The sequence below is a fragment of the Conger conger genome, chromosome 1 (assembly GCF_963514075.1).
Source record: "Conger conger chromosome 1, fConCon1.1, whole genome shotgun sequence".
Taxonomy (NCBI): domain Eukaryota; kingdom Metazoa; phylum Chordata; class Actinopteri; order Anguilliformes; family Congridae; genus Conger; species Conger conger.
The window spans coordinates 26,648,515-26,936,872 of record NC_083760.1 but is presented as its reverse complement, the minus strand read 5'-3'; the positions used below and the strand labels follow the sequence as shown (position 1 = coordinate 26,936,872).

Below are 288,358 nucleotides of genomic sequence, written 5' to 3'. Positions count from 1 at the left end.
CGAATCTGAACATCTCCGAACATCTTATTTCCACTTCATCTAAAATACTTTTCATGTGATGTTGGACCTTTTGTTTTGTGAATTTAATAAGCAATACTGCAGCACTAGCATTGCTTCCATGAAAAAAGATGTGTGCCACAGGCACAAAGAACCGGCACCATGTACCTGATATAACGCACAGAGATGGTGAAAGTGAAAAGAAACGGTGATGGCGATTTGTATCATTCCCGAGGTCCCTTAACTCAGCACGGCTGCATCTGTGTGCTGTGAGGCGAGTGATCGACCCCTCATCAGAAACATTCCAACCGTCAGTGTGAGAGGCCAGCCCGAGCTCTGCAGATTGCTGCATTTAGCCGTGCTGCCGCTAACAGCTCTTTGGCTGGGTCCTGAGCCTGCATTCCTCTGAGTGAAGTGCAGAGTGCTAAAGCATGCTGTGGGAGGACAGGGGTCTGAACTGTGGGCTCACACTAGACACTGATGTCTTCCAAGCAGCGCCATCACGATGAATCCTGTCTTGCCATTACAACCAGTTCTCTCACTGAGTCCTTCTCTTAGCGAGTCCATGATTTAAGCATCACATGAGAGGGTTTCTCCTTAAATGTTAATAAAATGAACAGTGCAGTCCGTATATATTTGGACAGTTGGTACAATTTCTGTTACTTTGGCTCTGTTGTCCAGCACATTGAATTTGATCATGCGTGTAGGAACACATCCCCCTCATTTTAGGGGACCGAAAGTAATTGGACGGTTGGCTTCTCAGCTGTTTCTCATTAGTCAGGTATGTTCAAGCACTTCCTTGACTGTCATTGGCACAACTCTGAGCCTTGTGTTGACAAATGGCAATAACAGCCTCCAAAGGAAATCAAATGAGAATCAAGTTTAGATCGTGAAATTGTTCTTATACCTGCAATAAAGAAGTGATTGAATACACCTGACTATTCAGAAGTAGCTGAGAAGCCAACCGTCCTATTACTTTTGGTCACCTAAATTGAGGGGGCTATAGGATGTAATTCCTACATGATTGTAAATAGCCTCAAATTAAATGTGACAGTCTGCACTTTAACCTCATATACATTATTTAATTTCAAATCCAATGTGCTAGAGTACAGAGTCAAAAGAACAGAAATTGTGCCATTGTGCAAATACATACAGACTGCACTGTAGATAGCTATGCTTCCATTGAAAATTGACTTTAAGCTGCCAAATGAAATTTGAGCCTGTGACATCCCATGGATTGCCAGGTAGTCATGATTGAATCATATACAGTTACAAAGACTTGCAAAAAGGCACAAGCAATAACACACTATTAACACTATCCCCAGTGTCACTGAGCAATAATAATTAAATTAAACAATGTGTCAGGGACTTTCCAGCAATGATACCCACCCTTTCAAATTTCCAGATGGGTAAGGTTCCTAGATTTCATATCTGTGGGTTATGTGATGTGGAGGAAAACTGTAAGACGTAAATCTTTGGTGACATGTCCACCTCCAGATCAATATAAAGCCAAAAAGTTAACAGGCTGTAATCAGAGAAATGCCCTGAAACAAACTATTGTTTTACTAACCGCGAATGTGGCTCTGATAAGATCTTGCTATCGGTCACATTTACTCTGTTCCTGCAGTGTAATAATTTGGAACTTGATATCCTTTGCACATGAACAGACATATTTGCTCATGACGATATGTTGCTGTTAATTGGTATATTTACATTTAAACAAGTCTGTGTAACATAACCATACCTTTCTGTAATGGAGCCTGTTCACATGTTTTTGGCCTCATGTGCCACATTTGAATTAGTTTCAAATTGGACACAGTGAATAGTTGTCTGGAACAAATTTACTGCAAGACCACAGCAAAGGATTTTGTGTCCTTGCGTTTCACTTATTATTATAATTTATTCAGGTAAACAGGCATAAAGTTGTCTGATGAAGTGGGGTCACAAAGCAACATAATAACAGACTATTCTCTCACGTCTCTGCTTATGATACATAATACATGCATCAAAATCAGGACAGGATCATTTGACCAAACAAAAACAGCAAAAACAAGAGCCTATAGAATTTTATCTGGACTGACACATACATACTGTGCGAGTGAATGCATTCTCTGTGAGTGATATCTGAATGTTGCTGACTAATTCAGTATCAGTATTATGTTTGTTTTAATTACTGATCAAAGTCATTTTTCTTTGAGGAAGAGTGAGAGAAGTTCTTATTATTGTTTTAGATGAGTCATTTAGTACTGTAGCTGCACCCAAAAGCAGGTTCATTCTCTCAACCCATCCAATATGACAACAGTTGCATAATATGATGATATACGAATGGAACACAGCCTACCCGAAAAATGTAAGACTTTGGTTGATTCCATTGAATCATTAATAAAGTGCACTACTTTACTCATGTTGGAAAATAAAGTTATGTCAATAGCTATATTATTTTGTAGTCTACAAAAGCCCACTGGAGCCCACTGTAAATGCACATATAGTTGCTTTAATTCATACATTCAAATATATTTTAAATATTTTCAAGTCAATTGAATTTAACCAGATACTGTATACATCCATGACCAGAATGAAAATGAATGAATGAATGAAACAGTACAGTACAGTCTAAAGGTTTTTTTTATGGGTGTCTAAAGAGTTAAATTTCAAGTAAGTTTGACCCAGAGCTGACCCCAAAATTACCTGGCTCACCGACTGGATAAACAACAACTAATTTCTTTCATAAAAAAAGAAAAAAGGAATGAATCCCCATAGCCTTCAACAAAAAGTACAAGCGATGTTGTCTGATATCCAAGGGCCCTGTAACCGCTTAATCTGCCCCAACACAGAGTATCGCGTAGCGTTTCACAACACCTGGAGCCGCCGTGTGCGTTCCCGGGTCTACCTGCCTGACAGGAAGTCAGCTGCAAACAGAGGTGAGCATCAAAGGCTAATTGTTTATTGTTCGTGGGAATGATAATAGACGTATTATCCTTTGTCTTCTTTTGATGAAAGTCAAGTCCGTGCCTCGTGATTCATCGTGACTGCTTGACCTGTAATATTATTCCCGGGGTAAACATCTGAAGCCGGCCAGCCAATCCCACTAGATCCAGTCTCTTTGCGGCTTAGTGAATGAAAGATAAATAGCGCTCAGATCTGTTTTATGCCTTAAGTACCGTAATTTGAATATGATATCATCTCAGTGTTGATAGTTGATAGTATTGATAGTTATATTCCTTCGTGTTTATGGGAAATTCGAAATGTTAGGTGGAACCCGAAATTCCAAATAATTTTCTGAAAACGCTGAGCTTAGCAGAGTTTCTTTCTGTAATTATAATGAATTATGCAATTGCAAAACACCAGTTATGTAACAGTAACAGTAAACATGTTAATCCATCTCGTAAAATACACGGAGAAAGATTCAGATGACTGAGTAGTGTCATCCCTGTGGAGGGTGGAAACAGTTTTGAAAACAGGAGTGAATATTTGTGAGACTTGTTAAACAAAATCTTCTGAGAAAGCAAATTAGTACAAAAGAATATCATTGTCTATTTTTAAAAACGTATAATATAGCTCATTACCTGTATTGTTTTTCTTTTTGTTTCATGGGTTGCATGTGTAGTATTTATTCCATAAAACGTTGTTGTTTCTAATGCCTATCCACAATATTCACTCTTTCTCCAAATGTCCATCAGTGGTAGGGAGAAATGCCTGAGAATCTCAGGATTAGAAAGACACCATTATTGTAGTTCCAAGAGATGATGGAGGTTAGAGCTGGGTGTGGCCATGGGGCAGACACACCGCATGGCCATGGCGATGGGGGTTACACACTGCAAATGTAGACCCCCGTACATACAGGACCTGGCCTTTGTGTACTGTGTATAGTTACAGACATTAGGTCATTGAGCACTGGCTCTTTCCCCTTCCACTTTACTTACATTGATATCCTTTATTTTAAAGTCATATCGCTCTTGTTTCTGCAGTCATTCCAGGTTGGGGACAAGAGTCACGGTTGGCTCTCTTACTGCACCTCAGTTATATTGAACTGTTTTCGCTTTTGCCATGACAGACCTTGCTGGTCGAAACGTTGAATTAATAAAAATTATTGGAGCAAATTCAGTGTGGACATCTTTTTGTGTTTTTTATCGGTTTATAATGGCAAAGTGCTTTTTGTTTCTGTGTTCTATGTAAAAAGACTACAAGACTACCACTCTATCCTCCGGCTCTGGAAAATCTAAAGCGAACACTAATTTAATTGAGAAAGCCACCACTTTACCTTTTCCAGAGCCAGAGGATAGAGTAGTAGAGTAGAGTCAGAGCTTTGCTGCCCTGAATTTAAAATAACAACAATTCAAGTGTCTGAACAGTTTCAAAACACACTGCTAAACTAAAGTTATAAATGCTGGATTGATAACACACAACAATAAACTGTAATTGGTCAGTGGTAACACGTAAGTGGTAACAGCTGATGCACTTTAAGTATTTGCTGCCCTTTTGAAATGCTGTAGGTGGTCCAAAGTGCACTTTATATTATAATTACATTATATCAGATGAAGCAGCACAACAGGAAGTTGCCTCTCTGTGAGTCAGGTGAACAGTTTACCTTTCAGAACATTGCGTGGGCATCAGAATTCAGGAGTTCTGAAGAAAAACTGAGCAAAGGCAACAATTCCTCGATAAATAGCCATTTCCAGAGAAGAGAGGGAACGTATTTATGTTTTGATCAATTTCACAAACATAAAAATAGCAGTTCCTCCTCACAGGTCCATAAAAAGTTTTCCATCCAAGGAAGAAAGTGCAATTTGTATCCACAATCATCAACCTGTATGGTATTATTATGCATCGAGGATATTATTAATTATGGCTCTATTTGCAGTGTTTTCACCCCTGAGGAATTGTGCTTGGATGTTTGATCTGATAGGAAGTCCGATGTCTTTCTAATACACGATGTGTGGTTCTTTTATGTTCAAAACAGAAAAAATTCAAAGTAGTTGCTGTTATCTCTTGTTAGACTGTCACTTAAAAGCCGGCCCAGAACTATGACTTCTGATGAAAGCTGGTTGTCAGTAGATTGATCATTAGGACGGAAAACTACATCAATTAAAAGTCACTGCTTTGAACCACAAAACATGTTCTCCTCACATATCTGTTGCATTATGAGCTGGAGACCACCATGTTGAAAAACATTATTTTTGCCAAACCACAGGAATAACAAAAAGTAGAGTTTCCGTGGAGACCCTGCTTTCCCCGACTGCCTCAAAAGCCAGTCACACCACTTGTTTATACATGAGAACAAAAAAATAAAAGAAAGGTGTCATGCTTTGATTGAGACAAGTGTTTTCTGGGTGTATATTTGTTGAGATAAATATCTGCAGTACCTCTGAGCTCATGTGTTTTGCTTTCATCTCACTCTAGTTTGAATTTTAGAAAACCTGTGTGTGAAGTTTAAAAATAAAACGTTTTTGATGCGTACTTCAATTCTGTTAGTAACCCAATAAGATGGAGAAGGTCTCAGATCTTGCGATCTCGCATTTGTGTCGTTTCAGTCAAAGACATTGGATTTGCCCAAACAGACATTTCCATTTGCTACAGCACGATGGAGCAGAGGAATATACAGTACTCACTTTAATTTGGAATGCCCAAGTATCTTCAACTGCAGCTGCATTCAAGTGTGAGCGCACTGCCAATTTGCACTGCCAACAAAAATCTGTGGTTCTCCTCCCAAACACCACACAGACTTCAGCCATGCTTGCATAGAGTAGAGTCAGAGGAAGACTTTTCATATGCGGCTTTGACATGCAGTACACAGGTGCCCGATGCACCAGCGGGGGTCTGGAGAGTAATGAAATGCGGACCCTTAACTGACTGAACCCTCTCAAACCCTGGGCGATGCAGTCGTCAATTGCACAGCGCCCCATGGAGCCATCGGCCACAGTTGGCACTGGCATGGTTTGGATTCAACCCCAGACCATGAGGCTCCTCGTGGCACCACCCAGGTGCCCCAAGCCCCAACCACCCAGGTGCCCCAACCCGTCTTAGGTTTCACACCACCAAAGAAGACATCTTGGCAGAGTAGAAACGAAATGTCTTCCAGTGTTTACATTTATATCAGCTTTAATTTCTGTATTGACTTATTAACAAGTGGCCTTTCAGCCACAGCAAGGGGACTTCCTCATGGTCAGTTATAACTCAAAAAGCCTGTTCTCAGCCTTGGTTGTGTTACCGCATGTTTCACTTGTTAAGATATATGTTCTACGTATCAAGCATTTACCATCAACACTCCTAAGGTTAACAGAACTAACTAATATGCCAAATAATTTCATGATGCTGCTTTCTGGGGGGACAGGAGGAGCGTGTATAATTGTTACTATATAAATATTTTCTTAGTGACTTTTCCAGTGAATGCCAAAGCCATTATATTTATGTCTATCACATATGTTCTTGCTTACAACTCCTTTAAAACAAGATTTGGAGAAAAAGATACAAAGAAATCTCTTTGAAATCTGAATTAAATATTAAATAATACAATCTAAAATGGCGGCACGGATGGTGCAGTGGGTAGCACTGCTGCCTCACAGCAAGGAGGTCCTGGGTTCGAATCCCCGTCGCCTCTCTGTGTGGAGTTTGCATGTTCTCTCCGTGTCTGTGTGGGTTTCCTCCGGGTACTCTGGTTTCCTCCCACAGTACAAAGACATGCAGATTAGGCTGATTGGAGAGTCTAAATTGCCCATAGGTATGAGTGTGTGAGTGAATGGTGTGTGTGCCCTGTGATGGACTGGCGACCTGTCCAGGGCGTATTCCTGCCTTTCGCCCAATGTATGCTGGGATAGGCTCCAGCCCCCCTGCGACCCTGTTCAGGATAAGTGGGTTAGGATAATGAATGAATGAATGAATGAATGAATGAATGAACAATCTAAAATAAAAAACACTCATTAGACTTATAGGTCTTCTGCTGCTGTAGCCTATCCACTTGACATGTTGTGTGTTCAGATATGCTCTTCTGCATACCACTCTTGTAATGCATGGTTATTAGCATTACTGTCACCATCCTTTCAGCTTCGACCAGTCTGGCCATTCTACTCTGACCTCTCCCATTAACACATTTTTGCCCGCAGAACGGGTGTTATTCATACCATTCTCGGCAGACTCTGGAGACTGTTGTGCATGAGAATCATAGGAGATCAGCAAATTCTGAGATACTCAAACCACCCTGTCTGGCACCAACAATAATTCCACGGTCAAAGTCCCTTAGATCACATTTCTTCCCCATTCTAACATTTGGTCTGAACAACAGCTGAACCTCTTGACCACGTCTGCATGCTTTTATGCATTTAGTTGCTGCCACATGATTGGCTGTTGAAATATTTGCATTAACAGACTGGTGTACAGGTCTACCTAATAAATTGCTCAATGATTGTATATTAGAAAGTTGTTTATTTCCTTATTTTCCTCATATTTATAGTCCTAATATTTAACTATAATTATGATAATATAAAATGTGTGATCATTGTATTATTTTCCTTCTTTTTCACAGCCTCCCATGGCTCTTAGGCCCAGTCAGTAATTACTGTCAGCCAGACAGCATTCCGAGGAAGGATGGGCATTTCCAGATGGAATATTCTGTGACACTGTGAAATAATTTATATTGGGTTCAGTAAATATTTAAAAAGAAGGCAGGTAAAGTTTTAACAAACACAATTCTGCCTAAAAATACTATCCAGTATCGTAAAGGACTTTGAGTTCAGAGTGGGTCACTCGCAGTGAACTTTCAGAAGTGTTCTCCAACGTGAGGTGCTTCAGATGTCACGATTTTTAAAACAAAGTCTTTCTCCCCCACAACATCTGTGGAAATGAATGTCAAACAGCAGTGGCTAACTGGTGCATTTACAAAATGTCCCTAGGAGGTAAGTGAAGTCCTATAAAAACAGCGCGGCTGTTTAATCTAAATATCATTCGTTATGCACTTACTAGAGTGAACCTTCCGCAGGCTTATTTATTCTGCTAATGGAGCTAGCTAATTCACAGCACTTATACATTTAAACAGAAACATACTCCTGCCTGACTGGCCTTTATACAGGTGAGTTTATGAGACTGCTGAGCCAATCTCCCTCAGTCTGAACAGCATGCACTTACTGTATATGACAAGAATCCTCTGTGTGTTTGTGTGTGTGTGTGTGTGTGTGTGCGTGCATGTGTGCGTGCATGTGTGCACGTTTAAGAATTAATGTTCCGTGACTGAGCTTGTGAAAAAGACATAATCCTAGGGGTACATCTGGAAATTTTCTTTGGTTTCCTCAGTTTTGGGACCCTTGTGTTTTCCCACCCACCCGCCTACTGTTTCTGTTGAGACAAGTCACCCAGTTACCTGTGAGGCTTTTCTAAATGCCCCTCGGATTTGTAAGGTGAATTCCCCTCCTCCGTCAGCATACCTGCCCTCCGCTCAACTCGCAACTCTAGAGTTTCAGCGTTCACATACTGTAATAAAGACCTCCGCAAAAACTCCAGCACAACAAACACACAAAGGGCTCAGGATCTCGCCGTTCTACAAAGTATCGCTTTGATGCTTCCAAACCATGAGCTCGCTGACGAATCTGTAAAAGAAAAAAAGAAACTCTCCTTTCAATTTTTTCTTTCAAAGAAAAGCTGTCTGTCATTCTCAGCATGCTACTGTAGCTCTCCTCAGGCAGTGAGTTTCTCTCAAGTATCAGCGAAAAACAGTGTGAAAAGAGCGTAATCCCCCCCGGAGTACCGGTCGCCGAAGGATCGTTGCGGCTCTGAGCCCTGCAGAGGAGCAGATGGAGATGGAACCTGAGACTCGGAAGAGGAGAGAAGCAGGTGTGAGGATCACAGGGCAGGTTGCCCACACAGGTGTGAGGATCTGAAGCCAGGTGACAGGTAGCCCAGGGCAGGAAGGGGCTTCTAAGCACTGACCCAGGATCTGTGGGAAACTCCCTCGCGGCTGTCAGCACCTAGCAAGATAAGGAGTCTCTACCTCTTCACCTGATTTTCGCTGGGAACTGTGTTGGCTGTGAACAGTTACTGCTGAACTATTTTAAATTAACATTCCATTGAGTTTATCACCAGCGCCTTTTTAATAAAAATGGATTTCACAAAATGGAGAGTTATTTTCCGCACGGCTTTTACAATATTAGAGGACTTCACTGATAGTGGTCTTGACATTATTGATATTATATGAGTACACCCAGTACCATCATAAACTCATAAACCACAGTGAATCATAACGGCCAAATTATTGTCAACTTGTTCATTCTCTCGGTGTCTTCCTTGTTGGCAGCCATTTTTGTTCGTCGCACTGATTATTTGCTAACGTTCACAGTGAACATAAAAAAATTACCTAATGTTAGCAGCCCTGAATGCATGTTTCATACAGGTACCAGCAAGTGACTGCTTACTAGAGTATGCTTAGCTCGGATGAAAAAGTATAAATCTGATTAATTAAAATACTAGTAGGCCAACTTTGTGCAGTGAATCAACCCTCTGTCCAAAAATGACATCAGCCAGGTGTGCCTCATCTTAGTCATACCATCAGTCATCCAAAAAGAGAAGATTGTAGTCACCAGGGTTTCATTCTCTGCATGAGTCATGACTCAAGACAAGAGGAGCCCAATCATGTGCCATGGAGGGCCTAGAGAATTCAGGTTTTCATTCCAACCTATCACTATACCAGCTGATTTCACTAATTAGTTCCCTCCTCTCTGGTTGAAGGTGTGTTAATTAGTGGCAGGCTGGAATGAAAACCTGTTCTCTTCTGAAATCAGACCCTTGAGTGGGGTGAAGAAGAGTGCTGGAGGATAGGTCCGGGGCAGAGAGGGTGGTCAAAGGTGACCGAGGGTCCGATCCGGGGTAGGGTGGAGGAACAGACAGGTGGCAGGACGGGAAACCAAGAGGCTAGAATCACTGGGAAGCAACCTCACTAACGACGGAACAAGGAGAAGATTGGGTAGACTGCAGGTTCATTGGTTTTTGGCCAAACATGATAATATGGCGGATTGTGGATCAACTTTATGTTATTCCTCCTAAGCAATCCACTAAAATACATTCTTGAAAACATCTGAGGTGAGAAATAAGCAATGCAGTTGCTTCATATTTGATTTGCAATGCCTAGTTTGAAAGTTTGATCAGAGTTCTATGTGCCAGGCAAGTGGTGCTGACATGCACTGAAAGCCTCTTCATAAGTAATTAATGGAATGCATCGTTTACATGATTCATATGACAGGTCGGGATCACTCGTGAATGTTGTTCCTACCAAATAAAAAATTCTAAATAAGAGAAAATTGGTGAATATGCCAAGTTCTCTTAAATCCCTCGTACAAGCAATTTAAGACAAATCTGTTTGTATGAGTAGTTTTTGCACAAGGCCAAATGTCTGCAGAGCTCAACTAGAACACAGTGAAAATAAATTCACACAGGAGGACACATGTACTTCTTTGTGTTCTCTCTGGAATTCACTGATGCAATGGTATGGGCATACAAATGTATGCAAATGTTTTCATCCAAAGCAACATACATGATATGCATGCATATTTCTCAGGGTATGTGATCCCCTGGGACTGAACCCAGAATCAGGGCATATCTAGCACAATACTCTAGGACTAAACATGACTACAATTGTAAATTGGGCTTAAAAAATTTAACACAATGGGAAAAAGGTCATTTAAAAAAGGAAAACTGAAGCATGAACAATAGGATGACTACAGTAATGTATTGCACTAAACAATCAGGTGGTTTACTGACTACTTCTGCATGGAGTAAAGGCTAATATACTGTAAATGTTGATAAAAACAAAGTGAAAGACACTGGAGTTATATGACTATTTTTCTGTGATTTTCAGTTCATTTCATTTGCTTTTTGTTTGCATTATGGGTGACATAAGGGAGCGTGAGCCAAGTTAAAAATACAAGAAGCTAATGGAATCTCTCACCTGGATCAGAGTGTGTACAATATTTCTGCACACGCAGTTCAATGGGAATCAGAGTGTCTTCCGTAGCAGTGAGATATTTCCCTCGTAGGACTGTAGGGAGTACAGAATTTCAGTGTTGCCCAACACCTAGTGTATCGATTAAGTCTGTTGCATAGTGATTGCACATTGAACTCACCTCACCTGGTTTCTTTGATTTCAACTGGTTGCTGATTTTAAAGTGCAAACAAATCCAAGCAAAAACCTGCAGCTCTCCAAAGGGCGAGAGTGAATGGTACTGGTGTAGAGCAGGCGTGCCTGGCAGTTCGACGAGAGTCAGACTGCAGCCAGTATGCGTGCGATGCGCTGCTCAGTGGGGGGTGTTGCCGGCTTCTGGCACGACAGTGCTGTCTGGGGAGACCGTGTTTTTCACCGCGCTGGCTGAACCACAGGGCCTCGTGCCACGAGAGTCCTTTGTATGTCATCGGCCCGCCCCGCCTGTCATCCGCCCCATCATCCTCTCTGAGGGTCGGAGCTTATCTGACCGCCAGGGGTCAAAGGTTAACATTCCAGTACCAGCTCACAGGGGAAGTATGTGGCACGGGAGAGCATGAACATTCAAACAGTAAATACAGGGGGAAAATGAAAAAAAAAAAAACGGGAGAGAAATTTGAGACAGATTACCAGGTTGATTTCAGAGATCTGTGGATCTGTGATGTTTTTGTGCATCAGGCCACTTTGACTTATATTCAATTTTTCCATATCACTAAACACTGCAATTTTTAAATAATTTGAGAAGACTAACCTGAGGTGCAAATTGATATGGCTATGGAATTAATTTGAGAGTTCAGAAATTGCAGAATTTTAAAACAGAAATATACACTCAGTGAGCACTTAATTACATATTCATTAGTTATTTTTTAGCCTTATTGGTCTTCTGCTGCTGTAGCCTATCCACTTAGTGGTTTGACGTGTTGTGTGTTCAGAGATGCCCTTCTGCATACCACTGTTGTAATGCGTGATTAAAAGCAGTCATTTACATAGTTAACTCACCTAAACAGGGCCAAGTGTATTCCATTTTCCTAAGGGAATCACATAAAATATGCTAACAAGGTCAATCTCTTGATTATGAATCCACCTGCTGTTAAAAAAGCCCAGAATCAAGAGACGGTTCTAACAATTGGCAAAGCTTTGCGCTTTCCTAGGGGCACTGTTAAGTCCATTATAAGAAAATGGAAAAATTAAAGCATAACCCAGACACGACCAAGGTCAGGACATCACCACCAAACAGAGAATTTGGACAAGGGAAATGTCAAAAGTGCTCAAGAAGCCAGCTTAAACACTGACAAGTTGCAGAGCTTACTGGCTCAAACGGAGAAACTATCCAGAGATCCTTCTCTTCAGCACTTCGCAGGCTTCGTCATCCATGTTACACCATCCTTACTGTCAAGCATGATAATGGCATCATGTGATGGGTTGAGTTGCAACAGAAGGGACATCAAGGGCAAGATGGATGGAACCAAAAATGTGCAGATTCATTAGGGGAACCTATTTTGGTATGCACAAGATCTGCATTGAGGTCAAAGGATTCATGTTCCAATATCCAACAAGACATTTGCCCAAAGCACAAAGCAATAACTACAGAGGGATGGTTTAAATGAGAAAATCAGTATTACTGTATGAAATGGCCTAGTGAAACCCCAGCCTTAAATCTCATTGCAAATCTATGGTATGACCTGAACGTTTCTGTCCATGAAGGCTCTCTGTCTAACTTGGCAGCGTTTGAGTGAATTTGCATGGGAGAATTGGCAAGATTTCCAAAATCTCAATGTGCAGAGCCCAAATAGACATACCAGACTCAGAGCTATAATTGCTGCCAAGGCCTGTCTTCAAAGTGTTGCGTCTGGGTGAATCCTTTAAATGTAAGGCTTTTATTTTTGGAAAAAAATAATTTACTTAATAAATATGTAGTGTTTGTGAAGAGGAGAAACATTTCAATTCATTGACATTTTAAGAAGACTTCATTTGTGGTGCGGGTGAATATTTCAGAAGGCACTGGATATTTAAAACTCAATACAGGTTGACATTAACTTCAACTTTTGAACATAAACAATGGACTGTCCAAATGAGTCATTTTACTGGTCCTTGGCATTCCATGCTTCCACATTGCTCATCACAATATTAATTACACTCACTCTAGGCCATTAAACTTTAAAGATACGGTACATATTTAAAGAAATTTGGTTTTCTTTTGAAATTCCCCTCAGAGCTATCAAAGGCAGGGGAACCCCTGAATCTGTGTAATTACAGAGAATCAGTCTGGAGCTCTGGGGGTTTCCTCATGGACTAAATGGATGAATTATCAGACATAGAGATAATCCGTTGAGCCTCAGTTAATCTCTGTTGTTTGCTTTGCGATTTTCCTTCCCGCGAGATGAGAGGGTGTGATCTGCCCGTTCTCTTCAGGGGCTGACAGCCGAACCGATTCCACCTGTTTGATGTCCTCAGCTGTTTGTTGTAAAACTTCGGTTCAAAACTGTGTCCGTGACTGAAACCATTACCGCAGGTGCCCCCAATCACAATAGTACAGACCAAATCCCAGTCCTAGCAAGCCCTTTGAAAATGAACCTGTTTCTTTTAGCAAGGGTTTTTCACTGTAGAGTGAAAGTGTAAGCTGCTTTATTATTATATGAATATCTAAAGCACCCACAAGAGATGGCTTGCCATATCTGGTGGTGTAGGCCACCAGCATCCATTGGTGTACACTTAAATCTATTGAAATGGCGAGGGTGATTGCGATTTGACTTTACAGAATACTGAACTGTTTTCCTTGTTTTCACTTGGGGCTAAAAACAATGTAATATTTTTGTTTCAGGGTAAAGCATCAAGATAGGGGTAAAAGCTATACCATGCTTCAGTTTGTGTACAATATCATCAGTAAACTCTCATCAGACGGCACAGAGACAGAACTTGAAAAATGATGATAATGCAACATGTTAATAATTCTTGATACAACGAATCTGTGATAAAACATAGCCAGAGCTTGAGACAGTAAAAACATTTTGATGGGGGTTCATCTTTAGACTGAGAGGTGGCATGAGTTTGCTGCAGTGCTCAGAATACGGTCCACGGCGCCCCCTGCTGGGAAATTATATTAATGCTGTATTATGTACATTATGGAACTTCTGTTTTTGTGTTCAGCGCGGCTATTTTTATGTCATGTTTGATACATAAATAAGATCATTTAAAAGCGTTTATGCTTAGAGCATATTTTGTATTGCCACCTTTATCCAGCCCTCCCGCTATCTTCTATTTGCCCTGCCGGCATAATTATAAGTGGATTGAAACAATGAAGTAAATGCGCGGAATTAGCAGTCGTGACTCGTGACCACTGCACGCAGCTACTAAGGTGATTGCTATGAAATTCAGACTCTCACTCTGCAAATCGCTACAGAGCTGTATTTTAACAGACAAGTACAGTGATGTATAATTTCTTTATATCACCTTTTACATATTCCTTACTTGACTTCTTTGGAATAGACTGCTTATTTGCTTTATTTAGGCGACAAGAATGTTGCCCTGTGCGCGGTGTGGAATTTAAATATAAAAATGTCCATGTTATTAGCAGGAGGGTTGTGCGTGGGTGTGACGCAGGAGATAGGCTAGAGAGGTAAGACAGAATTTCATAGACAGAAATAAGAGCAATGCATGATTTTCTGTGGAATATTGTACACCTGTTAGGCCTGAATGTAGGCTGCCCATCTATCCTGACCACCAGGTCATATTTCCATAGCTAAATGCCTGGCAACCTGGAGGTAGTGCTTGGCTGTGTTTTCAAAATTCTATTGCCAAGATAAACTTTGGTTAAACTGCGGTGCTTGTTTGTTTTTGCATGGTGCATGGCAGAGTTGCCAGCTTTTGCCCTTTCAGACAAATTGGCAGAAAGGCCACTGATTATGCAATGGTTTGGGATTGAAAGACGAACTGACATATTGGCCTTTTTTTTTACTGCCATGAATTTGTCTGAAACCATTTGCTAAAATAGGAATATGGAATTAAAAAAACATACACATTGTCATTTCTGGGGTGAATTTGCCATATTTGTGATTTTGCGATTAGCTGTACAAAGCCGTCAATATATTATTTTCCCCGACCCCAAAATAAAGAAAGAAAGAAAGAAATAATAAATAAATAATAATAATAATAATAATAATAATAATAATAATAATAATCACAAAAACTTGTTGCAGACATTTGCTTATTTTGTTTGTGAAGCATGGTTTTGCTTCTTTGGCAGGTAGAATACAGCTTGGGTTAGCATTTTTTTTCAGCTTGGCAGCCCTGATATGATCTATGGTGAATGGTAGCTTTCCATTGAATAAATGTGTCTACATTAAGTGTATATATGGATGGTACTCAACATTATGTACATGGAAACTTTGGCTTAGCCCTGAGGTGTGCTGTTGAATACAGTTCTTGTCAATGAAAAGTTCTTATTTTTCTTTGAGGATACCTGTAATGTAAAATGTATTAAATGTAATAATATTCATTCTGGGGATTAAACTCCTGGCTAAGGTAATATTTTGGACTGAAGCATAATTGGTTAAAATCGCTGGTCTTTCAGTGATTGCGTTCTATAAAAATATGCTGATTGTGCAAAACAGCAAAGCAATCCAGTGTCTGACTCCATCTCTGTACACTGCATTATATCAGATGGATATTGCTGTGCAAGCTTGGCCACATACATTATTTTGGATGCAGCTGCAGCTTCCCCTGTCGATGTGTTATTACATTATTGGCATTTGGCAGACGCTCTTATCCAGAGCGACGTACAGCTGATTAGACTAAGCAGCAGACAATCCTCCCCTGGAGCAATGCAAGGTTAAGGGCCTTGCTCAAGAGCCCAACGGCTGTGCGGATCTTATTGTGGCTACACCGGGATTAGAACCACTGACCTTGCGTGTCCCAGTCATTTAACTAGCAGTTAAAACTAGCTTTGGCCTGAAAGCATTTTGGTTAATTTGTGGTTACCTGCCATAATTAGCTGGCCTAAAAGCTAGTGTATGCGTGTAGTGGATGTGAATGAGAGCATAGCACTGTAATGGGATCTAAAACAATTTTTCTGTATTTTAACAACACTGGCCTATCTATTCCTCTGTGCTTCACTGGAATTAAACCTTTTTTGTTGGTTTCATTAGATGTATAATATGTGTTGTTGATGGGTCTCAGTGGTGCACTGACTGCAACTTGCACATGCAGATGGTCAATGAACCTCCAGGCTGCTCTTATCTGTCCGGCTGTCAGTGAGAAATCTAGGGGGAGTCTGTGAAAGATCAGAACAGGGGAGAGTGGGGGATGGCGGAGGTCTGTGCAATAACAAGCTTCAGCCCAGCTATTAGTGTGAGGCTCATAAATAACACACACACACACACACACACACACACACACACACACAGACACAGACAAGCAGTGTAAATGAAACATTTTAGAGTAGCCCAGTGTTCAGGTAGTCTGTATAGATTTTACAATATAGTAGGCAATCCTCATGTCTTACATTGCTTGTTATGTTATGTTACAGCCTGTAGTGTAGTAGCTAAGGTTCATGACTTGAGTCCCGCAAGGTTGGTGGCTCAATACCCAGTGTAGCCACGATAAAATCCACACAGCTGTTGGCCCCTCGAGCAAAGCCCTTAACCCCACAGTGCTCCAGGGGGGATTGCCCCCTGCTTAGTCTAATCAACTGCAAGTCGCTTTGGATAAAAGCGTCAACCAAATAACATGTAATATATAATAATATAATATATATTTGTTTCTTTGAAAAACTTTGCCAAACGTTGCTAACCATACAAGCGTACATCCTGAGCTGCAAGCCTGCTGCAATGAGGATGGCTGAAACTCCCACTTGTTGCCCAACTTCCCAAAAAGGCTCCCCCTCGCATTCCAGCAGAGACTCCCCGCCTGGTATAAACTGGCACGGGAAGGCGGGGAATGACCAGAGAATCTCCAGCACAGTCAGACAAGCCCAGAGCATCTCGCACCTGCGTACAGAATATCACCAGCATAGCACCAGCACAGTCGCCTGCACAGTGTCTCCTGCACAGCTGAGTGGAGGAGGCTCCCACACCGCTACCTGAGGAGAGACTTCGTGAATCTCGCGCTTCACATTGGTGAGTGCTGTTTGCGAGCAGGCCTCACTTAAAGGCCTGACGTACAGGAGAGAGAGGGAGGGAGGGGGCAAATATTAAACAAAGAGAGTGAAGGGAATGAGAGACTGAAAAAGACTAATAAACCATGAAGAAGAATGTAAGAATTGCAGCTGTTAACCTTTGAAGAGTTACAGTCTTAAAATATGAATCTACAAGAATAAACCATGTATAGGCTATCGAGTCTATCCATTACACCATTAAAGTAGTGGATAAACTCAATAGCCTAAAAATGTGTCTCAAAGTAAACTAATGAAGGTGAGATGCCACATGCTAATCCTATTCTCATTGGCTATAGATACACATAAATCTTCATATCCAGAAAGAGACAAAAAAGCCTACTGTGCGGCCCAGGCAAAGGTAAATAAAATACACTCCTTATCTCAGGGGGTTGCGGTTATGGGGAATATACACAGTTAGGAATCTTGCTCATCTGATCTATTTGAAGTTCAGGGGCAGAACATTAAAGATATCTTAAAGAACCTGTCAAATTGCTTTTTCGTGTGTGTTTTAAAGTGTTCATTTGCCACAAGATAAAGATGTGTAACTCTTCCAAATTTAGGAACAGGAAAATACAATTTCCTTTTGATGTATAGTAGGCTACATCATTTATAAACACAAGAACACAAGTCTAAAATGACGTTTCCATTCTGAACACTTCAAGTTCACTTATGAATGGTAGTCTGCCAAATAGAAGTACTGTTGCTCTTAACTTCTTCTCATTGTAATTTGCACTGGATAAGAGTGTTTTTTGAGAGCATCCTGTTATTTCCCTCACTGCATGTATGTTCTAACAAACGCTTAGAATTTGTCATTTTCTTCAGTTCATTACTCCTTGAACGCACTGCTCAGTAAATATTTATATTTACTTTTATTTTATATTGACTATCTAAAATAGTTATGTTTTAAGTCAGTATTTTAAGATTTGCAACGTGTGACTGTGGTCTTTTTGCATAGACTTTTAAAAGACTGAATTCCAGAGTAAAGTTATTTCATATCAAACTATTTTTTTTCCTGTACAGAGAAAGAAACACTATGTCCCTGCTCCTCATTTGCATTCTCACCCTCAGCATCTTCCGGAAGGGAGGCTGTCAACTGGGCGATGAACAAATCCCACAATTTTCCTTCTCCAGCATCGACACTGTCACCATCAACCTGCCAGGTACCTGTTAATAATGTTGGGGGCCAACACGAGCCAAACTGAAACTTCAAGACCACTTTGACTTTTAAAGTTCCCTCAAGGCCTGGTCACACACAGAATCACCAAAACCTTGCTGTTGCCGAGGTGTGGTTATTTGCGTTTCTGTCACCTTCGACCAGTCTGACCCTTCTCCTCTGACCTCTCTCATTAACAAAGTGTTTTTGCCCTCCAGAACTGCTGCTCACTGGATGTTTTTTTGTTTTTTTGCACCATTCTCTGCTGGCTATTGTGCGCGAAAATCCCATGAGGGTTTCTGAGATGAGTTTCCACGTCTGCATGTTTTTATGCGTTCAGTTGCTGCCACGTGATTTGCTACTGAAATTATTGTATTAACAAGCTAGTGTACAGGTCTGCTCAATAAAGGGGTCACTGACTATTTATTCATAATTGGTTCCCCCTGCTGAAAAAAACAGCTTAAGCAGCTGAAGCTATGTTTCGAAACAACTAGTAGCTGGTAGCTGGTATTTCAGGCTGATCATAGCTCAATTTTACCCCAAGGCCGCATTTCGCAATGGTGAGATACAGAATTTTCTAAATTATCAACTTTCTGGAGATAATTTACAAAACCCTACACACAGGTTGGGGTTGATATGTGGGGTCTGGCAAATATCATGCAGGTATTGCACATGAACTGAAAACTATGAAGCTATTGTAACAATGTTCTATTCTAATCAATAGTTCAATTGTTGTCTGTGTTCTGCAGAAAGGTAGACCTAATCTACTTCTCATATACTACAGACTCCAGTGGTTCTTCGATTCTAAGAAATGAGACATCTCAATATGAAAATATCTCAAGCAGCACACCTCTCTCCATTACTGAAGTTGTAAGGTAAGACCTGTTCATCTGAAGAATAAAGTGTACCAATTATTGATCAAAGTTATTGAAAACTTTGAGGCAAATCACTGAAGATATTCAGTCAGGAATTCAGCATATTTGGGCAGTGTGGTGATGGAGGCTGCAGTGTAAGCACACTAAGTAGTGTAGTGTGCTACTTATCTACGGTCTCAGTGTACTAAATGTTATGTTAGTTTAATGGTCTGTAGTATTGATATAACATCTACAGAGAGCTGTTCTTAGTTTTAATGTATATTGTTAGTGTGCTATTAGTCCCATCTTTAAAAGTGGTGTGCTGATTGTAGTAACAATAGAGAGACAATAGAGATTAGAAGATAACAGGAAGAGATGAGACAATGGCATTCATTGACATGTTGCATGTGAAAAAGCAGGCTTGCTCTGTCTGATTGCAGTCATCAAGATTCAGGGACATCCACCCCTCCAACCATTGCAACCCCATCAAGGACTACATCACTGGAGTGGGTGAACTCTCCCACTGCAGTAAACAATATGGGTGTCACGCTTACCCCAGCAGAGTCTGATAGAAACACCACGTTGTCCACAGAAGCAACCAACACAACCGCCATACTCTCCACAGCATTGAACAATGGGAATGCCAGCTTGACCACAACAGCAACCGACAGAACCAGCATACCCACCACAGCGGTTACCAATAAGAATGCCAACTTGACCACAACAGCAACCAACATGACCAGCAAACTCACCACAGCAGTGACTGACACGAATGTCACATCGACCACAGCAGCAACCAGCTTAACTGCTGGGTTGACCACAGTAGCAACCAACACGAAACCTGCTCTCACTCTGGCAGTAGATAAAATAAACGGCCACAAAGAAAACGGCAAAGAGACGAACATAGAGGAGGAAGGCAAGCCAAAAATCAGAGGGGACATGCCCAGATGCACGCACGATCCCTGTGAACACCTGCAGATGCCCTGCCTGGAGGTGTCCCAGGGAACCTGCTTGTGCCCAGGCCTGACCCCCAACTCGGTCGCTCCGGGGCGACCCACCACCCTGAGCACCCAGGATGTCACGGACAACTCGGCCGAAGTCCGTTGGTGCGCACCGTACTCCTCCGTCTCCGGGTACGAGCTGAGGGAGCGGGAGAAAACGGGCGGGGCTCTGACCAGCCACGACCTCGACCGGACCTTCAGGAGGTTTAGGCTGACGGGACTGCAGGAGAACCGGGGGTACACGGTGTGCGTGGTGGCCAAAAACCTTGCGGGCTCCTCACCCGAGCTGTGTACGGAGCTCACCACCTCCAGGGGTGTAGCCGTGGTCACCTTCGCCCTGGGGGCAGCGGTGGTGGGTTTGGCAGTGTTGGCGCTGGTGCTGGCCGTCTGCCTGTTCCGCCAGTGCAGGAAACCACCGCTGCAAAACCAGCGCAACACCAGCCTAGTCTCCATCCCCAACCCAGCATACTGCCACCCGCAGGAGACAGCAGGCATATTAAAGGTATAGGACTTGCTCCCAAACGTACCTGCAATGTGTGGTAGTATGTACCATGCAAGCGGGTAGTACACACAAAAGTGCTTCTGTTTTGTAAATTTACATTTGTGCCATTACTTTCCTAAGAGCTTAACCTATATTACCTATTTTTTTATTCCTTTTTCAACTGATCACATTTATACAATATTGTTTGAGGTAGCTAAAGACTATTTTCATTCAACAGTTGATTTGCCCATAAATATTTATAAAATATGCTAATATAATAAATTGCAAGAAACTGGTACATTCATAGAACTATGAACGTTCAGTTTCTTTCATCCATATATTTTAAAATAATGTGAGCTTCAGGTTGGAACACCTCTTTTCAAGCGTAACATTTTCCATCATTAAACTTTTCCATGCACTTAAAGATGGTGCTTCTGGAATCTTCCAACATACATTTTTCTCCCAAGACAGAGGATAAAAGAAACATACACAGAGGTTTACTGTGTAAGGTTGAGTATTGCCAAGAAATAGAAGTCTGCATGAAAGAGGGAGAGTTACTTAATGATATATGAAATAAAATGCCTTCCAAATACATCTTGGGAAAACTCCAGATTAAGGATGTAAATTAAATACCCATTAACTTGTTTACATCTCTCACATTAACATGAGACAGAGGCCACCTGTTTCTCACACGGACTGACAAGCACATTACCTACACAGGAGGATGAACAATTAGTATTTACTGTAGCTACACATTGAAAGAAACAGTTTTGCCAGAAAAACACAAAATAATATATTTTGCAAACATATTTATTCTAGAATATACTTGGCTAATGAAACTAAGTAATCCTAATTAGATTTGCTTTTGAGTAGCCTAATCCTACATATCATATTACTAATTACACTTTAATAATTTTATTTGTAATGAGGGCCTCATTACATTTTCCTCTTTACATTTCAAGTATTCCTGCATATAGACGCAGGAATTTTTAAACAGTAGTTGGAGGGTCAGCTTCCACAGAGGTCACTGCTGTTTTACACTTCAACCCAATCAGAACAGGCACAGCAGTTGTATACTTATTAAAATATGTTACACTGGATAACAACTGTTGATGCTAATTGCTAAAGCGTTCCGCATGCGTGTTTTATAATGTGTATGTACACTCACCGAGCACTTTATTAGGTATTTATTACTTCTTTTTTAGACTTCTGCTGCTGTAGCCTATCCACTTAAGAGTTATAATGTATTGTGTGTTCAGAGGTGCTCTTCTGCATACCACTGTGTGGTTATTTGCGTCACTGTCATCATCCTGTCAGCTTTGACCAGTCTGGCTATTCTCTTCTGACCTCTCTATTAACAATGCCCGCAGAACTGCTGCTCACTGGTTTTCTTTTTGTTTTTTGCACCATTCTTTGTAAACTCTAGAGACTAGTGTTCATGAAAATCCTAGATGAGCAGTTTCTGAGATACTCAAACCACCCTGTCTGCCACCAACAATCATTCCACAGTCAAAGTCACTTAGATCAAATTTTTTTCCATTCTGATGGTTGATATGAACATTAACTGATGCTCCTGACCCATATCTACATGATTGCATGCATTGCACTGCTGCCACACAATTGGCTGATTAGATAATCGCATAAATACAGTGTTGTGAAAAAGTGTTTGCCCCCTTCCTGATTTCTTATTTTTTTGCATGTTTGTCACACTTAAATGTTTCAGATCATCAAACAAATTTAAATATTAGTCAAAGACAACACAAGTAAACACAAAATGCAGTTTTTAAATGAAGGTTTTTATTATTAAGGGAGAAAAAAAATCCAAACCTACATGGGCCTGTGTGAAAAAGTGATTTTTGGACTGTGGGGGAAATCCAGAGACGCTTCAGACCTCACGACTTACCAGTCTCTCCTGGCGGCATTCTCTTCCGCTGTCACTGCCGCCAAAGCAAAATACTTTAGAACACAAATTCAGAACTCCGGTTCTAACCCCCGGGAAACTTTTCTCTATTTTCTCCTCTCTCCTCAATGTACTGCCTCCTCCTCCTCAGTCCTCCTTTGCTGCTGATGACTTTGCTGATTTCTTCGATGAGGAGGTCACAGTCATCCGTAGATCCTTTACAACCACCGCCCCCCTCATTGTGCCCTTCCCCCCCTCTAGGGCCATCCCTTCCATTTCCACTTTCTCCCCCCTTACAGACTCTGATGTTTCTCAACTCCTGCTCTGCCACCGCCCTACAACCTGTGCCCTTGACCCTATCCCCTCTTCTCTTCTCCAAACTATCACACCTGACATTCTCCCATTTGTCACCTCCCTTGTCAACTCCTCCCTGTCTTCCGGCTGTTTTCCGGCATCCTCCAAGAGGGCCCACATCACTCCGCTGCTAAAAAAGCCTACTCTGGATCCCTCCATGATCCAGAACTACCGCCCGGTATCTCTTCTTCCTTTCCTTTCTAAAACTATAGAACGAGCCGCTTCTACTCAACTTTCTTCTTTCTTTTCTAACAACAACCTGCTAGACCCCCATCAGTCTGGCTTCAGATCGGGCCACTCGACAGAGACTGCGCTCCTCTCCGTCAGTGAGTCACTCCATGCCGCATGAGCAGCCTCCCTCTCCTCTGTCCTCATTCTTCTAGATCTCTCTGCTGCCTTCGACACTGTGGATCACTCCATCCTCCTGTCTGCCCTGTCAGCAACGGGCATCTGTGGCACAGCCCTGGACTGGATTGAGTCCTACCTCTCTGGTTGCTCCTTCCAGGTTGCCTGGGCTGGTTCGGTATCGACACCTCGGCCCATCGCCACAGGAGTTCCCCAGGGCTCAGTCCTAGGCCCGCTTCTTTTTTCTCTTTACACTCGCTCCCTTGGCCCTGTGATCACTGCACATGGGCTATCCTACCACTGCTACGCGGACGATACCCAACTCTTCGTCTCGTTCCCGCCGTCTGATACGCAGGTTTCAGCCCGTATCTCTGCTTGCCTGAGGGACGTCCAGAGCTGGATGGACAACCACCATCTAAAGCTCAACTCAGGCAAGACTGAAATTATATTCATCCCTGCTAAAACCTCTCCCCATCTGGATCTCTCCATTTCCCTCGGGGATACCACACTCACGCCGTCACCCAGTGCAAGGAACCTCGGCGTGGTGATGGACAGCAGACTGTCCCTCTCCGAGAACATTGTGGCGGTGACCCGGTCATGCAGGTTCTTCCTATACAACATACAGAGAATCCGCCCCTTTCTCACCCCCTACTCGACCCAGCTCCTGGTCCAAGCGATGGTTCTGTCCCGCCTGGACTACTGCAATTCCCTCTTGGCTGGCCTCCCAGCGTCTGCCATCAGACCTCTCCAACTCATCCAGAATGCAGCAGCTCGTCTGGTCTTCAACCTTCCCAAATACTCACACGTCACCCCCCTGCTTACTTCCCTCCACTGGCTGCCTGTCATGGCTCGCATCAAATTCAAAACTTTGGTGCTAGCCTTCCAAGCAGTTAAGGGGTCTTCCCCAGTTTATCTACAAAAAATCATCAGACCCTACACCCCTGCCAGACCTCTTCGTTCAGCCTCCACAGGCCGCTTGGCACCTCCCCCTCTCCGAACCTCCACATCACGCTCACGAATACTGTCTGTTCTGGCCACGGTGGTGGAACAAACTCCCCATTGAGGTCAGAACTGTAGAATCTCTCCCCACCTTCAAGCGCAAGCTGAAGACACACCTCTTCAAGCAGCACCTCTCCCCATCCCTCCCTACCTCCCTGTGAACCTTAATTGTTGTCTCTGTGACTTGCTTTGTGTATCGGTATTTTTAGTTGGATAGGTAAGCAGTGTTTGGATAGTTAACTTTGGTCACTTTTGCTCTGTTTGTTTGTTTCTTTGTTCTAAAAAAAAAAAAAGGCCCTCGTCCTTCTCTTTGTTGTACAGGTAGCAGTTGAAATTGTACTTCCCTCTAGGGTCTTTCAGCGAACTTATCCCTGGTTATGGGTATGCACTTTGTTGTAAGTCGCTCTGGATAAGAGCGCCTGCCAAATGCCAATAATGTAATGTAATGTAATGTGTGTGTCCCATTACATCTGGCGTAAAAGTAACACCGCATTTCAGAAAAAGAACATCATACCAACAGTAAAATATGGTGGTGGTAGTGTGATGGCCTGGGGCTGTTTTGCTGCTTCAGGACCTGGAAGACTTGCTGTGATAAATGGAACCATGAATTCTGCTGTCTACCAAGGAAGGAGAATGTCCAGCCATCTGTTCGTGACCTCAAGCTGAAACAAACTTGGGTCCTGCAGCAGGACAATGATCCAAAACACACCAGCAAGTCCACCTCTGAATGGCTGAAGAAAAACAAAATGAAGACTTTGGAGTGGCCTAGTCAAAGTCCTGACCTGAATCCTATTGAGATGCTGTGGCATGACCTTAAAAAGGCGGTTAATGCTCGAAAACTCTCCAATGTGGCTGAAATACAACAATTCTGCAAAGATGAGTGGGCCAAAATTCCTCCACAGCGCTGTAAGAGACACATTGCAAGTTATCACAAACGCTTGATTGCAGTTGTTGCTGCTAAGGGTGGCCCAACCAGGGGGCAATCACTTTTTCACACAAGGCCATGTAGGTTTGGATTTTTTTTTTCTCCCATAATAATAAAAACTTTCTTTTAAAAACTGCATTTTGTGTTTACTTTGACTAATATTTCAATTTGTTTGATCTGAAACATTTAAGTGTGACAAACATGCAAAAAAAATAAAATAAATAATAATAATAATAATAATTAAAAAAAGAAAGAAATCAGGAAGGAGGCCAAACACTTTTTCACACCACTGTAAGTAGGTGTAATAAAGTAAAAATGTTCCTAATAAAGAGTATATATTGAGCAGTGCTTGCAATCGTATTTTTTTTAAAGTGACTCCTGAAGAATTCTCTTTAGAACAAATGATTAGTGAACCTTAATAGTATTAGCAGAACATTTACATGTTATAGAGCATTGTATTTTAGCTCCATATTGGGCCCTATGGGGTGTGCTTATATTAAAAAAGTAACCACTGTGTAATAATATCTACAATCCCTTTTATACATCATTATTACAACATGTAAGAATCTAAACCTAGAGGGAAAGACAAGAAGAGACCATTTAACCTGATTTAATAATCTTGAGGCATCCTGGATTTTATTTTGTCCATCTGAAAGTTTTGGACTGTTCAGTTTCTCGTTGCACACCATGGGGATTCATGACTGATGTTTTTCTTTCTGGTTTGAGTTTAAGCAAAGACATAAGACCAACACTCATTTTGTCTCAATAGGGACTGGCCAGTGAGTACACCCATGAAACTTAATTTTACATTTTATTTAAATATGCAATAAAGTTAAAAAGCATTGTTAATGTCCAGAACATTCTGATCCCAAAATGACAAAATAAAAAAAAACATGTTGATGTGCTCATTGTTATCTCAGTCAAAGAAAATGCACAGTATATTACCTCTGTCAGAGGTAAAGTCTGTGTTTTGCTGTATTGTATGAAGAAAAAATAAAATAATTTTCCACATTTTTTTTTATTATTCACATCAGTTGTTTGTTTACATTTGATTCACTGTGATATAAAATTGTTTTACAGTCGGTAATGTTCTGCCTTGACCAGTTCAGAGAAGCATCGTGTCTAAGATTATGAAAATACCCTTAAAATCCACATTCCCTAATGTATCAATTCCATTTACACTGAAAAAGGACATTCAGATATTCAATGACGGAATTAAATTCCAAATCTGTTTGGAGTATTTACACAACTTGATTATCCAAAGTCGGCTGCCCTCTGCTGTACCCCCCCAGAGTTGCTGCCATTTCCATGGCAATGTCACTTTGTGTTGTTCAAAACTTCAACAGTCTTTTTTCCATAATGGTAGTAGCTATAACCTGAAGCCGTGGTCGTCACCGCCGTGATAAACCTGCAAACACCATCAGTACATGATTTTTACTTAATAAACTCTTATTTGGTTGAATGCAAGCTCTTATCTACATGTACATGCATTTCAAACATTTCACCTGTATTTGTAAAAAGACTGCTAACATATTGCTGTAGATTCATTCAAAGGTAACAAGAACTAAGCCTTGAAATTATTTTACAAAATGGAAAGGAAAATTTTAAGCAAATAGTTTAAAAAACAGTAGTTAGCATCAATTAATAACATACTTGCATACATTGAGAATTTTAGCACAACTGATTTACAGCCAGCGATCCGTTGTCATACATAGTAAAAGGTGAAGCCATAAAATAACTCTTGAAAATAACAGTGGACATGCACATGGTTCCTATTGCACTCACATAAAAACTGTTGAAGTTGATTAACACTAGGCATTTTACTGTGTACAAATGCCCACCACAGCTGAAGTATTAGCTATAGTGTGCATCGGTAACTGAAAGTCAATTCAAAACATTATATTTGACCACTCCTTAGTGGGCTTTGAGAAGAGTGTGTCGGAACTCCTGACATGCGTTCAAGACAGCAAACGTTAGCTAATAGTTTGAAAAGGTCATGCACGGCAAAGAAAAATGGCTGCTGATAGGGAAAATTCTGAGAGAATAAAAGTTATTTTATAAAAGACAATTATTTGGTTGTTATAATACACATAAAACATTTGTTCTCACCTTTAAATATAAATCACAGGCAAGCAGCAAATCAGCTAGCTGGCATTATAAGACCTAAGTCGCATCGGTTATATATTAAAATGTATTAAAAAGGCTTTGATGGAAAACTAAATGGAATGTCCATTTAAAATTGTTCAACAGTAAGTGTTTGCGGCAAACATAGTTTGCCGCAAATATTTGTTGTCTTGAACACACGTATGTTTTAACATGTTGGTACTCACCAGAGTGCCTGGAGGAACACGCTGTCTGTGTAGTGGAACACAGGAGCGGCCAATGAGGCTGCCACCAGGACCAGCTGAATCGCCGTGTTCACCTGTCAATCAATACAAAAGCCACACCCTTCAAACAGGCTAGCAATTTATTTGCTGATGTATATTCATTGACTAATAGTATTGGCATATACTTTGGTATACTTTACTGTATGCTTTAATGGAGTTTTTGAGATGATGGCAGGTCCAAATGAAACAAATCCTTTACCTTGCTGATTAGTGTAGGCTTCAGTTGGGCTGTGGCATAGCAAGGGTTGAAGAATTTGCTGAGAGTTATCTGTGGGTTATAAGAGGACACATTTTCACAAATGCACAGAAATCACACGAGACTATAAACCCCGGTAGGCATAATTCCAGACATGTAAATAACACTCCCGGAGACTACAAAAGCCTCCCACACATGAAATTCCACACATATACAAAATACCCCTGAGCACATAGCTGTTTGGGCTATTTCAGGTCTTACCAGAAGCTGGTTAGCACACTGGTTCAAACTCAGGGCACAAACTTGCTGATAGCAAAATCTGTTCCGGCTCAAACTGCTGGCATTTTGGCATTTCTTTCCCTAAGTGGCATTTCTTTCCATAAAATCCCATTAGTTAGGGCTAATACACTACAACTTAAATGTATTAGTTTATCGGTATACTTACGGGAGGTGGGACCGTTTTGTAGCGAACGTAGAAGACTGCCGCAATCAGAGCCACATCACGGGAAATAACCAACGCTGTGAGCGGTGCTGTAAAACACACAGTCAACATCAGCCTCTTGTGAATTAGGACTATAATCAAAACCAACACCCACATCATAAAGTGATCAATTTGAATGATGAACATTCAAATAAAGCCTTAAACAGGAAGGTAATTTAGACCAGCATCTCCCAACCTTTTTCCTTCTTTCCAAATTCCAAATCTCATGGCACACGACTTTCAGAAGCGAGTAGGTACTGTCACTGATGTGACATGTCAACAGAAGGCCTAAATGTTCTTACAGGGTTTTCCATAAGCAATATGCATTTGAATGACATTTCTTTTGGTTTTCTGAATGGGATTTTTTTCATTTAAGGTTCTTTAAATTCGTTTGAACTTATTTACATTTTTAAATGTTTTATTTTAATTAAATTTTCTCCCCACACAGCACACAGGTTTCACACCAGAGTGCTGTGGCACACTCGATGGTAAATGCTGACTTCCATGTATCACCATGTGAGGGCACCCTAGCCTCATTTGCCTTGGTCACTGCAGATATGCATTGGGGGAGGGACGTGTGACAAATTCAGCTTTCCACCTGCCAACTTGGCCCTATTCCTATCAGGGTTTAAAAAAAATGTTTTAGCCGTACATCAGAGGAGAGGAAGTATTAAGCACTTTTATGTACTGCATATCAACTGGAACCCTGGTGAGAACCCTCATGAGAATAATAATTTAGATTCCTGTTCTTAATAATAAGCAAACTCTAACCTAATCTTCGTAAGCAAGATATTTGAGCAATTGCTCAAGAAACAGCAAAATGACTTTCTCAGTGCAAACTTTATCTTTGAGAAATTATAATTTGACTTTCATGCTCACCACAGAACAAGTTGTGAATGACCTTTAGAATGACCTATTTTTTTAGACTAACTTTTAGACTAACTTCAGCTTTTAATGCAGTTGACTACTAAATCTTTCTGGACAGATTTCAGAAGTGGGTCAGAATCTCGGTCCTCAGTTCTCAGAGAAAACTGGCCACACACGTTTACCTTCTGGCAGAAAACATAAAGAAACAGGCTCTGGCAGAAAACATAAAGTAACAGACTACTTTGAATCTTGAAGCACACAACTGGAACGTGACTAAGTTGGCCATTTATTATTTGAAGAACATTGCCAGTCCATCAATCTCTCCCAGGCAAATACTCATTTCGGACTAAAGTCTTACCTGGGATGAGATGGGCATAGGTCAGACTGATGTACAGCACACTGATGAGGATTTTGTCAGCCAATGGATCGAGAGCACTGCCTAATGCAGACTTTTGATTGGGCCAGTTGCGTGCGATATAACCATCCAGCTGTAAACACAACACATGATAACATATCCCACAATGCAACTACCTGGGTCAATGCCCAGGAGGCTCTTTGGCAGAAACCAGCCTAACATCTGATATCAAAGTACACATTTAATACATTGAGTTATAAAAATAAGGTCTGTTTAATTACTTTTCAACCAATAGAGTCATTCCATACCAAGTGAACCAATGCCTCCCACCTTATGTTCTTAAGATTTAATTGTAAATGGGAATACACATTGTTTTATATCAGTTATGAAAGATTTTTCCTTGAATTTGAAAGAAATGTTTTAGAAAACATTTTCGCAGCAAAATTAACTTTACGCCTAGAGACAGCCCTACTATAGCTTTATTAAATATATAACTTGCTGCTTGCGGCTACTTATCCCACATAGCCATTTAGGAAGCTGAAGTTGTGTCCGTTTGTGGCTGGTGCCAACTTCAGTGAATGTCAGTTTCACAAACGTACCTTCTAGTCTATGAATCCTGTTATTTGTACATCGTCATGTATACAATTATCCAAAACACTTCCTAAAATACTTCAAACCCAAATTTTCTTATCCAGAGCGACGTACAGTTGATTAGACTAAGCAGGCGACAATCCTCCCCAGGAGCAATGCAGGGTTAAGGGCCTTGTTCAAGGGCCCAATGGCTGTGCGGATCTTATTGTGGCTACAACGGGATTAGAACCACCGACCTTGCGTGTCCCAGTCATTTACCTTAACCACTACGCTACATGCTCTATCTTTTCAGGTTTAGAGCAAACAGAAATGTCCAAGACATTTCCTGAATCAATTTTGGTGATGATACCTTTATTAGAACAGGATTTACAGGCTGCTGAAAATGCTCTAAAATTAAATTCTAATTTGCAAGTGTATGTTTTGCTATTATTTATGTTTTGTAAAGATGCATAACTCAGTAGCATACCTAAGTAGAATTCACAGAAAAATCTTTTCAGTCTTTCATAATTTATAATGAGCAACAAATATAGTCAATTGCAAGAAAATCGAAGACTATGAGGCGGGAGGTTTTTCTAAAATTGGCTGTTTTCACATGGAATGACACAATATAGAATTAGTTGAGTACATTACACTTGGGTTTGCAAGGCCAAGATGGACTTCCCAATAACAAGATGTAATATCAGCCTAAAAGATACAGTCACTGGATCATTTCTTCCAAGTTTAGTTATGAACAATACGAAGTAGGCCTAAGTTTGCAAAGTACAATTATTACAATTCAAGTCATGTCTTTGGGGCAATCTTGACCTGTAACATCTAGGCGCTGGAATCTACCATTCATGAAATCATTAACACATGTCTCATTAGTACATAATTGAGAACTGCACAATAACTCACCAAATCAGTTGCTCCAGCGAGAGCAAAAAGGCCCAAAGAGATGTGAAAATACTGTTCCACGATCAAGTACCCAAGAAACGGTGAGAGCGCGATCCTGGCTATACACAGGAAATTTGGAATTGTCCACGGATTCTCATACTAAAAACAAACAAACAAACAAACAAACAAACAAACGAACAAATTACAAACCTGTTTCGTCAGATGATGGCAATGACTGATGTTAAATAATAAAAAGTATTAAGACACTGTATATTTCCTAACAAACGTTTATATTTGACCTTGGCAATGGAATAGCGTTCAGATTGGTCATTTTCCTAAATAAATCAGTTCCAACCTATTTTCAATAGTATTCGCAGAGTACACTTACCAACTCTTTAAAATGAAACAATCCTTCATTAGCAGCTGGTGGGGAGTTTCCTTGCGTGGGTGTGCCATTTTCCCTTGCTGAGTCCTGCTTAGAATCGACCTCTCCGTCAGACGAGGGCTTTTCAGGGGAAAGGTTACTATAGCCTCTGCGTTCTTGTTGAAGCACAGCTGGATTCAGAGGTGCTTCACAGACATGCAACACATGTCTCAAATCCAGCGAAAGCGGTGCATGGTTTAGGGTTCTTCTCCTTGACCTAAGGACTGCACTTACGTGTATGCTATTGCAATGGGTTTTCCTTTCCTGAGTTTGACAGACACTCCCAGGTTGTGCTGACTGTACAAGTGTGGACACTACGGGTGTAGAACGGCACTTCCCAAATCCATCAATAATCCAAGTATTAATAGTTGATCTGCGACCACGTAGTTTGTCAGCAGGAAAGTGCATTAAACTGGGCCACTGTCCCAAAGAACAGAACGATGTTTTTAATCTCTGAAACCATTTCTTCTCTGTTAGCAAAAACCTCGCTGATGTTTTCTGCCCCCAGGATGTTGCAGCTTCTTTCCAAACATTTGAACACGGAGCAACTGCTGTAGACGCGGTAGAACTCTTTGTAAAAGAGAGTACGTGCCCTTTCGCACAAGTTATCAAGTTGTTTTTGCAAACTGCCAGCAACATCGCAACCACCAATCTAACCGTTAGCTAGTTGTCGTAGTGTTAATGTAACCTGCAACACCTTTACTAACTCCCCCCTCCCCCGGGATCAACATTTGATATGTTTCTTTATTTTTTGCCCGTCATATTTCTCAATTTCCAATTCCGAAGCACTTCTGTCCCACTCATCGAGATATACAAGAACGTCCCACTTCCAAACGTGCGCCACATTGCCGCATTCCGTTTCGACTTTACGACAGTACAATTCAGCACCATAGAAGCAATTTCCGCCTTATATTCATGTTTTCAATCCTCCCCGATTGCGGTTTATCTTTCCAACTGGTAAATTTTAACTGCAAAACGTATAGCTCGATTGACCCTACTGATTATTAGCAGGCGATTAGATTCACATAGTCTGTTAATATTAACAACGAGAATAAATAGGCTAGGACTTTGACACGGAAAATAACAAAATGTAATGTAGAAGGTAGTAGCAGTCTCAAGTCAGACCACAGGTGCATTATGGGACAGTAACATCTTATAATTCATTTAATACAATCTATTAAAGTATTTTCTTTATAAATGTCGGCACTTATTCTTGCAAAAACAAATGAACTTGGCAAGAACTAGAGGGTAATATCTTAGCCTAATGTATAAAGAACTGAAAGGGGTGTATTTTATTTTTTCACATCAGCCATTGTATAGTAGGCTAAGTCCGAAAATCCTACTTGGTTCACAGGATGTGGATGTAAATACCTGTATATTCAAGCTGAAAGTCCGAATTTTAACCTCACAACCATTCTTTCATTTAAAATACATTGTGTCACAAGAGTGATTTTGATATGTTGGACAGGCGTTCGGTGGATTTTCTTCTCTATAGTAATTTTTCAGTTATCAGGTTTTTGTTAACCTACCAGGTCCTTTACAATTATTGAGCTCACCAGTTCTCTCTTCTTAATGATGTTCCAAGCAGTTTATTTTGGTGAGCCTAAGGTTTAGCCAATGACTATAACCGTTTTTTTTCCTCTAATTTATCAGGCTCATAGTGGCTTCCATGGGCACAACTCTGGTCCTCATGTCCATTCTCATATTCATGAATGAAATAATGATAGAAAATGTGTTTAGCGTTAACTCAGTTTCCCATTGTCTATAATATTACATTTTGCAGAAAGATCTGAAAACATTCAGTGTGACAAATATGCAATCATAAAGAAGAACAGGAAAGGGAAATATTTTTTTCACAGCACTGTCTCGCTCTGCTCATTTATTGATTCACTCTGTGCAGACTTGTGCTTTTTCATCTGTATCTTTTTTCCTTCTAAAGCATTCAAAGCTTGGTTTGTCATGAAGTAAAAGAAAAATATCACAGCTTAAACAACATTTTGTTAATTAAATAATAGTAATACAGGCTGACATTTTTAAAATGACAAATAGTGTTATAAAAAAAAAAGTTGTCAATGGATAAACAAACATGAAAACAAACATGAATATGAAACCCTCCTACAGTTTTTCTTTGTTTTTTAAATAAATACATCTAGCTGGGATCCTGTCATCCTTTCCATCTTCAGTGAGATGTTTAGCACAGTCATGCTTATTCAGATGAAGGTGCTGACCATGGTCATGTTCATTCAGATGGTTTGAAGCTGGTAAACCTTTGACCCCTTCTTCAAAAGGTAGCCCTGTTCATTCAGAGAGCTGATAAAACCTTCAAAATCTGCAACCTGAAAAAAAACAAAACAGAAAACCAAACTTTCCCAGTGCTCTAAAAAAAACACAAAACCATAATATCTTTCCACATGAACCACAGTACGGTGGAGATGGATTCTATATTTCAGTTAAAATTGACCAGATACATAGTAACAAACAATTATATAGACATGACGACATGAGTACAATGGCACTACACATTAATTTTAATTGGTTCCCAAACCTTTTCCCTTCAGGAAATACCATTTCAAATTAAGCACTGTGTAATTAAAGTAATGTAATTGTAATTAAGTGGTGAAACCAAAATATTATAGAACTAGAAGAGTAGAAAATATTTGGGAGCATTGGCCCAAAACATATGGAGGTCATTGATTATACAAAAATTCTTTAAAGGGTAAAATAGTGTCTTTGCTGAGGACTCCCTCCAGGTCCCACTAGACTTAGCTCCTGAACCGCAGTAACGTTTAAATAACCCAGCAGACTGTGGGTAAAATGTCAGCAGCTGAAGCCACCTGAATGTTGAGCTCTCTGGAGATCTGGCGGAGCTGCTGGAGCTCAAATGTGGTCTTGTAGGTGCGCTCGGCGATCTGGTTCAGCGCCGACACAAACTTCCTCACTTGGGACCGTTTGCTCATGCCCGACCCCATCTGGGAGCGGTTGAAGTCCAGCCGCCCGAACTCGTCCTGGTAGGTGTCCAGCATGCTGCGGTGGACATAAACAGATTACAGTTGATGCCGTAGAAAACTTGTACAAATAAGAGAGTACGATAAATTAAAGTGTTTGTGAAATATAGATAAGACATGAACGCATAATAAATAAATGCATAATTTGAGTAGTTGGCATTTTTAGGAATGCTTTGAAAATGATGCATTTATTTTTTGTGTTTATGTCTTATCTATATTTCACAAACACTTTCATTTATCATACTCTATGTACTGATCCCTTTTTAAAAAGTTTTCTTCATTTCCCACAGCAGCAACTGCATAACTAAAACTAAAAAAAAAGAGAATATAGATAAGACATAAACACAAAAAAGAAATGCATAATTTGAGTAGTTGCATTTGAAAATGTTGCCAATTTTAGGAATGTTTTGAAAATATTCTTCTTGCATGTCAAAAGCGTAAATTAATCAGACTGCTAGTTCCTACCTGTGTTTCATTATTTCCACAACCTCTTCGGCATCTGCTCTTGTAGCCTTTTCTCGTAGCTCCAGCCTGGCTCTTGCCTTAAAAGTACAACAGAGCAGATGAGTCCAAGTTTGGAGAGGACTATTTGCCTATAAATATGGTGACCGTTTCTCCTGAGAGTTTAGTCCTGACAGACATCATTTGGCCAACCGCTGACTGGGGCAAAAGGTGATTCAGGATCTATCAAATGAGAAGCTCCAGTTTCAAATCTTGTAACAAATTTTGTGACTAGATTAATTTAAACAAGATGAGCTGAGCCTGGTTTAGCCGGACCCTGATATAGCTAAGGGGGGAGTATGTGCGGCAGAAACTATATGGGCTGATCCATGCCTGTCAACATACGTGGTCATACATAAGTGGAACTGGACCCCAGCTCATTTAAAAAGGATAAATATATTTTTTTATATATACTCACCAAGCTCTTTATTAGGTATTTATTAGACTTATTTTTTTAGACTTCTACTGCTGTAGCCTATCCACTTAGCGTTACTGCCACCTTCCTGTCAGCTTTGACTAGTCTGGCCATTCTCCTCTGACGTTTCGGTCAGCAGAACTGCTGCTCACTGGAATTTTTTTTTTTTTTGCACCATTCTTTGCAAACTCCAGAGACTAGTGTGTGTGAAAATCCCAGGAGATCTGCAGTTTCTGAGATACTCAAACCACCCTGTCTGCCACCAACAATCATTCCACGGTCAAAGTCACTTAGATCACATTTTTTCCCCATTATGATGTGAACATTAACTGAAGCACCTGACCTGTATCTACATGATTGTATGCATTGCCCTGCTGCCACACAATTGGCTGATTAGATAATTGCATAAATAAGTAGGTGCAATACAGTAAAAATGTTCCTAATAAAGTTCTCGGTGAGTGTATAGAAACACTCCACTTGGTTACATGGTTAGAATGAAAAAGGTCAAATAAAAAAATTAAAGTAAATCAGTCAGGAACAGCATGGCCAGGAGTGAGTCAGTGCAGAAGCATGCAGAGATAAGGCCATAGACGGGAGTGCAGGGTTACACCAGGCCACCAGGCCTCAACAGGGGAGGGAGTGATAGATCCGAGGGACTGAACATGAGCTGCATAATTTATGAGGCATAGTGTCATATCCACGCATTGCAACTGGCTTTAACTATGTCCTCAGCAGTGATTTCACCCCATAAATCTTACGTGTATGAATAGGAGAGCATGCATGCCTGCGTGTGTTTACAACAAGTGAGACTGTAGCTCGCATGTAGTGAGTTGTGTGTGTGCATGTGTCTGTGTGCATGTGTGCGTGCGTGCCTGCGTGTGTACAAGTGTGCGTGAGTGTGTGTGTGTGTGCGTATGTGTGTGTGCATGTGCATGCATGTGTGTGTGTGCAAGCGAGTGTGTGTGTGTGTGTGCATTTGCATGTGTGTGTGTGTGTGTGTACATATATGTGCATGTGCGTGTGTCTGTGTGCATGTGCGTTTGCGTGTGTGTGTGCGTGCGTGTGCGTGCGTGTGTGTCTGTGTGCATGTGCGTGTGCATGTGCGTGTGTCTGTGTGCATGTGCATTTGTGTGCGTGTGCGTGCGTGCGTGTGTGTGTCTGTGTGCATGTGCGTTTGCGTGTGTGTGTGCGTGCGTGTGTGCGCGCGTGTGTGTGTGCATGTGCGTTTGTGTGTGTGTGTGTGTGTGTGTGTGTGTGCGTGCGTGCGTGAGTGAGTGTGTGTGTGCGTGCATGCGTGAGTGTGTGCGTGCATGCGTGCGTGCGTGAGTGAGTGTGTGCGTGTGCGTGAGTGAGTGTGTGTGTGCGCGTGTGTGTGCGCGCGTGTGTGTGTGTGTGCGTGTGTGCGTACGTGTGTGTGTGCATGCATGTGTGTGTGTTACCTCAGTAAGGCGGATGAGAGACTCCAGCTGGCGTGTGGTGATGGGCGTGCTGTCGGCAGCTTGGTTCTGTTTGCGCAGCTCCAGGTAGAAGTCCTGCAGGACCTGCGCAGCCTCTGCGGACAGCGTGGGGTGCACGTAGTGCCGGGCGTACCCAATGTACTTCCTCAGCAGCTGGTGGGGGATGGGGTCCAGCACCTCCCCAGGGAGAACCTGTGAACCCAGTCCAAATATCCACCAGTCACCACACATGAGCACCCAACTGACCAGCCAGGTTGGTTGAGTGACAAAGGGGTGCATTTCCCCCATTAAAGGGAAAGTTCAGACCCAGGTCCGCTGAGTTTCTCAACAGGTATTATGGAATAAATTAAGGACATGTCGACCTTAGCCAGGCTGATACAGTTTTTTCATCACACAGTATGAATCTAAGCAAGCAAATGGCATATCAAGAAGTACTTATTTAAGTTTCTTTTATTAAGCGTCTCATAGCTGTCAGTTGGTGATTCTCAGCCCCCATTAAATCAATGTTATTTGGCTAGCAATGCTAACTGCTAACTCAGAGTAAGCTACACAAGCTCAATGTAGAAGTACTTTCAGTCCAACATGTCCCCAATTTATTCCATAATTTGTTGTCAGCAACTTGGGTCAAAAAATGCAACCTAACCCTTTAAAAGGCTTCCACGGATGAAGACCAGTCACCTTCAGGCGGTCCGATAAGGGCTTGTCCGCAGAGACCTCCAGCAGGGAGACGTTGGGGTCCTGTGTGGGGGTCCGGGCGACCGCAGCGCTGCTCAGCGCCCCCTTCCTGCCCGCGCGCATGGCCATCACGTGCTCCGACAGCAGGTGGTCATGGTCCTCGTTGGGCGTGTCCAGCAGGATGAAGACCAGGTCGAACCGGGAGAGGAGCGCACTGCCCATCCTGTGGGGGCACGAATGAGAGTACAGTGACCACAACCACACCCCATTCCACCTTTATCTGAAGACCTTCACCAATGAACCCCCCTGCCCTAACTCAACTCTAGGCTATGCTAGGCTGAGCTGCATGCAGTATGCAGTGGGAGAGCAGAGGCTAGCAAAACTGTTGCAAAGCCAAACACACTTGAAAAAAGATATGAGTGGTTTGAGTTACACACTGCTAGTATATGAAACCCCCCTCCAGCCCCGCACCAACGTAGCAGCAAGGCTAGGCTGCATACAGTATAGTGTGCATTATGCTTTGGGATAACAGAGGCCAGCAAGACAGTTGCAAAGCCAAACACACGTGAAAAAAGATGCAAGTGGTTTGAGTTACACATGCTAGTACATGACTTCACATAGAGCAGCAATGTAGTATAATGGTTAAGGAACCGGCCTTGTAACCTAAAGGTTGCAGGTTCGATTTCCACGTGAGACACTGCTGTTGTACCCTCAAACAAGGTACTTCACCTGCATTGCCTCAGTATAACAGTATATCCAGCTGTATAAATGTATACTATGTACAAGTCGCTCTGCATAAGAGCGTCTGCTAAATGCCCGTAAGATATACAGCGCAGTATTTGTCCAGCGACACATATTTAGCTGTTTTCGCTCTGTACACCAGCAAACAAACAGTTGAAATAAAACATTCACTATGTAGTTCAGCTTTAATTTCAGCATCCAAATACTTATGGACTGCACTGTACCTAATGACATTACAGAACCAGTTACTCGTAAGTTTATTTTCCTGTATTAAAACCTGACTAGTGATCTTGCGGTCAGCAGTGGAACAGGTTAGCGTTCGCGCCCTACTTGAGGTTCTCCGAGACGGTCTTGCCCTTGTTGTAGTGGCCGCCCACAGGGTTGGCGGCGGCGATGATGGAGGTGCGGGCGGGCAGGGTGCACACGATGCCCGCTTTAGCCAGGCTGATGCTCTGCTGCTCCATGGCCTCCAGGAGGGCCTGGTGCTGACTGCCCATCTTATCAAACTCATCGATGCAGCACACGCCTGAGCACACACACACGCACACACACACGCATACACACACACACACACACACACACATACACACATACACACATACACACACACACATGCATACACACACACACACACACACACACACACACACGCATACACACAAAAACGCACACACACACATATACACGCACAAGACATGCAACACACTGTCAGGGTAATTTTCTTAACTGATTCTTAATTCTTGACAATGTGTGTTAACATAGAGACAATCACGTGATTAAAAAATAACCTTTTATTTTTAATCGTTATTACAATAAGACCACTTTCTGAATTAAGTGCTCACTAGGAGTCTTTCTCTGTCTCTCTCTCTACCAGACAGACAGTCTGTCAGATTAATGTCTCTGCTTCTCCTAGAAGGGGGTGCTAGCACATTCCAATCTTACAGCAAGGTCAACAAGGAGTTTATCAGGAGACTAAATAATAATAATAATAATAATCCTAGGTTGTCAGCATATCTTCCTTGTTTTTGTCTCCGCCCTTGTGGAAAAGTGTGTATAAGAGTCTTACCATGTCTGATTCAAATCAGAGAGGCGGTAAGCTCTCTCACTTTCTGTTATTTCTTTGCAAATAAATACGAAAGTTAAACGCAAGTACAGCTATTGTTGTTTTACTGTGGATCTGTTTCATCAGACAATGCTCACCTGTGATATGTAAAAAGCGCAATTTCCCTAACAAACACGCAGAACAGTTGCTGGCACCGACAATAATTCCACAAAAAGTCACATTTCTTCCCCATTCTGACATTTGGTCTGAACAACAGCTGAACCTCTTACCCACGTCTGCATGCTTTTATGCATTTAGTTGCTGCCACATGATTGGATGACAAGCTGGTGTACAGGTCTACCTAATGTTTCACGGATTTCATATAAATTAGAAAAAGCTGAACAGATTTTGTAGCATGAGAATCATATGCACTGTGAAATGTATTCATGATAGTTCAGCCGCATTTAGAATATGAAGTCTCTGTACTTCTTTGTCTTTAAAAATTCTTGTCTGACTTACACAACTGTGACATTGTGATGAAATGCTTCTTTATATAACAGTACAACTTTACAGTCACTTAGCAGATGGTCTTAACCAGAGCGACAAAAATAGAGGACATCAGTTAGTTCTCAGCAGTACAAAAGTGTGATATCATCAAGCTATACAGAAGTGTAAAGTTAGCACACAGCTATATCTTACTGCAGCTTGCAGTGAACATTGTACAGTGGTGTCTGAACTTCACAACTGTATTTAAGTGGTCAATGTATTTACCCTCATCAATCGTGTGTTAACTTCAGATTAATTTGAGATGAAAGTTGAAAAACCCTATTACTGTATATGGAAACAGTGCTTGATAAAATACCTTGATCTCCTAAAACCAAGGCCCCGGCCTCCAGGGCATAGTCCCCGGACCCGCTGTCTCGAGACAGGGTCACGGTGAGCCCTGAGGTAGTGGTGGTGTTCCCGCAGACGTAGATGCCCCGGGGGGCCACGTTACACACCGCCTGGGGGGGGGAATGACGGAGGATACGCTCATACAAATGTTCACATTAAAAATGGTCCCCATATTCAATCTATTGTTAAGCTACTGGGGGGGGGTAAATTCTGATCCTTTTTTAGGAAAAGCAAACCTACCAATAGTAGCATACCATTTCTGCAGGCTGAGTACATACACGTCAGAGAAATGCCACTTCCCTCCATTGTTCAATGTTAGTTCCTTTACTTGTTTTCAGTTTTTACTCTAATGTCTGTGATTTATCATTACTGAATCCTAATTTTTAAAAAAAGCCACATTTTCCAGAACTCATTTGCAGACCATTTAGTGTATATCAACTATTATAGATATTTTTCATATTAAAACATAAATCTTCTCATAGTAATAATACATAAGAAGTTATTTGAATACATTATTTGTAACATTATAATAATTATTTAATATTATAATTTGTTAGTCAGCTGACGCTTTTATCCAAAGCGACTTCATTGATTAGACTAAGCAGGGGACAATCCCCCTGGAGCAATGTAAGGTTAACGGCCGGACCTTGAACCGCCAGCCATCCGGGGGCCCAGTCACGTACCACCACACTACAGGCTGCCCGTTACCACACCAGCCCGTTTAAAGCCCCCATGCTCTACCTGTAGCATTTGGCTCTTGCCCAGTCCTGGGTCTCCCACCACCAGCATGTGAGGGTCTCCTCTGACGGGGATACGGTTCTTATCGTCCACAAACTTCTGACAGCCCCCGAACAGAGCGAGCGCCAACCCCGCCTTCACCAGCTGGAGATGAGAGAGACACAAACCTCACACCTGAGCTCCAGAGCAGGCCAGCACATCCAGAGATAATGACCGTGTATGGAGGAACCATGTTTGTTCTTACCAAGTGTCCGTAGATGGCTGGACAAAGAGAACTGCAAGACAAGCGGCACAGGCAGAAGAGTTAGCTTCGCAAAGCTAGCGACAAAATAACTTCATAAAATCATAAAAAATGAAATCATAATATGTAACACACATACTCATAATATATATGAGTCTAAACCAGGGGGGCACAACTCTGCGTACTGATTTTTGTCCCAAGCAATTGCCTTGTTTTTAATTTGCTGACAGCTGTATAAATTACCCTGGTTCAAGCCTGTACTTGAGCACAGTAAAATCATTAGGATACACTTGCAGTCTCCAGCTGTAGCCGGTACTCATAAACATATCAGATAAGATATGATTGAGTCAATTAAATAATTAAGACCAGAAGTTTGCACAAAATCCTGAAACGGATCGGCCCTTGTTGAGCACCCCTGGTCTAAACAAACTGAAAAAGTTTAATTGCTATCAAATACATTTGAAAAAGCCATCGTGTTATGAAGGCAATTATTTTGTAGCATAAGCAGGATATGCACTGTGGAGTTCATTCAGGTCATTGTTCAACCATATGTGGAAAAAGTCTCAAAATGTCTGGCAGACATGACCGTAACCACAACGACCACTTCCCCCTCAATTGACCACAGAGACAGTGAATATAGCAATTCCTCCCTCTCGGTTGACAATATGAATGTGACCACAGCAACTGCTCGTTCTCCTTTGACCATGTAACTGTGACGGTCACGACCATGACCGCGCCATCTGCTCTCTCTCACTTGACTATGAGCTTGAACAGGTCTTCCTGCGCTTGGATCTCCTGTATGGCGTAGAGGTCTTTGAGGGAGAACTCCAACGAGGCCCCCTGAGCCTCCACCTCCACCGCTTCCTTGGACTTCTGGCCCTTGGAGTTGCTGACCGAGTTCACCTCCACATACAGCAGGAACATGCACTGATCCTTCTTATTCCTCCCGTTCGCTGAAGGAGATGGAGAGAGAGAGACAGAGTTCACACTGAAATCCATTTTCACCCCTCTTTAGCCCCTTAGTGGCGGATGTGACCTGCACGTTACATCTCCCTTAACAGACGGATGAGATCTGCACATTACATCTCCCTTAACAGACGGATGAGATCTGCACATTACATCTCCCTTAACAGACGGATGTGACCTGCACATTACATCTCCCTTAACAGACGGATGTGACCTGCACATTACACTTCCCTTAACAGACGGATGAGACCTGCACATTACATCTCCCTTAACAGACGGATGAGACCTGCACATTACATCTCCCTTAACAGATGGATGTGACCTGTGTGTTACATCTCCCTTAACAGATGGATGTGACCTGCGCGTTACATCTCCATTAACAGACAGATGCAACACCAGGGTTGTATTTGATCATATGACCATTTTTCAAGAAACATGACCGTTGAAATGCATTGTGATTCATTGGCCTTTTTCCTATGGCACCTTAGTCCATAATGGGTTAACAAAGCAATCCTGCCCAAAACAAAATGCAACTCAAAGCCACATGACCGAACAAACAAGCAAACAAATTTGTTGTTGTTGATGCAGAACTGGTCATTTCCTTAGGTGACACAAAATCTTTATCTTCAAATAAATACAGTTTGCCTTTTTAAAATTCCCAGAACATTTTATCGTCAAGCAATTTAAGCTGCCCACAGGTATTAATGCATCAATCTCCTCAACACTTGAAAGTACACACAGACGGCAAATGTAAAGCAAACAGAGCTGCTGTAATCTAGGATAGGTCTTCAAAAGAGATTAAGAAGAAGGAAATCTGCTTCCCCCCGATGGCTGGATGTGGCATCGCAGGCCACCTGGCCCCATCCTGTAACCACGACCTCAGCTGCGCCTCCGCTCTAATTAAAAAGACAGCTGACCTCAGTTGCGCCTGGGGTCTAAATTTAAAGACAGATGACCTTGACTACTGCATCCCTCTGGTCTATAGATACAGTTGATCTCAATGATAGCAGTCTACGTATGTGTATATCTCCATATCACACACAGCTTAAGATATGTAATAACATAGCCCTTTATAAATAAAAGGGTAGTATCTCTAAACAATAAAAATGAATGTCTTGGATTATTCTAACTGAACAGTGTAGTTAAGAGAAGCGCAATCACAGAGAAGTTACGTAGCGAAAGATCAACAAGGGGTTCATAGCGGTAGCACAGTGATTAAGAGAACAGTGGTCACAAAGCTATTATGTAGAGAATGATCATTGACTTAAGTGAAGAGATATCACAGAATGGTAAAGAGGAGAGTGGCAAGAGGTCAAGGCAAGCATGTTCAGAGGGGTTCAGAGGGGTTTAGAAGAGAGCACTGAGCGGTGACAATGATAAGGAGGGGAGCAGTCAGAATGAAAAGGAGAGGAGCAGTCAGAATGATAAGGATAGATAGACAGATAGATAGACAGATAGATAGATAGATACTTTATTCATCCCGAGGGAAATTTTAGGAAGGGGAGGGGAGCAGTCAGAATGAAAAGGAGAGGAGCAGTCAGAATGATAAGGAGGGGAGCAGTCAGAATGATAAAGAGAGGAGCAGTCAGAATGATAAAGAGGGGAGCAGTCAGAATGAAAAGGAGGGGAGCAGTCAGAATGAAAAGGAGGGGAGCAGTCAGAATGAAAAGGAGAGGAGCAGTCAGAATGAAAAGGAGAGGAGCAGTCACAGAGGATTCAGAGAGATAAAGGGGGGAGCAGTCAGGATTTACAGAACATAAGGATGGAAGCAGTCACAGTGGATTCACACAATGATAAAGAGGGAAGCAGTAACAGAATGACAAAGAGTGACAAACAGAGAGTCGAAGGATTCACAGAATGGTAAGCAGTGGAGCAGTCACAGTGGATTCAAAGAAGATTCACAGAATGATAAAGAGGTAAGTAGACCCAGGATTCACAGAATGGTAAGCAGTGGAGCAGTCACAGTGGATTCAAATAAGATTCACAGAATGATAAAGAGGTAAGTAAACCCAGGATTCACAGAATGATAAGGAGGCAAGTAGACACAGAGGATTCACGGAATAAGGAGGGGAGCAGTCACAGAGGATTTTGAGGATTCACAGTGGATTCACATAATGATAAAGAGGTAAGTAGACACAGATGATTCACAGAATGGTAAGCAGGGGAGCAGTCACGGTGGATTCACAGAACGATAAAAAGGCGAGCAGTCAGGTTGAGCACGGCCAAAGGCAGCACACCTTCCTCGTTGGACACTTTGACCACCCCCGTGATGGTGACCGTGTCCCCCGGGACACAGCTGTCCACCAGGTCCTGAGTGAGCTCACACTCCACGGTCCTGGGGATCCTCCCGGCCTCCCGCTGGTCATCTGATATCTGCTCCTGAATCCTGAGACACAGCGGAAATCTTTACTCACACCACGTCTGTTTACCAGGAAGAACAAAAAGATTCGGTCCATTACCTTCTGCGTCCGGACAATTAGTCCTGCAATAACACTCTCCACTCATGAGTCATAAGCTATTAAATTAATAAGCACTTATGAAAAAGGTGTTTACATCATCTAAATCCTTCCAGAAAAAGCCAGACGTAATAAAGAGGCAAACCAGGTGTGAGACTAATGTGTTTATATGCAATTTCATTACAGCAACCTGGAGCGGCTCAATAAAAGGTTGCTAGGAAACCAGCATTAAAACCAACACAAAGGAACAGCTCAAAGTTTACTCTGAAAACACAGGAACGGGACTACACCTTTGAGTTCATTAAAATGTCCAGTCATCGATGTAAACACGACAAGAGCATGTTATTCCAGTAAGTGCGCCCAACTTTAAAAACAATGTTCCATACTGCATCATGAAGCAGTATGAATTAAACCTTCAAAATACAGTACAAAAGCACTGTTCTACTCCCACAGTCATAGGGCTTTCACTGAGAGACTGTTTATAGCACCATTTATAGCAATTGTTCCAAACCCTATTCCCAGAGATCTAGTGTCCTGTAGGTTTTCACTCAAACTCTAACAATTCGGCAGCTACAGAATCTTGTTGAGCTGCTAATTAGTCGAATCAGGGGTGACAAATTTAGGTTGAAATGAAAAGCTACAGGAGGGTAGATTTCCAGGACCAGAGTAGGGAAACACTGATTTACAGCCTAAATTGCATTACAGAAAACTGTGGTCAATTCTTAATGTTTGGGAGAACAAAATCCTTATTCCTGATACCAGATGCTGGAAGCCATTGATGTGCATATACATGTCTGCATGCTGAACGGCAGCAATAAATGGCGAAAATGCTTACTTAATAGACTGCCAGTCTACAGTTAGTGTGAGGGGCGAGCTTCTGTTGGCCGTGAATGAACGCCCACAGCAATCGACCTGCAAACACTGGAAACAAAGACTCTGATTACATTTCATCATAGTGTTGACCCCCTAGTGTAGTGAATGACCACAACAGACAACACCTTTACAAAAGCAATATGCTTGTGTTCTATTCACTTTTTACAGTTATTACTGGATAAGGCCTGCTCTGCATTTTTTTTTTTTTTTGCAGGTGCCTGTGTGGGGCTTATCATTCTGTAGCCTGCATCCATCCATATTAATGCAGATAATATTATATTGATAATGATTAACTAAATGATTTGCATTTTAAGCACAAAAAAAAGAATAATTATGAAGTTTTTCATACATCAAACAAATATACAGTCCCCTCCAAAAGTATTGGAACAGCAAGGTCAATTCCTTTGTTTTTGCTATACACTGGAGAGTTTGAGGTCAAAAGATGTACAAGATATTGCAGATCAGAATTTCAGCATTTATTTCCTGGTATTTTTATCTAGATTTGTTAAACAAGTTAAAATTGGGTCTGATACCAAAGGTGCTATGTTCTAAGTAGGGTAACACATCTAGGTGTAAATACCAGGAAATAATTCAACTTGTGTTCTTCTTTTTATCTCAACCCCAAATGTATTCAGTGTACTGCAAAAACAAAGGAATTTCCCTTGCTGTTCCTATACTTTTGGAGGGGACTGTAGGGTTCACAAGTAATACAGTAAAAAGTAAAAGTGATAACTTTTATCGGGATTTGTCTCAGCATACTCTATATCAAATTTGGTGAAGATGAGATTCAATTTACGGAAGTTTCATGGAAATTTATGGAAATGGAAATGTGTTTTTGAAGAATTTTAAATTGCAGAAAATTTATACAGACGCAAATAAAATCGGGAATATACACTTTGGTTGGAATAAGCCAAGGAATAAAAATTACTTTTTAATCATGAAACGGTTCAGGAGGTTTGGGCTAAAATGTAAATGGCTGCGTTACAGCGCCAGACAGGCGTCATTGCGATAATCTGACTAGTGGTGGAGTAACTGAACCTACCTGCCAAGTTTCGTAGCTGTAAACACTTTACAGTTTTTGCTGCCAATTCATTAGCGAAGATAAATAATAAAATAATAAAAAACTTGAACAAAAACAATAGGGTTGCATGCACCCAATGTAGTGCTTTACCTTGATGGGGGTTGCATAAGTTCAGTGAGGTTGGTGAGGTGATGTGTTTGTGGTGCAGAAGAAGTTGTTTAGCTTGGGGGTTATGCTTTACCTTTGTGCATGTTAGAGCAGTACTGGTCTACATTCTCAGAGCAATGCAGCTGCATTGGTCAAGCTTGGTGGGGGTGGTTTACCTTGGTCGGAGTGGTGAATTTGCCGTCGGTCAAGGGTAGAGACTGCGTGAATCCACAGGCGTTGCAGTCAAAAGCCATGCGGCTGCAGAGGGGCTTGATGTTGCTCACTCTCACCACCGTGCCCCGTAGCGCCACATACTTCCCGTACAGGTTCGCCCGCAGCGTCTTCAGAGCCGTCAGGGGCTCGTAGTTATACACCCTGCCACACAAAATGCAGCGAACGTTACGCTGTCACGTTGCATTTGTATCCATCTTATATCCATCACCCTAGTTGTTTATCATATCTATTGTATCATGCCGTTCTTCTAATTTGACATGCCACACTTACAGACTTGGTGTATATTTACCATGTAAACTAGACTTGATGTTCATAGCTGTAGACAACTGACATGTGAACTGTACCTTATCCGACCTGATCTGTAGTTGTTCTAACAACCTTCGGTCTGCACTTATTATAGATCACTCTAATGTGTAGATGTGACACCTGGTGCTGATGTGTAGTTGTATTACCTTGGCTCATGTGTAGTTGTGTAATCACGTGCTGATGTGTAGATGTGTTACTGAGAGTTTGTGTAGCTGTCCAACGTTGTGCTGATGTGTAGTTGTGCAACCTTGTGCTGATGTGTAGACGTGTTACCGAGTACTGATGTGTAGATGTGTTACCTGGCACTGATGGGTAGATGTGTTACTTGGCACTGATGTGTCGACGTGATACCTTGGCTGATGAGTAGATGTGAAACCTTGTGCTTATGCATGGATATGTTATGTTGGCTAATGTGTGGATGTGATAACTGGTGGTGATGTTTAGATGTGATGCCTGATAGTGATGCGGTGTGTTGCTGATGTTTGGTTGTGCTTGCCGACACGGACACACGTGTTAGCCGGCGTTACCTGGCCCTGATGTGCGGTATGCTAACGATTGGTAGGGTGCCAGTGGGCAGCCCTTCCTGGCCCTGGAGCTCCGCAGCATGTCTCTCCAGATCCTTCGTCAGCACCTGGGAACAAGAACACCGTGTTCACACTCGCAGCAGCAAACCGGAAAGCAGCAAACATCAGGGAGACTGAGTCACACCAGGGCCAAGGGCAGGGATCAACAAACCACAGTCCTCTGGGGCGGAGGACTGCTGGTTTTCCGCCCTCCCTCTACCTGAGAGTCATGTGTGGAGACAGTCTGGCGAACATCAGAGAGACTGAGTAACACCGACCCCAAGGCCAGGGTTCAGATTAGAACAGCCCTGGAGAGCCGAGAACTACTGGTTTTCCATCCTCCCTTCACCAGGGAGTTAATTGGGAAGACCATCTGGCCAATCAAGAGAAAAGAAACCCAGGGGTGGATTTCGATTTGAGTGTCAGAGTTGATGAACCCTGCCTGAGGTGACATGCAGAAGCTGAGACGGGAAAAGCAAAGAGAGCAGGGCGCTAGCGTGAAGCGGTGGCTGTGGGTAGGGCCCTACCTGGTGAATAGCCAAGCCCAGACAGTCCAGAAGCTTCTCTGGCATTTCTCTCAGCTGTGTAGCCAGGTCAGGCAGGGCGTCAGAGAGCTGTGGGTCCAGGAGAAGGTCTTTGTAGTCCACCAGGATACTGCCCTTTCGCTCGATCTCATCCTGTAAACAAAAAGTCTGCTGGGTGGCCATTGCCCCGAGTACTGCAACTACACATCCACAAACAGAGGTTGTGGGATGACCAGTGCTTTGAGCACTGCTGTGACATACCCGTAGAGGTTGCTAGGTGACCAGTACCCTGTGCACTGCAGTAACACACCCACAAACAAAGGTTGCTGGGTGACCAGTGCCCTGAACACTGCAGCAACATGGCCAAACAGATGTTGTTGTGAGACCAGTGCTCTGTACACTGCAGTGATAAACAAGCAAGCACAGAGGTTGCCTGGTGATCAGTGCTTTGAGCACTGCAGTGACATACACATAGAGGTTGCTAGGTGACCAGCGCTTTGAGCACTGCAGTGACATACCCATAGAGGTTGATAGGTGACCAGTGCCCAGAGCACTGTCATAACACACCCACAAACAGATGTTGTTGGGAGACTAGTGCTCTGGGCACTGCAGTGACAAACAAGCACAGAGGTTGTCAGGTGATCAGCATTTTGAGCACTGCAGTGACATACACATAGAAGTCGCTAGGTGACCAGTGCTTTGAGCACTGCACTGACATACAAATAGAGTTTGTTAGGTGACCAGTGCTTTGAGCACTGCAGTGACATACCCGTAGAGGTTGCTAGGTGACCAGTGCTTTGAGCACTGCAGTGACAATTACACAGAAAAAAATAGGTTGCTAGGTGACCAGTGCCCTGAGCCCTGAGATGACACACAAACACAGTTTCCCTTGGACTTAAAATTCCCACACCTGGGGCTTCATCTATCAAATGGGCACAGGCACACGTTTTATTACAAACTGTGCAAGATAGTTTTGCCCAGCTATTTTCAGTAAGTAAGTCTCAAGTATAGTGTCCTTCACTAAAATGCATCTAGAAATATGTTTCCCTAGTGCATCTCTGACACGGTTATCTGTATTCTGGTTTCATACATCCTCAATAGCAATGTCTTTCCCTCAGGCGATATGGCCTCCAGTTCTCTAGAGGTATTTCCCTTAATATTAAGGGACTAAAATCCCTGCTCTGCTTCCAAAATATAGCTACCAAATATAGCTAGTTAAATATGGTATCAAATATGGTCAACTTCACATGCAGAACAATTTGTGATCTGTGCATAAAAGTCATACACAGGGCGGCCTGTAGCGTAGTGGTTAAGGTACATGCCTGGGGCAAGGTCAGTGGTTTGATCCCCAGTGTAGCCTGCATTGCTCCAGGGGAGGGTTGTCTCCTGCTTAGTCTAATCAACTGTAAGTCACTTTGGATAAAAGCATCTGCCAAATGACAAGTAATGATAGGTGCATAAGAACAATAATTCTAAGCACATATTAAAATGTGCTTAAAATGTGGACCAGGCATTTTTGGACCGGGTGAAACAAAGACAAAGGCCATCATTATTGTACATTACTACTGTACATGAACTCCATTACCCACTAGATCCAGCTTCTCTATAACAGCATCAGTACTGCTTCTTCCCAAACCAAAATGAATACAGTAAACATCTTATCTTAATGGAAAGCTTGGGAATGTTACTCGTTCAACCAATGAAACTAACAAAACAAAATCATATGGAAAGAATGCACATACTTTATCATAGAGGTCAATTCGTGATGTGAAGTACTCTTCAAATGCCTGAATCTTTTGGATGTATGGAGAACTTTCAATGTAACCTGAAAAATAAACCATTCAATCAGAACCACATCAAGTGTTATTTGAGAAAAGCTATAAAATGGGCACTATCACACATTTTAAACCTTCCAGCTCCCTGTACCTTGAGATCTCTTGAGTTTCTTCTATTTCTCGAATGTATTCATACGATTAAAATAGATTCAGGCCTATCTCCATTTTAATATGAAATGCTACATCAAGGCAATAACTGGTGCATCTTCCTTCTTTAGTCAATTTACAGTAGTGCGCACATTACTTGCATAACATCCAATAAAATGAAAATTATATAGATATAAATTAACAGTGATAATTACAAATTGGCGAAAGAACATCAACCAAAGTTAAATATATACTTTATCACAGAACGGCCAATGAATACTGAACATAGAATGCGGCATTGATAATATATTACAGGCAGATCAATATGCAGTATATCATCTAATTAGAGGCAGCACTGATAATATATTACTTTGGTATATGTACCTTCTGAGAAGTAGAGTCTCCAGCCTTTGTACTGGCACATATGGTCCAGTGTTGTCTGTGTGGTTTTAGGCTGTTGCGATCCAAACCCTGGTTATGGATTGACGACACATCAAAAGGGTATTTCAGAAACACATTCTGACATGAAATGAATTTGCAACACTGTGCTCTGTGTCGGTCTTCTTCATTCGGACAGGAATTATTCAATTAATTCCAATTAATACACAGTCACACCTTCAATATATGCTGCTGAGCCACGACAAATTTCTCCCCCATTTTAATCCGCTAATTGTTTCTTCTGTATCTCGGCAATATGTTAAAGGGCCAGTTCACCCAAAAATGAAATTAAAGTATGTTTCCACTTACCCAGAGTACCACCCCAAAGTACACCAGTATTCTGGGGCAAAGTGTCAATTTATTTGATCAATATTTTAGCAATATTTTTGCTGAGCTTGGCTTGCATATCGAAACCTCAAAGTCTAAGCCGGCTGTTAACTTTAGTTAGCACAATTATTTAGTTAGACAATATAGGAACACAATGTAGGACTACAAAGACGACATGAACACTTTGCGGACACAGTTCCGGTAATAGTAGAAATAGTTATGGATTAAAATGTGCATTTCTGAGCTTGCTAGTGAGTTTTTTCAATGTATCGATTACCAGAAAAGGAGTGGCCCATAATATCATGGTGAACTGCATCTAAAAAGATTTTTGGTGAAATCTCAGAAATTCTCACCAAACCTATCCGTATGGATAGACAGTACTCTGGGTAAGTGGAAACATACTTTTATTTAATTTTTGGGTGAACTGCCCCTTTCGGTGGGAGAGAATACATACAACTCTACCTGAAGTGCTGGGTCGAGGGTTAGCACCCCGTGATCTCCAAGGTCGTCCACTCCAGCCCCGTCCGTTACCCCCCCTCCAGCCTCCACCTCTCCCCTCATTTTCTCCCTTCCTGCTGTTCCATGCACCCCTACCGCCTCTCCAGTTGCCTTCCCTGCCCCCCCTCCATCGATTCGCTCCCTGCTCATGTCCCTGTGAACTCCCACCCCCCCTCCACGTCCCTCTTCCAAACTGCTCTCTACTCATCTTCCTCTTCTGACTGGCGTCCTGTGGAAGGAGAAAGACACATTGTTTAATGGGTGGAGCCTGAAGCTCAGGCCACACCACCTTTCACATCAGGCAGTATGTAGGTCAGAAAATAAAGTTACCCTTCTTTGCTGTTCACATTGGAGGGGCCCTGTCAGGAATTAAGTGGAATGCTATCTATAACTCAGATCAGACTGTATGTAAAAATCACAAAATGCAGATGTGATAAACCAAGCAATGTACATTATAGCAATGACAGCTGCTTTGTTTTAAACATAGCATCATGTCCTATTTGACTACTCCTGTTCCTGACCTCCATGCTCGACCATGTTTCTGTGACAGATAACTATGATGACGTTGAAGGACGATTTATTTAAGTGCAAGGGACAAGGGCTTATTTTTCCAATGGAAATGATCTATGGTCGAAGAGTACATTGTCAAATACTTTGTTGCGCATCAATTCGTGTTTCTGTGTTGCGGTCTAGCTACACAGTTGACTGGCTTTTAAGGAAGCCTTACACACGTTTCGTGAAACAAACAAATTGACAGTAAAATTGTGATTGAGTCTATTAACTACTTAGCTAGCTAGCTGGTAAACGCGCGCGACCTTAATAACTAACAACCATACTACCAGTAACTGACACGATGCATAAGGAATTATTCATGTATGTTTTAGCTACTGACACTTATATATAACAATTTCCACCACAACAGCAACGTATTGAAAAATGAGAAATCGTTAAAGTTAATACCCAACCTGGAAAGTTCAAGGAAGCTGTTATGTTGACATTTTCAGGCACCGCGCCACAACTACGTAACTACCGTTTCCGCCAATCCGAAAATCTCTGGTGGAATTAGCGCGTTTGTTTCGCATGCAACGCGCACTTTCCTACTACTGGTGTACATAACGCGCATAAAATGTTTAGACCAATCATATAGGTTACAATGCGTATACGAAGGGAAAGGCAACAAGCAATCTATGACTTGATTGGGTAATGTCCAGCCTCCTTTAATGGATAGCCAATGAAAACCGGGTGAGTGATACCTTAACGACCAATTATAAGGCGAGTTATACTGCATAAGTTGCGCTGTGATCTATCATCAAGAGGACCAAATCAGATAACGTTAGACAGTAGGTGTTGGGCAGATTTTGTGCTTACTTACAGTTAACGTTAGCTATAAGGCATCGAGAAGAAAATGGACAACTCCGGCAAAGAAAAGGAAGCCATCCAGCTAATGGCAGAAGCAGATAAGAAAGTAAAGTCGTCAGGCTCATTCTTAGGTGGAATGTTTGGGTAAGATCAATATGCTGTAGCCTGCGCTACCCTATAAAATCCAAATGGCTAAAGACAGAGCGAGGGTAATAGATGCTGCAAGCTAAATAGCGAGCGTTAGCTTGCTATGTTTGAAATGTCAGCTCTAACGTTAGACATTAATATCCGCAAGCTAGCATGCCTGGTGTCTTGGAACAGAAATTAAATGTACTGTCAGCCAGCCGTCTAGGTGATCTTCAACTCGCAGATGTGGAGGTTGCTAGCTAACGTTAGGCCATGTATACAAGGCCTCGTCAGTGATTTCGGTCACTGAGACTGACAGTGGTGAAAGATGCCACCGGATTGGGTTTCACTGGGGGAAATGGACCTGTGTACAAACTTGTAATCGTGCTGTTTATAAACCGGGACACATTTATTATGTTTTCTGATTTTAAAGGGGCAGCTAAATTAACGTATACATATGCTCTTGTCACAGAATGACTATAGGGATGCACACAAAGCTGAGATTATTATTGACACCATAGCAGGGGCATCGAATTGGTGGTGAGCGTTCAGATTGACACATTTTGATATAACTTTTGAGATTCTGTTCCATTTGTTCGACATAATTCTAGACTTTGTGTCTTCTGAAAAATCGATAGGAGTGAGAACATCTGCAAAGTGATGGTGATGTAATGCAATTTAAACTGATATATTTTCAAGATCCGACTTCTCTTGATCCTAGCACGCGATTGTCCCCGGTTTTTGGGATTGCTGGTTCAGGAGAAGCATTTAGCGGATTCCAACGGGCGATAGTTTTGTCTACCAGGGGTCATTGAAATCGATATTATGGAAATCGCTTTGTGAATGGCCCAAGAATTTGGCAAAGCAAATGGAATGCACTGGAAGCTTTGGCAGGCAGTCCGCTGTTTTGGCGGAACACACATCCGTAATTATGTGTGTGCCATATGTAATAGAACACCAGCGCTAATACCCAGATATACATATGCCATTAAATGGCAAGCTTGTGGTTGAAGCAGCTCGTTTCTCGGTTGTTAATAGTAAACTCATATACGGTGTATACGGTGTAAGTTCATTCTGGAAGGCCATTTATGATGGCTCTGTGCGCTTTTTGTATCGGTACAAAAAAGGGGAGTGTTTTACTGCAATGCCGATGTATCCATGTGATCCTTGGTGGGTCAGAAGTGTTTTCAATATGCTTTTATTATATTCCTCTCACACAGAACCACATAGTATCAAAACAATTTATTTCTCTGCTGAAATGAATTTGGGGCATGTTACTATGCTTTTGTTTTTCGAATTATTAATTGATCACAATACATATTCATGACTCGTAATCCATAATGCATCTTTCCATGTTTTCTTTAGGGGGAACCACAAAGTAGAGGAGGCATGTGATATGTATGCCCGTGCAGCCAACATGTTCAAGATGGCCAAGAACTGGAGCGGTATGTCACTGCTTTCACTACTGATCTCACCACTGAATAGTCATGAGCATTACAGTCGCGGGAAATGGTAAGTTAATGGGTCAGTAAAGCTGCTGGCTTATATTCCTTCCTTCCTCTATCCCTCAGCTGCAGGTAGTGCGTTCTGCCAAGCTGCGCGTTTGCATATGCAGCTGCAGAGCAAACACGACTCTGCCACCAGCTATGTGGACGCTGGAAACGCTTACAAGAAAGCGGACCCTCATGGTGAGTTCAAGAGTGAGACGTTTCACCTGGACTGGTTTCCTCCTGCTTTGCCTCTAATGCTGGCTTTAAGCCAAACCCAAACACTCACCTGACCCCCTAATGCAGTGGTTCTTAACCTTATTGGAGGTACTGAACCCTGCAAGCTTCATCAGTGCATTCACTGAACCCTTCATAATTGGAAAAATAAAATATGATTTCTTCAAAACATAGGTATATATTTTATTACCCCTGCCGAACCCCTGAGACTGTCTCAACGAACCCCTGGGGTTCGATCGAACCCAGGTTAAGAACCACTGCCCTAATGTATCCCTAATCCTCATCCTTACCCTCAGGTTAGGACATAGCAACAACACAGCCCCTACTGTGGTCTTAGTAGTTCAAAATTGGAGAGCCGAATGCAGGCTATAGCTTAATTAAAAGTATAAATGGCATTTACGGTACAGGTCACAAATTGGTCCTGGAAGTAACAATACTTGCACGTCTCTTTAATTTTATCTGCAACATAAATAATGCTACTTCTGGTGCGCAATTTTTTCATAAGTTGAAAAATAAAAGTAAATATTAAAGGCCCACATGCATATCTTTCATGGTTTTTTTAGGTTTTGATATCATCCTGGAGCTTGTGTTCCATACTGATCCAAATATAAAATAAATGCAATTTTGGTAGAAGTATGCATATTTTACAGTCTAACTGCTATTTTTCCCCCAAGCTGTTTGTAAAACGATTTCCCAGGTGTCATGACGTATGTTTTTGCATAACTGTCAGATAACGTAGCTAAATTTTAACACAGAGAGCTGACCTCAGGAGGGGGAGGGGGAATTGAGGTCTGGAGGCAGGGTTTTTGCAAATGTTTTGTGGGCATTTTGGAAAACTTGGAAGAGAACGTTGATGCATGTGGGCCTTTAATTTGTCATGGAATTATGAGCCGTAGGTATGCTGATCCAGGGACAGGACACTCCCTGGTGCTAATAATCCAGCTATGTTTGTCTTCTCTTTCTCTGTGTTAATACTGACCTGTCTTTCAATATCTCCATTTGCCCTTTCCCTCCTTTCCCCTTCCCTAACGCACGCAATAGAGGCTATCAACTGCTTAAATGCAGCCATCGATATATATACAGACATGGTAAGACTAACTGTACGAAAAGAAGCACATCAACTTAGTCCAGCAAAACATTTTCTTTGGGCGGTGGTTGAAGTTCACTGTTCAGATAGCATGTTCAAAATATTCTCAGGTTGAAACTCATCTCCATCTCCATCTGCATTTTATGTTCACTTCTGGGGAAACTGTTCAACCTCAGCCAATGAGTGCTTCTGTCATGAAGAAAGGGATGTATAAGTGCTTGGGGGGGGAAAAAAACAAAAAATGGCAAATGCGTTATTGGCGAACACTGCCTTTATGCCTTTTTATCCTATTATACGCTAAGGCAGCCATTTTTGGCTAAATAATCGATCTGCATGATGATTGATGAGAAAATTATGAAAACGATTGAAAGCAGCTGTATTCATTTGTGTAAATCCAAAATTCATTAATGTTCTTGATGTCTTTGGTCACAGGGAAGGTTTACAATTGCTGCCAAGCACCATATTACCATCGCCGAAGTGTATGAGTCTGAACTGGTTGACATAGAAAAGGTATGACTCATCTGGAATTCAGAAATTCATGCCATTATGTGCATTAATGTAATATAAATTGAATTATTTAAAGTGTCTATCTGTAATGTTTCACTTTTGGTGTATTCAGCGACATCTGTGGTCACTGGTGGTCACAAGTTCATTTTCACACTCCCTCTTTGAGGGAACCAAGCATCGCCTGACACTGTAATAGTCATTCCATGTGAAAACAGCCAATTTTAGAAAAGCCTCCCACCTCAGAATTTCTTGTAATTGTCTATATTTATTGCTTTTTATGAATTATGAAAGACTGCAAAGTTCTTTCTGTGAATTCTACTTAGGTTCTGAGTTATGCCTATTTACAAAACATAAATAGGATTTAATTTAATTGAAAGCATGTAAATCAAGTTCTAGTATCATCATCAAAATTGCCATCAAGGTATCCAGTAGGTATTTTTCTTTTTTAATGAATAAATTGATACTAAGCTTGTGTTTCATACCAGAATCATAGCATTCGAAATGGATAAAAAAATGCAGTTTATCTAATTATGTTTGTCTTGTCTGCTGTCAGTTTTCACAAGCCTAATGATGATCTTCCCAAAATGTGTGTTTATTCATAAATAAGTTTTCACATTGCAGTGAATTGGAAACCAGGAGGATGGGTTTTGCCCGCATAATACATAGTGATATAGGCAACGTTTAGCATAACCATTGCACTCTTAAAAATCTATTTACCATCTATGTATGTGTCTACATAATGATATAGGCAATGTTGCTGTCAATATTTTGTATGTACACACTCAATTTAAATATTTTAGATGCTGTTAAAAATTGATTTTGATTGCTACCTGCATATTTAATGTGGGTATGCATTTCCACAGTGGTTTTGCTTCATGCAGTTGTTAGACCAGTTTTTGGTGTTGCGTAGGCTTGTGACAAATCATGCACATTAATGCATCCAGATACTGGGTTTGTTCAAACTCTTATTTTCATTTTGTCTGTGGTTCCAGGGATATGTACATGACATGGCGCCGTGTGTGTGTGTGTGTGTGTGTAGGCATGTGTCTAAGTGACATCACTCTTATTTGTATTCCCTGTGGATCATGTTCTTAGGCCATTGCACACTATGAGCAAGCTGCAGACTACTACAAAGGGGAGGAGTCTAACAGGTAAATTATTCATCATTCATCTTGCATTCATGAGGTCGAGTTGGAAGAGCTCAATCAAACTAGAACAAGCTAATTAAATTCCCATGGAAATTTGGTAAACGGGAGACTGTGTGTGAGGTGCAGGATTAACTGTGTGAGAATGCATGCTCTACAGAGTTTAGCTCTGTGTGTGAGGTTGTCACCTGCAAGGTTAAGCTGGGCTTACCCATAGCCAGAATGTCAGTTTCCCACTGAGTTTGATCTGACAGTCTTCATATCTTCCTTTTCCCCATTCTCTGCCTCCTCCTCATCCTCTCCTGCCAAAGCTCTGCTAATAAGTGTCTGCTGAAGGTGGCATCCTACAGTGCGCAGCTGGAGCAGTACCAGAAAGCCATTGAAATCTATGAGCAGGTTTGCATCATCCAAGCAGCTCATACATCAATGAAGATGGTTGCCACAGTCATGTGAAAGCTGCTTTCTCCCCATCTGTCTTAGGTTGGCAGCAACACCATGGATAACCCATTACTAAAATACAGCGCCAAGGAGTACCTCTTCAAAGCTTCACTCTGCCACTTCATTGTAGATGAACTGAATGCCAAGGTCAGAAAAATGACTTATTGTTTTGGAGCGGAGGTTCCCAAACTTCCTGAGCCTAGCACCCACTGAATGTTTTATAAAAAGAAAATGCAACAAGAAATGTAAAATTTAGCCCAATTTTAAATACCTGCATATATGCTAGCACAGTGCAGGGTAGATTGTGCAGTGTTTATTTTGACAGGCGTGAATTTTGATGGAATATGTATGCGTCATAGCCCCATATTTTGGGAACTGGATTAGATGGCAGGTTGTCATTAAATTGAAAATGAGAACCCTTGCAGAGCTCACTACTTTTTGTGTGACAGCTGGCTGTGGAGAAGTATGAGGAGATGTTTCCTGCCTTCACCGACTCAAGAGAGTGCAAATTCCTGAAGGTATATTGTTATTTTAAAATACATTTTTACATTAGCATTTTTAATACAGTGATTGTACACTCAGTGACCACTTTATTAGGTAGACCTGTACAACAGCTTGTTTATGCAAATATTTAATCAGCCAATCATGTGGCTGCAGCTAAATGCATAAATGCATGCTGATGTGGTCAAGAGGTTCAGCTGTTTTTCAGACCAAATGCCAGAAGAGGGAAGAAATGTGATCCAAGTGAATTTGACCGTAGAATGATTGTTTGTGCCAGACAGGGTGGTTTGAGTATCTCAGAATTTGCTGATCTCCTGGGATTTTCATGTATTAGAGTCTCTAGAGTTTACAGAGAATGGTGCTTAAAAACTACAAATATCCAGTGAGCAGCAGTTTTGCGGTCAAAAACGTGTTAATGAGAGTTCAGAGGAGAAGGGCCAGACTGGTCGACGATGACAGTAATGCCAATAACCATGCGTTACAACAGTGGTATGCAGAAGACCATCTCTGAACACAAGTGGATAGGCTATAGCACCAGAATAAGTCTAAATAAGTCCAATAAATACCTAATAAAGTGCTCACTGTGTGTGTGTGTGTATATATATTTGGTTGTTAACATGGTAACAATGCACTATTGCTCAGAACACATTGTTGCATATGGCTTGGGCAAGAAATGATGAACTTGGACATCAGAAATAAACTATTTTAAATGCTCACACCAACCACTAGACCACAGCAATGCCATGTGGAAAAAATAAGTTCCAATGAGTTAAATTCATGAAAAGGCTTTAATTCCTTCTTCTCATGTGGTGTACATGGTTCAGTGACTCTTTCTTCTGTGCAGTTCAAAATAGCAGTGCTTAAAATAGGCTTACTGTATAGTCGTGCAATTGAAATTGAAGGTTTTGGAAGTCTCAAATGTGACAATGAAAATGAGTAGACTTGCCATTTCTTAAGCATATTACAGTACATTGAACGGCTTATGTGTTAACCTTAGCCACAGAGTGAGCTACCCGTGTAAAGAGGAAGGGAATAAAAGCTGTTGAGGGAGGTCGGTTTAACTAGTAAAGGCTGAAGAACCCCTTTGCTATGGTCCTTCCCTGCTCTAGGCCTATATTGACTAGGCACCTTTCTCCACAGAAACTTCTGGAAGCTCATGAGGAGCAGAACAGTGAAGCCTTCACTGAAGCTGTAAGTGGCCTTTTCTCTCAATGCATCAAAATTGTTTATTATAATACTAACATCAGACCTGTAGATCTCAAGACTCAACAATACAGTGTGGATTGTACATAACTTAACCCATTTGCACATAGTGTATTTTCATTCTCTGGTAATAGCTGTGGTGATTTGCCTGTATGTTTTGGGGTCTGGGTGAACTGTTAACCGTGTGAACATTCTGGATTGACTCGGTCTGTATGCCTCCGTTAGGTGAAAGAGTTTGACTCGATTTCTCGACTGGACCAGTGGCTTACCACCATGCTCCTGCGCATCAAAAAGACTATCCAGGATGACGCTGGTGATCTGAAGTGACTTGTGCAAAAATGTGCTATTTTCATGTTAAAGTCCTGGTTTAGATTTCTTTATTTTCAGTATGAATAGCTGCAATATTATCCACATATCAGTGTAATACTGTAGGCCTCACCTTGAGTTTTTATTGTTTGAGTCAAGACCATATGTGTCATACTCCCATTTTTGCCTTCTATTCCCCGTTTCCCACAGGATGCTACTTCATTTCATGGCGTTCATTAGGGCTTATAATAGGTTTAAAGTTTCTAGGATAGGCATTATCAGGAGGTTTACAGTAATACAGGCCAAGGATATTCCAGGAGAATGACACATGCTGTGGCTTTTCATGAACAATACTATGTTTATTTACTTTTGCTTTTATAAATGTATATGGCAGGTCTAGGGAGTTGTGCAGTTCTATTATTCAATATGCAGAGGGCACATATTCAGTATTTTTAATTTGGAAATGTATACTCAAAACAAAGATTATCTTGTTTTGTCTTTCTATAGCAGCAGCCGGCTGGACAAAGGCAGATTATTTTTGTTGGTTAAGTTATGTGGGGTCTTTTTTTTTTTTTTTTTGCTTTGTGGATTGTATATCACAGTTACAATTGCTTATGCTAAAAATGTTAAAACATTTATGAAAAAATGTTATTGGAATCCTGAAGTATTTTTGCACAGTTACAAATGAAACTAAATCTTCTCTGTCCCCTTGATGTTGTCACTGTATTAAATCTTAACCGGTGTATTTGTGTATACCATTTAATGTGCTAAATGTGTGTCATGTGTGTTGTGAATGTGTACCTAGTATTGAATTTGATGTAGTGTGTGCACACCGGCAAGCATGGTGTCGTTATGTGTCCTGTACTACTATTAAGTCTTAAAGTGGTCAAAGTCCCAGTGAACGGACTGTGAACCAGCATATCAGGATTACTTCCAATTAAGGAATCTCAGAATACATCTGGTCTATTCTCATTTGTTCTTGTACAGTGTTTTGTGCTGAAATGTACTGAAATAAAGGCTATCTCAACGGCCATGTTCTGTGCGGTGAATGTTATTAAGTCTTGGTCATAGAGAGTCCTCTGCTATCATTCGCTTTAAGCACCAGATCACAAGACTCTTCCAGTGTGTGGATATGCTCCCCAGTCTGAGTGACCTAAGTGTTTGCCGTGGCTGGCAACCTCATAGGCAGGATGGGCAAAAATTCACAAAAATATATTTTCATACAAAATGACTCCCAACATTACACTATAATCAGAAAGGTACCAGTGTGTTTGCTTTGCAGATGGCACAGAGGTATGAACCACACAAAAGGCAATACACCTCCATGTAGACTACATGCAAATATTTCTTGTATGTTTTAGAACAATGGCTGGGTCATCCCGTTAACGGAAGCGAAATTACTTGGTCAGGATTAATTTTTCAGGTCCGCTTCGTAAGATACCGGGTATATGAACAGGGGACTAACTGAACCAAGTCGTTTTTCTATCACATAGGGTAGCCCGGGCAGATTGAAAACAACTTTTCTTCTGAATAATATTTGGCATTTTGTAAACACTGACATGTTATGGACATTTTCTAAGGGCCAATAGAAGCCTTGTTCTCGTGTGACGTTCGGACCAATAGTCAGGATGGTGGGAGGGGAAAGCATCACTAGTCATTGCGTGCATTAGGGTCCGGTGTGAAGCAGCCGCTGACATAACAGTGAATGGAGTAGGTTCCCAGCCACGTAAGTAGCAACTAAAAATAGCTGCACCGGAGGGAATGATGTCCTACTGAAGGGAAAGGGTAGGCCTGGGGAACCCGGCCGTCCCTTATTCGCACCTGTATACGCTTTGATTTCCACGTAATATTCTGCGGTGCTAGAAATCAATTATTGGACAAAAATAATCACCGATTATATATGCATGGTTTTGTGCCCTGTGCTTACGGACGAACGTATACTGTAAATGTAGCTAGCCAGCGATGCTAACGTTACTCATATCGACATAATTACTGGGAGGCCCGTCAGCTCCACAAATATCGGCCATCTACCCCGACATTAACACTAATTCACTGGTTATCTTGACAACTGATCAAGTGCGTACCGCGTTTGCAAGTTTTCGTCATTGTGAATATTTTAAATTCAGCATCCTGGTAGATGGCTCTTGGTTTATCTAGCAATAGCTCCCTCTTTCTTGCAAACGCACTGGCTGCTCAGCAACGGGGAGAAGCTTGCAGGCAGGCTGAATCAATGAGCTAGCTAGCTACATTTAGCTAATAACGCGCTATATTAGATTGCGTGGGCTGCTAGCTAATGCAAGGAATCGAAATAGTCGCAAGCTTGCCTATCACAGTATTGGAGCTATAGGATCCTTGTTAAATTAACTGGTTAGGGTCAGGTTTGGCAGTATTTCCAATATCTACGCACTGATTGTCCGTTGAAGCTATGGGCATAACGTCAATCTAACAGTACGTTAACGTTGTTATGCAGTAGCTAGATTAAGTTAGAATTGCGTTTTAGTGTATTTTTCAAAACTGGCGACTTTTATTATTGATAACATTCGACTTGACTGTTGCACGACTTACAGTTGGCTATCCAGTCAGTTTAGGTTTAGTTTACTAGCTCGCACACCTAACTTGATGCTCAGTGGAGGGGATCCATACAGCGACCATACTGTTCCGATTCACTTTGTTCAAATTAGCGTACGGCTATTGGAGTTCCGTCAGTCGAAGACCAGTTTCTCTGAAAAAAGCAAGTTACCTTGGAATACTCATGAACATACAGCGGTCAAATCCTATTTACATATCGCGTTATGGCAGATCTAGACATAAAACCAACGATCACGAAGAACCGTCTTATTTGAGAGCCGTCGAACCAACTCAAAGCTTCAGTCCTAATTTAGGATCTCCAAGTCCCCCAGAGGCGACAAATTCTCTGCACAGCATCTCTCGCATTGGGAAGTACCTATTGTTGGAGCTTATCGAGGGAGACCACGTTTTCAGGGCTGCTCACCTACACAGCGGAGAAGAGCTCGTGTGTAAGGTAAGCCCTTGCAAGCCATTACCACATAAAGTACGACACAATGTAATATGAACAAGTGGCTTTATATAGAAAATAGTATGTCTAGTTACTGATTGCGTTGTATGAAATGGGTTCAGTTTAACAAACGATTTTCATACGTTTGCCAATAAGACAAGTCATGAGAATTTGCAACAATTACATTCCGTCCCTCCACAGAAACATGATGCAATGTCTCCAAACATAGAGTAACTTTCAAGTGCAGTCAGCAGCATAGGAGATGGGGAATATAGCTACTAGTTTAAAAGGGGATCGAGTCGTCTTCTATAATTGTTTTAATTTAAAACGCAATTTCATCTGTATCATGTCGATTCACATTTTATGTATGCCTACTATATGAGGCTATGCTATACGATTCCAAGTAAAGTATTGGGTTAATTAACGTCAATCCCCCCTTCCCCCTTTCTTTTTTTAGCTGTTTGACATCACTAGGTATCAGGAATCATTGGCAGCATACTTTTGCCTGCCAGCGCACGAAAATATCAACCAAATAGTGGAGATTCTTCTTGGAGACACAAAAGCCTACGTATTCTTCGAGAGGAGCCATGGTGATATGCACTCATTTGTGCGGTCCTGCAAAAAACTGCGCGAAGACGAGGCCGCGAGACTATTCTATCAGATGGCTTCCGCCGTAGCACATTGTCACGACAATGGACTTGTGCTGAGGGACGTCAAGCTGAGGAAATTTGTCTTTAAGTATGAGGATAGGTGAGTTGCCCTTGTGGAAAAATATAATGTACATGATCCTAAGATAAATAACTTAATACAATAAAGATGGTAATTTCATGTTGTAAATGAGACATACTGGTCACTATAGTGTTTTCCTCTTAGAATTGACCAGAAATGATGATCTCACAACTGTTCTTTTATTGACTTTCCACCCGTATATGGTTGCAGTTCTCTAGGTCTATGCACTTCAACCCCCCAGTATTCTAACTAAAGTTACATCCTTACAGAATTTTGAGGTAATATTGCTTCAAATTGACTGACTGTTTTAAGTGACTGCTGAAGATCAGGCAAAAACTATATTTATTTCCTGCGCACAAAGCACAAATACTTACATACATACTGTTTATTATGTTAGGTACTTGAAATTCTAACACAAATTATGTTACCGTGCCACATCTAAACACATTTCTGAAACTGTTTTAAAGAAATATTTTAGCAGTGGCTGGGCCCTTTTTATTTTGCCCGAGCATGAATAAGCACTTCATGTCATGTTAAAAGTAAGTTTTATTTGTATTATTTTAGAGCAGATCAGGCCAGAAAGGTTTACAGAAAGCTTCAAATAGATAGAGGAAGTCCAGGTATGTACTCTCAAGCACCCTTGAAGGTCGGGTGTCTGGTTCTAGCTGCTGCTTCTGTCGCCACTTTTCCTGAGGCCACATCTCTACCTTAGCAGAGTGGATGGAAATCTGTGCTATTCTGAAGATAAATGCAGGCCTTTGATTCCAGCAACTCAGTGTCTTAATTTTTTTGGAATAAAAACATTTACCAAAAATATTTGTGCTTTTTCTGACATGAGTGCGAGTACATTAGTAAAAACATTAGACTATTTGCTCCATCTTCTCGACCTCAGACATTCTATAGGTCTAAAAATCATTTGGAAAGGCAGGTTAACATTTCTGATGGTGGGTTCTACTTCATAAATTCTGCAATCTGATTGGTTGTAGCAAATCTTTGTGAGTGTTGAGTTGGTCAGTGTCGCTAACCTATCCCAAATGAATGTCAGCAATTAGCGCTCTAACATTATGAATCTGGGCTCCTATTGTGCCATGGATGGGTCCCGCAGTGTGGGGTCGAATCCAGACCGTGCCAGTGCAGACTGGCTGGCATGCCCACAGGGTAACACAAATCCACTGTAGTATTGGCCAGGGATAGGAGGGTTTCCGTTGGCCGGGATGATAATGTTCCATCGCACACCAGCGACTGCCCCCTCGGGCCAATCAGGCGCCAGCTAGTCTGCCTTTTAAGATGCACACGAAGTGTCTTCCTCATGACTCCTCATGACTCATGTCTGTGTGACGTTGGTTTGCAAACTGCTGTATTATGACTGCAGCGGCTGACATCACATGCTTCAGTGGAGAGCATGTGTACTGTGTGAGCAACTGAGCATGTGTGGGGGCAGCCTATGGATCGTTCTTATTCACGTGACAATTTCCTTGACGACGTTGGACTGTTGGAGGACTAAGGCCATTACAACCCATTCATTTTTGTGGTCAAACACGGGTTAAACTAGGCCTAGATGAGATGGCATCCTTTAAAAATTATTATGATGGTGCTCAGTCTGTATCAGTTTTCATATAATGTTTGGATGGTTGACAGAAGAAAACAAATATTGAAGAGGGGAACTTCACGACTGCAGCAACCCCCTCTGTGTAGGACTGGGTTGCACCTGCGGCAGGCTACTTCAGTTCAAACTTAGCTTAGTAGCTTAGCTATATCTTTCAATCCTACTCATACTCTTCATTTATGTATTAGTAGCATAAAAGCAGTGATGCCACAAAAATAAGCTACAACGTTACTAACAGTCCTGAATACACTAATCAGGTGTAATCACACAGTCACCCACTAACGGTAAAACATATTTTCTGCACACAGCATAATTTTTCAGTAACACCATGGCCATTTGACAGAAATGAACCATAATGAATCTGTGTTATTGTGGTATTTATATCCTTTATATGTAGTTGACCTGAGATTTAAAAGAACAATATTTTTGGCAGAAAAATACATTAAATTGTATGGGCAGGTTGTCTTCCAGCATAGCAGATGAGTCAGACAGTTGGTGGTTTAAACCCCAGTGTAACCACAATAAGATTTGTGCAGCTGTGAGCCCTTGACCGCATTGCTCCAGACGGGATTGGCCCATGCTCAGTCACATCAACTGTAAATAAGTTGTGGCAGCGTGCACTGACGAATATCATTGGGCGAGAAGGAATGGGTCCAACAGCATAAGAGGGTATGAATGTGTTGTGCTGGTTTGCAGCAATGAGTGCTGATAAATATCATTGGGCGAGGATAAAAGGGGCACCAGCTGTAGGTTATACTTATACTTAAAACACTATATATGTTTTTTTTCCTCTCACAGGAGTGTGGTCATGCTGGACAGCCTGGAGGACGCGTGCGTATTGTGCGGGGAGGACGACTCGCTCTCCAGCAAACACGGTTGCCCGGCCTACGTCAGCCCGGAGGTCCTGAGCAGCGGAGGCAGCTATTCAGGCCGCCCGGCGGACGTGTGGAGCCTGGGCGTCATGCTGTACACCATGCTCGTGGGCCGATACCCCTTCCACGACCTGGAGCCCGGCTCCCTGTTCAGCAAGATCCGGCGGGGGCACTTCAGCCTGCCGGAGAGCCTGACGCCCAAGGCCCGCTGCCTGATCCGCAGCATCCTCCGGCGGGACCCGGCCCAGCGCCTCACCTCCCGCGACATCTTAGAACACCCCTGGCTCTCGGGTTCGGGGCTCGGCGGCGAAAGCAGGGAGCCCTCGGATCAGATGGTTCCGGACGTGAGCGCGGGGGAAGAAGCGCGCGCTTGAATACGTCGAACGGCAGGGCGAATGGGCATCCTCCCAAACTAGTGCCCGTTCCTAAAGACACTGGCGAGCCCCTGATGCGGGCAGAGCTTCCACGTGTTGTCAGCGACCCCCTGACTTGAACCAATCACAGCGTTTTTTTTTTGCTGTGCATGACAAAACCTTGTGATTGGTTTGTGCAAGTCAGGTGATCAGCAGCTCCACACATTATGGCATTCATGAAACCTCACTCTGCGGTTACTACATCCAGTTGAGCTAATGCAATGTAGCAAATGTAGCTTCAAGACTGGCGGTCTCAGGGTAGATTGATATTAGGCGATAACAATGAGGATGTATTGGAGTCCTAATTGGCGATAGGTCATTTCTCCTATCAGAGCAGAAATCCCATAAACTGCAGCTGTCGGACTACAATGGCAAACTCCTTTGTGTTTTATACAAAAGGTCTGTAACTAATGACCAACAATGGCATCGTACTGTTATGTATTTTTTGGCAGATATCATTCAGGAGTTTTTATTTCCGTTCCTAAGGAAAGTGACTTTTCTTGTGCACTTGAATCAATCCTATGTTGTCCCAACTAGCACAACGTTTTGTAGCCGGAAGTATTTTTCATGCCGTTCTTCTCTTCTGAATTCACGTGTCTTTTTTGTTATATTTTCAGCTTGTAGCATTATTATTTTTTTCAGGGTTGTCTTCAAAGTGGGAAGTAATTTATTTATCAGCCAGCCCAGCGGCCCCGCTGTTCAGATGACAATCTTTTATGCAGTAGCTATTAAAATAACTTGGCCTGTGTGACCATCCCTCCGCTTTCTTCAATCAGGAGTAATTATACAGGGTTCCAAACTGACACCAGACCTCACAAGCTCTAACACAATGTTGTCTGTACAATTCAGAAGGTAACATGTCAATATTAAAGTAATGGGGATTACCTAAAGGAACAAACGGCTCGATATATCGCTTTTACGGTTTTATTTGCATGCAAGACGAGTACCCACGACAGGACGGCAATTATGATGTAAAAACTGTCAGATGTTTAAATCAAATGCATCTGTTTTCTGATCGTTTTCCTTGTAGTGTGCCTAGTCTCTTACGTGATGAATTTTGCATGCTTCTGGGATCTACACCAAATACAACGCGGAGAAGAAACAGAAACTGTAAATGTCATATAAAAGAACATTTAAATATTTATTGGTGTTTGAAAGAGCCTCACGGTGCTTTGTCTCACCGAGTGTATCTGATTATATCTTCACCACTCCAGCGTAAACAGTGTAGCCTCCCCCTTCTCCGTAATATTGGGAAAAATGCTGGTGTCGGTAAATTGTTCTGCTTTGGTGGCCTATGCGAAGAACAGCGTGAATATAATATTTGAAAATTCTAAAGGAGGACGGCTTAGACGCGCTTTACGCGTTTGTTTTTGTTTTCACATAGAAATGCAATTGCAATGCAATGGATAAACTGTCAACTTAGCATTCCAAACTCCACAGGGAAAGGGTTGGTCAGACAGTATTGAGCGTGAAGATGCATTTCACTCCCCCCACACACACGTGCCTTTCCTGTCTGTCAGTTTTTTCCCTCGCTGTAACACGCCTCCCGTTCGTTCTCGCACAACAGAAACCCAACCGGGATTCAACCATTACAGACTAAACGATTGTTAGATCTTCAGACTTGCTAGTAAGCTTCTGTTCGACGAATTTGAAAGGGTACAGAACTAAAGAGGGAGATGTTTCTTTGTGCTTTCAGTCACCCAGTTCCGTAACACCAAAAAAGAAACCTTTGTACTTATAAACTAGGAAATGCTGCACAGTAGTTCTGTTGAGAGGCCAGTTGCAGTGATGAGAAGTAGAATGAAAATATAATCGCCACCAAAATCTGCTTTTAAGACCATGCACATCAGCTTCATCATCACATGATCATTCATGATCTTGTTAACCATAGGCATTCCACACTGCCTGCATCTTTCGCTAAAATCCACCACTTCAAAGTTAGGGCTAAACTGTTGTGGTTTAATTAATTGTGTATAATGGTAAAATACACATCACAGGTGCAATAGGTACAGAGGTACAGAGCAGTCGGTAGAAATTTGTAAGCTTAAAAAGCTGAAAAGCAGTTCAAAATTGCCAGCACATGACAGTAATTGTTTTAGAGCAGGGATCATCAGCTCTGTCTCCTAAACCCAAATTCAGCCCTGGTTTTCTTTTCTCCCGGTTAATTGGTGCTACTGATTGGCCATACTGTCTTCACACCTGACTCCCGGGTAAAGGGAGGGTGGAAAACCAGCAGTTTTCGGCCCCAGAAGTACTGTGAGTTGCTGATCCCTGTTCTAGACTCTGATGGTACAAAAACTATTTTTTTATTTTTTTATTTTTTATTTTTTTCCTCGAGCAGCCAGCATTCATATACTGGGCTAATGTGCACATAGAGCCTCAGTGTAATCTAAAAAGAGTACCAGGGCTTAAAACGAGGCCTGGGCAGCACTGTTTCACGCGTTAAAAGTACCTCATATTAATTTCCTGCCCGCACAAGTTCTGTGAAATGGTGGTGTACTGGGCAGTTTCATGTACAAGTTCTGTGGTTATTTAAATGTTACTTGAATCTGTGTGTGGTTCTTGTCTGTGGCTTGTGCGTACAGCATGGCGTATGGCCTGTGGATGCTATAGCCTGCCCTGCAGGAAAAGCTTTATACAATAAAAGATTATATATATATATATATATATATATATATATATATATATATATAAGCAACAATGCTTAAATTCTCAGTGGATTTATGAAACCTGCGTATATTTCAGCTCAGCTCAAGCTTACAGGGTGAGCTGCTTTCTTTGAGGACTGTGAAGATGGTGCTGATGTTGGAGGTGTTATTTTGACTGTTTTTGAAATAAACCTGCATGGTACAACATTTCTGCCGTTGGGTTTGTAAAGTGTGTGGCATAATGGGTTGTCAAACTTTGTTAAATAAACTGGGAACAGTGTATTTAAAAACATGTTTTGGTTATTTATTTTTATTGTGCAGGATCCTTTGTTTCATGGGTGCATGATTTCTATCATGGCAGACAGCCATATATAATTCATGTACTGTCTGAATTGAAACACTTTCCAACTGGATTTAAAAATGTGCACTGTTCTCATCCTTTAACTATGCCCTTTTAATATGGTATTATACAGTATATCACCTTCATTAGCCTATTCAGAGACTGTAAATGGCTGTAAAGTCACACCCACTGCACCACATGGGAGCATGCTCAAACCATCTCATATGTTTGCGCATGCTGTTGGCAGAAATCCATTTGACTTGGAACTATGTGATAAAAAGCGAGTATACACATGTATGAAAAATATAAAATGGCAAAAAGAACAATGATGGAATATGGAGTTAATAATGTTAAAATCCAGACAACCTGTTGTAACCTAGATACTAGAAACAGATTTGGTGACCTGTGTACAATATTCCATAATTTTGGTGCGCTTACTGAAAGATGAACAATGAAATGTCTCATCATATTTAATGCGTAAATATTGAAACGTGCATCAATGGTTTCAAACTAATCTGAACAATGGAGAAAACTGTTGGAAAATAGGTTATTTAATAGACAATTAGCTGATCAATGCCTAATAAGCCTAAAGCTGAATAAATGTAATTTGGACATTTTAATATCCACATTGCTATGAATAACAACTTCCTTCAATCTACTCCATGGCTGAGATTCAGTCATAATTTAACTTTCAATTTCAGTGAAAGTTGTTGGCTAATAATTGAAAGCTTTTTTGTTGTATAAACACAGTTTAAGAAGTTTACTGGTCATTAAAACTAACGTTTTGAAGAAAAAACGTTTCCACTTAACTTAGTCAAAGTTAAGGGAAAATGTTGATTAGTTACAGCTCCAAGCTAAAGTTCACAAGTTGTTGTCTGTAATTGTGCCTTCTGAAGATGTGTAGGACAGGTCAAACATGATGTTGACTTCATATTTGAGAACTGAGTAGCTTACCATGTCAGCACATCCTGCACATGCTCAGTAGAGGAGAGAGGACCCTTTGCCAGCATCGACTTGGAAAGTTTAACTTGTTCCATTGAACTTAAATGTAATGAAAAAATGGCAACACAATGCAGGTCTGGCATGCTGCCATTTCCTTTGTTTTTGAACTCTGTTTTTCACAAATGGTTTCGTCTCAGTGAGCGGGAGTCCATAATTCAGTAAGTTGGACCCAACAAATGTAATCTGTCAGTCAATATTTTGAAATTGAAAAGAATAAGCCTTTTGGTAAATTAATAATTTGCCAAATAACACATTACAGAAAATGAAAGCATTAGTTGTTCTGACTAAATAAAAGTCCTCATAGAAAATGGAAGAATTCATTGAGCCAAATAATTAAAAATCATGGCACATGAATATGCGACATTGATTCTTCAATGCATGCTTAGCTTTTTCGAACATAATGTGGTTTTAAGAACGTAAATCATCCTACGATCAACATTTGAGGTGTCCCATTAAGAACAATTAAGAGCTTGTTTTAATTCTGGGGTTTTATAACTGAATCCGAAACCTGGGTTGGGGGTGGTGGATAGTGAAGGGCCAAGCAGTAATGGCTCCTTGTTTATGCTCAACGACTGGATCAATCTGAAAGCAAAACTCAGCATTTAATTACATTGGTGTAATTAAGGACTGAGGATTCACAATATATTTTCACATTCTGTTATGCAGTGCAGTATTTGGACAATTACATCTTTTTGTTGTTTTCACTCTACTCTGTACAAACAGTTGAAATAAAACAATCACTATGTGGTTAAAGTGCTGCCTTTGGGTCGTAGACTTCAGTCAGTCATTGACTGCAAATTTGGATAAAAAGGGCTGTAAGTCCTTCACGGTTCACCTAAAATTAAATCCAAAAGTGTGCACTGTTGTTCTATTTCAATAGAAAACAAAAAAATGTCTCACTGTCCAAATACTTACGGACTGCACTGTTTTTGTGGAAATGTACTCTCAATGAACTAAGACAAGTTACCACAACCTTAACCTCTTAGACTATCGTGTCAGCGTTTGCCCGAGCTGGCAAGCCTTCCCTGATCTCGTGCTGGTCTGTTATACTTTCATCTTGCTGCAGTGACACCACAATCGCCAGTAGGCAGTGCTCATGAATTAAAAAATAGCTCGGCCGGCTTAGCTGGGAGTGGAAGGGGCCTGTGCTTCCGGACGTCATGCTGTGCAGATGCCACGCTGATTTTGTGCCGAGTCCCTGGCACATGCGGCATGCGGACAGGCTGAAAGAGTGCGCCGCGGGGGACGGGATTAACCATCTAGATGAGTTAAAGGTCATTGAATCAGCACGAAAGGCAGTAATCTGGAAGAGGGCCTTTTGTTCCCGGAGCCCACCAGAGCATCCTGTACGCACGCAATGAGGGTCGGCGGGCCGGCACACCGTTTCAGCACCGCCGGTTAAGGAAGAGGCCACAACCACAACAAATGCCACTGGCGGGGACACAGCCACCCCCCCATACCCCACATCCTACCCACCCTCCCTTCCATTACCACCGCCACCAGACCCAGATTTCAGATGTCTACCGCTGACACGGCCACCAATGTTTCAGTAAACGCCGCAACTTAATGAATTTGATTTGTCCGATGCAGCTGAAAAGAATCAATTGCTCACCGTGTGGTTTTCAAAGACATGCATGTTACTACAGGCTTACCGCTGCCTTTGCCCAAGGCACTGGCCTCAGAACTGGAGTACGTCCCTGGGTGCTGCTTTACTGCTCCTGAGTAATCAACTAAGTACATCCATGCAATGGGGTATTGGCTATTTGGAGATGGTTGTTGAGTGTTTGAGTAGGTAAGGGTGCTGTGGAAAAAGTATTTGCCCCCTTCCTGATTTCCTCTGTTGCATATGGCTTCAGATCTTAGACAAAGGGAACCTCAGTAAACACAAAACAGGAAACTTTTTTTTTTTTTTTAATGTTATTTATTTCATGAAAGTTTTTAAGCTCCCATTTAGCAACAATAATTGCAACCAAATGTTTAATCTAATTTCTGTCTGTCACATCACAGTGCAGGATTTTTAGCTCACTCTTCTATGCAGACAAATCCTTTCAAGCATGAACTCTTGTTCAGTTCAGCTATTATTACATTTTATTACATTTTGTCTAAAGATTGAGTATGACAAATATGCAATAATAGAGGAAATCAGAAATGGGGCAAATACTTTGTCATGGCACTGTATATGGATGTAGTGCATGTGTCTCTACATCTGTGGGTGGGTATGTGGTTCGATAATAGTGTGAGCTGGCTGTGTTTGTTCATGTGTGCGTGGGAGGCCATACGTACAGTACATACTGAGTGCATGTCGGTGAGTGAGGGCAACAGGAAATGGCACAGGCAGCTTTAACTGTCATACTGAAATTATGAATATCCCCAGAAATTATCTCATTCCCTTGTCAGATGCAAGGTGTCAAATTAAGTTTGTTTTCTTAATAACACCATGAAACAGGATGCCGAAAAGAGGTTTAATTCACAGAGGAGGCAATTTATTACTGCGAACACTGGTAGATAGGAGAACTGAGGAACGATGGAAACAATGTTTCTGGAGGGTGGAAGGAGTCATGCCTCCAGTGTGTTCAACACAAACGGTCCTCTATTCCTGTGACCGGAGAGCCTTTAGCTGTCAGCACCAGAGGTAAGCAGTAATTGGCTTAAACATTGTCCAAATTTCATGGCCACTGCAGCGTTGCTACGGCAGCGATGTCCTCTGGGAAAGGAACTACGGGGAACGGGCAGTCGTTGGCACCTCCTGGGGTTCAGGCACCTCCAGCTCATGGAACAGGGGGAGGGCTAGGAGGACTGTGTCTGTTCTGGGATTTCATGCCAACTTCTGCTCTTACTGAATGCATTAGCCTGATCATTTCCAGATCTGACTTCTGTAGACTTCAGACACATTTCTTGATAAGCTCATAAACGGCAGCGGAAAATTATTCTCATGCCCCCATGTAAAACATTTTACCTTGGCCTAGTCCATGAGTGAACTGATGTTGGTACTGTATATGTAGCTAATTAGCTAAATGAGGCAGGATAACTGGTGGCAATAAAATAAAAAACTTGCATGTAATATAGCCCTCGTGGATTTGAGTTGCTGAATTCGGTCAAGGAGGGTCTCGCTGCTTCCTGGGGTATCTCTGCACTGTACTAAATGAGTGAACAAGTGAGTTTGATTGAGGAAATGCACGAGTGAGCGTTTGAGTGAATGAGTGATCCAGTTTGGAAGTTAGCGAGTGAGTGGGTGCAGTGGGGGAGTGAAGGGCGGTAATGCAATGTATTAAAACAGATATTTGTCAAGCTTATGAGTCATAGTACCCATTAAACTCTCCCACAAAAGAACAAAACGTTCACTAAATTTTCGCTTTCAATAAACATGAACCACATCCACATTTACCAAAATAAAAATACAGTGTATAATTTGAGTTGGCAGAAACAGTTTGTCATTGTTTTGTAGGAGCCATTGCCTTTACCATTCCGTTGACATGATTGAGTGTGCTTTTGTACAGTTTGTTTGTGTTCTAACATAGCCAATTGTGATACAGTGATGAAAGTTCCAATTTTTTGTTCTAAATCTCTGTCAGGGACAATTTCCCTCTTGCAGACAAAAAGTCATTATTCTGTCCTATTCATTTATTCCAGTTCATCTGTACCACAGAGTCCCTCACAGAGAGGCAATAGTAATATTATTAAAGTCCCTCCAACAAGTCAGCCATTATATGGAACCTGCTGCCTTCCTGGGTTTGGGTGGACACTTAAGCCACTAGGCTCATTTATTTAATGAGTTTGACATGGCAGCCATTGCTTCAGTTATTCTGCAAGGCTAAAAACAGTGTACCAATTAAAAGATTTAAGTACCTTGATGAGTCCCTCCACAAGACTGAAGGTATGTGAAAGTGTGTGTGTGTATGTGTGTATGTATGTGTGTGCGTTTGTTTGGGTGTGCATGCATGTGTATGTGCGTGCAAGTGTGTGTGTGTGTGTGTGTGAATACCTGTACAGTATGTGTCCTTGAGTGTGACTATATGTTAGCATTAATTTGCTCTCTGCTGCAGCTTTAAGCAGTATTGACAGTATTGATAACTTATCCAACACTTGACATGTTCCTGGGGATTGAACGATTCCATAGTGCAACGCGCTATCCGTTCTGCTGTACGGATCATGTAAGGGGTGAATGAGGAAGAAAGATAAATGGGAATATCGACCAATGGGACTCCGCAGCAGGGACCGCATGCAGAGGCCTGTGATTTTCCGACAATACTCCTTTGTTTAACACTTCACTTGTATGTCACCTATTTTGTTAAGGATTCTGAAATTATAAGGCTGGTCAGAAAGAGTATAATCAGAACCTCAAACTGTCAGAGTAAATTGGGGAGAGTCGATCCACCTCGTGTTTTCCCTTACTGGCCTCTTTGTCAATACGCAATTATCCTCTCCGCTGCACCTTACATCCACCGCAAAGCTTAAAATAGTTCAGACGGCACGGTTTTCTAATTGCAGCTAATGCTCGTCACAAGAAGCGGTTTGAAGCTGATCACAGCTAAATGCTACTCTGGCTTGAGCTGTGCAGAGGGGGAATTTTTAGACTTGACTAAATTACGTGGAAATAATGTATTTTTCCACCCACCGAGGAAGAGATTTTTCCATCTGCATTAAAGGTTGTACAGAGACCTTATTTGTTCACGTAAAAATCTTTGATGTTGAGAAATTAAATGGGTAGTGAAATGTTTTGGGTAGTCTCTAAAAGCCATGAATCATAAACATGGTGTTTTAAGGAAAGCTGCAAAGCTGCAAAGTAAGAATAGGCATAATTCTTTATATTGACCCAATTACTATGCTCTGCTGCAACCACTTTATTACCTTTGCACAATAAAAAATGTCAAATATGCTCAATGTACAACAATAATACTGACAAGGACAATAATAATTCTGTGGCTCGGAATTGCCCTGCACAATATTGCATGTGTTACTGCCTGAAGCATTTCAACGCTGTAAAAACATACAGATGATGTGCAGTGGTCTGTTGAAATGCTATGGTAAATATTGCATGCGGTAACACGGATATCAATAACATAAAAACGTCTTGTAGGATATACACTCACCGAGCACTTTATTAGGAACATTTTTACTTTATTACAGCTGCTTATTCATGTGATTATCTAGTCAGCCAATTGTGTGGCAGCAGTGCAATGTATATAATCATGTAGATATGGGTCAAAAGCTTCAGTTAATGTTCACATCAACCATCAGAATGGGGACAAAATGTGATCTAAGTGATTTTGACTGTGGAATGATTGTTGGTGCCAGACAGGGTGGTTTGAGTATCTCAGAAACTACTGATCTCCAGGGATTTTCATGCACACTAGTCTCTAGAGTTTGCAAAGAATGGTGCAAAAAACAAACAAATTAAAAATCCAGTGAACAGCAGTTCTGCAGACAGAAACGCCTTGTTAAGAAGAGACGTCAGAGGAGAATGGCCAGACTGGTACAGCAGGAGAAGTCCAATAAATACCTAATAAAATGCACACTGAGTGTAGATTGCAATGCAGATATTTCATAGGCATACAGTAACTACTATATTTTTTGTGTTTGTTTAAAATATTAACGTGCTGCTCATAAAACCATAGGCTAATCCTTTTTCACAGTATGTCCCTGTTCTGTACATACCTTTCTCATAGGAGGTTGTGTGCATTCTTGGTGTTCAATGTTCTCTTACGGCTGACAATACATCCACGCGTCCTTGGAGTTGCTGAATTATCACCTCATTGTGCATTGCTTTCCACCACTGCAACGAATCACAAATGGGAAGAAACATTCACTAAACATGACAATGTAAGTGATTAACAGCTTTGACTTGAAACAAAAAAACAACCAAAAATAAGGATAAAACAGAAAGATATGTCAGAGATGTTTGCACTGATTCATTATTAGGCATTTAGAAAGGTTTAAGTAATTGAATAAAGATTACTAGCTTTTTGTCCTGTTCTGGTGTTCAATAGGTATTATAGGTATATAAATATTTACATCTGCGTTGAAAAGAGTTTAATTAAATCCTTTAAGCTATTGTTTTGTGGATATGGATTTTCACAAAAAATAATATTTTGATAAGCAATATTTTGTTACTCTGCAGAATCTTGGTTTATAAAATATTAAAAGATGTTACTGTGGTGAAGGGGGTCTGTTCAGTTTGATTCAATTGAAGGTCTTCCCATGAAATTGTAAAGCTAACAGACTGATTTAATAAATGTTAAAGTGGTTCCATTGCAGATTGCCAACACACATTTCTCAGTGACATTGGATGTGTACTCATGAAATATTTTTGTATATTGTATAGTTGTATCTATGTAATATTTCTCACACTGTGGAGAAGTAGCCTGCAAGTGTCTGTATATCGTGTATAACCCAATGGAATTAAATTTCCGGAGTTGTCTTAATCATATCAATCTCTGATAAACTATTATTATTTCTAATCAAAATATATTGGCCTTTAATTTATATACTATGATATAAAAGTGCCCTCACAGTTATCTGGGCTGCTATTTTACAAAAAAGGTCATAGCACCCCTTGATGGTGCATCTGATATAAACTTGAACTGCTTAAAGAGAGACAAGACGGTTATGTTTTCTAAGTTCGACGCAGCAGCGTAATCACCTTTTGCATCGAGTAATAGTTGTCCAAGCCTTTAGGCAAGTACCGGAGTGACGTCGGACGGGAATCTCGATTGTGTCCAACAGACGGCGCTGTGCCGCTCTGTGCACAGCAGGACTGAAAGGGGAGGAGCGGAGCGGGACTACAGCAGCCGCTCTCGCTGGAGTAGCGAATCCAGTCAAACAGGGAATAAAGAGCCGATCTATGGCATCCACCAGCTCCTGTTCACAACACGGACAGCGCTTTGCAGTAGCGAAGTACTTCTATCAATTCATAGACGCCACCTCGTAGACCACAAAGGCGCTACTGTTCGGAGCTAGCACCATACTTTTTCTCCAGTATGGAGTGAAATAATAGCGTTTTTCTTGTGAAGGAGAGAATTCTAGTTAAAGCGCCGTTGAAAAACAAGGACAAACATTGGGCTTCAGCTTTGCCGCGGCCAGGTAGGTAAGGACATGCGTGCAACACGCTGACATGCAAGCGGTGGTAATAGCAGCTACATATTCGCGCATGTGAAACGATAGCACAAATGGAGACCAGTGACCAAATGTGTGCGTCTGTAAAAGCTGTGTGAATTGACATCCCTTGTGCATGGTAGACCGTGTGTGGTGCGCGCCCGTTGTGCGCAAGCGCTCGAGTCTAAACATTTGGGGGTGAAAGGGAGTATCGTCCCGCTCTAAAGCTTGCTCTTATGCATCGTGACATTGTTAATGATTTGTAACATTGTTACAAAAGTGACATTTATTTAAACGCCGTCTATCTCATCCCATTAGCGATAATATACGTATATACGTCAACGTCTAAGATGTGTTCCACTATGGTTGTCACTTTTTTTATATAGACACAATTTTAGATGCATATATTTTTTAAATATGAAAACAAAGCATGAACCGTTTTCTGTATGTATAAAACCCAATATATTAAACTAATTCCTCGTCTTTTTATAATTTGGGCAATTGAATGGCGGAGTAGTTCAACCGTATGCATTAATTTCCGGTCATTCTCAACACCATTTACTGTGACATAATTCTTCCGTGATTTGTATTACATTTTATTTTATGCTGTAGCTATATTGGACTGTAACAAGCAACAATAACCAAGCAATTTTCGTAATGGTTTGATCGTGCATATTCAGCTTGCCTATGCAATAATAATAATGATAATCCAATTGAGGAATATGTCAGCTGGAAGTTATCCGGCATGCACCGTAAGTGTCAAGACAAAAGGCTGTTTGCGTGCACCAGCTTTACTTTCATACTTAGCTGTAGGCAGGAGAATTTTCCTGTAGCTATGTGCTTGTAATGTCATTTGTGCGCCTTAGCTAGTTTTGATGTTTTAAGCGGATATAAAGTTGTATTCCTACTACTAATAAGCAAAGTACAAGCATTCTGTGCACATACATTTAAGGTGACGTTAACATGTACTCATATTTGTATACGAAATGATAACTTCAACAGACTGCAAGCTGTGGTTGCTCACGACAGAATAATTTATTGTATCAAACCTCTCTAAAGTCAAAACGGTTGTTTCACAGCGGCACATCCATATCTTTTAAACAAGAATGTGTTTAAAGAAGACATAGTTAATCAACGTGACTTTTGGCCCCTTTAATCGGTTTTTGTTGAGCTCTTTTTGTTTATAAGAGGAGCTGTCCTCCTTAGTGTACATTCCCTGCAGTAAAGCAAGTGGCGTACAAGTACAGACAAATTTATAACCATTTTACCCCTTAAAAAATTAGTGCAGCTACTGTGACGTTGTACTGTAGTACAGTGCAGTACAAAAGAAAAACAAGTTTAACTTAATGAGTACTGCACACGAAGTAGTGAAACTGCACTATAATACTGCAATTAAAACTGTCCAAAATATTGCATCATACTGTGGTAACTGCAATAAGTATCATCATTACAACTACAGTGGAACTGCAGTTATTCTTCGAAATGACTGTGTTCCCACAGTAAATTTGGGAGAACACATGGCAAATCTGTAGTCTTAGCAGGAGGACTTATCAATGAAGAGCCCCCCACGCAATTAAGAGCTTGTCATGCAGACTGAACAGACCAATGGGAGTTCATGGGTGTGTTCCATTGACACTGAAATCCGGCATATTCAGGACTGTGGCATTCAGTGCAAATATAGAAATCGTGGATTGTGCAGGAAGGCTTTTCTGAAGTCTTTCATTTTCCTAGCTCTTGGATTAGAGATCTTGGGGTTCTCCGGTAAGAAATGTGGGGTTGCCTGAAAATCCTCATGATGTGTAGAGTAATGCAGAAGGAGTTAAGCATTAACAGTAGAGTCTAAGATTTGGGAATGTGTTCATGACAAGGAAAAAAGGTGTACGTAACAGTGAGAATGAGACTGAGAACTGCATTTTGTGCTTGACTTTAATAAAGGACAGGACAGACCGTGACAGCGAGTCTAGTGCGAAAAGACCAAAGAGTGGGAGGATTCGGACAAAAGCATCACCCGGAACACATTCACACTGCACCTAGCTCTCACTTTCATTTTCTTCCATTTTATATTTTAAAAACTGCTTTTGCCATCATAGCCCTGCAGCAAAAAATCCTGCATGCCAATCCCCCATTTTGTGTGTCGTTCTCACTATTGGTAGCATTATGTCTGGGGAAAACTGATTTAAAGCTCTTTGCTGGTGCTCCACATTCTTCCAGGACTTGTTTTATAGAAGTGTAGATTCTGAAATGGAATTTGTTTCTTATGAAAGTTACATTTTTTTCAGAGCTGGCTGCTGGCATAAACATTCTATGGCAGTTGTTTAGGACTGCAACCATCCATGGGCCACACAATTCAGGGTTTAAGTGGGTTTTTTTGTGTTTAAATGTTTAATTGTGCAGCGTTCACTAGGTTCAAATAGCTTCTTCAGTGCTATTGTCTGTGCACCAGTCAGCGATTACTGACACCGCACCCCCCTCACCCCCTCGGTTTGCAATTGTCTCCCCCCCCCAGTTCATTTTTGTTTAGGGCCACCAAAATCCTCGAGCCGGCTCTGCATTTTTTTTTCATTATTAATTAATGGTTACATAAAGCTGAAAGTAGCATATCTAATTATGTTTTATCGTATAATTGTCTTAACCAAACTATGCTCGGAATATTAATAATGCATTTAATTAATGCAGTATGCTTGCATCATTTACCATAAATGACAGCCGGCAGGGCTTTGTGTTATTGTGTGCTTTAGCGTCTTAGGCCTGGGAGAAATAATGTTCCTCTTTCGAAATAAATGACAAGTCTCCAACTGTAGGCGCCTGATTGCTTCACTCCTCTGACGCGCCGGGCACAACGAGCAGGTTCATTTCTATGGCACTCCATCAGTGGAGTTAATATCTGCAATTTCAGTTCTGGGCATTTGCAAATGCGTATTGATGAGATTTTATGATTAATTCTCACCGAGCGTTTATGCACATACACATAATATGCTTACGCGGCGCACACGCGTCGGAGCGTGCTTGCACAGAGCCGCACATGGACACATGTGCAGTCACATGCACACAAACCTCCAGCTCCCAGGACATCCTTTCTATCCGCCGGCTCCTCCTGGCACTGTTAGCTGTACAACCGAAGATATATCCATTACCGTAGGTATTTATAGAACGAAAGGAACTGATATTATGGTGTGGATATAGTTAGTATTTCAACAAAACAGATGACGGTGTGTTCAAGCTGTCCTTTCCCATGCCCTTGTTGGTTCTTCCTGTGTGTCTGCGCTGTAGCGGTCTGTAGTGCTGATATCGAGTAAACTCACTGCACTGTGGGGCTGATGAGCATCTGCTCTGGGGGCAACTCGATACAATAACTGAGCCAAATGAAAAAGCCCAGGCATTTATCAGATAGACTTTATCACCTTATCAGATAGACTTTAGTTGATTATGGTCTTTCCGATTGAAATGTTTTTTTTATGTCCCCAGATCGTAATGGTCGATTGTAAATGGTAAATGGTTGGCATTTATATAGCGCCTTTATCCAAAGCACTGTAGAATGAAAGCTTATCATTCGCCCTTTCATACACACATGCACTCACTCGCACACCAATAGCGATTGGCTGCCATGCAAGGCACCAACCAGCTCGTCAGGAGGATTTTTTTTTTAGGGGTCAGGTGTCTTGCTCAGGGACAATTCGACACACCCGGGGTGGGAATCCAGCCAGCAACCGACTGCCACACGACTGCTCTTACCGCCTGAGCCAATATCGCCCCAAATTTTACACTCAGTGACCGCTTTATTCGGTATTTATTTTTTTAAGACTTATTGGTCTTCTGCTACTGTAGCCCATCCATTTCAAGGTTCTATGCAACACTGTTGTAAGGCATGGTTATTTACTGCGTTACTGGCAACTTGAACCAGTCTGAGCATTCTCCTCTGACCTCTCATTAACAAGGTGTTTTCACCCACAGAACTGCTGCTGCTTTAGTTTTTTTTTTTTTGCACCATTCTCTGTAAACTCTTGAGACTCTTGTGTGTGAAAATCCTAAGAGTTCAGCTGTTTCTGAGATACTCAAACCACCCTGTCTGGCACCACCAACCATTCCAAGGTCAAAGTTACTTGGATCTCATTTCTTCCTCGTTCTGTGGTTTGGTCTGCACAGCAGCAGAACCACTTGACCATGGACGTGTTTGGAATGGCTCACTAATTCGCTCCCTCCCTATATACTACATAGGGAAGACTACGTAGAGCACTGGATAGGGATTTATTGGAGAGTAGAGAAGACCATTTAGGACAGGATCGATTCTGAGCAGGTTACTTAGCAACGCGTAGCGCTTGCGTGACAGCTGTCAGTGGCTCGGTGAGCAAGCAAGAAATGGTGTTATTATTTCCCATTTTAAACAAGGGTTTTCCTGTCTCGTTATGTACTACAGCTACTGTGATTAATAGCAAATAAACAATTAAACAAAAAAGTTGTGGTTGCTATTTTTGTTTGCTTTGGCTTGTTCTGCCAGCCTTACATTTGTTGACCAGTGCAGCAGGCTCAGCCGTCGCCATCTTGACAAACAATCTCTCCAGTGATCAATAGTGTACATCGTTTGTACATCATTTGTACCCTGCATTTTGCGGTGCATTGAGGAGAATATTGTATGTAGAGGGATGTCGAACTATGTAGGGTGTCAAATTTAATGCCCAAAATTCTGTCACTCTATGAAATGGCCGATCCTCTAAATAATGCACTATATAGGGAATAGGGAGCTATTCCAAATGCATGTCTGCATGCTTTTATGCATTGAGTTGCTGCCACATGATTGGCTGATTACATATTTGCATTAATGAGCTGGTGTACAGGTCTGCCTAATGAAGTGGTTACTGAGTGTGCACTTAGTGAGCACTTTATTAGGTATGTTAGACTTATTTTTTTTACTTGTCCTGCTGCCATAGCCTATCCACTTAGAGGTTTGATGCGTTGTGAATTCAGAGATGCATTTCAAGAGTGGTATGCAGAACAGTGTGGCTATTTGCATTACTGTCAGCTTTGACCAGTCTGGCCCTTTTCCTCGTGTGTTTCTTCCTGCAGAACAGCTGCTCACTAGATGTTTTTTGTTTTTCACACCATCCTCTGAGCCTGTTGTGTGTGAATATCACAGGAGATCAGCAATTACTGAGATAGTCAAACCACCCTGTCTAACACCACCAATCTGACACTTGGTCTGAACAACAGCTGTACCTCTTGACCACGTCTCCATGCTTTTATGCGTTTAATTGCTGCCACATGAATGACTGATTAAATATTTGCATTAACAAGCTGGTGTACAGGTCTACCTAATAAATTGCTCACTGAGTGTGTATCCTATCCCTGCCCGTTCTCTCCCAGTAGCTTTTTAGCGAGAGCGCCGATACAGACAAACTCTCCTTCGACTGCAGTCTGCCCATGTCCAACTGTGACTGAACGCGCTCCTCTGGCACAGTGACTGCACAGCTCAGCTGGTGGACTGCGGCGTGGGAAGCAGCACTGCTTGGCAAGGCTGAGCTCTCTCCTGTCGACGAAGGACATTGCGGTAATGGCACAGACCGACTAATACAATTCCCAAACGAAAAAATCGTAAGGGTTAGAAGTCGGTGAAAAAGAAAGTAATGCAGTTAGTTTCCAGCTTGGATGGAGTAGTTGGAGAAATGTACCGCGTGCAGTTTGTGAAGAGGATGTCATCGCTATCAGGAGCACTGCCCTGTGAGGGAGAGCAACATAGAAGTGATTTTTGGATACAGGGTAGCAGCCCTGCGTGATATTTAAAATGTGAGAAGGTTATGTAAATTATAAGAGGATAAAAGGAAATTATAATGTGCAGAAAAGAGATTATAGTATTTTGGGGGTGAATAGTATCATTTATATTCAGGGTAGAGACCTCTGTAGGGAATTGAATGCGTTCTCTGGCTTTCTCTGACCTTTATGTGTGTGAGGTCACAGGGGTTGTTTTCTGTGTTTTTTCATGTAACTGTCATGTGAATGTCAGAGGAAACATTACTGCACTTCATCACTGTGTCTGCATCCTATGCGAACATTGATGAACAACACTGTACCGCCATTTTAAATGTACCTACAGCATATGCTGAATATTTGAAAATGTTGCATCAGTTGAAGTGTACTTGTGCAGAACAGATTCTGATTTTCCATCTCCTCTCTGTGCGCCTGTGTGAAATAGATTAAAATGCCTGGACAATTTAAACATGCTCTTGCAGTGTATAATCCCGCATAAGGAAATTACCATTTTGTACATATTAGAGGGGGAAAATACAAAGAATAATTCTCTCCATATTGAATACCAAAATTGCAGTGCTTTGTGGACTGTCAGGGGCAATATAGTGGCTGGCCTCCATGTGAGTGGAAAACATTTTCAAAAGATAAACTTGGACATTGAGTTGCTGGATATAAACATTTTGGAAAGTTTTTGGCCCATAACAGACTAGCCCAGTGAACTAGAAGTACTGATGAGTCTTCCATTCTGCCTATGTTTGGATTTGGATGGGTCCGCATATATAGCACAACTGCCTCTTTGTTTTATATTTTACATTCAGTTTAATGGCCAAAACAGAACTCCCCTCGGAGGCTAGTTTATGTCAGAGGGTGCCAGTGTAGCTCTTGAGCAAGGAACTTACCCTGAATTGCTCCAGTAAAACAGCTAGCTGTATAAATGGATTGTGTGTAATCTGTGTGCTGTTTGAAGGCAGAAATGTAGTGTTTTGTAATGAATTATATGTAATGTGTGACTGTGGATAGCATCACAGGACCAGTAATATAACTCCCATACATAGCAGCTTGAGCCAGTAAGGGTTTTACTAGAAGCACTGGACTGGCTATACGGCTATGCAGTATTAACCTTTTAGTAAGACCTGGAGTTGCTCAAACTGTTATGCACCATGGGAGCGCGATGTGTCACACAGGAGCTAATGGTGAAGGTTATGCTGTAAAGTAGGGGAGGACTGGCAGCAAGTTAATGAGTGTAGGGTTTGTGCTGTACCAGGTGTTCCTGTTTCCAATGTCATCCATCTCTACATTAACTAGAATAACGCGCAGGGGAGTTTGTGGACCCCAAGCGACCTTGCCAAGAATAATAAGGCTTGGCTTCCTCTAAGCCTTAACCCCGCTGCGGAGACCAAAGTTTTCTGGGTTTTCTGGACCGGCTAACCATCCAGGGTCTGCTGACCTTCACACTGTTGTCTTGTAGGTTTGTGCACAGTTGCCGCTGACCTATGCACAATTCACATTTTCCCAAACTCATCAATTTCAGTTCCACCCACAAATGGGCGATTAGTTGGCAGCAGGCTATCCAACAGCAATTCATTTAACTGTGGGGGAACTCGGCAGAGGAGGAGTAGTCTTGTATCTCATTGATTCCTGGATTTGGTCATTTTTTAGAGCACAACAATCATTTATTTTTTGGAAAGGGTATGATAAATAACCTCTGGGTTTCTTCTTGGCAGATGTCAGCGTGATAGGTCTTCTATTTGACACTGTCCATTTATCTAGCTGCATATTTACCGTAGCGGTCCAGGTCAAGTACTTTGCTCAAGAACACAATAGCATTGTCCCACTCTGGATGTTGTTTACCGGTTACCGGTTTTGTTGTCTAATCTCCACAAGTTACAGAAATGCTAACTATATGCTTACACGTATCCTTCTATGGTGTGCTGTATCTGTTAAAATGTGCAAACTTATTGTAAGGGTGCTGTTGAAGCTCCATCAAGTGCCATTTGACTTGGGTATTGAATGACACAAATTATGCTGATTACACCCATTTAAAGGTAATAATGTTTAATAAGGTAAGATGTTTGTGTTAAAACACTGTTACAAGACCATTGTAAATCCCTTCCTATCATTGAAAAAGGCTCACTGACATGTTGACTCACCCTCTGCCTGTGTTTATAGTCCTTAAATTCGGGTTTTAAAATATAAAGTTGACGGCCCGACACTCTGTACCAAAACATTGTATAACTGTACAATAATTCAAGCTCGTTGGTTGGAAATTGGTTCTAATTGCCACTCACAGAGAAGGCGGTGGGAAAAACAGTGTTGTGGTTTGAAGGTGTTGCTGCTATTCCTCTATTGACCATTAGAAGTCCAAAATTACCTATTGTACCTTTAAGCATTTGGCGCACAGATACAATTGCGAATGCTAATGCAAAACAGCAAGCTGTGGTCTCAAACTTCTGATCAAACAGACGATGCGATGATCCGGTATATAGGCCCACAGCTGAAGGCTCTCAGTTTAAAAATGTACATTTGTGTGTGTGATAACATGGTGCACTGGAAAGTACAGTGGTGAGCAATAATTTGGGCTGACTTTCAAACATTAGCTTCTAGAATGTCTTGATATTTGGTTGAATCTTCCTTTCACTCATACAATATTTCCTGTGCCCCCAGCTGTCCCACAGCCCCAAAGCATAAGGGATACACCTCCATGCTTTTGGGTTCCCAAATTTTTGCACAGGGCTCTTTCCCTTTTTTATTTGATGTATGAACCGTATAAACCATATATACGTAAAAAATTTAAATAAAAAGCAATCTTGCTTTAAAATTTGCAGAACGATCTCATGTTTAACTACCATTAGAGTTCAGGTTTGCTTTCGATCACGTACAGATTCATTTACAGGCATTTAAACCAGGGGTGCCCCAATTCTTTCACCCTACTGTAACCTAAAGATGTAAATGTGTCATTTTTTAGGCATTCAGAGAAGAAGCTGATACAAAATTGGACATTTCACACAGGACACTGATCTGTAATTGTAGCTCTTATGCTAGTAAATACTGGGTCCTGGTATTTGCAGTAGAGCTTACATGTATGATTCTGTCTTAATCTGCAATCCAATCTGTGAAATGGAACCATTACTGTTCTGGCAGGTCATCATTAGGCCCTGATGAGTTTTCAGCCGCAGAGATCCACTGTCTGATTCTCTCTTTCTCACACACACACATACACACACACACACACACACACATCCCTCCGTTATGACCCATTCTCATTCTGTAACGCTCCCCCCTTCGCCAATAGATGCCTCCAGTTCTCAGCAGGGTCTCCATCTCCAACTGCTTTTGGAAATGGGGCAGGTTTTACTCTGAAAACGTTAGTAAAGAGAAACTGAAGAATTAAAAATCCCTCGCATCAGCTCAACAGTGCTTCTCTTACCCATACTTCAATTTTCCATATATCAATATGTATATTATTATAGATCTTGTTTTTACTTCCCTTGCGCTACAGTGTTCTGACGTGAACCTGAATTTAAACACCATTCTGCTCCGTGAAGGTGAACTGCAGAACCATATGCCAAACCTACGCCTTGGCTAAGCGAGTCAAGCTACATTAGGGTGGCAGTGCAGTGTTGCATAACTGGGTTTGCAATTCAGGTTGCAGGTTCAAGTTGTAGGCACTGCCGTTGTAACCTTGAGGAAGGTACAGAATTGCTTCAGCAAAATATCTTGCACAATAAATGTACCCTTTTTTTTGGTTAGCAGCACCTGCTAAATAGCTGAACAAACATAAATGCGGCAAAGTGAGCAAAATGGTGATGTCACCACAGCCATGTAACAGGACACATTTGGTTACTCAGAAATGCAGTTGGCACTGCAAGCTAAAGTATAGCCCTGGCTCTCTCTGCAGTTAGAGGTATATGATGGGTATTGCCTGGGAGGGCAAGGTTATAAACCAACCTGGATATTACAGAAGTGATGCCAATGCACGCTTGCTTATTGCAATATTCAGAAAATTACAGAGATTTTCCTGCGATGGAGGAATGCAAGTATCTTTCTCATTCACATGCATATTATTATAACCTTTCTTTTACAAGGCCTTGATAAGATTTAAATCCTCTTTTGCAAGCGAGACCAAATGACAATAAGGCCAGTATGGCTAAAACATTTGTGAACAAAGTGCAGATTTTCTTATAGAACTCATAAACCATTTCTCTTGGGTGCTTTTTTGTTTTTTTTAAACTGGAATAAAATGGGGAGTATTTAATTAAAATGACATCAAAACGGCAGAATATGCAAAAATAAATGGTAATGGCTGGTAATCTGAAAACGAATGTGCTACTTAGCAGTGGGTCTTTTCGTTAACTGCCGCATTTAGTCGGAGGAGCCTGTCTTGTAATTAAAATTTAGCCAACTCCTATCGCGTTGGGGTTCAGTTGGTCTCTGATGTGGGGAAAGCTCACTGATCAAGAAGAATGCGATAACAAATGATAACAAAAAATGCCTTAGTCTGCCTGTAAGTAGGTAGGTGGGCAATCAGGGGAGTGATTTATCACAGGAGTTGGTGCCGAGAGTTTTAACGGTGTCCTGGTTATATTGAGGACGATGCTTTTGCTTAGCGGCACAGGTCTGATAGTTTATTCATACGGGGAATTGGGCGAGCAGCGGAATGCATTTTCTTTGATTTTCCTGGCTGTTTGATTGGAAAAGCAACACAATAAAGGAAAGTGCGCGGCTCTGTACAACTCCCGGAGTACGGTTAGCACACCGCTGAGCGTGTTTGAGTCACTGAGTCACCGTTTTAGAGCCGCAGTTAGTAAGTTGGAAAGGTACTTTTAATGGACACTGTTTGGAAGATTATCCTCATGTAAGTGCTGGATATTAATACCCTCTGCTACATCGTATGATTCAGTAATTTATCCTAATGTGACCTTGGCGATGGGTGGGGTCGGGGGGGAATGAAAAAGAAAATGCAAGTGTAAAGGAGAATTTGATTAAAACAATCCCAAACTGCCTCCCACAAGCAGGTTACTTAATTAAAATGCTTCATTTGCGGCTCCTGCCGATTCCTCGCTAATGGTCGGGCGAGAACGGCTTCTGCGGCTCCTGACGGGCTCGAGAAACTGGCGGTCGTGAGACGGGGAGACGTGGTAGGGTGCGGTGGTTCGGCCTGCTTCTTGCCTCCGTGAGTGACAGCGTGGAGGGCTCGCGCTAGCACTGTCCGACGCTCTTCACTGATGCCATGTCAAAGCCAGAGTTGTCTGATGCTTTAGATTTTTCTTCTCTAAATATTCCCTAAAGTAGCCCATTTCTTTACCCACCCCACCCCACCCCCCGACTCCAATTTTCATTTGTCTCCCTTCATTTTCAACACATTTGTACCCCTCAAAATCCCCAACCTCCCACACATTTTTGTTCCGGAACTGTTCCTATTAAAATTTTTACATTCCTGTATTTTGGGGGAAATGTATCCCTTAGAAATGCTCCTTGTTCAACAGAGTATAGCTCCGATAGACGATTTTAAGATGGTATTGTCGAAGGTTAATAGAGGCTTACTTCAGGCTCGGAAGGAATATAATAATTGTATATGGGCTATGAACATTAGAAAAAGCTGAGAAACAAGCTTGAGGCATAAATGAGGATTTTTTTTTTTCAAAGAAGAAAGGGAAAGCATGCCGGAAATGATTAATTTCTCAGTAAGACGGGTTTTCCTGAACTGTATACAGAGGAAATCTATTGTATATTATTACACTGAGCATGTTTAATTGCTCCAGAGTATGTCTATATCAGGGATCATCAATTCTGGCCCTTGAGGCCAAAACCAGCCCTGGTTTTCTTTTCTCCTGGGAAATTAGTGGTACTGATTGGACAGACTATCTTCACACCTCACCCCCAGGTAAAGGGAGGGTGGAAAACCAGCAGTTCTCCGGATTCCAGCTGATCCCTGGTCTCTGTGCACGTAAACAAATATAATGCATTCAAACGGATTACTGATTGATCATTTGTAGCAACTTGTGTTGGGATGTTAGAGTTGAGACCATGTGATGTTGGACACTTGCATGTTCTGAATTTCTGAGGAAGGCTTGAGCTGAAGTATGTCGTCCGTCTGTGTGAACATATTGCAGTTAACAGTTCTTTCAAAGGAACAAAAATTGTCCAGCTCCCATCAAAGGCACAAAAAAATTCTCTCAATATGTAACATGATCACGTCTTTGGAAGTTTAGTATGTATAACAGCCAGGGTGTAGTAGTATAATTATAATGGCACAATTGACCGAGTGTGATTATGTTTTTTATGTGGTCTGGTCTTTTATCTGTCTTCCTGGAGTTGAATGTTGAAAGTTGTGGAAAATGAGTTATGTTTTTCAATAATTGGTGTCAGAAGGTGAACGCTTTGAGTGGTTGGATAATGTTTTGCTTTGAGGCTGCAATGGTTTGTCGTTGTGCGTCTAACGTTCCTGGCACTCTCAAGCCCTGTGCGCTACCCGGTTTTTCAGTCTGATTCTGCATGGCTGCTCCTCTCACAAGAAAATGTCCTCTGCACCTTCTCCATCACCCCACACGTGACCCACGTCTGAGCCACTGAAGGCCAATTCCTAAACAATCAGCATTAAATTGCATACTTAATTGCATCTTGGTTGTAAAGGCCTGGAAAGAGTTCAATTTGCAGACGCTGACTTGCTTTTGATTGGATAGCCATTGTGCTTGAATCTGAACATTTTGTGCCCCTTCAGGTCTCAATCGCTCTTTTTCTCTCATTAGCTCTCTCTCTAATTCGCCCTCTCTCTCGCTCTAATTCTCTCTTTCTCTCTGTCTGACACACACTGGGTTTCAGTTCGGGTGTAACAAACCATCAGTTTTTGTAATCGGTTACCATCCCATTTTGAAAACGGTTAACCGTGTAACTGATACTGCTTATGACTGCTGGGGGTCATAACTCGACTAGCCTACTGACAAAAATGTAATTGCATTTTAAAACTTTATTTTGGGACATCTTAAAATAGTTTCATTTAAGTGTCAACATTGTAAGTCAGATAATAGCCTAATGGCCGAATTAAGGATTTACATTGACGTCCAGCAGTCTGTAATTAAAGCCGTGTAGGGTACGTCCAGGCATGCTGGTCGATCGTGTCATTTAAAAAAAATGCATTGATTAAAATGATAATTCTTCATCTTTTCATCCATATCCCTATGGCTTCTGCCTGCCGGACTTGATTGGCATGAAATGTCCTCAATCTGCTGTTATTCAGATATTTTTTACAGACAGGGTTGTGTACTCAAAATCCTGTGGTCACGTTAATGTCCAATATTTGTGTGATATACAGTCACATGATAACACCCTGTCGTGGTGCCGACACAATAAATCTGGTCTATTTTAGGCAGGGAATCCAACCGTGTAAATATAAAAATGAGATTTAGTATAGATACCATAGTTGACTAGCCTTTTACACCAATGATTTCTATACAATTTGGCTTATATTTTTATGTAACAGTAAACTTTGCCAATGCATTTTATACAGCGCTGGGCAATTGATAGGATTAATGTGGTCCTTTTGAAGCATGGAATTTTTGCTTTCAATATCCAATGGATATTATAGGCTTTATTTTTCAACTTGCCTACTTAGTAATGTTGCATGCAGCATTTGTCCAATGATGTATTGCTTTTTGTTTTTATGCTATATACAGCATAGTGGGAAGAGTACGTTCAATTTGCTGGTAATTTGAATTTGCGTGTCCACAATAAACCATCCTCTGTGAACCTTAAGAAATGTCATACAATACGCCCTAAGTGAACCAACAGCTACAAATTGAAAACACACAGAAATTCTTTGATAACTATAATACTACAGCATTCAATTCCCTGTGGTGTTTCCATTCTTAACCCCCTGAAATGGCCAAAGGCTACTTGCTAGGACTAGCCTGATGGAAGTTAATATGCTTTCAATTGTCAGAACAATTTGTGCGTTTTGTCACTGGTGGCATTTATTTAATTAAACTGAGTTTACCATTTCAGCTCTGGAAAAAAATAATCGATTCTCGGTTTGCAATTTTGGGTAAATGTGTACAACTCAGTTTCGGTTAACTGTTTAACCATTCACACCCCTAGTTTCAGTAAAGTTAATGCGCACTAATTCACCTACTCTGTTCCCTAATTCACCTGTTTCTGTTGTGGCAGGAGCAGAGGACTTCCTCTTCTTGTTGTGATGTGCTTCAGCAGTGTCCCCCAGGGGCTGTGTAAGGTAAGGCTACAGGTGCATTACAGGCACATTTTACTGCCATCCAAAGTGTTGCGTTGATTGCTATCTGGTTCATCAAATGTAACTGCATTGTACAACAGCAGTGGATTAAAACATTAGCATACTTATGTGTGTTTGACTTGCAAATTGCATGGGATTTCCTCAAGCCGATGGGCATTGATGGGTTGTATTTATCCTGTCTCGGCTCTGGAAATCCAGATGTTCCTATTTAGCGAATTTGTACTGGTGCCAGACTCATGGTCGTGCCAGATTTGGTAAAGCCTTTAAAGACCCCTGCGCTGGGGTCTTCAGCTAAGTTCTACTCATTTCTGTACTTCTGAAATAAATAATTTACTGCAGCGGTCTAAGGCCCCGAGGCCTAGAAACGGAACGCTACTAGCCGCAGTCGTGTTGCAGCTGATTAGATTGTTATTTGTGTAGTAGCCAGGCTGTGTGGTCGTGTAAACAGAGCGCTACAGGTTACCGCAGTGTTTATGCTCATCCTGTGCCTAAGATTGTTTGTGGCAGTTTTATTGCCCCGGAGCCCTTTACTTCAGTGTGTGATTTGTGCCAGTGAAACGCGGAGCTCTTGGGAGCGTTCAGAGAGATGGCACGGCAGGTCGTACTCACTCCAATAAATTCCTGCCGCTGTACACGGGTAATATGTGCGATGGTGAGCTGCGTAAATTGTTCCGGATGAAGATGGCCGATAAACAAATGAATAGTCAAAAAACTATTTAAATTTTGCTTGGTTGTGAAGTTAGTAGCACCTTTCAAGAGTGCGGTTTAATGATTTGCCACAGGGGGAATCCGTGTTTGGCTGCAGTCACGGTAAAAGAAGACTGCACATTGTGGAAGACTGTGTATACTTCAAGGATAACCTTTAAGTAATCACATGTGCTTCTGTCTGTTTGTTTTCCAGCAGTCAGATAAAGTTATTTTTCCCCAGACATATGATTACAATGATTTGCTTCACAGTTGTTTCAGCAGGAACAAGAAGTATGTACATTATAATTACAACATAGAATGTGTCAAGTGCATAATTTTGATATAAAAGGCAGAGTATACTGTATTTCAGATAACTTGATGCTTTGTTTTAGAAAGGGCACCGTACTTATATATTGTGAATTCTCTCCTTGCTGCATGCAAGAGTGCCTCATCACAGTGGTCCTTTCCTTGACAGTTTGGCCTATATATTTTTCCTCCATAACCTGAATAGAGCTTGGTTTCCTGTAATCATTGCTCTATTTAGGGATAGGGTGGCCTGCCATTACCTAATCATATAACTTCAACTTCAACTTCAGGTCATCTCCATGAATGGCGAAACTTCCAGCGATCCTTAGCAGTATAAGATTCAGGGTTAGGGTGGAGCCTGGCCCTGATCACTGGACCATTACTTAGTATTGCTTGGTATTTAGTCCACCTTCGTGGTATATTAGTATGTATGATCTCATATTTTCCCGAAACTGGAGACTAATTGCTTAACTTGCTCATAGTAATCTTTCCTTACTTTCTCTTTTCATTTGTATTTTGTTTTTTTGTTTCGGATTTGTTCCCGTTTTCTCCCAATTTGGTAGCCAATTGTACCCTATTTATTCCAGTTGCCCGTGTGTTAGCTAGGGATTCACTGCCTACACCCTGTCCCTTGGCGGCCTGGATGGATCTGCTGATCCTGAGAACGACTCTCCTTGCCCGCGACCATAGGCGCCGTTACTTTAGCTGTGCGCCGCCGCGGCTATCTTCCTTACATTCAACTGAAAAATGTTTATTCTTTATTTATGAAATTACATTCACCAAAGTGAAGTCGAAAAGGTCATTGACGTTGTTCGTATTGTTTTACCAAATTTAGCGAGTCGCAAATTTAGCTGTGTAAAATAAAACCAAACCTTCTGAGCATTTTAAATGAATTCAGGGACGCAAATATCATGTTGTTATTTGTCTGTTACATGACTTCTGCATAGTCCTAAATAGTTTTTAACAGTATATCTTCTGAGTATATAGTGAAAGCTGAGAGTATTTATCTTCTGAGCGAGTGGGTTAAAGCAGAGAGTATTTATCGGGGTTGGCAAACAGATGGATTGCCATTCTTTCTCAGCATTGTCTCCAGCAGACAGGTAGCTATGAATATTCATTAGGCATACGATGTTACAACTTCTGGTTTGTGATTCTAATATCTATAGATATGCATAACGGCGAATAATTCAGAACCAAAATAATGTTCCGAGCCCCATCTGCCGATGAATATTTACACCCAGTGGTTGTCATGGTAATGCTAATGCAACCTCTGGAACTCTTTGTCATGGACAGGAAGGAGTGTGTGGTGTGAGATCTCGCTGGTGATTATGATCTTTGTTTAATCTGTCCCTTGTGGACTTACAGTATTAAATATGGAGCTTAGCCTTTCAATCAGGGTCTGTCTGTAATCTGAGCCTGGACCTTGCAGCTTTCGGAGTGAGCGAGGGAGACGGAGACAGAGAGCGAGAGAGAGTGAGAGAGGCAGAAGAGAGAGAGAACTCTGTCACACTGACACACCCCCATGACATCTCACCTACATGATTATTGTGAACCAAATGCACAGCGTGCTCCTTACTACTGTGTATAATTACAGTCACCTGCAGGGCTGTATTCAGGGCTACAGGGCCTAAACATAAGAACTGCACTGTTCTTTTGTATGGTTGTTATAGTTTGTTCTAGCCAGAGCACAATAGATATTTTCTCAGGTGGTTACTGGCGTTATTATCGGTGGGAGAGTCGACGTGCTTTCGGTAAATTAGATGGACAGCTTTTTCGGAAGCGCATTGTAAATATGCAGGCTGATACGAAATGTGAGCACCTGGAAGACATTTTCGTTAATGCAGTCACAGGGGGCAGCGAGACCGACTCCTGAATGCTGTCACAAGTCTGAATGTATAATCAGTATGACTTTATGTCTGATATCTGCTTCCTGTTGTGAGCTTCTCTCAGAGGGAGGAGTCTGGTGTCTGCTCCCTGCGCTGACCTCATTGTAGGAGGAGTTTCTCTTGGGAGTTCTTTGTGCCAATTGACACTGCGAAGGAACCCACAGTACTATGGCAGCAGCGATTTCCCCCTCTCGAAATGTGTTTCAGAGCTAAATGTGGGTAACCGGGATGGTGCGAGTGCGGTGACATGCACAGTGTGCAGCCCCGAGGCGTGTTCTTTCCTTTCTGAGGCCGCTCGGTATATGCGTTTGCTTTCTCCTGCATCGGAAATGAGTGCGTGGCAGCACAGACGGCGTGATGCATTATTGCTGATCAGGAAACTGGAAGGGGAGTTGGTGGTGGGGTGTCGTCCAGGCCCGTCTACCGATCCGCCTGAATCTAAACGTTATCGTCACCTTGGCACATTATCGTCACCGGCACGGGCGTCGAGTGCGATGCAGGGTTGTATTTGCACTGCTGTTCAATTATTCAAAATAGTCAGTTCTGGAGAACATGGATGAACATGGATGAACCTTGGGCCCTCCGACTGAAAACTTCCCTCCCTTGGTGAAGCAGCCATTTTGTGCAAAGCCCTGCGAGGCTACCATCCATGAACCGGACCATGGGACCTGTCCCTGACAAATAAGCCACTGTTCTAGAACATTCCGCTCAGAACCCCCTTTGTAAATTTACACTAACGTGTACTTAGTGTAAACGTGTAGGTTGTTTTCGACTCTTGACTCAAACATAACTTGGTGAATTAGCTTTCTTAACTGAATTGAATCCAGTGCGTTATTAACCAATAATGTTTAAATGGTGAAGAAAATAATTTTCTTTTGGGGAAAAATACAGTTTTGCTGGTGGTTATTTCTGAGGTAAAGAAAAAAACGACTTCAGTAAAGGCATGTTCTCTCATATCATAATGACACCCAAGGTGGTGATGGGCAGCCAGTGTCGTGCAGAACAGCCGTCTGATTTATCTTTTCATCTGACTGCGTGCTTACACCACCTCCATTGACCGCGGTCCCCTGTGGTCTCTGAAAGATGATGTTTTCTCCAGCCCTTTGCGAAACCGAGTGTCACGCTCGATCCGGAACCCGCCGCCTCCGTCTGTCAGGAATGCGCGATTGGCTCGCGGACAGCAGGCGCCCCTCTGCCCCGCACCGCGAGCGAACCACGACACGGCTCAGTCAAACTCCGCGCAAGCTGTCAACGCTGCAAATTCACCTGGGGCAGATTATCGCTGTCAGACTTGGAGCCGTCACTCTCTCTCCGCGAGTACATTAACGTCTCCGAAAACGGCTCTTAGAGAGCGTGGAAAACTCGCCGCCCGCTCAGAAATCGCTTTGCACCGCCGTCGCGCCGTGAACCCGGCCCCAGAGCCGGTGCTACGAGGCGGCCCTGTCTCCACGCGGCCGCCCGACGGGTTTTGTAGCGGTAGCCTGAAGTGGTTATGAAAAGGTATGGAGTTTGCTGCAGGTGGACTCAAGATTGTGTGGAGTGCCTTTTTGGAGTGACACGAAGGCAAAGGAAGGTCAGTCCGTTCAAATGAATTGTGCCTTTTCCTCCCATACAGTGCTCTTCCTGATAAGGACCGGACCACTTTCATCAATGTTGTACAATGAAGCGCTCTGTTATGTGTCGTTTAGGGCTTTCAGCAGAGAAACGGTATCGGTTGCTGGTGAGCTAACCCTGAAAGGGAGCTTGTGGAACAGAAGATGCGTTGAAAAGCTTCTAGTTGGAACTACTTTCTGTTCGTAAGCAAGGTAAAACTGGATACAATGTCAACTGCCAGAAAGTTGTGTGTGGAGAATGGGGTCGTCAGGCCTTTAAGCTGATCCTCAGTCTATGTGGGATTTGAACTGCAACCATATCAGGGTGCATTGCAGTAGACGTTTTCAGCTTTTTTTGATAAGAGCAGAGGTCGCCTTGCATTGACCACACCATTGCACAAAAACATCAACAATAAAGTGAGAATATAAACTGTTACCATGCTGAGTTAAGTAAAAAAATAAATAAATCTGAATTACAGTTCAGGAAATATACTGTACCCAACATATGACTGCAATTATAAGACCACTATAAGATCTGCACAGCCGATGGGCCCTTGAGCAAGGCCCTTAACCCTGTATTGCTCCAGGAGAGGATTGTCTCCTGCTTAGTCTAATCAACTGTACGTCTCTCTGGATAAGAGCGTCTGCCAAATGCCAATAATGTAAAGTAATGTAATGTTTTGGAAGTGAATGTGCTCTAGTGCCATAGTTCTTTCTCTTTCCTCCCTCATGGTGCTGTAACATTATTTATCTGCAGCAGAGTGTGGATTTTGTTTACAGATTTGAGTGTAATTGATATAAATGTGTTATTGTGTCACAAGGAGCAAACGTGAAGTGAAACATCCAAGCGTGCAATTAGACAACACAACACAAGTCTTAAATGTCACAAAGTCTCGCTTTTTCTGTGGTTTGTGTGTGGTTCAGAATACCGGCTATTGCTAGCCTTCACATTATGTGTAAATGCACGTGTTGTTTCCATAAGGCTGTGGGCTGGCTTGTTTAGAGTGGCACATGTGCAGTGCAGGTGGTTAAGTAGCCCAATATGCGTATGGGGGGGAGGGAAGGGGGGGGTCTCTCCACTCCCCTTTCCAGATGGGAAAAGCTTATCCTGAAAGCTTTTGAAGGTTCATTCCTTAGCTACGTGGGGTCCCCTGCAATAATGAGCCTGGCAGTTTCTCCTAACTTCCTCTGCCATGAAAAGGATTTATCACATGCGTTCAGTAGCATTAGAAGGTAAAAGTGGGTTTAAAGCCATTATTATTATTATTATTATTGTTTTTTAACCATCTTTGTGAAATTACATTTAAGTAAAAAAACAAAAAAGTTGGTTTGTTAAGGGTGGGATTGATTGTATTGCATGTGTGATGTTAGGTCTCTCTCTCGCTCACTCACTCACTCACTCACTCTCTCTCCCTCCCACTCGTGGCTGCATATTGGCTCATTTGTCTTGTGATGAAATGTCAGATGGTAGATTGGTTAATGTTATGTAGCTAGGAGGAATTGCCAGAAAAAAAAAATCACAATTTGGTGTGTGATGTTTTTCTTTAATATCCCTAATCAGACCAAGCTGCCTATATGTATTAGCCTAAGGTACGGAAGTAAGGTAGGCTTGGTGCCTAGCCTCGTTTGGACTGGATGGCTGTGGATTGTCGGCTATTTGCATGTCTGGAGATTGATTTATCCAGACTGCTTATCTGTTCAGGGCACAAAGTTTGTTGCATTTTTGGAGATCAGAGCAAAGCAAATACTCAGTAATGCCAGAACAACCCCTTCTGTCTCCGCAAATGAGTGTAAGGCATGTACAGTTTACCCAAGCCGGGCCTGTCTTTGTGCTCCATCAAAGTTGTGTTCTGTTGTTGTGCTGTGCAGATGGGCAAATTGGCAATGGGACTGCACAAACTTAATAGCTTGGCTTAATACCTGAACTGTTACCATCTAAACCTATAGGCCAGCGGAGGATGGGCATCATCCTATAGCCAGGTTCCTCTCTAGATTTCTTCCCATTGGGGATTTTTTTTTTCATGCCGCTGTTTGTGGGTTTTTCACCTACTAGGGAGTCGTTTACCTCGTGCTATTTGGGGGCGTAGGGCTGATATTTCCCATTTTTATGACATTATTACATTACATTATTGGCATTTGGCAGACGCTCTTATCCAGAGCGACGCAGGGTTAAGGGCCTTGCTCAGGGGCCCAACGGCTGTGCGGATCTTAGAATTAGAACCACCGACCTTGCATGTCCCAGTCATTTTACCTTAACCACTACGCTACAGGCCGCCCCTGTATTCCCTTCTGTTTACTATGTAAAGCGTTGACAGTGTACTGTGAAAACGCTATACAAATAAAATTGAATTGAATTGAAACTAAACCGTACCCTACCAAACCCCCACCCCAGGAGACGAGGAGGACCGATACTCGGCTGTAACAGCAGGATAGCTGGCGGATTGGCGTCGTCTTTTTCATTAATGGCGCGAAATTATACCTATTTGCGCATCATGTTCGCTTGATGTGTTCCAGCTCTGCCTGGTGCCCATTGACTCAGTACGTACCGATTTTTCTGTCTCAGAACATTTTTTTTTCTTTTTCTCTTGAGGTCACTCCACTCCCCCCCCCCCCCCCCCCCTTTGTGGTACATACTGTTGTTTTTTTGGGGGTTTTTTAACCACAAAATCAATACCAATTTAAGAGAAATATTTTTATGCCCTTCTCACTCTGAGGAAATGACAGCTGCCTTAAAGGTTAATTGCTTTTTTGCTAATGCTATTGAAGCGTTTTCCAGAAGTAGGTCATGCTCGCGGTCGGCTCGCTGTTGCGGTCTGCTCTCTCTAAATTCGTCGAGCGGAGGTTGTGAGCGCAACCGCCACATGTTGCGTTTATTCTACTTCACTGTAGGTACACATCACCTGCGTTTCTCCATTTGTCCGGTATACAGTACAGAGGCAGGCATCACATACGTTTCATCCAATTTATACCTTACAGTGCCAGACATCACACACCTTTTGTGCTGTTCATATACATATACATATATATATATATATATATATATATATATATATATATATATATATATATATATATATATATATAAAACATCAGACATTGCACCTTTTATCCAGCGAATACCACACCAACAAACAATGTAGCCCTTTTATCCAGTGTATACAAACAGAACAACTGCAGGCATCACATGGCTTATCCAGTACATGAACAACAACAATAGACATTGTACACCCTTTATAGATTACTACAACCGAAGAAGTCGCATATGCTTGATTCAGTCTGTAAAATAAAATAAAAAATTCTCAAAGTATCCACGCAATTCAGCCATAATGCATTTGGCTTCAGATGGGGGGAGTTCTCTGGCCCTGAAAGAGGGCCTTATTGCTGGGTTAACTGATTGTTGCACTCCGGTGCGTTAGGGGAAGCAGGTGGCATGGCCTTCAAGATCATCAGCACTGCAATCACCCCTCCAATCAGCGGTTGCTTCAACTGCATTGGGCTGACTGGGAGTGAGAGAGAGAGGAGAGAAAAGGGGAGAATGAGCGGAGGCCATCAAATGACACTTTATGCAGTGTACAGGACAAAATTACACCTGTAATATATATTTTTTTTCCTTCTACAAACATTTCTACATTGATTTCCTGGCTCGGAGGAACTAAATCAACCGATAAACTGTCCTCTCCCTCCTCCTGACCTGACCACATCTCTCCTCTCTACCCTGGCTCCCCGGTGGTGGAGCGAGTTCCTCTCTACAATCGGGACTGAAGAGTCACTGCCCATCAGATTAAAAACCTATTTCAACTCTACCTTGGTTCGAAAACTTTCCCCAACCCATTTGCTTCCTAATAACACTACATTTTCCATTTCCCCCTTTGCACCCGCTATGGTACTTAACTCTGCAAGATTATGCATTGACTACTACTTAGTTAACTTATGACCCTGATAAAATTGAACAGTTCATCAGAACTGTTCCTTGCCTAAACCTGTATCTACACACTATTGTTAGTCCCTCTGGTTAAGAATGTCTACTTGGTGACTAAATGTAAAGGTCAATTTGAAATCTCCTTGTGTTTAAGCTGAGACGACTCTCTGGCATAACAACTTGTCTGGGTAAAAGCCAAAAGAGAGCCCCAAGATTCACAGTCTCTGAAAGCTCTAGAAAGCTGAAAAGAACCGTGTGATTACTACATGCCGTCAGACTTTGAGATAGAGACCCAACTCCTCATTACCACCCCCAAAGTACCTCAACCTCTGGGGAGAGTCCTCCCTCCAAATCTTTGGCTCAGATGAATCCCTTTCAACACCTTTCTGATTCGGAAAAGAGGGCTGTTTTTTAACGTCAGATGGAAACCCAATTTTCTCCGTCCCTGCCCCCGAGTGCCTCCTCCTCCGGGGCAGATATTTCTCCCAAAATATGAGCACAAATAAATCCCTTTGAAAAGCCTAGCAGATTTCCCCCCCCCCCCCCCCCCAAAAAAAAAGAAGCTTCACCAGGGATGGTTGTTAATGTCATCTTTGTATTTACCACTTTGGCAGGCACCCTTGTCGTGAAGCGAAGGAATCGTATTTGAAATAAAGAGAGAGAGCGAGAGGAGGGGGGGGCGAACTGCAGGTAACGGAGAGGTGGATGAAAGCGAAGCGGACAGCTGATATTTTTTTCCCCCTCTCTCTCTCTCTCTCGGGTTTAATGGGGCACGAGAGACCTCCACGGCGCGCTGACACGAGATCCGGCCGACCGTTGAAGGGCCCGTCCGGCGTTCCCCTCGGCAGCTGGGAAAGCCTTCAAGCTGAAACTGTTCCGCAGGCCCGCCTGCTGGCGGAGGTCTGTGCCGGTCCGGACCTGTGTGGGCTTATTGTCTGGCGCTCGGATAGTTTTGGCTCAGCTGTGCGAGCCGCCGGCTTGTCAGCTCCAGAAAAGCAGAGTTAAAAAAAAAAAAGAAGAAAAAAAAAAAAAAGAAAATGAAAAAAAAGAGACACGGATTCCGACGGTATGAAAATGCAAATCCGGCCCCCTATTCACAAATTACTGACCTATGTCTGTCCACACAGACTGCCAGAGGAGGTGTATTGTAGAGCGCTGTAGGCAGCGGAGCTCATTTTTTCTTTAGCTTTTTTTGAAGTTTTTGGAATTGGATGGAAATGGTTTGCATATTAATAACATATCCGTTAAAAATTTTGTACATTTTAGTCATTTAGCAGACGCTTTTCATCCAAAGCGTTTTACAAGTGTATAGGTTCTTCAACCAGTTAAAAACATCAAATCCATAAATATCAAAACCAGCATAAAGAGCAGTTTTAACCAACCAAAAAACAATAGTCATCGTAAGTGTAAATATACCGAGCACTTTATTAGGTATTTATTAGGCTTATTTTTTAAGACTTCTACTGCTGAAGCCTATCCACTTAGTTATGACGCGTTGTGTGTTCACAGATGCTCTTCTGCATACCACTTTTGTAATGTGTGGTTATTTGTGTTACTGTCACCTTCCTGTCAGCTTTGACCTGTCTGGCCATTCTCCTTCGACATTTCTCATTAACAAGGCGTTTCTGTCTGCAGAACTGCTGCTCACTGGATTATTTTTTGTTTTTTTGCACCATTCTGTGCAAACTATAGAGACTGCATGAAAATCCCAGAACATCAGCAGTTTCTGAGATACTCAAACCACCCTGTCTGCCACCAACAGCCAGTCCACGGTCAAAGTCACTTATATAACATTTTTTCCCCATTCTGATGAACATTAACTGAAGCTCCTGACCCGTATCTACATGATTGTATGCATTGCATGAATAAGTAGCTGTAATAAACTGAAAATGTTCATAATAATGTGCTCGGTGAGTGTATATTTTCTTTTATAATATTGGGTGTACAAGAGGGATATCAGAAGGGGGGGGGGACTAAAAATCCTCTAGAAATAGCTTTAAATTCCTGATCTTTAGAAAAAATAAAGAAATATACATCAATATTAATATTAGCATAAATATCAGTCATAATAAATATAAAAGTATCTAAATATCAATATCAATACAGATATTTTCACTGATATTTAAATCTGAAATTTTTCATGTTCTTGCAATTATATGGAAATTGTTCCTGTATTAATAAAAAATCCACTAAAAATATCTTTAAATTCCTGGACTTTGATGATTCAAAGTGAAGATTTAGAATTCCCATGTAACCCAAATTTTTTAGAAGGTTTTACAGCCTCAGATGTGTGAGTGAAGAGTACTTTTCTGGTGCATCAGATCAGCCCAGTGATCATATCAGCACTGAACCCAGCCCAATGGCAAAATTAGCTGTGACTAGCGACAGGAAATGTTTAAAATGGCAGTTTGTCACCGTCTTCATCTGCATAATTCATGTAATTATTTAGTAAATACCTCATTGACCTGAGACGAAAAGCATGTGCAATTTTCTCAAGATGCACTGGAATTTATGCTTTTAATGTCTCTTTTATTTAATTCATCCTTCTGCGTTTCATTCTTGTTCTCTAAATATTATGCATATTTATTTCCCGATTGGTTGGTTTTATATGGATATCTGCTGTGGATTTCAGCTGCTACCATCTGGCCTCTTATCTCCCAGTGGATTTTTATGGCAGATCCAATATAGACCACAAAACATCTAAACTTGGTGGAAAAAACTTGGTGGAAAAAAAGGGACAATATGTAATATGTAAAAAATGGATCTCCCTGGAAAATGCCACCCATATATTGTACAAGGTAAATCTGATAGTTACATTTGTATAGTATTTTGTCTTAGTCTGTTTGCTTGTTCTTCTGAAGGAGAGAATTTCTTTGTAGGTCTTGGGTCCTATTTTATTTTATTTTTCTTCTGTTCCTTGCTCCTGACCTGGAAATCGATCAAGGTCTGCCATCTTTAAGGACATTCCTACCTGTTTAATGTTCTTTCTAGAAGTAGAAGTCAGGAACTCCCAATCTTGCCTTTGAGCAAGGAAACATGAGTGCATCCTTTGCAGAAGTATTTTTTCGGAAAGCATGACATAAATGATCAACCTGTGGATCCACCCCCCCCCCCCCCCCCCCCCCCATCTGCTATGCTTCCACCACGTCTGTAACTGACGTGGCTTTGAGCTGATGTCTGAAGGAGCAATTCAGGGTTTCTTGATTATCCTGTCTTCACTTCCTTTTCTCACCCCTCCCGGATGAAGCTAGAGGTAGGAAAAGGGCCTAGGAAATGAAAGAAAAATGAGTGGTTGGAAAGAGCCCTTGGGGTTTGCTGAAGATGGCGGAGCAACAGCCGGGTGTCGTGATGAGGCCGAAGTCAGACCTTACGCTTACGCTGCTCCAGGTTTCCCTCCATTCTTCAAGTGTTTCCAATTTATTTCCAGCTTCGTTCCTGTGTGAGCTTCTCTCGCCAGATGCTAATTGATACATAGAGCCTAGCGGTTTCGGGGGCCGCCGCTTTTGTCTTTGGGAGTCTCGTCGGTCGATAGAGGTGGACATGATAAAGCACTGAGAAAGGTGTACGTTGGTATTCTGCTCGTAAAGCCCTCCTGTAGCATTTCTGAGCTTAGGCGCGGGGTGACAGGCGGAGTGGAAACAAAGCCGCTTTCATGGTGAGATCAGATGGGCCCGTCAACGTGTTTTTTGTATTTTTTTTATGGCCATTTAAGAGGTACGATAAGTCTGTAACCGTGGAGATAATCGTTATGTGTAACTGTGACAGGGAGATTAACTGTGGAAAGATGTGCTGTTTTTACAATGGCGATGGAGTGGTGGAAGAAATTGAATGTAAATACGTCGGGGTAGGGGGTAGTGGTGCCCCGCAGGTGTGATAAAGGACCTAGTCGTGCAGGAACGGTGGGGAGAGGCAGTGTTCCTGTCCCTGCGAACGGGAACATTTGAATATTTCCGTGGACTATTCTGTCTGGCTCCGATCAAAAAAAACAGAGTGATTTCCTCTGCAGGACACCGGTTTAATGGTTGAGAAGGTGGTGCAGGTTTAAATGTTTAATGAAACGGTTTGGAATCGCATTATTGCCTACTTATTTAGTAAAAGAGTTTTATTGATATTTGAGTGTTTGTAAATGTGTTGTTAAGGAGTTCAAGGTTTCCAAATGTAGAAATTCCACTCAAGGCTGCAGTAAGCACAGCTAAGATATTATGCTCTCATTTCTACATACAGACACTGTGACCTTGTGTTTAATTGGTCAATTCTGAATCCCTGCAATTCTTAACGAAGTGTAAAAATTTTTACACCCATTTAAAGCATCTTTACCTTTGTGTGGTTGTGGCGTAGGGTAACTTATAGAATGTGTAGTTGTGTGGTATCTTTTTTTCTTTTTATTCTTTTGCATTTTGAACTCATGAGCAAAAACATATGCAGGAAAGAAAAATAAGATACAGTAGTTTAAAATAATCTCACACAGAGTTAAATAATATTAAAAATATACACTCGGTGAGCAATTTCAGGCTTAAATTCCATCTTAAAAATGCTAATATTTAATCAGCCAATCATGTGGCAGCAACTAAATGCATAAAAGCATGCAGACATGGTCAAGAGATTCAGCTGTTGCTCAGACCAACTATCAGAATGGAGAATCTGATCTAAGTGACTTTGACCATGGAATGATTGTTGGGGCCAGACAGGGTGGGTTGAGTATCTCAGAAACTGCTGATCTCCTGTGATTTTCACGCACAACAGTCTCTAGAGTAGAGTTTGCAGAGAATGGTGCAAAAAATGAAAAACAGAAGAGCGTCTCTGAACACACGATGTGTCAAACCTCTAAGTGGATAGTCTACAGCATCAGAAGACTTAAAAGTCTAAAAAGTACCTAATGAGTGTACACTATATAACTTGGGGGAAGTAGGAGACCACCATATTCACATCATCACATCTTAAATTTACCAAAGAGGAGAGATGTCATCTGATATAACCAAGAAAGGGTTACCAAGGGTTGCCATATCTGACTGTTATTTTCCCTAGTGATAAACAGCTTTTAATTTTAGATAACCGCATTCAAATTGGCAGAGCAGTACCAGACTTCCCCTTCAATGCGAGGAAACATTTCTTGGCACTAAGTAACATGGACTCCATGAGCTTCATGGCATGGTGGGGGTTATCTCGACGGGTTCGGCTCTTCTGGTGGAGCATAGCCTGGGCCGTTATCGGGCGGACCGGGCTCCGTGCGCACCTCTCTGCTGATTTGCACCGGCGTTGTGCCTTTGTGCCGTGAACAAACGCCGCCGCCTGAAATGCTAATTGAAAGCGAGCGCCGGCTTTCTGCAGTAGTGCTCCTCGGCCTGCAGTCATTAGCGGTCGTGGCAGCTTTGCTTTTTAAGTCGTGAATGCGGAGGCTACCTCTGGGGGGAGGGGGGGGTCACTCGCTGTAATGAGTCATGGAGGTCCCGACGCCCTGAATCTTTGACTGCTTTGTCCTAGCCCATTCTAATCAAGCTTGCTTCTTCTCCTGACGTTAAGCAGTCTGTTTTAACGTCCTTTGCTTGCAGTGGAGGAGGGAAAGGAGGGGAGGTATGGGAGTACTGCTATAAGGGTAAATTGGATGAATTATTATTAGGATATTAATGAGGGACAAATCATTAGTGTGTCATGGCAGTGTGATCCCCACATCCCATGTCGCCACATGATGAAATATAAGGATGCTGTGCTCCAGTTTTTCAGACGCTACCCCCCCAAATATTGAGTAAGCCTGGGCATTAATCTGGCAGAGCTTAACTCGTTGTCACTGTTCCCTTTATCCAATTTATTCTTTTACTGACGACCAGCGCCTCCCGAACACAGGTGTGTTTCCCATTCGTTTTTGTAAGCAATTTAGGCTGCCAGCTGCGATTTATACTATTCTGCTGATGGAGAGGTGTGTTGTTCGGGCACGTCTGGGAAGATGATTGAGGATGGAAGAGGAACATCAGACTTTGTAGAAGAGCTCTCCCTTTTGCAGTTCAGCAGATCCCATCATGCTTAGCGGGAGAGCTCTCCCTTTTACAGTCTGGCAGATCCCATCATGCTTTGCGGGAGAGCGCTCCCTTTTACAGTCCAGCAGATCCCATCATGCTTTGCGGGAGAACGCTCCCTTTTACAGTACAGCAGATCCCATCATGCTTTGCGGGAGAGCTCTCCTCCCTTTTACAATCCAGCAGATCCCATCATGCTTTGCGGGAGAGCTCTCCTTCCTTTTACAGTCCAGTAGATCCCACAATGCTTTGCAGGAGATCACTCCTCCCTTTTACAGTCCAGCAGATCCCATCGTGCTTTGTGGGAGAGCTCTCCTCCCTTTTACAATCCAGCAGATCCCATCCGGGCATTATCATAACATACTAAAGTTTTCAGTTTTAGTTTCAATTGGATTCTCAGTCTGGGAATAATCCTCTCATTTTAGAAAATCGGCTGAATCCTCAATTGAGTCTTCCATTTTACTCAATTGGTATGATTCTGTTTTAATCAACCCTGATGTGTTGCCCCTGATTAGCCGGGACAGCCATTGCTATATTCCATAACCCCTGATATTGTCTCCAATTTGTGGAAATTGCCATTTTTATATGCAGCGAAACATGTTTGTCTCTGATTTGCAATTCCAGCTGGAATTGAATTAAAACACCATGAAGATGTGACTACTTTAATATTGACTCGCCATAAAATTTCATAGTAAAATTTCCTTGTAATTTCAAAGTCTTGCATGTGTGGTGCTATCCTAAAATACTTCTGTGGCCATTTAAAGATTTTCCATCGATTAATTCTTACACACACGCTCCCCGGGAGTTAGAAGAATGGTGTAGTTTAGTTCCAGAGCTGTTTGAGATGCAGACGTGTTGTTAGGCACACTGAATTTATTTGTGTCATGAAATGTATTTGCTAAGTGAAGCTTAAAGGCTGATATGCGCTTTGTTATTATTTTATCCCTCAGAGATTTGGAAGTTATGTCAAGGTCTGAAGTTTCCAGTCGGAACTGTATCACAGTGCTGCTGGGATTCGGTCTCGTTAAGTCATGTCTTCACCGAGCTCTCTGATTTCATTATCATATAATGGAAACGCTCATTGTTCTCTGTACTGGAATAGCTTTGCTTAATGCCATCTGGAGTGCTTTATTATTGGCGGTGACTAGTTTTAAATGTCATGCTATGAAAAGAAATGTATTTAAGCTCGCTAATTGTGCTGCGGAATGTACTCCGGTGTGGGAATGGGCTGTAGTGACAGACGGCAGGAGCGGATTATTGAACGGAAACGGTCCAATGTTTTACATCACCTTTTCTAACACGCGTGCTTTCCTCCCTCGTCTTCTCTCAGTCTTTATTAGCCATTTTCCGCTGACAGGCTTCTCGGTTAATCCTGGTCTAACCGTGGCCTTTACTCCAGAAACTAGTATTACCGCACATCTGCGTGCACAGAGGCACACTTTGAATGTTTGAAAGGGCAATGTTGTCACCATGTCAGCCAGCGTAAAAAACAAAGCTAGCATGAAGTATAAAGCCTCATACATAAAGAATAAAGGTGCTCACCACAACCACAGGCTGGCCCCTATAGCCAAATGCCTAAACCTTATCAGTGCCAAAAAACCCCCCCTGTTTTTGTCTTGTAACGAGACTTAAAAAAATCTTTTTTCTTCTCAAGTACAACATATTAGCTTGTTTTAAGTAACTTTTTGCTCGACCAGTGAAATTGTCTTTCTCCATTGGCAGGTTTTGGAATGAGTAAAACCCTCATCTCATTGGCTTTTTTTATACTTTTGTGTTATTTAGCAAAAATGTAATATAAATACGATTTTAAGTCTAAATCTAAAAATAAATCTAGATTGACTTTTTTTTTTTTTTTTTTTTTGAGTGATGCAAGTCCTCTGCAAGCTATGACAGGTGGCAACCGAATCAGCGAGGCATGATTGGCTTCATCCTATCGGGGATGGGGTAGGGTGGGATTAAGTCTGCTAGGCCTCTGCGAATTACATTAGCTCCTCTGAATGATATGCCCTGTTCCCAACAGGCTACCAGATTCCGCCAAAGAGATACGGCTCTCCTCCGATCGCCGCTAGCTCTCTCCCGCAGAACCGTATGAACTGCGGGGTGCGCCATAGCCTCTGGCTCTCCCCAGAGTTTGTCGGAGGACTGCATTAACTTTGCCGACAGAGCTCCTTCTCCCGATACGGATGGCACAGGAGTCACCCAAGAGGCACAATTAGCCGTCGAAAATTGAGGATAAAAAGAAGTTTCACCTGGAATGCTTGCTCTGACAGCAGGGTAAGCGGCCGGAGCAGTGATGGACGGTATAAGGGCCAAGACGGACAGCTTAGGAGACAAGCCGGTCTGATGGACTTGATTGGCTGGTAGGAAATACTCTTTTATCTGCAGAGAAGGGGGGAAGAATGAGAGCTTTGTTTTCGGGACTGCGTGAGAAGGCACAGCCGACACTTTCCCAACCACTATGCAAAAATGAATGGAAGCTAATGCGAACCATTCGAGAAATAATTTTAATCATATTTACAAGAATTATACATAGACACTGAAACGGAGGCCCAAGCAGATGGTTAGCTTCATCTGTGAAACCTTGTTGTTTTACAAAGAAGGAAATATTGTAAACTACTGCAACGCTGACTCAGTCTAAATATGAAACGCTGAATCACCACTCGGCTTTTCACCTGCTGTTTGCAGAGTTTGCGTTGTGGACAGTTTGGCATAAACTTTCCTTGGACTGTGTGGATGTGGCAGAGGAAGCTACTTTTGTGCCTTATGGATGGGATTATTTTCTTATCCTCGCATTGGTTTGCGGCAGATTCGGGATTGGGATTGTATCTCCGGTGAGCTCTGGCTTGTCTCGTATGCTAATCGCTGGCCTGGAAACTAATTTCATGTGCGGATAAGGCTCTATATTCTGGAACCCACACTGTTCCGGCAGGTTGATCTGACATCAGCAAAGATATGACTTTACTCTCGTTATGGGAGCAAGGCACAGTTTTTTACTAGGATGCAAACAATCACCTGCACTACAAAAAACAAAAAAATAAGTAAATCTGAATTATTTTAGTGTCATATTTTGACAAAAAACCTTTTTTTTTTCTAAATAAGTAAACAAATTATTTAAAAAATATTGCCAATGCGGTGAGACTGTTTGGACTCATTTCAAGATTCAAGATAGGTTGAGAATTTCACTTGTCAGGTAAACAGTGCCTTAAAACAAGCTCATTATTTTCTACTTGAGAGAAGAAGAAAAAAAAAAGATTCTAAGTCTTATTACAGGACTAAAATGCTCATTAAGACAGTATTGTTTTTGCAGTGAGATGCCTCTGCCATCCAGTTAATAAATCTGCTGAAATATCCTGCCCAAACCTAGTTTGAGCACAGAAACTGTCAGGCCTAGAAACAATTTGATCTTGATCTGCTAAAAATATCATTGCTACAGAAATTGTATACCGTTTCAAATGACTGCGCTCAAGAATTAAAATGGATATGAAAATGCCAAAAAAGCTGAAAATCAAAGAGAAAAAGAAGAAAGCTTTACACTGAAACGTCTTGTCCAGTATTTAAAGATACAGCTTTATGCGTGTGTGAGGCATATTTTGATATACGAAGCCTCTTTGATTTACAGAAATGTTATGAAATAAAAGGTCATTAGAGTATTTCCAGGAGAAGTTTACTTTCCGTTCCTGTGCCCCCTGCAGGCCTCCTTGCTTAACTGCATGTGCTTCTCTATCGCTTAATTCAGCCATCATCAAATCTGGACCTCGAATCCAAATCCGGCCCTGGTTTTCTTTTCTCCCAGGTAGTTCATTGAACAGTTTTGTTCATTTTAATTACCCCCCCTGGGTGCTTTCATGCACCTTCGGCAACTCTGTAACCACCCCCAAACACCAGCGCACCACCAGCATGCTCATCAAACCGCGTTCCAAGGACAGGAGAGCAGGAGGAGAGGAGGAGATACTGGCAGTGTGAATAAGCAGAGCAACCGGGGCTTCTACTGAGTGGCCGGTCTTCACACCTGACTGCCAGGTAAAGGGAGGGTGGAAAACCAGCAGTCCTCGAGGACCGTGATTTGATGATCCCTGACTTAATTACTTCTATTTCAATTGTGCTCAGTTTACATTTGTCTCATTTGATGCATTAATAATTAATACAGCTGCGCATTTAATTAAGGTATTACAATTAAGTGATGTGTTCCAGGTAGAGTAGTACAATCTTTACTGACGTTGTTCCAACACTGTTGCTACAAGCCCAGTCCTCATCCACACACACACACTCACTGAGCATTTTATTAGGTTTTTAATAGACTTATTTTTTAGACTTTTTAAGTCTTCTGCTGCTGCAGCCTATCCACATAGAGGTTTGACGCATTGTGTGTTCAGAGCATACTGCATACTGTTGTAATGTGTGGTTATTTGGGTGACTGTCATCTTCCTCTCAGCTTTGACCACTCTGGCCCTTCTCCTCTGACCTCTCATTAACTCTCATTTTGCCCACAAAAGTGCTGCTCACTGGATGTTTTTTGTTTTTCGCTCCATTCTCTGCAAACTCTAGAGACTGAAAATCAGCAGTTTCTGAGACACTCAAACCACCCTGTTTAGCACCAATAATTATTCCATGGTCAAAATCACTTAGATCTCTTTTCTTCTCCATTCTGACATTTGGTTTGAAAAACAGCTGAACCTATTGAAAGTTGTAACAGGTAGAGTCTTTGGCAGCTGTGTGGCTCATCTTATTAAGCTACAGTTCTAATGCATGGATGGGCCCCAAGGCCTGGTATCGAATCTGGTATCGACCGCACCAGGGCCAGTTGTGGCTAGAGGCCCCACAGGGCGATGCATGATTGGCTTTCCCGTTGCCCAGCAATGGGAGACTTGGGCTGGGATGACAGCATCTCATCACACAGTGGTGACTTCTGCTGTTTAGTTGGGTATCGCCAAGTCAGCCTATTAAGGGTACAATAGGTAAGATCTTGTTACAAGACCATTGTAAATCACTTCCTACCGTTGAAAAAAGGCACACTGACATGTTGACTCACCCTCTGCCTGTGTTTATAGTCCTTAAATTCAGGTTTCAAAATATACAGTTGACGGATCGCCACTGTACCAAAACATTGTACAGCTGTACAATAAGTCAAGCTCATTGGTTGAAAATTGGTTTGAATTGCCTCAGCCAATGGCCTTTCAATGTCAGCACGTTTACAGAGAAGGGGGAGGGATAAACTGTGTTATGGTTTGAGGGTGTTTGTTGCTAAATTCCTCTCTAGTCCGGAATTACCTATTACATTACATTACATTATTGGCATTTGGCAGACACTCTTATCCAGAGCGACGTACAACAAAGCGCATACCCATAACCAGGGATAAGTGCGCTGAAAGGCCCTAGAGGGAAGTACAATTTCAATTGCTACCCGTACCCGTATTGTACCTTTAAGGAGCATGTGAAGTCTTCCTCTGAATCATGTCTGTATGAGCCAAACTTCTTAACAGTGGTGTGATAAGAGGTGGTGGCTGATGTCATGCTTTGAAGCTCACACACTCTCTAACAGATTGTAGCAATGGGTGCTGATAAATATGACTATGTATTCCAAAGTTGGGGGAAAGGGAAGAAAACAACATTAAAAAAAGAGAGGCGTTTCTAATTCCTTTCCTATAGTGTTGTCTCACTTGTCACACACTGGCGTTCTGGGAAAATTCTCACTTTTGAGACCGGTGCGTTCTGGGGAGGTGGGTTCTCACTCTTCAAACTAGTGCACGCTGGGAGAATTCTCACTCTTGGCACTCTTTGGAAAAACTAAAGAACAGACTTTGTTGCGAGTCTTTTCTTAGGTTTTTCCAGTAAGTTCCTGCAACCCTGTGCTCGCGCAAGTTTTTTGGTGCGCATTTTTATATCACCAGAACTATCAGTCTTCACACGGATGCATGCTGGGAGAATCTTCACTCTTCAGACCTAAGCATTCTGGGCAAATTTAGCCCCGGTTGCTCTGCTTATTCACACTGCCAGTATCTCCTCCTCTCCTCCTGCTCTCCTGTCCTTGGAACGCGGTTTGATGAGCATGCTGGTGGTGCGCTGGTGTTTGGGGGTGGTTACAGAGTTGCCGAAGGTGCATGAAAGCACCCAGGGGGGGTAATTAAAATGAACAAAACGCCTCCTTTACCTGTGCTGACCTGGGTTTATGCACAGACTGCTTATTGCTCGCACAGCAATTTCTTTCCGACGCACACCACTGCAACAACAGATACGGCCGTAGTGCATCGAACGAGACGTCTCATTCCGATGATGGCGCGTTAGGTCTTATCTTGCGTGTGAGTCAAAAGGGACATTTTAAAAACATTGGTGGATTCAAGATCTTGAGTACATAATGGTGACTTATCCTCATATTTATTGATTCGTTTTTTTTGTTACTGTGCTAGCTATATTTACTATGGCTGAAATTCATTATCATTATTATTTACGTTTGCTCACAGTGTCTCAAAAGCTCAGCCCATATACACTGTGTCTGTCCCATTATGGCCTTTTTGCTGATTAAAATCATACACACAGAAGTTGCTACAACCTGCTCAGACAATTCTAGGGTTACAAGTTCACGAGAGCACATAGTTAACGGAAACCCTCCCTGACAAGATGGCGCAACCCGAAGCGCATCGGCCCTAAAGTGGCCCTTTCATTCGTAATGAAGCAGATGTTGGTGGCAGCAGTGGGACCCGGCTTTGCCGCACGTGTTTTGTTTAATATCCGTGCTGCTGCTAGGCGGACCACGCGCGGGGACTGCACTGAGGGGGATGTGTGCAGGCAGCCGGTGTACAGTAACACCACAATCCCTCGCTTCACTGGCTAAAGCCAAATTATGAAATAAATAAATGCCTCTGTCGCACGCTTTTAAGGCCTCACTTCCACTCCACTTTCACTCCACAGGGCTGGGAAAAAAATAAAAACCCTAGCTAAATCTGCTTCTATATATGGCGGGTCCCCACAGTGCTGAATTTTTCATTGGACCGTCGGTTGCCACGCGGCCCTCTGCGTGTCTCTGTTCGGCTCGGGGTCAGACAGAGTGCAGGGCATGGCAGGGGTACTGGGTTATGAGTGACGGAGTTAACCCTTCCGCTCCAAGCTCTGCAACTCATCATTAGCATAGGAAATGGGCCTTAAATGCAAGTCAGTAATCTCATTTATTTATTTATTTCTATTTTTAATTCTACTCCAACCCTCACCCTTCACCCTCGCCCTCAATTTTTATTGTTATTTTCTTATTTTAGCCAAAGATTTCATTTCACACTGTGAAGCCCTCTGAGTACCCATGCCACCACCCTCCACCCCAGTATCCCACCATCCAGTTTTACAGGATATTATCTTTTTTTCCCCTTTCTTTTTCCTTTTTTTCTTTCTTTCCAAGTATTCATTTATTTTGTGATGTTTCCCCATCTAGCCACCCCCAAGTGTCACTGTTTCTACCAAAGCGAAATGTATATCCCTGTAGCCCAATGTCTCCTTAACAGCTTCGTGCTGTCATGTCCTCTCACAAAAGGTGTGTCCGTGCATCTTCAATGTAGCCGCCTTATGGAAACTTCTAAGTGGTTTGATCCTGCTATACTGAATACCTGACAGTGTTTATGAACAGCTTTTATTTTCAGGTGTACCCCACAAATTGGTTTTACTTCTAGAACTTTCTAGCTCTTTAGTCTTGCTCAGAGAACAAAACATCTTTCACCGTTAACTATTGTATCTTTCGGGAGAGGGGGAAGTTAGGTGTTGTCCCCATGAACACAACAGCGTCCCAAACCTCACATGATCTAATGCTACCAATTGCATTTGTGTGTTGCACACCTGGGTCAAATGCGTAATTGTTTTGGATTCAAATATTTTTCTATGCATTTTGCCTGATGCAGTTGAGCCAACCAAGAGGACCAGAAGGCGGGAGTACCGGACAAGCTCAGTAAAGCGTAGAAAAGCATTTGAGTCCAAAACAATTATGTGTTTGACCCGGGTCTGGATTGTTGTCCTGTATACTTCTCTCTGCGAGACTGAAATTTAACACTAAAATATCATCAAACATCTCTCCGTCTGGAGCGAGCGTTCCCTCGCTCCCCCGTCATATTAAAGCGAGGTAGGGTGAGGGTGCGGCCGCCCGGCGACAAGCAACAATAACAGAAGCTGTTCGCAACAGCAGGCCGCGGGAAGCTCAATTACTACTGTTCTGTGCTCACGGTTTATTACCCGGATCGCTTAGAGTTCAAGCAATCTAATTAGGCAAAATCATTTCATTTATGTTATTTGCTTTTCCTCATTTAATTTATTGCCAAGTAGCTGTCCCCCAAGTTGGGCGTGTTTTCTTTTTATGCTATTGGAACTCAACGCTTGAGGGGCGACTGTACTAAATGAAGCATTTGCTTCAACCGGTGACGTTTTATGCAAATGAGCCTGAGAATTTGCCGTAATTTCAGCAAGTTTCTTTTTTTCTTTTTTTTTGCCGCTTGTGCATTGCAGAGAACAGTGAGGACCTTGGGCGTTCCATAAGAAGCACTGAGTGCCCTTGTATCAGAAGGATGCTCCTATGAATTGCACGAAGGGGAGTCTTTCACTGTTCAAAAGCCTGCAGTCTTAATGACACAATCGTTGGACCAGATCATACTGCCGTGGCCATTTCGGTTTTCCGTGGGACAACGTTTTGTGTTTTCACACCGGTTATACTTCCAAAGCACAGTTTTACACACTGACCACCCCTGACACGCACGCACACATGCATGAGCACACATACAATTGAAACATACATACAAACGGGATGCATTGCATTGGAGCGTATTTATAGTATTAACATTTCCACTTTGACATTATGTTTCTCTTGAAAATACTGCTAATATTACTGAAATGCAAGTAAAAAAAAAAAAAAAGATTGCTTCAGAGCATATTGCCTCTCCATTCTATGCCTATATTCCTGGTTTAAGCTAACCAAGTATAATGCAATCTTTGGACCAAATACTACTATACAGCATCCATACAGTATTAACATTTCCACTTGTTTACATTGTTTTCATTACATTTCACTTGAAAATACTGCTAATATTACTCAAATACAAGTTTTAGAATTCCCCCCAAAAAGTCCTTTAGAGAATATTGCCTCTCAATTCTATGGCTCGTATATATACTTGGTTTAAACTAATCCTATATGTGTGCTGTAGCACAGAGTTGGTCACAGTATATATCAGTTTGAAGGTATTGCAGTATACATTCATTGAGTCTATTGCAAATAACCTGTGCCTCTGGAGCTTTGCAACTGCTTATATCAGCAGTAAGGTATCGAGAATGAAGGATTCGGTCGAACTGTTAGGGCCGCTGTTTTCATAAGTGCTCAATGCAGCCTGAACTGGATTTGTTCAAGAAGCAATCAATGAGTTGGAGTTAATTTCACGAATGGAGAAACATGACTGCATCGGAAGGCCTAAGAGGAAGTTGACATGGCATGCTATTCCCCTGGTTCTGCTCTCTTGACTCTATGAAGTTAGGTTTATATACCCTCTTGTTGTTTTTTTTTTTTGTTTTTTTACTCATGAAGTTACCTGGCACTTTATCCTTCACTTGCAGCTGTTGTCTATGATCCGTTGTCCTGTGTTGGATGTTGTTTCCCTGGCATGCGCTGCAGCTGTTTGTAGATGGCATTTTTCAATTCTATATGGACTTACAGCAGATGCAATCCTGCCACATGTATTGTACTGACAGCCACACGAGCCTGAGAGGAGACACGGTCTCGTGAATAAATGCTGGTAGCGTGTAGATGTGTAGATGTGTTTTAGCAGGTAGTGTGAAGTGAGGGCTTCACACTGCTGTGCTGTGTGGTGCATTCAGCAACCAAGTGGGTGATGTGCTGTATGGGTTTTTTTAATCCCTGCGGATTCCCTGCAGTTTGAGCCGACACGGTGCAGCATTGTACAGGTGTGTTTTTTCCATTCAAAATGGTCGTGCCCTGTTGGCAAGGCCTGTTTGTGCCAGACCGTTTGTGCCAGGGGATTGTGCTGCAAATGTCACGCTCCGTACCGTGTGTGCCAAGGTGTTATGGGTGCGCCGCAAAAGCTGAGGTCAGTCTAATGTCGTTTGGTGCGTCATACGGTTTCCGCGGTAACAGGAAAGCCCTCTGCCTTAGCATAACCCTCCAACGCTATCTCTCCCTCCACTAAACCCCATAACACTATCACTACCTCTGCTAAATCCCCTAACACTTTCTGTACCTGTTCTAAACCCCCCCCCCCCCCAGTGCTGTCATCATCTTAACTAAATCCCAAAGCACGTTTTGTGTAATTAGAAATGTATGCTTGTTAATGCACATTTATTTCTTAAATGTACAACCCATGATAAGAGTGTATTTTGGAGAGTAGGCTGGTTGCTGTGACTCTTAATGCTCTTTTGGGATGAGCTCACTGTCAGTCCTGGGAGAATACAGCGATAGTGCATCGGCTCCTGTTATGTGATGTCTGTGTTTGTTTTTGTGTGTGTGTGCAGCTTCAGTGATGAGAGGCTAGAAGTGGTGTCAGCCCAAAACTTGCCCTTGCTGTGTGTCCTCCGAGAGGAGAGGCTGTTTCTCCTCTCTGTGGGGAAAGACCTCTGTCTGTAGCTCCTCTCACAGAGAGTAAAGCCTCTGTCTATACCGCCTCTCACTGTGAGTAAGGCCTCTGTCTGTAGCTCCTGTAAGAGTGACTAAGGCCTCTGTCCGTAGCGCCTCTCACAGTGAGTAAGGCCTCTGTCTGTAGCTCCTCTTGCGCAGCGGGGAAAATTCTGTCAGATAAAGGTAGCGAAAAGTTGAAAATGTGACACTAGCGGAGATAATGAGCCATGTGTGAAAATCCTTATGCATTGCATTAGTACGTTCATACTGTACCGCCTCTCAACACTCCCGTTTGATATTACAGCCCTTGCTGTAATTTTATACCAGGCATTAAGATGCTATCCTGCTGCTGGCTATATAACTTGTGCCTTATTCTATCCTTCTGTCTGACTATAACTTGTGCTTCATTCTGTCCTGCTGTCTTTGTTCAATTTGTGGTTTGTGCATTCCAGCTGATTCTTTGTGTCACCCTCTCCTTCATGTCTTATTTCCGGCCAGTTTTGATGTTAATCAAATAGATTGTCATCTGGAACCATATGGAACCATATCTGTCTCGCAGATGTATGGGAGCTTTATCTTTTCTTCAAAGATTTGTGAATGATTCGCATGGATCAGCAGGTCTTTCTGTTGCCTGCTTGTCATCGGAAGGAAGATGTCCTGCAGTTAGCGCCTGGTTCGGTGTTAGCGCCGGGCCTGTCGTTAGCCGTCTCAGTTTTTCTTTAGCGAAGTCAGTGTGCCGTTAGCGAGGTCAGTCTTCTGATTGAACTCGGTGTGCCATTAGCACACTCAGTCTTTTGTGAGCAAGGTCAGTCTGCTGTTAGCGCGCAGTGTGCCATTAGCATGAGGACTGTTTAAGATATGCCATTAGCGTCTGCTGCCTTTCACAGTCTCTGCCACCAACACTACGTGGCCTGCACGTGGCCTACCATTAGTGTTCTCCACATTAGCGCTAGGTTATGCTGTTGGCGTGCCGTCTGCTGTTAGTGCCTGGTCTGCCATTAGCCCGCTGTCCTCTGTTAGCGTGCTGGGCTAGTGCCCGATCTGCTGCTGGCGCCGTTAAGAAAAAAACGGTTTACTGCTGATGACACATGTAGGGCTCTGGACTTGGGAGGATTTGCATCGCATTCCTGCGATATCCTCCATCCCTCTGCAGATTTGAGGGCTGTCACTGTAATGTGTTTATTTTGATTTGGGTTAAAATCCAATTTGCGGAAGAGGGCTGGATTAAAGCGGGGCCCCTTGCTCAGCCGTTTTACTTGTGTGACGGCACGTGTGTGTACTCGCTAGCACACCAGCGGGTGCGTTCATGTGTTTCAGTGTTTTGGGAGTATGGCAAATGTTATTTCATTTGGTACATGTTGGCAGTTTAGCGTGTGTGTATGTGCGAGTATGTATCCACGCTATTTTCAGAAAATTTACCAATTTTGTTGTTTCAGCTAGGAAATGTTAGTGCATCAATGCAGTATAATGCATGCTGTATTGCTCAGGAAGGCTTTCACATGGTTCTTCATCTCAATTAGGGTTTTGACAGAATCTAATATTAATTATGAGCATTTAATTGTATTTACATTATTCAGTCCTTTGAGGATAGCGTGTGCTGCTGATATTGCTGTTATACATTTGGAGTGGGGGTGTGAGTGGTTAGAGGTACTGTTAGCAGTGGTCATGAGTAGTGGTGTGAGTGGTTAAGAGTTGTAATAATGGTGTGAGTGGTCAGGTTTTGAAGCAGTGGTGTGAGTGGTCAGGTTTTGGAGTAGTGGTTAGGGTTTGGAGTGGTAGTGTTTGTGGTTCGGGTTTGCAGTAGTGTGAGTGGTCAGGTTTTGGAGTAGTGGTTAGGGTTTGGAGTGGTAGTGTTTGTGGTTTGGGTTTGCAGTAGTGGTGTGAGTGGTCAGGTTTTGGAGTTAAGCTTAAGGTTAAGGAAGACTCCACAGTTGATGTGGAAAATTCTTGCCATAAAGAAGAAAAAACCCCAAACACCTGTGTGACAGATCAGAAACACTCTTCGGGAGGCAGGCGTGGATGTGTCAGTAACTACTCTTTACTGAAGACTTCAGAAATAGATCTACAGAGGCTGCACTAAGGTACAAATATCAATTTAACAGCAAAAACAGGATGGCTAGGTTACAATTTGCTAAGAGGTACCTAAAAGAGCCTGCAGAGTTCTGTAAAAATGTATTGTGGACAGATGAGAACAAAATTGACTTGTACCAGAGTGAGCAAAGTGTGGAAGCTAAGGAACTGTCCAAGAACCAAAGCACCCCCTTATCTATGAAACATTCGGGTTGTGGTGTTATTGTTTGTGCATGTATGGCTGCCACAGATGCTGGCTCACTTGCCTTAATTGATAATGTAACTGCTGACAGCAATAGCAGCATGAATTCTGAAGTGTGCAGATGCATCTTTTCTGCTCACATTCAATGAAAGCCCTCCAAACACATTGGATGGTAAAGATAAACCAGTACTCTCTTTTTCTTAATGATATTCCAAACAGTTTGTTTTGGTAAGGCTATCATTTTGCCTATGTCTCTGACTGCTTTTTTTCCATATTTCTCAGCCCCATAATGGCTTCCTTGACATGAACTTGCACAACTCTGGTCCTATTTTTGACAATCACCAATAACCAATTCCAAAGGCTATCAAAAGCCTGAAATCAAGACTAGATATCCAACACTTTCTTATACCTTCAATACGGAAGCGGTTGAATACACCGGACTAATCAGAAATAGCTAAGGAGATTTGAAAGTAAGGAGCAAAAAACCTTTTTTAGTATCCCATGGCTCACCTTACAAGAACAACATATAAACAATGAAACTGCAATTACAAGGAGAACCATTTTATAGAAGCTTTCGGCAAAATCACCACAGCTAAACACGTATTTCTTAAGCCCCTAAGAGGTGGGGAAAGTATCAAGTCTTTGAAGTAGTCCAATTGATATGTGTGCAAAGCACAAGTGTTTAATTTGGGACTTTGCTAGGGGTTATCTTGCAGTCAGTGAAAGCGAAGAAAAGATTGGACTTGGGTCACTCTCCGGGCAATCGGGCGAGAAATCTGATGCTCTCTGCCTCTCTCCTGAATGACTGCGCAAGTAATGCTTTTCAGGTTCCGTGTGGTCAGTCAGGCCATTAAAAGTATTGCAAATACGCCCGGGGAAGCCGAGAAATTCAGAGTTGCAGACAAATTTCATGTCCCGTATTCGTATCCAGCCTTGTGCTAAGGCTTTGGCAGTGTGTGCCGCCGGCCCAGCCTGACTATGTGATGAGAGAGAAAAGGGAGAAAGCGAGGAGTATAAACTTGGAGCTGTTTTTTTTCTGCATCTATTTTTACATTCTGGTAGCTCCTCTCTCCTCCAGTCCTGTTACCCCTGGCTCCTCGTCTCCGCTTTGTCTTCACGCCTGCATTCAAATGACCAGCGATGTTTTCCTTGGTAATTTAAGTCCTGAACGTACGCCGCGTTTGTCCTTTGTGGGTAGGAAGGGGGTGGACTTGGCTGCGGAGTGCGTCCTTCTTGTGAAATTGTACAGGAGGCCAGGTTCTGGAGTGGCTCACGCTATCGTTCGTTGAATTGTGCCAAATTATGCACATGACGGCGTACATTAACTGTTTACATTTGTGAGCGCCCAGCTCAATTTGAAAATGGAAATATGTCTTTTTTTTTTTAAATGGCCTCTGTTGATTTGTGATGGAGAATTGTGCACGGTGGTTCAGTCCGTCTGTGTTGATTTTGAGATGATGTACAGTCAAACCACCACACGTTTTATTTTAAGGGCGATGTGAAACTGCTTGGGTTCCTTTTAAGGGTAACGTGCGGTGTGTTAAAGTGCTTGCGGGTTACGGGTATGTGCAACTCCTTATGCTCATTTTGAGGCCTGTATTTAACGTGTCAAACCGCCTGTGTTTATCTTGAGGGCCGTGCGGAAAGTGTCTGTTTTATTTATCAGTGTCTCAGTGATGTGATCACCATGCGGCGCTCTAAATGCTGAATGCCGTCTCTCACAGTGCGAACAAAATTGCACTGAGTAGGGGATCTCCCATGTCGCCTAACAAAAACAAGAGGGTACGCCTGCTGTTTGGCTGTGTGTATAGAACACATGGAGGGCAATTTATCTCAAATTTAATCAACAGCTCACTATTAACCAAACAATAAAATCAAACATTTTCCCTTGGTTTAGTTGGAGATCAACACCCCTAACAAGCTGTGGTTTCCTCAGGGTTTTATTTCACTATACAGATGTGTGTATTTACCAGACCTGGGTCAAATACGTGTGCTGGATTCAAATACTGTTCTGCGCTGGATTGATCTTGCCTGGTGCAATTGAGCCAACCAAGAGGACCAGAAAGTGGGGTTGGCAGTTTTTGAGATGGGTTCCAATCCTGCAGACAAGCTCAGTAAAGCGTAGAAAAGTATTTGAATCCAAAACGATTACCTCTTTGACCCAGGTCTGATACAGACGTGTATTTACCACCTGCATAACCGTGATCGATTGGGTGCAGATTTGTTGCAAATGTTGTGATTTGTTTGTTACTGGCAATGGCAGTTTGCAATTTGGTGATGCGTTTGCTATTGGCAGTAATGTAGAGACTCGGTTGATAACCTTCAGGTAGCATCTGGCGACAGCACCTGCTGTCTTGCCTTTTATCCACACAGTCCTGTCGCCCTTTCTTCTTTTCTTCTTCTTCTCTTTTGACGAAACTAATAATCTCTCTAAGTTTGTGCTCGGATCTGCATTTCTGACGTTCTTTTTTAACGGATTAAACAACCATCTGAAGGCGTCTGTTATGTTCTTTTTTCCGAAGGTTATAAGTATGCCTAAAAATAAAGTTCCTGGGGCCTCTGCTCCGTCTCCGAGATGGTGGTGATTAAAGAACATGGAGATATCTCTTTCCACATATTAGCCGTACACCGTGTACCGCGTTCGAATAAATTACCAAACAGTCGGAAAAAACACAGCCCACAGCTATTTTTTTGCTCACGGTTCCATTGTGTTTGAAATTTGAAGTGTGTGCATACGAGTCTGTATTATATATTTTTTTCTTCTTTACATTGACCTGGGTCAAAGAAAGAGTGTGTGTTTTTGTGTGTGTGAGTGTCTGGTCTGTGAGTGCCTAAGTGAAGGTGGGCGGAGGTGGGGGTGGGGGGGTGGGGGAGTAGTATGCATATGCTATAACATTTAAAGCATAATTTGTCTCTACATTCCCCCAGGCATGTATGGCTGTCATTCCAGGTTCTTATTTCAATACTTACTCTTTTTTTGTTGAATATGGTTTCATAATAATATTCTCAAATGGGATTTATTAAAAAAGAAATGCATTCTTTTCTTACACTGTGTATGTAGTTTGCTACTGTATGACTTCTGTAGTTTGGAAGAAAAACAAACAAACAAAAAAAACAACTATTGTTCTGTTTATGATACAGTACATGAACTCTGTCTCTGCAGTTGTCTAGAAGACAATGGAATATACAATGAAAAGAAAGCAAATGTTAATTTCTGTAGAGGCTTTACTTACAAAGATTAGCTTTCACTTTTAAAGCATGTATGTGCGTGTGTGTGCATATGTGTGCAATAAACCCCATGGGGTGTAAGTGTCCGGCGGTTGCGGTATTCTACATGCCTCATCAGCACTCATGCTAATGTTTCTCCCTCTGCTGAAATGAAATGAAGCTCTGTAGTCATGCCTCAGCTTCAGAGCGTCAGTCCTCTTAAAACGCAGCTTCTATTCATAAACGTGCTGCTTCGCCTCTCTGAAGTTCAGCTTCGCAACTGTAAAACTGTGAAACTACTCTGAAACAATTTCGGTTGTGCAGTCCATCAAATTGTTACCTGTCTCTCCTCCGTCAATGAGAAAAAAGTAAGGACTTCAGTACCTTCTGAAAAATATTTCACAGGGCACTGATGAAAGGTCTGTCTTTTATTTCTTTGTGATGAAGGTTCCAGATAGAAAGGAGCAATCACAAGAGGACTCTTGAACGGGCCTATCAGGTTCACATGCATTCACACTGGGGCAAGAAATTTCTAGAAAGAGGTGATATATAGGACTGCATTGCTGTGCATAACATTTGCACAGCTGTTCACTCTCAGCAGCAGTTGTTGTACCTAAGTAGAGTGCATTGCAAAAGTCTTAAACACGTGTAAACAAAAATTCCATGAAGTGGAGATGCTTTCATATATAATTAAATGAAGAGTTTGCACATATTTAATAATTTACTCTAAAGAGCAGTAAACAGTTAAAAACTAAATCCGATCAATGTCCTGCAGTTTTATAAGAAAATTGGCTGGGAGGTTGTTCCGAGCATATTGGAGAACTTGCCACAGTTTTTCTGCAGACTTTGGCTGTCTCGCTTGCTTCTGTCTCTCCAGGTAATTCCAGACTGCCTTGATCAAGTTTAAATCGGAAAAGTGGTCCATTACTTTATTTAACAAAATACCAAAAATGGTCTTAATGCTTAACTTTAAAATTTGCTCTTTACTACTGGCAAACTAATGCGGAAAACAAACAAATAAACATCTAAGACCAAGTGTACTGTATATAATAAGCTAGAGCACCTAAGAGTTTTGCACAATACTGTAGCTGTACTGTACTCTTTGCAATATTGAGCTGTAGTATGCCATAGCCCTAAGTCTATGAGAGTTTTGCTGTGAATTTCTTGGATTGTGCTGAAACACATTTTTATTTATGAGTTCCAGAATCCGCCAGTTAAAGATGAGCTGTAATGGAAGTTAGAGCAGTGCGAGCTTGCGCGATGTCGTATTCGCAAGTGAAACAAATCTTCGGGGGGACTTTTTGAAGGGGGGTGAGTCAATTGCCTGATGTCAAATCAGGATGAGGGGAAGTAAGAATGTGTGCCGCTGCATGAAAGGATATTGATTGGAGGGGAACGAAAAATTGACAGACATTTGATTAACATACACGCACACTGGTGCACAATGACGTAAAATCTAAATCCAAATCGTTTTCCAGGACGTGAATTTTATTATACTTTATATACTTTAAGACACGTTTGTATGTTTGTGAAGAACTTCATAAGCATACGAACATACAGCATACAGTCAATTCTGGAAATTTTGATTTCAGCTGGCCCTTAAATGCACGATGGTGATGCTCACATATTCTCCCTGTACTATGGGCTCAAGCTGTGGTTTGACGTGGTGCTGACCCACCTCTCCCTCTGCTGTTTCAGGCCAGCTCCAGATCCCTCTAAGGCGAAGCGTGCCCCCTGGAGATGTCTCGCCACCACAACCGCTTCGAGAGGGACTTCCGCGGCACGTGGGAGAGGCGGGAACGTTGTGCCGTCCCCAACACCGCCTGCAGCACCGCCAACACCTGCGGCGTTGCCACGGGGCCCACCAACAACCGGCCCGGGCTCCTCCCCCTTCCCATCATCCCCTCGCTGCTGCCCACGCCTGTCTCTGTCGCCACGGCTGCCACCAGCGGCAACGAGCTGGCCTGCAAGCGGGCGGGCCCCGGCTCCACCACCTGCAGCTCGATGGTAAGCGCCCATACTTGCTTCCCTGTCTGCTCCTACATATCCGAGTGAAGCAAGGAACAGCACTGTTTTCCTCACAGGGAGTCAGTAGAATCCATGTTACTAGGATCACAGGAATTATTTTGGTTGTCTATTACACCATGTAGTCTGTGATTCAGATGTAAACAGGCCACTAGGAAGTAAGAAATGCATACTCTAATGTGTCCCTTTGTGAACATGTCTGTCTGCTGAATTGAGGGTGTGTTCATGGCTGAGTAGAGTTTTTTTTATTTATTATTATTTTTTTTTTTATCATTTTGCATTCCAAATAGCTCTTTTAAGCAATCGAAAATGTCCACTTTCCTGAAGCTGTTCCCATGCCAACGATATTAGAGTTTGAAGTCCGCATAAATTCCCAAGGTAGCACTCTCCTCACAATATCGGTGTTATTCTTGCTTCAGTAGAGACTCTCTTTTCATTTCATTCATAGAATACACGGTGTAAGAAAGTGTTATTATAATTTTGTGACCACTTCCTTCCATTTCAATCGAGTGTTTGAAGTGATACCTAGCTGTAATAAATTTAAATAAATGTACAGTTCATGCGAGTATTTCTACAAATGGATTAAAATAATATGAGTAAACTCTCTTGGGTTCATATTTGGGTAGCTAAAATGTCTACCTATTTGAGTTGCATGTAAAAATTGAAATAGTAATGTTTGTGGCTATGCTACTCCTTATTGGGTGTATTGTTTTTTTCTTCTGCCTTTGCTACATTTTAACCACTCACAAAATTTGGCAGTCATGTCTGGTCTGACTGCCAATGCATTATACATGACATGCATTATAGTGACAAAAATTTTTAAAATTGACAAATTATTATGACCAGTCTGTTTCACCTACATGCACCAAATTTATACCACCTTTAATATCCAATTGTCCGTGTTCCAATTCACAAATCACCCTGCTGGTTTGGGAGAGCTGGGACATCCGCTGAAATGCATGCTGTCCAACAGCGTAACATTCCCTTATCGGCCAGCAGGGGTCGCTCGAGAGCAAAGCCTCCCATATGCTTGCATGTCACCATGTGGAGCTAGCTACCAGTCGCAGTTGGAACTGCTACGGTCTATAATCAATCTGATTATAGTGTGGTGCCTTAGCCGAATGAGCCATCCGGCAAGCTGCAAAAATAGTTTTCGAAGATTTTCCTTTAAGGAATAATGGGATTTTCCCCACTGAAGCATGCATGGAGGCATACTCAAAATGTTGGTCAGACCCGCATGCCTCCAGGTACCAGGTCCATCTGTTCAACAGTACTTTGGTTTGGACTCATGGAAATGCACTCAGTGAGCACTTTAATAGGTATTAATTAGACTTATTTTTTTTATTTCTACTGCTGGAGCCTATCCACTTAGAGTTATGGTGCATTGTGTTTGGAGATGCTCTTCTGCATACCTCTGTTGTAATGTGCGGTTATTTTGCATTACTGTCACCATCCTATCAGATTTGACCAGTCTGGCCATTCTCATCTGACGCCTCTCATTAACAAGGCGTTTCTGTCTGCAGAACTGCGGCTCACTGTATTTTTATTATTTTATTTTTATTGCACCGTTCTTTGCAAACTCTAGAGACTACTGTGCATGAAAATGCCTGGAGATCAGCAGTTTCTGAGATACTCAAACCACCCTGTCTGACACCAACAATCATTCCACGGTCAAAGTCACTTCGATCACATTTCTTCCCCATTCTGATGGTTGATCTGACCACTGAAGCCCCTGACCCGTATCTACATGATTGTATGCATTGCACTGCTGCCACACAATTGGGTGATTTTTCATACAGTCATCTAAAGTAAAAAGTTCCTAATAAAGTGATCGGTGAGTGTATGCGGTTTAGGAGAGCTATAATGTATAATGCTCCTGTTTGTCCTATAATGTTTTCACTTCCTGCTTTACATTCTAATAGCAATCCTCTAATCCTGTAAGTGCATCATGTGTTCAGTTCTATCTGCAGTGTATCCAGTCGTGGTCAATATTAGAAAGTTGGTTTATAATTAAAAACTAATTATAAGTATAATTAAAAATATTTTAAAAAATTTAAAAAATGAGCATCCTCTCAACACCATGAAATTATGCATAAACAAAAACAACAATTTTAGGAGGACCTGCATTGTCTGGTTTGCAACTATTTTAGACGTGTCCACAGTGGTTTCTCACTGAGACTGTAATCTGGGGATTTTCTGGTTGGAAGCAATTTGGACCCTTAAATTCCCTGTAGTGTGAATGTGATTTTATTCTCACTGGCCCAAGGACAGCCGGGCTGTCAACGAACCTGTGTCCCTGAGGAATGACTGCATCTCTGCTTGTGTCATAAGAGAGGGAGGGGGGTGTGGGGGAAGAGAAGGAGAGCAGGAGGGAAGAGGAGGGAGTGAAAGGGAGGTGATGGAGGATAGAGAATCTGGGAGACAGTGCAGAGGCGGGGAAGTAAAGTGAGAGCCGAACAGAGGGGTGAAATATGAAAAATGAGGAGAGGAAGTGACAGGCTATGTATGAGGGTGCAAAAAGATGACAGAAGCAGCCATATAGTCTGTTATATAGATACATATGTACATGCATAAATGCATGCTTTACATGCATACATGCATATATATGTCTTTGTACAGAGCAGTCTGTAAGTATTTGAACAGTGACAATTGTTTTGGCTCTGTACTCCAGCAGAGTGCTGACTGTCAGCTTTAATTTGAGGGTATTTACATCTATATTGGAAGATCTATGTAGCCATTACAGCAATTTTTATACATAGTTCCTTCATTTTAAGGGGCCACAAGTAGTTGGACAAATTTGTCAAGTCATCATGTTTAGTATCGACGACTGCCAGACGTCTGGTACGCACAGACGTCACCAGATACTGGTAGCTTCTCTGGTAATGGTCTGCCATGACTGTACTGCAGCCCTCTCCATTTCTGTGTTTGTTTTGGTGGCTTTCTCTCTTCAGTCTTGTCTTGGCAAGAGCCATTTCGTTGGATCTGTGCAGATGTGTCTGTACACTTCAGAATCCATCCTGCTACTGCCATCAGTAGTCCCATCATCAATAGAGACAAGTGAGCCAGTTCCAGTGGCAGCCATACATGCCCAAACCATAATACTGCCGCCACCGTGTCTCAGATGAGGTGGTATGCTTTGGATCGTGAGCAGCTCCTTCCTTCCTCCACGCTTTCCTCTTGCCGTCACATTGGTACAGGTTAATACTCACCTGGTCTGTCCATAAGACTTTTCCAGAGCTCTGCAGTTTGCATGCGCTTTTTTAGAAAGCTCGAACCTGGCCGTTCTGTTCTTGAGCCTTACCCGTGGTTCACATCTTCCGGTGAACCCTGCTGTTGTAGTCCACCCTTTATTTTTTATTATTAATTATATTTGTAATTATATATACACTTATCCGTTCGACAGTTGAAAAGGGATTTTCAACTGTCACAAGTATGTTCTGGTTATCCACTGCAGTGGTCTGCTGTGGTCTTCCAGTTCACCTGCTATTGCTGAGCTAGCCGGTGCATTCCATTAACAATGTACCAAACATATGTTGACAGTCTCTGATCGATTTATTCGGATTTGTCCGCCTCACAATGGCCAGCTTTACTGGCACTGGCACTGTATTTTCTTCTCATGCTGAGAGACAACAGCAACACACTCCAATTAAAATATATACTGTACTGTATGCTACACCTGATCAACTTTAACAACCTTTATCAACCTTTGTTTGCTTTCCTGTGCATGAACTATGCAACGACGGCTGGCCAAGAAACAGCTGAGCAGCCAATTATCCCATTACTTTTCTACTCCTAAAATGGAGGGGGGGGGGGTACTATGCATAACAATGGCTGTAATTCCTACACGGGTCACCTGATATGGATGTAAATGCCTGCAAATTAAAGCTGTCGGCGCTTTAACCTCATACTTTTCGTTTCAAATCCAGTATTGCGGAGTACGAGGCCAAAACTAGAAAGAAAGAAAAATTGTGCCACTGTCCAAATACTTATGGACTGCACTGTAATCTATCGTTTCTGGTTATGAATACATTTTCCAAGATTGCTTCAAGAATTTGTCCTTCAGCAATGTCTTTATCAGAAATAATCTGAGCCTTGACATTCCTTCACACACGTCACCGTTCATCACAGAGATAAAGGCAGTATTGCCCAGAGGGTTCCATTATGTGAATTTGACATTTTGATCAGTCCATGAAAATAAGGTGGAAATATATTTGACATGCAGTACAGAAGGTATAGCACTAGTCATCTGTTAACATTTACTGTTTCTTTCCCCCCAAAAACCAGACCTGAGCAAATATGTTTGATGCTGAATTGGCACGATACTGAAAAGCACTGGGAAAGTTTGCACACTGTATTGTTGAATAATCCGTCTGTGTGCAAATGAAAAGTTTTTTTTTTTAAAGTTTTTTTTTATCTCCCAAAGTTCCCAAAGCAGTTCTGAGTCATCAGTATTCTTTTTTAAGGGTTGCTGGGAAATTTCCCTCAAGCTGTGATCATTGTTAATGAGCCTGTCCTTATTCTAAGGAAAGTGACCTGTGCTGAAGAAAGGCACTTTGAGATACCAGAACATTCTCTCATGAGTACCCTGCAGAGTAGCGTTTGGAGTAGACTGAGCAGAAACATTATGGAGAATAACATTAAGAACAGCCTGAACCGCGGAGTTCCAGCTCGAAGATCCGTGTAAATGGTGCATGTAGAACATGTGCAGTCAAAATAAAACTCACATCGGTTGTATTATACATAAAACGGGCAAAGAAAACAAATACAACAACATTAAGCCCATTTTATTCAGTTAAGAATTTGTTTTAAATAGTGCTTAACAAAGGTCATGCTGTTTACTACAAGAGCTTAATAATTAAGAAAAGTACTTAAAATAGCAAAGGTCATACTGCTGAAGGTACAAACCTGTCCAGGGTGTATTCCTGCCTTTTGCCCGCTTCCTGCTGAGATGGTTCCCACCCGCCATCTTGTAAATGTCTTTTAACCTTTTGCGGTGGAAATGGCACTTCACGGCCATTCTTCACTGAATTCTATTTAAAACGTGGTACCCACTGAAATGTCATGGTTAATTTAGTTAAAATGTATCCGCAGAGGACAATATTCAACACAATACGTGGCATATTTGGAATGAGTCTTTAAATAATGTAAATATAAATGATATTCTCTTTGAATAAGTCCAGGTGCCCCAAGCTAATAACTTTTTGAAAGTTGTGGCTCCTTTGAGGGAGTGTTACAGCCTTAGCGTGTTTCTGAGATGAGGAGCTGGAAAAATAAATGGAGTGACAGGAGTACACTGAAAAATGGTATGAATAATAAACTCAAGCTATGCTGCTGTGCAAAAATGATGTTTTGAAATTCTGACAGCCTACCTCTGAGTTTGCAGGGAGCTCTATGGAAAACGGGATATTATTAAAATTTAAATCTCTCACCTGAGATTTGAGCCCTGTGTTGGTATGGAATTGCGGGTGAGGACAACATCGGCAACGTATTCCTGTTGAGCCGTCTCGCAGAAAGAATTGCTCCTCTTCGTTTTTAGAGTCCCCATGTGGTCTCTGCTAAAGGGAATAGCAACTTTAATTATAGGGAACCTCAATTGCACTTTTTAACTTGCGCCTTTGCTGTTTATTCTTTGTCGGGCTCTAGAGATGGGTTTTTATGAATTAGTCCAAACATGTTGTTTGGCGGAAAGTTGGTTGTTCATTGATGATGAGCTCTCAAGTGTGCTGTGGGTACTTCTTTTATATGTGTCCCTGATGCAGTGCTCCTCAATACCTTGCTTATCCCTGTTGAATAAGCAATCGGATACTGCAACAAGTGATGACTCATTTTTACTCCAAGGTGTCTATTCAAAAAGTTGTCAGTTCAGTAGAATGCCAGCGGTATGAATTCATTGGGAATGAAGGGTACTGCTGTGGAATAAAATATTAGTAAACATTAGTAATGTGAAAAAGTGTAAGAATCGGAACCGTTAATTGAAAGAGAACGTTTTAAATAGACTGCTCTCGTTTCGTAGCTATCAACCTGCATTTAACTATAACCAAACGGCCGCTTAGCGTGAATTTCTTTTTCTGAAATTATTAAACAATACGGCTTTGATTATGAATGCTTATTTTATAATGAGTAAAAATCTAAATGTATATTGGTACCCTGTTAGGTGTTCTTGTATGTGTTTTTGTTATACTGTACAATGACATGCTGATTGCAGCCCTAGACTTTCCCCATGCTTTTAAAAAAAATTGCATTGATTACACTTAACGTCTAAGGAGGGATAGTTTGCCATTTTAATGTCACAGTATGTAAAGAATTAATATTTCCGATTCTGCTGAGGATTTTTAATCGGTCAGATCAGTCATTTCTCAGAGAACTAAAGCCTTCATTTCATGTATTGCTTGAGAAGGATGTCGGATGAAAGTATACACCTAGTTATTGAAATGAAAAATGAAATGAGTTCAAAGACAAAGCAAATGCTAATGAGCAAAACCTGCCCCGTGAATGTATGAATTATTTCAAAAACCTTCATTAAGGAATTCATTAAGGAATCGGTTGCAATAAAAACCAGCTTGTTCACCGATGTACACCAGTACCCGGGTTGAGAACTGCTGGTTTACATAGCCACCAGGCCTGCCCATTGCATTTCCCCACTTTGTCCCCCACGGGATTGGGATTGATGAGGACAGGTTTTGCCTTGTGGTAAGGACTGAACACCACAGAGCTCCGGTAATGAGCATCCTACGGGAAAGCCAGCTTGAGAGCACCACATCTACCAGATTTGAACAGCCTTTTGTTTGACTTTTTATTTCATTAATTTCTACATAAAAAGGTATCTCACTTGGCAGTCAGAAACCACACTCCCACTCTCCCCATCGGGGGTTGTGTTTGAGTGACAGGACAAGACAAGCTTTTTTTTTTTTTCTTGCTTTTTTTTGTTATTTGTTCCCTCGGGATAGAGGTTTGAGTGAAGTTAACTGAAGTAGACGGATGTTTGATTTGATAGTACTGACATATCACTTCATTTACTCGTCTATATTTTATATTGGGAGTGGAGATGAAAGAATTCCTTAGAATGGCAGTGAGGTATATTAACATTTTGAGAGAGCCTGACCCATCTTAGAATCGTATGACTATGGCTTAATTTGATTTCTGCTTGACATTTTGGAAATTTACAGCGTCTTGTTGTCTCGTCTTGTTTGGAATTTTACAGCATCATCCTGTCTGTTTCCAATATGTTCAGATTTGATGCGTTTGGGTACATTTAATGAATTTTGTCATTGTATGAATTCAAATAAATCCAAGAGGAGTCATTATGATTTTGCATCGCAGGGAAGCAAATGTGTTTCAGAGTTGACGGTAAGCGTGTTTTCTGCCCTAACTGGTTGAGATTGCGGTGGCTCAATGGCTCTAAGCTTCTCCTCCCTCATCAGCTTCATGAATAGCATAAAGGCTCTGATGAATTTGACAAACATATTTTTCTTCTTGATATGGCTCTGTGCTCCACAATTTGACATTTGTAATCAAACAATTCAAATGGGGCTTAAGTGCACATTTTCTTAAAGGGTATTTTTATGCACCTGTACATAACCTCCCCCCCCCCCCCCCCCCCCCTCCATTTCAGGACACCATAATGTTTGGGACATAATAATATTATGTAAATGAAAGTAGTCATGTTTAGTACTTTGGTGTATATCTTTGGTGCATATCTGAAGTCTGTGACCTATAGACATCACAAGGTGTTCAGTATCTTCTCTGGTGATGCTCTGCCAGGCCTGTATTGCATCCATCTTCAGCCTGCTTGGTTCAGGGCCTAGTAGCCTTAGTGTTTCCATACCAACACAAGTGTTTCCAAGTTATCTTATGAGCTTATAAAATGCATGTTCAGTTCGATTCATCCAAACTATGCGTTTACCCCACCACACCATATTTCACAGATGAGTGGGTGGTAGTCTGCATATGTGTTTCTTTTGCCCTCCACACTTTGCTCTTGCAATCACTGTGATACACTGTGATATTCTTGGTCTCATCTGTCCACAAGACCTTTTCCATACTTTGCAGGCTCCTTAGCCACAAAAACAGAATGCCAAGGTTAGTTTGCTAAGATATGCTTTGTATCTTGCAGTGGCACCTCTGTAGATCTGTTTATGAAGTCTTTTGCGGACATTAGCCGCTGATACAACCGCACCTGTCTCCTGTGTTTGTGATCTGTCATTTTGCTTTGTTATTGTGAGAATTATTTGGTCATCAGCTGTCAAGGTCTTCTTTGGCCTACCAGCGATTACTGAGCTCACCAGTGCCCTGTTTCATTTTAATGATGTTCCAAACAGTTGATTTTGGTAAGCCTATTATTTGGCCTTTCTAATTTCTCACCCACAAAATGCCTTCCTTGACTTTCCTTGGCACAGCTCTGGACCTGATGTTGATAAAATGCCAATAACGGAGTCCAAAGGCAATTAAAACCCTAGAACCGTTTGGTTAGCAATAATCTGGATGTAATGAAGAACAGTGGAGGGGGGTGTTGTAAAGTTCTGTAATTTCTACATGGTGAAACCAAAAGTAATAAAAATACCGCTTGATAAGAGCTGAGTCTCCACCCTTATAATAAATAATAATAATAATAGTAATAATAAGAATAATAATACATTTTATTTATAGAGCACTTTTTAAGGTACTCAAATACGCTTTACATAAAAGTGATACAATGATTAAAATACAATTAAATGGTACAACCAGAAAAAGAAAAGAAAATTACAATCAAAGAATAAACAAAGACATTAAATCAGGCATTAAAAGCAGCTTTAAAAAGGTGAGTTTTTTGGGATTTTTTTTTACAAATGGAAAGAGAGGAAGAGTCACAGATAGATTTGGGTCGAGAGTTCCAGAGGGAGGGGGCAGCGATGGAGAAGGCCCTGTCTCCCCATGTCCTGAGCTTGGTCCTGGACGGGAGAGACAGCAGGTTGGCATCAGATGAACAGAGGTTGCGGGAGGGAGTGTGGGGGTGGAGAAGGTCAGTGAGGTATGAGGGAGCCTGGTTATGAAAGCCAGACTTTTTTTGCAAACCCTTTGATTGTTTGCAAAAAAAATCTTAGAGTACTACAGACCCAAATCAAGAAACATTGTATCTTTGTCCCAGACATTATGGTGCTCACTATTTACCTGCATGCTTTCCCCCCCAATAGGAAAGAAGCATTTTTAGTTTCCTCTAAAGGCATTTAAACAAACCACAACCATTTAATTGTGAGAGAAAAGGGAATGTTACATGAAATTGAAGTGTTTAATTGATTCCATCTCTCAAAAAGTCGAAAAAAGAGACACTGTGACATTTTGTGACTGTACAGTAAGCATATTTATGGAAGAAGGTGATGAACTGGCTGCTGGCCAGCTGAGGCATTTCTAATGAAATGTTTACACAGACTCTGTTGGCTAGCTGATAAACCCACTCCTTCTTTACTCTGACATTAAGTAAATAACTGGATTGAAGGATGTGGCTTTAATTTGTGGCTTGGATGTGGTGTGTGATCACATCACTGCATTTATGAATTAAGTCACGGTGCTGTAATGAAGAAATGATGACCCGTAAAATCAATTTGTCTTCATATTAACAGGGTGTATGGCTTTGATTATAATCTAATTTGCGGGTGAAGGATTGATCCGCAAGGCAGCCTGAAACATGAAACAATTTGATCGAATTTGAGACAAATCCCGTGTCCCTGACCTCTGTTCTGAACAAATTCTTTACATTTGGTCATTAACCCTATTTGTATGTAAAACAGGTTATGACATTTCCATAAATATTAAATGGAAAGACTCAAGGGGATCCATATGATTATTTTTCTTGGGTCATCTCCATTTTACAGTGCAGTTCGACAGCATGTGTCCTTGCTCCTGTGCAATGGGTCATTGTTTTCCTGTGCCAATAATTGTTTCACCTCTGCCCAATTTTGAAGTGTAGAATATGTATTCTGTCTCTTAAATAGTCTGGTAAACTCCGATGAAGTACTGTCTATCAATAAAAAATAGAAATAACAAATTGATACTTTAAGCTTCTATTCATTACCCAAACAAGACTACAACATGCTACTGTAGGTCTTCCTCCTCTGGTTTGCAGGCTACCCTGATAACATAATTTGCCTGTGTTGCCTGTCATCTAAATGTTCTTCAAATTGTCGTATATTTTGAACAGCAATGATCCTTAAAATATTTCATCTGCTTCCCCCCCCCCCCCCCCCCTAAAAATAACAGAATTTTTGTCACCCCATAAAGCTGACTGCCCACAAGCCACTGCAGTTGAGTGTGGGCATTCATTTTAACTGTTCCTGAAAGGGTATGTAAATATTTGCACATTGACCCAAGGGAAAGTGTCTGGTTCGACGCATAAATTGAACAGTCCCTACAGTGTGAGGCAGGTTTATAAATTCTGTGCTGTGTCTAACTGGACACTTTGTGTTCTCGCATTCTATAATTAACACTTATATGTATGCATTTTGTAAACATGAAATGGTGTCCAGCTGGCACACTGCTTGAAGGTTGCAAATGATTAAGTATGAATGCTGTGCAATCTCTTTAGTTTGCTTGAACGAGTTTGAAAACTTGGAAACGCGAAGATGATATGGTTTGAAATGTGACCTTCCCCGTTGGCCTGAACAGGTCCAAAAACTGCTTCCAAAGTCTAGATGTTCCCTTAATTTTTCCACCAGCGACAAAGGCCCCAGTACCATTAGATGGCAGGTATATACCCATAGATTTGATGTTAATGTACCTTTGGTGACCAGACTGACCCTAACTTGTGTACCATTACAGGCAATGTACAGAACAAACTTAATAAAAACAATGTCCCTGTTGGTCTTAATGGGAGCATAAAGGAGAGTATAACCCTTAACTGCACATCTGAGGCTAAAACTGCTTCAATAATCACCTTATTGTATAGGCCCATTCAAGGTCAAGGTCAAATAAAGAATAAGTGCATCCACCTGAGTTAGTTGAGCGACAGTAGAGACCTAGCTAACAATATTTCCACACCAGCGAATGTAAGGCCAATGTTAATAAAGCACTAAATGTAAATATTTTGCATAATTGGGGGAATTCAGGTTCCCTGCCATCTCCGCTTTCTGGATCTGGACAGTGCAGATTTTGGTTTTCATGGTATGTGGGCGTGAGCATGATGAAGTTTCCCAGAAATGTGAAAAGGCTTCTGCTGAAACACGTTGCTGTATACAACGGCGGCGGAGTGGAGGAGGGCGGCATTGCAGCCCTTATGGTCGTCTACTTCGAAAATAGGACAGTGGAGGGAAGGCATCCACAAAGGTCAGTTTCCAGGGCACGGAGTGGAGGAGGGTGGTAGTGGAGTTAAGGATTATACACTTTTCTGCTGGGATGCACCCTGGATCTGCTTAAATAGCACTGCTAACAGCTCATTTGAAACTGTGAATGCACTATTCTACTTAGTTGCTAAATCAGCTGTAATAAATGTCACTGCTTTGCAAACACGCCCGTCTTATTAGCAAAACAACGGAAACCTAGACTGCAATAATCGTTCAAAAACACACACAAAAAAGTTTACTTGACAAACAACTCTGCATAAATAACTACAATACTTCAAAAAAGCTGCAACCACAACACTGCAGTTAGCAATTAGCAATGCTGGCCATTACTTACAGGGGGCTCTAAAATTATTGGCACCCCTGACTGGCAATGCACAAAGAATACTTAAACAATATAATCATTGTGATGAACTCAAGAATGCCAACGTGAAAAAAAGTGTGCTTTAATGGAACCAACCAAAATCAAACATTCATTTAATAAAAATAGATTTCATGATTCCATAATTCAAGGTTCCATAATTATTGAACTCTTTAGTTTAGCTCACAGGTTTTAGATTGGATTGAGGTCTGGTGCCTGAGATTGCCATTGAAGAACATAGATTTTGCTGTCACTAAACCATTTTTGTGTGCATTTTTCTAGGTATTCTTTGGGAAATCGTCTTGCTGGAAAGTACACCTACAGCCAAGTCTCAGCTTTGTGGTAGAGGCAACCAGATTATCAGGAAAAATTGCCGACATTATAATGTTGATTTTAACCTGTGCCCCTGGGCCTCTGGAATTAAAACAGCTTCAAAACATCACTGACAATCTGGTTGCCTTTATCACAAGGCTGAGACTGAGGCTATAGGTGGACTTTCCAGCACGACCCAAAGCATACCTGAAAATCCACACCGAAAGGGTTCCATGACAACAAATTCTATATTCTGCAATGGCCATCTCAGGTGCTGGACCTCAATCCTATCGAAAATCTGTCGGCTGAACTGAGGGTAGTTAATATGCGCAAACACAAGAATATGAAGGATCTCGCAAGGATCTGCATAGAGGAATGGTCCAAAATCCCTCCAAATATGTTCTTTAACCTTGTCAAGCATTATAACTCCATGCAGTTATCCTTGCCAGAGGTGGATGCACCAAGTACTAAACCAGGTGTACCAATAATTATGGAACCTTGATTTTTGTGAAATCCATTTGTCAATCTAAATGAATGTTTGATTTTAGTCGGTTCCATTGAAACATTTTTAAAGCACAGTATTTTTCACATATTGGCATTATTTTTTTATTTTATTTACAGCATTAAACATCACATTAAAGACATTGAATTTGTATATCCTCTTCTGCAACCTACACAATATCTTGTAGCATAAAAATAAATGTTTTGGTGAACAAGAAATTAAATCGCATGAAATGTTTTTTCAACATGGCAGCCGAAAGGAAGGTTCTCTCTACTGACAACAATGTTGTCTGCTTGAATCATATGACTGTCTTAAAATGAACAAAAATAAAGTCACAAAGGATCTGAACATTCCACTCAAACTTATCAGACAGAGAACAACTATCATGCAAAGTGACAGAGATGAGAAGTGAAAGATGCGAGTATAAAAACATGAAGAAAATGTCTAACACTGGACAGGTGTATCACAGAGTAACATTGCTGTGAGACTTCTTCCAAACTGTGAATTTATGTGAGTGAAACTGTCTTGTTTCCAATGGTTTGGTGGCAGAAGTGGCATTTCGGCACCATACTTTTAGAATTAATTAAAAATCTAGCAGCACGACATTTATTCTTATGAGTGAGGTCGAAATGTCGAATTTTTTACTAATTCTTCCCAGTTTGGAATGAGGTTTGGAAAGTTCAGAAAGTAAAAACTCGTGTTTTGTTCCAATCACCTGGATTTGCTAATTGGCACAATTCTTCAACTAGGATGTAGACACCAATAATTAAATTAGCTGGCATGAGTTCATGAGTGGAAGAAACACATGGCTGGGCTTTCACATGATGCCTGGACTCTCCTTCTCTGAGTACCTCCATTATTGATTCTGGAGAGGACAGACAGGCGCATAGTCTACCCTGAGTCATGTGACATCAGCTCTCACCTTGGTATCACAGCGCACACGGACGTGAGTAGGAGGGGAACTGCTTTGTGTGCAGCTGAACAGGTGGGCTTGCAGGCCCTTGATTGGCCAGTGTGGGTGATTGATGTCTGATAAGCTGTTAATGTTGGTGCAGCCTGGCGTGGATACCAGACCATGGGGCCCATCTGTGCGCTAACGGTGCCTTAGCAGGATGAGCTACCCAGCAGCTCCTAGATACATTATTCTTCTCTCAGTTGAGTGGACAACATGTTTCTTTGATACATTAAGCCTACATTTAGATTCCGGATCACTGTGGTTTATGTACTCAATTATTATTCCTAAAAACTTATTCAAGTAACATTCTTTCACTCTGTAGTACTATAATTACTGTATTTTGTCATTTTAAACTGCGCTTATTTATGAATACATTTCCTTTCACTCGAACACACTCTACTCTATAATGTGTAATCTGTTGTAAAATTGTAATGGGACAGATGCTGTTCTTATAAGTGGGTTTCACTCTACTGAATATAAAAACAATCGAGTAGTGAACAAAATGTGTGCATAGGTCCGTGCACATGAGTAGAAACTACCCTCTAATGTGTGTGGTGTACATACCGTGTATGAGTGCATTTGCATGAGTGATTTTGCATGAGTATACTGTATGTTAATTTGTCTGCTAAATATTGAGCTGGTGGAAATAATATATTTAAGGAGCAGGACACTTGGATTTGGTTCCCAGACACTGGAGATTATAGTACCACTCCAAACACGCTGGACTAAACACCGTAAGGACTGTATCCTGCCAACATTGTATCCAACACTGCAAGCATTGTATCCCAAAGAAAGATGTGTCATGGGCATGTTGAAAACTGCAGGAACTTTGTCCTCTGGGGTACATCGGTTCTGCCGATTGAATCTTGCAGAAGGATTTCCTGGATGTCGCTGTGTAACAATCTCTATCTGATACCAGCACTGTGTCTATGAAAATACGCTTTTACAGCTAATTACCTTCATCTGTCCACAGACTCTTGTTCAGACATCAAACAAGTGAACATACAGGTTGTTCATTTTAAACTCTCTGCACACACTGTTCACAATCTGATTGCAGCACACTATCCTGAACTTTAAGCGTATTTGAAGACCTTGTAGTTAATTTCTGTTTCTTCCATATAGTATTCTCCATGAATTTCTCTATGGAGCTTGTGATGTATGGAAAATATATAAAATTGCTTAAACCAGCCCTTCAAGATGAGGTGGGGGAGGGTTCATCATGGCTGGAATGAATAGAGGCCTTTATGTTTGTGGAGCACACCTGGGTGTCTGTTCGCACGACCCCCTATCACGCCCAACTCTCTGACAAATGAAAAGACGGAGAGATGACACATCTCCCAGATCACGCCCACATTCCAAACACTCGTGTGGCATTTAAAAAGGATTTGCAATTAACGATTCACTGCAGAATACACTCGCATTCCGCAGCTGCTAAAGTGGTAGGAAATGCGATATGGAAATTGTATAGCGGTAAAATTGAAAGGTAATTAGTTTGCCACCTGGCACTTTCTCTGCTGGTTGTACCTGCCCAAAAGCATGATGGGATTGTAAACTTAGCTCGTTAGCCAGAAGCGGTCTGGCACTGAGATGCTTTCATTATTATTCATATTTCACTGTTGGCACACGTTTGAAATCTACACCAGGTTACCTGCATTACACTTCCTACCCACGCACTCACTAGCCAAAATGACTTGTTTTGCCTGAGGACCGTATGAAAGGGCAGTTTCCATACACTTGAATTTCTTTTTTTTTTCCTTTTTTTTTTTAATATACTGCCAGTCTGTATGCATTTCAGATTCAGCATTTGAATTGCAAATTAAAAGGTCTGTGAATATTGATGTATAAATGACTCAAAGCAAAAAAGAAAAAAGTAGAAATGAAAATATGCTGAAAGTAAAATACTAGGCATTTGCATGAGTTTGATGGGAAATAAATGCACATTTATGTACACACAATACATCATAGGAGAGGGAGGCTGAGAAGTAGGCTGAGGGGGTAATGGATGGAATTCCACTGTCGTGTAGGCACTAGAGTTTCTCAAAGTGCCCTCGACATGGCAAATGTTTGAGTGTGCACAATTCAGCCTGTACAGTATGCATGCATACATGTTGGTAGAGCAGGAGGTTTTCAACAGGAAGTTACATATGGGGCAGTATAAAGTTGCCCTAACAATGAAATGTGAAGCTACTGTATACATATACACTCAGTGATCACTTTATTACAAATGCCTGTGCAGAAGCTTGTTAATGTAAATATTTAACTAAATGCATACAAGCATGCAGACATGGTGAAGAGGTTCAGCTGTTTTTCAGAGATAATGTCAAAATGGGGGATAAATGTGATCTAAGTGATTTCGACCATGAAATTATTGTAATTATTGCCAGACAGGGTGGTTTGAGTATTTCAGACACAAATACTCATAGATCTCCTGCAATTTTCACGCACAACTCTAGTATCCAGAGTTTGCAGAGAATGGTGCGAAAAAAATACATCCAGTGAGCAGCAGTTCTGCGGGCAAAAACTTGTTGTTAATGAAAGAGGTCAGAGGAGAAGGGCCAGACTGGCCAAAGCTGACAGGAAAGTGACAGCAAATAACTACACTTTTCAACAGTGGCATGCAGAATCTCTGAACACACAATGTGTTAAAGCTCTAAGTGGATAGGCTACAGCAACAATAAGAAGACCGATAAGTAAAAAAAAAAATATATATATATATATATTATATAAAAAATCTGTCTAATAAACACCTAATAAAGTGTTTACTGAGTGTATACTGTAATTTGGTTTCTTCTGCGTGTCACTGCTGTGCCCACCTGCTTGTTCATCTCAATTGCCATGCCAGAAGCACAAGGAACCCTACAGCTGAAGAACGTCTACTCCCCCGAAGCTCTCGCCCACAAACCACTGATTATTTTGCACTCTACAGTCCGTGTAATTTCCTTAGTTTGAAAATCCCAAGGAGAGAAATTCTCTTTCTCTTTTATGAGTTTGCCGAAGTGCAGATTTCTGTGTTGGCTGGCTCTCTCCGAGAGCCTGTTTTATATATATTTCTCTGAACAGGATTCCACTTCCCATACCCGCAGTCAGCTTGGCTGTTTGTTGCTGCACTGCCAGTATGCTGCAAATTGTTCTATGTAGCTGGCGAAGCTACCAGTGACATTTTGTGAAAGTGCTTTAAGTATGCTGTACACAGCAACCAATAAAAGTGGCCAATCTCCAACAAGGGAAGAACTGGAGAAATACCTCTCATAAAATGAATTGAAGTGAAGTAAATGTGGTATTTTGAGTGGTGGCCTAGCGTAGTACTTTCCTCCTTAGTGGGATTTTGAGACTTGTATGGGAATAAGAAGATAGGGTATGAAAAAGCATGGGGCCATGAACCAGTGGGAGAAGACGGATGATGTCAGTGTACGTTTTATCATAACCCCGTAAACATCCACCATCTTAAAAAATCTGGAGGGCCCGGTACGCCTGCTCCCGTTATGCGCTTCTCCCTCGCATCACTCAGACAGCCGTGCGGATACCAGGGCCCGGTGTTTACAGTACTTCGCTTCTCTTGTTTATTTGCGGAGCGCAGTGTTCTGCTGCGGAGTTTGTTCCCGAAGCAATGGAAATGTTTACATTCCCATGATGCCTGGATTATACAGCAACATGCCTGTGTGTAACCATGCCCTTATTTGCTAGCGACTTATTCTCCTGTAGAGGTCCAGCTGCTTTAAGGTAAAGCGAAAGGGCAGGGTTTGAGGCCATGAACTTGGCTCCTGCTGGTGTCCAAGCGTGATAACTTGGTGAAGCTGTTGTGGTACTCAAAGCCAAACTCACATGAAAGCATGCTGTATGATGTGCAGGGGTTGGCGAAGTACACACATCCTGTACTTGAGTAAAAGTAGAAATACCCTTGGTAAAATGTTACTTGAGTACTTGAGTTCTGCTTGAGTAAAAGTACAATAATGCTTGCTTTTAAACATACTTAAGTGCAGTCTGTATTTGGACAGTAGTGCAATTTCTGTTCTTTTGGCTCTGTACTCCAGCAAATTGGATTTGGCAAAAATTTGCACAACTCTGGTTTTCATGTTGACAAATGTGAATAACGGACAGACAGCAAATCAAAAGCCTAGTATCAAGACTAGATGCTAAAAGCTTTCTTATACCTGCACTAAGGAAGTGATTGAGTGCACCTGACTAACCAGAAACAGTTGAAAATCCAACTGTCCAATTACTTTTGGTCGCTTAAAATGGGGGACTGTATAAAAAGACGATTACCCAATATGGATATACGTAAATGCCCTGAAATTAAAGGTGACAGTCTTCACCGTAACTTCATATTAATTTCATTTCAAATCAAATGTGCAGGAAAATAACAGAAACTGTACCACTGTCCAAAAACTTAAGGACTGCACTATAAGTATCAAAATTTAAAAGCAAGTGTTACATAGAGTACAATAGGGCAGCAGAACAGTTTTCGACCTGTTTTTTTATGGCAAGACGAAGAACTTGTTTATTCAGATGTTTGCTACTGAGTTTGTCTTCTCTTCAGTTACAGCATTCACATTCTTTACACCTGTTATGCAACACCATAAATTCACACTCTTGTGAGAGGTGAATCTCTACTATAACAGCCATTTCTACTGTTTTTTGTAATACTGTCTGATGTCCAGCCATCAGAATTAAACTTTCAGGGAGAAAGAGGAACTTTTGAATGCACAGTGAGCAGTTTGTCAGCCATTTTCTTTGATTAGAAGAATGAAAATCAGTGAAGATTAAATGGCTCGGAAAGTGTTCACGAGAATCCCAAAAGTTCCAGCATTATAATAGGATAGCTAGCTCGACTAGCATGTGGCTTGCGTAATGAAAAGATACTCTCTTTTTTTTTAGCATTCAGACGTGGCAGCAAAAGTCCTGATTTGCAAACGAGGAAAGGTCTGCGAGCACATTCGTATCTGCAGCATGGCAAAACGGCTTCATCCCGCAAAGACACAATCTGTGGCATTTTCCCTCCCCGCCTGTAAAAGTCATTGTTTCTTTGCTGGTTCAAAATGCTGTCAACCGGTGTACAAATCAAATCCCAACAGCAGGTTTAGCCTGGTGAGCTCCACTGTGGCTCTCTGTACCCGTTTTGGCAGCACTCAGTACTGCCATCATTTGCAGTGTTTTCACGTTTAAGTGGAAGGCGGCGCAGCGATTCTTCACTAAGCTGAGTGGTGAAGTCAGTGCTTCTCCTAAGTACGTCTTTGCCCTCAGGTGACAGCCGGGAATCCATGACTACTTCCTACTAAGTGATAGATGAAAACTTTTTTCACCTGAAATGTCACTGCAGCAACCTGTATTGTGGGAATTTGAACCTGGCCGCAGACCAGACCTGGGAGACTGACCAGGACATCAATAAGTTTGGAACTCAGTACCCCCCCCCCCCCCCCCCTTTTGAAGGCCTCTTGCATGCTGTATCCATGACAGCTAGGGCTGCAGGTAAATTAGCTAAATTAGATCTAGTAGGGTCTACTCATTGCTCCAGCTATATACTATACAGTGTTTCTGCCAGATAGGAACAGTCCCTTATACAAGAGACTTGGAAGGTCAACTTTAATTTTGTCCACTGATAATTTGCCCACTGCCCAAAATTCTATTTGATACTGGTTGGATATACGGAGAACCAGTGGGTGGGATAATTTCTTTTTAGACTGCAAAGGGACGTCCTTTAAGAATATAACCTTGAATTGTGCCCTGTTCTTAGCTTGAATATTGTTTTTTTTAACTGCCCTCTTAGCCTGTTCCCTGAATCTGCAGTAATGCTCTCTCATTGAGTGTAGACGTCTGTGCTTACATTTTATCAGCACGACCATTGAAACGGTTCTATTTTAGTGTTGTACATATAATGCATGTGATGAGCAGTTGTCAAAAAACGTGTTCTCTCTGTGGTGCCATCATCACTAGCAAAATTGCTAAATTTGCCACTTCTCACTCAGCTACTGTAGATATTTCATGCCCGAGGATCTCAAAAAGCAACAGGATCTAGCAAAAAGCACTAGGGATCGTAGTATATTCTTGCTCTCGCTTGTCACCAACTATGCCTCACCAAGATCGATAAGGAGCCTAGCTGCACACTGCCACTATCAAATGTACTGTGCAAACCGTACACAATGTAGGGTTAGAGGGAACTTTCATTTGCTTGAAAGGATTTCCTAATGTGTCTTAAAGAGTTGTTAATGAGTTTAGAGTTGACATAATGAGTTAATGACTCTTTAATTATGTTCTTTTCTCGTCTCTTTCAAATGGCAAATTGAGACAGGGGCTGATGAAGAAAAATGGAGCTGACACAGTGAATATTAATGCGTTCATTATTTCCACCAACACTTTAATCCATAGTTATCTGCTCCATCTTGTGTACAGGGTTTTCGTTCGACAGTACAGGGCTGTAGTGAACCGAGCACTCTGGGTTTTGGAGGAGTGTAGCGGTTTGGCTTTCGCAGACGTGCAGAGTATTGACGCCTGGATCTAACCTCATAATGTCGGCTTGAGCCTAATGAGGATTTCGATCATAGCTGCGTTACCACAGGTAGTCCAGTCCTGCCCTGCAGGGTAGAATATGCGCATGTGATTGACACAGTGTCTGAGAAGCAGATGCTTCTCGCCTCGAAACCTTTGGGCCCTTCTGGGAACTATTATATTACAAGATGAAATCTGTTTTGAATGCTGGAAGCTGTCTATAAAATGTATCGCAGATATGCAAATCCCTAGTTTGGCATTGTGGAGCAGAAGAAACGACATCAAACTTTGTTCAGCTAGCTAATGTAATAATTCATAGCATGCTGCTTCAAGCGTAATAAAGCCACGGTTCACTGAAAAATATTTGGGCCCAGTATTGTTGCAAGTGTAACGACCTGCTTACAGCTGAACCATAACACAACCGGAAATGTCGATTGAAAGTGAAACAAAGGATTTATTTCTGTAGTTCCACACAAAACAGCAGCATAAAGCTTGCGGCAAGAGTGAGAGTCCCCTCACTGCTGGTCCCTTCAGGACTTAATAGCCTTAGGCCAGCTGCCGTCAATCCCCAATCAGGCAGCTGCTGTGCCCCCACTACCAGCCACTGCAAAAAAGAAAGGGCAAAAAAAAAACACAGACAGACAGACACCACAAAGAGCACACAAGTTGTGACACCTCCACCGCAAAGAGAGTCGACTGACTCACTTTGAATGAAAATGTTGAAAAATGTAAATTACAGTTTTACTTAATTGTTGTTTTTTCTCTCTATAGTTTGTGTTCATTTTCATCCAGATGTAGAAGTACTGTAGCAGTTTTAAGCCTGGTTAACTTCTGGCGTATGTGTGCTTGAAGTAACACCTTGGATTTATGCTCCTTGGGATGCAGTGTATCTCCCACATAGTGAGAGAACGAGAAAGTGTCTCTGCGTGTGTACATGTACGTGTACGTGTACGTGCACGTGCACGTGTGCTTGTGCTTGTGTTACGCAAGGAGTTGAAATTCCCAATCATTTTTATACAATGAGGAAGGTACAGTATGTAGCGGAGAGCAGTTATTGGGTAGCTAAATACTGTATCTGCTATATTCCTCACCAAAGGATTTAACATTATTCCAACAGAGGAATAGTATAACAGTGTAATACTGTTACAGTGGATGCTAAATCATGATATGGAAATAGATAGTGTATCGTGAAATGGTTTTGCCCATTTTCGGTAAGTTGAATTTAAGCCTCCTAAAGGTTGAATTTTTTTACCCCAAGAAGTCTGGAACATAAGTCAGAAGTCAGTTCACTTTGACTCAAGGAGGGGCTGTGGTTTGTTCATGCAAAATTCAGAGCCGTCTTTCATGTTTTATGCATTTATTTCAAACACAAAGGGCAAGATGGAAGTCTAAACCTTTCGCTCTTCCTCTGCTCGTACTGAGAATTGAGTTCCCACTTCAAAGTTGGAATGGATGGGAAACGACATTCATCCCCCGAGGAGAGAGTCATGCATGGATTGGCTCTATGTGGTTGTCATACAGCTATACCGGCTCTTTTGTTTTAATTTGCTGTCTCTCATGGAGAATAGGCAATTAATGCAGTTGATGGAAAGTTGAGGGCAGTGAGGTTGATGTTAGCCTTTCTTCAGTCGAAGTTTAGCATAATCTCTGCTTTTATTCTTCCTTTACATGATTCAAATATGACATAGTCTTTAATTGTGTCAGTGGTCTGTCAATCATAGGACAAACGTCACTATTGTTCACCAAACTCACCATTGATAGTTTTCTGTCAATTATCCTAGCAATTCTAATACTTTTCCAGTGTTGGGAGCAATCTCAACATGGAGGCAACCGTCTTGTAGAGAAAATGGTTAAGAGGCCAATTATCACAAGAAAAAATAAAAATTCACTTCCCCTATTCACATTAGGTTGGATATCCTTCGATATCCACATCATCCAGTGAGGCAGGGGAGGTAAGATTTCTGTTCTTTTGTGAAGACTGGTGAATATATAGTAAAAACACTGATATTATTTAAGGGACTGTAAAATTGTCCATTTATCATTTATGAATTTGGGCAGGCAGCATCAAACCCTGATGTCACACCTTGAAAGAATTGTTGAAAGTATTGAGTTTCTGTGCTTGCTTTCAAAAAATATGTGCTAGAGTGTAAGGAAAGGCACTTTAAAGTTGAAATTAGAAGTGGAGTCTCCCTTTAACCCAATAGTCATGTTGGATGAGATGGGGTTTTCTTCCTTGTGCAGAATCTTCCTAGAAATAAAGTGAACTTTACTGCCTCCAACTAAGGGAAAATTAAAACCGCAGATTGATGATTATAGTTATTTTCAAGAAGATTGTTTTAGAAGAAGATAGCTTTAGTGCCAGGTAAAAAAATAAAAATAAATAAGAAAAAAGATTGAACCAAGGAGGATAACTTTCTTTTTGTGGCAGAAAATCAATAGACCCTTTAAAGGATTCAAAACTGACAGTTCAATAATCTCTGCTTTTTCCCCATCTGCAATACTGTGGCGTGCCTGATATAAAGTTTAACCAGTTTAGCTGATATTTTGGGCTAGATAAGGGGGCAGACATTATTGGAAGTTTCACAGTGGAGGAAAAATGAGCCGAGCGCGGTGATTATAAATCTTGTTACTAGATTTAGAGAGAGCAGGAAATCGACAACGCAGGCCAAGCAGTCATTTTCATTTATATAACCACTTTGTTTATAACACAGGGCATTCATTTTTGCATAGGCCATGAATACAATCTATAGATGTGTTCTAAAAATATTTTCTTGGAATGAGGGGTAAATTAGCCTTTTACCATGGTGAAAAAGGTCATTCTTAATGAGAAAAGAGTTTGCCACTAAACAGAATGTGGGCCCTCTGTGTTAAATTGTTTTTGGCTCTGTGATAATTGAATAAATCAACTACTTAATCTTAAATTGATTACTAATTTGTATTCCCAATTTCTTGGAGGCACAATTAACCACAAACATTTATTAAATCTTTTATATTATGCACACAAATTTTCGACATCAGATATTTTATTTTACGAAAGGCCGCAAAAGAATATCACAAGCCTATGAAATCAAGGTCAGGGTTCAGTTAGCTACTCAATCAACCCTAATTACTTGGCTCAATTGATCCCAAGCTGATCCCAGAACTGATGCAAAAACGTGTGGAACTATGCTGTTCCATATCTTACTGTATGGTACATGCAATGGACAATACTATCCGGGATTATGCAATGCTATGGCTGCTCTATTTTTTTTTTTAAACACTCAAAGTCAATGGGTCATAGAAGCAGACAGTTTCCCTGTGATCTAAGTTAAACTAATGCCTCTTTTGGAAGCTGTGGGATGCACCTTGCATGTGAACACATTAAGGATGATTGATAGATATAACTTGAGTTATGTGTTAAATGAGGTGTGTCAGAGGGAAGAATGCCTGGAATAGTCTGTGACACTTTTTGTTTTTTCCATTTTATTCTCAAAAGAATTTATAATATAATATTGTAATATATCATAATAATAGCATAATATACTAGATGGAAGTTTACAGGGATGGTACATAAAAACATAATTATCAAAGTACTGTAATGTTCTGTCAGATTGAATTGGAATTCGGAGATGACAGCAAGGCAGGTTGACATTAAAAGGAGACAAATTATCTTGTTTTTTAAATGTTTTTATTATAATTTCTTTGGAAGTGCGAGTGCTTTTATTTGGCCACACAGTTGAATTGGCAGTAAGAACTTGAACACAGGGGTCATGTGACTGAGAGCTAGAGTTGACAGTACTGAAAAGTTATGGCAAGGCCTAGTAACATTAACGCAAGTGCGCTCTTTTGATGTTAGTGATAGGCATAACATTGCAGAGCTCAAACATCTCCGCTTGTTTCCTTAAGGCATCCACCCACATCTGTGCTTTCTTATGACTGTAAGAAATAAACAAACTGAGGACATACTGTACAGTTCACAATATAACTGATCCCTTACTCACTAGCTACATGGTACACGCTGTCCATCAAACCCACACTCTCAGAAATAAAGGTAAGTGCATAAAAAGGTACAAATGCTTGTCACTGGGGCAGTGCCCTATACAGAACGAGCATAAAATTGTACCCCTAGCCAGCGATGTATATAATGAATTTGTACCTTTTTTTGTTTGGAAAACATACTTATTTGTACTCAAAGAGAACAGAACTGTACTTTCAGGAAATTTGATCCTTGAAGAAGAAAAATGTACCTCCACTGTCATTTTATTTCTGAGAGTGCATGTTCAGTGCATTATTTTTGCGTACGGGTAGACTGTGGATATACCGCATATCAGTGGGTTAATGGGGACAGACGACAATTCAAGTCCCAGCAAGGCCGCAGTGGGATAACAGACAGTATCCCTCATTGACCTTCATTCAAGATATTTATAATTTAATGATGAATATTATTCAATAAATATATATTTTTTAATGTCATAAATTTTTTTTTTTTTTCTAACAAATGTCGCACATGACTTTTAAAACCCATGCCAGTGGTATGAATTGAGGCATGTGATGTTTTAAATGTCAGTTCGCCTGTTGAACTGAGCCTCAGGATAAAAAACATGTGCTGGAGAGAGCTAAAAGCTATCGCTGCCTTCATCTTCTTTGTATTATTAGAACTCTTAATGTCATTTTTCAGTATCCCAATGGCAATACATGACGTAGCGTATTCCACTGTCTCAAGTGTTTTCTTTTCATTTTAAGTTACCGGTTGGGGGAAAAATCAATTTAATTTGCCCGAGGCGGCAGCGTGCGAGTGTTTGTGCACTTTTATCTGGTGATTATGTATTCCCTCCATCACATTGTTACTCCGTTCACCGACATGTTCACACAAACATTACGCTTTTGAACCGCATGCAGTACGAGCCCGAATTTGTTAGGATTTATTAGCAAAGATGAAACTCTGTCCGTTTCATAATGTTCTTTTTCTTCCCCCTCTGAGCTGCTTCTGTAAGGGCGGTTTTTAGAAGAACCTGTAGAGGGGAAAAAATAAAAAATAAATACCCCGCTTGCAGCTGCTAGCCTCCTCTGTGATCCTTGGCTTTGCTGTATGCTGTGAAGAGGCAGCGGCCTCAGCCAAACGTTTATCATGCGCTTATCGTGGAGATCCAGGGCCAGCTCCGAAGCATCTGAGCCCAACCCCCCCGTCTGCTGTCACCCCACCGGAGCTTCTGCCGTTTTCATCCCCCCTTTTCTTCCTGGTTAAACCCAACATCCTGTCGAGACGCGGGCTCGCCATCTGCCGCGGAGCGAAGAAGGGGACACCGGGGGGATGGGGATCTCCAAACTGGAGGGGGGGGGGAGTCGAAGGAAGAGTGGAGCGTGTGAAGCCACTCGTGACTGTATCTGGACCAGGGGTGCACGGCACGGGCCGATCCGCTTCGGGATTTTGCGCCAACTTCTGCTCTTAATTATTTAATTGGCTAAATATTGTCTTGATCCGACGTTTGTTTATGCACCACCTACAGCTGCAAACTACAAGTGTATGGATTTCACTGTGCTGAAATACAGCAGTGACCCAGCCTCATTTATAGAGCAGTCAGAAAAACAAATTAAGCTAATCGGTTGGAACAAAAACCAGCTTGCAGACCGGCCCTCTAGGACCGGAGTTGCGCACCCCTGATCTGGACTAAGGACGTTTTTCGTGATGGATGAAAACTGGATGTGGTTTTATATTCCTGCCGGAGGGAGAGACCCCACCGCTTTCCCCTTCCAGGTCGGATGGCGCCACCTTTCTGCACTCCATCTTCCCCTGAGGCTCCATTGTATTTACGCGTGTCAGTGGGCAGTTTCCCCCCATGAGAACACCCCCCCCCCCCCCCCCTTCCTCCCTCTCAGAGGGTTTCTCCATCTCGAAACGAACGTGACTTACCGTATTCTTTTGCACATGTTATAAGCCCTCCCGCTATCCTGCAACATGATGAATCACCCACTCCAATATGGCCTGCTGGCCCTGATACTACAGAAGCGAAGCAGTGAGACGGAGCCACATGTAATACCCTATTCAGTGACTGAGATGACTGAAATTCCCCACTTAGAACTTCTAACACCCAATTCAGAGGCCAAGTCTCCTATAATATCCCACGCATTGACATATAATACATCATTCAGTGACCAAGACTAATAGAGTATAGACCTGGATCAAATACGTAATTGTTTTGGATTCAAATACTTTTCTACGCTTTACTGAGCTTGTCTGGTGTATTGGAACCTACTGTATCAAATGCTCATGAAAAGTGCAAACCCCGCCTGCTGGTCCTCTTGGTTGGCTGAATTGTGCCAGGCAAGCTCAATCCAGCAGAGAAAAGTATCCGAAACCAATATGTATTTGACTCAGTTCTGATACAGTACCAGAACCAAATAATACCTAGTTCATTACATTACATTACAGGCATTTAGCAGACGCTCTTATTCAGAGTGACGTACAATGAGACGCAAATCAAACCCAGGAACGAGTGCGATGCGGACCCTTGAGGAAAGTATGGTTCCGAGTCCTTGCGTGACCACATAGATACAATTTGAACCCTTGAAGAATACATCAACTTGTATCAACTCAGTGACAAAGACTTTTGTAATACCGCAATCAATGACGTCTAACACCTCATTCAGTGACTGAGACACTTTTAGCACCCTTTCCATGACCCAAAGATCCTACTGCATCACATTCAGTGGCGGAAATGCCAAATGCTACATTGCATGACAGAAGTGGCTGTAGTGCTCCAGTCAGTGCAGAATAAACCATCATGGTTGAACTAAATGGTTCATTCTGTTTCACTTAAAAGGTTAAAATCTATTCACTAATATTATTGCCATCATGCTTAAGTCAAACCATAAATGGCCCTGAACGCGGAAGCATACTTTTTATCCAAGGTCAGAATTCCATAAAGAAAAATAAAATTGTTTTCGAAAAGATCACCTTGGGGAATTGCGTTTTATAACTTTGTTATTCGAATTGATTCAATGAATGTGTGCGTAATGGTGACATCCTTCCTGAACTGTGCTTATTACATAGTCATCACTAACACACCTCTTTAGGAGAGAGCTAGCCTTGAATGGTCTCACACCTTTCCATATTTCACTGTTACAAGTTTCGCGGTTCTTTTTTGCGGGTATAGTTCTTGCAGAAGCACTCTGAATACTGCATTTCCTCCACACCAGTCTGTAGAAATTAAGACCGTTTAGTTGGTGGACAAATAAGCCAGTACAGTCTGAGGTTGACCTTCTTGAGAGACAGAAGAATCTCTCATTTATATGTAGATGTATTTGTGCTGTAGATTTTCTATTGTGTTGAAATAGTAAAATGACCAGTGTCCACAGTCCCTGCCCGTAGATAGAGGAATAGTGTGTTTTTGAGAAACCAGGATAATGTATGAAACATAATCTCCAAATTAGGCCCGAATTGTTATTAGCGGTCCCAGTCAAAAGTTGTGTGCCCAGCTGAGGCATTTTGTCGTTCCTGCTGGGACCTGCCTTTTGGGTTTGATCCTTTCTGTGCCAACCTGGCTGGAAGTCATGTGGTTCAACAGATACCTGACTCACCCGGGGAGGGAGGGTTTTAGTTAACAGGGTATTACCCGCTGAGACACCCAACAGGGACTCATCTGGTCCATCAGACGTTGAAGTGGTTGGAATTTCAAAGCAAACCTATTGCACAATTAATTTTAGATGGACAACACATGATTCTTACCTCTATATGTGACTTGACGTGGCAAAGGGCGTGCCGTGCCAGTTCTCAACTTTACGTAAGGCTGAAAAAAGCGCAGGTCTGGAATCTTGAAATACTTGTTTATCTTTCAGCTACAGTATATATCCAAATTAAATTTGATTCTCCACAAAAGCATTGGGTTTGCATATGCGCCCGACCATCAATAATATTCAGATAAAACATGCCTATTTATCTAAACTCTAAAGAGTTAGGCTAATAGATCCACTTGGTTTGAAGATCGCTAGCTCTGCGCAACAACAGTATAATAAGCACCACCACTTCTGCATTGGCAGGTATGGGTCAACCCACATACGGTAGTTTCTGCCACACCAACTCCCCTTAGCTACATCAGGGTCTAAACCTCTTTTTCTTCGACAATTGAGATTTAAAAATATTATAAAATTATTCAAAGTTCGGACTGGGCATAATGCAGTAGGTACCATGTATGGCCATACCAAGTAAGACCATACTCTAGGTGTTCCAAAGAAGCCCATCTCATGAATTATAAAGATATACCAAGTAAGACCATACTATAGGTGTTCCAAAGAAGTCCATCTCATGAATTATAAAGATATACCAAGTAAGACCATACTATAGATGTTCCAAAGAAGTCCATCTCATGAATTATAAAGATATACCAAGTAAGACCATACTATAGGTGGTCCAAAGAAGTCCATCTCATGAATTATAAAGATACCAAGTAAGACCATACTATAGGTGTTCCAAAGAAGTCCATCTCATGAATTATAAAGATATACCAAGTAAGACCATACTATAGGTGTTCCAAAGAAGTCCATCTCATGAATTATAAAGATATACCAAGTAAGACCATACTATAGGTATTCCAAAGAAGCCCATCTCATGAATTATAAATCTTCTAATCCATTTCTGCACATACAGGTAAATGTAAGAAATATATCTGATTTGTCAAGAACATTTCAAAGATCAAATATTCCATTTTGTTTTGTCGGTGTCCTCCCCCCCCCCCCCCCCCAACTTATCTGCACTGTACTCCACATTTCATTTCATGGGCATTTTTCAAGTTATGCCAAAACTTTGCTGTAGAGGTGACTTTTAGATTACATTTTGCAGACGTTTTCTTTATTATGTCCTGATTTTAGTCTTGATTAAAGTCTCGATATTCATGCATGATTGCAGATTATGCATAAAACAAACTGTCATTTCAGGAGAAAGAAAAAGAAAAAAAGATGGATTTTCTGTGAAGGTGGTCCCACCTCACGGTACAGTAAAATCACCATTGACATAAATTGCTGTGACTAGCATTTAGTCACAGTAGTTTCTCATTTATATCTTTTATTTTCATGGAAATAATTTCCTGTCCGTTTAAAAATGCTCAGATTGTACAGGGTTTTTATTTTATTTTATTTTTTTCCCCCTCTTGATTACAGTGAAATGCCTATATCATGCATGGGCAGACATTTTTACGTGTTTTAGGCATCTTATACTTGAAGTGAAAACACTTTTGAAAAACTTGTGTTTATTGCATTTATCTGTAGGATGAGTGAGCTTATGGTGGGCTCATTTGGAACCATGAAATTGGCAAGAATCATTTCAACAATTGAGCTATTTAAATAAAATGTAGGCTTCAGCACGATGCCACATTATTATTGATCATGTTTGCAGATATGCATGTTCATTTACATGATATATTCTACAAGATATTTGTGTGGTGCTGTAAACCGACCTGAAATATTCATATGGATGAATATTTCATTTAATTTGACTATAAAAGTTGTACATGAGTATACATGGAAAAAATATTTAAATGTAAGGCGTAGTATTTTGTTGTTGGACCACACTACACTGTAAGTCATGGCACTTGTGTTTTTACTATGTCGTTAGGTGTGACTTTTCATCAGATAAAAGTCATTCTTTGCTTCATGAGCTTCATCATGTCATGAACAAATATCTGTTATGTCAATCTCTTACTTTTGCATTAGGAACCAGCACTTACCAAAGAAAAAGAAGAATATTCCTAAAATAGTCTTGTTCTGTCGGTCTTAAGAGGAAAGTTTTGAACAAGTTTCAGTATTCCGCCCAGGAGGTACTGTATATGCAAATTACCACTCATGATTCAATAACAATAAATCTGATTAGCTTAGAAGAAAAACTGGCATGGGTATAATGTTGATGAATTGGTGGAGATGATGAACTGCAGGAAATAATATATTTTTCAGTGGCCACTTTATTAGGTACATCTAGTACGGGCTTGGACTTGGACATTTTGTCTCCAGAGTGGCCTGAATTATTTGTGGCATGAATTCAGCAAGGTGCAGGAAACATTCCTTAGGGATTTTGGTCTGTGCTGACTCTGTAACATCATGCAGATCCTGCATTTTCATGGCATCACATGCTGTACACCTCCTGTTCCACCGAAACCCAAAGGTACTCCATCAGATTGAGATATGGGGGCTGTGCCAGACATTGAACTAAAGTCACTGTCATGTTTATGGAACCAGCTTCAGATGATGTGGGCATTGTGATATGGCACATTATCCTGCTGAAAGTGTTCATTTGTAAAAAGGTACTGTGGCCATAAAGGGATGCACGTGGCCAGCAGCAGTGCTTATGTATTCAGTGCCATTCAAATGATGCCCCATTAGCATAAAGAGGCCTAATTTATGCCAAGAAAACATTGTCCACACCATTACACCACCACTATCACCTGCCTAAACCATTTACATGTGACAAGAATCGAGATTCATCAGACCAGGTGACGTTTTTCCAATCTTTAAGGGCCAACATTGGCTCAGCAGGTAAAGACAGTCATCTGGCAGTCGGAGGGTTGCCGGTTTGATACGTCCTGGGTGTGTCGAAGTATCCCTCAGGGAGACGCCTAACCCCCAAATAAGCTCCTGACGGAGCTGGTTGGTGCCTTGCATGAGAGCCAATCGCCGTAGGTATGTGTGAGTGTGTGTATGAAAGGGTGAATGAGATGCATCAATTGTACAGCGCTTGGGTAAAGGTATATAAATGCCTACCATTTACCATTAAGTGTCCAGTTTTAGTGATCATGTGCCCACTGTAGCCTCATCTTCCTGTTCTTAGCTGATAGGAGTGAAACCCAGTGTGGCCTTCTGCTGATGTAGTCCTTGGTTCAATGCAATGTGCATTCAGAGACACGCACTTCAGCACACCACTGTTGTAAATGTTGTGATCTGTGATACCATTTTGCATTCTGCTAAGATGATGCATCTTGCTGTTTTCTACTGTTTGGTTGAGCAACTAAACCCATTCACTATGCCTTCATGCTTTATATATTGAATTTCAGCCACATGATTTGCTGTTTGGATTAGTCATAAAGGGATTATTCATGAAAGTATCTGTCAATGTAAAACTGTCGATGTCTCCATGGTGATAGGGATGAACATATCCTGCCAAAATAAGGCCGTCCAGTTTTATCCAAAAACAGCCAGTGTGGGTGCAGGCTTTTTTAGCTTTAGCCTGGCAGTACGATGCCAGATTCAACTAATTGACTAATTATGGTCTTCAATCAAGATGTTGCTATGTAGAAACTGGTGTCTAAATCCTGGGCTAAAACAGAAACCTGCACCCACACTGACCCTTTGCAGATAAGATTAGACAGCCCGGTGTTAGAGCACTTTCTCGGTTACGTGAATACAGCCTTTTAATACTCGTGTGTCATGAAGGTGATTAATACAAAGAAATTCAGAATAACAATCCCCTCTATGGCCTAAGACAGGAGGTGTTCTCACTAATTCCCTAATGGAATCGGTCAGAGGTTGCGGTGTAATTTTAAACCACATTGCTTCGAAATACTTCTAAAATTTTCTTCTTCTTTTTTTTTTTAGGAACACCATCATTAACTTCTTTATTAAAGCTGTCAAATGCAGTTAAGATGGAACTTGTGATAAAAATAAAGGCTCTATTTTTAACCGTTCCCCAAATATTTTAGGGTTTAATTTAGGTTATAATCGTTGAACGGATTTCCAACCTGCTCCTTTTTTGAAATGTAACGGATTTTCTTGGTTGCTCCATTAATATCATTTTAACAGTGTGTGGCAGCTAGTACACAGACCTGGGTTGTATTGGTTTTGGATACAAATAATTTTCTGCATTTGAATAAGATTGCCTGGTGCACTGGAACAAATTAAATGATCCCGAAAGTGTAAACCCTGCCCATCTGCATCTTGCAGGCTGAGATACACCAGGCAAGATCAATAGAGCTCAGAAAAGTATTTGACTCCAAAAATGAATACTATTTGAACCAAGGTCTGCTAGTAGATTACTCATATCCTACTCCTCAAAGTAGGGTCTGGCCTATCCCTCCCTGAGGGATTTCTCAACATGACATTAAATTAGACTGCAATGAAGCATTAAACATGTATGGAAACTGGATGGACTAGTTGAAACTCACTCTCTCACCCTCTCTCTCTTAAAATGAGGTCTCCACACTGTTGCCGGGTAACAGTCACAACCCTGGTCAGATCTTGGCGCCGGTGATTCGATGGGGTCAGACGCCTATCAACCAGTCCACGCCCTGGGAGACTGACGAGCCACCCACCAAACAGATCCGTGAAAACGATGGCACAGGTATGGCCTACTTGCTATATGTTTTGGGGGGTGGGGGTGACCAGATGTACGCACAATACACAGAAGTTGATGGTAAAGAACCCAGATTACATTACATTACATTAATGGCATCTGGCAGACACTCTTACCCAAAGCGGCAGTTGATTAGAATCAGCAGACAATCCTGGAGCAATGCAGGGTTAAGGGCCTTTGCTCAAGGGCCCAATGGCTCTGCGGATCTTATTGTGGCTACCTTAACCACTACGCTACAGGCCGCCCAAATCAGATCAGGTGCAAAGACATTGATCTTAGCACCGATCATTCCCCGGTGAGGCCGAACCAATTGCTGCCTTGCCAATGTTCTGTGTAAAACATTGGATACAATATTAGAATAATAAATCATTGTGGAAGTTGTATTTGTGTGCAGTGTGCAGTGAACAGCTCTCCTCACAGCAAAAAGGTCCATGTCACGGCCAGAGTTTCTCTCTGTGGAGTTAGCATATTCTCCCCGCGTCCATGCTGATTTCCTCTGGGTATTTTGGTGTCTTCAAAACACGAGATGTTCCACAGTCCAAACCCCCGCCCCCCGTGACCCTGACCAGGAATAACAGGAATAAGCATGTTAGATAATGGATGGAGACATTGTGTAGCTTTCAGCTACTTCCAGATATTTTCAGCAGAAAGTAATTGCTGCCATAGTATTTACCCATTAGTAACAAATGTAAGAAACTCTTGATGTGATTTGTGATTAGCCTGATTCAAGGCCTGCATTGATGTTTCACAGCTGATATAATTCTTAAGGGACAAAAGCTGATTGACAGAAAATCTCTTGAACTTATTATTGAGCTGATCTTCTTTTTCAGACAGATTAATTTGTCTGGCTCTTTGCACTCTTTGTTGGTTGCGCTCTATCAGAATACTCATGGCGATGAGCCAAGTTTTGAATAGCCCTTAAAAGACCCACAAAACCACACAGTCTGTGTTTCTAATTGATAAACATTGTATCTCTCTATCACTTGATTTTATAATCTTCTGATAGCTTTAGTATGGACCACTATACCATACTAGATTTATTTTTTTGAGGAACTTGACTGCAGTTCCCAGCACACACTGTATCTGTGAACTTTGTATGGCTGATTTGTAAAAAAACAGATGTTCTCCCTGATTGGTGTTCTACCCAAGATCAAAGTTCTGAAAGGTTACTTTCAGATCTTTGTACCACGGTTTTCCCTTGCAGAAAGGTATTTTGATTCAAGTAGCTAATTATGTCTGAAACTAAACCTTTGTTTGACAGGTTCCAAAGCATGACCTTACCTCCAATTAAACTTAAAAAAAAGGAAAACTGCATCCTGGTCCCAAAAGATTACGACTTCATTGATGTTAATAAATTTTAATGGATTTATGGAAATGACAAAAGCTAACCTCTGAAGCAACCACTATTCTAAGTTCATAACCACATTTTAATTACTGTTCAAGAACGTAATTATGTCTGGAATCAGCTGAATTAATTTTAATGCAGTTAGCATTCCTTCAGTAACCTTTCATAAAAGGGTGTGTTGCGTGGCACTAATTAAATGGCATTTTATATTTATTTTAAGACCATTGTCTGACCTTGTGACTTAATATAGTGTATGTAATTAAATATTTGTTCATTTTTTATTTAATGAGAACTAATTGTGAGTGTAATAACTCAAAGAACTTACATTTTTATTGATAACAAATGCTCCCAAGTTGAATCTGCTTTTTAAGCGATTTTTGCACATTAATGAAATATATAAAAAAAATACTACTTGGTAACTGAATAAGTTGGTTATGCAACTTGTAGTTGGGGCTTGGAACTTGGGGCTTGCATTACATTATGAATTATGGAATATTAATGAGCCCTCCATATACATGCCCAGGTTTGCCTTCACCAGGAGCCTTCCCACCAGCATTTTAAAGACTGTGTTATGCTGGGGGATTTTATAATTTTCCTCTCTCCATTGTAGCAGAATTGACTCTGTTTGCGCTATGTGAAGTGTCAGAAGCTATTTTTGTATGAAACCTGATTAAGGGCAAGAATCCTATATGGCTACATATTCATAATTTTAATAAGTTCTGCATATGAACTCCAGTAGGAGCTAGGTCTCTGTATGGATTCAGAAACTCACAACATTTCTAATGTGGCTATCCACAATGTATGCAAATGAATGTAAATGTATGCAAATTAGTAGTGAGAGAAGCCAGTGGTTTGTTACATCTCTGTAGATGATGCTCTGAGCCTATGAGGGTACCTGACCGTATTTATACATTTATGAACCCTGAAATTTGTTTCTTTTGATTAATAGTTTTCTTGAGGATGTAACCGCTATAGGACATTTTTTGTACACAATCGGATGTTTTAATCTGGTAATATGTCCATGGGAATATTAGGTTTTTAATTATTTGCTGGGGCTGATGTGGAATTGGTTTTCTTTTGTTTTAGATAAAAAATTCATGAAAGGATAAGTCAAAGAAGGTCATCACAGGAAATAATTAAAATCAACTTTTCCTGTAAGGGAACTACACGTAGTGTAATTACTGGGAAAGTGCACTTCATATGAGTGCCATATGTGTGTGTATGTGCATGCGTCACTGTGTAATATACTGAGAGAGAGTGACCGAGAGCGAGAGAGTGGCCAAGATAGAAAAATTTGGAGAGAGAGCTGGAGATTTAAAGAAAAAAAAAAAAAAAAAAAAAGGTTTCACACCATTGGAAACCACGTGATGCATTCTTCCCTGGCAAAAAAACAATGGCACTTAGCCTTTTTCTATAATATTGGATTTTGGAAGGATCTTGAGCAAATCCAGAAACTGGATCTTAAAATCCAGAAACAGAGAGTGCCATTGCTAAACATTGGTTTTGTTTTCACAGAACCATTTCTATGTTGATTTGAGGTTTGTTTAAGGTCATTGTCTTGTTGGAAGGTTCACCTATAGCCAAGTCTCAGCCTCCTGGTGGAGGCAACCAGGGATTTTTGCTAAAATGTCCTCACGCTTGATGGACTTCATTATGCCATTGCTTCTGGCAGCAATACAACCCTAAAACATCCATGAACCATCTCCATTTTGAAGGTTGGTACTATATGCAGTGCTTTATATGCATCCTTGATGCCATACATGCTACCAGTGTACATAGCCAAAAATTTGACCATAGCACCCAATCCGAGTCTTGGTTCCAATAACCAAAGTGCAGGCACTTAAATTTGTTGGTTGCTCTTAGTAATACATTTCTTCATATTACCTTTCAAATTGAAGGTTAAATTTCATGATTAATTTTTGACCCCAAAATGCAACTGAGTTGAATCTTTGCCCCCATCACCATGTCTCTCATTGTGCTGAGTGGTACAGGGTGGTAACTATTTATATGTCCTTGTTGCTTATGAACATTATATCTTGGTCAACTCTCTACATGTAGTAGAGATATAGTGCTAAACTACTGTGCGTATGGGATGGGTCAGTAGGCGGGCGTCAGACAATGACAGTCACAGATTGGCACGCCAACTGAATGCAAGCAGAGCGCTTTGGTCTTTGGCTAAAACTTGGCCAGTTATTCTTCAAGAGTGGCTAAAGCTACTCGCTAGCAAGCTAGCCTCTAAAGAAAGTAAATGGTGTTCAGTTCAGTTTACTGAAAAAACTTCAGGCTCAAGTCTAACTGAAAAGAAAATCCCGTTTCGCTGTAGTGTGGAAAATTGCAAGGGTTAAATGTCGGCATTTATTTTAAAAAGTATCTGTCTTTTTTTTTTTACTGGCTACCACAAGATGAGAGTGAGAGAAAATTGGGAACACTAAAAATCCTTGAGATACACTTGAGACGGCTAAAGAATGTGTGAGTATATATCAGGCGCTTGTGCCCAAATTATTTTGAGAACATTCAGGCGAGACTACTGTGCATATCGAGCGACCATCTGTTAGCTCGGCCAAAGCCCCCTTCACCTAGTACGAGAGGGGAACAGATCTCCAAATTCAAATTCCCTACCAATTGTACTCTCAAAACTGAGGTATACATCATAATGATATGTTGTGTATAACCAAATGTACTCCTGCCACTGTTCTATGCAGTGATTAATTTGCCCGGTCTCTAAATGAGACTTAATCAGTTATGATCTGCTAAATGAGGTTAATGTTGTTTTGCAGCGCAATTTCCCTTTAAACATATCTTTAGCCTTGCCAATAATTTAGACACCTACAATATATTTTTGAGAAAGTGGTATTATTCAATAAAATAATTTTGTGTATTAGAATGAAAGTTAATAGTTTTCTGTTTGAACATATTGGTCATTATATGCATTTTAGCTGCTTTGCAACCTTTTTTCATCATACTTGCTGATAATTCTAGAGCTGACGGTATCGTGAGCTGACAATGAGAAGGTTCTATCTGCGTCCTGAGAGTTTTGAGATATTGAGCTTCAAAAGTGAATGGGCTCCAAGCAGATACTTTACTACATGTATTTAGTGCACTATAAGCAACATATTTATGCTAACTCATGTTTTCAAATGGCAGTTAGAAGCATCAAATTTTCAGCTCCGTGTTTGTCTATATATGCACAGACTTGGTGTATTTCCTCCAATTGGCAGGTATTGAGTGTTCACTTTATTGGTCCCTGCTTGCAGAGGTGTGGAATCCAGGGGTCAGAAAGTAAAAGTCCTACCATGTGTTTCTTCCGCCAGTGAACTCAGTCAGCTGGTTTAACTAATGAGCTCTACCTCCTGGCTGAAAAATTGTGGTAATTCACAGATCCAGGTTATTGGAACAAAATAATGTGGAGAACTTTTACTTTCTGAACCTTTTTCCCGTTTTTTATTTTATTTTACACCTCTGCCTCCTTGGGGGCATTTTGAACTGAACTGAACTGAGCTGTGTGTTTGATACCGCTCTCATGCAGGTACCTTGATTAGGTGCGCTTGTGATTGCTCTCTCTCCAGGTCCGCCGTGGGTTTCCCCGGTAGCAGCTGCCAGCCAGGCAGGCCTCCGCGCCCACTCGTACGGCCTGGCCCCGCCCCCGGTGTACACCCCCGGAGTGACGGCCCAGTCGCCCATCGTGGGCGTGACCCCCGGCATCCCGCCCGCCATGCCCCCACAGCACCCGCTCATGACCGCCCACTTCCAGCTGCCCCCGCCCCCCCCTCAGACCCTCGCCGGGGCGGTGTTGAACCACCCGGGCCACCCCGCCCTGGCCACGCCTCCCCTGACCCCCGTCTGCCGCGTCACTCACCCCGCCGCCATGGGCAACGGTCACATGACCCACCCCCCCATGCAGCCGCCGGCCGCCCCGCCCTCCGCCGCCCCGCTGACCAACGGGCAGACAGTTCCTCCGCCCCCTCCCGTCGCCGCGGCCAGTCAGGAGAGCGCGAACGGGCCGCAGATGCTGCGCACCGTGGGGATGGGGAAGTATGAATTCACGGACCCCTGGCACCCCAAAGGTACGCGAGTCGCACCGACCCAACAGCACACTCAAAATGAATGTCTGCTTTTTGAAAAATCTTCGGAGCCAGGCAGGTTTTAATATCTGCCCAGGAGTAGAAAGGAAGCAATAACGGCCTGCTTTTTCCGTGTTGCATCATATCCAGCAGGTATTCCGCCGCCGACGGCGGGATGAAACCAATATATATTTATATACATTCGCTTTTTAAACTTCGCTTTTAATAATGTTTCTCATCCATCTTCTCCGCACTCTGTAGGGAGGGTGCTACCCGTTTTCATAAAGATACATCATAGTCATAACTTTATACAGCCAGAAAGCAATATTCAAAAGTACAAATCCAAAAAAGCACACTAACAGGCATTTCCAGGCCAGCTAAAGCAAACACCTTGTCTGCTGTATATTTTGAAATGGAACATGTTTGAATAGCTCTTCCGTCTTGGAGAAAAGAAGTCCAGTCAGCAGACTGCGGCAGCCTTCTTTTTACTTTTAATGCTGTATGTACATTATGTAAATAAATATGGGCATGAAAAGCAGTATCCAGGGATTTAAGGTAAAGACATTTAGTAATTGCCATTGGACTGTTCATCACACTGTTTTTCCACTATAGGGCTGGAATGATCCTGGCTCATTATAGCCCTTTACCACTGTGGAGCTGAAATGATCCTGGCTCATTATAGCCCTTTACCACTGTAGAGCTGAAATGATCCTGGCTCATTATACTCTTTCCCACTGTAGCTGTGGGTGGAGTTGGTTAGCTTAAAATGGAAGCCTCAGCTTTGTGCTTCAGCTTTGGGCTGTTCTGGGTCTATTGTTCTACTCAAAACGTTTTCGGTAATTATCATTTCTGTTTATCACCCAGCCTTAATATACACTCAGTGGCCACTTTATTTAGTATTTATTTGTTTATTTATTTATTCGTTTTTCTCTTGCTGTAGCGCATACACTTCAAGATTCGAAGTGTTGTGTGTTCAGAGCTCTGCTCTTCAGCATACCACTGTTGTGATTATTTGATTTACTGTCATCTTCCTGTCAGCTTGAACCATCTGGCCATCTCCTCTGAGACCTCTCTCATGAACAAGATGTTCTTGCCTACAGAACTATGACTTACTGGATGGTTTTTAGTTTTTTGCTTGTATTTTTCCACTATTCCACAATCAAACCACCCCGCCTGGCACCAAAAATGATTCCATGGTCAAAGTCAATTAGATCACATTTTTTACCCATTCTGATATTTGGTCTGAACAACAGCTGAACCTCTTGACCATATCTTCATGCTTTAATGCCACATGATTAGATATTTGGAGCTGGTGTACAGGTCTACCTAATAAAGTGGCCTCTAAGTGTACAATATTTCTAGTACAGCATTCTGTGTTGCAGTATTGTAGCGTATTCATTTGCAATACCTGTAGGTTTATTCACTGAAGCAGTACCACCCATAGGTAAAGCTATCATGGCTGTCAGACATGAAATGATGTAGCCTACTTGCTTTAGCAGAACCACTTGGTACTGGAGATAGCCCTGCCTGGCTCATTCATCATATTTTTCATTCTAAAGCTGGATATTTACTCGAACACATCAGGCTCAGTGCTTTAGTATTTTGATCTAGAGCCCTGTGTGAGAAGATACATCCACAGACAATGTTTTGTTGATGTTTGGTTTGCTCAGTTAGCGTGGAAGGTTTGCCATCAATCAAGTTAAGGGTTGGTGTGGCTTTCCCCATATCAGTACAGTGCTGAAAGTTTCCCAAAGAAGTTATCATAATGAGCTCAGACTATAAGACGTTAACCCCCGCATTTCCTCTTGATGGCTTCTTTGGCCATCTATATTCCAATGAATCTGTCGTGATGATCCATGATGTCGGGTAAATCTCATGTGACCATGTGTAGTTGAGCGAGTCTGTCATGTAACTTTGCTGCAAGTGTTTGGGAGTGAACCCATGGGCCTATATGGGTTCCAGTCTCCTTGTATTGACCAAGGCTACAGCCACACCTCCCATTTAAACCTGCAACCTTGTGGATACAAGAACCTGACCTCGTCCTTGTTATCCCCTGTTCAACAGTAGCTTGAGAACTGTATATCAGTTAGCAGTTGAACATAAATAATATGCTATGTTAAAATGCATGAAGAATAACACTCGCAAATAGCCACGGGAACATCGAGGCAGACATGATCAATGATAAGCTCACTTTAATGCTTATGACTTTCCCCCCTGAGGAAGAAGTATCAGGAGCATAGAGAATTGGGTGTGAAAAGTGTGCATATGGTCTTATTTCATTTTAATGTGTTTTGCCTAAAAGTACATACATTATATGCTGATTTTATTCTCCGACCGGAGCCATTCTGTCTGTAGTGCAGACCCACAGGCCTCAGGTGTCAGACCAGTTATTAAAGAGCACGATTATTGTTCCTGATATGATTTTCATTCAAAGGAGTTTGAAGCAATCATCAATTTTACAGCCGGGCAAAGACTTTCAGAGTCCCATCACACCACCAGAACCATAATTAAATTAAATCAGTTCTCAAACCTCCCATACAGTGCGTCCCACGTGAGAATCAACCTGCAGATATTCGACGATTTGGATTGAAAGCACCAGACTGCTGTGCTTCTGCAGAAAAATACAAATATACACAGAATGCAAGAGCAGGGAGACTGTACCCATGTCGAAACCAAAATTTGGATATGTAGTTAAAAAATGCACAACCTAGAATATTATGTTCTCGATAGGCAAGCTATTTTTTATTAAATGGCAATGTGATGTAGAATGCGAACACCAATATTATTATCAATTATGAATGAATGCATCTAATACCCAATTTTATAATAACCCATTCCTCACAGCGGCTATACTGCAGAATGGCTTCTTAACTACAGTGCTATTATACAACAGAGTGACCAAACGACTGTGAAAAGATTGCTTTTCAATGACAAGTGTGTTTGCTGGGCTCACTTACTCCAAGCACATAAACCAGAAATGAAATTGAGAGACCAAATGTCAAATTCAAAGACGGAATAAAGGCAGCGAGCAATTTTAACTAAATCCTTCACTTTTTCCTTGCCTCATTCTTTGCAGTCTCACCCTTTGCTGCTCTGCCTGTTTTCCTCGGGTGGTTATTGAAAAAGCCACATCCGCCAGAATTTTCATTCGGGTTCGAAACTAGCCTGGCGCTTTCAGTGGGACAAACGGCCAAAGGAAACTTGACTGTTAATTGCTTACAGAAGAAGGCTTATAGTCAGGGGCACCACCAGGGATTCTGGGACCGGTGAAAAGATCTCCCATTGGCCCCACCACCCCATAAATTTATATGTTGTGATATATTTTAAGGGCCCTTATCAGTCAGGGCCCTGGGGGTCAACCCACCTCCCTCTCTCGCGGAGCGGCTGCTTGCCGTTTATCATACTGTACGTGATGGAGGTGCAGCTGGTGCTGTGTGAGGTTAAGGGCATGCCGTCACCGTCAGACGCATAGCGCTCCAGGCAGAAAGATGTTTAGTTTCCCCTCCCTCTGATCGCGCGCTCTGCGACATCAGTGGAAATAACTTTCCGCTGGGAATAGGCAGCTCGACGGCGGCAACCGCACAGACGCCGAGACTCAAATCACAGGAGAAAACGACTGTTAGTCACCCCTCCCTCCCCTGCCCGAACCTCCGCTCCCTGCTCTCCGTTCCCGACGCTTGCAGCGCGGATGAAATTCGCAGTCGTACACGTGAAGCATTTAAGCAAAACTTGCTTCTCTTTTATGTCAGAAATTCAATATTACTTGGGAATGCGGTGTCAGAAATGACTCATTCTCACACTCGAGTTTATCGCTTCTAGTTGAGCGACTTGTATTGTAGTTTTGTTTACAACAGAGGCCACCGCGGAACGTGGCAGATGCTATTTTTCAGCTAGCTGTTATTGTTGGAACATATTTCTGTGTTAATTGGTTGATTTGGACGCTTTATCACTCGCAAGTCTCGTTTTCTAGTGCGTTGTTGCCGGTATTCTTTCACGCGAGTTAGCCACATGCTCGAGCCGGCAGGGAACCCAAGGTTGGCTAATTATCTTTGTTTCCTGAGTGGGCTGTCTTCACAAAGGGCAGCGACACTGCTCCATGGATACAAGACGACAGAGGAAGCATGTTTATTCGAGCACACCTATTCAAAGCAAGTAGAGCGCATAGTTGGCTGACTGTCACTCAAGGAACAAGGTTTCTTATCTAACCTTGTTCTCTCTTAGAGAGAGACAGCCACTGGGCCATTCGGCGTCATGTATTTCAGCCTGTGTGAAGCATCATGTGGCAGAGGCAACCCTCACTGACAAGCTTAACATCTGGGACTAATGGAGGCTCAGCATGGGGTCACATGACTGTGCACTTGTTCCCAGTATCTGAGTTAATTCTCCAAAAAGTATAGAGCAGGGGATGCTGCAGGTGGGAACAAACAAATTGTAGCCACCCCTAAGGGCAGAAATGCCCTGGAGCTCGTCACAAAGTGAACAGCCTAGATCAAAGAGCTAACACTCACAGGACTCAGGTCTGCTACAAACTGCTGCAACTCTGTTATGTTATGATAGAAAACTTTGCTATGGCATGATAGATAACTTTAGCTCTTTTCCCACTGAAGTACATTTTTCTGAACCTTTTGGGGGGAGGGGGGATTCTGCAGCGATTGCAGACTTTCGATCTATGCCAGACAGCATGTGTCATGGAACTTTCCAGAAGAACGGGTAACCGTGATCTGCGCTTCAAGGCCGTAGCTCCGAATGCAAACGTTCAGGCCAGACAAAAAGAAAAAAAGCCTTTGCGCTGCTCAATAATAGAATTTGTATGACTGCGATGCGGGAATTTGACAGAAAGCGGGAAGCGACGGAAGGTTGCGACAGCACTCAAAAAGAGATTGTGAAATAAGTAGTCTGAAGAAGCAAATTAATCAAGGTGGCTTTTCACAGCAGGGATTCTCACAGGAAATCTACACCAGGATTAACTTTTAATACTTTTTTGATAAATAAAGCTTATTTGTCTGATACACCACTCAAGGTTGTCCTGACAAGGCTTCGAGCGTGCGAGCAGCTGTAATGGAAAGGATACCTAGAGAGGGTGTGATGGTGCTCTACGCTAATGTCCTAGCATGTTTGCGATGTTAGCATGAAGCCAGCAGACAGCTGCCCTTGTCTTCATGCACCCCATCCCTTTTATTATTTTTGTTCCTGCAATTAACACGGAGAAGTCAGACAGCTCGTTTAGATTAAGATAATTTGCCCTCCGTCTCCGCCACTGCCTTGCTTAATTGCTTCCTGTTCTAGATAAGGCTGTTTTAATGCTGAAGGAGTCTCTGAAACGGCCCATATTAATTATTTGCTCCTTTAAGATGCACTGCTTTGCATTTTTAATTAGATCAAGCTGAGCTTCGGGCTCTGCCTATTCCATTACGGAGGAGGCAGTTAGCGGTAGCACAAATCGGCCTTCGTACCGGACAATACAAGCGCAAACGTCCTTCCGTCGGAAATATTACACAACACAAATATGTCTACAGTATAATAGTAATTGTGGAACACAAAGGCACCGAGTACAATGGCTTCTGGGGGTCAAAGAAATTGAATGCACTTCGGTATACCACATGCCCACAGAAAAACATTCCTGTCGACATTTCTAAGCATTAACAAAATACAGGCAGCAAGGACACCCTGGCCGTAGAGACTCACACTGCAACCAATACCATATTGAGATAGGATATTATGTGGAACAAAGTCCACAAAAAATATTGAGGCCATAACCTTAAATGTTGTCACAATGACCCTTCCAAATGTAATTAGAACTTAAAATGAACTTCTGACTCTTAACTATCAGTGGAGTTTAATACAAAAGGACTATGAAATCAAAGTATTTGGCCCACTGCTGAATGGCCCATCCGGTTAAGGCACCATGCTGCGGTGTAGGGATGAGCCCCACGGTAAATTAATGGTCTTCCTCCAAATCCTCTGTGCAAGGGGTAGATAGGTAGTATGCAATCTGAAAAGAAGTCTAGCCCCAAATTAACAGTGGGGTTTCTTGCGCAAACACGACTGAAGTTTCACATAATTGGATATTCCCAGTGAGGGTAGGAATTGGATATGTACTGCATTCACAGCCCTGATTTGGCAACTTAAAAAAATAAATAAAAATACAAAATAATAATAGTAATAATAAAAAAATTAAAGTATGTATTGCTCATTAGGCAATGGGCTTCCTTATTTGGGAAAATGTAAGTAGGAAAACAAATTTTGCCCATTGTCCATGGGTACATGCAGTTTAGTTTCCGGTATGACACACTAGCCATGCAGAGGTTCATGAACTGTGTCTGGGAACTGAACCTCTATCTTTGTGGTTAATACGATTATTGCCCTTTATCTTTTCAACAGTGCCACCAGATTTTAATTTTACTGCAAAGATTTATCGGATCGTTATTCATACAGTATGAGTAGGGCTGGTGTTTTAGAGAACCCACACGATGAGTCCGTGGCCAAATAATTGGTCATAGATGCTCATCAATCCTGAATGAGTAACCATATAATATTGGTTGGTCAAGACAAAAAGAACATTCTAGGTCATTACAACCATACATCTTCAGCTTAATAATTCATGGCCGTATCGACATATGTTAAATGCAACTGAGTTGTGAATTTTTCATTCTCTCTATTAAGCCGAAAGCAAACCCACATACTTTTCCCACATGATAAATCAACCTTTTCTGAACCAATGTTTACCACAATAATTCATGTTAATTAACTGCGCAGTATATATTGCACTAAAAGCATATTGAAGCACATTAACACAATTTCCCAGGGTCACTGTATCAAAGCGAAATGGCCTAGGGTATGAAACACAATGCTGGCAGACCCGTTTTTGGATAGCCACTTGCATTTGCAAGCCTGTCTCGTCACTGCAGCATACTCCGTTAATTCAAAAGAGCACAATACACAGTGCTGTTTTATATGGTAAGGGTGTGCTGAAAAATACTGTTTATATGGTAATTCTGCGCTGAATCACAGTTCTTTGTATGGCTGTACTGATGACAGTTGTTTTGCATGGTAAGGGTGAACTGAAACAGCTGCTTTATGTGGTAAGTGTATAGTGAAACAGCTCTTTTATTTGGTATGGTGAAATGCAGCCGTTGGGTGAGGCTGTGCTTAGGGGAGAACCGGTCTCACTAAATGGTTGTCTTTACAACAAGGGAAAGACAGACAGATGAAAGACAGACCTTGTTGTCTTCCCCAGGTTGAGCTTTAGGTGCCGATTTTTCCATCCGGATCGAGATGTTAGTGTATTTAGCTAGGCTGACTTGCGGAGATGCGGAGACCTGTAAGTGTGGCGGTGGGGAGGAAATTGAGAGCTGAGTGCCGTCGGCATAGCAACAATATGACGAGCGATGGCAGGGCCAGGGAGAAGTGGAGGGGGGACAAGGTCGGAGCCCTGGGGAATGCCGGGAGAGAGGCTAGGGGGTGTTGATACTGTGCCACCCTGGGAGACATGGAAGGAGGTAGGACAGGGAGGCAGGGCAGGGGCCGTTAGTATTGCAGACCGAGTATACAGGGGAATGCTGTTGTCAACAGTGTCACATGCAGCAGGGAGGTCAAGAAGGATCAGGACTGAGGAAAAACTCTGTCTGAATAAAGTACAGCGGCACACTGCCAGAGGAGTGCAGTTTCTGTGAAGAGGCCAGACCAGAAGCCAGACTGGCGGGGATGGGAAAAAAAAGGTTCAGTGTGAGGAAAGTAAAGAGTTGTTTTAATGGCACGCTCGAGTGTCTTAGCTAGACTTGGGGACGGGGAGATTGGCCGGCTGATGTGGATAACTGAGAGGGGAGGTTGGTTTCTTCAGCCGGCAGGTGACACGGTCCCGCATGAAGGATGAGAGAAGGCAGGCAGTGTACAGGGAGTTAATCAGAGAAGACATGAGTGGAAGGGTGTCAGGAGTGAAGGGCTGCAGGTGCCGCCAGGGCATCAGATCAAGAGGACAGGTGGCAGGACAGTGGGAGAGAAAATGAGGTTGCTCCAAGTGGAAAATGCCCAAACCCTACTATTTAGCACTTGAATGGCCAACAACAACAACACACCACGCTGATGGCCATCCAACACAATCCGAGTTGCAATAAACAGACTAAACGACAAAGAATTTAACAGCTAAAACTATAAAGGATTAACCAGCAGAAACAACTGACGCGTAGCTAGCTGTACAAAGAGACAAAGAACCCGTCAAATCAACATGGAATAATACTGTAGCTCACACACCTGATGTCGATGCACAGCCTTTAATAATATATTACCAGTAACTTTACAGTTAAAAAATATGTCCCTGTTATACATAATATACTTATACATAATATCCACCTAATACGCATATATATTTGGAAAGGGCTTACAAGGACATTTCTGTTAGCTGATTCCACTTCAGTAGCTCAGACTCGAGGTGTTGTTGGGGATTTTAGTGGGTTTGCTTATTCAGTGCAACAGAATAAATAGCATCTGATGACACTGCTTGGTGGTGTTATTCTGAGAATTTTTTTTTTTTTTTTTTTTTTTTTCTCCTAGCACATTTAGCTTCAGCTTTGCTGTGAAATCCTGGCTGTTGAATGACTTTTCATTCCACAGTAAATACACTATAAACACCTGAGATGTACTTGTTCCACTGAACGACAGTGGAGGACATCTGCAACAGTAAATGTTTAAACAAGTAAGCTGCGTCTAAGCTCAACGGATCAGACCCAATTAGTGTGTGAAATAAGAACATTTACTGTAACATTTCAAGATCCCCTTGATGTTTAACATAAATTAGCAGTGGACAGATGTCACCTGAGATATTGGCAATTTCTCAAAAGCTGACAAGGTCGTGGTGTAGTCAAACAGTTTTTCCAAGTACTTCTAAGTACTTCTACTCTCCAAAGTAGTTGATTACAAATTATTGACACAAAACATCAGAATGCATTGTAACACTGCTAGTTCTGGGACAGAGGTAAAAGACAGTAAATATTGCACAGACTGTAAAAATGGTACAGTACATGTCCATTCCAACCGACTCAGTTTATGTCGAAAAAAGTATCTTCCTTCCTATACACAAGTTTACAGTAAGTACTGTAACTATTTCTGTGTCAATATAATAGCTTTTTACTTTTTTGGATGCATTGCTTAACAAAAAACATATTTTCACCCAACATTGTAAAACTACCTGATGGTGAAGGAAACTTTCCTGTTAGTCAGTGTCTTTTGTACAACGGATCAGATTTCTGGGTCTGAGCATACACTATCTGCAAGACTGCTGAACAATGTAATTTATCTGTCTTAACTTAAAGAATAAAAGCCTATAATATTTGCTATATGCAAATATGTCTATGTATATTTCATGTATTATGTGTTTTCTGCCGATTGTTTCACATGGCTGTTGTCACTGGGTAGAATAGTTGGCAAACTTTAAGTGAGAGGAAGACTGTTATAATTTGCTTCACACAGCTAATGAATCACTGCTTGTGTTTATAGAAACCACTCACTGACAAACAGGTGTAGCTCATCACTAATGGTGTTTTATACACTAATTGGTCATAAGAACATTGCTAAATTAGTCACCAAAATCAGCAAAATCAATCTGCTCATTTTATCCTTTCTCTATGTAAATTAAACACTAATGTTTCTGGGTAATGGCTTTGGATGGAGAATTATGTTATAATAATGTGAAGAGTATGCTGGGGCTGTAATGTGGCATGCTTCCTTGCTCCAAGTTTCAGTTGTTTTTAGGCCTGTGGCCCTGAATTTTCATGTTAACAAATTAGAAATATGTCTTTAAGATTTCAGCTGTGACTTACATTTCAACATTGTTGAAAGTTCAAGTCAACTTGAGGCCTGCGTTGAGTCTCACTGCTTTGTGTTTTGTTTGTGACTGAAGCAAAAGCAGACTATTCCATTTCTATTTTGTGAATTCCTGATATTTTATGATGCATTTTACATTGCTTTCCAATGTGCCCATGATAGTTAATGCTGTAATACAGGTCGCTCAAGACAAAAAGATTATTTTTGGTCATGACATGACAACACTGGCAAAAATGACCCCTATTTACTAAATAAATAAAAAAAATTAAGGTAAATGAACAGACTAATAATATTATGTGTTATATCAGTTTAATTAATAATATTAAGTAATATGAATTCAATTATAATATTTTTATTTTATACTACCATAATTTTAGTATTGTTTTGACCAAGTCAAAGGTGGTAAATGCAAGTGAATTGTAATGTAATGTATATTGTATGTTTCATGTCACAAAAGAATACTCACATATTGCACAAGGTAATCCACACTTTGCTGCAATAATGTCTACCCTACTAACAAAATGGACACACTGTGTGTGCCTGCCTGTGTGTGTGGGTGTGTGCAGGTGGGTGTGTGCATGTGTGTGTGTGTGTGTGTGTGTGTGTGTGAGAGAGAGAGAGAGAGTCATTTGTGTGGGTGTTCCATGTATAAAAGGCAGGAACAGACATAGCACTCCTAGTGAGTGGTAGATTGACTCAGGTCAGGGTTTAATAGAAGCTGTGTATTGTGTTCAGTTGAAGCTGCATTTCAGTTATACTTGAACAACATTTATGGTAAGACCTTGACTGGCTCAAAGCATTGTGTATGTGTCTGAAGTCATTTGCATCTCTGGAAGGTGCCAACTGAGTCGTAATACCACTCCAGAGGCAGCATGGTGTCGTAGCTAAAGTACCAGTTCCAGGTTGAAAGTCAGGAATAGTGCAGTATTTTTCTTGAGGAAAGTGCTAAGCATAAATTGCTTCAGTTAATGCATCATGCAGTTTAAATGGACTTGCTTAATGTAATCACACTTCTTGCACTAGTTCCCTGTCAAAATGAGGCATTAATGGCCATTCTTGGCTCTCCCATCTAGTCGGCATATACCACTGGCTCTGCTACAATGTATTACAGACTAGTTTTACGAATACATACAGTAAAGGACTGCATTTCCTGGTTTTGAGGATTTTATATTTATATGTTGTATTCTTTTTTAACATCAGAACTTTTGTGAAAAGACTGTAATCTACTGCATTAAGCTTGCCTTAATGCTTTAAAAAATACGAGGCTGGTTTTTATTCCAATTGCTTTTTTATTGTTTTAGTTGTAAGCATTTAGATTTGTAAGGCTTGCCAGGATTCAACATAAACTGATCAAATTTGGGAACAAAGATTTCACAAAAATCCCCAAGCAACAAAACATTGCAGGCTACATAAAATTTGCAAAATAGAAGCGCAATATCATGTTCCAGTATTTTGTTATCACGCTGTATCTCAGGTGTAGTGTTCAGGTTTAGAGTTTAGCACACTGTCTACTTTGTGTAACTAAGCAACAAGGTTTGGAGTTGTCATGTTCTCACTCATTTTGGCTGTCTCTCTTGGTAAAGTGCAGCTGGCTGGATTTCAACTGCTAAGAAAATTAAGATTGAATAAGGAGCTGAAAAATTATTTTCTCCAAAGAGGCCCCAGTCCTTTCATATTTGTAGTATTAATAACATTTCAAGTTTGTAAATCTGTGAAAAATGCAATTGAGAAAAATACTAATATTGAAATGTGTGGGTGTTCTATTTATTTGGTTGAAGTGTAATCTCTTAAACATTGGGAGGAAGTTGCAATTTCTGAACCATTATAGCAACAGTTCATATATTACTTACCTCTTAATATTTTTTAATACACTTTTGTGGTGTTCTGCAATTCTGCTTATGGAAACACACAAATAATTGATATTAATTCTGAAATGGTACCTCAGACTGCATCTAGCAATATCTTAATTCATGAAAGTTTTATATTTGCCGTTTTATTGTCTTTTTGCAGCTGTTTCTATTACTGTCATCCTCATAAAATGATTTGAGGTACCCAGTATACCTAAGAAATTGCAACAATTAGGATGGTTTCAATCTGTCAAGTTCCATTTATTTAAATATCAAATAATTTGATTAATTAAAGTAATTACTGTTCAAGTTATACAATTACGTGACCATTTATGTGGGGCTTGCTTGAATATTTCTGAGTTAAGTTCAAGTGAGATAGACTACAGTTGGTATAAGTTAAATAATTCAAGCTAACTGATGTAAAATGACTCTTGATACTTTGGTTGATTTAATTCATCTTAATTGCTATATAATTAAATATTTATGAAGTTGCTTTATTTAATGAGTCACTTTGCTCAATTTGTTTAAGGCAGTGGGTTTCCTCAAATGTTTTGTGTAAGCTGAACCGTGTGTTTTACCTTTGTGATCTTTGACCTGTACAGTCTGTTCTCTTTGTGCATGTTTCTTAAAAGTGCACACTCGCTTTACACATTTATTATGTCTGTACATACCCACCTGTGCTTATTCTTGTTTTATTTCTCTTGTCTCAGTTTCTTTTTATTCTGGGCTTAGTTGTAAGCCTTCTCTAAATTGGAACATGGCCCTTTCTGTGTTTTTGTTTTTCTTTGTTCTACAGAGATGTTGAAGGAATTGAACCATCAACGCAGAGCGAAAGAATTTACAGACCTGAAAATTATTGTTGAAGGCAAAGAGTTTGAAGTCCACCAAAATGTTCTAGCTTCCTGCAGCTTGTATTTCAAGGACCTGGTCAAAAGGTTTGCCTTTTTCCAGCTGTTGATCTGCTCTGTTCCTTTTTGTAGGAAGCATTTGTGTCGCCTCTCTTTCCCTCCCCCTCTCTTCCAGGGCTGTGAAGACAGAGGTTCCTGTCACAGGGCCAGCAGCCATTCCTTCTGTGCTCAAATGAATGTATTTCAACATTGGAAAAGTTCCAATCATGTCTCACCCCCTTTGTCTCTGTAGAGTAAATGGACTGAACTTCATTTTAATGGGCAGATAAGAGGTCCATGACTGGGAATTTTATTTTTAATATAGCCGAACCTAGTAGATATGTAATATATTAATAAAACATATTAATAATGCATCTGACACATTGATAAAATCTTACTCCACTCATACCCTCTTCACCTGTAAGTGAGCAGTCTTCTAACAAGAGTTCACATTTTGCTGGGCAAATGTATCTATGTATATTTGATGTATTATAATGTCTTCTCTGCTAATTCTTTCACATGGTTGATGTCATTGGGTACAATGATTGGAGAGCTTTAAGTGGCACAACGATGGGTCATAATTTGCTTCCCAGAGCTGATGAATCAGTGGAAACACTGCCTGTCGGACAGGTGTAGCTCATCGCTAATGGTGTTTTGTACACTAATTGGTCATAATAATATTGTTCAATTAGTCACAAAAATTAGTTCTGCTAATTTTATCCATTCTCTGTCTAAATTATACGCTAATGTTTTTTGTGTAATTGCTTTGGATGGAGAATGATAATAATAATAATAATAACATCAATAATATGCTTGGCTCTAACGCAGCATACAGCCACACAATAAACATCTATGTCCAGTTGTTTGTTTATTATGTGGCCCTGCATTTTGATATTTAGGATTACAGCTGACAAATCTTCAAGTAAACTTTAACCAGAGTAAAAGCATGGCAGTCCCAATTTCTTAACATTGGATTTCATTTTTTGACTGCTTTGTAATAAATGTAGTTTCCTAAACCTGCTTTGTTGTGTTAGATTCTAGTTTGTTTTGTAGAAGTCCAACTTTTAATAAATTAAATATCATATCACTTTAGTATATTTATTTATTGTTAATTATTAGTTAATCTGTTTATTGGAGTAACAAATCTGAATTCATACAGGAATATATATATATATATATATATATATATATATATATATATATATATATATATATATATATATATATATATATATAATCTTTAATTTAGTCAACATTTATCCTGCACTACACATAAAATATTGCTCCAGACATTTGTAAGAACATTAAATAAATTAGTTGTAGTTTATGGTTTGCACAGAGAAATGCTGCTGAGAACGAAAATAACAAAAGCTTGCCTTGGCTTAATTCTTAATTCTTGAGTTTAATTCAGAAATCACTCAAGCAGTTTAAATGTTTTGCTCTCAGAAATCATCCCAGGAGAAGTCTAGCTTTTTGTGTTAGAAAGCTGTCGGATTTAGGATTGGCACTGATTAAAACTAGTAAACATGTTTGCAAGTCTCCTAGAAGCTTTTTCACATTTTCTCCTATTCTTCACAAAGTGATTGTTTCAATGAATCTGTAAGTGAACAGAGTTAAACAATATTATCATGACAGCAAATTTATTCGTATTTATTGCAGATTGCAGATAAGTAATTGAAGTGCGCATGTCAAGCTAAATGTTTGGGCACACTTTCAGTTGGTAACACCTATTTTGCCATTTCTATTAGAGCTTCCAAATATTTCCTGCAGTCAGCTGGAAATGTATTTGTATTCTTGTATCCTCACTTTTGGATTATGCCCTCTATTCCTTGCGTAACTTTTCTAGTTCAGGAATATTCATAGTTGTTAGTTTCCAATAATACAGTACAAACTGTGTGGGGACTATATGAGACTATGATGGCAATTGCAAAACCTTCAGCTTCAGTAACTATTTTCCTGTAAGTACTTCATGGTCTAATTTGAGGTTTTCATTGGCTTTCTGAAAGACCTATTTGCAGCCAAGGTTTAGTAATCATGCATGAAAATTTGCAGAAAGATGTCATGTATAACGTTGTACCATGTAGAGGTTGAGCCAGCATCTGTTCACTTAGAGAGTCATTGTAGCATGCACTTTGACCAGGCGTGCCAAATGTTCAACTGTATCTACATGCTGTACTCAAATTTCATCTCATGGTGGGTGTGCTAAAACTTTGTTTTGGGGTCTTTAAATCTTTGCATTTGCAGACACTTTTCTTCGCAAGTATGTGAGATGAGAGATTAATCTCTTAATATTTCTGCCTGAAGGTAGATTACTCGCAAAACATAGTCATTTTTCAGACCAAAACTCTTTCTTTTATTTTGAGAGAGAGAGCAGTCACATATCACGGTGCAGTAAAAAAAAAAAAAATACAAAAATTAGATTGACTTACTGTGACTAGCACTTAAAATAGTTTACGACTTATATCTTACATTCTTCCTGACTACTCATTACTCTTGGTGATTTCTTGTCCGCAATCCGAAGTGGAGCGAACTTTCTCATTGTGCCCTCTTGATTAGGAATGCATGGACACAAGTGATAACTGTCATACATTTGAAAAATGTAATCTGAAAACATTTGTTTTTATTGTTTTTGTTTGCTTGCATTTGTTATAAGTTAACTGTATGCTTCCATGCATTTCAATGCTTTTTTATCAACTGGCCTTAATAAGAACATGGTGGCCGCAAGCTGAATAACTGTTTAATGTTTACAAATTTGGAATAATACATTCAAATTCACGAGAAATAAATTGACCTATTAGAATAAAAATAGGCTACAGTGCTATGTATGGCTTGAATTGATTGCTTGCATATATTTCTTTTTTTACATTCTGCATTGGAGGAGTGCTTATTCTGATATTGCACCAATTAAGTCTGCCTGATATAAATGCAATTCTTTCCAAAGATTGCGCATGTACAGAATATGAACGTTTAATATTAATGAAACTGATACATGCATGAAAAAGATTATGTTGCACCACACTAGATTATGCCCTCAGTGCTTTTACTGACATGAGGTGTGACTGCTAACATTTTTTAGCTAAAAAAATGGCTGAAATCCTGAAAGATATCATCATCTGAAGTTCCTCTTGAAAGTAGATTTTACACAACTTTCTGAATGGCTGTCAGGATGTATCTGCACATGACCGTTGATAATTCAGTCACGATAAGTGTGATGGGCTCAGAATAAAAACTGCCATGGATATAACAAGATGATGAATTGGCTGAAAGATTAAACGGCACAAAGTAGCTGTTTTTTCCCTTCTACTTTTTAATTCAAAATCCAAAATTGGAAATAGGCTTAATAGACACATGGGCTTAATTGGTGTACTTACCCTGAGTGATGCCCATAACCTAAAACATGAACAATAGAGTGGAAATAATAGTCAGAAGCGATATACTTGTAATGCTGTACCACAACCATAAAAGGGTATAGATGCGTTTCTGTCTGCTGTGCAAAAATGTGTTGCTAATAGCAACTCGCTAGGAGACCCACAGGGCTTTAGTCTGGGGGAAACTGCTGTGGTGCTTGTTCAGCATGGTTGAACCACAGATGTTCTACAGACCAGATGCTAGGCTCTAGCATTACATTTGTCTTTTGTTCTTTGTTATTGTTTACAGATATCAAAATATGTATATACTGCAGTCCTGATTCTTGGTATATTGGTAGGTATTATTGGTGCTATGCTGTCTGCTTATTCTGGAATCCTCCCAATAAACAATCAAATCCAAAGCTTTGAGTGTCAATGACGACAGAAAAAGAACACTTAGTGTTAAGGATTTGTGGCCGATCATCTGGTTAATTGGATCTGTGGATGTTCGTCACAATTATAGAGGATTCTGCATAGGTATTGACCGCATCCCAGTGGAATGCTGTATCTTTGTTTACTCAAAAAAATGTTACAAGTATGAAATATATATATTTTTTTTATAAAAGCTTAATGGTTCTGTTTGTAATGGATTTCGCCCTGAAATTGTGTAGTGTAGTGTAGTACTTTCTATGTGACTGGTAACTTGCTAGAGACACTAATTGTGTCCCCCTGACACCAAAACAGTCATTACATTTAACATTCTAGATACATTTTCAAATTTGGGGATTTTTTATAAATATATATTTAATATATAAAACTGCCAATAATATCTATCATCTGGTCTAGATGAGGCCATTTCATGAATTAGTTAATTCACCGAGAAAGTCTGCTACTGATTGGATCACTGTACTAGCCTTTCACTGTGGTGTAAACAATAAGCTAGAGGTAACATATGGCTCATTTCAGTTCCCAAAACTTTCAGTCAGTTTTACAAAATCAAGTCCAGAGCCTCCTGAATGACCTGGGATTGCCCTTGATGACAGGCGCTGATGAGAAACCGTTTTATTCGCTTAGAACCTGACTTCATCTTGCCATTAGCCTGCTAGTTACATTTCTGAAAGCGAAGATGAATGTTCCATCAATCACACTGTCTATGCATGAGATGCACTCAGAATAAATGGTCCCAATACATTTTTTATGGGCATAGATTTATTTCAACTCTTGAAATTTAAGTTTAATATGTATTTTCCATCTCAATGTGCTTTTTTTGGTTCATAACCCAGGATCCTTTCCTTTGCTGGCTTTGCGTTTAATTTCACTTGCTAGAGTGTAATACTGAAGTCAAGCAATCCTTTAATTCTGTCAGAAGACTGAAAGACAGATGATTGCTGACTTCTATTCTTGTCCGGGTCTCAAATGTTACGGCCAAAAGATGAAATCTTCGCTTTAGATTTTAGTACTACTGGTATAGATGTTTTTCTTTTACCCTCCTTGTATTAGATTAATTCATATATTCTAGAGTAATTGAGATCAGGGTTTTTACTGGTATCAAATTGATTAGCGGATTCTGGAGTCATAAGATCAGAGTTTCCATGATTCTGCCATCTGAAAGAGCAAGATATTTAAATGTAATATTATAAATAAAGTTTTGTTTCAGACCTTGAAGGAGGTGACTAGCTTACTAGATAAAGCAAATACTGTGTATTTATTTCAGTTTATTTTATAACAGTTAATGTTTAAAGCTTAATAAAAACACTCAAAGTGAAATTCTTGACTTGCACCCTTTCAAGGTTGGTCAAGGGCTTGTGATTCAATCAACTGATGTGTGCAATTGTTTTCAATTTCTTTATTTTGCTCATTTTTACCATCTTCATCAACAAATATTGAATAGCTTGCTTTAAATAGTGGCAGTTGTTTATTTCTCCAAGTGAAAGACCTTACAGGTCTCCTTGTTCATTTTTCTCAATATTGAAAAATGTTTATCTCCAATCCCATTTCTTCAGCCTTACGGCTCAGAGTAATCCTCTGCGTCTACTGTGCGTTAGAAACGCTGTGTACAATGAGATTAAATACTGGGAAAAATATATATCTGACATTAATCTTTTTTGCAATCAGAAGATTCTGGAAGGACACGGATTGTGGCTGCTTCTTGCTTATTGAAAGATACCTGCTCTCCTTGCAGAAGGCTCGTTTTTAACACAATAAGGCTGTAAGAGTCAGTCGGTCGGTGATCTGACACGCGGAAATGAAATTCATTTTCCACATGACGGAGCCTTAATTTCAATTCCCCCCTCCGTGCCCAGAAATCATCTTAATTTATGCCTTAATACGGCAATCATATTTCACCAATTTAAAAGCAAAGCAGGGTATCACCGCAGGATGTCAGTGTAGTGTTTTTTGTTAGTTTTTAATTGATATTGATCATTGCATTGATTTCCAGTAGTGGCGAGTAATTGTTGGGTAATGTGGTGCCATCGGTTTTAAAGGAGCTCTCTCCATCGATTTTCGGGCAGTGCAGATGCCTTCCATCTTATCACTCAGAGCGAAATGTGTGTCAGGAACAGGAACTCTTTGTAAGGGACCCTAATATAATTGGCTGTTTGTAAGGAATTAGTCTGGCATTCTGGCTTATTGTAAGACTTGAAGAGGCCCTTAATCTTGTCTATGAGAATTTCCCAGCATATATTACATTTGTGATCCTTCGCAGACTAGCGAGCGGGAACTTGGTCTTGATAGTGTCGTTTTTGTGCTAGCGTAGCTGCATGAAAGTGCATGTGTGAGCTTGCACGTGTGTACTGTACAGTGTGGGCATGGCCGCTTCTGCATCCAAGGTTGCATTTCTGTGTATGTGTGTTTGGATGTGCATGCAGAGGAGCATATACATGCATTTCTGCTTGCTGCCAAAACGGTATATACCGTAATAGGGCACCTGCTTTTATCATTATGGTCTGCTATCCACCCCTGATTTTCAGTGCAAAAATCCATTCCAACCCATTTCAGCTTTTTACATTTATGATTGACCTGTCAGTTTGAAAATGCAGACTGAAATACACTTAAATCTAAAGATGCAATTTCCATTGAAAGGCACTAAAAACTAAAAGTCTCGTTTAAAGAATGCTGATGCTTTTGCAGGATAAAATGCAGTACATGTTAATGAGGGTATTTCTTTATTATTATTTATTAGTCCCAAGCCGAACCCTGAAAGCAAATGCAAAAAATAATTGTACACCTCTCTTAAAAGCAGAAACGCAATTTCTTCGACACGAGCTCTGAGCCAAAGCCGACTGCTCCTGCGTCAAACTGAGGTTCCATTAATTGTGGAGCGAAGCACAATGCCTTATTTTTCCTCTCTTTTTTTTTATAAACAGTTTGAATTTTTTGCCGTTTCAAATTTTCTGCCCCCCCTCTTTAACACAAGCTTACTCCTCTGTCCTGTTTCTGGGCCGTTTCGCTTGGGCCTCCCTCCACGTCTGACAGTAACAAACCCGGCTCTTTCTTCTTTTCAGGAGAAACTCTTGATTTCGCAGCTGCTTCCAGAGAGAGCTCCTCGCACTTTTGTACCTTTTGCCCCGTCTCAGTCTGGATGACTAATATCTGTTCGTACACAGGCTGGGGGGAGGGGGGAGGGGGGAGGGGGGAGGGAGGGGTTGGTATGCAAACCTGGGCTGGAGGGGGTGAAGGGAATGGGTGGGAGGGGGTTGCAGCATTGGGGCTGTTGTGCTTTATTCTGGGAATCTCTTGTAGAAAATGCCCAGCTTCCACTCATGGAAACCTCAGAAGGATGGCTGCTGGCTTCCTGTGGCGGAACTGACCCCTTTCTCCCCTCCCCCCCTCCCCCACATCCGCTGCCTGGCCCCACCCCTCCCTGACCATACGTCCGTCCGTCCGTCTGTGTCTGTCTGTCGGTGTCTCTCCATCCTGCCTGGTTATTTGTACAGCTGCTCTACTCAGGGCTAACGCAGATGGAGTTTTTGTCTAATAGTCAGGAAATGGGTAAAACAATTAACAACATTTCAACAAATACAATGCACAGGCACTTTGCCAACACTTATTCATGTATTTATTCCAATCTCTTCTTCTGCACTCATGACATTGTGTCCTCTGAATTCTCCTTCTGTACTGATTCAATTATTGCCATGTACGGAATATATTATTATTTTTTATTCATATTTTATAAGGCCAAGTCTTATAGTTTACATTTAGCATATTATTATAAGTTGCTGTAAAAACTTCCCGTAATACTCCACCAGGCTTTGTGCTATATGAATGCATTAGCATCGATATTCATGGATAATTGTCATATATGGATTAGTTCTGGCCAATTGCATCACAAGCTGCTCAGAAACCCATATAATATATATAATTCCCTCCAATATATTCATTTTTACCATGTGTTCTACCGTATATGAGTTTTTTTTTGTGTGAATTTATGCCTTAATCTACTGTGCTCATAAGCAGGCCTACCCCAACTTCTGATTTAGGGAACCTTTTATTGCAGATGGTGCTTTTTTTTTCATTTGTGTTTTTAGAGTTTTTAGCCCATAATTCTAAAATGATTTTTTGATTATCTCCTCTTCTACTTCCACTTCTTCCCTCTCTTTCCGTTTCTATTTCCCTCTCAAATTCAACTTCAGTTGCTTTATTGGCATGACCAGATACCGTTTATGTTGCCAAAGCACAAAAAGAACATATAAAGAACATACACCATTGAACCTCTCTTGCTCTTCCTCTTTCTCTTTCTCTGTGACGTGTGAGCGATGTTGTAATGGCGTGTGTCTGACGGCCTGTCCGATGTCACCAGGTCGTCGGGGGAGGGGAGAGGGGGCGAGAAGCTGGAACTCTCGATGACCAACATCGGCGCCGACGTTCTGGAGCTGCTGCTCGAATTTGTGTACACGGGCTCGCTCATCATCGATTCGGCCAACGCCAAAACCCTCCTGGAGGCCGCCAACAAGTTCCAGTTCAACACCTTCTGCAAGGTCTGCGTGTCCTTCTTGGGTAGGAGCACGGAGCCGTCGTTACGATGGAACACATTACGTGACATTACATTATTGCCATTAGGCAGACGATTTTATCCAGAGCGATGTACAACAAAGTGCATACCCACCACCACGGACAAGTGCGCTGATAGACCCTAGAGGGAAGTATTTCAAGTGCTGAGGCTACAACAATGATAAGGACTTAGGCCTATTTGATTAATACGTACATGGACTGGATCGAAAACCATTTTTCTCCAGCACAACATGACAGAATTCTTTACACTTTAGGAAAGGAACACATTTTCTTCGCTCTCTGTCCAATGTTCGCCAGTCTTGTTCTCTGTGTCTGTCCTTCCATGTCGATCTTTTGTGCCTGTTTTGACTGGTTCTTCCTCTCCTCTCTCAACTCTCTCTTGCTTAAATTGAAATTCAGGTGAGTGGATTGGTGTAATAAGAGGCATGTTTTATTGAAAGGTTAACTAAAAAAAGCACTCTTCATGCTTCATGCTTTAAGCTTAACAAGGTGCAACTGTCATGATTTTTAAGGAAAACTGCCCAGATTTAATGTCGATTGTTGTGTTCTAGAGTTATTTTATCGGGTTGTTTGACAGAGAATCCTGTCGTTTGGCCTGATCTGTGTGTTTGGTAACTTACACTGAAGACTATGCTAGGCTGTGATGAAAATGGCAAGAAGGGTAATTTGAGGAGATATTTTGCAGGCCATAATTTCCAGAATCAACTTTTCAATGGAAGACAAGGATAAGGTAGATGTTTCACTGAAAAAGTTATTTTGCGGCAGGTGCAGACTTCTGTGGTTTTTTTTGTTTGTTTTCTAACAAATTTCATAAATACAGAAATCAGTTTGAAAATCCATTTGTACATATTTTCTTCTGTCATAATTTCAATTAAACATCACCTGAACATTGATTATGGGCTAGTTTTAATTCCCCATTAAACCTGTACTTTAAACATGCCGTTCTATAGCTAATCGAGTACAGTCTGTGATTGGCAATAGTGTACTGTATACTGTATCTTATATTTATTTAGACTGTATGATATAATTTTTTATTTTTAAACACCGGCCTTGACAATGAACTGTATAGAAGTGCATACAAAATATACGTATGTACATAAAATACTTCAATGTTTATCTACAATGTTAGGCATATAATTTTTCCAAATCTCAAATGTGTTCTTTTATACTAAAAATAAACATATATAATAAAGTCTAGGGTGCCTAAGACTTCTGCACTGTACATTTGCATAATAACAATCAAATAATATAGTCAAACAACAGTGGACCACAAGGCAAGCACAAAATGTGCCAGGGCAGGTATTATGCGTTTTTGAGGCAGAACGTGCACCTTGTTCTTTCCGAACAGAAGAACCTCTGTAGAGAGGTTACAATTTTGCAAATAATAAGGCAGTAATTCAGAGACCTTGGTTCACTGAGTTTGAAAAATCTGTTTGAAGTTTGTAGCTCACATTTGTAGCTGCAGAAAATAAAACAAAAATATAAGTCACCCTCTGTTGTTCTGATGCATTTCAGTAAACAAACACTGCCATATGCTGAAATGTTTGATTGTTTCACAGTTCACTTCTGGTATTTTCTGCCAAGTGCAACAAACTAAATTAAAACTCTATAAACACTGAGGCATGGATGACAATTAATCAACTTGCATACTGTGATTATTATTTTAATTTTTTTATAGAAAATTGGTGTATAGGCTAAATGTTGCCAAAAGAGTCATACAGTTTTACCAGAGATGCTATACTGAATATTTTAACCTCATGTTTATTTTAAAGATGGATCTTCTCTGAATGCGATTTCTGTCACATTTTCAGCCTTGGGTCTCATGTGTGCTACGCTTCAGCGGGTCTGAAAGGCTACGTGTTCCTTTATGGCCACACTTTTCCACAAAGTGACACCAAGGTGTTCCTAAACATGAGCCGGTGTCAAATTCAATCAAAAAGTCACATTAACTAAGAAAGCAGGGAGGATAGTGAATCCCAGATGCACCAAAAGTTTGCACTTGGAAAAACTAGTGCAGAAGTACCTATTGGATCTTTACTAAGAATGTGCACCGAGGGCCAAATTTACTAAGGAAACCGTCACAACGCAAAAACATTCGCTCCATTGCGACTCATTTGCGTTCGCAAATACCGATATATTAATGACCGTTTTACTAAGACTATTACTAATTATGCAATCGAATGAAATGCCATCTTTCGCAGTTTTGTAATAAGAAACACCCAGAAACATGGCATACTTGAATGTCTAGAGCCATACCTATTTTTTACACACTGTATATGGGAACACAACAGCAACAGCAGAGAGAGATAACTTCGGTGTGACATCGCACACAAAATTCATTCTTATAGATAGGCCCATACTAAAAGGCTTTGGCTCTGGATGTAAAGAAAATAGAGGATGATGTTATGAATGAGGGGAAAAAGATACACAGTATTTACACTGGTAGAACAACAGGTGGAAAAATTTCTGCTAAATGAGAAAGTTGTGGGATTGTGGAAGGAATAGACACAAATGAGTTTGTAATGGGAGAAGGTAAAACTGTCACTATTCATTATATACCCTAAAAGTTTAAATCCAGAACTGCGTTTTTATACTAACTTCTAGCTGACTTCAATCAACGTCTTACGTCCTTCCAAAGATAATTTCACGTTATATCTGATACAAATACATTCCAAGAGATAGTAAAAACAGGTATAAAACAAAATTAAATCCTGTCTCCTTTCCATAGTGTTATTGCGTTCCTTCATCCCCACCCCATGCTGCTGTGTTTGTGTGTAGCCCACAACTGAGCACCCTTCCTCAGCTATAGGCTATAATATGGTGCATAAAAAATACCACCCCCTTTCAAGAGTTCTAAAAATTCTCACGCAAAGAAAGTGAGCAATTAATGCCTGATTCACTAAATCAGACAGAATACTTAATTTGGCTAATTTAAATAATATCCACCCTGTTTTAGCGCCTTCGCTCCAGGTATACATATGCATGAACGTATTTACCATTGCATCAATAGGAAAGTCAGTCTCCGCACATGACATCCTAATAGCGATTTTGACCTGATACGAATGTTTAGTAAATCCCCCGTAGATATTGTGGCCTTATTGCAACTGTTTTTTTTTTGTTTTGTTTTTTAAATAACAGTCACGGTCCTTTAGTAAATCTGGCCCTGTATTGAATGTTTTCGCCAGCAAACATCAGAGCAGTGTGGAATTTTATCCAGACTGTGCCTGGAAACTTCATGCATATGCAATTTCTGGTTGTTCTGACAGAGATTCAGCAAAATATGAGTAGATTGCAAAGCAAAGTCATCGTTATTATCAGTGCAAATAGAAACCAATGAGAGCTAATGAGATTTATCAAAGATATCACCTACTTAAGTCATGGGTCATGATTGCAGATCATTTGTGCAGATCATTTGTGCAGGGCATTTGAAAACCGGCTTTAATCTTTGTGTCAACACAGCTGCTAATACAGATACAAAGGCCATTGTTCCTTGGTATAACCAATATTCCCGAGATGCTATCTACACTCATTCAAATAACTGACAAGGAATGTTCAAATCTGGACTGTTAGAAAACATACAGTACGGTGAAGAAATAGTATGTGCCCCCTTCCTGATTTATTTGCATTTAGTTGAGTATCATCCATCCAAAGATTTTATATATGATGTACATTTGTAATATACAGTGCTATCGAAAGCATTTTCCCTCTTCTTCATTTCCTCTATTATTGCATTTTGTCACACTGAATGGTTTCAGATCTTTGGCCAAAATGTAATTTTCGACAAAGGGAAACCATTTTGAAAAGGAAAAATCATTTGTCTAAAGATCTGAAAACATTCAATATGACAAATGCAATAATAGAGGGAAGGAGGACGAGAGACAAATGCTTTTCATGGGGCTGCATTGTACATCATGTATAAAATCTTTAGATGGATTATGCTTAACTAAATGCACTGGCAAGTAAATACCTGTTCGCAGTTTTTTGGCGGATGTGCTGTGAAGATGTTTTTGTAGCTCTCCATATGCTAATACCACGGCTGCTTCCAGATCAGCTTTGGTTTTTGTGTGTGTGTGTGTGTGTGTGTGTGTGTGTGTGTGTAATTCCTTCCGTTTTCATAACTTGTGTTCATGAATAGGTGTTCAGAACATTGTGAGCAAATGTGATCTTCCGAACACTGGGAAGTTGTGTAGTTATTTGTAGTTTTCCATATAATTATTATAATCATAAACCACATTCTTCAGGAGCAAAACTACCAGTGAAATGGCGTTAAATTTTGGTGGAAGTTGCCGTTTCCCTGTGTTCTATTTGGAACACAGTCCACATTAGTGAGAGCGACAATGAGACTAGCAACGTCGCTACAGCTAATATACTGCACTGAAAGTTTCCCAATCTTTCAAATCGAAGTGTGACGCTCTCTTGGGGCTGCGTCAGCCCAGGGTCTCCAAACCCCTTTATTTTTTTTGTTTGGTAAATGTTATCTAACATTGTTTGTCCATCGAACTAAAGCTTCAGAACAGAGCTCTTGAAGAAGTTCATGGTGCTACTTAAATACCATTAAATCCAGAATGCTGAACCAATATCGCCCCAGCCAACCGTGTTTGATCGTTGCTATGACTGTTTGCCTCCTGTGTATGGAGTGTGCTCATTGTGTGCGGTAGAAGCAGCAGACATGTCAGCGTGAGGATTGCGTTTGTTTCCCTCTTCTCTGTCTCCATGGTTTCTCATTGCACCTCTGCCTCCCTCAGCCAGAGGAACTTTGACCCAGAAGCACTTCCAAATCACCGCAGTAAAACCCAGACCGAGCCGCGTGATATAAGTGGCCCTTAATGGAACAACGAGTGATATGGAATAATGACCGTAGTGTTTCAGCACCTGAAGTGTGTTGTCCTGAGTGTGTTTATTAAAATGTAGGCTGCCTGAGATATGAGCTCCAACTGCATGGCAGATTCTGTCATTGGAGGTGAGGTGCCTGAAAAGCCGGGGAAACGGGAGAAAATGTTTTCTTTCTGTCGGATAGTCAGAATGCAGCTGTCTTCGGGCTCTGGCACAGTCTGCAAACATCCATGTCAGAGCAAAACTCGCTCTCTCCCTTTCTCTATTTCTCTCTCTTTGTCTCTGTGTCTCTTGCTCTCTCTGTATCTCACACACACATACACATACACAGACACACACACACACACACACACACATTCTCACATATGCACGTGGGCCCAGGCACATGTATCCGGGCACACACTCTCTCTGTGTCTCTTTCTCCCGAATACACACACACACACACACACACACACACACACACACACACACACACACATACACATACAGTACACACCATATTGTCTCACACACTGGCACAAGCATGTGTCAGTCCAGTATCAATGAACGTGTCAGTATTTTAGTGACCCGCCCTGCTCTTTGTGTTGCACAGAGAAGCAGCTGACCGCCGGGAACTGCCTGGGAGTGCTGGCCATGGCGGAGGCCATGCAGTGCACCGAGCTGCACAGCATGGCCAAGGCCTACGCCCTGCAGAACTTTCCGGAAGTGGCTGGCCAAGACGAGATCCTCCGCATCTCCAAGGACGACTTCATCAGCTACCTGTCCAATGACAGCCTCAACACCAAGGCAGAGGAGCTGGTCTACGAGACTGTCATCAAGTGGATCAAGAAGGACCCCACCAACCGAGGCCAGGTGAGCTACGGAGAAGCGGGGGGGTTGCTGGTTTGCAGAGGTGGAAAATCCAGGGGTCAGAAAGTTCTGCCATATATTTCTTCCACCCATAAACTGATTTCACTAATGAGTTCTACATCCCGGCTGAAGAATTGTTGTAATTAGCAGATCCAGGTGATTGGAACAAAATGGCGGTGAGTACTCTTACTTTCTGAACCTGGAATTTACACCTCTGCTGGTTTGATTTTGGGTGGTCTGACTGGCAGCAATGCTTAGGTTTGTGTAGACCTCCAGCATTTTTCATTTCACTGATTAATTTGTCATCAGTGTTTGTCACTGTATTTGAGCAACTGAAAACGTCTTCCTTCTACCTGTCACTGGTGTTCACACCACTGCATCTCTGAACACTAACATCACTACATTGAACAGTGTCATTTAACCGACCTATTTTCTGAGCGCCATTTCACTGCACTCAACCGCTGCCTCACTAATGTGAAACACTACATTTCCTACGGCAATGATGTTTTCAGTACAGGTTCTTTGAATAAATGTGGCTTTTTAAAAAGTGACTTGACTGTTGTAATTGAGGGAAACATTTTTTTTTCTTTAATCCTCATGTTGAATATGTCTGCAAATGTGTCTCTTTTCTGAAAAGTGCAGGGATATGTGGATTGAATGAACGGCAGGAAGAGGAAATGGCTTCACGGCTGTGGGGCCCTGATTAAATGAAATATTTAATCCCCCATTTAAAGAGTAAAACCCAATCCCTTTGCCTTCTGGGCTTTCTTTCTACTGCGCTGAACAATATTACAGTATATTTCTTGTTTTGGGGAGCTTATTTATGGTCTTTGCATCTTTGTTCAGTTCAATTTTGATAATGCTTGTCTGAACTCTATCTAACCTTGCTTGCTGTTGCAGCACCTTCATTTCATGGAACTCACTGGTTCAAGAGCACGGTATTGCATTATTTACCTGTCTGACTGACACTTGTACCCAAGATTGCTTTAGCATGCATTATTTCAATCTTCCTGGCTGGATATATGCTGAAGGTGAAATTACTTTGGTCAAATTTATCAACAGTGGCTCTTGGTATTGGAATGTACAGCTATTTGTTTAAAAGCTAGAATTTTGTAGCACATACACTATACTGTCGAATTGTTATCCTGATGCCCCTATTCTGCCAGTTGGAAAACACACATTCCTGTTGTCATGTACTGGAGCTGTTTAATCACAGGCTGAGTGGTATAACAGCGATGGCAAGGCTGAATAATCCCTGTCATGAATAATTCATGAAGTGTTTTGGCTTCACGGAGAAGCACCAGCCGTGCTGGTACTACTGGGACTGCCCTATAACTCCAGACTGCATGAGAGGCTGTGTGAATCTTGATATAATGGGAAAGTAGTCAGATGCCTCTTAATTGGATGAGAGATAAACTGAGTGACTCCTGATTGGATGAGAGAGTAACCGTGGAGATTTAAGTGTTAACCTTTCCTGGGCACAGTGGTGCACTAAGAGGGGAAGGAAGGGTTTCAGAGGAAATGCATCTGTTCATGACTGGACGTGTCGTTAGACTGTCTCTTAGGTTTTGGACGTGTTATGTGGCTCAGTCTCCCTGGTCATGGCTGTGTGATGTGACTCAGTCTCCTGTTTGAGCTGTTTTGTGCCTCAGTGGGGCAGTGGGATTCAATCAGACATACTCTGTTTAAGGAGATATGTGGTTAAATCAAAGCAAAACAAACCTTATCTGACAAACAGGATGGTCTATCTCTGTGTAGTCTGCTTTACTCACTGCATTTCAATATGGCACCAAACAAAGGAAAATGTTATTGCTGATAAAAATGAGCTTTAAAGACACCGTGGCTTGTGTCTGGTTGTTCAGGGAACATTAATCATACTGCATTGTCATGCTTATATATATGTATTTTTTGGGTCACAAGTTTCTAAAATGCTAATGTTCTCCATATCACGGCTTTAGAAAGACATCAAATCATGGGAAAATAGCCTGTTGCTACGTCAAGATGACTTTTATCCATATTGGTCATGCAATAGAAAATAAAGTTAATGAGTTCATGAATTGGCTTTATTTCATTGGTTCCATTTGGTTATGGAAAACAAAACTCGACTTGTGTTATAACAAATATAGCCTAATAATTAACTTCCTTATATTGTGATTATGTTGCTACAATTTGCTATGTTTTGTAAAAGGATTTTATTTACTCCCACCAGACAGCTATTTTTATTCATGAAAGCTTTTGCTCCAGACCAGATTTTTGACCCAGAATTACTTGCACTCAGGATGGTTAAGCAGTCTATGCAGCAATCAATTTCCACCCACGTGGTCACCACCTTTCTTCATAGACACTGTAATGGCTAAGTGACATGTATATATGACGTCTTGCTAAAAATGTACCTCTTTAAACATCATAATTAACATTAAGCCCTGTTTCACAAAGCAGGATTAGAGTCAGCTGGATAACTGCACTAAGTAAAACCTGAATCTGGAACATGGACTGAACTGCTGTCTGGGTTTTACTTAGTGCGTTTATCCAGCTAACTGTGTGAAATACTGCACAGGGTAACATATTGCAGTAAAATTTTAATGGTAAATTATATATAGAGCTTTTACTCTGAAAAGCTTATTTGACGTACCGATTTTTTCCCCCCTATCCATTACATAAAAACAGCTTTTCTATATAACACATGGCCCAAATATTACAGAGAAAAGTGGGAAGGATAAAGTTAAGTGCTTCATTTCTACCCGTACTCTAAATCAAGTACGATGATATTCCCCAGTTCACTAAATTATTTGTGAGCTTCTAACTTTGATTATGTTATATTATATATAATTTGTTATATTATAAATTATTTCTTAGCTTCTGTTTTTCATTATGTTTTATTATACTTTTATTAATTAGGTTAACCCAGTGGGGATTGCAAAGCTTGCAAACATATTCTTTGCAAAGGAAACGCGTTCTTTAAAAAAACTCCCACCTCCAGCCCTGGCACCAACAATTTCAGACCACGCCTATTTCTTGGATGTTTAAGTCTGTAAGAGCTTTTGTTATTTACTTGATTCCCCTATGGCTGCATTGAACTGCATATGCTAAGTGCATTTGAGTGACTCTAGGGGAGTGTCTCATTAGTGGGATGGAGAGGTGTGTTCAGTGGTTAGTGATCATACTTGGAGATATACACAGACCCATGTCCTTAATGTTTGAGTTTCATACGTAACCCTTATTCGACTGACTTTACTGGTCATTTTTAATACTGAGCTTGTTAAAGGTGCTTGGCAACCCAGCGTTCCTGTTCTCCAGTCTTGATGTCTCGTTTAACACGGCACGGAAAGTTCTGGGCATGAGCTCACCTAAATTTCTTTGTCCTAGTCACAGGTCTAATTAATCTGTATCTAACTGAAACGGTTCAGATGAGTGCACTTTTTAAATAAACTGCAGCAAACCCTTGTTACAGTACAGTAGACCCAATTAAGCTGTTTAAACGGATTATAATAGTCTGTTCGAATATATTCCGTGTAGACTACAGTAGATATTGTTTAAACAAAGGACCGTTAACCCTGTTTAAACAAAAGGCTGTAGGCACATTTACAAATGACAGTCGACAGACTACAGTGGATCTGATTGCATTGTTCGGCAGAACAAATGCTGTATTACAAACGGAAGGGGACATCTCCTACCTGTTATTTTATGAGATAAAAAATTGGATGGATGTGTACATTCTGATGAATATTTCAAAGCATTTCAAAAGCGAGTGTTAAATCGACTTTGGCGACTCTTAAATGACAGCGTTTGTATTGTATTGTGTTCAAAGATAATCATGAAATGTGTTCAGTTTTGAAAATGAACTCCAGACATGGATGCAGGTCCCTTCATGTTTCACAGATGGTTTTTGAAACGTTGGCAACGTTGCCAGAATTGAGTCTTTCAGGTTTAATTCTGTTTGTCTACTGGCTCCTCACTTGAAGCGTTCTTTTTTTTTGCATGATAGAATGACGCCAAGTCAGACAACCTATCAAACAAATCTTTTCCAAACAGTGCCTGCATGCAATCAGAGATAACAAGCTCGGAGAGTGCTGCTCTCCTGCCGGAAAACATAAATTATTGAACCTTGATTGGTGCATTTCTGTTCTTCCTCTTTGGTCCTTTTCCATCTTTCCTCTGTATCCACTTCCTTTGATTTCTCTACGGGAAACATCTCTTATGAGAAAACATTGTCCCCCTGTTAATATTGCCCATGTGACCCCGTACAAAACAAAGAGCGCAACAATGCTGTCCTGCTTTTTAGGAGGGAAATATTGTTGCTACCAATGCAGTAATTGCCCAAACAAAACAAACCAGACTGGGCTGAATGAGTCACGCTTGACCCACACATGGGGTAGGTTTTGTTACAGAGGTCTCTGTTGTGAATAATGCCAATGGAGCTTGCAGGTCTGAATTGAGGGGAAACATGTTGTTAATATGAAGGTAATGGTGGAGTTAAGTGTAACTCCAGCCAGACCAGACAACAGCCCCCCCCCCCCCCCCCTCCCCCAGGGACACAATCCTGATCTTCACTAACACCGCCCAAAATGGTGGCACTTGATGGACACATTTAATATACCCGCTTCTCTGCCCAGCAGTGGTGCAGATCGACCAGGCCAGGCGCATGCCCACACCTTGGCTTTGGGATGTCAGAACTGAAGATTTTTTTTTTGGTTTTATTTCCGATTTTTTACCAATTTGGAAATGTGAGTGGTGACTGTCACATAGATGCAAGGTGTGAATTAAATACCTGCTCTTGGGAAACATCCCAGTTCCTACATGCCTCCATTCCTAGCTTTTAAGCATGCATAAATACATGAAAACTGAATGGGCTTTAGAGTGTTAGTTAGCATGCTAACTATCAAAGTTATTGATGACTGCTGCTTGCTAACTAGTGAGTAAACTGCCATTAGCTAACAAATATTTTAGCTAGCTAACAAAGTGTGCCAGCACAACAAAGAATTAATTCATATAGGCAGTTGGCATGGACAGAGATGGTACTATCTGTGTCTACAATTTTCATTCACTGCTTTTTTATGCATGAATCCAAGGTTCAATTCTGTGATAACATTTGATTGCCATGATTTACCTAGAAATAAAAAAATAAAACCTACTGAATATCTTTGGTCAAGCTTGGTATAAAAATATCAATACTATGTATTAACTGCCCGTTCATGAATTGAGTATTTTGCTTTGGATACACCCCTACAAAATGACTATGTATTTCTTACCATTTACTTTTGTAGCAAGTCAATTTTATTAAATCATACAGGTACCAACCTATTTCCTGTGCCAGTCACAGAGAAACCCCTTAGGGAATTGAACACCTGAAATAAATAGACCTGGACTGAAATACAGACTTGCACCTCTAAAATGGCCGCCACTGCGCCCATTAAATAAGAAGATTGCACCACTTTAAACAGCAGACACTCAGCCTTGCATTACCTAGACCTGCACCAATCAAATAAGAGGATGTGATGAATTCTCACACTTCAGTATTTTGCAAAATAAATGGCACTCTGAGCTTCTGCCTGTTGTATGAGCCCCCAGTGGAACAGCTCTTATTAACAGCCTCTCCCTGCAATAATACAGGTGCAGCAACCATGTCCAGCTATGATATCAGATATTATTACTGAATACTCCCAAGTTCTGCAACATTCTCAGTATGAAAAATAGGCACACACGGGCTCACACACACACACCCACCCACCCACCCACACACGCAGTTGGCGTCCTTTATAGGGCCGATTCAAGGTTCTGGCACCGACCTAAATAGATTGCTTTTCGAATAGCTGTCGATGGGATGCATTATGAGCTGTTAAACTCGTTCAGAAATAACCTGCAGCATGGCTTTTCACTGTACTTGGTGTAAAAGTGCCACTGTGATGAAGATTAACTGTGTTCATACTGCAAATTGGTTCTGTAGTGCCGTGCCCCCGTTTCCTGGTCATACAGAGTTTGGGGAAGCTACGTTAGCTGTGTTTACAGTAGATGATGCCAGAATTATGACAGTTTTCGTCAGGAAAGTGTAGCATTCAGAGACGTTGCCTGTCCAGCTGTCAAGCCTGATATGTAGAAACGCCAAAAGGCCTTGGTGAACTTTGCCAGCGTAATGGGAATACTAAGGCTACCGTGTGACAACAGACCTGAGTAAATGCCAGCTGGGGTTGCCAAGGGAACAACGATGGGATGGAAATCCACTGGAGTCTAACGGGCTGAATGGAGACAGGACTCTGGGACACTGTTCCTTGCTCTAGGACTCTGTAGAGGGAAGTGGCCCTTTTCTCTTGCTTCATAAAAGAAGAAAGGAACATCTACTTTGACCTATATCCTATACTCAAATCCATGAGGAGTTCCTCAATGCCATCTAATCACAAAGGTCTTCTGCGTCCCTATTGTTACTGTCATTTTTTTTTTCTTTCCCTTCTTTCTTGCTGTAGTTTTTTTTGGTTACTGGGGGATACTTTTACAGGGAAGATTTATCATTTGTTTCCCCTACCAACAACTGCTCGTTCATTTATTTTTGGGAAAAGTCGGAAAATGAAGATCGGTGGAGGGGATAGACAAGATGTGGTTGTTGTAGTTAGGGCTATGGTCAAGGACAGAGTGATGGTGGAGTTTCAGTATTCCAAAGCAAGCAGCTTGAAGGTGTTTGGATTGTGTGGTGTTATAAGGGTGTTTTATGGAAGAGGGTATATAACAAGTTTACCTTCTTTACAACATTTAAAACATTTTTTCATAAATTTGTGGTTTTTGATTCATTGTCTCTTCGTTTATTTTTGTTAGTAATGTCATTGGTATGTTGATGATGGTGAAAATGTGCAATTTTCTTTCTTTCTTTTTCTTTCTTATCAATTATTTACTTTTTTAGGATCATGTTGCACATCTAAGAATCCTATTGAGTGAGATTGTATCAGAAAGTACTTAAGTTGCTCTGGTGCAGTCGCCCTGCTCCACCAATTTTAAAGCCTTCTAGTTTATTCTATCTGATACAGCGCCCAAACTTTGTGCTCACCTGGGGAGGCTGTTCAAATGTTAACCGCAAACTTGGCTGAACTGAATGTGTTTCAGTTGCTCTTTGTCTGCCAAAAAAAAAAAACCCAACTCCGGTCATTTTCTCCAGGTCTGTGTTGCTGGGGCAATAGATTGCCACAAAAGTACAGTCCCCTCCAAAAGTATTGGAACAGCAAGGCCAATTCCTTTGTTTTTGCAATACACTGAATGCATTATGTTGCCATTGGTTACTGATGGTGTCTGTGTTTATTTTCTACGATTGCAACCTGAGACTGAATTTGAAATGGAAAATGTAAGTTGTTTAAAGTTTAAACTTATATTTCGATAGGACTGACAGTCATTTCAAATGTATCGGGTTGACACAGTCAGTTTGTATACACAAATATATGTTTAAATCCAATGCACACAAAATGGCTGAAATTTGGTATGCATGCTGCTTTCAGGGGAATTGTAAAGAGTATGTGGAGAGAGTTGATTTTCTCTCTGTGACTGAAACAAGCAGGAGGATTGATTCTATATGAACATATACTGTATATGCTTTATCTCCAGTGCAGTATATTTGTATAACATGGTGCCAGAAACATGGGGTTTTGGAAACTGCCTCCACATCTGAGTTTCTGTATGTGTGTGCTGGGGGGAATGGAGCCAATCCCAGCATGCAAGAATACACCCTTGACAAGTTACCAATCCGTCGTAGGGCCAACAAAACATTCGCTCACGCATTCATACCCACAACAGGGGATTTGGACTCTCCGATTATCCTGCTACAGTACATGTACATTGGACTGTGTTTGATGACCTGGAATAACATGCAAACTCCATACTGAAAGGCCCTTGGTCAGGATTCAAACTCCATACCTTCCTGCTGTGAGTGATATTCACAGCACCACAGTGCCACCCACGTACATCTGAGTTTGCTTATTTATTTGATTATTTATTTATAAATTGTGAATTTGTGTGAAAAATGTATTTTTGGGCGATTCCTGCTATTGATTAGAAAAGCCTTGTCACTAATCCACTTCTGTTTTCCAGATGGGCTGAATTGACTTTATTAGGTCCTCACAGATTCATTTAATGATATCTTATCATCTCCAAAAGCAAACCTCACGTCTCATTTTTACTCCGAAATGTAAAAAAAAATATATATATATCTAAGCTTCATTCTAACAAGCTACTACTTTCAAGTGTCTTGCCTGTGTTCTGAACTTAATACTTTTTAATTATCTTGCCCTTTTGGTGTTGGAACACTGTAGAAGATCAGGTCAAATTGAACCAGGTAAATTGAGCCTGCTAATACCTTTTGCCGATTTCAAAGGCTTAATTCCTGAAACAAACTGAGTAACATATCCCTTTTCACACATGGCAGCCTAAGGTCGATTTCATTTGTTTTAATGTATTGTCACTGTTTTTGCAGTCTTGCCAGTTTTAATAGTCTTGTGTATTCTTGTGTGTTTGTATTCTTGTATGCTGCTTCCTTGGCAGGTTCTTCTTGAAAAAGTGATGTGGATCTCAATGGGGCTTTTGTCCTGGAAAAGAAAGGATGAATAAATAAAGAAATAAAGGAGGCTGAGCGAGTTTCTCCCTCTCTTGTCTTTATCACTGTCATTCACTCTTTCCACCCCCCTTTCTCTATCTTCTGTTCCCCCTTCTCTCTCTCCAGCATGCGTCTGAGTTGTTAGCTGTGGTGCGGTTGCCCTTCATCCACCCCAGTTACTTGCTGAATGTGGTGGATAATGAAGACCTAATAAAGTCTTCAGAGGCCTGCAGGGACCTGGTCAATGAGGCCAAACGCTACCACATGCTGCCACATGCCCGCCAAGACATGCAGACGCCTCGAACCCGGCCCAGGCTATCCGCAGGTGCGCCACGCCCATGTTTACATATCATTTGCATAAAAAGTACCGATACTTGCACATATGAATACTCCTCCAACCTTGCTAAACTAGTGAGGACATTTACATACACACACACACACACACACACACACACACACACACTCTCTCTCTCTTGCTACGTGAAATGCCTCCTCTCTTTGAACTGCTTGGTTTAGCAAAAAAAAAAAGGCTGCACTTCTAGATAAAATTGGTCTTGAAGGCCAGGTCATTACAGTCACTGTTGTTTTTGAGTACACTTTGTAGAAATCAATACATTGCCACAATTCAATATACTCAAATAATTAAACTCAAAGAATAAAACTGATTGACATATTAAAATGAAACATGAGATTTTACTAAGCACAAAAGCATTTCTTACCACTCTGGCCAACATGCTTGATATGTTAAGTCTTAATGGTATTTTCTCATAGCATTTGCCGTGTTTTATACCTGTAGTGGCAAATGTTGGTATATGATTCACAAAATGAATAAACTGAATTAAATCGTATATCTATTGATAAAACTGTGTTTAGACTCAACATATGTTTTAATTTTAAAAAGCTTTTTAATTATATCCACTTGATTGTAATTTTAAAGAATTTAAAAAGTTTTCTAAATGCAAATTGTTTAATGGTGTTTGCTGCTTGTTAAAGGCACAGTAAGTTTAAAGCCAAGGCTCTTCTCATGTTAATTGGTCATGATTTACAGGGTTCTTTCATTTAAGCCATTAATTCAGCATACTGTGTTCTGCGATCACACACTTTTTGATGAATAATCATGATCTACTGGAGGATAGATATAACAGCAGCTGGTTGAGAATTGTGTTGTGGTTTCAATTCTGCATGTACTGTAAGATAGCTAAAGGAAAATTAATAACAAATGTGAAAAAACAGAATCATGTAAGTGCACAAGTAGATGTTTATTTAAATAGCTGCTTGAACTATTTTTGTCAGTAGCCATTGCACATGCGAGCTTGGGCTCACTCATAGTTAATTAATAAGGCACAGCTTGTGTTCGCGAACAAATTGGAAAGCACTAGTATACAACTGGATAAGTGTGTGCTACAGCAGTCATTGGCATGTCATTATCCAGCAGGATCTCTGTCAGTAGTGTGTGTGTGTGTGTGTGCGCCTGTGTTTGTATGAATACAGTCTTTTTCCAGCTGTATATTGCAGATTAATTAATTAATATATTGTATTCTGTTTTCCTCTGGCAGTATTCATACTTATTTGTGTAACTCTACAATATTCATTTAAAAGACGAGAATGCTGATGGTACTGATGTGTAACATTATACTTGCTTCCTAATTCATTAATTCCTTTATTATTGGAGTGTGATGGGAATATTAACTTATCTGTGTACCTGCCGCTCACTTGTCTAGGTCAGCAAGCCCCGCTGTATCCTTAATGCCATTCCAATTTAGTATATCGCCATATATTAATACAATGAAGCTTACAGTATGCTGCATATTTTATCGAGAGACTCGCCTGATGAGGCTGTCACTACCTAAATGACTACTGTTCAGCACCATTGTCTAATACTCTCTGACATTAAGTAGAGGACTGCAGTGAAAATGATACTAATAAATGAAAATGAATGTCAAATTTTGGCAAATAGGGGTAAGAGCTGTAATCTCCAGTCACCAATCATTGTCTAGTGTGTGCTTGTTTGGCCGTGTTGAATTAGACTCTTAGCAGTAATGGCTCATGCCATGTATAAAGTAAATCTATTTTTGATGTTGTTTTTTTTCCTGTTCAGATTTTCCGGTCAGAGCTTTCCGCAATAAAATGTGTTTAACTATCAGCCATAAAAAATATATTATGAGCTAAACATAAACACCATGTCTCTCTAATCCACATAATCTCCCTGAATGACTGAAAGCAGCCACCAGACACACCAAGTGTCCACACACAAGGAAGTGGGAGGTCATTAGAAAGTGCCAGAAAGATATGCATATAATCAGCAATCAGCAAAGTCCTACCATAAAGATTTGCTCATTTGCTGTGCCAGTAGTCACAGAGTAAATGTGCATGCACACACACACACACACACACACACACCTATACATCCAGAGGCATTTCTCTCTTTCTCTGTCTCATGGGCACACAAACCTACATGCTCTCTGTCTAGCACATCAATTTCCTTTCTCCCTCGATCTATAATACACACACATGCACGCACACACAACACATACACACACACACACACACACACATATCTATACATCCACAGGCATTTCTCTCTCTCTCTCTCTCTCTCTCTCTCATGGGTACACAAACTTACATGTTCTCTGTCTAGCACACACATTCTCTCCCTCTGTCTATAACACACATGCACGCACACACACGCACGCACGCACACACACACACACACACACACACCCACTCACTCAGCTGACCCTCAGGTGTGCTGTAAACTCTCAGTGGAAATGCTGTGCCGGGCACCCTGTTAAACTCCAGACAGAAACTGTGAATATGAATTTCTCCTCTTCTGTTAAGAGCGCATAGTGGGGTCTCCCTAGCACCAGTTATAGGGCAGCCGTAACTGGCAGGGAGGGAAATAAAACTGAAAGGGAGATGAGATGAGAGAGAAAGCTACTGTAAGGAAATGGGAAATAGAAGTGAGAGAGCACTTCTGCTACAGCATGTGCACACACTGTACAAATGTCAATATACACATTATACTTTCACACGCATAGTGCACATGCTCTACATACGTACATACACATACACACACTCGCATACAGATACAAATATATACTGTACGTTCCTGCATTTACGGTACACCTGAAATGTTAAGTTTACTTTTTCGCAGGATTAGCGGTAGTGCGATTTGATAGCTGTGACGTGCTTTGAGTTTCAGCTAACTGGATTTGTACTGGAGTCACGGTGATGTCACAGCAAGGGGTGGCAATATGGGGGGAGGGTGTGGATTAACGCAGGCGTCTTAGTGATGTCACAGCGGGGGCCCTCTGCGGGGGGCGGGGGTCTTTGCGCAGGAGTCTTAGTGATGTTGCAGCGGAGATGAGTGGGGGGGGATATGTGGGGGGTGGGGGGGTTCTGTACTGTTGGCTCTCTGCCTTGTGGCACTAATTCCTCGTCTGGTTGTGTTTGTCGCTCGGAGATGCTGAAATGGAAGTCCTCTCTCCCAGCAGGTGTCCTGACCTCCTGAGGAGACTGAAAGCTGGAGCTGCTCACTGCTGCTCGCCCCCTCATATTACAATTACGCCTCTCTGCTGAGCCACTGCTCTGTCTGTAGTATTAGGGGACGCTGGAAGTGCCTGTGTGCCCGGATATCACAGGAGAGTGTGAGTGTGTGAGTGTGTGAGTGTGTGAGTGTGTGAGTGTGTGAGTGTGTGAGTGTGTGAGTGTGTCAGTGTGTCAGTGTGTCAGTGTGTCAGTGAGTCAGTGAGTCAGTGAGTCAGTGAGTCAGTGAGTCAGTGAGTCAGTGAGTCAGTGAGAGTGTGTGCGTGCGTGCCTGCGTGCGTGCGTGCGTGTGTGTGTGTGTGTGTGTGTGTGTGTGTGTGTGCGCGGGTGGGTGGGTGTGTGTAAGTGAGTCTGTGTGTGCGTGCTTGAGTGCGCGTGTGTGTGTGTGTGCGTGAGTGTGTGTGTGCATGCGTGTGCGCGTGGGTGGGTGGGTGGGTGGGTGTGTGTGTGGGTGGGTGAGTGTTTGTGTGGATGAGTGCGTGTGTGAGTGTGTTTACGTGTGCGGGTGAGTGCACATACGTATGTGTGTGTGTGTGTGTGTGTGTGTGTGTGTGTAAGTAATATGACTTAGAGGGTGTGTGCTAGAATGAGAGCTGTGTGAGTGTGTGTGTCCATACAATGCATCAGCTATTTTATGCATTCGTATAGGGAAGTATGTCTAAATTGTAATGTCAGCATATAATCAATCTATGCAAGACATGCACTGTGCCATTTACTTCAGTATACATTTTTAATAATATCACCAAGGAGGCATACACCAGAGAATGTTTATATTATTTGAAGTTACTGCATATAAAATGTGCAATTGTAAACAAACTATTCCTCAAAAGAAAATGGGGAACCCCTGATCAAAGGCACTAGAGGCATTCTCTCCTTGATTGTGGGTCATTTGCCTTTTCCTTTTTTTATGCTGTGTATTCACCCAAGCCTCCATTTTAGCTGTATTTTTTTTAAATCCCCACGATGCCTTCCCTGGTATCCGGAGGACATTGTTCTTGGAAGGCTGCTCCAGGGAGGGCGGGAGGGCACTGCAGCCAGTGTGTGCGGCGTGTCCGAGCCCAGGGAAAGCGTCCTTTCATCTCTCGATGATTTTCGCGCCTGCTGGCCACCGTTTCCTAATGACTCCCCCGGGTATTTCTGTACCACGTCTATTTTTTACTTCTTTTGACATTCCCGTATTTTCATAGAAAAGGTCAAATTTTACCTCTTTAAAGTGTAAATTTAGAAATGAAAGGATGACACCTTACTGGTGAAAAAAAGAAAAAAGAAACCACTGAAGTGATGAAGAGGTAACACCGCCCCCCCCCCCCCCCCCTCCCCCGCGTGCTACGAGCACACAGCGCTCCTGGGACAGAGAGGGACCTTCCCAGATTTTCCGTCTCCGTGACTGTGGTTCACAAAACAAGCAGCACCCTCCTGAGTTAATTTCCAGCTGTGCGCACTTTCCAGTCGATTGCTTTGAATTTCAATTTATCTACAAATAAAAAATTGCACATTAAAATGTGCATGTATTTTCTCTCGCCAAAGGAAAACAAAATGTAGCACTAACATGTATTTCCATATTTATTTTAACCGAACGTCTGTAATGTGTAACCTGTGAAATATGGAAATATAAATAAAATCTCCACGAAGGGGAAGATAGTCAATTTTCCTTACAGCCCCTTGCGTCTCCTTCCCTGATAAGTTTTTGAACCCTTAACCTAGAACCTCTTCACATCAGAATTGCACTCGTTATCACCCATAGAATTTTCAGAAAAACAGATTGATGAAAATAAATCGTTAAATCCGGGGAAGAAAAGTGTTGTTTTGATCCTTTCGACGCGACCGTTGAACCGCGCCTGTGCCAAATGCCACCCTCCCTTGTTATGTTTCCCACAATGCATCTGTCCTCTCCCCAGGTGTGGCGGAGGTGATCGTGCTGGTGGGGGGCCGGCAGGTGATCGGGATGAACCAGCGCTCCCTGACGGCGGTCACCTGCTTCAACCCGCAGAACAACAAGTGGTACCCTCTGGCCAGCCTGCCCTTCTACGACCGGGAGCTCTTCAGCGTGGTTTCCGCGGGCGATAACATCTACCTGTCAGGTACGCGCACCCCCCCTTCTCCCCCACCTCCACCGTGTCACTCGGAGTTTGCGCGTCTGGGATCACTTTGACACGCTGTGCTATTTTTAGCGCAGCGACAGGGAAGGCTGCGCTCGGCACGGCAGACGGAACCGCCTGCTAGCGCTGTTTACAGAACCCCCCCCGAAGGCCTGTTCGCCTCCTGAAGCTCTGTGTTCACAGCTCTCTATCAGCGACACATCAACACCATCGTGCCACGTCTTACCTGGGCTTCCTGAATGCACTGTGATACAGGGACAGCAGAACATGAGTCGTGTACTGTATCTCTTTTCAATGTTGTCGGTTCCCACTTTCAGAGTTGGAAGCCCGAGGGTGTGGAGTTGAGTCGATTTTAATCATCAGAACAAATTAAAGTGCAAATAGTTCTGAATAACACAGTCTGTTTAGTATGTAATATTATGCGGATGTGGCTTAAGCAGCGTTGGCTTGATAACCATAAGGTAAATGTTGAAAAATTAAAATGGCCGCTGGGATGCAGAAAAGTCACTGATCATGATCTCCAGAAAGACAGGGTTACCACTTATCAACATTATTTTGTCTACAGTTTGTTCTACAGTTTGCTCTGAAATATAAATTTCTCTGTTAGCCCAATCATATTGTACCAGCTACCCCCTCCCTAGTCCTCCAGACAAAATTATTATTAAGGCTGGGTGTTTGACTCTGAAGTCACGGATGTCACTAATTCCATGATTTTTTGGCAGTCTGTGACTTTCTCCATTTTTCTTGCTATATCCGTGTTTTCCTGTGTTTTTAGTGCCATGTGGGATTTTTCAGAAGTTTTCGATGATAACCCAACCTTAACACAGCCGCCTACCCTACAGTATTATTTGTGTGTAGCCATACACAATTTATCAATGTTGCCAAATTCTGCCCACTATCGGTTGAGCAACAGCTAAATAGAGTATTATATCACATTACATTACATTATTGGCATTTGGCAGACGCTCTTATCCAGAGCGACGTACAGTTGATTAGACTAAGCAGGAGACAATCCTCCCCTGGAGCAATGCAGATCTTATTGTGGCTACACCGGGATTAGAACCACTGACCTTGCGTTTCCCTGTCATTTACCTTAACCACTACACTACAGGCCGCCCCCAGAATATATGGTATATGGTATGTAGGTCAGTCTAACACACAAATGCTTCTCTTCTTCAGATTTACTTCAGGATACCCATTTCTTTATCATCACATGACTGAAAATGAAAATAAAATTACATAATAAGCAAGCCCAATTCAGCAGAAATGGGTGTAGTGCAAAACCATGTGCCGGTGTGAAGATCTTTTTGAAGCCTGCTGATGCCTTGCTCGTCTCACTGTAGGCAGTATGTTCTGCCTGTTGCTGTAGATGGCTCCACTGATGTACATCATCTTAATCGTTCATAAGTTGATCAGGATGTCTAGGGAAAGAGAATTACCAGTGTCTGGCGTGCTGAACTGTGACAAAGCCTTTGATTTCTTCAAAGGTCAGACCATTGTCTTCAACTGTGATTGGTTCTTTTATTGGAGTTGTTACATAGAAGAACTGCCTTTCCATGACCTTCATCCTGGAAATGGGTTGAAATTATTGAAGACTCCTAATGCCTGGTAAAGTTATTGCCAGACTGAAATGCAGCTACTGAAATTTGTGCTCAGTAAGTCATTGGGATATTTTGAAGTATTCCACTTCAAAAGTGGGGATATAGTCCTCAGCAAAGAGGTACGATTGATGCAGAGTCTGTATTTGGTCCTGAAATGGTCAAAATGGATGCCAGACGTTTTATTATTCCCCCCAATGCCATCCCATGGTCCTTTGCCGTGAGGATTTGCTGAGACGTTCCGCTCTGCTTTCACACAAAATTCTTTCAAGTGGAGGCATGGGTTCTGGATGGCTTTGCAATTTTTTTGTACTTTTGTTTGAGAAGTAGAACACCTTCCCTGGGAGATTTCCTAGATTTCTTTCTAGGAACCGTATGACATGTCTTTGAAAGAGATGGACCACAGCGGTGTCGAGGGTCAGGCTTTGTAAAATTGCAGCATATGAAACATGAGAGTTTCCCTCACTGTCCCTCCAATAACCGATAAATTGCTGAATGGTGGCTTGTGACATGTTCCAATGGCGAGACTGTGCTTCATCCTGGATAACAAAACTGTAATTCTCAGCAAAATCTCCAACCACTAGGTCTTTGTCTGAAGGGGACTGTCACCTCTCAGCCCATTATTGAATTCACCTGTCCAATTTAATGGGGAACAGGTGTGTCAATAATGCATTTCTTGAGCTGTCCCTATCCTTGCATTTCAATATTAATGATTCATGTGTTGGACTGACCTACCCACCATATACTCAGAAGTCTGTTGTTGCTTCAGCGGTATTGGATTCAACTTCATCAAGTGTCTCTCCTTTAAGATTAGTTTTGCTAATTAAGGTTGTAAGGGAGAAAATCACCTAATTTGGATATTGGATATAGTACTTTATTTACCAAAAGTCTTGAGATTATGGATAACCTTGTTTATAAGCTTTCTGATAATAAGATAATTATATTGTTATGTTCATTTGTGAACATTATATATTAAGGTAGGGTGGCCCCGTGTCCTGAATAGTTAATCAAACCACATTCTTCACATTCTTCTAACACTTGCTCATATAGGTCAACATTTATAAAAATAATTGTTCAAATTTTAAGTGTAAGGTCACTACGTGATTGATTTCTGACAGAACGCCCCATATGATGTGTTTATAAGCATGCACATGACCCAAGTGAGATTTTTCCTTTGGTGCAAAGACTTGGGAAATTGTTGCACACACAACAACACATTGTTTTCTTCCAGTTGATTCTTAACTTTCACAGTGCGATCTAAACAATCACACTGCTATAAATAGGCGTTTCAGTATTCTAAGTGTTATTTTGGATCGGTAAACAGAGTGAGTGTGCTATTGGATTAGTAAATGCAAATTACATTCATTTTGCATCAGCAACCACATAGGGTACATGTCCAATACACATTCGCTAAGTGCTTTTTTGGGTGGGTGAGGTGTGTTTTTCAATGAGGTGGCTGACGGGTGTTTGTGTTGGCGTCTTCCCCAGGTGGGATGGAGTCTGGAGTCATGGTGTCGGACGTCTGGTGCTACATGTCCCTGCTTGACAACTGGAACTTGGTGTCCCGCATGACCATCCCCCGGTGTCGCCACAACAGCCTGGTCTACGACGGGAAGCTCTACGCCATTGCCGGCCTGGGGGTAGCAGGAAGTCTGGACCACGTGGAGAGGTCTTCATCATTAATTTATGCACTTATTATTGATTTATCTGCTTTTTTATTCTCCCTATTTGGAATTCCTAATTGTATTTTACAGTACGGCAGTAACCATGGCCGTGGCTTCTTCAATTGATTTCAGGGGGACTGAAGGCGAGCGTGCGCTGTGCTCTGACTCCCATGAACGCCACTTAATTTCACACCACAGTACGCAAGTTAGGGACATATCAGACCTGGGTCAAATACTTAATGACTCATGCAGTGGCCAGTTACAATATCAATTATACAGTGCAATTGGACAGTGGTACTAGTGGTTCTTTTGGCTCTGTGCTCTAGCACACTAGATTTGAAATGAGGCTAAAGTGTGCAAACTGTCACATTTATTTTGAGGGTATTTACTTCCATATAATGTGATCCATGTAGGATTTACATGCCTTTTATACATAGGCACCCCATTTTACCAAAAGTAATTGGACAGTTGCCTTCTCAGCTGTTTCTGAATAGTGAGGTGTATGTGAGTACAGAGCCAAAAGAACAGAAATTGAACCACTGTACAAATACATATGGACTCTGCTGTATAGGTAAGGTTTGTTACTGAAGCAAACATCTTTGCTCAAGGGTAGCGTGGAGCATTGTCACAGATGGGATTTGAAGTTGAAACCCTTGTGTTAAGTCCTGTTACCCTAATATCACCTCTACACAGCTCATCTCTGCAAAGCACTGTGACAAGAGAGCTGCTATCAACCAAGGCTCCTCATGCCCTTACAGCATATCATTACGATAATGTGGCCTAGATTCTACCCACACTGCACTTTGTTCTTAACTTTGGGTAATGAACTTGAGCAAATGTGACATTTCTTCAGTGCTCACATCATGATTCCAATCGTTGTAATCAGTGAGAATCATAGTGCAGGAAAAACTTTTGTTTTTCGTGTGCACTAGCTCAATGTATCGCTCAGTTGCATTATATAGGCCATGGGCCCATATTTTCTGTGTGGGGAAAGGTTTAATATGCAGCATGACAAAGCACTTTTAGTGCCACCATTTATACACGTCCCAGTTTATACCTCAAAAAAAAAAAAGTGTTTTTTTTTTTTATGTGTCAAAATAAAGATGTGTGTTTGCCAGGTATTTTCCATCCGCTGCATTCGAGTGCTGTTATGTCCAGTGTCAGCACCAATCAGAAACTCGGTCTGGCTGACTGAACATCGCATAACTGTCAGAGCACTCCCCTGGGGCGCTGCCGGTTTCCCACAACTGCACTTGTGCTGCTTCAAGAAACGTGCTTTTTGTTTTTATTTATTTTTAATATAAAGTGCTGAGCTCTCCGCATTATTCCCCCTCCTGATTTTATGACGGATATTTCGGCATCCTGCACTTCCTCCCACACTCTAATTCAGCAGATCTCAGTAGCTTTTTTTTTAAGGAAAGTGCTGAGCTTTTGATATCGTTCCACAATGAGGCTCACACTGATAGTTCAGGCCTTTAAATGAAAAAATTTAGAGATTTGCAGGAACGCAGATATGGGAGTGTGTCCGTTTTGTAATGTAATCGTGCGCGCGATTACAATCCCTCGCCACGCTGAGATAGGACAGCGGTTTTGGAGGGTAGCGTTTCCCCGCTGTTCTGTACGTCCTTCACAAGAAAATGATTCTCTGTGCTGAACAGTTTAGCCTTATAAGGTTGTTCTGGTATTGTATCCTCTGCAAATGCTCCTGCTCATTTATTAAATGTTAGCCAAACAAAATTGACCGTAAATCCTTTGGGAAGGCATTTACGCAAATAATGTGGGGTTGTCAGTTTTTTAGTAGGATCTGAACGCACTTTACAGATGCTCTCAGCTGTTCGTACTGTGTGCAGAAATGAAAGCACATGGTTGTAAGGCTTATTTTGGGCTTTTATAATTCACTTTATTCATATTTTATTCTTTTATTAATTAAACATTATTTTAATAAACCAATTGAATGTTATAATATTTCATGTAATATAAAAATGCAACAGGATTCAACATTACAAATGGGTGGTGTTCCATTCTGGTAATCCTGATTAATTAATGCTTAAGTGGAGTTGAATATAAATTCCGTAAAACACAGAGTATTTTGCTACGTTTAGGGTGTACAAATCACAGCTCAGATCTTTATTTCTATGGCTGACCTCTTTAAATTACATTTACATTTATTGCTTTTGTAGAAGATTTGGCGCATGGTGTAGCCTACTTCGGAAAGAGCGCATCTTCAACACCTTCTTCTGCATTTGTGCAACACACTGGAGCCAAAACTCAAGATGATAAGATCCACACTCCGGTCCTGTCCAATTCCAGATCATGTTCAGGTGCTTTTTGTCTCCAGCTTCTTGGGGACTGGCACAGGACAGTGAAAACATCGCTGTCACCCTCCTGGGTAATTCCAGACAACATATCTCCTATAATTTTATAGCTTTGCCTCCAGTTTAATGTCAGAGGTTGACGTGAGCTGTTTTTCCCAGTTGTAATCTGGTCATTTATGTCATTCCATTATGACGCGAACGCAGCATTAGGCTTCGTTGCTATGGCTGACCTCTCTTTACATTACATTTACTGCTTTATTAGAAAATTTGGCACATGGCCAGATAACCACTTATTTGAGGCTTGTGATGCCTACTTCTGGCTCTGTGCAAGGACAGGGAAAATGTATAGGCTATTGCTGTCACCCTCCGGTGGGATTCCTGATAGCAACATCTCTCCTATAATTTGGCCAATGAGTTCATCCAGCCCAAGGTACTTTCCATCCCTCAGTGAAGCCTGGAAGGCAGCAGCTTGTAGATCTACTAAACTAATCGTGATGGGTTTAGCAAACTAGCTAGCTCAGTAACTTAGATACAGATACATTTATTAAAATTGCATTAAAGAAAAGTTGCCCGCAAAATATTATGTACGCATAATCTGTGGTTGGAAGAGCTGAACCTGCTGCCTTCCAGGTTTCTGCCTTCCAGGCTTCACTGAGGGAAGGAAAGTACCACCTTTTTAATGTCAAACCGTTTTCTTTTTACCTGTTGCATAGCGTGTGGAACTTGAGAAAGAATTTAGAACAGCTAGGCTATATTTTCCCAGGCTTTAGTCTTCTCCAGCTCTGACAATTCACTGCTTACACTACGGAATAAAATATGTTTTTCGGCTTGTACTTCCATTAAAAGAACGTCAGTCTCCACTTCAGAGAAGCTTTTTTCTTTAGCCTTTTTTGGCTATCTCTTTAAATAGCCGAAATTCCAAGCTCCTTATGCCATATTTTAGGGGCGTCAATTTATGATTACTTGGTATTTATCAACATGCAATATGGAAAAAATATACGAGTGTTTGATAAATCCAGCGGAATTTGTTAATTTGGTTCTGATCACATACAAATTTGCACACGGATTTACGAAAAATATTGGTAACACAGTGTTTGCTATGCGATTGCACTGTGATATGGTGGTACTGTAAAAAAAAAAAAAAAAACGAATATATATATATTCATATATATACCTTTTCCACGTTGCCCTGTTGGCTGGAGTGTGAGCATTAGTTATATTGCTGAGTGGGATTCAGAGCTGCACAGTCCATATGCACATGCAGGCACAGTTAGATTTGCGGCGTGCTTGTGCATTCAGGCAGTTGGCAGCTCTGACCTCCTCCTCAAACTCCTGATTTACTGCTCACCATCCCTTTCTCTCTCCATTTCATGCTCCCTCCATTCCTCTGTCGGTTTCATGCTCCAGACCATGAAATCACCCAATCAGCGTTCCTCTCTGGACTGCAGCGTGCTCCGCTACAGCTAGAGCTGTATATATAATCACCCAACAGACACACACTTCCTGTGCGCAGGAAAGCAAAGGCACACACTTCCTGTGCACAGAAAAGTGAATAGACGCACACAGTGTTGCGGTGCGTAGTGCTCCACCATAGACCTTCATGGAAGTGTACAGTACTATTATGATGATCCTTCGTGTTTCTGTATTAGGAGATACCCTGGCTGAGGTCTTACTCTGTGTCTGCTGATAGGAAAGGCTGTACAGGGTGACATAATTCCCCTGAAACTGGGGTAACAGCAGGCCTGTGAAATCAGTCTCAGAAGTTTTGCTCGAGAACACAACATGCATGATAAGCAGGAAAAATATTTCTATTTGCGGATTAATCACGTCTCTCTGCACCCCTGTGGTTTGGTGCAGCAAGTTGTTATCCCAACATCCCACCATGAGAGCCTCCTGCTGTGCTAATCCAGATCCCCCCGAGCCAACACCTCCAGCCTCTCCTTTCCTGGACTCCCTGCTACTCCTTCAGCTGGCTGGGGGATGGATTAGAGTGTTGGGGCCTTGGTTTAGCGGGTATGGCGCAGGCTGGGGTTTGGCTTAGAAGTTTTTTGGGGGGAGGGTTAGTGTGTTGGGGGCAGGTTTAGCGGCTTGTGGGAAGGCAGGAATGAGAGGCGTTCAGCGGAAGGTGGGAAACAACGCTGTGATCTCACACGCATAGTCACTTCGTTATTGAATTAAACGCATGACTGGCAGCCCCAGTACAGGCAGGGTAAACTGGGAAAAACAGGCAAATGCATGCTAGAAATATGGAATTTCCCACAGCTGTGGGAAAGGACCATTTTGTAAAATGTGAAAGGACCATTTTGTAAAATGTGATTGAAAGCACTCATTGCATATATTACTTTTTTATTATTTTATCCTTATATAGCCAGTATGCAGAAGCTCAGCCACACAGGAGCTTGTGCATACACAGGCACACACACAAACACATCGTATTTTCCATCTGGGAAATGTCCCCACTTGGTTACCAGGTCCCCTATCGTGGATTTGTAACGACGCCTTGGTCCCCGGTTGGTTAGGCTGTTGAGCATAAAAGTTGCAGTACACACATGTGCATCCTCACACAGATGCTCACACTAACACAAACACACGTACAAGCACACACACAAACACTCACACACCTTTGTTTAATCCAGTGGAGAAGACTGTTTTTTTGCTCCCCACAGTGTTTGCCTTGGGTTTGAAAGGCGAGTGTCTCCGCAGTGTTTACAGGAACAATGCGGCCAGAAAGCAATTTGCTTCTCTTTAACTAAATGCTCCTCATTTGTTTGTTTATTAGTTGCTTAAATTCACACATACGTGACTGTAATTCATATAAAAGCTATTAGCATTTCTGCTATTAACATGTCATAATAAGACAATATATTAGAAAATGGACGAATGATCATATGAAGTCCAAATACAGGCAAGAACACACAGAGATGCACACACACAGGAACAAATACATACATTTGAATATGAATGCTTAGCTATTTGAACGCATTGGCTTTCCTTTGTGGTCATGGTCATGATTACATTAATGATCTGCTGATGTCCCAGTCTCCACTCTGTATGGCTGCTGCTTTATGTAAGTGTAACAACCAATTGCAAATGCTAACATTCTCACAACAAATGCTCACAATGCTTGGTCTTGTATTGTTTTGAAGGCTGGCTAGCAGCCATAGCACCATACGTTGTGTTCCTGACGAATGGCTGAAGCTAAGCAGGTATGGGCTTGGTTTTTACCAGGATGGGAGACAAAACTAAGTCGCTGCTGGAAGTGATGTTGGTGTTTTTGGGCCAGTTGGGAGCGATCTTCCCTCTAGTCAAATCAAGCCCAATGCACCAGTGGAGTGATGGGGATACTGTGCTGTAGAAGGCAGCGAGACATTTAACTGAGGCAATGACTTACTTTGGTCATTAAGATCCTATGATACTCTTCACCAACAGTAGGGAGTTCCCTGGTGTCCTGGTTAAATTCCCAGCTGGCTCTTTCAACCTGTCACCTAATCATTCCGATTTAATTGGCTAAAAATTGTTATCTCCCTTTATTCGTCAATTGATGCGTGGTGAGCATTCTGGCACAAAATTGCTGCCATTGCATCACATGGGTGCTGCTCATTGGTGGTGGTTGAGGCGAGTCCCACCCCCCCCCCCGCAACCCCCCCCCATCATTGTAAAGCACTTTCAGTATGAGAAAAATGCAATATAAATGCAACTATCCTTCTCAATATTAATTTACACCTTATTCTACACCATTAAAAAACAAACATTCACCAAAATCAATCCTAAATCATCTGCAATGGTTTGTATACAAATTGAATGAAAATACTACCTCTCATTGAACCCTGAACATGACATGGCATAGTGAACAAAATATAGTGTCGAAACACTAGTGCAATGTCACATGATAGTTGCGTTGAACCGCCATACTATATCTGGTTAGTATAGCTTACATATATATCGACATCGAAGATGCCAAAGCAAAGCTTTTTGCAGAAGGAAGGAATACTCTCTTCCAAGAGAAAATCAACTTGCACATTGTAGACTGAAGTGGAAAACACTGACCCAGATGTTTCAAAATATCCAATAAATGCTTAATTAGGTTCAGATCATATAGATATATATGTAAATTGCTTCTGAAATCTGGTGCTTTGGATAATGTGCCGGCAAAAATAAATATACAGAAAAATAAATATGAAAGTGAATAATACTGAAAACTGCTTTGTCATCAAAGTAACATCATCCAAGCAATGTCCTGGAGAGTGCCATGGTGGCAATGTTGTGCAACAAATGCCCGTCCTTATTTTTCCACAGCTTTCAGAGGCTTGGATGTGAAGCTGCAATACTTACAGTCTGCACTGAGCCCTGCCAGTGCATGGTGTGACCTCCTCTCTTGATGGCAGCCTGCCTCATATCCACTCAAGTGAACCAAACAGCTAGCTGGGTTCCTGTGAAAACAACATTGGAGGGCACTGACGTCTGAAGGCCTTTCACTTCTCAGAGTTTTTCATTGCATGGTTTGAATCGAATTACACGATACTATAGTTAGATATACCATTCGGTTCTACATTTACATTTTAATTACATCTTCACCATCAAGTGAAAATCATCAGATTCATAAATCGCAAAACACGCATGTAGAGCAGTCATAAACAAAAAGAATAGTCATAGTAAGTGCATGTTTTTGTGGGTATAAGAGTGGGATATTGAGGGGGCGAGGGGTGTAAATAAGGATGTACTGTATATCACTGATATTAAAAAGCATAAAAAGCACTTTATTAGCTATTCATTAGAATTATTTTTAAACTTATTGGTCTTCTGCTGCTGTAGCGTATCCACTTAGAGGTTTGTCGTCTTGTCTGTTCAGAGATTCTCTTCTGTATACCACTGCTGTAATGCATGGTTATTTGCCCTACTGTCAGCATCCTGTCAACTATGACCAGTCTGGCCCTTCTCCTCTGAGAACAACGTGTTTTTCCCACAGAACTGCTGCTCACTGGATGTTTTTAGTTTTTTGCACCATTCTCTGCAAACTCCAGAGACTCTAGTTGTGCATGAAAATCCTAGGAGATCAGCGGTTTGAGATACCCAAACCACCCTGTCTGGCACAAACAATCATGGTCAAAGTCACTTGGATCACATTTCTTCCCCATTCTGACATTTGGTCTGAAAAACAGCTGAACCTCTTGACCATATCTGCATGCTTTTATGCATGCTGTTACATGAGTGGCTGGTTAAATATTTGAATTGGCAAGCTAGTGTGCAGCTCTACCTAATAAAGTGGTCACTGAGTGTGGTGTCTACCATAGTGAGGTTGTGGATTGGGATATGTAAAGCGGTTACGCTATTGTAGTTATTGTTATTGTATACTGTGATAAACGACAAGCTAGTTTTTAGTGAATTTGACATATGGCAGCAATATCAGCCTCCTGCTGTCGAAGTCTGCTACACAATCAACCCTCTCCCCAGTAATATGTTCGCTGAGCGAGACTGTGCCACGGTTTAATTCCTACTGAAACTGGGTTTGGAATCTGGGTCACTATCCAACCATAATCACAAACACATCTGATATATCACGCAGTTGCTGGAGTTCTGACCTTCATGCGTTTTCTGTAGGGCAAAGAGGCAAGTGGCTTCCTCTCTGATTTGACTGTGAATCATTCAAACCCTTTATGCATTTGTACTCCTGTTTGTCAGGCCAAGGATTCCTTTCAGTTGTATTTTGAGTCATTACTATGATGTACATTTTGCTGCTCTAGGGTTGCTGGTTGCTTATTCACATATTAAGAACTACACCAGTAAAATTCTATGCGTTTTCATAACTTTCACAAAATGTTTCCCTATATACTATTTTTACTTCCCTCCTCTCAATCTATAATTTAGACTTTTTTCAGTAGACTTTTAGCCTAGTGCACATGGAAAGCTTGCACAATAAAAGCTAGAGAGAAGTACAATTATGGCCAGATGAGTGTCGACATCGATGTGCTTGCTTCAAAGCCTGTGAGGAAAGGCAGCTAATTGATTATAATTTACTAACAGTGTCTGTGATTAGTTAACAGACTGTGATTGGCTTACAGTGGCTCATATTGACTAGCGGTGTGTAATTGGCTGACGGTATGTGATTGGCGAATGATCTGTAGTTTGCTGACAATGACTGTAATTGTGGTAACTGATTGGCTTTTACTGACGGTCTACTGTTTGTTCCAGGTATGATACCATCACAAACCAATGGGAGACGGTTTCGCCGCTGCCCAAGCCAGTGCACTCGGCAGCTGCCACGGTGTGCGGGGGGAAGATTTACGTGTTCGGGGGGGTGAATGAGGCGGGGCGCTCCGCTGGAGTCCTTCAGTCCTTCGAACCCCAGACCAACGCTTGGAGCTTCATCGAGTCACCCATGATCGGTAAGACCGCATAGAAAACGTAGATCAGTATTGAATTGAAATTCACATTCTACAACAACCCTGACCTTGGGCGCTGTGGGTAGCACTGTTGCCTCACATCAAGGGGCCTTTGTGTGTGGAGTTTGCATGTCTGTGTGGGTTTCCTCCGGGTACTCCGGTTTCCTCCCACAGTCCACGGATGAAAATGAGCTCATTAGCTAACTCTGGCACATTTACATTGATGTGGAAACTGAAAATGTTGATTGATTGTGCACTCTCTCTGGTCAATAAAATGAAATAAACAGTCTGCATATCATGACCTTGGAACTATAAGGTTCTATCTTCATTCTGAGTGGTTTTTATATATTGAGCGTCAAATGGTGAATGGGCTCCAAGCAGATTCAACCTTTTACATTTTCATACTTTTAGACAGTATTTTTTGTTACATGTTAATATAATTTCTGCACATAACCCATGGTGACAAAGTGAAAACATGTTTTTAGAAATATTAGCAAATCTATTAAAAATCTAAAACTGAAATCTCTCATTTACATAGGTATTCAGACCCTTTGTTATGACACTCCAAATTGTGGTCAGGTGCATCCTGTTTGCTTTAATTATCCTTGAGTTTCTGGTCAAAAACATTCGGCAACAGTTCAGAAGCAGTAACGCATATGCTCAGTCTGAAACAAGCGCACCTGATGGTCGATTCAGTTCAGCGGAATGTGAGGTGGCAGTTCGCTAACAAGGGCACTGGTGCGTAATGAGGCAGCGGGTATCCTGCTGACTAAAACCCACCCTTGCTGTGAGACAACAGGCAATTACGCACTGCTTGGTGGGGTTGATTGGAGTCCACATATTTTAGAAAGGCACATGTATATATAAGGTATATAAGGTCCCAGAATTCACACTGCATGCGAGGAAAAAAGCCAAGCCATGAAGTCCAAGGAACTCTCTGTGGACTTCTGCAATAAAACTGTAGTGAGGCATAGATCAGAGCTAGGGCATGAAACCATTTCTAAAGCTTATTCCCAGGAGCATATATTTGTGTAAAGGGAGAAGTTTGGAACCTTCCTAAAGTTGGCTGTCTGGCCAAACTGAGTAACTAGGCAAGAAGGACGTTGGTCAGGATGGTGACCAAGAACTCAAAGGTCACTCTAAATATACCTTTCGAAGTCCTCTGCAGAGATGGGAGAACCTGCGGAAGGACAGCCATCTCAGCAGCACTCCCATCAATCAGGCCTTTATGGTTATGGCTACACAGAAGTTTCTAAAAACATGATTTCACATTGTCATTATGGGTTATTGACTGTAGATTGATGAGCAAAAATGGCAATTGTATCAATTTGTAATTAATTAAGTCTACAACATAATAAAGTGTTTAAAAAGTGAAGGGGTCTGAATACTTTCTGAAGCCATTGTATATTTAGTGTCCTATGAAGAACATATTTTTGGCATTTTTGTCAAAAATCTCAGTTAGAACCTTCTCATTCTAAGGTCTCTTATGTGTGACCATATGGATTGACAGGTGAGGCCCTGACCATACTTGTGTAGGAGAGAGAGGATTGGTCAAAAGTAAAGTTGTGAGGTTCAATCCATTGGGCAGGTCTCTCGCACAGACCCAGCAGTGAAGTGTGTCCTTGGAGATATTAGGCTGGCCTATTTGCCATGACCCACTTTCTTTGTTACATGCATTGAGAGAATTAATTTTACTGCAATTGAAAATGTGCTTCTCTCTCGGTTTTCTTTCAGGAAAAGAAAAGCTCTGAAACTGTAGAAATGTTTTTTTTGTTTGTCTGACCTAGAAGCTTACGAACACAAGCCTGTGTCTATCACATATAGACGCATACCGTATATTTGCGTCTGAACTAGACGTACTCAAACTTGCTCTTCTGTCTAAGCTAGACAATCAGCCAGTTGCATCAACCTCCCGTGGGGAATCTTGATTAAGGTTTGATTTAAAACTGTCAAAATAAAAGGCTCATTACTCCACTCCTACACACTCCTGCACTTTGAAATAAACCGTGGATCTGCACTTTTTATTCCCGTTGCAATGTTAATATATTTACGGACATGTACAGCTTCCTGGTGCCAACACCTACGACATCTTTATATATTCACATCTTTATACCGTATTATATATTCAAAATCTTTGAAGAAGTCAATCTGAGCTGGCATATGACGTACTATGCATTTTCTAAAATAGTCTAAATTTGTCAGACAGATTCCTGACTGAGCCTGTGCCAACTGTGGCCAACAACCCCACCAAGCAGTGCGTAATTGCCCGTTGTCTCACAGCGAGGGTGGGTTTTAGTCAGCAGGATACCCGCTGCCTCATTACGCACCAGTGCCCTTGTTAGCGAACTGCCACCTCACATTCCGCTGAACTGAATCGACCATCAGGTGCGCTTGTTTCGGACTGAGCATGTGCGTTCCTGCTTCTGAACTGTTGCCGAATGTTTTTGACCAGAAACTGGATTTACTGGTTTATGCTGTATTTCCAAATTGAGAGAAAATAAAAACAGGGATATGAGGGGAGGGAAAGGTACCATAGGATTTGTAGTAAATAAGGGTAATTCATCACTTCCCGAGGACAGCTGTACATGGGGGAATCTGTATTCTCTACATGCTAGTAAAACTATTTAAAAATATATCAGGTTCTTTGTGATTGCCTTTCTTTGTTTCTGTAAATGAAATGATGTTCATTTATATGTCCACATACACTCAAGCAGATGCCTGCACATTTGCAGATGCAAATGCTTTGCTTTGCGCATGCTAAACACACACATAAACACTATATGAAATACTATTCACAAGCACGCTCACACATCCAAACGCGCACAAATATGAACATACACACACACACTTTGAAAGAGTGGTGTTGATACAGAGGCCTCTTTGCAATGTAGATACGTGTGTAATCAACACGGGAAACATGAAATATTAATGGTACGGTGTTCACATGTGAATACATGGGAATGTTAGAATATATTATTGCCTGAGGAGGGAGGAGCTGTGTGCCTGTAACCTGCTGTGAGTCATTGAAGAAAATTTGAGTCGACTCAGGTCAGAAATTAGAACCGTTTTTTTGTTTTTTTTTCATCTCTGCCTTTATCCCCGGATTTGGGAATGTTAAATGAGGATTTCCCTGGTGTAGTTTGGACAGGATTAACTGAGACTAATGCTTCTCAAAAACAAAAGACCTGTGAGACTAGGATGGATCCCAAATTAAAAAAATATCTGTTCTGTAATACTCCCTGGGTCCCTGAGGCACTTACATTCAAGAACCACCCACCCCTCCCCCACAGAGCAGAGAGGGAATAACTGACCCCTCATGTAGCTACAGAACATTCTAGCTAATTGTCAGTTTTTGTTCCAAACAAGCAAACAGCTAAAAATGAGTTTAGCCTCCCAGTAAATTATTCTGTACCCGACTCTGTGTTACTCGATGCTTGTATCTGAATGTCTCCCTATGTGGTTTATGGAGACCCAGAAATCCATACTGTCAGTGATTCTGTTTGTCTTAACAGCGAGAGGCTAAGAAAGTGGAATGGTTTTCTGGTGTAGGTGTGCTGTCGTGTTCACAGACCTAAACCGAGAAAACTGCAGGTTCATTTTCCATGTGGGGAACTGCTCTCTTACCCTTGAATGACGGACGTGACATGAATTCAATATCCAGCTGTTAAAACAGATACAGAGTAGAGCTGTGCGCTGTATGTCATACTCGATAAGGGTATCTGCCAAGTAAACAAATAATATCTCGGTTCTAATTGGAAATGAGGCTTTGCGTGTGCCATACCAATGTACTGCACCCTGCTGATAATAAAGTGAGAGCTTCACTGGGGTCTCTGCTTCTGGAGGTTTTAGTGAATGTCATTGTGGACACTGAACAAAGTTATGCTTCTCATGCACAGTGTCTCCTAAATCAAAGTAAAAAGAATTTCTAGTCTTTCCACATGAGCCATACTGCCCTACCAAGAACTGCATTAGCTACAATTCAGGTAAAAAAATTAGTTGACTCTTGATATCTTTGATATATGATATGGTTTGATATCTTTTCTTATTTTGCAACAAACCGTCCAGTTAAAAACCCTACTCCGTTTTACAGAAAATAGGGTATAAAAATCGTGTTAACCGCAAAATTCAGCTCAAAACTAAGGCGGGACGCAGTAAGTGTAAGTTACTGCTGTCTGCCGCGGAATTCAACCAGGCATCTGCTCTCCAATCATAACATTGTTTCACTCCCTCGCACCCAACAGTCCAGCAATCCACTTAGCCACATACAGTAGCCAACCTGAGCAGAAACCTTTAGAGGCAGAACTATTTTTTGAAAGTGGTTCTGAAAATGATGTCCCCCTCCCCCACTCAACTGAATTTTCTAGCTACCGCAAGCCGCTTGTAAAGCAGCCATAGGCAGATATTCAAGAGACTGAGAGAAACGTGAACGTTTACGATGTTATTTGGTTATTATGGTCAATGAGGAGTCATCAGAGCCTACCATTCCAGTGACTAGGAAATTTCACCAGATTCACCAGAAATGAGCATTTCGCAGTCATTCTATTAAGGGGAAAATATTGATTAGCCTACTGAACAAAAAGGCTGGGAGTTTGTCACAGAATACTAACTGGCAGAGCCATCAGTATGCATAGTTGCTGAATATCGTGAAAAAGTATAAAAAGCTGAAGGAATCAACCTTCATTATTAAATGAATTAATCTCATGTGCAGGAGCGATTGAAATAACATGGGCAACAGTAGATTAACAAGTGCTTGAAGTTTCAAAAATACATTGATTCCCTTGCAAAAGAGATCTCAATGGGGTTATGTGTGTGAGGCTATATAAGGGCAAATAACAGGATGCAAGGGAAGTTCCAATACCCATGCTTGTACTGGGAAAATTACATAGCAAGTGTAGAATAATAGCGGCGTAGCATTTAGCGTTCTTATCAGGGGAACTCGCCAAGAGGAGGGCGTGCTTCCACACCACCCACACCCCCACTTCTGCCGTGCCTGCATGAACCAGGCATTGTACACATCTCATAGATAAACATAGTGGACTGTGAAGATGTAAAGGAGCATCCTGGACTGATCGTACTATTGAACAGTTGGGGAAGGAATATTTTTGGTGCAGGAATCGTGTGAAAATGAAGCCAAATGCTGTGGGTGGTTACAGCTGACAGATGCTGCTGAAGAGCGGTAGTAGAGATCTGTTTAATGTTGGGGTGCACCTTACTCGCCCTATCTCCATCAATGCTGTCACCACAGCTTGGATATAGACACTTCCTCTTTCAGCAGGAACTTGGTATATGCAAGGGGAGTGCTTCCCCAATGTGTTTTCTATGATTGCACCTGTCTCGTAAAAAGACTACTTTTTTTTAAAAATCTCTACTTCCTGGTTTGTATGGTATTTAACTGTTTGCATGGGTGACTGATGGTTATTTGTTGGATGCTTGCATGTAAAGTTGTGTTAGTATTTGTAGGGCTTCCTGTCGGTCTGTTGCTTCAAGAGAAAGCTCCACAAGTTTTATACTATGTTAATTACACGCCTCTCTGAGCATGCCGTCACAAGGCTTCCTGTGTGTCCTTCAGACTTTCTGAAAACCTTCAGAAGCAAGCCCTCCATCTGTGAGTGTGTGCGTACATAATGTAAGTCTGGGTTTAGCAGGGCTGGAGTTGGGGGTGTGCATGCTCACCCGAGGGGTTGATGAAGGCCTAACTCAGCACCCCCTGCTAGAAGATCCCCACTGATGTGCCATTGTGCATAGCGGGAGGGGGGGGGGGGGGGGTGTGTGGTGTGTGTGCGTGTGTGTTCAAACAGTAGTTTGTTTTGGATTCAAATACTTTTCTCCATTTGACTAGGCTTGCCTGATTGACACAAATTAAATGATCCAAAAAGTGTAAACCCCACCAATATTCTCCTCCTTATTCCCACTTTTCTACCACAGTCACAGAATAGCCCAAGGTATGTGATGCCTGGAAGGCAGTGGATTTTAGAAGAAGATAACTAAGTGGCAGATTAGCAAACTTGCTAGCTCAGTAACATAGCTACAGATAGATTTGATAAAAATACATGAAAGTATGCACACATCATCTGTGGTTGGTCATCACTAAATACGGAGTATTCTGAGTATCTGAGTACCATGGGCTCACTGAAGTGCACAAATTGGATGGTAAACATTAAACATAGCCTGCAGTGGGATTTGTCTAGCCTACTGTATGCCTCCTAATTTGTGAGCATTTAAGCAAAGCATTTTGCCAGATGCTGGGAGAAACAACATGTGCAATTTAATCCATGAGCCTCTATGAATACATTTTTGACTATTTGTAAGTAGGCTATTTGTTCCAAGCATAGGCGGAGTTCGACTTGGAAGCATGGGGGGATAACATATTTATCCCCCCATAGTTATGCTATTTAGTAGAATGTCAATATCTCAACATGGAAATCTGTATTCTTTTAGTAATCGCTAGCAATATTGAGTTTTAGGTGCACATGGTTTTGTAATGGGAACTAGCCAGCATGCAATTAAACAACATATTTTGTATGTAACAAGTAAGTAAAAGCAAGAAAAAATTCAGCGGATGGACACACATTAAGTTATGTTGTCTTTCTTCGGTAAATTTTTTTATGATATACAGTATCCTATAATGTTTCTGACTTATTTTTCTTGATTTGCCTCAACCACAATACCCAAACAATTGTTTAATATTTGATTTGTTGATTTATGAATCATTTGTTTGTTTGTGTGCAATTTAAACAAACTTAAAATTTCTCCGAAATAGGGCCACCAGTTTTTCTTTTTTTTGTTTGTATGGTACTTCTGTCTAGAGGCTGCAATAGCCTATTTATCAAGACCCTTCTCGCCTGTATACCTGTATGTAATCTAAGTAATTGGCAGTAATTAAGCACAGACGATGATTGACAGCAATGTTTACAAGCAAAACTCGTGTTAAATTCAGTTATATTATTCCTACCTTGGACATGCTGTAGTATTTCGAAATGTTGTACAGTGGCATGAAGGGCATGAAGCACAACAAAGTTAATTAAAAAAAATAATTTGATGATTCGACTAATTAACTAATCATTGTCTTGAGTCAAGACATATGACAGTTAGAAAATTGGTTGTATGAATCATGCTGTTGGACTGCCTATGGGGACCCCTTGAGGATAATGATTGAAATACAAGTCTAAATCCCCGCAAGTCACATGGTGGAGATGAACTGGTGGCCCAAATCATGAAGCTGAAGTGCCCTATATCTTAAAACCTCAATATGCAATAGTCTCACCACATAATTATTTTGCCAACAAATACTTGGCTTTACTGGCAGACTGGACCAATAAAAGCTATTTTCCCAATCACAACCACATTTTTAAACTCACAAGCCTTTTCTTTGGCAACTGGAACATTTGGCTAATTGTGAAATACTTGGAAAGGATTTCTCTGAATTGGAATGCTTTGGGATGCGTTGCTTCTTTTAATCAGGGTCGTCAAAGATAAGCCACTTATCTCTCACGCATAGAATCTTTTGTTGACAGCATTTGGTATTGTTAAATACAACAATGCATAGTTATTACTTTTCTATTTGTAATACTGTAGGTATATGCACTTGCAAGTTGCTGTTTTCCCTTAACGTTTTTTTTTCACTCTGTTGCTGGTGTGTTATAACAAGGTTTTAAGTAAAGCAAGTGTAGACATTTTCTTAGTTCATTTACAAGTCTTCACTTGAATAAAAATAAAATGAAGAAACTGGCTTTGAATATTGTAATGCCCTTTGTCTAGAGTTTGTCTCGGGTAATCCTGAAAGGAGCTGTTGGGTATAAAGATCTGTTTTTCAGCATGACATCACAATCCTTTCTTTCCCTCCTGGCTGACTGGTACATTAATGCATCTGCAACCTTTTCACAGTCATTTTGAATGCATAGGATTGACACAGCCATTTCAAATGCATCGGGCTGGCACTTTTCATTTTGTATACACAAATATATGTTTAAATCCTATGCACGCAAAATGGCTGAAATTTGGTATGCATGCTGCTTTCAGCGGAATTGTAAAGACTATGTGGAGAGAGTTCATTCCTTCTCTGTGACTAAAACGAGCAGGAGGATTGATTCTATATGAACATAGTATATTGGAAAAGAATCTGTTTAGGCTGTAGCATAATTATCTGAGAGTCTGTTCCACTGCTGGGAAAATAATTGATAACCTCCTTCTTTGGGTTATCTTAATCTGAATCATGCTGTGATTCATTTAGCATGCATGAGTATATATGTCTTTTTTCAGGGTGAAATCACTAGTAAGACCTAGTTATTGTCATTCAATTATTTATAATGCTCATCAATTATTCAGTTTTTTTTTTTCCTGGTTATTACTCATACAAGAAGGAATAGATTGCACTCCAACCTGTGCAAGGCATATATTATTATAATCCTGGGATATTGGTAATCCACGATAGAGCTCCTCAGCCAGTCAAAGTTATTAAATGAATATGATGCAGGAGAAATTGGGGCTTGTGGTGCACTTATTCATTTAATAAAAAGGGTAACAAAAATATGAAATCTACAATTGTGTCCACTTGACCTGTTAATATTTGAGCAGATTTTGAAAAAGATTGTAGCTTTTGGCACTGACAGAATTTAATTACAAATACTCGCCAAAGCAAAGCAAAGGTTGTCATGGAAATCTGTATGGTAGGCAGGTCGGAAGAATGTTAGCAAGATGCAATAATATTAATAGGAGGACATGCATGCATGCATGTTAGAACCTGACGGAGGCAGTGTTGCTGCCAAAACCTTGGCAATTAAATAACTGAATTAGAATGAAAATCTTTCTTTTTAAGTTTTGCTTTCAGGATTCCAGGGTCTGCACTTCACTAAACAAGGTGTCCATTTTCCTTTTTTTACATTTAGAGCCTGGCTTTCGAACATCGGAGAACGTAATTGTTCAGTGATAACACAACTGTGATTGGAGGGCTACTATTATGTTTGACTGTATTCTTTAAATATCACAGGCAACACGTCTCTTAGTTATGTCATTTTTAGAAGATGAGAATTTTCCATCTCTTTTTTGCGAAGAGTGGAGGACCAGGAAATGTGTCCATTAGTGCGAAGAGAGCTTTGATGGGTTGTTTTTTTGTATTGAATTCATCCAGTGAGATAATTGGCAGGTCTGTTGCAGGATGGAGATTGAATTTTTTTTTTTTTTTTTATCACACTCGGTATATCTTGTGTTTTGAGGTTTGTTCCTCGCCTAAATGAAAAGGTCCTTCTACATCTGCACAGTCTCATTATGAGCTGAAAGGTTCGGAGTAATCCAAGCCACTCAAAGGAGCCTCAATTTAGACACTCAGGTGGCTCCTGTTTATGTGAAAACCACCATTTAGCCACAGAATCCACAGAACAAAACTCACTCTGCCCTCAATGCCTACGTGCCATCATAATTGTGGAGCAGTGTCTGCTTTTCATGTTACAATGGATAAAAGCACTGTGCAGCAGATCATAACTGCATGCATGAATATGGGAATTTATATGTAAAGTTTGTTTTTAAAGACCATGTGCAGTCAAAATCTTTCAAGAAATTGAAATGCTTATATTATATCCAAAGACTATACGGTTACTTACACATTGATTTAAAAATGATTTCATACATGTTTGTAATGAATTAGATTTATTTTCCTAAAAACTAGACAATGCTCGACATTGCAACCTGGTGGAGTATTTGGTATTGGTGGGTTTTTAGACCGCAATCGTGACATCCTACATGTTTCTAATTTGCATTGACCAATGTGCTAACTAACCCAACCAGGGAATCCTAGATAGCTTTGATGATATTGATAATCAAATTAAGCCTTTGCTTAATATGATCAGTTAATGTTAAAGTTACTTTATGTTTTTATAGATTATATTACAAATCATAATGTTAGCCATCCTAACTTCTCTTTGCTTCGCTGTCGATGTTGTTTTGCCTGAACGGACGCTTACTGGTTCTGCTAAGCGTCCGTTCAGCCATTCGGGCAAGATGACGTTCGGCTATTAATCTAATCAAGCCTACAAGCTACAACATTACCGTTGACCTCATCTCCCCAATTCACTTGCTGTCTGGCTATTTACTTGCTGTCTGGCTATCAATAATTTCGCTAATGTAGCAAAGAGCTGTACTAATCTTCAGGGGCGGTTCTAGGATTTTTTCACTGGGGTGGCCAAGGGGGGTCCAAGGGTGTCTATCTCCTGGCTTCACACGCACAAAACATTTTTGGGGTTATTTATGTTTTTTTATTTTTTATTGTTTCACATGCGAAAGTCTAATGAGGCTCAACATAAATTAATAGGCTATAGGCTACTGATAAGCTAATGTATAGTATGACATTAACAACGACAAATAAATAACCTATCGCCTCTTTTGTCATCAATACCCTTCCCTGAGCCCACTAACAAAAGTTATGGCTTTTCATTAGACAAAAGCTCTAAGCAAACTACCAGACAAAAATGCATTATGCAAACCCTTGGTTTTATCTTCCTATAAATTGACAGAAAGGGCACAAATTGTACCAATTATGACTAATCTGAATGACATAGTATATCATACATTACATCATATATTGTTATCATAAGACAATTAGATGTTTATGTTGTTTGACCATATTTAAGGCCATTAAAGTCATGGACTGTGTTCTGCAGAACAAACTACAAGGTGTAGAGCAATCCCTGCCATGGTACACCAAATAAGAATAACATGAAGTGACTGGATAAGTAACACATGCATCAGAGCTGGTGATTTTGGACAAAGCAAGAATGTGTATTATCATGATGTACCTGAGATTTATTACAATAAATGTAATTAACTAAGCCTGTTCAAGAATGTGTGGTCATGGCTGTCTAACAAATTAACTTAATATGATTGAAATTATTAATTCAATTAATTAAAATAATGATGATACACATTGTTGTTTTGTCCAAAATCACATTCTCAACAGCTCTGATGCATGTTACTTATCCCGTCACTTCATGAATTAATGTACAATAGTATTATGTAAATACACTTTCTTTCAAACCATTGGTTACAACGTTACGTTAGCTAACTAACTAGATAAGTCAGCTGATTTAGCTAGTAGTACACAAGGGGGCCATATTAAATTAAAGAAACATAGCAATTAATTTATTTCTTGTTGAGACTAACGTTCGTTAGCTAGCTAGTCTCTCGTCTTCAATTTAGTCAGCTAACGTCAGCTAGCTAACTAGTTTGATGTTATTTAATGATGACATTTAAATGATATTTCAAACCTAATGTTACCATTCAACATATTCAATATGTCAAACTGTCACACAGCAAAATAAAGTTCAGAGGCCTCTCACGTCTTGGTGATTCAGGCTTTTTACCGCACATTCGGCAGTCTTGCAAGCGGAAAACCGTGTCTTATAAAAACAGATTGACTGACAAAACAGCCAATAACGTGCGAATCAGATTGGTGCTTCTGACAGGTGCGCTTTTGATGCACATTTGGAAAGCAATAAAACGGGAAAGAAAACGGTATGTTGATAACGTTATAGCAGACTGACTGTGCGCAGGGTGGCACTGGGGTGGACAATCAGATTTTAGGGGTGGCACCGGCCACCCCTTTAGAACCTCCCTTGCTCATCTTGTGTAAAGTTAACGTTAGCTGGCGAGTGTAACCACTTCAGCGATGGCAATGTTTTAATTTTGGCGGGGCGTAGGATTAACAGCGATGGGCTCATACATACGTGGCTCAATATTTCTAATGCTGTTATTGCTGTTCTCGTTATCCATTATTATGGTCGTATGATAACTAGCTAATGTTAGTAAACAACTGACGTTACGTGGAGTGAGCGCCCTGATCCAGGTCAGTGGAAGGGAGCGGTCTGGGCTGTCAATCAAAAGTGAATGCATAAATAATTAGGACAGAACTATCATGTCCGGCCAGTCTTGAGTCTGCTATATTAAGAAGTTCAGGTTTTGCATCAAACCCGTTTTTTTATCTTTTCAACGTCAGTAAGTAGAAAAATACATATATATGATAATTTAGTAACTAAAGGAACAATTTAAAAGTAAGAAAGGGGCGGCTGCACAAGGTCTTTAAAATGTATTATTTAACACATACATTTTTCTATGGAAAATGTAACTTTTTTTGTGTGTGTATGCTTTTTTTGTCTTAATAGATAACAAATATGCCCCCGCCGTGACTCTTAACGGTTTTATCTACATACTGGGTGGAGCCTACGCCCGAGCCACCACCATCTACGACCCTGAGAGAGGCAACATCAAGGCTGGACCAAACATGAACCACTCCAGGCAGTTCTGCAGGTACTCATGCAATATGAATCACCCAAACATTACATGCTCTCCATCTCTATATGTGCAACTGCACTGTATGTAGGGGTCTGGTTGTACCATGAGAACCTTATAGAAGTATATAAATATGTCAGTGCTTATGAAGAGACATTTTAAGTGGATGATAAGCAGGTAATAAGATGTCTGCTTTGGTATTTAAATACATTTTCAGCCAGACATGAATCTAACAGAAGGTATGAGAAGGGTATACTTCATAACAGGTATTCACAGATGGTTCGCTGCCAGGTTTTAATAAATAAGGGATACCAATGTATGGTATTATGGAGCCAGGTTTATGTATTTTCAAAAAGCATCAATATGCCCGTAAAATAAAACATAAAACAGTGATTACACTGATGTTTATCTTACAAACAATGATCTAAACTCCATAATCAAATTCCCTTTTTTTTGTGCACAAGTCACATTACTTTAGGTTATCGTGTGCAAAAATAAAAAATAAACTGCAAAAAGTAATAATGCGATCGATTATTCTACATTCTACAAGGTAATTGTTTGTAGGGTGAACAGCAGTGGTAATCACTGTGAAGCCATTCGTGCAGGTCAATGCTAATGCTTTCTCCATGGTTATGGTATATGTAGCACAGAATTGAGCCCTGACTTGGTTCTAGACCTTGGAAAATGAGAGATTCTTTCTGAAGTTGTCACACTGCCTGCCCTCTCACACGCATAGCATCGCAGCTTTGGGAGAAATATCATTGAAAGTTTTGGGTCAGGGATGTCAGAGTCTTCAAGTGCACCTTGAAGTACAAGACAAGCAAAATATACTTCTCTTCGGGGCTCTGTACAGCTTCTCCAAAGAAATAGTAATACTCTTTTGAGCTGGAATGAAGTCGACTCATCATAGCCCTAGTCAGGCAGGTTTCAGAGGGAAATGAATTTAATGAACCAGCCTGGTTCTGGCTCCATAGTGTGAAAGAGGTTTAATGAGCTAGCCTGGTGTAATTGAAACAATCTTGTTTTCTCTCTATTTATGAAGAATATATATAACTATTAACCCCCACCCAGTAGATATAACAAGTTTATTCATTGAACAACACATAATACAAGATAAAAAAAAATTAAAAAACGTAATTCCAAAAAACATGTGGGCTTAATAGATACATGCGCTTAATAGAGACACTTACCCTTGCCGCAGATCTGATGTCTTGTTTTCGTTTACTCTGTACTACAGCCTCCACTATATTTTATACAGTACATTCTCTCCAATGGAGCATATTATGCTTGGGTGGGCTTCTTTGCATTTTCTTTGTTAAATTAACTAGTAAGATATGAATATTACCTGTTAAGTAATATTCTTGGCTGGAACTCAAATAGGGTGGGAGAATGTACTATCGGTAGGTAATAACAATAATAGTAAACTTTATTTGTATAGCTCCTTTCATACATGGAATGTAGTTCAAAGTGCTTGACATTGTAGCACATCAAATTAAAAAGCAGAGGTAGATTAAGATGGTAATGAATGCATAAACAAAGGCATTTAAGGTACATGAAAATAAAATGAAACAATTAAATAAAAGATACATTAAGATGGTAAAAGTGCATACATAATAGCCTTTAAGGTACATGAAAGAAGGTAAGTGTTCTGGGGAAAGTCCAAGTATGAACCAAAAACAACTGCTCAATCTGAAGACACGTGAGGTTATTCCTATGTCGAAATGCAGATCACATACAGTGCCGTCTTAAAATATTAAAACCATGATTAGCATTTGGTCATTTTCAAGGTCGGCCGAGGGTCTGGAAGCGCGTTCACAGTTCCCAGGATGACAAGCTCACGGCCTTGGAAGAAGCCAAAAAATATGCTGCCTAGCTGAACTGTCATTACTACACCGTCCACTTCCAGCCACGCCAGCATGCGATTGCGTATTACTGTATTTTTTTGTTATTACCCATGGTGCCGTGCTGCATTTACATGTAATGCGTCCACATCAGAATGCAGCAGACCCCCTCATTATTGATCATGAGGCTCCTTCTGCTGTGTGCGTAAATTGAGTGCGTTGGATGTTTGCTCGGGAAGAAATCACAGAATAGCTGCTTTTCCTGAAATGTGCTTTACACGCCTTTCTGTGATTCTGAGCCACAATGGCAGGAGTTATCATTACGCTCATCATGAGGTCTGGGAATTTCTCTCAGACTCTGAAACCTGAATAGTAAACAACAAAATCAGCCCAGGGAAAAGGGAGAAGAACATTAGATCTGCATTTATATGTATTTGTATTTGCATGCATTTATATTTGCATACAAATTTCTACTTGCTTTCTTTAAAATATTTCCCCCTATTTTTATTTACTTTTCTCAACATATGAACATCACCAGTTGTGCCCCCTCTTGAGTAATGCTATTCCACCCACACCGACACACCAGGGGCACTGCAGCTGATGCACACGTATTCCTCCAACACTTTCCACTGTAATCCAGTGATTATTTTACACGACAGGCACAAGCTTTTACGCAAGGCAGTTGGAGGGGAGGTGACATGTGGTTGCCTTTGGACAGCTGTTGCATTGTTAGGAGGAAATTTGGTTTTCAGGCTAAGACCCATTGGGATTCTAAGATGGTTTAAGGTGGTTTAAGCTGTATTTCTAGCTCATCATAGCTGGTCTGTGAGTGGTCAAAGCTGGTCTCTAGTTGGACAAAGCTGGTTAAGCTGGTAGAATAAGCTGGTTGACTAGCTGACTATGGACTGGTCAACTGGTGAAGTGTCAAAAAGCACAGCCGAAACCTACTAGTTATATTATTATTATATTATTAGTTATATTATTGGCAACAACATTCCCAGAGCAGCAAATATAAATGTAACATCATTATCACAAGGATACGCTAACTCTGCTAACCAAAAAACAAAATACAAATTCTAAATGCATACAGTTTACATCCATAAAGAAGCCCAGGAAGAGAGAAATAAAAAAGAAACAATAAAAATGTTACCTAAAACCATACAAATACCATTAATTGAGGAATTGTGAAGGTGCTAGAAGTGGATCTGCAGTGAAGGGGCGGGATTGTAGCCCAAGATGTAGTAGTGGACGGCCATCTTGACTGAGCGCTTGAAGTCGCTTGAAGCTTGTTGAATGGAGACATTTGGCCAGGCTTGTATGGTCTGAATATTGTGGTGGAGCTGTTCCATTCACTGCCCTATTAGACTAGCGCCAAGGTTTTATATTTGATGCTCGCAGTAACAGGCGTCAATGAAGTGAGATGATTAGGGGTTTGGGGACAAGGTTGCATTCTCCATTAACTGCATGAATTTAGTGGTAAAAGCAGGGAGACAAATGTGAAGGGAATTGTTATAGTCTAGCTGTAAGAGCACCTGGGCCTTGACTAGGAACTGGGCAGAGTAGATTGTGAGGAAGGGGTGGATTCTTCACATGTTCTATCAAAAGAATCTGCACACCAGTCTGACTGCTGTTGAACTTCACAAGCTGATTCCTTTTGTAGCCGTGCTCCCTCCATGGGATTTAGTTGGTCCAGGGTTCTAACTGGTCTTCATCCGAAATGTTCTGCCAAGTATGGCCTGAGGCTGCTTTGGTCTGGGTTTGAATCCCAACGGCTTCACTGCGTTTCCTCCCTTTGCATAATAAAATTACAGTAACTTCCAAGGCCCTACACCAACCTCCGGGTGAATTTTCATCCAGGCCCTCCATTGTTTTTCATTTGGACAGTGACACAATTATAAAGGGCTGTAATTCATACGCAGTGCACTTCATGTGGATGGACTGACAGTACATATTTTTGGTATTCACATCCATGGTGTCAATCATATCGGAATTCCAGCCCTTTTAAATTATCACTGTCCGAATGCCTACAGACTTCACTGTATATAAATTATATATAGTATATAGTAAGCCGATATGCTTGCTATATCTTTTACACAGTACTGTGCAGAAGTCTTAGGCACCCTAGACTTTATTATATATATGTTTATTTTTGTGTGTGTGCTAGTATAAGAGAACACATTTGAGATTTCCAAATATGCATTTTTCAAAAGATTTAATTGTACTTAATTTTAAAAAGTAACATATTACTGTAAGCAATTTGCTACTTTTTATATAAAAACTTGGTCAAGGCTGTCTGATATCAGAATCAAGAAGCCAACCAAAGTCTGCAGAAGAACTGTGGCAAGTTCTCCAACATGCTTGAAACAACCTCCCTGCTGATTGTCTTAGCCAACGCTGTCCTGCAGTTCTATATCTCAGAGAAGTGAGGTCCCAAAAAATATTGATTTTATTCAGTTTTTAACTATTCTGCCAAATTACTAAAATGTAATGTAAAATGTATAGTACGTTTATTTAGGACCTTTCATTGAATTCTTTTTGAAAGAATCTTATCTGTACAGAATGTTATACAGGTGCCTAAGACATTTGCACAGTACTGTATAGTATATTAATATATGACACATTGTGTTGAAATGTTTTAGTGATCAAACTTAGAGACTTAGAGCAGCTCTACTCAATTCCAGGTGTCTGCAGGAATTTGCTCCTACATTGCACTACACCACCTGATTTCACTCATTATTTTACTTGCTTGGTTCAGATAATAAGCTAATTAGTGAATTAAGTGTACCGCACTTTTGAAGCCTGCAGGACGTGGAGTTGAGTAGTGCTAACTTAGAGGATAGAGGATAATATCAATCCGTGAAAGTTCCTGCTCCTTTCTGCACTGAGGCTATGTACATGCATGTACCTGTAACATTACATGCGATGGCGAGCCATGTAAGACTCAGGTTTTTCTCCACTCCTCCAGTGCGGCGATCATGGATGGAAAGATCTACGCAACCGGCGGGGTGGTGAGCAGCGAGGGCCCGGCCCTGGGAAACATGGAGACCTTTGACCCCAGCACCAACTCGTGGACGCTTCTCCAGGGCATGCCCTGCCCGCTGTTCCGCCACGGTTGCGTCACCATCAAGAAGTACATCCAGAGCGGGTGACCCCGCCCCGGTCACGCGGCCGCCGTCCGGAACAGACGACTCGGTCTCTGTCACACAACCCACGTTCAGAGTGGCCCATCCTATGAATGACATCCAGAGTGGCTTACTCAAACCTGCCCTCTCCATCACACGACACGCCATCCAGAGTGTAAGACTCCGCCCCCATCGCGACTGGACCACGGCCCCCCTCCCCACACTGACCGCCCCTCCCGCACACAGACGTTTGAGTGTTACCTCTCCTCTCCTAATGGCGTTCCCTGTGCCTCGGCTGTATGATATAGTGACCCTTCTCCTACCAGACCTGCGGGCAGAGCAGTGCCGCTTGGCCTACAGCCAGCCATCTGTACCATTGAAGCCCTCCAGCTTTTTCCATTTGGTTTCGCTCACTTTAGGCCTGGCGTTTCCAGGGTTGAGGGCATTCTACGGAGAAGTAGAAGTTCCCCACTTAATGACTAACTCAACGGACTGCAGATAAATCGCAGGCCTGTTACACAACATAAAGGCGCCAATTAACCTGTTCCTAGGAGAGGTAGGTTGGCAGGTTTAAAAAATGAGCCATTTTGAGGTACCTGTTAAGCACAGTATGGCCTCCTCTGCAGACAGAATGGGAGCCCCTTCCTTTACGTACTGCTGCAGAGCCGTAATGGCGGTGCTGCTGCAGACCAGAACAGGTTTGTCCCATTAAATGACCTTAGCAAACGGGCGAGGCCATTTTGGGCCAGGGTGGGGGCTTCCTGATTTGGACATGAACACGTGGATCACCCCTTCCATGCCAAAGCACAAATACCCTGAGGTTCAAAGGGGTCTGTTGTGTTGTCTTTTTATTTTTAATGTCTGACCCCGCGGGCTGGGTGGGTGCAGTGGGTTTTTTTTTTTTTTTTGTGGGGGGGGGGTGGGTGGGGCACTTTGTAAATTACAGAAGGAGAAAAGTTTTATTTTAAAAACTCACTGTGATGCTGTATAAATGTTTTTTTAGGTAAATGGATAGTTAGAATCAGAAATACAGTAAATGTCTAAAAAAGGACAAATGTGAAATAAATAGTAATGCATAATCTCAAACTGATGTGGGATCTTTCATTGACCTGTGAATGACGCATGCTTTGACACATGCACACGTGCATTCACACGTGCACCCCCACAACATATCAAAGTAATTGGACTGTTGACTTCTCAGCTGTTTCTGATTAGTCAGATGTATTCAATATTTTCCTTAGGGCAGGTATAAGAAAGCTTTTAGTATCTAGTCTTGATTCTAGGCTTTTGATTGCCTTATTGGCCAAACAATAGGCTTACCAAAACAAACTGTTTGGAACATCATTACGATTATGGATTTGGAGGCATTTAATTGAACTTGAGCAGAAAAGATGCTTCTGTACACTCAAGAATTTATTCTACTGTTGCTATCAGCAGTCAAATTGTCCCTCTGGTACAAGTCAATCTTGGTCTCTACTGTCCACTAGACCTTTCCTGAACTCTGCAGTCACTTTTAGGTACTTCTTAGCAAACTGGAAACTAGCATTCCTGTCTTAAAGCGAACTAGTGGTTTGCATCTCGCAGTGTCGCCTGTAGTTCTCTTTGTGTAGTTGTCTGCTTCCTGAAGAGTGTTTCTGATCTGTCAGACAGGATGTTTTTCCTTCTTTATGGCGAGAACAGTCATCAACTGTAGAGGTCTTCCTTGGCCTACCAACCTTTTTACAATTACTCAGTGCTCAGTGCTCTCTTTCTTCTTAATGATGTTTGGAACTGCACGCCGGTTGTTTGGCCTATCTGACTGTTTATTTTATTATTATTCCTCAGGCTCATAATTGCTTCCTTGACTGTCATTGTCAAAACTCTGGTCCTCATGTTGACTAACACCAATAACAGACTATAAATAACAGGCAATAAAAAGCCAAGAATCAAGACTAGATGCTGAAAGCTTTCTTACACCGGCACTCAGGGAGTATTTGAGTGTACACCTGGTTAATCAGAAACTGCTGAGAAGCCAACTGTCCAATTACTTTTGGTCCCCTAAAATTGGCGGGGGGGGGGGTTATCTATAAAAATAACACCTGATATGGATGTAAATACTCTCAAATTAAAGGTGACAGTCTTAGGGATCTGATTCTTCCTTCTTAAGATGGAATTCCATTTTCTCAAAATCAATAACCCACGTGAATCATGGAGATACATCCTGCTGTACTTACCAACTATAGGAGGATTAATTGGAAGACTGATACTGCTTGTTAGCGAGATATTTACTTACTCGTCACTTAGTTGCTCTCCTTGATCCCTTGGTTGTGGATACTTCCAATTAATCATCCTATTGCTGCAGAAGAAGTTGGTAAGTACTGCAGGATGTAGCAGGGGTTCAAAGTTATTATTGGCAGTGATGCAAACTCTGTGTTCGGTTTCTGCCAACAGCAGTTGCCCTTGATCCCACGGCAGCAAAGGCTCTCCGTCTCGGTAGACATGGTTTCACAGTTCCTACACTGGCACCAATTCTGTTCCCACTTCTCTGCTCTCTGTTAGCTTCGGCTGCCTCGTCCTCTGCTGTCTGTCTCTCTCGCTCACACAATTCTTTCTCTGTAAATTCCGTTTCAAAACTGTTGCATTTCTTCGTCAAAATTGAAAAGCTTGTCCTCTAGCTCTGCGAAGTTAGAGCTGTCCGACATATCTCTCAGGCTAGCCAAGTTAGGTTCCGTGATGTTTGCATGCTAACATTACCGTATTTTCATGGGAGTGTCATGTGATCACTTGGATGGGTGGCCGCCCATAGTCTCTGTGTTCAAGAGTGGAGTTTGAGTGCCTGTTACCTTCTAGGCAACACAGGCTGGAGATTCAAGCCCCTGGTGTGTTTACCCTTAGAAGTTTTGCCCCTGATTTTAAAATGACCTACCCGTAGAATGTTCAATGTAACTTGTATTGAATTTACTCATTGTTAGATGGCTGCATAAAAAATTCAATACCTAGAGATATGGTTTGGGTTAACATTGTAAGGATTTGGTGCAGTGTGATAATGAAAAATTACAATATTTGTTACATTGAGTTTACACAGGTACATTGTTGGAATCAGAGCATCAGTGTTACCTGATTCGTTATATGGCTACTACTAACATACCCATGCGCTTTATATTTCCGAATTGCAAATTTACCCAATTGGTGAAAGTGATTATTACTATGTAACTTGTGTACCTACAATATAAATACGAAGACTGATAGCCCATGACATTCACATGACAATTTTTTACATCTTTAGCTAAATGTTTTGATCTCAAATGAAAACAAAAACAAACAATGGAGTGAAATGTTCTTGTATTTTGGGTTATTATTGCATAGTAGAGGTGAACAAAACACATTACTTCACACAGCATTGACTCATACCTTTTATGAATTCAAATGTCATTGTAGTACTCAAAACTCTTCCAAATATGATCATTCCAAATATGATACATTTGAAAAAGTGTCAATATATTCTGGGAAGGACCCCCGGCCCCCATCTGGAGGCAATCTTTTTTTATTTATTTTTTCTGGGCTGATCACATCCCTGCAGTCTGCACTTTAAGCTCGTATTCATTATTTCAACTGAAATATAATGTGCTGGAGTACCAAAAAGAACAGAGCCAAAAGAACAGAAATTGTACCACTTTCCAAATACTTTGACTACACTGTATATACATGCACAGTACAGTACACGTACACACATAATTAAATGCACATATCAAATGCAGCTCATGTGTGCACAGGCATGCATGTAAATCCCTCCCTAATCCTTTCTTTGGGTGAGATGTCTATGTCCATTTTAGAGCGGGGGGAGGGGGTTTGAAGTCAAACTGCCCTTGCTCATTTCTCTGTTGGGCAGCGGGGTTGTGATGTGCTGCTGTTGATAAAATTTGCTTTGTATCTGGGCCTCTTCCCTAATGGCAAAAAGATAAACTTTGGAAAGTTGTTTATCACTTTCAATGTGACTCACTGAGGTCTCTAGCCACAAACATTAACTAGCCACAAACATGCTCCCTGACTGCTAAGTCAACAAAAGCTAGTTAGCAAGCTGGGATAAGATGCTAAAATGAGATGTTGCATATCAATATACAAATGCTTTTAATCAGTTGATGCTGGCTGTGCTTTTTCCTTTTTCTTTTGGTTTGATAGCTACTTTCTATGTGTCATTACAGTAGATACCAGCATTGAATGAAGCACAGTTGAACACTGATGCCATTATGCCATTTTACCATTATTGGTTGACACTGGTTGATCTTCTCATGATGTGAGTAATATGCTAACCACTGGCCCTTTTACAGTCAGTCAAAAAAATGCTGGTTCAACAGAGAGGTTGCTTTTGTAGGTGCATATCTGAAACTTGTGGCAAGGGGCGTTTATTGTGGAAGAAATTCAAATGGGTTTATCTGTCTGAACCTCCTTGAGAGTGAGGTGAGACAAAGCCAGTGCTGCAACCTCATCTGGTTACCATGCCTACGGGCAGAAAAGCGAAAGCATCTGTTCGGCGCGTGGCAGCCGTGATGTTTCTCCTTACTGGGAGGGGCGCGGTTGAAAATGAAGATGCCTGTCGAGGGCTGAAGTAATTTGCGGCGCGGGTGGAGTGAGAGTCACTGCTGTTTTGAGTTTACACTGTGCTGCAGAAGTGTGCTCTTATCTATCACGGCAAGAGTGGCTTTCTACGACGCCTGGGTAGATATCCACAGTAATTTGCATAGCTCTTGAAAGGAAGGGACTCCTGTATTTGTGAGATAACCGCCTCCCAACCAAACTTGCTGCAACTTCAGTCTTCCTTTTGGTTGGCTAATCTGCTTGCCTTGGCAGGTAGCGCGATGCCACAGTTCTCTAGTCACACTGCACTTCAGTTACCCTTATTACACGGACTACAGAAATTGTCAATCACCTCTGCATTGTATTGAACAATGACTATTGACCTTCCCCCCCCCTTGGTAATGGTCAGCTTGTTTCCCCCTGGTAGAGTCCGCATGCTGTTTCCCTCCAGCTGTGACTTCTTAACCAGGGTTGGCAAAACCTCCAGCAGCCTCTGTAGACCACTTAACAGAACATCCTGTACAATGAGCACTGCCAACCATTTTGTCTTTTACAGGAGGTGCATGGTCTCTGAACAGCTGGAAAGGCACAGGTGCGTACACTTCGATTGCAGCTTTAAAGTTCACAGCTCTCCCGGTGGTTATTTTCCAATATTAGAGCAGCTTGCTCTGGTTTTTACGTTCAATCTTTTAATCTCTATTTAAAAGGTGCTAAAATTGAGTTTCCTGGTGTCCATTGTGTTGTTAGTCATCCCTGTGAGATGTTTATTTGACAGTTTGCTGAAAGTTAGGTATGTCTATTGAAGCTATTGAATTTATGTGGGATTCCAGGTTGAGACCATAGATAAAAAAAGAAAATAATTTTCTGTTCAAATCTTTTCAGCATTTCATCTGTAATTAATGGGTGCACATTCTAGCTTGTTTTAATGAGATTCCAGGTGCAATCATGGCTCATTCAGTTATAATTAAACACAATTAAAAATGTATGCTCCAAACCAGAGAATTGCATTTTATGAAATTGACTTCTCAATTATTACCATGTCACAGTTAAGACTCATTTGGTGGAAACTAATGATATTTTTTTAATGAGTCATTTTTACCAAGCTTTTTATTCAGTCAAGGACCCAGGTAATATAATTTCAAATTCATAACCTCTTATTAGAATTAGAAATACCAGTCCTATTCAAAACAAAAATAGTATCATGCTTCGATGCAACAACAACCAGCATCCCACACAATTCTGGATGAGGGGATCGCTCCTTCTGTGGAGGGAACCAAGTTTCTGGAACCAAGTTTTTCCTGCAGTGTCTCAACTCTGGCAGAGCAGCCAGGAGCACAAGATGAGGACATCTGCCTGAAGACCTTGTCAAGTGTGTTCTTGTTTGTATTCCACACGCAGAAATGTGCTGAAACAAAATGGTTGCTGCTGCCATGTATGCATTTGTGAGTCTCAGTGTATCCAGTCATGCATACACGCATGCCTGTGCATGTTGGCTTAAAAAAGACTGACACATTTGAGAGTGAATTGAATTGTCTTCGGGAGAACCAAGGGCAGCGATTTAAAGAGGGTGATGGAACTCTGAACAGCTCTATGAAAATCATAGTGACCCCAAAACTCATTTTGAGTTCAGCCAAATAATGATTTAAAAATGCACTCCGATGTTACTTTCACTTTGACTTTTCAAAGGGGCGGCCGGTAGTGTAGTGGTTAAGGTAAATGACTGGGACACGCAAGGTCGGCGGTTCTAATCCGACCACAATAACGTCCGCACAGCTGTTGGGCCCTTAAGCAAGGCCCTTAACCCTGCATTGCTCCAGGGGAGGATTGTCTCCTGCATTGTCTAATCACCTGTACGTCGCTCTGGATAAGAGCGTCTGCCAAATGCCAATAATGCAATGTAATGACATCTTGATGTTAAAATCTTAAAAGCTATATTCTTTTCTCAGGGATTAAGACATGCAGATTTGAAAAACCAAGATATTTTTCAACAAAATTAAAATTAAATCCTAAAAGGCTTTTTACATAAACTAAACATAAAATGTCTGTGAAATTGGCCGCAGCTTACGATTGATGATGATGGAACGGGCCTCAAAAGTGATTCAATGTCTGTGTGTCCTTATATTCCAGGCTGTTCACCCTCCTGGACAGACAATACTCAGAAGATCATTGCATTGATCACTGCATTTCCACTATTCACAAAGGAGACCAATAATTTATCATATAATGGTACGGTCTGTAATGCAATTTTCATTGTAACAATGCACTCTGCACTTAAAGACAATTCAGTTCAAAAACTTCCCCATGCTAAATATACTTTATCTTCATCGATAGACTGTGGTAATAATTCTGAAAATCAGAATTATTGAAAGTATTGAGTATTGAAGTTTATTGAGTGATTTTTTTTATGATTAAACACAACCTACAAATTAGTAGAGAACGTAGCCTACTGGTTGTACACCGTCTCCGACAAAAAACAGCAGAAAATTGGATTAAAGGAGGGTGCATTTCTTTGATGAATGAAGTGTTTTTCTTTGAGGACAAATGAAGCGAGACCTCTTTGTTAATCTCCCTTTGGAACCGTCAGAATGAACTCTTCTGCAGACATCTATAAATGGGACAAATTCTTCTGCTGCATTCAGACATATTTATTGATGTGAATTCCTGCTAGACACTTCAAATGGGCCCTTCAGAATAAATTGCTGCTCATTCTTTCCGCCTTTACTTTTACAACTCCCTACTCCCCACCCACCGACAAAAAGCCATGTTTGGCACCGCTATTGTGTACCTTAATTCATAGTTCTAAAACCAATTTCTTTGTGGCTTATTTTGATGTGGCCTTGAATTTGCTCAGGATTGAGGTGATTAAAACTGAGATTGCGAGCATGCTCTGGGCTGCGAACACTAAGCAGAGATGAGTAGAGTGTGCTGAAACAGGGAGCCACTTCCACTTCCTTAACAGTCTATGAAAAAGGGTTGTAGCTGGACAATATGGTAACCTACCACATGTTTTTACGAACCTGAGAATGTACATGGAAAAAAAAGAAAATCATATAGAATAACTTTCCACCCACTCCTACACTCCAGCACTCCGAAAGGTTCCAGTAGGAACCCTGTGATTCTATAGAAGAACCCCATCTAGTTCAAAGGGTTCTTTGTTTGGCAAAATGGGTCATTGTATGGTTCATCAGACTTTGCACCTGTGACAGGTTCAATAAAGAGCTAAAAAGGATTCCACTATGCAGTCATCCAAATAACCCTTTCTAAGACTGTACTGTAAAGTTTTCCATAATTTGATCATTTGCCATTACTAGTGAGTGGAAAATGTGCTCAGAAGTCTAATCACTGATACATGTGCAGTAAGTGCCATGTTGTGCTGTAGTAGGTCGATGTTTCGTTGTGTGAAACAGAGTGGACCTTGGCATAGTAAAAGACAGTAGTTATTTCCTGGGAAATACGTTGACATCCAGGGCATAGACTGTTATTACGTGTTATCTAGGTCAGGGGTAATATTTTGGTGGGGGTATTATTCCTTTACACCAGGGTTCTGCTGCAAAAACTGGTCCAGGAAAACATCTGGGTCGGCATGTTCTGCTAGCTTTTGTTTTCAGCAGCAACCCGGTTAGACCCATGAAACCATGTGAGGTGAATTAAATGTTTCATCGATTGTTTTAATGAACCAATGAATTGCTGAGTTTTTAAGGCTTTCCAGATCTGGATTTGAGGACAGCTGATATAGTTGGTACAGTATGTGTTTATAATGTCTGCCACTGTGTGGTTGTGTTTGTGTAGTCCAGGTTTTGGTTTCTGCGTTTGTCTTGTTGCATGTCATGATGTTTTGTTTGGTTTGATTTGCTCTCATGTAATGATCCCCTGAAGGATGATAAATATAGTATTTATCTTTGCTGTTTCCTGCTGCAAAATGTATTTCTGTTGCCTGTCCATCTCCCAGCTTGGCTACTGTGTACTGACATGGGCTGGTTGGCACTTGTGGCCATGCCCATTTGCACGGCAGTTTATAATTCTGCTCTTCCTGGAGCAACAGCGGGAATATTTTTTTATATTTTCTTTCACGTTGAGTCGCTTTGTGACAATGTTTTTGCTCCACAGCCAGTGTTCCTCTGTACAGTACATCTGAGCACAGCCAAGGTTCACCTTTAACAACAGATGAGTACACACACAAGCACACACAACCTTGAGCACCTTCTATACATGCAGGTTCTATATTTCTGAAATACAGCCAGCTGCCAGTGCTGGATAGAAGCCGTTCTCCATCTGTACCAAGAATGCCCTCCTAATGTTAATTATTGCAAGTAAATGCTGCTAGGGAAATGAAATGCCACCCATGTTCCTAAAACCATGCCCTCATTATGTCTAAACAAACCCCTTTTTTAAATGCCCTGCAAGTGCTTGCAGTGTGGATGTGTCTGTGAGATGAGATGATTTTGTCTTTTTTTCGGCTGGGTTCTCTGACGTGACATACAGACATACAGTGGGCTCCAGAATTATTGGCACCCTTAATAACTCTTAATAACTCCGTTTACGCATGTTGGAAAATAAAGCAATGTCAATAACGACATAATTTTTTTTCGTTTGCAGAAGATTGCGTTTTGTGAAGATTCATCATTCGTCAATAATTCTGGAGCTCACTGTAGATATTCCAGATGTTCCTCGGCATGGAAACGCAAATCGCAGTGCAATCAAACTGAAATGTTGCACCGCAGTTTAATGTTATTCATTCATTTCTGAAACAAAATTTTACAATAGGTAAGATTTTTGTGTTAAAATATTGTTACAAGACCTCTGTAAATCCCTTCCTATCATTTAAAAAGCCTCACTGAGATATTGACTCACCTTCTACCTGTGTTTATAGTCCTTAAATTCAGGTTTAAAAATATGCAGTTGACGTGCCGGCACTCTGTACCAAAACATCTATAGCTGTACAATAATTCCAGCTCATTGGTTGAAAATTGGTTCTAATTGCCACAGCCAATGGCATTTCAACTTCAGTGCATTCACAGAGAAGGGGTGGTATAAACAGTGGTTTGAGCGTATTTGTTACTGCAATTCCTCTCTTGACCTTTAGAAGTCCGAAATGACCTATTGTACCTTTAACAATCTAGGAAAAAAGGTTGTAGCTGGCCAATACAGTAAAAACCAACCATATATTTTGAAGAAACTGAGAATGTACATGGACAAAAAATTTACATTATCAGTTTTACACCGCACAGAAGGGTCTTCAATTCCATTACGTAATGCCACAGAAATATTTGTCACCAGCCAGCAGTGTTTTCTCTCCACAGATTTCCAAACGTTCTCAATTCTGTTAGGTCCTAAGGCTACAGCGGGAGCAGGCAGTAATGACATGGGTGCTGTTCTCTTTCAGAATGCCCCAGTCTCTTCTGAAAGGTTAAAAGCATCCAATGTGCTTCAAAAGGGGGAAAGCAGGTTGTTTCCTGCCCTTTCATTTTAATGTCACTTTTTGTACCTCTCCAGTACAGAGGAAATAACGCTCCACTGAAGCTCATCCAAGGTGTCCCTACATTTAAACCGAGGGCTTCGCCAATGTGCATAAAAGCCACTGAGAATATTTGCTTTTAAGTATCAAGCATAATGAAATTATATGCGACCACTGCAAGGTGATTCATTCACACAGATACAATTACGGTGCCACAGAAATAATTGGCATTCCTTGAACGCAACCTTGTGATGTGAGCATATTGTATTAAATATTGTATTTTAAAAGATGGAGGTAGATCTTATGTTTTGCCCTTTCTTAATTGCACTCAGAGCCTTTTATTATTCATGGAATAAAATTGGAACTCTGAAGGTATGTCTCTGAGAGTTCTACTGAAGTCAAGGTTGTCAATTAAATACAATTCTGAAATAAAATAATGGGGGGAAAACCCTTCACATTCTCTCAACTCTAAAATGCAATGCCAGAAAGAATTATATATCTGTGGCAAGCATTCCTGCCAAGTACATGCTGTTTGTTTAGAGCCGTTTCAGAATACCAGAGAGTGTCGACAAGGCATGCAAAAATAATAATGTGCATTGATTGACTCTTGAAAAATGTTTTGTCCTTTCATACAGCCAATCCAAATGTAGGGTTCTTTTGCAGCCTTGCAGCTTTTTAGTCCCAAAAAGCAGCCAGAAATATTAAGAAGTATTGAATTTAATATGTACATTAAATTCTAGGCCCAAATAGCAGGCAGAAATATTAAGAAGTATTGAATTCCATATGTACATTAAATTCTAGGCCCAAATAGCAGGCAGAAATATAAAGAAGTATTGAATTTAATTTGTAGATGTAATAATGCATTATGTTTTTTTTTCATTTTTTTGTTTTTATAACTTCAAATCCTTTCCATTTTATTGGCCAATAATATTTGTTTTGTAAATTATTATTGCACTTCCCTAGTACCTCTTGCTAGAAGTATTTGCCATTACATTCTAGGGTAGGTAAGGGTTAATCTTTTTAAAGAAGATAGGCGAAGATTGGTAAATTATTATATATTACTATTACTATTCATTGAAATATGTTTTTTTACATTTAAGTTCAAGACTGCAATCATAGGACCAGATCTGACAAAAAGTACCCAAGATTACATTAATCTCAGTAACTTCAGAAGCATCTCCATTTGATGTTCCTGAGTAGTTCTCCATCAAATACAGTGTCATGAAAAAGTATTTGGCTACTTTCTGATTTCCTCTATTATTGCATATACAGTATGTCACACTGAATGGTTTCAGACAAATATTCAATAGAGGAAACCAGGAAGGGGGCAAATATTACTTTCCCAGCATTGTATATGAGGTTGTGAACAATATAGTTGATCTCATAGCCAGAAAACTTTGCATCCTGATACTAACTAAATCTATGTGCCACCTTTGATGTGGGTCGTCAAAATATTCTAATTGACAGGCTAAATAAGTGGGTTAGTCCTGACAGGATGTGATTATTACGTCTAGGTCCTCCTCTCAAAGAGTAAATATCACATGTGGTGTGCCCCATGGGTAAATTCTTGGACCTTTGCTGTCCAGTCTTTACATGTTACCACTGGGGACCATTATCTGAAAGCATGATGTTAACTTCCACTGCTATGCGGTCAACACCCAATTATACATATCCATGCCCTCAGATGGCCTTGATTGCACACCTTAATTTACAATCTTTAATAGTTACACCTCAAGCTAAAAACATATTTTTGACAATGATCTGAATTTCAAGATACATATCATAAATTTTACCAAATCTTATTTTTATCACCATAAAAATGTAGCCAAACCCATCTAATTTCTCTCCAGGGATGACAATGGAAAAATGAATGCATGTATTTATTACTGGTCACCTGTTTTGTCATGCCCTACTTCCTTGCCTCACAAAGAAAAAAATATAATAAATTGGACTCAAAAAACAAAATGCTGCTGCCTTGGTTTTAACCAAAACAAGGTAAGTAATTACTCCAATATTACTCCAATATTAAAATCACTGCAATGGCTCCCAGTTATTATACATACATTATAATAGACTTTAATGAGCTTTCATTAGTTTTAAATCAGACTTGTTCCTGATTACATTTCTGACTTATTCATTGCCAGTAGAACTCTCTAATCAACTGATTCTCTGCAGTTAACCATTCCGCTTGCCAGGACAAAGACCTGGGGAAGCTGTCTTTTATTTTTATGCTCCCAAACTATGGAACAGCCTCCCTATAGATCTGAAACAGTGCAGTCATTTAAATGTAAACTCAAGACCTATCTCTTTGGTCTTGCCTGTTCTTAGAAGTTGTTGTGCTGTGTTTTTGTTTGTCCTCTTTTTATTTTTTATTCTTCTTTTCTCTTTTATCTATCATTTTTGCTATGCCTTTTATCTTCTGTAAAGCACACTGTATTCACTTCTTTGTGTGAGCTGCATAAATAAAGTGTATTCATTATTATTATTATTATTATTATTATTATTATTATTATTATTATTATGTTTCCAACTTCTCAGAACATAAGGGCTTAGTTCATTGTATTAACATTTCTGAATATTCAAGCATAAACGTGACACCTCATCTACATACGTCTGTATGTGTCAAAAACAATTAATTAACATGAATTCATTTTGAATTCTATTTAACTTGCATAGAAGTAAATTATAAATCACAGAGCCAATCTATTATGAGTGTGGCCACTACATACATTTCACAAATTACTGTGCTCAGACTTAAAGTGCGTAATTGCCCTTTAGTCAAACTAACTACTGTAATAAATCTTAGAAAAAAGGCTCCATACACCAAATGATGCCTCAAGTACACATGAGGCTGTAACTTTTAATTGAGGACAAGTGGACAAGACAAATGCTTCAGCGTAAGGCTTTCGTCAGCGTGAAACAAAAATAACAATGAAGCCTCTATATACAGACACACACAACAATTAAGGCCTTGATTACACTGTCGTAAAAAGTTTCACCAAAGTACTATTTTTATTGCAGAGCAATGAGTCTTACATTCTTTTAAAGGATAGCCTATATAGCCTTCTAATAAATGGAAAAAGGGTAGTTAAAAATACATAAAAATAAAAATTTACATTATTATATGATGATGATGATGAAAATATACATTTTACCTTCACAAATCAGACAAGAAAAAACTATAAAGAAGAACAATTACAAATATTTAGTCTAATTTAGATGCATACTATATGTAAAGCAAAACAAACAATAGAAAATGTATAGAAAAATAAGAAGGAGCAGTTAAACCTATTTAGTTTATAAATCCAAAAGATCTAGTTCCAAAAGATCTTTTTCCATATTTCCCCATAACTGCAGTGTATCAATGCTGATATACCTATGGTCTTCTATGTATGTAGAGCCTTTTTTTCTCTTCGATTAACTATATCTAATCAAAATGAGCCTTTAGAATTGAGATTAGACTGTTTGGCGCACCTTCTAGCAACTCAATATTGTAGTTATCTACAGTAACATAGTGAGCTAACACTAACTGGCTCTGCAGCCCTAATAGAGTACCAAGGTGTTATCAGCATCACCCACCCCTATGCCTCTGAAAGAGATTTTTTTCCATTCATTTTTGCCATAGAGAAAAAAAGGTTTAAATCAGGCTGATTTATGTCTTCTAAAGGAGCATACACTATCATTTGACAATCTGGTAGCTCATGGTAAGTCTACCTTTTACTTTTAATACACAAATCTAATTCTTTGGAAAATGTCAAAGGAATGTTTACATCACTTTGATACTCTATTGTAATGATGGTATCGCTGAAAGTCAATAAAATATAGGCCCTTAAGAAAGAAGATTTGTATTGGCCATTAAATAATGATATGGATAGAAAAAGCAAAAACATTATGGTATATAAAATAATATGACTGCATAAAAATATGCATATCAATTTGAGGGCTGAAACTGATATAGATTTTCTTTCACAATCACTTACAGGTGGGAAAGCCCTCTGAGGTTGAAATTCGATGAGCTGAAAAACCCCCACTGTCCTGAAAAAGTCATTTATAAAGTCGGTTATTTTTCAACTATTTTTAACCCAAATCTTTTTTTTTTGCTCAAGGGTGGTATTCCAGATTATGTTTGTAAGCTTGTCTCATCACTGCTTCATCCTCAATCAACTATGATGAGAGCACAATCGAGTCATGCCAAAATGATTGTAATTTATTGTACGAAAAATCACAATCTGTACTTTTCTTGTACTTGAAAATCATTATATTTTTTGCACTACAATTACATATTTTACAAAACAATGATTCCAGTCCGACAACAAAGGTAAGTGCTGATGAAATGGATTCCATATTGTCCAATCACAAATCGGAATTGGTCAGACACATATACCCTTTCATACTGTGTTCAAAGGTAGTCAGTGATTTGAAGTGCCATCCAGACTACTTATTCAGTCCACTTATCGACACTCATATGCATTGCATTTTTCACAAGCTAAAAAAAAGAATTCTGTTTGTCCTTGTACTTAGAGAATGACACGCGTGTACAAATTGTAGCTCACTCAGAATTGAACCTTTTATTTATGAATAGAAGTTATTTAGGTTATTTGTATATTTCTATGTTATTTCATACAGCTTTGACGAGACTCCATAGCTGGGTGGCTGCAGGATGCCTCCCAACAGCCAACTGAAGCCCTCCTTCCGTGGGCAACAGCTAATCGTGTCCTAGCACCAATGGGAGTACAGGCTCCGGCACATCCACACATTGGGCCTCATGCAAGAATCACTCACACCAACAGATTTGTTCTTAACTCCTTACGTATCACCCCTTTTCTTGACACAAGCTTAAATTACATACCCAAAATAAAATGGCTTCTATTCTTGAACTCTTTTCACTACAGGCATAATCCTGGACTTTCCTTTTGGGTTTGTTTTCCAAGAGTCAGAATTTTACTAGAGTTTAGGATTTTACTAAAACAAAGTTACAGAAGCTGAAACACAGTGGAAGTGGAAGCTTTTCTTCTCACTGGAAAGATTTTTTCTTTTTGACTGGATACAGATTATTGTAGCTGTGGCTGGTGTACTTAGAAACATGATGGTGCCACAGTCACAACACTAGCAAATCCAATTTCAAATTTGAGGACAATATCACCAAAAATTAGCATTGTTTCTTATAATCTATGTCTAGGCAGTTTTGCGAAAAGGACATTTAGCGTCTCTAAAAGGACACATGGAAACTAAATGATATTATGGGTCTTATGAAATGTTAAATGCTGTACTTTGTATACTAGAATATACAACACTTTTTATCATGAAAAAAAGTGTTTGAACTTCCCCCCGCTTTCACCCTCCAAAACTCCAGAAGCAACATGTCGAGAAGACCATAAAAAATATGTACAGTAATCACAATAATATCATCTTGTATACTAATATATTCATTGAGGTCCACTGATTTAAGTTTTTGGTGAAATACCCAACCCCTATCAACAAGTCAAACACATTCCATAATTTTGCATGCTATTTATTATTCAAAAGCGGGCTAGCTCCTTATTTATAATCAGACTGAATAATAATAAGATATTTTGTGAATGCATCTAGATGCTCACCGACATAAAATGGGGTCACGTCACTGAAAATGCCCTCAATTGTGTTTTCACTGTCTTCCTCAGAAATATTTACTCAGACGAGAGATTCCTTGAGAGAAGATATTTCTTCAGTAGGCATATAATTTGGCAGTCCATGGTCCCGACCTCTCAAAAGAAATCAAGTAAACAAGTGTCGCAGATCAAATATCAATCAAGATTCAATAACTGCATTGCGTATATCTCATCCTTAAAAAAATTATCAATGATCCTCCATTTTGTTATGTTTTGCCAAAACAAATGAACTGCAGCCTACCCAATCAAGTACCGACTACGTGGTAGATGTCCCTTGTTCTCGTTAATCCAGTTGGCCATATATCAGACAGAACCCACCTGCAGTACCATATACCAGTATGCTGTATTATACTGGAGATCTTCATTTCGTACAGCTTTCTGACCATTTGTTGAATCCGACACTCATACAAAAAAAAGTACAATAAGAATACGAAAGTGTTCTTGCATGCGGTCCATTGGTTCCCAGGGCCTTGGGCAGGGTAGTCACCCGAAGTCCCCATTGCAGTAGTCTGTTGAATAAGAGAGGTCCCGGGTGCAAGATGTCACCAAAGAGGGCGAGTGAAGAGAAGGGAAGAACAGAGAAATGCAAAAACGGTATCTTGTCTCTCTTCCCTTCTTTTGGCAAGCCAAGTCTCATTTTAGATATGAGGTCAGCAATTTCTCACACAGCGATTCCGGCTATAAAATAGAGAAGAAAGAAAGGGAAAAGGTCATATTGAAGAAATCATGTAAATGGCTGCCACTTATTTTCCTGCAGGTTGTCTTTGTTGAAAAAGAAAGAAAGTGCTGACCATTTACACTGACCCAGCTGTTCAGAACGGCACCCTGATACCAATTAAAGAAATGAAAGCACTGTGCTGGGTCAATAGAAAATTCCAGGCAGGGTTTTATTATTATTATTCATTTTATTAGAACATAAAGGAAATGGAACACACGCAGCTTTAGTCAATTTGCCAAAATGCTTTTATTTTTTTTATTTTAGTGAGGAAAGAAGGGCGGCCAGTAGCGTAGTGGTTAAGGTACATGACTGGGACCCGCAAGGTCGGTGGTTCGATCTCCAGTGTAGCCAAAATAAGATCTGCACAGCCGTTGGGCCCTTGAGCAAGGCCCTTAACCCTGCATTGCTCCAGGGGAGGATTGTCTCCTGCTTAGTCTAATCAACTGTCCGTCGCTCTGGATAAGCGTGTCTGCCAAATGCCATTACTGAAATGTAAAAAAAAGAAAAAGAAAAGAAGAGGAACTTCAAAACTATGCTGCACTGAACAGGCAGCTGAATAAATACATGGTTTAGGAGAAGTCTTGTATATATGGGGAGCTAATAGCCTCCCTAAAGTTAACGATTTAGGCCTCTGAGAGATTAAATCAGGGGGAAAACCAACATTATTTTCCTCAGCATCTCAAAACATCTCTCGAAGGATACAGGATATGCAGTACTTTCGACAAGGACATAAACAAACAAGAAATTGCAGTTTTATTTAACTCTACCTTTTCACGGGTAAAATCAGGTTCTTGGCAATCAAATTGTCATGCCATATGGTTTTTGCAATATATTCCTCTTGAAAATATAGCCGTGAATACGGAAATGACCTCAGCCTCAACTAACAAGATTCCCAAGAGCTGAACCCGATCTGTGGTCTCTTGTTTGGGTCTGGGCCCGTCAACACAGCAATCAAATGCAGTCTGACAAGCTCTATCCAGACAGGCTATTGATTTGGCTTACAGTAAAGGCAAATTCATTCCCAGCAGCCAGATACAGCCAGTCTGTCTCCATTTCAACTGCTCGAAAATCCGAATAACTCGGTCATTCAAAATGTATTCAACGAGAGGATATGGTTGTAATCAGAGGATTAAATAGTAACAAAAATGTAATCAAACGGGACATTCAGATAGCGATTTGCATGTGGAACCATTAAAGTTTCAGGGCCTGACTATTCTGAGTCACCCTGGTGGAGCATGGGTGGAATAATCTTCCCTTTATGGCTTCTGGGACTGAAGCCATGTAAAAATCGACACGTAACAGTGCATAATGCGCAAAATCTCATCACACACTCGATCGATTCGTCACCAGTCATCACAGCTGTTGACACACACATAGAGAGGAACACGGCTCAAACCTGGTCGAGGAGTCGTTATCATGACTCTGTGACAGATTCTGGAAAATTCCACAGCAAAACCAATGAGGAGATTTTCCCTAACCTTACAAACAAGATGAATTATGAATTATGAATAGATGTGGGATTTGTTTCTGCTGGTCAGGTTTCGGCCCAGGGGAAGGGAGCTAAATTACGGCGGATAACGCAGGGTCTCGTGGATGCCGGAGAGCACCTCAGAAGCTTAGGGAAAACCTACCTGCGCAGAGCAACCAGAGCGTCTCATTACATTATTTATTCTCTTAGCAGACCTGCGGAATCCAGGCTAGCGTGCACAGCCAATGTTTTATCCACTGTCCACTCAGCAGTTTCGACTGGGAGTCGGACCTGCTAGCCTCTAGTTATGAGGCCGGACTTTCACACGTCAGGATCGCATGACTCCATTCCCTGAGGGCCAGTGTGTGTGCTGTTTGTTTTTTTTACAGTAACTCTGGCTTACTTTTCAAAACAGCTGCATGTATCAGTGCTAGGTTCGGTCCTATATTGATTTCCAACAGAAGATTCAGCTTCAGTCTGCAGGTTTAGATGTACGTAGCTCACAACTTTATCAAAAATGTCAGAGCAAATTTTACATTTGGCTAATTAAATGGTTGGGATTTATATAGCGCCTTTATACAAAGAACCAGCAACCCCCTGACTGCCAGACAACTGCTCTTACCTCCTGAGGTAATGTCACCCCAAATTCATCTCAACGTCTGCTTGTAAATAAATAATTACAAGCAGATGAAACTGCAAAGCAGATCATGCCCTCATTGCAATCCCATGATATACAGTACAGTAAATACTCACCTACTAAGTCCAGATTCTGTATACTCACAACCAAGGGCACTGGGTGAACCAGTATTCCAACATAATGAGCACATACATTGACCCACCCTTAGTCCAGCACGTGCTCAAAAAATAGCATGTACACTTTATCTGCCATAGTGCATTTAACTTGCCTAGTATCCAGTTCAGTTGTGATTATCGATGTTAAAAGTGCACACGCATCAACGTTCTCTTCCTGGTTTCAGTATCTAGAAAGCCCACAAAATGTAACCCTGCCCCCCGAGCCAAGATTCTTCTCCCCCTGTTGGCATTTAGCAATGTCATCCGATAATTATACAAAAACATGCGTCATGTCACGTAGGAAATTGTTTTACAAACGGCTTGGAAAAATAACAGTTAGACCCTAAAATACATATTCGTCTACCAACCAAAAAATTTCATTTGTTTTGCTTGAATAACTATGCAACACAAATTAAGGGCTCCGGGATGATATGAAAAACAAAAAGTATGCATGCGGGCCATTACCGATATCCCAACCGGGAGGGGGCACCAGGATTTTCTTCATGGGGGGGCCAGAGGGAGTCAGAGACAGAGGGGGAAATCGCCTACTTAGCGTACTACTCATACTGTACTACATTTCAATGAAAATGAAAATCAGCCTGAAATGTATTTTGAGTAGTGTACTAGGTTTCCTGCACATATACATATTAGCCCATGGTAACATGCTATTATAGGTGGAAAAATAGGAGTGATATCTGAGGTAGCCAATGAAATTCCAGAGGTGGCCAGTGCCACCCTGGCCAACCCATTGGACACGTCCATTATTCCAACCCAATGTTTGGGAACCATCGGTCTAAACATGCACGATGACTGACGACGATAAAAGTTTCGAAATGAGACTGTTCCCCCCAAAAGATTTTCCCCACCCCCTTTCCAGTCCCGGTTCCTCCCCCAGGTGGAACGAGCTCAGCCTCCAGGTTTCCAACACAGCATCATTTTTAACAGGAAGTGTGAAGCTGGTGTTAATAATGAGCATTAAGAAGACCCAGAGGAGCAGTGGTAGGAGGGAAATGGCTGCTGTGGGTGCTGATAAATCAGATTACAGTGGAGCGCAGAGCTTATGCAGTCATTTGTCTTTGTGTCTTTAATGGCAAACTCTGGCAAAACTCCTGATTTATGAAATATTTTGCGAGGAGGTACTGCGCCTGTAGTTCACAAGGCTATTTATTAAGTGCACACTATTATTATACATCATGGAAGTGTTTTGTTGTTGTTTTTTCCCGACAGCTTTCATGTATATGTAAATGCGGCTATTTTGACAGAAAGGGTATAACATACAGGAGTGGCATAATGTGAAATGCTGACAAATATTGACCCTGAGTGAGAACTATCAACAAACCAGCAATAATGGCAACAATGGCTTATTGTTTATCTACTAATTTGTGATTTATACCTTGAAAAATTCAACATCATTCAGTTTTTTTCTGAAATAGAATCACCTCTTCTGTTTATGTCAACCAGGCTCTCCCTTTAAAGACAAGATGAAAATTCCTCATGACCATACCAACGCGCCTTAATGTATAATAATATATTCCCAAAAATAAATAAATTGAACTATTTTCACATCAATGTTTTTTTCCCTTCCACTTCCTGGAAAATGACATTTTACATCATTGTGTACCAGTGGGTTATGTCATTGAAATTTCTCGCAATTTTCCATCCCCCTCTAATCAATATCCTTTTCACACAGTGGTGCGCATCCTCAGTTAATGTCCCCCTGCTCATTTCACATCATATCATGGAAGCTAGTGCTGCTCTAACTTCCGTTTCAGCGTATCTTTAAAACTTATTTTAAATAAGACTTATTTGTGAACTTAAACTGAGGTCCATCCATACCTGACCTGCCTCCAGAGCTCAATGAAACAAGCTGTGATACCCGATCTTTTAACAACTTTCCAGTGCTGACATTGATTTGAAAAGCCTTAAATAAACATTATTTTGCACAGTTTCATTAAAGAGAAATTCTGAGACTCCGGTTAAAAACACTATTTGTAATTTTAAAGAATGGCAAGTCAATGTGAATGAAATTTATCCTAATGCAATTGAGATGTTGCAGATGGGGTGACTTGAAGTGAATGCAGGTTCTCGCTAGCATCAGCAGAAATCCTATTTGTTCTGACAGCTGGCACTGAAACACAGTTCAATCACACTCCCACTCTCTCCTGTCTGTTTATTTAGGATTTGTTTTTTAATTTAGCAAATCGCTCAGAATCACTCAGACGGGTTTCGCAAACTAAACTCAGCGGTAGAGGATCCCTTGTGTGTGACAAGCCAGAACACTCTCTCTTCTATTTGAATGGGGAAAGAATCTTATACCGTAATTACATGAATTCACACTGATGAGACCATATTTTACTCATCAATAAAATCAGGTAAAAGCTCTTTTTGTGTTCCCTAATAAATTGTGCAGAAATTGATGCCTCACAAAGGCTTTTTTGGGTGCGAATTCTGCAATGCAAAAGTTGCTGGCGTGCAAAGCAACAGAAATGGTAATACATTCTAAAATTGATCTATAGTCAATGAAGGGCCTTCATCAATTCATATTGAAAAACTCTAGTCCAAAAGCCCTGGGAAAACTGCTGGGTCTAAAAAGCAATTTTACCAGTGTGGGCATGGGTAAACAACACAGGCATATCCCTGTTCCATTGGCCCCACTGTAATTTTGGTCATTCAGTCATAAATCACTGGAGTTGAGCCTTAGGGCCAGGCAGACAGCTCTGCACTCACCTCTAAATTAACAGGCAGGTTTCAGAGCAAGAGAGAGTCAAGGAAACAACAGAAAATTGGAGGCAATTGACAGAGAGAGCGAAATAGAGAGCACAATGAGAAAGTGTTCCCTGTCTTCAGGCAGACTGGTGAAATGTCTTCATGTGACGTGGCCTGCAAAAAGCATTCTGGAGAATTTGCGAAAATGTCATCTGCAGAAATGTTCCCATGTTTTTCCATTCTCTATCATATGCAATAGTATTTTACAGTGGTCAGTTACATTTTTTTCCATTTTAGTACCTTTGTATTTTGGAAAAAAGAGAAAATGCTTTTCATTGTTTTGAGATTGAATAATTGTTATATGTACAGGTACCAAAAATATTTAGCCTTCATCCCATTTTATGTGTGCTACAACAAGGCTAATGGACGAACATATTAAAGATGCACCATGCAAATTTTTTCCCAAATAAATATTGCTGAATGATCATGATTCATTATATCACAGCAAGGGATGGATGACACATGTACTAACACTCCCAAATCTTTCTGCCAGTGATGTTCAGCAGAACAATCTCTATGGCAGTGCAAGCCGACATCATGCTATGGTAGCTTAGCACAAATACAAAAAAGGAAAACACAAGAAATATCATCATCATAAACCTTTATTTACACTTGGACACATTGAGGGACATTGCAAGTGCGCCGAGTTTAAAATGAAAATAATAAACAATAAATAATACAGTAAACAAATATTTTGGCAAATAACAAAAACCTTTTGTGCAACTTACGCCTGTTCCTCAAAGCAGAATTACTGAGTTGCACTGAGAAAACCCCGGACCCCTCTCAAATCTACAACATGGACTGAAGTCAAAAGAGCTGTTCCAGGTTTCACTGTGTGCAGGTATCTGGCAGTAATACTGCTTTGCAGAACAGGCCCCAGGTGTGCAGATGCAACCTCCAAAAAGGTGTGGCCCTAAAGGAAAACACACAAACATTCAAAAAGAAAGTGAGAAACAAAAACAAATGGTGCCCTTAAGTTCAGGACACAGACGTACAAAAGCTCAGCAGGCCTGTGGTGCAGAATTGACATACCAGAACAAGGTGTCGAAATTATGGAGGCAGCTGCATGCTGGTCTACAGTGACATGGGTGTGAGTGTGTGCCAAGCAGAGAAGACCCAGGAAGCGGTTTATGAAACCCAAAATGGTTGTATTGTCCCAGAGCACAGCTGCAATTATTTACTAGGTGTCCATAAACCTAAAGGCAATCAAAAAAGAAAGAAAAAGAAAATATAAAAACAGTAAATGCCATCATTCCATCATATTTACAGTTCTTGACCGTCAACGAGAGCACTTGTGCACAAATGGAGGTGAACTGCAATGGATATACTCTACATGCATGGACACAAATCTGCTTTTGCTGTTTTTTCTGATTGGAAACCCAGCTGCCTGCCTCTATGAAAAAACAGGCTGTCAGCTCCAGAACAACGTCATTAAGATGCCCTAATGGTTTAGCGCCATCTTTGCCCGATGCCAAGTTAGATCCTGCAGTAATCGCATAGAGCAACTTGTCAATATTTACAACATAATCATAGGAACCATGATTACGTAATTTAAAAAAGTTTATAACCGATTGCACTAACATGACTGGACAACTTTCTTCATTGCTGACATTACTCTGTGTCCACATTATCCAAACTGTGAACACAAGTACAGTCCACAAATGGCCCCACCTCCTCTATGTTAGTTTTGGAAAGTGGAACTTTGCCATGAAAAACTGGGACGGCTGCCTGCTTGTAATTCCCCCTTGTTCATTTCACCACCAACTGGACTTCAGCAATTGGAGTGTCTTGCCCCATTTTTCCAAAACACACCCAGAAGCAGTAGCACTGAGAAGCCTTAATAACTTAATAACCCAGCTACCGCCTTCAGCCTCTTATATTACATCACGTTTGCCTCCGCAGGGAACTCTGCTTTGGCCGTGGATAAGCAACATTCCTTAGCCTAGCTGCAATATTCTGCGTTCTATATTCCTTGTCTGTACAGTGACACAATATATAGTAGGTGTATATTGTGTAACTTAATGATTCATAACACTTGTTCACTGATGGATTCATCACCCTTCTAGCTCCTTGCCACCTTCTCAGACTTACCGGAATCTCCCGTACCAACATAAAAAGGACACCTTATATTCTTCTCCAGAGTAACTTACAATGTAGAAGAACATATGATTTGTATGTGTAATAGTGCCAGTGCATTTACAGTATGTAACATCACTAAATCCATACTTCAAATGAACCATTTAAAAAAAGAACCAAAATAAAAATCTTGAATATATACATACGTACTACGTCCATAACAAGCCATAAGGAGAAAACCCTAGCCATAAAAACATATGATACTCAGAAGGACAAGAAAGCCTTTGGTTCCTTTGCCAGGTTCTATGCTTCTCCCTTAGACTATGGGCCTGTTTGGATGGGACCTCTCCTGTTCATATACCTTGGAACCCCCTTTGTCTATCCTTATTGGGGACCCAAAGGAATTATGGCCTCCTTAAAATCTGCTCTCCGAAGGGACAATTCGACCCTATACCCATAAACCATCTGGAGAACTGTCGTACATAAATCATTGAATAACAAACAGAAAGGTATAGCGTGGATGTCCGCCCACATGCGCCTCCCCACCACGTCATTCATGTACAAACAGCACTTTGCCTTGACCGAGAGCTGCCCCCATGGATGCACTGGCTCAGAACACATTCGCCATCTGTTCTGGGAGTGCTCCGTGACTAGATAGGTCTGGGGCCTTGTTGTCTCCTCTGTTTCTCTCAATAGGTTACTACCAAGGTTCTCCCTAAGGGCTCAGAGAGTCTTCCGTGGCCCAGCCGGAGGTTGTAAATCCATTCAGCTCCAGTGGAGGGTTGTCAACAAAGCAAACAGCAGACCTGGCTGGTCAGACCTTTTCAGTTTATATTTTTTATCATAACTTGGAATAAATGTTTTATTTCAATGAAAAAATGTATCAGGGTAGTTACAGGTACTATCAGACATTTGCCGCAAATATATGTAGCCTATATACAGTATATTCAAACATAGCACTTGCTACGGTGAGTAGTAAGAGTATTAACAGTTTGCAAATATACAGCATTGTACATGTGGTAACTTACTGTATTGGACTTGTGTACTGGTTACAAAGGTAGCACTGGCAAACCACATTTCATTTCTATCTAATAGGCCTACTAGCGGACTGTACAGGTGTGTAAATAAAACATATTTCTAGCTGGCTAATTAATTTTGCTATGGCTTTGCTATAAAATCTAGACAGTCACTATTCACTGGTTTCAAGTTGGTGGGAATGGACTTACGCCGGCTATTTTCATAGTGTTGCAATTCAGCTGAATCTGACGAATCTCTTTGTAGCCTAACAGAAGTTGAGTGCCTTTCTTTCTCAGTTGCTCCTTGCTTATACAGCCAGTATGTTTGGACAAACTTTATTAATATGTGACTATTTTAAATAGTATTTTAAATATATCTGTTTTCATGGTGCCTAAAGTTGTTTCATTGACTATTTTAATGTGGGTCACTATTTCACTGGTTTTACTTTTGGCTTGTCTTGGCTTAGACCCTGGACTTCTTGTCCCAAGACCATACAGGTCCAGTTCCAGACTCTGTGTCCCAAGACCGAAAATCAAGGGACATACCACATTCATATGGTCTTAAAAGGTCCAGATACCAAGATAGGCATCACATACACACACACACACACACACACACACACCTCGATAAGGTTCTGTGCTTTTCCTGAAATGGAACCAGCTGTCAGTGCTGCATAGACAGGGGACATTCTCCATCTGTACCGAAACTGCCCTCCTAACAAGCAAATTATTGCAGGTAACTGCTGCTAGGGAGAGAACTGCCACCTCTATTCTTAAAACTTGTGCCCTCATTATGTCTAATTTAACCCTTTTTTTTTAATGCCACATGAGGCCTTAGAATGCAGTCGTGACCTGGAAGATGCGTCATCTATTCATCTTCTCCTTCTGCTGAGCTCTCTGACGCTATGGGGGTCGTGCGAACAGGCAGCCCGGAGCTCACCACAGACATAAAGACCTCTATTCATCCAGACCGTGATGCACCCCCCACATCACCTTGAAGAACCGGTTTAATAAAATGTAATACATTTCTCATACATCACAGACTTGCAGAAACAGCAATTAACTACAACTTCAAAAACGCTTAAAGTTCAGGACAGAGAGGGCTGCAGACAGATTGTGAAGAGCCGCTTGCTGGGAGTCTAAAATTGCCCGCCTGTGTGTTTATCCGTTTGATATTTGAACGGGTCTGTGGACAGATAACGGCAATTAGTTGTAAAAGTGCATTTCCGTAGACACAGTGCTGGTATCAGATGGAGGCAATCCTTCAGCAAGATTTTATTCATTAAGATGATGTTGCCATGTATATCCCGGACACTATGTTTCTGCTGTTTTTACAGTACAAATAGCAGCAAGTAATGTTTGAGATGCAGTGCTTGTGGTGTTGGAGACAATGTTGATGGGATGCAGTTTAGTCTTCATGGTAGTTGTATAGTCCAGTGTGTTAAATCCAGTATCTGCATCTGGGAACTGAAGCCAAGCATCCTGCTCCTTAAATACTGTATATTATTTCAACCAGGTCAATATGAAATGAACCATGGATCTAAATAAGCATACGTGTACTCTCCTGAAAATGTACTCATATACTGTATATACACCACATAAGAGGGTTGTTGCTACTCAAGAATATGTGCGGTCACACACACACACACACACACACACACACACACACACACACACACACACAGATAGAGACAGAGATAGGGAGGCCTACCTTGTACAGGCTTGTACTTTTCTTGAAATGGTGCCAGTTGTCAGTGCTATATAGACAAGGGACATACTCCATCTGTACCAAAACTGCCCTCCTAACAAGCAAATTAATGAAGGTAACTGCTGCTCAGGAGAGAGCTGCCACCTGTATTCCCAAAATTTGTACCCTCATTATGTCTGTTTGTCTAATTTAACCCTCTAATGGACTAATGATGAAACTGTAGTTTTAAACAAATATACAAGTGATTTTTTTATTGTGCATGAGCCTAAAAACAATAAGCACACTTGTTTCACAACTTTGACCATTGTTTTGGCTGACCATCATTTACAGACAGACCCAAATTTAAAGGAAGACTATGCAGGATTTTTTCCTTGCTTCACTCCTGTGTTTGTCCACAAAAAAATGTATATGCCCCATTCTCAACCCCTCCTCTCCGTTACAGATGACAGTTTGCAGTGATAGCAATGAGCTGAGAAACTGCGGCCTAATATGATTCATAAAACAAAGGAAACATATTAATAGTAGTCACTCTCCATACAGGCCATTTAGCTAGCTATTTAACTAACGTTACTTGTTTTTGTATTTAGTTTGCTAACTTTAGCTAAACATTAGCTAGTGGTGATGCTAGCCACTGATGCTAGTGCCAGTGGATTTCAGTCTGCTCTCTAGCCTGCCTGCACAATTCTGCATAAATTCATTGTCGCTTTATTTTTATCTCAAGTCTTCTGAAAGTCAAAAAGTGAACACGGACACAGGTTGCCAGTATATCATAGTAATGACTGGGCATGTTTGTTTTTATAATATTTTCAAGGTGAAAATCCTGCATAGTATGCCTTTAATGTTCTTATTGTTAGTAAAAATGCAATTTACTGCATTAAACATTGCCAAGGAGAGCCATGTGTATGCAGATTTTAATTCCAACCAATTAATGCTGCCTTAAATTATTCCAATTACTCATTCAGCCATATGCATTTCACTGCATTAAAGCACAGAATATAGCCCTAATTCAGCTAGTAATAATAAATAATAGAACTAATTATATCAATTAGATCTGAGGCTGGAATAAAAACCAGTATACACATGGCCCTCCATGAAGTTTGAAACCACTGCTTTAAAGCAATAAAATAACATATATTTAAATATTCTTTACAAAGTTTTTATAACTGCATTATTTGTTTTAACAAATCATATGGGAAAATGAGTCGTTAAATGTAAAAACAAAAACACATTTATGCCTATGCTACAAAATATATTTCTGTCTATGTTAATTTTCTGTGTTAAATGTAGCTTTTTCACATTTTCTTAATAATGAACAGTTCACGAACATACCCCTGCTGTATTTGCCCTATGAAAGAGGTTGATTAAAACTTCCAAACCTTCAGTAGTACTACTGGGCTACCCAGCTATGAACAATAATTTTCATCAGAACAATCACTACCTTTGTTAAACATTGATTTAATTTACCACTTATATCTATATTAGAAAATCCATTTATCAAAAACTCCCTGGAAGTATGGTATGAAGTACAAAGCTATCTAGGTGAGATAACTGAGGTATCTTAATTCACACTAGTCTGGGGAAAGAATATTACATCTATAAAATTATAGATTCATATCATATTGACACTTTACATTACAAGATGTTAGACAATTTGATATAAAACAAAAACTTTCTTAAATGTCTGATTTTTGTATGTTTTATATGAAAGACACAACATTATTTTCTTAAACTTGCCCTGACCACTTTAGAAAGCAGAACTCTAAAGCATCAGAATGGAGGCAGCCGGATGTTTTACAGAATAATTGTATTCTATGCCCATGAATGGAGGTTAGCTTTGATTTGCTCCCATCTTCTCATGGGCATTACATCAGCTATCTAGTCAAGGCAAGTGTCAGCCTGCCAGCACATGCATGTTACTGGAACTCTATAGATGGACACATGAAAGACAGTTCCAATAAACTGCTTCATTTCCTTCTCAGAGCAATTCAGGGGTGAATTTGCATCCTTTTACGCAAAATAAAGATTTGATTGTTCAACAATGTGTCAAAGTCAATCAGGGGTGAACATCTGTCTACAGTCTCAGAAAAGAAAAGTTCTTCGGCTTGCCTCCATACAGCAACGCTACTCAAGTCCATGTCCTGCGGGCCACAGTGTCTGCAGGTATTTGCTCCTACCATGCGCTACACCACCAGATTTCACTAATTAGTATCTGCTTGGTTCAGATAATAAGTTAATTAGTGGAATCAGGTGATGTAGCGCACGGTAGGAGCAAATACCTGCAGACACTGCAGCCCACAGGATGTGGAGTTTAGTAGCATTGCCATAGAGGAACCATTTTTTTAGGTCTTTATGGAAGCCTCTTTCATAGGTGTGAAGTGTGAAAGCTCCCAGACAAAGAACAATTTTGCCTGACAAAGAACCCTGGAACAAGATAGGCTTTTTCTAAGGAATCACAGGGCTCCTTTTGGAACCATTTTTTCTGAAAGTGTAACAGCAGAGTCCTCGCTCCTGGTCCTGGAGAGCCACAGGGAGTGCTGGTTTCTGTTTTCCCCTTAATATCAACAATTCAATTCAGGCCCAAGAAACCAGGTGAGGTGAGTCAACTGTGTAATTAACTGCCTTAATTGATGAATTAAGAGTAACAACAAAAGCCAGCTCACCCTGCGGCTCTCCAGGACCAGGAGTGAGGATACACATGTAAAGTATTTGTTTTGCATGCGCATCATTTCCACTGAGGGAAGTTGCCTTTGCCAGCCTGGAGCAGGATAGTGAACATGAATTTTCCACAGTGACCTATGACTTGCTGTCCCTGGCTGAACAAAATCCTCATTTTCATTCTCACTCCCTTCACTTTCCTCACTGTCCACCTAATCCTGAACCATTGTCCATTTAATATGACTTCATCATCTGAGCTGCTGCACTGACAAGTCTTCACCACCCCCAGCAATAAGTACTGTACAGCCTGGCCTTTCGTCCCTCCATAAAACCTACTGACAACAACCTAAAACATACAAATCTGTCTTAGCCGAATAGTGCTTAATTGTGGTAAATATCTATCCCTTTGACATTCATATATAACATATACTTTTTCAGTCATAAGATGTCATTATTTTTTTTAAACTACATGTAAGATGCATAAAAGCTTTAGGTAACATTGTTAAGAGAAAGGGGGAGTGGAGCTAGGAGGCTCCCAAAAGATTCTTGAGCAAGGAAACATGGGCTCATTCCAATTGTTTATTTTTTCTTTTCCTTGCTCCTGATAGGATCTTTAAGGATATTCCAACCCGTTAGATGTTCCTTCTAGGTGCCAGAAGTAGAAGTTTGGATCGGCTGAACTTTCCATTGAGCAAGGAATGTGTGACATTTAACTAGGAGCTAGGAAAGGAAGGAGGTAAAAAATGGGTATGTGTGCGTGTGTGAGTGAATAGTGTGTGTGCCTTGCGATGGACTGGCGACCTGTCCAGGGTGTATTCCTGCCTTTCACCCAATGTATGCTGGGATAGGCTCCAGCCCCCCTGCAACCCTGTTCAGGATAAGTGGGTTAAGATAACGGATGGATAGATGGATGTTTATTGTAATACATTATGTGAATTTGTTTTCTTTTTTAAATGTCAAACTTTTAGACTTCTGCTGATTTTGACCAGGACTCCCTGGAAGAAGAGACATTGCATCCCTCATGGCAAAATAAAGGATAAAAAACCCCTTGGATGGATGGATGGATGCTATCTCCATTACCTCTATTGCTTCCCGTATATATACCAAAAAAAATGATTTCATTACATGATTACAACTCTTTTTTCAATTTTATTTGCTAAAGGGGAACTTTCATGCTTAATTAATGCATGTCCATTCATTCATGTTAACAACGATGCCAATTCATGAACCTTAATGTAAAGCATGTAAACAATTCATTTTGATTGGTTGAATATTTGGTTGATCTAAAAAGTGCTTTCTTTCAGGTGTCATAAATGATGAAATCTCATAGTGGGTTTATCTCCAAGGTGAATGGTAGTAAATAAATAAATAAAATTACAGCTGCTGAGAATATTGGCCCGTTATGATAACTTATACTAGGATGCCATAAACCAATTGCTCAGGAATGGCCGTTAAAATCATCCATTTGTGTCAAACCAGCAGGTGCTTTGCAAAGAGATTTGTATTAATGGCTTCACTGCGGGACAAGAATGATAGTTTCACCCATTACGGGAGACTGGAGAGGGGAGGCTTCAGATGCGGCAGTTTAGATGTCACTTTAATTACACGTAAGTGGCTGTCAGGCACTTTGAGAAATGAGATGTGTGTTTTATGCCCACAAAGCATAAGTAATCACGAGGCTCTCCGGTGCAGAGAGATGGATCCAAACAGGAATAGAACAAAAAAGCAGAACCTTTCAGTTCTGCTACTCTTGTAGAGATGGTTGGAAGGTGGTGTTCCAAAGCAGTCGAATGCAAAAAATCTAAAGCCACATCCATTACTGGAGTACAGCAAAAAATGAAAAATAACATAACCTCTCACCCACGTTGTTGTATTGATTTTAATTACACACACAAAACCCCCCACCAGACACACACACACCCAACCCACCACTGCTTCTGCCATACCTATCAGGCTGATTCATCAGTCTGTCATTACTTTCATTTCTTACTATGTGCAATAGCCTGGGACATTTGAATGCATATACACGGCTCTATTTATCTTAGTTCGATGTTGTTGTTCCTGTATGTTCTGTTAGTTACTGTTATGTTATAAATATGTTAGCTCTATGTTGTTGTTCTGAGCCCTACTGCACCAACCTCACAAATAATCCTGATTCTGATTGTGATATCCACCTGCCACAGGGATAGCAGTAGAGATTGAGAGGGGGAGGGAGAGCAGAGACGGCTGACATGCGGTGGGAGAGCGATGTAGCCATTTATACCCATAGAGGAAACTGCTGTAGCAGATTAAGGTGATTGGGTTAGGGGCTGTCTGAAAATTTCTCACCTGAATCTCTTTGCTTAATAACTCCATTTATTAAATGGGGCACATTAAATTTCTATTATTATATTCTAAAGGCTTCACCAAACACATTAGAAGACTACCTGCACCCACATGCTTACTGAATCTCCAGTGTTTGCCAGCTCATTTAATTTCTGACAGTATTGCTCATTAAATCATTGATATTTGTTTATCTAGCTGTGGCTCTAAGTTATGCTGAGTGCACACATAACATTCTAACCCCAATAATGCTCTCATGAGTTTAGCACTATTCTTGGACCAATTTGTCCCTCGCACAATATAAATCATGCCGTGTGTCAGATCCTATCAGCAGTCTACGCCTGCAGATCAAACAGTTTTAAGAGCTTCCCAGATTCCCATTTTGTACAGGTTTCATCAGCCGCCAGGGACTGCCAACATCCAATTAGAAATAATAATTTAACTATGTAATGCACATGAAATAGCTGTTTGCAAAATTTGCATTAAACACAATTATACTGGATTTCTATTTTCCTTTATAACCAATTCCAAGTTGGATTATTTTATTTAAATTTAGATGCTTAAATCATTCTTATTTTCACATTTGCCAACTAGGTCTGTCAAACAGGGAATAGAGGGAAGAAAGCAAGCTCCAGGGACAAGAAGGACAAACACAGTGCATTAAAATGGCTTTTATGAGTAAATGAGTGCTTGGACCCCATCTGTGTGCATATTTATATCTTACAAAAAACTGTGACGTAATAAAACTGCAAAATGGCAATGCCAAATAGTTAAAAAGACTCTCCGCTAGCGAGAACAGCAGTTTAGATTCTTATCAACCACTTATTTGCAATGCAGGGAAATAAAACAGCAGGCTCCCCCATGCCATGCTTACAGTTTACAACCCTGACCTAGTCACAGACTCAGGCATATTCTAATAATCCTTGAAACGATTTCTTTATGTCAAAAATGTTCCAGTATTAGAACAAACATACAATTCAGAAGTCACATGAATAAAACATTTAGCTTCTTAGCTCACATTTTATTTCGAGTTTTCTGAGTTTTATTCCACGTCTGGCCAACATATTTCCGGTTTGGTAGAAATTCAAGTTTGTTCTACAAATTATTTGACATATGGAACCACATATCCCACCTGGTTATGAAGCTACGACTGTTTTATGACCAACTTTGAAGTTTAGTCCAGTCCACCATTTTGGTATGTATGCCTAAGCAAATTCTGTCTTGAACTACTTGTTATTGTTGCGTACATGCATTGCAGGTCATTTCTGTACCAAACAAATGTGAAACATGGCACGCTTCTTGTTAGGGGTTTCCTACCCTTTCCAACAAGGCATATTACATTACATTAATGCATTTGGCAGACGCTCTTATCCAGAGTGATGTACAGTTACTAGTACTTAGTAGACTTAGCAGGAGACAATCGTCCCCTGGAGCAATGTGGGGTTAAGGGCCTTGCTCAAAGGCCCAACGGCTGTGCGGATCTTATTGCGGACTGATAAACAGTGTTGTGGTTTGCAGGTGTTTGTTGCTGCAATTCTTCTCTTGAAATTACCTATTGTACCTTTAATATAACACTGTTGGAAATTTAACCCTGGTGTGAATTTCATGAGCGGCTAGTTACATTAAAATGATTTAGCTTACACTTTTATACAAAGCGACTTGATTTGACAAAGCAGTTGATTTGATTAAGCAGGGGCCAATACCCTCTGGAGGAATGTGGGGTCAAGGGTCTTGTTCAATGGCCCACAGCTGCATGGATCTTGTTGTGGTTCCACTGGGTTTTGAACAACCAACCGTCTAGGTCCCAGTCAAGTAACTTAGCTACTAGGCTATAGGCTGCTCCCAGCCTAACCTTAACTCGCCTTATTTGCAGCCATTTGGTTTGTCACTAGCAGGCTAGGGCCATCAGCTATTAGCTACAGTAGTACTGTACCTATGATACTGTGGCCCTACAGTTTTAGCTCTTTAGTTCACCTTTACCACTTTCTCCAGATTTGACAGGATTCCTGATATAGATCTGCATACACACACTGAATTAATACACTAACACTCAGGTTAGCAACGTGGCATGATATGGTGTCAAAAGCCACATGACATTTACTCTTGCAGTGTTTTGCTTGCAAAATGTGGGATATCAGCCTCAGTTTTTTCCCATTTTTACAGATTTTATCATCAGTGTTGAGTCTCGCAAGTAGGGATACTGCCAGTGAGAAGGTATGATTTAATAGCATAACATGCAAATAGAGAGGACTGCTGAGAAAACTACCACTAACCCACTTTAGCATTGACTAATCATCTCCATATCATTATATGACTGTTCAAGGTGTTGCATTTCACATCCTTCTCATTGCTAATAAGACTATAGAGAAATAGAATAACCCTTAATACACTCTATTAATGCACATCGCTGTTTCTCTTGTCAGTTCTGAGTGTGGAGGCACATATTCCACCGCTGCCCCTTGTGATCAGACGCTTCTACTAAACACCTTACCTTATTAACCTTATTTCAGATGCAAATTATGGTGCAAATGAGTCTCGAAGACAGAGTTACTGGCTTTAGGACACGTTTCAGCCCTAAATATTCCTTTAAATACTCAAGAAAAAGGAGTGGAGCTAAAAACAGAACTTCAAATGTTAGCTGAGCTGTGGGGGATCAGGTGATAAGCCTAGCTTCACAGAGCTCAGAATGGCCCGGACAATATAAAACTATAAAAAGCTGCTTGCACAAAGATGGAGAGACCTGACGGATGACTTACCAGAGCTGAGCGAACTTTCTGGCCACTTCATTCTTATGAAAGCAGAGATTTGTCCGAAGATGGAGCTGACGGTAGGTGCATTTACCTACAGTAGAGTGCACCCCTTCTGAGTGCAGTGATGCGCACAGTGATTTCACATCAAATTCTGATGGCGGACAGTGGGGGTTTGAGGGTGCAGTTTGGTTTTATCTGAGACAGATAGGCAGACTGTGAGGGACGTTTGGGGGAGAGTTTAGTCTTGTCTGAGTCAGAAAAGCTGGACTGTTGGGGAGATTTGGGGGTTCAGCTTAGTCTTGTCTGAGACAGACAGGCAGACTGTGTGGGAGATTTAGGGGTTCAGCTTAATCTTGTCTGAGACAGACGTACAGACTGTGTGGGAGATTTGGGGATTCAGCTTAGTCTTGTCTGAGACAGACAGGCAGACTGTGTGGGAGATTTGGGGGTTTAGCTTAGTCTTGTCTGAGACAGACAGGCAGACTGTGTGGGGGATTTGGGGGTTCAGCTTAGTCTTGTCTGAGACAGACAGGCAGACTGTGTGGGAGGTTTGGGGGTTCAGCTTCAGCTTGTCTGAGACAGACAGGTTGATTGTGGAGGAGGTTTAGAGGGGCAGTCCCACTGGTCGTCCCTCAAGGTGCGCGATAGCCGTAGTGTCCCCTGGGAGTGTGAACAGTGCTTGAATAGATCACTATGGCCTGTTTGCAGCCTGCCTGCACCATCTGCATACAGTAAGTAGCGCAACCTTTCTGTGTCGGCTGAGTAAGCAGCATAGTCTGTCTGCATAAGAAACATTACCTGTGACCCTGACTACTTTTCAAACAGTGAAAATGCTGCCCTCTTAAGCGGTACTCTAAGGCAGGAAGGCTTCGAGTACCATCCTATTCGAAAGCTTGCAAAAAAACTATGCCTTCGAAGGTGCTTTCATTTGAACAACTTTGAAGGCAGCATGCGCATATCCTTCCCTGGCAAGGACATCTCAGAAGTCGTTGCAATTATCTCAGTCTTCTTACTTTCCTTAAAATAACGGCGGCTAAAAACAGTGGCGGAGTTTGCATAGAACTCGCGAAAAGCTCGTTCGCGAGCGGGAGTGTACGCCAAGCTCGACAATTCGGCGGTTATATTTAATGTTTTTAATCCTCTCTGAGCTTTCCATGAACTAGCCAGCTAACTTGCTTATAATAACATATCGTCACCCACATAATCACATTACTTTTTGGTAACGTCAACCCGCCTTGTGTGTGTCCCATTAAGTGCAGTCCAAGCTCCTCTGCTGACGGCTTTGAAGGACAGTGACTAATCAGGCAGTAAGGCAACTGCCATCGGTTTGAGACTCAGTCCCAGTCTGCATCAGCTGTGCAAGCAACTGAATCTCTCTGCATGAGCTGCATTAGTGCAGTCTGTAAGCGCTGGGTGTGTACTGTATATGGTAAATGGTTGGTATTTATATAGCGGCTTTTATCCAAAGCGCTGTACAATTAATGCTTCTCATTCACCCATTCATACTCACACTTACACACCAATGGGTCAGACACACTGCCATGCACGGCACTAACCAGCTCGTCAAGATCATTTTAGGCGTCTTGCTCTGGGACACTTCGACACACCCAGGGCGGGATCGAACCGGCAACCCTCCGACTGCCAGACGACTGCTCTTACCGCTTGAGCCAATAGCACAGTCTGTCTGCGGCAGCTGCAAAAGCAGTGCAGCCTTCTGATGTAACGTCTGCGCAGCACGTTTCTGTGTCTCACCCCTCTTATCTGTTTTATCGCTGCCTCATCTGTCTGACCTTACTGTTTGATTGCAGGTCGTGGATTCGGCTCAGTAATCCAACATGCTTGAAAGTTGAATATGGATGCGGTCTGTCCTGTTTTTTGACAGCCTACTTACTGTCAGGTTTGTGACTCCTTAAGCTGTATAAAATGTCTCTTTATATCATCACCTTGTGTGTGCCCTTCAAGGATGAGATCTCATTTTTAAATGTCACAATGCAAAATAAAGTAATTGATCAGAGCTGTTGTATGACTGCTGCTGTTGAGCATCGATGTAACCTTTCCTTTGCTCTGGAGAGGCAGCGTGTAACAATAACTGCACAGAGTGCCTTTCAGTCTGTGATGATGAAGGACCACGATAAGTCCCCTTCTCTTCAGCGTGAACTTTTCACCTGCGCTGAGAGTGGAATGCAGGACACATTACTGGAGTGAGCCCACACACACACACACACACGGACTCGTGCGCATATACACGCACACAAGCATACATGCACATGGATGCATGCACACACACACACACACACACACACACACACACACACCTGGATGCACACACAGACACACACACACACAAACACACACACAGACTTGTGCGCGTGTACACACACACAAGCGTACATGCACATGGATGCATGCCCGCACACACACACACCTGGATGCATACACACATGGATGTACACTCAAACACACACACATTCACGCACACCCACATGCTGTAAACACACAGGCACACATTTGCCCCCAATTACACGCAATCTCACTTGCATGAATGCACCTGCAGTACACTCGTAAAAACAGCATGCAAACATGATAGACACACGAGCAGAAAAAAACAATTTCATTCACACCAGTGAACTCAGACACCCGTGTGCGCACATGCAAATGCAACTGCAGACGAACACGGTGCCCAATCACGCACTTGCATGCGCACTCACACACATATACATCATGGTAACCTTTAAAAGGCCTTTGGTCATTAACATTTCAGAACCTGAAAGCAGGGGTCAATTGAGTTACGATATGTTAAAGTTTAATCAGGAGTCTTTTTGCAGAATAGAGTGGGGGGGACAAAGTGCTGGGGAAATGAGCTGTCATAACCAGGTCTTTAATAATTCATGGGAGTTGTTGAAGCATGCGAAGAACACCAGTCATTTCGGGTTGATAGTAACAGAGAGGGGATTTCACTGCTTGGAATGGGAAAGTGCTTTGAAAGAATGAAATGCACTGAAAGCATATATGTTTAATGCTCTGTCATGATGTGGAGGGATAGTGTGAATCCCTCTCCGCATATTCTGTATCGCACTGTTAAGATTGACACCCCTCTGCTGTTAAAGGGCTAGGATACACACCTCACTGTTCAAGGGATGGGATCCACATCACACTGTTAAAGGGTTAGGATCCATATTCCACTGTTAAAGGGTTAGGATCCACATCCCACTGTTAGAGGGTTAGGATCCACATCCCACTGTTAAAGGGTTTGGATCCACATCACACTGTTAAAGGGTTTGGATCCACATTCCACTGTTAAAGGGTTAGGATCCACAGCCCACTGTTAATGGGTTAGGATCCAGATCCCATTGTTAAAGGGTTAGGATCCACATCCCACTGTTAAAGGGTTAGGATCCACATCCCATTGTTAAAGGGTTAGGATCCACATCCCACTGTTAAAGTGTTAGGATCCACATCCCACTGTTAAAGGGTTAGGATCCACATCCCACTGTTAAAGGGTTAGGATCCATATTCCACTGTTAAAGAGTTAGGATCCACATCCCACTGTTAAAGGGTTAGGATCCATATTCCACTGTTAAAGGGTTAGGATCCACATTCCACTGTTAAAGGGTTAGGATCTACATCCCACTCTTCAGGCCCACATCCTCCTGTTGTTAAAGGGTTAGGATCCACATCCTACTGTTGAAGGGTTAGGATCCATATTCCACTGTTAAAGAGTTAGGATCCACATCCCACTGTTAAAGGGTTAGGATCCATATTCCACTGTTAAAGGGTTAGGATCCACATTCCACTGTTAAAGGGTTAGGATCTACATCCCACTCTTCAGGCCCACATCCTCCTGTTGTTAAAGGGTTAGGATCCACATCCTACTGTTGAAGGGTTAGGATCCATATTCCACTGTTAAAGGGTTAGGATCTACATCCCACTCTTCAGGCCCACATCCTCCTGTTGTTAAAGGGTTAGGGTAAGGGAATAAAATTCAGCAGGAGGATGTGGGATCTATGAACAGTACACTACAAATTCCGAGCAGATCTTCATGGCTTGGCCTGAAGTACTTCTTTTTACATAGTTTCATCGAACAGAAACCCATTTTAGCACTATTTAATATTTGAGATAAAATTTAAAAAGCCTTTCTCATTGAGATGCAGCTATTTGGATACTCTCTGCTGAGTCTCTCTCCTCACATCGCCACATGAATAATAATTGTTGTGTTCTTCTCCTGAGTAAAGAGCACACCAGGTATCCGAGCTGTGGGCTGTTAAGCATTCTAACAGGAAAGGCCAGGTCTCATAAGCGAAGGAGTCTAAATGACTGCGAGCAGTGCATTGATTCCCTCTAATGCCTAAATGTCTCTGGGGACATGAAGAATAGACAGATTCAAAGCAGACAAGGCGAGTTATGTCATGAGGCCGGAGACGTCCTCTTGCGAGTTAAGCCGACAATCAAAAGTGGCTTTTGTCTTGAAACAAAATCTCACTCGAGCGTGCAATGTCAGCCGGGGACAGTTGATTCTGACAGAGCTAATCCAATGGAGACTATTTATACGCCTGAGAAATTAAAATGGGCGTCTTTGCTCCAGCTACTGCCCTCGTTATTAAATGATGAGCTGACAGGAAATTGTCAGATATTAATGAGTTATGGTGTCAAGAACAGAAAGTCCTACAACTTTTCTTATCAGGAGATGTTATCAGAGGCTGCAGGTTACAAATAAATAACAACAGAAAAAGAATTGCATTCGTAAGCACTCAAATAGTGGGGGAGGACAAGGAATCATGTGCTTTAAAATTAAGCTTAGCCCTTTTTCTAGGAAACGTATGAAAGGCACATGAAATATTGAGTAAATGTTAGATTTAGTTTCTTAGGCTGTCACTGACTTAATAATGAATGTCCTAGACATGTGATATCTGAATATTAATTAATCATGTAACTGTCGCAGACTGATGATGCCATACTGGGACATTACATGGGTATCTTGAGCATGGTTGATACCTGCGGTTTCTCATAAAAAAAGCTCTGCTGCAGGCCCACTTACTCATTCTGTGTCTGCTGCAGGTATGGATTCCTATCCCTGGCATCCAACATGGATAAGGATAGCGCAATAGCACAAAACTGGTCTCAAGCAGCGTTTTCTGGCATAAACATGGACCAGCAGGTGCTAAAAGCATATGTATAGGCTGTCCGGAACCTTCCATTTATACAAAAAACTATACTAATTAAGGTTCACGCAATGACTGCTCATTCACATTTTCTGTTAACTCTTTGTTTCATGTGGTACCATCAGAGCTGAGTCTAATATGTCATTGTATTGGATTCAAATACTTTTGTACGCTTTACTGAGCTGGTCTGTACGTGTATTGGAACCTTTGACATATGCTCAAGAAGGGCAAACCCCACCTTCTGGTCCTCTTTGTTGGCTCAGTTGCACCAGGCAAGATCAATTGAGCACAGAAAAGTATTTGAATGAAAAACATTTACGTATTTGACTCAGGGGTGGGTACTGCATTATCATCTTTGTGTTCAGCACGTGGCATGCTTCCCAAAATGTGTAGATGGGTGCTGCAGAGATCAGGGCCATCTAATTTAAAGATTGAGTGCTACCGCACCTCCCAGGTAGAGAGACAAAGCTCTTAGTATAAAGTTGATCACCGGGTAATGATTCATTGTATTTTAAGCATGTGTCATTGTATTACTTGAAGTCTTGGTGAACACCTGTAGTGAAGGAAGAAGAGGGTTATTGTGAGAAAGCTTGCAACCTCTGACAATAATGAAAGTTATGATAATGGGTTACATTACAGTTGTTTTTATTAACGGAAGGTTGGTTTTAACTGTATGCTAACTCTATGCAAATGTAAAGTGCATAGTTACAAAAGCAATGTCACACTGGATACAATGCATAAAGGAAACTACTGATCCTCGCTTTAAGTGCTGCACTTAGTTGGTAACATCAGTTACATGGAAAAAAGCGTAGTCAGCACGGTCCGTACTGAGAGCACGCATTTATTCTCCTTTGCTTCAAGCTCACAAGCCTCCATAGGTTTGGACGTATGCCAGGATGGTCGACAAGATTGTCTGTGATCCCATCACTCAAAGGAAACTTAAAGCACCCAGAATAGTTTGAGAAATGCTTCAGGGTCCGTGCATGTGCAAGCTGGCAGAAACTGGAGAGACTTGTGGCTTGACAGTTGGGTTACCCGCCAGCTTGGCGACTTTATTGGGGTCGAGCCGTCTGCTGGGAGTTGGGATTACTCTTTCCCTGAAAATCCCTGCAAGCCGTGGACAGCCTGGGCCTCAGATGTAGCCAGGACTCTTAAATATAAGAGGAGGAAGCAGATGATTTGAGCTGAGCGAGAACATGCAGTCTTTCTTGTACCGAAGAGACGCAAAGGCTTGTTTGAGGACAGTGTCTCGCGGTCACAGCCATGCTAAAAGACTAACCCTGGTGTAGAATCCCGCTTTGACCGGCTACCTTCTGTTTCAAATCATAGCCTGAGCTGGTCAAACCATGTTGGGTACGGAGCTGGTGTGCTCAACCAGCTAACAGCTGTTTTAAAACCATAGCTTGAGCTCTTTTCTTCTGCATTGTGTCACCTGAATTGCTGTCTCTTATAACAGGGTAAGAAAAGAAACACATTTCTTCTGCTCACTCATTCCTCCCACTGCCAAGACCGCAACGGACTCCCTTAACGAGTGTTCGAGATCAATACCCCTGCCTTCACTGCGAGGCATTCCAGAGAGACAAGGTTCATGAAATGTGTTCACCTGCCGCCCTTATGCAAGCACAGTGGGGTTCCATTCCTCATCTCCCAGGTCAGCCAAGGTAGGGGGTGGGCGGTCGGGGGAGAGGCTGTCAGCCCAGGCGACGTGCAGAAATCCATGGCGGAGGTTCACTCAGTGGGCAACACATGGAGGCTTCTGCTGCCAAACTCCGAGCGAAGATGCCTGCCAGGAGGCTGCCCACTGGGACACTAATGGAAGAAGGCAGGTGGAGTGGCTACAGCTCACAGCCTTTGGCGCTTAGCAACGTGGCTGTTTCCCCACACGCCGCTCTGCGAGCCAGACCTCTCACAACACCTGTCAGGCCAGAGGACAAGAAACAGCGGGGGCAGAGTCTCTCGCAGAGGTTGAGGTTGTGAAACAGGGGCCACGGGGGTTTTCTGCATAGGGTTGGGCTGTGGAACCGGGAGAGCGGAGTCTACTGCACGGGGTTGTTCAGCGGAACTAGGGGGGCGGTTCATGCAGTGACATCGTGTCAGTCATGTTTTTAATTTCTTCTTTCCCCCAAAGTAGTGGGATTCAGCAGCGTGGGTAGCATCACTTCTGAGCACGCTCAGACTCACCTGCAGCCAGCTGCCACGTAGCAACAGAGTCGCAAATGAGCGTGAAGCACAAATAAGCACAAATTCGACGACGAACCGGGCGACTCCCAGCGACTGCCTGGGTTTAATGAATACAATTAGGACAGCGTGTCGTACTCACTCAGACAAAACTGCTGCATTTATATCACCTTATGCTGCCAATGAAGACATTTTTACAACAAAAGCGGACTGCCTGGAGGACATTTCCATAAACAATGGTAGGCCTACCTGTTAGCACGTTTTGCAACACCTCTTTTTATTATTATGCTTATTATTGTTATTATTATTATTCGACACGGACCGGCAGCCAAGGGCGTAGTTACAGTAGAGCTGAAACAGCAGGAGGGCTTGTGTCTATTTGCGCCACCCCCAATTACAGCTCTTTTGGCTTCAAAGCAGCCGTTTGGTCTGGCAGCTCTTTCCCATCCGAAACGATTATGTTGTACACGAGCCGCAGAAGCGAAACGCCTGGCCTAAGGAGAAACGGTGTGCCTGAAACATCCACGGCTGCTTATGCCAGTCCACCTCAAAACAGCGAAACAATCAAAGAGAATATCTGCTCTGGCAGGGCATGCAGTTGTATATTAACACAACCCTTCTTTCCCTCAAATAACCCCAAAGTCGAGCACCGCGTCAAATTAGTACTGGGAGAGAGGAAACTCACTCGTTTAAGTGAAGGATCTATATCTAAATATGGGCATGAAATAAATACTGCAGGGTATGTTCATTGGGTCCATCTGCTATTATCAGCCCTCCTCCCAATCCAAATTCAGAGGCGGGTTTCACACGTGTGTGGGTTAGCATATGCCTGGTTCCTCTGCATCAGCCAGTCGGACTAACTATTGCACGATACACCGAAGGCCACTCACTGTTATCCACACACTGGTGTTCTGAGGCTGCGGATGTGAAATAATTCAGTCGGCTAAGAGAGCGTGCCTAATAACAATCGAACCAGGAGCTGCTGGGTGGTTCTTTTCTAGTGCATGGACCGTGTTGTGCACGGACCAAATGTGGACCGTGTTAGTGCCAAGTGTGCCTGGCAGGCTTGCAGCACAAGTGGCTGAGCAATACACAATCGACTGTCACATTGCCCAAGATTGGGAGGGTTTTCCTCCAACTTGCTGACCTGCAAACAAAGAAGCAGATGAAGCAGGTGGAGTAGAAGAAAAGACAAAAGAAGAAGAAGAATAATAAGAAGCATTAAAAATCCACATAGATACAGTGGGGTCCAAAGGTCTGAGACCACAAGTGAAAATGCTTCTATTTAGCATTCTTTTCGAATTTAATACAAACCTTTTCATTACTAATTGTATTATCAGTATAACAATTTGAGTGAATAGTTGAATCTTTGAAAAAATTACATTAATTTCAGAATTTCTTACTATTGGTATGTTCACCTTTTGCTTGAATGGCAACGTGCACTCAAGCTGTCCACAAATCTGTGCAAAACCTGATGATCCATGTTGTTCCAGCATTATCTGACAATGTTCCAAAGGGCATATTATGATATTACTGCTTTTGTCTGTCTTCAAGTGCCCCTATAAATGTATAATAGGTTTGAGGTCAGGTGATTGTGGATTGTGCAGCACTCCTTGCTCTTCTTTGGTCTTCAAGTAGCTCTTGCAAAGTTTAGTAACTTTAATTTGCTTAAATTTTTTTTTTATGCGAAAACCTTCTGTTTATTTCCAGGATTACATGAACAAAAACCTCAAGATTTTCAATGTGGTCTCAGAATTGTGGCCTCAGTATTACAGTACATTATGTTAATAGCATTTGGCAGACGCTCTTATCCAGAGCAACAATCCTCCCCTGGAACAATGCAGGGTTAAGGGTCTTCCTCAAGGGCCCAACGGCTGTGCGGATCTTATTGTGGCTCCACCGGGGATTGAACCACCGACTTTGTGGTTCCCAGTCATCTACCTTAACCACTACGCTACATGCGGCCCTACACTGTATATTAGCATTCTAGTGAGAATCAATTGGAGACATAATGAGAGAATGTTATCAACAATGCATAATGCACTATGATACACTATGTGCTTCCATGGGCAGGAACTGGCCATTTTCCATTATACCTTCATTATAACAATTGAAAAGTGATTTTAAAAACACAGGATCTGCATAAAAGCAACACTTATATTTAGTACCTATAATACATATTACTATACTGTACATTATATTCATGTAGCTACAAAGTGTATTCAGTGTATTCTATATACTTAATATATGTACATGTATTATGATGTTGTAATGGGCTATACTGTGTATCTACTATACACTAATATAGTGTATATTAGTCTTTTAAAACTTTTTTCTTTCGTAACTTTTTTATCATTATACGCATCGCATAGACAATCTTCTATCCTATGGATATAGCTACTATTCAACATCATCGTGGCAGTAAAAACTTAATTTACTTGAGGGAACAACTGCTTTCACTGAGGACAACAGGACACGCCGGTACAGTCCATCATATACCGGAGGAAGTAAAGCGGCTACATTACCGAGAAAGCAGAGCTGGAGCCAAGATCAAGGCTAGGCACATGGAGAGGAGGTGGAGGTTCAAGCCATCCATTCCTTTGTTTGTGATGGGGAACGTAAACTCACTGGCAAACAAGACTGACGAGCTGGCTGCCCTGGTGAAGAACGTTAAGTTGTTCAAGGAATGTAGCTTCATGTGCTTCACGGAGACCTGGCTAACCAGCAACATTCCGGACACGAACGTGGAGCTAGCCGGCTTTACACACGTGAGAGCGGACAGGGACTCAAAACAAAGTGGCAAACGTAAAGGCGGGGGGCTTGCACTTTTTATCAACATCAAATTGTGTAACCCAGGACATGTAACGGTGAAGGAGACTGTCTGCTGCCCAGACATTGAACTGTTAGCGGCGAGTCTACATCTGTACTACATGCCTCGGGAGTTTTCACATCCCATCATAGTTTGTGTTTACATTCCACCAGGAGCCGTGGCTGATAATGCGTGTGACGTCATCCACTCAACTATCGCGAGGCTTCAGTCTCAGCACCCTGATGCCTTTATTGCAATCACTGGAGACTTCAATCATGTAACACTGAACTCAACACTCTCTGTCTTTCATCAGTTTGTAAAATGCCCAACACGAAAGAACAGGACAATTGACCTCTTGTATGCTAATGTCAAGGATGTCATTCACTGCCACCCAACTTCGACCGCTAGGGAGATCAGATCATAACCTGGTCTTCCTTCAACCACAGTACACTCCACTAGTCTGCAGACGGCCAACCACCATGCGTTCCTTCAGGAAATGGTCTTCTGAAGCAGAGGAGACTCTGAGGGACTGCTTTGAGTCGACGGACTGGAGTGTGTTACAGGATTCATATGGTGAAGATTTGGAGGGGGTCACAAACTGCACCACTGACTACCTGAATTTCTGTATGGACATTGTAGTTCCCACTAGAACTGTGCGTTGCTTTCCAAACAACAAGCCTTGGATTCCCAGCGATGTCAAGGGCCTCCTCAATAGGAAGAAGAGAGCTTTCAAAGAGGGGGACCAGACAGAGCTGAAGAGCGTACAGGGGGAACTTAAGGTCAGGCTGAAAGAGGCAAAGGAGGAATACAGAAAGAAGGTGAAATAGGCATGAAAACCATCACAGGCTGCAGGAGGAGCAACAGTACAGTGGATGGGGATTTGGATAGAGCCAACAAACTCAACCATTTTTACAACCGTTTTGACTGCTCTGCTACTCTCTCCTGCTCACCACATGCCCCCTCCGCCTCACTCTCACCTCCACAACCAACTGCTGATGTACCCCTCCCCCAGGCTGAAGTGGCCACAGACATCATGGCTCCGTGCACTACAGGCAACCATGCTCCCACACCCCCACTATTATCACCTCCTCAGCCAGCTACTGATGTACCCCTCCCCCATGCTGCCGCCACAGACAGTGTGACTTCACCTTCCCCACCGCTCACAGATGCAACCCCTCACCTGACACACAGCGACAGGACCACCCTACCTCCCATCATCACGGCATATCAGGTCAGTGGTGAGCTAAGGAGACTCCGCCCCCGGAAAGCAGCCGGCCCAGACCGATTATGTCCGAGACTGCTCAAAGCCTGTGCTGTGGAACTGGGGGAGCCTCTGCAGCAGGTCTTCAACCTGAACCTCCGACTGGGAAAGGTACCAGCAATGCGGAAGACATCATGTCTCATCCCAGTCCCAAAGAAACCACACCCCAGCCAGCTCAATGACTACAGGCCAGTCGCTCTAACATCACACATGATGAAGACCATGGAGCGACTGTTACTCAACATCCTCAGACCCCAGGTGCGCCACGCACTCGACCCGCTCCAGTTTGCATACCAGGAGAAGGTGCGCGTGGAAGATACCATTATCTACCTGCTGCACAGGACCCACTCTCATCTGGACAAGGGGAAAGGTGCTGTGAGAATCATGTTCTTTGACTTCTCCAGCACCTTCAACACCATCCAGCCTGCCAGACTGAGAGACAAGCTTGTGCAGATGGGGGTAGACACTCACCTGGTATCCTGGATTACAGACTACCTGACTGAGAGACCACAGTTCGTCAGGCTGAAGGACTGTTTCTCAGAGCAGGTGGTCAGCAGCACCGGAGCACCACAGGGGACTGTGCTTTCACCAGTTTTGTTCACACTGTATACGTCTGACTTCAGGTACAACTCAGAGTCATGCCACATGCACTATATAACACATTTAACTGACAGAAGAGCATCTTCAGCAGCAGACTCCTGTCTCTGACATGCTCAACAGACAGGTTAAGAAGGTCTTTTGTTCCATGGGCCATTCAGTTATACAATATCACACAAAACGGGAGGAGAGAATTGGACTTTTCAGCATGAGTCTCTTTCTGCTCCTTCCACCTTGTCTACCATCCTCTATCCAATATCTGTCTGACTGTCATAACAGGCTATATTACTACACAATCTGGACTGTAATCCTCACGTTTACCCCTGTTGAGTTTACTGTTTACTGTTTACTTTGTACTTTTGCACTACCACCATTGCACACAATCTACCATAGCACCTTATCATGGTCAATATATCATAGGGCCAGTCCCTACTAGGCCCTTGTAATCACTTCACATGCTCTTTATTTCTTACTTTTCTGTGAGTGATTTTGATCTTTATGTGTGTGAGATATGTATGTGTATATGTGTGTATGTATAAGCTACTGGATGCCTAAAATTTCCCTTGGGATGAATAAAGTATCTATCTATCTATCTATTTATTAGGATAATGTGTACTTGCTGCAGTTCAGCACCTCCTGCATTGCCTTCTCCCAGTGTTGACCTGTCATACGTTTAGCAGACTTTTCTTTCATTGAGTGAATTCTGTTAAAACTTTACAGCTTGTTTCCTCATAATTGAGTGACATCCTGGCTGTGATGTGAACTCTCCTTGCTCTGCTACTGCTTTTATTAAACACCCTCCCACTGTTGCAGAACTGCATGGTCAGTGTTCAGTAAAGATTTTCTCCTCTGTGCGCTTTCCTTCTGTGGGGAATCTCAGGAAGTAGGATTGATTTATTACAGCTTATTTTCCACTGTGGTGACTGTTTAATTCCCCCGTAGTGTGGAAGGAATCAGCACTGTCTGTGTCTGGCGGCTTCTGTGCCTGTCTGTGCCTTGTCTGTTCCTCTGACTGTCTGGGTCCTGTCTGTCAGTTGCTGTCTGTGCCCTGTCTGTTCCTCTTGTTGTCTGTGCCATGTCTTTGTGTTGCTGTCTGTTGCTTTCTGTGCCTTGTCTGTTCCTCTGGCTATATGGGTCCTGTCTGTCTGTTGCTGTCTGTGCCCTGTCTGTTCCTGTTGCTGTCTGTGCCATGTCTGTCTGTTGCTGTCTGTTGCTGTTTGTGCCTTGTCTGTTCCTCTGGCTATATGGGTCCTGTCTGTCTGTTGCTGTCTGTGCCCTGTCTGTTCCTGTTGCTGTCTGTGCCATGTCTGTCTGTTGCTGTCTGTTGCTGTTTGTGCCTTGTCTGTTCCTCTGGCTGTCTGTGAACGTGCCCTGTCTGTCTGTTGTTGTCTGTGTCCTGTCTGTTCCTGTGGCTGTCCGTGCCCTGTCTGTGTCTGGCCTCTATACCACATGTAGTCTATTGCACTGAAGCTAAAAGGTGGTTCTAGCTGGCAACATTTGTATTCACAGCGGACTTAATTTCGGTTAATGCAGTCGCTCAGTGCCAGCCCCCTCCGCGCGCATTCTGAGAGGACACAGCACCGTGCCAGAGACACACCTGTCTCCTCCTGCACACTCCTCCCGGATACAAGCTGTAAGAACACGAGACTGGGGGCAGGTGCACGCGGAGACAGAGCGGTGCTCTATTTGCCCAGCATGATCCACAGGGATAATATAACATTTGTGGGGGGTTAACGATGCCAGAGGAAACATTAACTACCGTTCACCCCCCTCTCGCCCTCTTCTTTCTCTGTCAGTTGCAGTGAGGATGGCTCTCCTGCAGCTCCACTCTAAAACCCTGAGTTCACACGTGCAGACTGCGTGCATTGCGCATGTGTTTCAAACCGGGCCCAACCTGCGACCATCATCAATTATTTCGCTTTTCTGAACAAACACCGTCTGTCAAATTTCAACATGTTTTACTCGCCAGGTGTTTAGGTGCATGTATGCCTTTGCCTCGTGGTTAAAAATCCCCCTTGGGCGGTTGATATTTACCTGATTCCTGAAAAACTGAAAAACTACTTCCTCCTGCTATTTCTCGCACATCACAGTCTTTATACTCCACGTGTGGAAGCATTCTGTGTGCTCAGGACAGATTAGAATTCTTGCAACTGGCAGCCATTTTACCAGCTGTGTGCCTGGGCAATGGTGCCAACCACAGCAACGCTGGCTTCTCTGCGTTAGTGCACAATGAAACAGGGAGCATGTTTCTCATTATTTATTGGGAGCAGGCCAAATATTTGATTATTTGATTATTCGATCATGCAACCGAAGGAGCACCTAAGAACCCTGCATAAAACAACATAATTCATTGATATTAATAATTCAGGCAGGAAAATTAATAATTTTCCTGCCTGGAAGTGAGTGAGCGAGTGAATTCAGAACTCTTTGCAGTGAGTCATTATTTACATAGCATGAACTGGAGTTTCATATAGTGCTTGGGGAGGGGACACTGGGGCAATTACTCAAATATTTGCTCTAGGGAGGCATTGAATATTTCAGTATCATATTTATGCAAAAATGAAAGAATAAGTTGCAGTTGGCAGTGCACTCTCTGGAGGAAAGGGCAGGTCTGTGCTTTCCAAAACTGATAACACAAATGCACATTTTCCATTATTTTGAGATGCCAAGAATCTAAATAGCGGATACTTCACTTTCTGGCCAAGAGTTCATCTGAGCTGACTGAGATAAACACGTGAAAAAAAAACAGTTTTTCTTTCAGCCAAAATAACAAAGCCCATCTGCCATCATTACCCCCACTAATGCACCTCACCAAGGCTAACCATGTGATTGGGGCTATTCACAGAGACCTTTCAAAAATGATAAAACCATTTTCCATTATATGTCCCAAATGGGATTAACTCTGAACAGGTGCGTTCGTAAAAAGAAAAGACAGCATGACAAATCCTCTGTGTGTCTTCCCAAAAGATTCTTAGAACAAAGCAAAGTTTATTTAAGCAGAATAACCAAAAAATGAAGTTGACAGGTGGTTGTCATAAGGTAATGCCTGGCCAGGTAATGAATTTTAATTAGTAGTAGGACAGGTGGTGTGGTGTACACAGCTCTGGCTCTACAAAGCACATAAACCTCTGCTCTACAGTCCTCTATAGAAGCAAACTGCTTCAATCTCGGTTCTGCATAATTAGATCACGTAAGACCGAATACATACGCATTGCACCTTTCGACCATGTCTAAAATGGAAAATTCTGAAAACGGCAGTAACACCTGCAGTGTGTCTCATGATTAACTTTAGGGTTAACTTTAAGAGTACGCCTACGGCTACAGTGGCAAGGAAAAACTCCCTGGCTAAAAGGAAGAAACCTTGAGCAGAACCTGGCTCAATAAGGGAACCCATCTGCCGCTGGTTGACACCGGTTTGTTGAAAGAATGGCAAATACAAACAGATGAATAAAAGTACGTAAATGTCCAATTAAAAAGTCTAAGCAGAGATGCGGTAGAGGGATGGCAGGAACACCAACGGGCGGCAAAGTCAGGAGAGGGGACGGGTTTGGTGCTACAGCTGAGTCAGCAGTGGCAGGAGGGACGTGCGCAGCTGGGGCCAGGGGGGGGTGCTTTGGATGAGATGTAATATCCGGCATCAGCCTAGCTAGGGTTAAGAGAGCACGCTGCTGGAGGCGAGGAGACAACATTCTGCAGAAAAGTGCACTGTACTCGATTGTAATGCCTCTGCTCTCGTGCCTACTCCGTCTTTCTGAGAGACAAAGATTTATTGTTTTCCTCTGATAATATTCCACATCCACAGTGAGAACTCCCAATGTTTCAAAGCTGATAAAGATCAGTTCATTCTGCTAACAGGGTTTATGTTTCTATTTCCACCGAGAACAGTGCCAGGAGTCATTTAACACAATTATTCTATGACTGCGGCGGGGACTTTGCTTCAAGCCGTTTACTACCACTCATATATCTTAATACCGCAAGAGAGAGGTTCTTGTGTAGAGAAAAAGTTTACTCATATGGACAAATCATAATTATACACGCATCACTGCGCACACTTGCTAAAGCAGCGCCCGGACTTAATCAACATTTGTCCTTAACTGTGCCTTATAAATAAATGCAGTTGTTAGATGCAATCTCTGAAATTATCTCATCAAATTGTGCGGGCAAAAATGCGCGATTGCATTTATATGTAAGTCGAAGGTAAGGACAAATGTTGACCGAATCAAGTCCAGTTCTGTTGGTCAAACTGAAAATTGAAAACGGTGAAAAGCCATAGGGCCAAGTTAGACTAAATATTAGTTGAAATGTACAGTACTTTGCTTGTCTGTGTGAGTAACTATAATGGGGCCTGGGTTGTGTTTTATAAATGGATGTGATATGCTTCAAATCAATACTGCTGTGTGTGAATGTTAAAATGCACGTCTAGCCATTTTGAGAAACTGTGAGAGTCACTCAAAAATGTGTCTATGTTGGTTATGGTTATGCACTTTGTTGTACATCACTCTGGATAAGAGCATCTGCCAAATGCCTTTAATGTAATGTAATGTAATTTTTGTGAACACTGACTCTTCCCCATTCCTTTCATGCAGTGCTGGAACAAATAATTCTTACTCTTTTTGGGTTTGCAGTCTACCTCTATCTTTCTGTAGTGTATACAATGATGATGATGTTGATGATGATTAAAATAATTATTTGCTATTTCAGTACTTTAACCACTCCGGCCACCACCAATGTCACACCCACGAGAGTGGTGCACAGCAGCTATTTTGCATCAGACGTGTACAACACATTTATTCTTTTTTTATTTTATTTAATGTTTATTTGAGTAGGGACAATGCCAAGAGACATAGCATCATTACGGCCAGTTTACATCAGGTTCATGTAGCTGATGTTCTCCATACAGATATTATAGCTATTGCTAGTTTGCACATCATTGTACTGTGTACATCAACTGAAATAGAGAGGGAGAGGACTTTTTTAGCCAGTTCATTTGGGGGATGATTAGGTGGCAGGTTGACAGAGCCAGGTTGGGAATGTAGCCAGGACACCAGGGAACCCTCTATTCCTTGCGCCAAGTGTCATTGGAAGTTTAATGACCACTGGTCAGGACCTCAGTTTACTGTTTCATCGAAAAAGACAGTGTCTCCTATACAGCACATTGTCCCCATCACTGCACTGGGGCATATTTGACCTGAGGAAAGATCCCCCCCTTTTGGCTCACTTACGCCACTTCCAGCAGCAACATACCCAAAGTGTCCCCCATGCAGGTACTAATCAAGCTAAGATTTATTTAGCTTCAACCAGTCAGCAGGAGCAGGCTACATGGCTGCAATTGTGCCATTCATGTAGCAATGTTTCATTTATTGGCAAATGTAGAGCATTGTTTGTATATCTTTTGTTTTGCTACTTGTATGTATTACTATTTAGAATATTGATGCATATTTGGGAAACTTGGGTGGACACGGTCAGCTTTTAAATGGCCCCTTGGCCTTGTCCCATAAACAGCCATTAGCCCTGTCTTTTTAGAGACAGACTGCTCAGCTTAACAATTTGGGTCACCTTTAATCACCAGTTGTCTGCCCCAAACTCTAACGGAGAGTTAGCGATGCCTGATTTAGCACTGAAGCCAAGGCATTTTGTAGGCTACAGGTTACACTTGACTTAGCAGGAGTCCTCTTTCAGGAAAAAAAGGAATGAAATGAGGGGACAAATACAAATTAAATGCAGAAAAATTGAGCTTTGTGAAAAAGTCTGGTGACAAAGTAAGCAGTGCCTTATCGACTATTCAGAATGGCACCATGCAACCTCTCAATTGACCGCTTCAGAAACAGCCACCCAGAAATGAGAGTAACTAAAGTGAATTTAAATTAATGGCTGGCTCCAGCCACTTTGCCAGCACTTGATGTCTTAGATTTGAAAGCAGCTAATGAACTTTAAATTTAATTGTATAAATTTAACTTGTATATCTATGCTGAACGGTTCAATGTTGAGACATATTCTTTGGGGCAATAGAGGAATTTTAATGATGTAATAACTGGAAAATTGAGATGGAAAATAATATTAATAAGAATATTATTAAGAAGAAAAAGAACCATGTAAAAATTGTAAAAGAAGCCACAAGTGTGCTTTGTCTGATGGTGAAAGTGAGCCTTCTTGGACACACTGGATGGCACAACCATGTGCTGTCAATCAATAATCCATATTGACCAATCAGAAAACTATTCTCTCCACAGCACAATACTATAATTGTTCATGGCATTGAGTAATTTGTTGAACAGAATAGCTGCACCCATTTTGCAGTTCATTGAGCCCAACCATGGCTCCATCAGATGTGGTTGTGCTCTCTGTATTCTCAAAAGGATAGGTGATACAAATGTAACCATACATAAGCATCCCCATTTAAGATATGTCACATCCTGTCACAGGTGCTCTTGGTTCTATTTAAATGGGTAACTTGCCACTAGCCTCCCTGTGCCTCTTGGATATGGGCTTAATAATAATCAAATCATATACACTCAGTGACTACAATTAGGGTCAAAGGTCACTTTATTGGGTATTTATTAGACTTATTTCTTAGACTTATTGGTCTTCTGCTGCTGTAGCCTGTCCGCTTAGAGGTTTGACGTGTTGTGTGTTCAGAGATGCTCTTCTGCATACCACTGTTGTAATGTGTGGTTACTTGTGTTACTGTTACCTTTCTGTCAGCTTTGACCAGTCTGGCCATTCTCCTCTGGCCTCTCTTATTAACAACTTGTTTTTGCCCAGACTGGATACTGCTGCTCACTGGATGTTTTTTGATTTTCGCACCATTCTCTGCAAACTCTAGAGACTGCTGTGCATGAAAATCCCAGGAGATCAGCAATTTCTGAGATACTCAGACCACCCTGTCTGGTACCAACAATCATTCCAAGGTCAAAGTTTGAAGGCGGCCTGTAGCGTAGTGGTTACGGTAAATGACTGGGACACGCAAGGTTGGTGGTTTGATCCCCGGTGTGGCCACAATAAGATCCGCACAGCCGATGGGCCCTTGAGCAAGGCCCTTAACCCTGCATTGCTCCAGGGAGGACTGTCTCTTGCTTAGTCTAATCAACTGTACGTCACTCTGTATAAGAGCGTCTGCCAAATGCCATTAATGTAATGTAATGTAATGTAATGTAAAGTCACTTAGATCACATTTCTTCCCCATTCTGACATTTGGTCTGAAAAACTGCTGAACCATGTCTGCATGCTTGTATGCATTTAGTTGCTGCCACCTGATTGGCTCATTACATATTTGCATTAAGAACAGGTCTACCTAATAAAGTGGTCACTGAGTGTAGGCTATACAGTATGTAGTGTATCACTCAATTATTCACCTTGCAGAGAAATGGTATTCACTTGTTCTGCTCATAAGCTTTTCTATTGCTTAATTTTGATCTTATTAAAATGTAACTAGTTAAAATTCATTTCCATTATGTACGTCTAACACAAACAAACAGTGTTGAACTGTGTAGTTCTTCCAGTTTTTCATTTCTATTCTCTGAAGTGCAATGCTGTTCGGGGCTGTGTACGGTGCAATTATCAAGGAAAGGGGAAGAAAGAGCACTTATAAGATTTTTTGTTGTTTCATCTTTTTGACCTCAAGATACCTAGAGGGTGTCTGTCGTGATAAAGAAATGAAAGTTCCATTTGGTACAGAGCTGTGGTTCGAAGAGAATAATTGGTTCACTGGGCAGGAGAAGTATCCGGGCTACAGAACGAGTTTATAATCTCATGAAGAAGCAAAAGCTGATATACACATTTAGGATTTGCATGACATTAAAGTGAGAAGACATGGCTACGAAAAGCTAACCCTTGGGAACGCGTCGTCTTAAGCCAGTTGTGGGTGAAAAACAATTGATTTCCTGATGCAAATAAGCATGACTCCTCGTGTCGTATTGATTGAACATCCATTAGGTAATTTGTCATTTGAAGTAACATGAAAACAGTTGCTGTGATGCTGTGCACTTTTGAGATAATTCCTCTGTAGAGTCGTCATCAAAGAGTCTTGCAGTCCCACTTTGATTTCGGTAATTGAAATAGTCATTTACATGCTCAGTATTACTGGATGAAAATGGAGTCTTTGTTCCTGCAATGCAAGTGTAAAAAGTAAGACTGTGAATCACTCTTATTCTTCACTTATTTTTAAAACGGTGAACAATAAATGGCTTTGGGGTTTTCAAATGTTTTGTTGCATCAGGAACACATTTTGGCTGTGATTACCTGTATCAAAAGAGGTCAAATCCAACAGAATTGACAGTTTATACGCCAAACAAACAAGTAATAAGCCAATACATTGGATAGGTGATCTTAGATATGTGATACTGGCAGTGAAATGTTCAGTATTAAATCTACTCTGATAGGAGATATTGTATTCTGATAGAATACTTTTCATGCTTATTGGATTCATATAAGCAGAGTTAAAACTGAGAATGGTATTGTGTATGGTACTAAGATGTGGTGATAGTGAATTTGTGGAAATTTACAATATAAATTATTATTTCACCTTCATGTCATAATAGCATCACTAAAATTGTATTAATATGTTTTCTGACTGGATGGGTGTATCGGTTTTACAGACAGGTTTTGTGAATTTCATCTCTGCAAAGGTGAAAAGAAAGAGAGAGTAAATCTCTCTATATAAAAGTTCATATTATTTTCATTATTCATAATGGTATGTCAAGTATCCTTGGAGCCATCTATTCTGTTTGAACTTTTTTTTCTGCTGAAGTTTTTTTTGCTGAAGGAGAACTTTATGCTGTTTGTATGGGGCTTTATCTTGAAGCAGTGTTACAAGAGGCCATTTCAGTCCTCCAGCGCTGAATTCACAAAGAAGCGTAGGTGTCCCTGACTGCAGAAGCTGAGCGCAGAGACTGTGCAGTCTTCACTGCCGACATGAAGGGACGAGTTCTATAGCGGCGCTATCAGTCACGTGCAGACAGTCTACTTCTCTCTGTAAGCCAAATCAGGTTAGCTGCTGTTTACCTGTTATGCCAATGGATGTTTATGTTTTTGTATAAGGGGACCTGGCTGTATCATCTTTCAAATGGAAAAAGATTGTGTATTAAATAGGTCACTATAATACTACTATTATTACAACTACTACTACTGCTACTTAGATGAGAACTACTACTACTGCATTACTGCCATTTGGCAGACGCTCTAATCCAAAGCGACATACAGTTGATTAGACTAAGCAGAAGACAGTCCTTGCAGGGTTAAGGGCCTTGTGGCTGTGCGGATCTTATTGTGGCTACACCCTACCCCGGGGATTGATCCAACGACCTTGTGGGTCCCAGTCATGTACCTTAACCACTACACTAAAGGACTACTACTACTACTACTACTACTACTACTACTACTACTACTACTACTACTATATGCATGTGTATATATAGCATCTTTCATTATCTCAAAGTGTTTCAAAGTGAGGGGGGAAGACTCACCTCTTGCACCACCAAGACTCACCTCTTCCTCTTGTTCCACCATGTTAGACTGCTGAGATTTTAATTAGCCATACAAAACCATTATCCATCAATATTCTGTTTTCTGACTGTAATTTCTTTCTGTAGCTGCATCTAGCTTGGCTGTCATGATGAATCTGCAGCTGAATTGGGGATGGAGGTAGGCTACTTCACACAGTGTCTTGTATCTCATCCAAAATCCAGGACAGCTGATGTATAGACTCAATTCCCAGATGCTAAATCTGTGAGTGTCTGGAAAATGTAGTTAACTTCTGTGGCGTAGGCTTGCTTTATTCTGTGTAATTGGCGGCAGAAATGTCTGCTGCTTGATTTGGTTGGCTGGAGAAGGCTATTATCTCAAGCGCCGACCCCTGAGACTTCATGCCTACACCTTTCCCTGATTTGTACTTCCATTTCTCCATAAGTATTTATCATCCCTCTTAGCACAACTTACTGTGGTCAATTAAAATAGGCTACTAGCAGTAAGGACATTATGTGAAACAGTCGGCATTTCAGTGGCTAAAATTGAACGTGAATAATGGACACAGTTTTGACTTGTTATTATGGACCGGCGGTAATTAGCTGGATCACTGGCTAGCTTGCTAAGCACGGTTGTTCTCTACCCTGCTGAAACAAACAGCTCAAGCGAGGTTTTGGAACAGCTGGTAGCGGGTTGACCAGATAGACCAGCTCTATACTCAACATGGTTTGACCAGCTCAAACTATTTTGAAACAGCTGGTAGCTGGTATTTAAAGCTGATCGTAGCTGGAGTTTACACCAGCGTAGCTATCTAGGCAAGCTAAGTAGCATTGTTTTGTTATTAGCTGTAATCCAGTTGTCATTTATATTGCCATCATACATTACATTACATTACAGGCATTTAGCAGACACTCTTATCCAGAGTGACGTACAACGAAGTGCAGATTGAACACAGGGACAAGTGTGATAAGGACCCTACCCTAGTACAGTACAGTTCCGAGGCCTAGCGTGACCACATAGATACAATTGGAACCCTTGAAGAATACATCAACTTATGAACTAGCATACCACTGTTGGCAGCTAGAATACCCTGAGTACACCATGCTTTGTGCAAACGAGCTGTCCAACGCACCATTCTGTTTAGCTGTTCCAGCACTGCAAAATGTTCCATATTTGATGTTTGATTTTTATTCTGTATTGTATGAATGAATGCTAACAGGAATCATGACAGGTTACTTTGGCCTGTTGTTGTTTTAAACATATTATCCATTGATACATCTGTATACTTGAGCAATTCATGGTAAGCACTTTGCTCACAGCTAGAACGGCTGTGCCCTACCTGGAGTGACTACAAGCCCAGTTCCCTAATTGTTATTCTACACAGTCACTATTTCTGAGGTCAGACTCCAATTGGGGTCAGAGCAAAAACTGAATAGTGATGGCTGATAAGGGTTAGCTATGCAT

General features: G+C 41.3%; 5 protein-coding genes across 13 annotated transcripts; 3 read left to right on the top strand and 2 right to left on the bottom strand.

Moving 5' to 3' along the window:
• Positions 1-25,915: 25,915 nt before the first annotated feature.
• crls1 (cardiolipin synthase 1) lies at positions 25,916-32,370 on the bottom strand. Of its 2 annotated transcripts, XM_061250830.1 has the most exons (7): positions 31,256-32,370; positions 30,889-31,026; positions 29,407-29,536; positions 28,146-28,231; positions 27,704-27,772; positions 27,448-27,539; positions 25,916-26,525 (listed from the first exon to the last, which is right to left on the bottom strand). In XM_061250830.1, the coding sequence occupies exons 1-7, from the start codon at positions 31,928-31,930 to the stop codon at positions 26,435-26,437; spliced, it is 1,281 nt and encodes a 426-aa protein (XP_061106814.1). In that variant the 5' UTR covers positions 31,931-32,370; the 3' UTR covers positions 25,916-26,434. The 2 variants fall into 2 exon arrangements, with proteins under 2 accessions (XP_061106814.1, XP_061106822.1); XM_061250838.1 differs by lacking the exons at positions 29,407-29,536; positions 30,889-31,026; positions 31,256-32,370 and adding an exon at positions 28,723-29,376.
• Positions 32,371-33,136: 766 nt separating this feature from the next.
• mcm8 (minichromosome maintenance 8 homologous recombination repair factor) lies at positions 33,137-51,360 on the bottom strand (the record flags this gene model as incomplete). The annotated part of the gene is made up of 18 exons (XM_061232334.1): positions 33,137-33,627; positions 34,126-34,315; positions 34,762-34,838; positions 36,652-36,861; positions 37,348-37,567; positions 38,416-38,611; positions 39,990-40,131; positions 40,763-40,903; positions 41,004-41,034; positions 41,755-41,953; positions 44,204-44,352; positions 45,258-45,343; positions 46,640-46,838; positions 47,531-47,634; positions 48,094-48,243; positions 49,833-49,915; positions 50,397-50,483; positions 51,240-51,360. Coding segments are annotated over 18 exons (2,478 nt in total), but the record flags the coding sequence as incomplete, so codon positions are not given.
• A 1,219-nt stretch (positions 51,361-52,579) lies between these two features.
• Positions 52,580-60,702, top strand: napba (N-ethylmaleimide-sensitive factor attachment protein, beta a). 2 transcript variants are annotated; one of them, XM_061239829.1, is made up of 11 exons: positions 52,580-52,778; positions 54,126-54,205; positions 54,332-54,448; positions 55,526-55,572; positions 56,004-56,081; positions 57,174-57,229; positions 57,535-57,619; positions 57,704-57,808; positions 58,111-58,179; positions 59,303-59,353; positions 59,591-60,702. In XM_061239829.1, the coding sequence occupies exons 1-11, from the start codon at positions 52,681-52,683 to the stop codon at positions 59,690-59,692; spliced, it is 888 nt and encodes a 295-aa protein (XP_061095813.1). In that variant the 5' UTR covers positions 52,580-52,680; the 3' UTR covers positions 59,693-60,702. The 2 variants fall into 2 exon arrangements, with proteins under 2 accessions (XP_061095813.1, XP_061095821.1); XM_061239837.1 differs by lacking the exon at positions 55,526-55,572 and having other exon boundaries at positions 52,639-52,778.
• A 646-nt stretch (positions 60,703-61,348) lies between these two features.
• LOC133130570 (tribbles homolog 2-like) lies at positions 61,349-69,218 on the top strand. The gene is made up of 3 exons (XM_061245237.1): positions 61,349-62,693; positions 63,145-63,437; positions 65,821-69,218. Exons 1-3 carry the CDS (start codon positions 62,424-62,426, stop codon positions 66,266-66,268), a joined length of 1,011 nt encoding a protein of 336 aa, XP_061101221.1. The 5' UTR covers positions 61,349-62,423; the 3' UTR covers positions 66,269-69,218.
• Positions 69,219-77,064: 7,846 nt separating this feature from the next.
• Positions 77,065-232,389, top strand: LOC133108615 (kelch-like protein 29). 7 transcript variants are annotated; one of them, XM_061218250.1, is made up of 15 exons: positions 77,065-77,377; positions 82,751-82,931; positions 91,298-91,355; positions 123,537-123,845; positions 155,936-156,083; positions 161,007-161,504; positions 173,964-174,102; positions 182,203-182,399; positions 187,840-188,099; positions 196,789-196,987; positions 202,107-202,289; positions 205,394-205,574; positions 214,074-214,267; positions 226,414-226,558; positions 231,347-232,389. In XM_061218250.1, exons 4-15 carry the CDS (start codon positions 123,579-123,581, stop codon positions 231,528-231,530), a joined length of 2,595 nt encoding a protein of 864 aa, XP_061074234.1. In that variant the 5' UTR covers positions 77,065-77,377; positions 82,751-82,931; positions 91,298-91,355; positions 123,537-123,578; the 3' UTR covers positions 231,531-232,389. The 7 variants fall into 7 exon arrangements, with proteins under 7 accessions (XP_061074234.1, XP_061074220.1, XP_061074243.1 ...); XM_061218236.1 differs by having other exon boundaries at positions 91,292-91,355; XM_061218259.1 differs by lacking the exon at positions 82,751-82,931.
• The last annotated feature ends 55,969 nt before the right edge of the window (positions 232,390-288,358 follow it).

What these genes read in the sequence shown, in the direction of transcription:
- LOC133108615 (XM_061218275.1), top strand. Translation starts at nt 123,579, where the DNA reads ATGTCTCGCCACCACAACCGCTTCGAGAGGGACTTCCGCGGCACGTGG. An exon ending in AGTCTGGACCACGTGGAGAG is followed by an intron (nt 205,575 to 214,073) that starts GTCTTCATCATT and finishes TGTTTGTTCCAG; the next exon opens with GTATGATACCATCACAAACC. An exon ending in CACTCCAGGCAGTTCTGCAG is followed by an intron (nt 226,559 to 231,346) that starts GTACTCATGCAA and finishes CCACTCCTCCAG; the next exon opens with TGCGGCGATCATGGATGGAA.
- napba (XM_061239829.1), top strand. Translation starts at nt 52,681, where the DNA reads ATGGACAACTCCGGCAAAGAAAAGGAAGCCATCCAGCTAATGGCAGAA. An exon ending in TTCTTAGGTGGAATGTTTGG is followed by an intron (nt 52,779 to 54,125) that starts GTAAGATCAATA and finishes TGTTTTCTTTAG; the next exon opens with GGGGAACCACAAAGTAGAGG. An exon ending in AAAGGGGAGGAGTCTAACAG is followed by an intron (nt 57,230 to 57,534) that starts GTAAATTATTCA and finishes CTCCTGCCAAAG; the next exon opens with CTCTGCTAATAAGTGTCTGC.
- crls1 (XM_061250830.1), bottom strand. Translation starts at nt 31,930, where the DNA reads ATGTTGCTGGCAGTTTGCAAAAACAACTTGATAACTTGTGCGAAAGGG. An exon ending in AGCCTACACTAATCAGCAAG is followed by an intron (nt 27,540 to 27,703) that starts GTAAAGGATTTG and finishes ATTGATTGACAG; the next exon opens with GTGAACACGGCGATTCAGCT. An exon ending in GTGTTCCTCCAGGCACTCTG is followed by an intron (nt 26,526 to 27,447) that starts GTGAGTACCAAC and finishes TGGTGTTTGCAG; the next exon opens with GTTTATCACGGCGGTGACGA.
- LOC133130570 (XM_061245237.1), top strand. Translation starts at nt 62,424, where the DNA reads ATGAACATACAGCGGTCAAATCCTATTTACATATCGCGTTATGGCAGA. An exon ending in GAGAAGAGCTCGTGTGTAAG is followed by an intron (nt 62,694 to 63,144) that starts GTAAGCCCTTGC and finishes TTCTTTTTTTAG; the next exon opens with CTGTTTGACATCACTAGGTA. An exon ending in GTCTTTAAGTATGAGGATAG is followed by an intron (nt 63,438 to 65,820) that starts GTGAGTTGCCCT and finishes TTCCTCTCACAG; the next exon opens with GAGTGTGGTCATGCTGGACA.